Raw genomic sequence first — 288,358 nt, forward strand, 5'->3', positions numbered from 1 at the left:
GTCTTTGATAAACAATTAATACATCTATATTTGATTAACAATTAAAAATATTGACCCTCAATTTTTTAAATTTTAGTTGAGTATCTTCTCTATACATGAAGTATTCTCCAGTCACATCCATGATTGAATCTTGAACCTTCCTAATTTATTACAAAATTTTCCTTCTAAACACCCTCAGTCGTGTCTCTTACATAATGTAGAAAATAGCTCTTTTTCTGTTACTCACTGTTTCTATAAACCTGGAATAAAATTTTACCCTTCCAGCTCCATACTATCCTTCATCCTCTACTTCCAGACAACACTCTATTTTGTGGATCTACCTTCTTTTAAATCCCATTTTATAAAGGAAATCTACCAAGTATACATACTGAACTTTATATATAATGATGTAATTTCTCCTGTCTTTGTTGACTGTATTTATTTTCATTTCTAATGGGGAAAAGAGTAATGTTTAAAAAGTAAGAAAAACTGAAAACTGGAAACAACATGGTAAAATACTTGTAATGTTTGATTTCTCTTTTTGTCTGTTTTTCTCTTTCTCATTACCCATGTGGGCATAAGCTAAATTATACATGTATGTGTACAAAACAGTAAATTCAGTGTAGACTATAAACATTATAATTAATTATTGTGCATAAACAAATGTGTGTATATAATATACATAAAAGTTTTGTGAGATTTGCAAATCACCATACACCTTAATAGTAATTATTCTCTTATGATTAATATACACTATAGTAGAACTTGTTAATGTAGATAAGTATAAAGTACTTAGAAAAGAGGAATAGCACAAGAAAATATAAAACAAAAGCTATAAGATTTTCTACTTTTCCCTTCTATCCCCTGTCTATGATATCTCCTCCAAGGAAAACCACTGTTAATAACTTTTTGTTTTTCTTCCAGAAAACTCTGTGTACTGTTCTGAACCTTGTAGCTTAATTTGTGGCATTGTAGTTGTATGAATGTTTTTCTTGTGGTAATTTGGAAGGTGTATAATTTGCTTTTAGTTCTCCTAGCAGTTACCTTTATGCCATTATTTAATACATCTAATGTCTTTTATTGTTTTACCTACTGTAGATGGACGCTACTGCCTCCCTTCTAGGAAAAAATGAGAATATTATTAAACGGTGTCTCCCTCAGTTTCCATTTCCACTTCTGGCTCACATTTTAACTTACTCTATCATGTCATCCCATTTATAGCTCTAAATAATGTATGCAGCCCTTTCTCTCTTGATTACCTTATTTTAATATTTCTTATTGAGTCCCTAAAAATGAACATGAGGAAATAAACCACGATGAAGAAATTAAAGCACTTTTAAGTATTTTCATTTTCATTCTCTCCTCATAGTAAAACTTGATTTTTAATAAATATTTTCAAGATATATGTTAACTTTTGTATCCATCGTTGACACTTTAGGCATAGTGCTTTCAAAAATAAAAGTCCAGTGTTTCCCACTAATCCTTGTAGCACGGTTTCTTCTTCATTTTTTTGGTTGGTTCAATTCCACTGCAGATTTATTAAGGTCTGGGTCATGCTTGCTGTATTTCCTGAGATATTTCATATTTGAGAATATTTGCCTGTTAGCATATTATTAAATGACGAGTTAATAATGACGAGGTCAAATTTTCCTTATTTTGAGACTTACTGGATACTGTTTTGATTTCTTTTGATTCTGCCTGCTCTGAAGAAATCATAAGTCTGTTTGATTTTCTCTGCCTTGTAAGAAATCTCCTCCCTTTCCTCCAAGATGCCCGTAGAATTATTTCCTATTATTTTAAGTTTAATAACAATCAGTAGATATCTGGGTAGCAATGCTTTTGTGTCATTAACTTCTCAAACTTGAAGCCTGTTTTAATCTGCAGCTTTCTTATTTTGAGAAAAATTTCTTTTTATTTTGGAATACATTTTGTTTCATTATGGGGCTCTTTAGGGTCACTTACAAATTTTAAAAAATACAGCTAATTAAAATATAATTAGGCTTATATTTTATTTTTATCTGAACTTTACATCTATAAACTTCTGTATAATTACTTTGTTTCTTTTTTAATCTATGTTCTCTATAATTACTTAATGCATTTGTATTATTCAATATTTTCTTTTTAGCTTTGTTTCTTTTGTTTTTTGCTGTTTCTAATTTATTTATCATTTAGATAGTGATTTTGTTTTGATACTCTTTTTTTAACTACTCCAAAATCTTCTTTTTAGAAAACATCATTTTTTTGTTTCATAATTTTTCTTTTACATGATGAAGCACACATGACAATTTTTTGAGCAAGATTAATGATTTAATGTGAAAGACAAAGAATTTTGTTTTAAATTATTTTAAAAGGATAGCATTTGATACTAAGTTGGGTGAAAGATGGCTGGAGAGCATATTGAAAGAAGACATATATTTGTGAATATTAGACAAGAAGCTTTCAAAAATGGTATTATGGTAATAATCTTCATCTAACATCTTAATTTCATTGGCATGTAATAGGAGGTTTGTAATTATTAGCTCCCTTTCCTTTTTTCCTTCTTTTCCTTTTTCCCTTCTTTTCCTTTTCTGATTTTCACTTCTCTTCAGTATTGTCATAATTTTGACTGGCTTTGGTTGAAGGAGGTGATAAAGCTCTATGCAAACTAAAATGCTCTAGTTTGGAGATTTTCATGTCTTTCTAATAAAGCCACTGATTGAGTGCTGAACCCTGTGAATTCAACTGTCCAAGCTAGGAAAAAAATTGTATGTTCAAAATTTATTATGATAAGAAATGTTTATTTGTTAAATGAATTTTATTGATGTATAACATGGCATATATGTATCATGTTAATTGAAATACTAATGCCTTCAATTTAACAATACTCAACAATTTGTAATAGATATTCGTGACTCTCATTAATCTTAGATGAAAAAACTGTTAAAATTAGGAAAAATATTTACGCTTTTTGCCATCTGGGAAGTTATGGCACTAAATAGCCTCATAATGACTGATAAGAGGTTATGGGAGATATTAAGACCTTGATCATTAGCTTATAGTTGAAACTGTGTTATAATGAATTATTTCCCATGGCTGTCTTAAATTATGAACCATATTGATGCTCTAGAGATGTTTTACAAGATTGGTTGATGTCCATGTAAAGCATATAAATAGTTCAATAATCCATTGCAAGTTCATTAGGTAGCCTGAGGATCAATAATATTATTGTATTGCCAAATGAATAAACTGTCCCACTTAGACTGGCCATCCATTCCTCAAACCAGCAGACAGACAGCCAAGACACATAAGATAAAGCTTGCTTTGGGTATTAAAATCAATGACGTTCATTTAATAAAATACACTTTTCCTGAGTTTAAAAAAGTAATCTTAAAATAATGAAATTACCAAAACCCTTTATTGATTTCACTTTGAGTTAAAAACCAAGATATTAAGAAAATACAGAGTTCAAAAAATTGTGACATTATTTTATTGACTGACTTGTTTTTAAATTACTGTTTTTCCTCAACCCAGCATAATGGATGTCTCAATAGATTACTTAGAAAAATAAATACTCCTAGCTGAATGGCTGTTGGTACGAATCCAAGTTAAAAATATGATTGAGCATCAACCAATACTTTATTTTAGATCATAAACATGGCCATTTCTATCTCTAGATTTAATACACTTATTGATATGAATGCTAAAACATCATGAATTATTGAAGTATTAAATAAATCAACTCTATTTCAACATATGTTGCTTAAATAATCTTATACTACTGGCCTATTTAAATAGGTTGTGAAGTCATTCTCACCAAGAACGTGAGGGATTAATTTAGAAGCATTAGAGACAGATAGACTATCTTAAAATGTTACAGTGTAAAAAGACAGTAGAGTACACCTGTATATTAACTGGTTTACTGGTTTATTCTGGAAAGTAGACACTACATGGTCCTTTCACATTATATCTGTATTAGAGGCTGGTTGGGAAGAAGAAAAAGAAAGAGCAGTTTATGTAAATTCAAAACTTACGGCAATGAGTAAGCAGGGTGAAAGCAAATGTACTAACCTATACAGATGTGGAGATTCTTCTATTAAAATAAAAAATAATTTTCTAGAGATAGGAAACTAATTAGTCTTCAGAACACAACTTTAAAAAAGAATTGGCAGTTTATAGTCCATTATCATGGGAAAGTGAACTAATTTATTAGTGGCTCAATGTTTCTTTTCATAATTTACACTTCTCAGAATGTCTGAAGTGGTTAATAATGTCTACTCTGTGTCATACAGTCTGGGCAAAAATCTTGGTTGCATTATAATGAATAAAAATTATCTCATATTATTGAAACTTGAGACAAAATGCTGATTGCTTGAAACTTTGATATTATTCTAGAGCATTTTCTATTTGCTCATTTGCATGAAAGAGACTTTTTCTAGTCATAAATCATTCATCCTCAAAAGATATTAGGAAATAAAATGTGTAGCACAGCATTTTTGAATAATAATAAACAGTAGAGATGTTAATAATTTGCAGTCATCACGGTTAGAAATTAACATACAGAATAGTATAAGATGTTATGATTTTGGAGCCTGATAGAGAAAATCAAAGGTGTTAAAGGTATAACTTCTTACTCTGTAGAAATGTAGCCTGTTTTACACATAATCTAGTATCTCATTTAGGTATTCCTTTCCCGTTTGACTATGTCCCTGAAACATTCTTCTACTCAGACCTTTTATCTTTCCTATCATTTCCTTTACTAATGAGATAAATAAAACTTTGACATGATTGAAAATCTTTTTAAAAACAAATTATCAGAAGCCTTAAGAAATGTTTAAAAAGTAGTTGCCATTGACTTGTGACATACAGAGAAAGCAATCAGAGTACTGCCCTGAGAATCTCCCACCGCAAATACCCATGGTTTCTGTTTCCCGGGGCTGTCAGTGACAAAGTACCACAAACATGGTGGCTTAAAAACAATAGAAATGTATTCTCCCACTGTCCTAGAGCCTAGAAGTCCAAAATCAAGGAGTCAATAGGGCCATGCTATCTCTGAAGGCTGTAGCGGGGGCTCCTTTCTTGTCCCTTCCCAGCTTCTGGTATTGCTGGCAGTCCTTGGTGTTTCTGGGTTTGCAGAGCCATCACTCCAGACTCCGACTGTTGTCACACAATGTTCTCCCTGTGTGTCTGATGCCTTGCATTCTAATTTCCCTCTTCTTGTAAGGAAGCTAGATGCTAGATTAGGACCAACTCTATTCTGGCGTGAGCTCATATTAACTTGATTACATATGCCAAGACGCTATTTCCAAATAAGGTCACATTCACAGGTTGTGGGGAGTTAGAACTTTAACATCTCTTTTAAGGGGACATAATTCAGTCTACAATGCCCAGCTATTTACACTTGAGCTTATGCATTGTTTCTCCTTCTGTTATTCTGGATGAACTGTGCTTTGTTCCTAACTAAATCTAAGCACTCTACTTGTGTATTATATTAGATCCCATCCTCTCTGGCCTATTCAATGACACGTATATAAAATATTTCAATCTATGTCTTGTATCACAAGTTTTTCTCTCTTAACTGGATCAGCACCACTGGCATACAAACATGTGAAATCTTTCCCATTTTAAAAACAAACAAAAACAACCCCCTTATATTACTCCACATTTCCCTCTCTTTGTTCTCTTTTACAGCAAGACACTATAATTGAGTTTTCTGTACTTCCTTTATTTAATTCTTCTTTTATTCTTTCTCTCTACCATTGTCAAGGTTAAAAGTGACCTATATAGTGCAAAATTCAATGGATAATTCTTGGTCTTCATCCTACTTTGAAATGGTTGATCATTGCTTCCTCCTAGAAATGCTATTTTTCTCTGTCTTCAAGACACCACAGTTGTCCCTCTTCCTCCTGATATCTCTAATTACCTCTTTTAGTATGCTCCTTCTCATCTCCCTAGCTGCTACATGTCTGAATGCCCTTGGGCTCAGTTTTGTTTCTTGTAGCTTTTCTAATGACATGAATTCCCAAAGCAATCTCATCCAATTTCATGGCTTTAAATATCTGAAATCTTAAAACCTTTAACTATTTGTGCAAAGGCTTTCCAAGTTTATATCACCAACTGAGCTGCTCTTCAGAGTTTTGGACTTGTGCATCTGAAAGACTTCATGACATCTTTGATGTTAATATTTTATATATTAATATTTTTACACTCTGCTTCCTCCTACTAGAATGTAAATCTAATGAGAGTAAAAAATTTGTCCATTTGTTATATTATCTTGAAAGGTATCCGATGGGCATTGTGAGTGCTCAAAAAATATGAGTAACTTACTGAAGGAACGATTTTTTTTTTGTTGTTTTTTGAGACTCTGTCGCCCAGGCTGGAGTGCAGTGGCGCCATCTAGGCTCACTACAAGCTCCGCCTCCCGGGTTCACGCCATTCTCCTGCCTCAGCCTCCGGAGTAGCTGGGACTACAGGCGTCCGCCATCAAGCCCGGCTAATTTTTGTGTATTTTTTTGGTAGAGACGGGGTTTCACCGTGTTAGCCAGGATGGTCTCGATCTCCTGACCTCGTGATCCGCGTGCCTCGGCCTCCCAAACTGCTGGGATTACAGGCGTGAGCCACCGCGCCCAGCCCGGAATGATTTTTTTTTTTAAATCTCACTTAAAAGCAGCAGCCTATAGCCATACTTAGAAAATGCCAATAAAGCAACAAAAAGAATGTGAAGTCTGTGGTTTTGCATAGAGAAATGTTGCTTTTCAGAAGAATCTTTTTGGTGAAAAGTGTTCTTTCTATGCCAGAAAAAGTAGGATCTTCCTTATTTCTTCTCGGCTAGGGCCCATAGACTGTCTTCCTGGTTATATTCTTTGGAAGGATGATAGAATATTTGAAACACTATAAAAATGAGATATAATACAGTTGCTAATTAATAATTATGACGACCAATTAAAAAATAGTGGCTTAAACAGATATTTCCTGTGATAGTTTCTTGAGTAGCACTGAAACCTGAAATGAGTAAGAACAAATAAAGTTTATAGAATAATTGCCTTGTATTTATTTGCTCAGAAAAAATGTATTATTATCGTACAGATTTACATCTGGATTTATTATCTGTAGCTTCAAAGTTAACCTTTCAATGATAATGGTGCACTTTTGCATATCATGTTTAATAACTCCTTTTGCAAAATTAAAAAAAATTACAAAAATCCATTTCCCAGGAGCAAGGAGAATAAAAATCTCTACAAAGTTGGAAACTAGTCAATATTGAACTAGGCAGGATAAGCCACAAAACATCTTAAAACTTACTGTCCTTTCTATTTATTTTACACATATTAAAGATTGAAACTAATTACTGTGGGGGCTTTTTTCCATGCCTATATTTTGATTCTATAGTAGGTTTCCTGAGGGCAGTTTTGAGGTTTTATGCCAGCAATTTGTTGGGTCCTAAGTGAATAATAGTTCTCAAAGGATTACTGATGAGATTGATGTATTTATAACGAGAACAAAGAGATTATCTTAAAACTGATTAAGTCATTTCCCAAATAAACATAAAATGAACTCTTTTATTTATGATGGTGGTGAGAGAGATTGAGAATACATATTTTAATGTTTGTCACCATATTAGTGATAGAATCTACCCAAGAAGCAGATGATTTGTGAAATTGGTAGAAATGATTAGAAAAGAAATTTATTTTTAAACAATCTTAATGGATAGAACAAAATCTTCAGAACACACGCTTGATGTTATACAAAAGCTTTAATTTTGAAGAAATGGTGGGTATTTAAGAAGAAGTCTGGTATAAAAATTTAAGTTATCAGTAAAGACTAACAACCAGAAAAAAAGATAATGCGTTTTAAAATATTTTATTATTATCCAAAAGGAAGAGTCTGGAAGACAGTGTTGAGTCGCAGAATAAATTATGTACAGTTTTAGCACTTCCTTAATGAATCTTTTAGATTCATTTGGTGCTTCAAAATAAAGAATTCTGTTCAAGCTGTAAACTCGCTCTGCCATAATTGCTGTGTAGCAGTTGTTCTAAAGAAGGCAGAAACAAGCAACCTCCTTTTCCCTAAAGCCTGAAGCAATGCAGTCATGTCCTGGAGAAAGTCATTATAAAAAAGCCTTTTCTATGTTTTGAATCTCTTTAAGGATGCATCTGCGGATTTTATTCATCATTCCATTTATCATAAGGTTCAGAGACAAGTATTGCATTAAGTATATTTGGTACAGAGGGAGTTGCAGATTCTTAGAACTGGTTTGCAATGCCTCTCAGAGGCAGTAACTGGGTAAAAACTGAGTACAAGGTATGTGATATAAGGAGGGCTGGGATCAACTTTCCATACATCTGTTTACTTTAAAGTTGATGTCATTTGCCGCTCAGTGCTATTTTAAACACTCTTAGAGTTTCTAACTTCTTTTTGTTCCTGTATTTTGAGATCTCTGTTTTGGCAAAAGGTTAGTGAGACCTGCAAATCGGGCGGTTTGAGCACCTGTAACTCTCTGTGCACACTTCTACCTTTTCACATAAACCAAATATTGGATTTGAGGTTGTCACTCCCAGGATAGTGTGAGCTACTTAAGGGCAAGGTCATGATTTACCCACTTCTATGACCTCACGTCTTTGCTGTGTCTAGGTTGTAGCAACTACGCAAGTGTCTGAAAAATAACACTGGCTTACTAGCTGATTGAACTATGCTTTATTACATATAATTTATTAAAATATCAACTATGATTGTGAGAGCTCTGATCTCATACTTTTCTGTTCCAAAGTGTGTTTTTTTAAATGTGAAATGAGTTAATTTAGTAAATAAACTCAAGTATGTGGATATTAACTCCTTAACATGATAATCAAAATAAATTAGTGGTCTGGAGCTTAGTCAAACTCTTCAACTCCTCAATTCTAGTGCAAAAAATGTGTATTTGTTAACACTTGTCCTCTAAGAAAATTTGTTTTTGTTTTCCCTCCAATGATAGCTTGGTTAAGAACTTACTACTGTGTCATTTTAGTTACAAAGTCTTGACATATTTAGAGGACTTAGACATACATATCCAGGTATTTTTGGAATTCTTATAGAAAACTCACATTATCAATTTTTCAATTCCATTATTTCACTGCTGACTGGCTTTAAAATTTTGTCCATAGATAGCATGCGATCTTTATAATTCTTTGCATTTAGTTTTTCAAATACTACACTTTGAGGATATCCTGAGCAATTACATTATTCCACAATTTGATACTACTTCAAAGACAATCTTATCATGAGAGCTGCCCTGTTATCTTCTTCCACAAAATGCAAGACAAATAATTAGGTTACCATTTGTTTTTGCCTCATTTTCTTTTGTAACATGTTAACCAAGTTCTTTCCTGATGGCCTAACTGATTTTCAGGCTCATATATAAAAGGAAAGCAAATCTTATTTTCTTTACTTTGAAGCCCCTTTAGCATATCCAATTTCTTCTGCAATTTTGTCTTTACTTTTGATCTAGTTGGATAGTCTCTTCATGGATATTCTCTAAAAAATATAAGAAAGCAAATAATTTATTTTTTATTCAGAGTTGTTGACTTTGCCAGTTTGCTGTGCTGAATTTTGATTGAGTTTATGAGCTTTTTGATGAGGCACGTGTTAGTTTTTACATTTATAGTAAGTTTTAAAAACTATCTTCAGTTTTATTCAAGATTAGTTATTTAAACATTCATATCCTAAAACTCCTTTCTGATATCATTATCTTTTGTTTAGTAATAGAAGGAAGTGTTTTTCTTTTAAATCTCTCTACTAGAAAAATTAGACTTAATTGTGTAAATATCACACCATCATTTTTGTATGTGTTACTGAAAACCTGTCTCAGTATGCCTCCTTTCCTATATGCTCAAAATTTATTTTATCCAGAGATAGTTATTTGCTTTACTCTCCATCCCTCTACTCTATAAAGACTGGTGTTGGGTGTCCCACACTGACATTCAGACCTTTGCCCAGCCAAATGTCCTTTATCTCTGAAGACCCGGGATTTCTGTCATGGAGTATTCACATCTGAGAACTATTCTGGACACTTTATAATAAGAGCAGAGTAATAATTTCCACGTATTGAGCACGTACCAAGTGCCACATACTATGCTGGTTGTGTCATATATTTTCCCTAATTCAGTTCTCACAATAACCTTACAGTATTGGAAATATTATGTGTCTTTTATAATGAGGAAGCTTGAATTAGAAAGTTTGAATAACTTAATTTGGATCAGTTATAAGTAGAAGAGATGGGGATTTGAACTTAGGCTGGTGGTCTGTGGAACCTCTGCCCTTAATCTTTGTGCTTGGTACACCATAAATATATTTCTGTAAGTGCAACAGATTGATTGATGTCTCCTGCATTCTCTATTTGCTGGTTACCGTTAGTAGGCTGGCTTCCTGGTCTTTTTCTCCTATAGCTGGTGACCATTTAAAAATTGTGGTAGTGCTTGCTAGTGCTTTAAATACGGGAAGCCCTTTTATTTTTAACCATCAATTTTGTGGACTTTTCAACATTGTTATAATGCTTTAGAATAATGATTGAATAAAGTATGTGGAGGCAAAAGGCACCAGAGAATTCAGTAATGCTGTGAGATGAAGTTGCATTTTATTTATTGCAATAGTATCCACATATTAACTGCAAAACTACAGATACACAATTATTAATAACCTTATAGAACATTTCATTAGTAATGTGACCTTCAGTTTTTAATATCTGAGCTTGATATTTGCTTGCTTCCTTATGTCCTTGCCCTGAAATAATATCTTCTACCTCAAAATTCTGTACATACTTTATTTTCCTAAATAATTGGAAAGGAGCCATATATATGTATATATATAAAATACACAGAATAGAATAGTACTCTACCAAGATGTTTTTCTCCTAATAGCTGTTACCTGGGAATATGATATGGTACTTGGCAAGGGATAACTTAGTTTGCAGATGGAATTAAGGCTACTAATCAGCTGACCTCAAAATAAGGAGTTTATTTTGGATTACGTGGGTGGCCCAATGTAGTCCTAATGTTAATTAAAATATAAGAAAGGAAGGCAGAAGAATAAAATAATATGTGACAACAAAAACAGAGATCAAAATGTTGCCCTACTGGCTTGGAAGATGGAAGGAGTGGCCAACAGCCAAGGGTGCAGGTAGCCTCCAGAAGCCAGAAAAGTCAAAGAAAGGAATTCCCCACTAGAGCCTCCAGAAAGAATGCGGCTCTGCTGGTGACTTGATTTTTAGCTCAGTGAGACCACTTCATACTTCTGGACTCTGGAGCTGCAAGATAATAAATTTGTGTTGTTTTTTGCCATGAAATTTGTGGTGATAAAGTAGCAATAGGAAACTATATATATATATTTTTATTTACATACATTTTCTTGTTTTGCAAACAGTTTTTATGCTAATAAAAGTGCTATTTTGTATTTCTTTACAATAAAAAATTCTACTTTTGAGTTTTCTAACTCTCTGTCTTCTCTCTTAGAACTGTGACCTGAAATGATTAATCATGTCATGTCAGGATTTAACATCAACATGATGTAAAACAAATCCACCCTTCTGTTACAGTTGGTTACACAGTAAGCTTCAAGAATTCATGTTCTTATAGAACATGTTCTTATAGTTCTTATAGAAAGGGGACCAGAATAGAGTGATTTAATTGATTATTTCTTCTCATTAAATAGGAAAACAGTTTTTCTCTAACTTTTTTCGTGAGTAGAGTGCTTTATTTTTTTTTTTTGCTAAACTGTGGTTCTTTCAAAAAGGCCTTCATGGGATCTCTGGCAAACCTCTGGCAGAACAGCTGTAGCAACAGTGTTAAGTCTCAGTGCTGCTGTCATTCTCCAAGGGGAATGACCAAAGTGATTTAAAGAGGAGCAATTATGGGACCTTTGCTAGGGCCTTAATCTCCTCCTAGAAAAATAAAGATTTTGCAAGACTTTACTAAAAAATATTGTCTTTTATTCATTCGAAACACCATTACTGATATCCTACTGGGGATACATATAACCATCCGCTGTGGGGACATTCACAGCTTGTGAGGAATGAGACTGTGGGCCTTTGGGAAGAAGCCCATTGCATAGTTTGGGAAACATCCAGGAAGAAAGTATTAATTCTACTTTGGGAAATTTGAGTAGGATGTTGTGGTAGGGAGAAGAAAGAGTATCACAGGAATAGGGAGCTCCATTTACCAGGTGACAGAAATGTCAATGTGCACGCTGGAGTATTTGAGTGACGGTTAGATCCTGACAAGGGATGAAACTGTTTGAGTAGAGCGATAAGGTTTCAAAGGGTCTTTAATGTCATATTAAAGAGACTGGAATTTATCTTGTTTTCAATGGAGCGCCATTATAGATACGTAATTGGAAGTGTGCACAAAAATATTTATATCTCCAAGCAACATAAAGCAGCAGTTGGAGAGAAGGGATGTTGTCTAAGAGGAGATATAGAAGAGTGAACCCAATGATGAGGTGATTTTAGTTGAACTTCCAGTTCCACTAGACCTCTGTGATTTGCAAGCAGCTAAAACAGCGTCTGACACACCATAGTAGTATTCACTAAATATGTATCAAGCATTATTGAATAAACCAATGAATATAGGCCTACATTGAAACTGGATGGATTTTAAAAAATTGTAGAAATTATAAGTACCCCAACTAGAATGCAAGTTCTAGGAATAGAATGTAACAGGTTATAGATAGATAAGCTGTTTTCTTCCTCTGAGTTATTTTAATTTTTCTTAATTTTGGATTTTCTGTAGTTTGAATATGATATGCTTTTTTGTTTTTGTTTTTTGTTTGTTTTTTTTTTTAATAAAGAATTTATCCTGCTTGATATTCTCTGGGATTCCTGGCTCTGTTGTTTGGAATCTGATATTAATTTGAGGAAATTATCAGTCATTAGTGCTTCAAATATTTCTTCTGTTTCTTTCTCTCTTTCTTTTCTTTACACAGGTTACCTTTTTTAGTTTTCCCACAGTTCTTGGACATTCTGGTTTTTTTTTTTTCAGTCCCTTTTCTCTTTCCGTTTTCATTTTTGAAGTTTCTAGTTACATATCTTGAAGCTAAGGGTCATTCGTCAGTTGTGTCCTGTCTACCAATGAGCCCATCAAAGGCATTCTTTATTTCTATTACAGTGTTTTTGACCTCTACTATTTCTTTTATTTTTCTTAAAATTTCCATTGTTCTGCTTGTATTGCCTAACTGCTCTTGAATGCTATCTACTTTATCTATTAGAGTTCTTAGCATACTAATTATAGTTGTTTTAAATTCTGGTTCTGATGATTCCGACATCCCTGGCATAGCTGGGTCTGGTTCTGATGCTTGGTCTCTCTTTAAACTGTGATATTTGTTTTGTTTTGTTTTTTGTCTTTTAACATGACTTGTAATTTTTTTCTTAGTAGCCAAATGTTATGTACTGGGTCAAGTGAACAAAAGGAAATGAGCCTTTACTAAAGTGTTGGTAAGGTGTGGGGAAGGGGAAGTAGTCTATAGTCCTATGATTAGGTCTCAGTCTTTTAGTGAGCCTGTGCCTCTGAACTGTGAATTACACAAGTGCTTCTCAGTCTCCCTCCGCCCTTCATAGGTGGGACAGGATGGCTAGACTAGGCTGGAGTTGGGTATTTCCCTTCTCCCATGTCAGTTAGGCACTGATAGAACCCCAATAGCTTAGACTCTGATTTGGCAGTTTCTCTTGAGGGCAGTTCTTGTTAAGAAGGACAAAATACTCTGGTGTATTTCAAAATGTTTCCTTTTTCCTCCCTCTGCTATAAGCCCCAGAAAATTTTTCTCCAGTATTCACTGTGAGAATCTGGTTGAGCTCCTGAGGTAAAACTCACCAATGTAGGCACCTCTTATGACTGAGCCCCCTAGAGTTTTTGACTCTCAGAGTTATCTGCTCTGAGCCTCTGGCAATTCATCAATTACAGTTCAGGGTTTTCAACCCTGGAAGGTTTTTTGCTGGAAGTTTCTGGTCTTGTAAGCTATGATTTTCTGTACTAACCTGTATTCTATCCTATTTGGGGGCAGTAGTTTGTCCTGTGACCTCATTTCTCTGGATCTAAGAAGAGTTGTTGATTTTTCAGTTTGTTCAGCTTTTCACTTGCTTTTTGCACAAAGTGACAACTTCCAAGTTCCTTACTTGCTGAGCTGGAAGCTCTGAATGCTTGCTTTTCACAGTGGTATGACCTGTTAATTCTAAAACTACCAGATGTGCATTCTTGGTCTGAGAAAATAAATTACCATGAAAAATGAGAGCTACTTTTCTATCTATTGAAGGCAAGCTTAAGAGAAGGTAAAGAAGGTTAGAATAAGTCCTGTGGTATTGGATTAGAATAGTAGGTCTCAGCATGAACTCAGTATGTACAGGTATCTAGATCTAGATATAGATACATATGTAGACATAAATATGTTTGCATATGTACACTTTTTTTTTATCTCTGTCCACTGAGAGGGTGTAGAAGCTATACATCCTAAAATTAGTGAGCCCATCTAGCACCTGGAAGCTAGTTTCTAAATATCAATTTCTAATAAAAGGAGCCAGGCCTCCTTGGAGAAATGGCTGATTCCAGTGGTGAGACAGTGCTACGAGTTGAACTCTGTCCTCCTTAAATTCATAGGTTGAAGTACAAACCGCCAGAAACTTACAATACAACCTTATTTGGAAATAGGGTCATTACAGGTATACTTAGTTCAGATGAGGTCATTAAGGCAGGTCCTAATCCAAAATGACTGGTGTGTAAAGGGAAAATTCCACTCAAAGATACAGAGACATGTGAAGAGGGAAGACAATGTGAAGAGACGCAGGAAGAAGTGGCCTTCTATAAGCCAAAGAGAGAGGACTGGAACCAGTCTTTTCCTCATGGCCCTCAGAAGGAAACTGCCATGCTGACACCTTGATTTTGAAGTTCTAACCTTCAAAACTGTGAGATGACACATTGCTGTTGTTTTCACCACCTGGTCTGTGGTGCCTTGTAGAGCAGTCATAGCAAACTAACAGATGGGGTAGCACAAGGCGAGTCTGGAGTATCTCTGATTACTGAAATCTCAAAAAATTATGGCGATATGTAAAAAAGACATAGGGTCCATCTTAAATATGAGGAAAATTTGAACAACAACATGATTAATGATACTAAAAATTGCAACCCATCACATAAAAAAATCAATGAGTTCATACTGACATGAAAAAATGACTAAATAAATTGAAAGGAAAGTTCTTGTCTAGAGGGGATTATAATTAAAAACGTAGGAGAAATGATTAGGAAATCGCCATTTGCCAATAATTACGATAAATTTTTTCAGGAAAGAATCATAAATGAACATTAAAATGAAAGGAAGATGATATTATAGAAAATACTATATTTATACAATCTTAAATTATCTTCCTACAATAAATGTTAACTACAAGGGGAAAAATAGTAGCTTAACCATGAAGAAACCTAGAAGACACCACCTTAACGGAATGATCAAAATTAACATCACCAACAATGGGACAGAGTGATACAATGTGCCTCCTGATAGGTTGCACCAAGAAGGATGAAACATGCAAGAATGATAAAGCGTAAAAGATTAATATTTCAGGAATTTGGTAAAGTGTATAAGGGAATATTTTATACTACTTTTATAATTATTATATAAAATGAAAAGTGCTGCATTTGGTAAAAGACTAGGTAAAAAGGATGAGGAGAGGAGAAATGAGGATTCACTGTGTGTGATGTTTTGCTTGAGTCATGATATAGGTGGTGAATTACCTGGAAATTCTCAGCAAATCATTGTTGATTAGATATTATGAATACAGAACAAAGAATAGTGTTAAGAAGCAAGATAATAAGTTATGTTCCACACATGGTGATATGGTTTGGCTCTGTGTCCCCACCCAAATTTCATGTTGAATTTTAATCCCCAGTGTTAGAGGTGTGGGCTGGTGGGAGATGATTGGATCTAAAGGTTTAGCACCAATCCTCTAGTGCTGTTTTGTGAGAGTTGTCATGAGATCTCATTGTTTGAAAGTGTGTAAAACTTCCCTCTTCACTCTCTCTTTCTCCTGCCACCATGTTAAGACGTGTTTGCTTCCCGTTTACCTTCTGCCATGATTGTAAGTTTCCTGAGGTCTCCCCAACCATGCCTCCTGTATAGCCCGAAGAACTGTGAGTCAATTAAACCTCTTTTCTTTATAAATTACCCAGTCTCGGGTAGTTCTTTACAGCAGTGTGAGAGCAGACTAACACACGTGGGAAATTTGCTGTATTCAGCTGGTGTAATAATTCTTTTTAGCCAAATGAAAAAATAAAGGCAATGTCTTGAATACTAAAAGAGCAGTTTTTCCATGTCATCATGGAATTTTAATTAAAATAATTTTAGAACTTACTCTTTCTCAAGAATTAGCTTTGGGAAAAAATAATATGATAACAAAGACACCGTTTTAAAAGAGAACAAAAATAGGTAGCATAAAATAGTAGATAAAGATCTACTAAAGTGGTTAGTTAGTATGAAATTAGAAACCCAACTTCTAATTCCTAACATAGGTTGCAGCAGGAGAGGTCTCTGAAATTACAGGTGACTGTGTCATTAAAGGTGTTTTAACAGAAGGGCCTTTCTTAGGTGATTGCTATGTATTTAGGCTAAGTGAACCACATTTGATGGGCAATTAATCACGATTCACTTTTCAAGTGTCTTATTTAGAACATTTTGATTAGTCATTTTGGTCTACTAGGACACATCAGATACAACTCCAAATCCCGAGAAGAGGTCATCAGCAGGTTTTCAGCAGTGGAGCCAGGTGGATGGCACACCTGAATTTTGATCTGAAGGGAAACTACTGAAGTCAGCACCCTAGGGAAATGTATTTCTCTAATACTGTCAAAATCAATGGATCTTTCAGATGTACTATTTTGTAAACAAATGCCTGGATATCCACTCTTCCCAATTTTTTTTTTGGAATTCCTACTGCCCACTCTCCATGTGCACTTACAGAAAAAACAGATATCTTTTCTCACTGAAGGCTATGTTAGTCACTATGGTTTATTAAATATAGCCTGGACTCAATCCCCCATTCCCCCTCCCAAAAAAACCTTCTGTAATAAGTCATAATATAGTTATTTAATTATTTAATAGTCTTACTTTTATTATATTGACTATTCTTACAAGTTAGATGGTCATTTTCATGGATTTTATCACATTGTTGCTGACCAACAGCCTTGTGCTAAATGCGTTGTAAACCTCAGGATGCTTTATCCTGTCTATCTGTGCCTTGCATTACTGTACACACTAAATCCTTCAGGGACTATTCGGGTATATACTGTGAAACTGGGAAGGTGTTAGGAGAGGAACATCTTCTTATTTCTGCAGTTTCTTGGAAAAATTAGCTAGATGGTTTGTGAGGCTGTTCTTCCTACTGTGTCATTTTGTGCCATAAAAAGCCTTCTGGTGTTTTGAGCATATCCTCAAGAAAGGAAAGAAACAGCGAATGAAGAGGTTTATTGGATTCTCTCCTTCCTTTAATATCTTATTTGTAAAGCCAGGATGTACAAAAAGAGCTGAGATGGATTTTCCTCTTCCCTGCTGCCTCTTTCAGACCCATAAATAAAGCATTTTGTTATTGATCTATTGCCAGTACCTCCTGGAGCAATAGTTTTGATCGATAATTCCTTTAAAACAGTTCTCAGCAACCCGAATCAGGTTGACTCCCTTTTTCTTTAGTTAACCTTCTGAGATGCGAATTTAGCAGAAGACTGTCTTTTAATAGACTCATGGTTTATTATTTAAATCAAAACGAAACAAAACAAAACAAACAGACTGGGCAACGGAATGCATAGAGACACCACCGGCACATGCTTAGAGTAGCCTTGTTGCTTAAATATAGCTCCGTATGTATCTGCTTCTAAGATCACTTATGCTTATTTGTTACAATGTGTTTAGCACAGGTTACTCAGTGTGTAGTAACAAAATAGATCTGCATTCCACAGAGATACCATTCTTTACCCTTTTAAAAGCCCCAACTTACATTATTTCGTTTGATTCTTACATTATTTTGTTTGATTCTTACATTATCTTGATCTCTGAGAAAGAGAAAACTCAGAAACCTGTGAGCTTCTCAGTGGGACAGGACCTGCTAAGAGTGTGGCGTGGGCTTGGGGTGAGGGTTCGGGCTCCCCTGGCCTCACTCTCCTGAGGCTTCATGCCACTTGCCACTCGCCAGCACTCAGCAGCTCTTTGTAGTTCAAGGAGAGACTCTGCTCCAAGTGTCTTTGGAATTAATAGCTCAGTCAACCAGGAGACATGGTTTTCTCTTCCCAACATTACAAAACCAGTGCTCGAATGTCAAATTTTTGTTTCCTCAGTTTTCAAGTGAAGAAAACATTTCTGTTTTTTTGAGCATATGCTCGGCAATATGGATGGGAGATAGAAAGTATTAGATTCTATGTTCTAGTTCTCATGGAGTTTTTAATCTAGCAAGGAAAATGAGATACATGTCCTAATAGCAAACAACACAAGATGGATGGTTGTCAGCAGCATTACCAGTAGGAGACATTCTCCTTACAACAGTTTTCTCTTTGACCCTTGGATCACATAAAGAAGACAAAAGATAGTTTAATTTACCACATAGTGACTTTTTTTTGACATTTTAAGATTATCAGGACAATCAAATCCAGCTGATCCTGTTTATATGTGTGAAAGAAAAGTAAACTATGCAATGATTCTTTTATAGATTAGGCCTTTCCCATATTATATTTTTTGCAATCTTCTAATTACCTTCCTTTCCAAACAACCGTAACTATCTTTTTCATATAATAAAAATTTCTATTGACAAGACAGTTTCTTTTTTCAGGAATTCCTTTCTTCCTGCTTCTCCTTCATTAACACATAGCATTGGATACCAAGCCCATCCAACACCAGACTTCTCTAACCATTCTGTGCACACTATATTTTAATTTTGATATGTGTTTCTTTTAAGATTAAAAGTTATATAATTTTCAAAAATAAAAATAGGGAAACTAGGTTCTTACCAAAAAGGAAAAAAAATTTAATAGAGGATTTAGTGGGTTGAATTGTGGCCCCTTGAAGATATGTCCACATTCTAATCTTCAGAGCCTGTAAATGTGACCTTTTTTGGAAACAAGGGTCTTTGCCAATATAATTAGGCTAAGCATCTCAGGATGAGATCACTTTGGAGTAAGGTGGGGCCTAAATACAACAACAGGGGTCCCTATATGAGAGAAGGCACAGACAGATGAGGAGAGACACAGAGGAGAAGGCCACGTGAAGACCGAGGCAGCGTTATACTGTTACAAGCCAAGAGGCACCTGGAGTCACCAGAAGTTCCAAGAGACAAGGATGGATTCTCTCTGAGAGGCTTAGGAGAGAGCATGGCACTGCTGACACCTTGATTTCTGACATCTGGACTCTAGAACTGTGATAGAATAAATTCTTGTTGTTATGAAGCTTTCAGTTCACAGTAATTTGCTATGGCAGCCCTGGGAAGCTAATATAGAGTATTCCAGAAACATCGAAGACCCAAGAGCTAGTCAGATTGGGCGAGTGGGTTTTTAACACGAAACCCTTGTTAAGATAGAGGAAACTGGGAAAAGAGTAGAATAGAAACTTTGCTCATCAGTGTTTATACCTGTCCTTTCTTGTTTTCTCCTGTTAGAGAAGTTTTAATCTCTAGCCATCGTTCTGATTCCAATATTTTCTCAGGGACCTCAAAGGTACTAATATCCCTTCTCTGTTTCTTTTCTCTTTACCTGATTTAAGGTTTCATTCCTGTTAGCATTTACATATCCTTGTGAATTCCATTTAAAAGCACAAACAAACAGAAAACCTTAATAAGAGGTCTTGGGAAACTGCACATATCTGTATACACTGGTCAGCTTCATTCTTTTTATACTGCTGCCCAGTACGCCATAGCATGAATATTTCAGGTGTTTGTTTATTCATTGCATCCATTTCCTTTCTGAAACACGTATGATGTTTCAACTTTTCCCTATTATAAATAGACCAGTGTACCTCCTTTTTGCATAGGTGGGAGTTTTTCATTAGTGTAGGACTAAATAGTGGTATTTTAGGTTATATGATATACACATTTTAAATGGTCATACGTATTTCCAAAATTCTTCTTGAGTTTGTATTGATTTAAACTCCCTCTAGTATATGCTTATACTTTTCCCCATTCCTTCAATAAAATGTAGCACTAGTCATGTGAGAAATAAGGTAGCTATAAAAATCCAAAATAACAGTATTTAATGGAGAAAAGAAAAAATAAAACTATTGCATGTTTTATCTTACTATTTACAGGTGTATTTCAATGCATAGAAAAGGCATAAAAGATATATATCAAAAAGTTTTTTTGTTAGCATGGGTAAGATAAACTTTCTTAGAGTGGTGGGGGAACTAAAAATCTGTATTTATTGGCATTTTTTAAGAAAAATATATTCGTGTATTGTGATATCAAAAGGTATTTCAAATCTAATATCACATTGATTGTCCGATGGCCTATTTTGTATGTATCTTTAGAAAATAAATGGTGTCAATAAAACCATAATACAATCCTGTCTTATTGGAATTTTCTATGTTATTCTGAATAAATGAGTTCATTAAGAATTCTTGGACATAGATTTTTACCTTATACTATGCTACTGTTTTGGTGCTTTTCTGAGTACAAACTAGCATTTTAATGCTTAATTATAATGTAATCCTTTTAAAGACATTAACCATCATATACAGTACTAATGATGTACATGTCTCAGTTGAAGTGATATCAATATGGTCAGGTAAAGAAAAGTATGTCACGACTGTCGCCACAGCCTCATCTGACTGACCATAGCTCTAAGATTCATTTGTTTTAAATGGTCTCCTGATATTAGATATATTAAAATGAGATAAACAAAGACATCCATCAAAAGTCTTATTGATTCTATAATACTAGTTTAAGAATCTTCCCGTGACTCAATTCTTTCTTCTAGCACAAGCTCTTTCCATCCTAGATAGACAAGCATGTTGAAATGACTGTCTTTTCCTGCTTGCTCTATTTCCTGAACCCACTTATTCATAATCCCATCACAATTTGACTTCTGCACCAAATACTATATTAGGGTCACCAATGACCTCCTCATCACAAAACCCATAGCGAATATTTCAGTCCTCATCTTTGCCTATCTTCATTGACATTTGACATGGTTGATCTCTGTTACGAAACGATACATTTCTGGTTCCCCTTTGCTTTCCTGGCTGCTCCTTCACTATCTCTATTAAGATTGGACTTTTTCTTTCCTCCCTTAACTGCTGCTATTTGCAACATTCTTTTTAAAGCTTTGCACTCCTCACTACACTGGGCACAGCAAACAAGATCCAAGCAAATATCATAAATGTGTGAAATAGGACAGTGAAATAGTGTAGGTCATGATGTACTTTGTAGCCCGGTAGAAAGTGCATATATTGCTTAAGTATATTTAAATTCAATAAATAATAAAAGAAACAAGAAAAAGAAAGAAGAAAAAAGTAATCTGTGGCTAAACAGAACAAATGGGCTCTGCTAGATAGATTTGCTGTTGAGTTCCTTCTAGTCTTCTTTCTGGGCTATCACATCCACTCCCATGACTTCAGTTACAATCTATACTTGCCGGTATCATTGTCAAATCTGTACCTCAAACTCTCTTTTCTGATTGAAACTCTTATCCAGCTGATGGCTGGACACTGTCATTTTGGGCTCCACGGGGAGTTATTCCCTTTTCTAACCCGCAGCCTCGCTGATCCGTCAGGCTGTCTCTAACCACTTCACCATACATCTGGACTGCCATTCCTGTAGTCCAAGTCACCGTCTTCTCTCACCTTTTCCTTGATAACACGCCAATTGTTCTCCTAACCTAATCATATGCTTCTTTAATCTACTTTTGATGGCCTTTGGTTTTATTTTTCTTTCATGAGGCCATGCTCTTTCACTGCTGTGTACTACCCATGTGGTTCCTTCTGCCTGAAATGCTCTCGTGATTTATTGTTCCTTCTCTTGATTTCCTGTATAAGATCGCATCTTAAATTTATTTCGTCTAGAAAATCTGAATGGATACTGACTCCCACTTACCCCCAATGCTGTTTTGCTGTTCTATGTCAGATGAGCCTGCCATGTGCTTTTTTTTTTTTTTTTTTTTTTTTAGCTCTTTTGGTGTCTCTGCCATGCACTTATTTCATCTCCTTTCAATGACATGTTTGTGTGTTTCTCTTAGGTTCTTTGAAACTCTCAACCATGTTTATTATCTTGTTCTTAATGTAAACGCATACCACATAAAGGCTACTGTCTCTGCTGTCTCCATATTTGCTGAGTAAATAATGACACAGTAATATAATTTTATTCCCATTCCTTTTAAATATTAATCCCGCGCATGCTTGTTGCTTCATCATTAAAAAGAATGTTGATATGTTATAGATTAGCAATTGTCATGGTAAAATTTCATGAAGAGGAAGGAAAATTTGGCCTGAATTTATAAGAAAGCTTTTTTTGGAGTAAATTTACTATAGACTGTGTACTCCATAGGGCTGCTATGAAGATAACATAAAATAAACTGAAAACTTCTTTAAAATTTAAACATGTTATATGAATGATAATGGTTATTATCACTATAATATACACAGTATACTCAAAAGAAGCCAAAGAAATAGAAGATAAAATCTCTAAATAAAAAAATCCATTCTTCTTTTCAGCAGATGGGAAGCATTTCCTGTGAGCCTGTAATTGTATAAGCTGGGAGTAAAGAGGGTAAGAGACATGGTCTTTGCCTTCAACGCTTTACATCTAGGTATAATGGCTTGATCAGCTATAGCACAAGAAAATATATAAATTTAAAAATCAGAATTTTCTACTTGATCTTCTAGGCCTTTAAAAAAAGTACTATTTTATTGTATATGGTTCTACTATTGAGGTGGAGTCACATACAATAAAATGTAACAATTTTTACACTTCAGGGTTGGGGGGTTGCTCAAGATGGTTGCCTGGATACATTTAACACTCACCTCCTCCACTCACCTTTTGGGAGAATCAAAATAGCAAGTAGATAATCATACTTTGAGTAGATCATCTAAGAGAGAACACTGGAATCCACAGAGAAGTGCCTGGAAACACCTGAGGCAAGGAAGGAAAGCAAAGCCAGGCAGCCTGTTGGGCTGGGATTGGCTGGGATCCCAGAGAAGCTCTCCAATGCAGGGAATGGGTAAGAGAGAGATCCCCAGTGATCCACATTCCCACCACAGACTCATGCAACCCTAGCCACAGGAGAGCCTTCGACCCTTGTGGGCCCTGAGACTAACATAGGAAGCTGCTTGGAAACTGTGCAATGGCATTGGTCCTTCCAGAGAGAGAGATCACACTGAGTCCCACACACCCTGTTAGTGCTAAGCAGCTACAGCCTGATGTCATTTTGAGAGTCCCTTTCAGACTGCATTGTACCCTGCGGCCCAACAGCCCCTGCATCCCCACATCTCTAGACCCCTGTTGACATCCCCCACCCACAGCTGCTGCCACTGCTGGCAGCAGATTCCAGGGCTGAAGCATGAGGCACTGGCACTCATCACACTGACCCCAGCAGCATGGTCACTGCCCATTTACCAGTGTCTTGAGGACCACCCCCCACACCTGCAGCCGCCACATGGGCCAAAGCCTACCTTCCCAGGCTCTGCAGTCTACTCTGTCCAAAATTTATGTAGTAACTGCACTTTCTATTGCTTCTCAATCTTTTGACTAAGATCAAGTGTCGTAACTGCATTTTCTTTTGAATAGTGTTAGCATGGTATATCTTTCTCCATTCATTTACTTTTAATCTATATGCACCTTTATATTTAAAGTGGGCTTATGGTAGACAACATATAGTTAGGTCTTGTTTATTTGATCCACTCTGATAATCTCTGTCTTTTAAGTGGTGCATTTAGATCAGTGACATTCAAAGTGAATACTGATATGGTTGGATTAATATCTACCATATTTGTTACTGTTTTCTGTTATTGCACTTATTTTTTGTTTCTATTTTTGTCTTCCACTTTTTAAAATCTGCCTTTTATGGTTTTATTTTCACTTTTATTTTTAATTTCAGGGGTATAAATGCAGGTTTGTTACATGGGTAAACTTGGGTTAAGGGGTTTGTTGTAAAGATTGTTTCATCACCCAGGCATTAAACCTAGTACCCATTTGTTGTTTATTTGTTGTTTTTCCTGATCCTCTCCCTCCTCCCATCCTCCACCCTCCAATAGAACCCACTGTGTGTTGTTCCCCTCTATATGTGTCCATATGTTCTCATCATTTAGCTCCCACTTATAAATGAGAACATGCAGTATTTGGTTTTCTGTTCCTGTGTTAGTTTGCTGAGGATAATGGCCTCCAACTCCATCCATGATTCCTGAAAAGGACATTATCTTGTTCTTTTTTGTGGCTGCATAGTATTTCCATGGTGTATATGTGCCACATTTTCTTTATCCAGTCTATCATTGATAGGCATTTAGGTTGATTCCATGTCTTTGCTATTGTGAATAGTGCTGCAATAAACATACACATGCATAAGTCTTTATAATAGAAGGATTTATATACCTTTTATTTTAATTGACATTTTATATTATTTCACTTTTGTTTTCCTTCTTAGCATATTAAGTTGTATACCTTTTTTAAAAAAAAATTTTAGTGGTTGCCCTAGAGTTTGCAATATACATTTATAGCTGATTCAAGTCCACTTTCAGATAAGAGTGTATCATTTCATCAGTAGTATGAGTAGCTTAAAATATAATAATCCTTATTTCTCCCTTCTGACTCTTACATCATTGTTGTCATTGGTTTGGCTTATACATAAGCATAAATAAGCACATATATACACACATATGCATATATAATTAAATACATTGTTGCTATTATTTTGATAAATTATTTTCTGTTAAGTCAATTAAAAATAAGAAAACTAAAAGTTTTAACTTTACCTTCATTCATTCCTATTCTGATGCTCTTTTTTCTGTATATAAATTCAAGTTTCTGACCTATATCATTTTTCTTCTCACTAAAGAACTTATTTTAACATTTCTTGCAACATACGTCTAGTGGCATCAAATTCTCTTAATCTTTGTTTTAGAAAGTTTTTATTTCTCCTTCACTTTTGAAGAATAATCTCTCAGGGCATGGAATTCAATGTTAGTGGGTTTTTTTTTCTCTTCAGACTTTTAATATTTCATTCCGTGCTCTTCTTGTTTGGAGGGTTTCTAATGAAAGGTCGGATGTAATTCTTATCTTTACTCCTCTGCAGGTAAGGTATAGGTAAGTTGTTTCCCACTCTGCTTCCAGCTTCTTTCAGAATTTATTCTTCATCTTTGATTTTCTGTAGTTAAAAATGGTAGGCCTCTATCTAGGATGGTTTTTTTTGGTATTTATCCTGCCTTGTGTTTTGTAAACTTCCTGGATCTGTGGTTTAATGTCTGACATTAATTTCAAGAAATTCTCAGTTACATTGCTGCAAAAATTTCTTTCTTTCTTTCTTTCTTTCTTTCTTTCTTTCTTTCTTTCTTTCTTTTTCTTTCTTTCTTTCTTTCCTCTTCTTCTCCTTTCCTTTCCTTTCTCCTTTCTACTTTCCTTTCCTTTCCTTTCTCCTTTGCTTTCCTTTTCTCTTTGTTATATTCCGTTCATGCACATTTTACATCTGTCGTAGCTTGCCCACCATTCCTGGTTATTCTGTCCTTTTTTTCTTTTTCTTTTGGTCTGTTTTTTAGTTTTTTTTTCTTTTTTTCTATTTGCCTTTTAGTTTGGGACTTCATTTTTACATATCTTTAATTTTGGAGACTCTTTTCGTAGCTATGTACAGTTTTAAAAGCCCACCGAAGAAGTTCTTATTTTTGTAACAATGTTATTGATCTCTAGTATTTTTTTTGGCTCTTTCTTAGAATTATTTTTCACCTCTGCTTATATTGCCCATCTGCTCTTGTGTGCTGTCTGTTTCATCTGTTATAGCTCTTAGTATATTAATTATAGTTATTTTAAAATCTGGATCTGATAATATCTGAGTCTGGTTCTGATGAGTGCTTTCTGCCTTTAAACTGTGTTTTATTTTATGTTATTTTATTTTTGCCTTCTAACATGTCTCACAATTTTTTCTGGATAGCCAGACATAATACACTAGGTTAGTCAGGCATGGTACAATGGGTAAAAGGAATTGCTGTAACTAGGCCTTTCTTAATGTGGTAGTAAGGTTTTTGAGGAAGGGGAAGCATTAGCAGTCCTGTGATTAAGTCTCAGTCTTTTAGTAAGCCTGTGACCCTAGACTGAACTTCACATGTGCTCTCAGTCTCCTCCTCGTTAGGTGGGACTGATGGCTAACATGGTCTGAGGTTGGATATTTCCCTTCCCCCAGGTCAGTTAGACCCCCAGCGGGTTAGGCTCTGGTTAAATCCTATCTCCTGAAAGCAGACTTTGTTAAGAAGAACACAATGCTCTGGTATATTTCAAAATACTTTCTTTTGCCCTCCTGCTGCCAGAAGCACTAGGGAATTTTTCCCTGGTATTTATTAGGAGGACCAGTTAAAGCTCCTGGAGGTAAAACTCACAAAGTGTGGGTGGCCCCTATGACTGGGTCGCCCCGGAGTTTTTAACTCTCACAGTTGTTCACACCGAGACTCTAGAAATTCACCCATTTCAGTATAGGTTTTCTTACCAGGGAACTGGTTCCCATGGAGGTTGCCGTTGTGATTCTCTGTGTTCCCCTGCTGGTCTCTCCAATTTTGGGCTCGGTGGTTTGTGCTCTGACCTCAGTTCTCCTAGGGATCTAAGAGGAATTTGCCTTTTTTGGTTTGTTCAGCCTTATACTTGTTGTCAGGACAAAGTGACAACTTCTAAGGTTTTACATGCCAGCCTGGAAACTCTAAGTATGCCTATAATTTTAAAAACCATTAGCATTGTGGTGCATTTTTCTGTATTTTTTCCTTGCATTTTACTTAGTTTTAAAAAATCTAATTTAGAATTGGACAGCAGTCATATTTTGGCATAGGTTAGTAAAATAAATTTGATCCTTCCTTCCTTCCTTCCTTCCTTCCTTCCTTCCTTCCTTCCCTCCCTCCCTCCCTCCCTCCCTCCTTCCCTCCTTCCTTCCCTCCCTCGCTCTCTCCCTCCCTCCCTCCCTGTGCTTTTGAGATTTTAAAGAAGTTATTCCTCTGGTGGTTTGGTAACTCAAGTTACCTCAAAGCCTTCTGAAATAGAGATCAATAAAGGCAAACTCTTATGTTTAAGAATAATTTTTTCAATGCTTGCATTCCGTTTTATGACATCTGTTTATACTTGCCTCATCTAGTTAACTGACTTATGTGTGTACCAAAGTTACTTTTGAATAATTCATCTTATTGAGTCTTTGATTTTCCTTTCAGTCTGTGGAAACAGTAGATGAATAACATGATTTTTTTTTTTTTTTTTGAGATGGAGTTTCGCTCTTGTTGCCCAGGCTGGAGTGCAATGGCACTATCTTGGCTCACCGCAACCTCTGCCTCCCAGGTTCAAGCGATTCTCTTGCCTCAGCCTCCTGAGTAGCTGGGATTACAGGCATGCGCCACCATGTCCAGCTAATTTTGTATTTTTAGTAGAGATGGGGTTTCTCCATGTTGGTCAGGCTGGTCTCGAACTCCCGACCTCAGGTGATTCACCTGCCTCTGCTTGCCAAAGTGCTGGGATTACAGGCATGAGCCACAGTGCCTGGCCACTTGTGTTTTTTTCTGCCTATTTGAGCCTTAGTGCCATGGCTAAGAGTAATGTGTGGTGGATAAGCCTTGGAGTCAGGCTGGTGGCCTTGAAACCATGGTTCTACCATTTATTAAATAGCTGGGTCAATGGGAAAGATTTTGAATATCTATGTGTTCTAGTATTCTTAACTGTGAATTGAGAATGATAATTACCATTTATCTAGTACTCATCACTAGTGCAACACACAATTCTAGATGTTTAATGTGTACTATGGATAGGACACTTCATTTACAATATTATTTTTCTCATCTTTTTTTGTCATTCAGCACTGCAAAGGAAATCTGACCAAATTTTAATTTTTGTATTCCTGTGTAAGTGTTTTATATTTTTCTTCACTGGAACTCATGAAATTATTTTTAACCCTGTAAATAAAAATACATTGAACATTTGATGGACTAAAGATGAATTTTTCACTGATTTTGCCTAGAAATCATAGCATCTTTTTAATTCATAGACTGGTCTTTTCTTGGCTCAGATTTTTAAACATTATATGCTTGATTATTTCTTCTCTTCCAGCTTGCGTGATTTCTTCCAGTGTGCAGCCAAAATTCTGAGCACTTTTGGTTTTGCTTTTGCTTTGTATCTATCACTTTTTTTCTACATTTCTTTTGTATTTGTCATTTGTTCATTCTTTTTATTCATTCATTCATTTGGAGACAGTACAGTAAAATGCTGAAAATACGGACAGTGGAATCAAATAAACCTGAATTTGAATTCTGGTATTATCATTTTCAAACTGTGTAATCTAAGACAAATCATTTAATCTCTTGAATCTCACTTTCTTCAAGTGTAAAATGCAGAGAATCATAGAAATAGAAAAGAGTTATGTTATTTTTAGTAATTAAAATATTTAGTAATTAAAATATTCTCTATGTTTTAAAGTTATTTTCTGAATGGATACTGTTGGATATTCCCATTGCAATGATCATTTTTAAGAACTTCATTACTGACTTTCATTGCCTACACATGCATTTGGCAACAGTACAACAACTGGCATCCATCTTTCCAACTCTTACCTCTAAAATCCATACTTTGTTTACTACTGCAGACTGATTTGCCCAAATATTGTTTATTGGATGCCCTTTGTGCAATTAAAATGGATCTCCAGAGTAATGTGAATTCTTCTTCCTCCTTCTTTTCTATCCTTGTCTTAATTACCTAATATTAATTTTATGTTCATTTTATCTATGATGTTTCTTTACATACATCCATATCTCTGTCAGTATTTCTCCTTTTTCTAACTGAATTCAACTAACTTCTCTTCAGGAAACCATCCCAGCTCTTTCTCAGAAGTTGGTTTATATTTGTGTAACAATTAGACCTTAATGATAGTCAATTATCTTCATATCTTTTGTATTATTGGATTGAGTTTTCGAAGATGAACAACCAAAATTGATGCATTTTTGGAATCTCCGCAGTCGTTAAAATGGTTCTTTGAACAAACGGTCCTTGAAATGAATGAATGAATAGAGAGTATAGCTTGATATGTTTTCACTAGAGGCATTTTTGTGCATGCTGACTGTATATGTTATCCCAACTACCCCTACCCTCTCAGAGATGATAGAGTTTGTTTTGTTTCATGGAGCACGTTGCCAAAAAGACCACTTAAGTAAAAGTCAAGACAGCAGGTTCTTGTGGCATCGTTTACTTGTGGCTTTACCTTCTTTCAATTCAGTGTAATAGCACACAAGATATCTATGTTCCACTGCTGCATCAAAATTCAGATACTTCTTATGTTACAGCTCTAATATGTAGAAACATACCTTGAAAATAGGTGCCCCGTAAATATTTATGGAAATGGAATGTTAGTATGTGTGCAAATATTTTTTTTAAAAGAAAGACAAGAATTTAGTGATACCTGGACATTTGGTGAGGTTTTGTTCTCTTATATGGAAATAGTTGCTGGAGGATTTTTAGGGTAAGTAAATGTCAACAACCTAATTTTAGAGATGAGGTTGAAGAAAGTGGGCCTGAGGTGGTGACTTGGTTAAGATTATACAGTTCACCAGTAGAAAGCAGGAACCAAAAGCCAGGCCTCACACCATTTGGCCTAAAGCATTTTTTATTCCATAATGCTCTGAGTTCCAAGAGGCAAACCAACAGGTGCAATGCTTTCAGCAGATAGCTATATTTATATATGTAAACATCTTTCTTTTTGTGGGTCCACACCTTGCCTAGAGAAAACATCTTTTATTTCTCCTTAATTTTTTCAATCTGTCACTAAGGAGACATAAAAATATAACTTTTTTTTCTTTAACTTTTATTTTAAGTTCCAGAGTACATGTGTAGGATGTGCAGGTTTGTTATATACGTAAATGTCTGCCATGGTTGTTTGCTGTACAAATTATCCCATCACCTAGGTATTAAGCCCAGCATCCATTAGCTGTTCTTCCCAATCCTCTCCCTCTCCCCAACCCCCTCCTCTACGGGCCCCAGTGTGTGTTGTTCCCTTCCAAATGCCCATGTGTTATTATTTAGCTCTCACTTATAAGTGAGAACATGCAGTGTTTGGTTTTCTGTTCCTGCCTTAGTTTGCTGAGGATAATGGCTTCCAACTACATCCATGCTCCTGCAGAGAACATGACCTTGTTCATTTTTATGGCTGCTTAGTATTCTATGGTGTATGTGTACCACATTTTCTTTATCCAGTCTATCATTGATGGACATTGAGGTTGATCCCATATCTGTGCTATTGTGAATACTGCTGCAATGAACATACACAGGTATGTGTCTTTATAATAGGAGGATTTATATTCCTTTGGGTATATACCCAGTAATGTGATTGGTGGGTCAAATGGTATTTCTACCTCTAGGTCTTTGAGGAATTGCCAAAATGTCTCTCACAATGGTTGAACTAATTTATGCTCCCACCAACACGGTAAAAGCATTCCTTTGTCTCTGCAACCTCACTAGCATCTGTTTTTTTTTTTTTTTTTTGACGTTTTAATAATGGCCATTCTGACTGGTATGAGATGGTATCTCATTGTGGTTTTGAGATTGCATGTCTCTAATGATCAGTGATGTTGAGCTTTTTTCATATGTTTGTTGGCTGTATGTATGTCTTCTTTGAGAAATATCTATTCATGTCCTTTGCCCGCTTTTTAATGGGATTGTTTGTTTTTTTCTTGAAAATTTGTTTAAGTTCCTTGTAGACTCTGGATATTAAACCTTTGTCAGGTGGACAGATTGCAAAAATTTTCTCCCATTTTGTAGGTTGTCTGTTCACTCTGACGATAGTTTCTTTTGCACTACAGAAACTCTTTAGTTTTAATTAGACCCCATTTGTCAATTTTTGCTTTTGTTGCCATTGCTTTTGTTGTTTTCATCATGAAATCTTTGCCCATGCCTATGTCCTGAGTGGCATAGCCTCGATTTTCTTCTAGGGTTTTTACAGTTTTGGAATTTACATTTAAGTCTTTAATCCATCTTGAGTGAATTTTTGTATATAGTGTAAGGAAGGGGCCCAGTTTCAATTTTCCGCCTCTGGCTAGCCAGCACTCCCAGCACCATTTATTAAATAGGGAATCCTTTCCCCATTACTTGTTTTTGTCAAGTTTGTCAAAGATCAGATGGTTGTAGTTCTGTAGTCTTATTTCTGAGTTCTCTATTATATTCTATTGGTCTAGGTTGCTCTTCTTGTACCAGTACCATGCTGTTTTGGTTATCATAGCCTTGTAGTATAGTTTGAAGTTGGGTAGTGTGATGCCTCCAGCTTTGTTCTTTTTGCTTAGGATTGTCTTGGATATTCAGGCTCTTTTTTGGTTCCATAGAAATTTTAAAATAGTTTTCTTCTAATTCTGTGAGTAGAACTTTTTATTTTTTCAATCCAGAATGTTTTCTCAATGTCTCCAGTTTGACTCAGCCATACATTATTATTATGGAATGAATAATTAGTGTGTCAGTATAGATTTCTTGTTGTGGCAAAGGTTCTTTTACAATCAGAATGAAAAAAGTAGCCTCCTGTTAATCTTGGTGGGGAGGAAGTTATACAGGTGCATATAAGTAGGTTTAGATACTGCAGAAGGGGGCAACTCACTCTTTCTTGCTCAGCTACTGAGAGAACATATTAAGGAGGCATTTTAGAGGTAAGCTGCTTCTAGCTATGTAAGAGCAGAACTGGAGGCAGGAAAGACTTCTGATTTTTGTTTTTAACATGGCTGCAGTGACACTGATTATACTAGAGAAATCATCTGAAATTCAACAGATGGAACAGAATGGTATTTGCTTCTGGCAGAGAAAGTTTCTTCCTACACTACTTGCCTGGAACCACAATCACAACAAAACCAAGCCATCAAGAATGGTGGAGATTCTTGGTTGTAACAGGCTTTTGCTAGAAGACTGTAGCCCTGGTATTTTGTAGGGATGTGTATGGTGCTTGGAGAGCAATAACAGCAAAAACAAACAAACAAACAAAGAAACAAACAAACGAAACGGAAACCTCTAAAACACACAGACAAGACATTCTAGTTTTCTTTCCATAATCAAGCCTGAACTCCTGGAATGACTAAGATATTGAAGTAATCATAGGAAGGGGATGAAGACATTCTTATGATGAGGGAGAAGTAGATTTATTATTGAAATAAGAAATAAGACAAGTGGTATTATTCTGTTCACCAAACTGGTAAAGATGTACTTCTTTTGGATCTTGTGGGGAGGTTCATATTAATGAGTTCTATTGTAAATTGGGGTCAAGATATTCTGTATATTTTACTGTTAGCTTTGAACTATTTTGAATAATATCCTGAGAGAAAATAGAACGAGGTAGGATTTATTTGCACCTTCTCATCATAATTACAAATATCTCTTTTATCCATTTGTTTTGATATTTTTAAAATGTGAGTGCATTACTTTCTTTGTACCAAGTACTGCTTATAACAGATTTGGGAATTCTGAATTCTTCTGAAGTTAAGGATTATTTACATCAACATTATTGTTTATGTCCATTATTGTGATATCTTCATGAACTTTAAGTAATTTTTAAAAAAACACCTCTTTTCCAAAATATTCATTTAGCTTTTCACATAAACTTAGAGGTGATGGTTACATAAATGAAGCCAAATCTCAGTAGTAATCTGTACTAAATGGTGTTATGTGTTTGGGCTGTGTGCTGCGGATTTCTTCCAGGGAAGAATTGGAAATGTATTACGTACCTCATCAAAAAATTATTGAAGAAAGTAAATACAGGTTTTTGAGAGACTGGGAAGAGAATGAATAGGAAGATATTAATTATTGAGTGAGAATTGTTCATTAGTGAGTCATTGTCAGTAACATGAAAAAAGATAAGGAAATTAAGAAATACAGGAAGTATTCAGGAGAAGATGGGCAGCAATACTTGCTAAATCAGAAATGGAGATAATAAAAATGGCATGACCTCAACTTGAAGGTGACAAATAGCCCTGACTCCCCCTCAAAAATACTGTTGCATCCAAGAAGCAAAGTCTTATAACTCGATCTTTAGATAAAAAATTTTGCTATTTTTCCATGAATAGAGACCATACAAATGATCTTGCAACTTTCATTTTTTTGAGATTTCTTTGGCTTGATATTTTCCAAACTTACATACAGTTTCTTAATATGGGGTTAGTGCAAAATTGAGATATAGAGCAATGTGCCCAGGTTTAGAGGTTTTCTTTAAATAGTCATTTTTAATTAAGACTGTTCATTTTATAAATTCATACTTTTTTAAATCAAACCAACTGAAATATTTTCAATGGCATAATAATGTCTTTTTGATGCAATTTAATCTTCATGTCTCTTCTCACATAATACATATCTGAAGTTGATATGATAAGTCTGACATTTTCAGGAGATAACTTTGTTTTATTATTGGGAAATCTTTCCTGACAACTTAATTAAAAATGCTTACTAACTTAAGTTCTTTTAATGATTTTAGATTTTTTTGCACACAACGTTCCATGTCAAAATATGCTTTCAAATCTGCTGCTTTGATAGTGAGAAGATTCTCTTTTCGATCATCATAACACACCTTCACATGAATCTTTGGTAAAAAGTCAGTTTTACCTGGAGGCTGTCTCATTTCTCTAAAATTATTCTCCTACTCAATTTCTTTCCAGTTGGCAAAGGAAATTAAAAAAAATCACTATATCCCTAAGGATTGATTACACTGACTAAAATTTTGTCAGTATCTAAGCTATAAGATATGAATAGCTAAATTTAAAATGACATTTTGCATCTAAAACTTCATTTTTACATTAAAAACGTGCATATGAGATTCAAATGGGATTTTTGATACTTATTTTTGCTGTATATTTTTCTTGGGAAACTATAAGCTCCTCTTGGGATTAACTTAATTATATGCCCCTTGTGGTCTGTGAAAAATAATTTGAGTTTTTCTTGCATATGTGAATTTAAATGCCAGTAGGAATAAATGATTGGCCTTAAAATATTGATTCTCTGAGCAGATATTTGGAGAAAATATACCTCACATTGCACTGGATGGATCTGGCTCTGTAAATGGAAGATAAATAGAAGAGGGAGCCATAAATTTTCCACTCTTAAAATCCATAGAAGCCGGCTGGGTACAGTGGCTCACGCCTGTAATCCCAGAACTTTGGGAGGCCGAGGCGTGCGGATCACTTGAGGTCAGGAGTTCCAGACCAGCCTGGCCAACATGGTGAAATCCCATCTCTACCAAAAATACAAAAATCAGCCGGATGTGGTAGCACGCACCTGTAGTCCCAGCTACTCAGGAGGCTGAGGCACGAGAATCACTTGAACCCAGGAGGCAGAGGTTGCAGTGAGCCAAGATCGTGCCACTGCACTCCAGCCTGGGTGACAGAGCAAGACTCTCTCTCGAAAAAAAAAGAAAAAAATGAAAAAAAGAAAAACATAGAAACTATAAGTCTGTTTCCTATAGAGAAGCTATTCTTTAACTAAAATTCTACACATCATACAAATATTTACACATAAGAATTAACAGGGAACCCTTCCAAGGGTAACTTCTAGGAGCTTAAAGACTCAATGTTTCAAGGAGAGATTACTAGTCTTCTGTCTAACCTGCAGATACAGCAACTACTACATCCAAGATTAGGGCACGCACATCTAAAGAGATCCTCAGCATGTTGGGAGACATAAAGTATTAGTAAGATTCTTGGACTTGGAGCCAGAGAATGAGATTTGGGAGGGCAGAACTTGAAATGCTTTATGTTTTCTACAGAAAAAACCAGCAGCATTAACTTCATTTAGAAATTTGTTAGAAGTTTAGATTCTCAGGTGCCGTCCTAGATCTACTGAATCAACATCTTTGGGACTGAAGCTCAGAAATGTGTTTTAATAAACACTCAAGGTGATTACAATACATTATAAACTTTGGGAACCACTGTTTCAGAGAAGATAAGTTGTTTTTTTAAAATTTATTTATATTTTTATGAATGTAGTTTTATTAGAGACAAGGTCTCACTCTGTCACTCAGGCTGGAGTGCAGTGGTGTTATCATACTCACTGCAGCCTTGAACTCCTGGGCCCAAGTGATCTTCCCGCCTCAGCCTCCCAAGTAGCTGGGACTGCAGGTGGGCGCCAACATTGCTAGGCTAATTTTTTTTTATTTCTGTAGAGACAAGATCTTGCTATGTTGGCCAGGCTGGTCTTGAACTCCTGGCCTCAAGTGATTCTCCTGTCAAGGCCTCCCAGAGCGCTGGTGTTAAAGGCATAAGCCACTGCACCCAGCCAGAGAAGGTAAATAGTACTAGACATGAGTCCTATTCTACTACTTCTTAACCAGCTTACCTTGGACCAGTCAGTCAACCTGACTGTTTCTGCTACCGTACTGAGAACTATGAATAAGATTTTTATATTGACTGTCTCAGCACCCGTGCAAATGACTAAAGAAGTAGAAGTCAACATCACATCTAAGATCATAAAGAGCAAACATTAACTTATGGGAACAATTGAACAGATTCAGGAAAGCAGATGCTGAGTTGAAGGTGCCGCAGAGCAACCAATAGATACAGGGAGCAAGGAATTCAGAAAATTCTTGTTTTAAAGGACATGGGATTCCCCACCCTTGCTGAGACTAAAAGAAATATAGATTTGCACATATTCAATGTGACAAGAAGCAGCTGAAAAATGAGTCCTAGAGAACCCTTCTCATCCAACAACCTGGCTTTACTCCTTCTGATTACCCTCCATCCCCAAGGTATGAGGATCTTAAATGGAGAAATTGATCTGCTTTGTTTGTTCATCTATTTATGTAAAGAGGATAGAGGATGTTATACTAAAGATCTGCATAGCGCAGGGATGGCAATGGGCATCTAGATGGGGAGATAGAAGGAATCACATCTCAGAAAATCTGAGAGAAGCTAAAGCCAATCAGAAAAGATTCTGAACTTTAATCTGGCCCTGAGATTTCCGGTTAAGAGTCCAGAACAATAACAAAACAATATGCACCATTCTATGAACATCTACTATATTTTAGGCTTGTTACCTGCTTTTATAATAATCAATTAATCTATTTTCACTTTAAATTAATGGCCAGAAATCTCCAATAAGCAACTAACGTTGTCATGAAATTTGAGTAAATTTGTAGACCATTTCATGTCTTCTAATTTTTCCTCAAAATTTCCATACTCTCTCATTCTCCCATTCCCCATTAGCTGATGAGCTAGTCTCAAATGTCATTTTGGAAATACAGACTATCAGAATTGAAATTCTTCATCTTCCACTACAGGATCTATCCACTTAACTATATCAGAACTTACATATCCTGCCTTCACTCCTGTAGAAATGGATGAGGTGAAATATTCATGCTCCCAGGGAAGACCCGTTCTTGATATCCTATTGTCTCTTTCCTCCGCAAAGACTTCACACAGCAATTACCTCCTCTCTCTCCTTCACCTGCTTTCCCTGTCTGCTGGGTCATTATCACCACACCAATATGCTCTGGGATTTCTCATTTTGGTCTCACATTTCCAGTATTCCATTTTTCTTCTTCTTCTTCTTCTTTTTTTTTTTTTAAGTAGTTAGCATTTAATGAAACTCCCTCCATGCGGCTTCAAGCCACCAGGACACAGGCCCCCCCAACACTCTTAATCTTCTCCTCAGCTCTTCTGCTGAAGAATTTGGCCTGCACGGTGACAGCCTGCTTGGGGAGCTTTCCCTTTCCCAGAACTTTGTAGTAGCCAGATCGCACCACATCAATGATGGGAGCAGCCCCAGTCTTGTTTTTAGCAGCATTCACCCGTGTCTGTTCACTGACCAAAGTCCACAATTTGTCAAGGTTGACAGTTGGGCAGAAGCTCTGGTTCCTCTTTAAGTGGTAATGCTTCATACCAACTTTCCCAAAGTAGCCTGGGTGGTATTTGTCGAAGTTGATCCGGTGGTGATGCAGACCACCAGCATTACCGCGGCCGCCGGGGTGCTTCCGGTGCTTGCCTATGCGGCCGTGGCGGTGGCTCACGTGGCCCCTAAGTTTCCGGGTCTTCCTCAGTCTGGATGGCATGTTGGCAGCCCAGACGAAAAAAAAAACTATCTTCTTCTTCTTGAGCAATATTTCTAGAAAGACTTGAATAGGAGTTAAGACTTTTTTCAACTCCTATTCACACTTTAAAAATATAAATCAATATTCTTTTAGTAACACAACGAATAGAAGTCAATTTCAAGAAAATCAGAATGCAGAGGAACAAGAGAAAAACTATCAATAATTTCACCACTGCAACAAGTTCAAAATCTGCTATATGTTCTTCCTTTTTAAACTATTTAATTTATAATTTCATCAGGTAGTGTATATACATAAAAATTTTAAAAAATTAGAGATGAGGTCTTGCTCTGTCACCCACTCTGCAGTGCAGTGATGCGATCATAGCTCACTGCAGCCTCCAACTCCTGGGCTCAAGTTATCTTTCCACCTCAGCCTCCTGAGTAGCTGGGATGACAGGCATGTACCACCACCTGTGGCTTATTTATTTACTTATTTTGAGACAGAGTGTCTCTCTATCGCCCAGGCTGGAGTGCCGTGGCACAGTCTTGGCTCACTGGAACCTCCACCTCCCAGGTTCAAGAGATTTCTGGCTAATTTTTGTATTTTTAGTAGAGACGGGGTTTCACCATGTTGGCCAGGCTGGTCTCGAACTCCTGACCTCAAGTGATCCACCCGCCTTGGCCTCCCGAAGTGCTAGGATTACAGTTGTGAGCCACTGCACCCAGCCTGGCTCAATTTTTCAAATGTTTTTCAGAGACAAGGGTCTTGCTATGTTGCTTAGCCTGGACTTGAACTCCTGGGCTCAAGGAGTGCTCCAGCCTCAGCCTCCTCAGTAGCTAGGATTTAACACATGTTCATAGTTTTAAAGTGCAAAGACACTGATGAGAAAATACTTTCCACCCTGCTTTCCTCAGCCTCGTTTAAGAATGAATGAGTGAAGGGCTGCAAAATGGCAGCCATGAGATAGAACTTCTATTTATTTAGAGTCTTTATATTTTTACGCAGAATTCTTTTTTTTTTTTTTTTTTTTTTGAGATGGAATCTCGCTCTGTGGCCCAGGCTGGAGTGCAGTGGAGTGATCTCGGCTCACTGCAAGCTCCACCTCTGGGGTTCACATCATTCTCCTGCCTCAGCCTCCCCGGTAGCTGGGACTACAGGTGCCTGCCACCACGCCCTTCTAATTTTTTGTATTTTTAGTAGAGACGGGTTTCACCATGTTAGCCAGGATGGTCTCAATCTCCTGAACTCATGATCCACCTGCCTCAGCCTCCCAAAGTGCTGGGATTGCAGGCATGAGCCACCGCGCGCTGCCTTTCGCAGAATTCTTTTTTTTTTAATTTTTTTTTATTATGCTTTAAGTTTTAGGGTACATGTGCACAACGTGCAGGTTTGTTACATATGTATACATGTGGCATGTTGGTGTGCTGCACCCATTAACGCGTCATTTAACATTAGGTCTATCTCCTAATGCTCTCCCTCCCCCCTCCCCCCACCCCACAACAGGCCCCGGTGTGTGATGTTCCCTTTCCTGTGTCCATGTGTTCTCATTGTTCAATTCCCACCTATGAGTGAGAACATGTGGTGTTTGGTTTTTTGTCCTTGTGATAGTTTGCTGAGAATGATGGTTTCCAGCTTCATCCATGTCCCTACAAAGGACATGAACTCGTCATTTTTTATGGCTGCATAGTATTCCATGGTGTATATGTGCCACATCTTCTTAATCCAGTCTATCATTGTTAGACATTTGGGTTGGTTCCAAGTCTTTGCTATTGTGAATAGTGCCGCAATAAACATACGTGTGCATGTGTCTTTAAAGCAGCATGATTTATAATCCTTTGGGTATATACCCAGTAATGGGATGGCTGGGTCAAATGGTATTTCTAGTTCTAGATCCCTGAGGAATCGCCACACTGACTTCCACAATGGTTGAACTAGTTTACAGTCCCACCAACAGTGTAAAAGTGTTCCTATTTCTCCATATCTTCTCCAGTACCTGTTGTTTCCTGACTTTTTAATGATCGCCATTCTAACTGGTGTGAGATGGTATCTCATTGTGGTTTTGATTTGCATTTCTCTGATGGCCAGTGATGATGAGCATTTTTTCATGTGTCTTTTGGCTGCATAAATGTCTTCTTTTGAGAAGTGTCTGTTCATATCTTTCACCCACTTTTTGATGGGGTTGTTTGTTTTTTTCTTGTAAATTCATTTGAGTTCATTATAGATTCTGGATATTAGCCCTTTGTCAGATGAGTAGATTGCAAAAATTCTCTCCCATTCTGTTGGTTGCCTGTTCACTCTGATGGTAGTTTCTTTTGCTGTGCAGAAGCTCTTTAGTTTAATTAGATCCCATTTGTCAATTGTGGCTTTGTTGCCATTGTTTTTGGTGTTTTAGACATGAAGTCCTTGCCCATGCCTATGTCCTGAATGGTGTTGCCTAGGTTTTCTTCTAGGGTTTTTATGGTTTTAGGTCCAACATTTAAGTCTTTAATCCATCTTGAATTGATTTTTGTATAAGGTGTAAGGAAGAGATCCAGTTTCAGCTTTCTACATATGGCTAGCCAGTTTTCCCAGCACCATTTATTAAATAGGGAATCCTTTCCCCATTTCTTGTTTTTGTCAGGTTTGTCAAAGATGAGATAGTTGTAGATATGCGACATTATTTCTGAGGGCTCTGTTCTGTTCCATTTGTCTATGTATCTGTTTTGGTACCAGTATCATGCTGTTTTGGTTACTGTAGCCTTGTAGTATAGTTTGAAGTCAGGTAGTGTGATGCCTCCAGCTTTGTTCTTTTGGCTTAGGATTGACTTGGCAATGAGGGCTCTTTTTTGGTTCCATATGAACTTTAAGTAGTTTTTTCCAATTCTGTGAAGAAAGTCATTGGTAGCTTGATGGGGATGGCATTGAATCTATAAATTACCTTGGGCAGTACGGCCATTTTCAATATATTGATTCTTCCTACCCATGAGCATGGAATGTTATTCCATTTGTTTGTATCCTCTTTTATTTCCTTGAGCAGTGGTTTGTAGTTCTCCTTGAAGAGGTCCTTCACATCCCTTGTAAGTTGGATTCCTAGGTATTTTACGCAGAATTCTTAATGACAAAATTTCTTTCAAGACACAAATAAATAAATCTTTCAAAGTGGAATTGTCGAATTCCCAGGATTTGTGGAAAACACAGTTGTCCTGGTATGATAAGAATATGTGTATAAATAGATGACTGCTCTGTTTAATTTTGTGTGAACTCGGGATTAGGTAGTATATAGATGTGAACAATTTAATAGTTAAAACCAAGGCATATTCCATTTAGAACATTTAGTTTCTTCACTTGTTTATGCATGCTCTCTACCTAAATATATGGTTTACTTTTCAAAACATAGTGACTATTTATGAATTGATTTAGTAAAAATAACATTAGGAATGTGAATCTCCTCTAGCAGAAAATATATTGTAAGGTGCAATTTTCTAGTAAGCCTTCCGTCATATAACCCTTTAATAAGAAAACACTAAAGCAATTGTACTTCAAGACGGTATAATGGATAGCAATAAAAGTCTGCTTGTAAGTCATGCCTTCTTTTATCACTTGTGCCATTTTCCTGCTTTTGGAATAAAAGCGTTTCCTTCGTAAGTAGAATATTAATTGGAAAACCCAATAACTCACATCTATATTGGAAAGAACAGCAATAGATAATATAAATAAGAAATCAAATATGTGTTTCAGATGTTAGATTTTTAACGTCAATTTTAATACATTTTAGCATTCCGTGAGAGTAAATCTGTGGTCCTTAATGGTCTAGTTTGCATGCACTACAGTCTCCAGAGATATTTCAGACCAGAAAACACAAAGCATATTCAAAAATAAGAAATGTGCTTTTACCTCTTCTGTCATAAGACTTTTCCTACACAATTATAACATGTATTAAAATAGACATTTTAAAGGAAATAATTTAAATGAGTGTATGTTTTCAAAATAAATATTTAAAAAGTTAAATATTATATTTATTCAAAAATCCAATATCACATCTTTAAGCAGTGTTAATAATGATTATTGTTATACCTAGATGTCACATCAACTATTCAACTTTACATCTTTGCTTTTTAAAATGCAGAATGTCATCTTCGTATCATACATAATATTGGAAAGTTCCAATTCTGCATGGTGATGTTTCAACAGAAATGTCTGCAATTATTAAAAGATCTGAATTACAGGTAACACAACATTGATATGTTATTTGTTAACCCTTTATGCCCCACCTCCTGTTTTTGGTTTGGGGGTCTATCATCACATGGCAGTGTTTACCCGTATTCCTGCATTAATAAATTACCATTCACAAGTGTTGCTATTAATGTTTGTGTCCTCACTTAAATTCATATGTTGAAATCCTGGGATTAGCACCATTATAAAAGGGACCCCATAGAGCTAGCTCTTCCCTTCCACCATGTAAGGACACAGCAACAAGATACCATGTGTGTGTTAGTGGCCCTTACCAGACACTGAATCTGCCAGTGCCTTCTTCTTGGACTTCCCAGTCTCCAGAATTGTAATATATAAATTTCTGTTGTTTAAAGGATACCCAGTTTATGGTATTTTGTTATAGCATCCTAAATGGACTAGTAGAAATATATGAGCCAGAATAGTAAATACTACATAGTTGTTATTGTAACACCTTCTATAAGAATTTTCTACTCTATTTGAAAATTACTTTAAGTCCTTGGTTATGAAGGAAAATGCTTCGCTAATGAAGATGAATATTTCCAATGTGTTAAGCGCAGTTACTTTTGTTCCCTAAGTGTTTTTCTTCACATATAATTAGGCTGGATGATTTAATGAAATCCAGATCAGCGTCCATGGATAATGAGGTGAATCCCATCAAGATCCTTTCTTAGTGGCTTTATTTCTAGGAACATTTTTTTAAATAGGCCGTATCTATACAAGAAAAGTGAAGAACAGTATAGAATTAATTTTATTTTTGGATCAAGGGTGTACAAGGAGAATAAAATTAGGTAATGAGCTAATGGGAAATATGCACATTTGGGGACTTGTGGCCTCAGACTGGTTGGAAACTGAATGAATCCATGAAACAATTGCCCAAGTCCCTTTCTTTTTCAAAATGTTTACTTTTAATATTTTGGCCTGTTTGGGTTTTATTAGGTTTCTTAGATTTGATAAGAAAATGGGTGGTTTATAAATTTGAAATTCTAGTTGACTTGTGTAATTCCTTACAATTATATCTTGCAATTCTTTTTTATTATATAAAGTCAAAATTTTTAAGATCCTGTGACATTTTGTTACATTTTAGCCCAAGATTATTTACATTTGTACCTATTCTTCTATGCTTTTACATAAACTCCATGTTGTTACAAAATAATTTAAAACAGCTCATATACTTAAAATAAAGCAAGATAACATATGTTCTGATAACATGCCTCAAGAATATATGAGAAATATGACAGAAAAAAATTCAAGGGCATGATATAAAATCAGCCAGAAATTATTTTACTTTACAAAATGCATGTACTGATAGACTGTACAGTTACTATCTATGAGTTTCTAGTTCATAATAAGAATATAACAAACATAATGGTGATGATATGAGCCACTAAGAATTTTGGCTTAATCTGTGATAGACATTGAGTTAAGCTGTTTACATAGTTCACTTAATAATTACCTCAACCCTGAAATGATGCTCATTTTCTATATAATGAAATGACCTCTAGCTCCAAAATCTTATTGAAAATTGTAGAGACGGTATTGTAGAAACTAGAAACTCAAACTGGCTAATATAAATATAAAGCTGATTCTATCAACTGTAGGCATCACTGCCTCTTAATTAGTTTTTGTCAGCTTTCTCTTCATTATACACTGTAGCCAAAAATCATTTGAATACTAAGCAGTTTTATGTTGTCTGAATGACATTGACCCATCTAACTTACACTTGCAACTCATCACCCAGGAGACAGTAGTTCCTCATACAATAGGATGAGGATACCAGATACGGGTCATTGCAGGGAACTTTAGCTTTGCAGAAATTTTTGTAATAGATTATTTTACTAACCTTCTAACTGGTTTCAATGAAAATCACATGAGTGTTTGGTAGTCCAGCAGTAAACTGGATTTTTTTTTTAAGTCCTTGGAGTTTTCTACATAGACCATCAAGTCATCTCCAAATAGTAACAGAGTTTATTTATTCACTTCTGATAAGTATCACTTTTATTCGCTTTCCCCCCTATTTATTGGGCTGTTTAGGCCTTCCAGAATCCTGACTATGGAAGAAACAACACTGTATATTGATCACTGCATAAGAGCATGTCCTGTGTAAGCCATGTGAGCATACACACAAGGCGTTATCATAGTTTGTGCCATAATTCACTCTTCAAAATGCCATTCCATTATTCTAAAATGTTAGTCACTTTATAAAGATGGTTAACATGATGATAGCCATGAATTCCACAAGACATGAGCCCACTTCCACTCTTTATGAGGTGTAAAATGAGTTTGCCTTCCTTCAGTGAACTCTAGTTCTATGAAGTGGCATAATTTTTGAAAATGATTGATATGCCACAACCTCTATTATGCTGATTCAAGTTAGCCTTACATTTACTGCATTTGAAACCTTTCCACTTACGCAAGTCAAGTAAGACTTTAGTGGACTGCCCATCAATTTCAGTCCTACAGACATATGATTAATTATAGAACATCAAAGTTCTCTGTGGGTCAAGCCATTCCTATAACTGCTTTGAGTCTGCCAACCATTCTGATTCCTAGTCTTAGCAGTTAAGTGCTGCCACCTGGCCCCTGGCACTCCTGGATCTCATCATCCTCATTGAATTCAGAGAGCCCACTTAGACAGTGAAAGCTTCCACTGTTGTTCCTGGACTGCAGGGAAGAACCAACATGGAGCTCTTCAGTTGCTGGGACACCTTTCACCAATGTGTTTCTCAAAGACTTGAAGGAAATGTCTTTGGGACTCTTCTAGTTAGGGTGTGAGTAAGCAGATCTTACATAAAAAATCTACCCTAGCATTTCAGTCTCCCCAAGTCTTCGATTATTGTCCTTTAGATTATACCAAGGAAATTCTGGAATCTCAAGTGCATTCTCTGTGGGCCACTTTTGGGTTTATGTCTCAATACACCAGTTAAACAAATGGTAGAGGTAGAGCCATTCCCAGGCACTCAGGCAAACACATTGAATACAGAATCTCTTCTTAGTATACCCATATTAATATATTTGACCTGATCCAACATATTTCTTCCACTCAGATTCTACTTGTTAGGCTATGTTCCCATATATTTTCCCCAGGTTTGTGTTATAAATTGGCAAAATTATGCAATTCTTTTGGTGTGTAGGGTAACCTCTCATGGATTGTATTTTGTCAGATGTCCTAAGCCTGTGGGGACTGATTCTGGTTACAAGTCTGGTTACAAGTCTACACTTCTCATTAGAGGTGGTGGGAATGGGACCTCAGGAGGATTAACAATGCCTGGCAAAGCGCCTATATCATAAGAGGCAAGCATGGGTTTGCAGGCAAGGGCAGGCTAACCTCCTCAGAGAGGGGAATAACGGCTGCTCCCACAGGCCAGTGAGGCTCAGTAGAATTTAGGGGTTCAAAGTCTTCAACTTCATCACAATCTGCTCAGAAGTCTTCATCCCAATTTTCAGGACACACACCTTTTCAATTTATGGCCTAACTTTAACATAAAAAAGGCTTGTGAATATGGGAATTTAGTTTGCACAGTAATTCAGGTATCTGTAGATAAGATTTAGGGTTTAATCTTCAGAAATCTTGATTCTGAAGCTCTTGGAAATAGGATTTATTTTAGGGTGTTCATAAAAGTTTTCTGGTCCCCTACTTAAAACTTGAGCTTAGAATTTAAATGTCTGTGCTTACGATTTTTCTTCGCCATGTCCTCCATGCATTAGAATCAAGCAATCAACTTCATATATGAGTTATTCTCCTTAGTTTCCACTAAAATACTGGCTGGTAGCAAATACTTGTTCACACAAGGCCTTGCCTTTGGTAAGCATTTGATTGCAGGTGATAATCAAAGTTACTCTTTTTGCCACTGTATACTGTGGACTGTAAGTATATGGTTAACACAGAAAAACAGAACCATTAACGTTTTAAATGTAACTAGATCAGAGAACTAATTATACATTCTCATCCTTAAGGTTCTGTTCCCCTGGACTGAATTCTGATACCAATATTGGTATCAGTCAGTGTGTGTCAGAGAAGTAGAATCTCTACGAGTATTGCAGAACAAGAGATTCTTTATGAGCATGACACCTTACACAGCTGTGGAAGAAGCTGGAAGAGTTGTTTTTATTTTTGTTTCTTTGTTTGTTTGTTTTTCTTAAGCCTTTTCAGGGAAATTAGAGATTCAGAGAAAAGTCACTAACCAGCTCTTCTGTAGTCAGAGTTGGAACATGAAGCATGATGGAGATCTGGAACAGAGCCTTGGCCACTGTGAATTATCACGCCCTGCTCAGCAGGCCCTGGGAGAAGAGCTGGGCATACAATGAGGAAAACGGGGACAACTTAGAATCTCCTTTTCATCTTTTTCCCTGATCTCGGATGAGTTCCACAGAGTTGTCAATCTTGCCTTCCACATCTCAAATAATTTTTCAATTTTGGCCATCTCCAACACAGACCATACATGAACAGGGTTTCTGGGAAACATAGTTTCAGCTTGTCCAAATGACAGACAAGCAAAACATCTTAGGTGGTAACATATTCTCTTTATAGACATCTAATCTACGAGCCGAAACCAAATAAAAAGCTAGCCAGAATGTGAATGCCTCTGAATAGATACTTTACCACTTCAGCACAAAAGATTGGCATCGATCAAATATAAATTCTTCTCACATGGGTCTTTTGACATATTTAAGAGCTCTCAGTCAATCAGAAATAAACAATTTGGGCTAATGTAAATTTTAGATCATTTACATTAACCTAGTAGTACTGGCTATTAAATATAAAAATCTACTTACGTATCTAACTGAACATTTTATCTTCCAGTTAAAATCATAGGAAGTTAAACCTCTAGTTGGATGGTTAAATTTTGAGATTTACCTGGATGTTTGCATTATAATAATAAGCAAATGCAGCAAAGACTATGAAAGTTCATATACAAGGAAATACTGTTAAGAGGGTTAATTAGTTGTTTGCCAAAGCCTAATAATTTCTTCTGTAACTTTTATAGAACTTTATAATGGAAAAACACAATATGTTACATTAAATCCTACTGTAAAATAGAATAGTAAAATAGAAAATAATAGCTTAAAGTTAAAGCACTGAAAACAACATATAAGCAATTCATAGAGGTCTAAGTAATTAAGTTTAATTGCAACTCTGACTAAAGGCATTGCCATTTTTCTATTGCTCGTATATGTGAGCTTCTTGAAATGTTATGATCTATCCATTTTGGTAGAAGGAAAGGTGCATTTTGTAGAAAATATTTTCCAATTCTAATGTGGGCAGAAAATCATATAAATATTTATTTAAAAGGAAATGAGTAACTCCAGACCTGTAGGTTCATTTTATTTTGCACTGATATTTATTTCATTTTTTCTTGCTGAGCTTAATTAGAAAAATCTTGTGTAGAGAAGTTGAATGCAATTTAATCAGCAGGAAAATGCATTTATTATGGAAAAAGTATTTAAAAACAAAGAAAAGGGACTGCTGGAAGGATTTATTTTGGTAATACCACCTAGAGGGGTAAGGTTAAAGATTCAATTTACACTCAACAGGAATGAAGCAGTGAATAGAGGAGGCAGAGTGACTTAGCAAGACATTTTGTGGTACAAACAGTTCATGCAAAATAGTCACATTGACTTGGAACTGGGATTGGAAAATACCAGCAGAAAATAGAACAATGGAAAGAAATCAACTGAGTCCATTTTTGCAGACAGGAAAAGATAAACAAATATTTTCAAGACAGTATTCTTATATGTAAGTAAGATGCCATGGGAACACAGAGGAGTTAGCTTCTTTGCCTATGGTAGAATGTGGAGTCTATCAAATAAATAACATTCATTGGAACTTGGAGAATTAGTTGGCCTTCCCCTGATGTTAATTAAAGAGCAAATGGTGATATTGTAGCTAAGAAGACCAACAGGTTCCACATCATGGGGGTCATTAGAGTTTCAGAAATTTGCTGGGGAGGGCAACGTAAAATTGAGAAACACTGTCTGTTGTGCAAGAAGTGGCGAACATCTGGGAGTTGTGCTGATGGTATTAGGAGGGGAGAGGGAATGAGAAGCGCTGACTCCATCATGAATGCTTAGGGCTAAGTTGTAAATGACTTTTGTAGATTAAATTAAGAGGACTGGGTGATGGAGATTTAATACATATATCCAAATTAGTAAAGTAATAAAAAGGTATAATATTTTAGGAAACTGTATCAATAAAGCAGAGACTAGACTAGTGTTGGAAGAGAAAAAATTGCTGCAGAAGGTATAGCTGTATCTGAAGTTTATGGAAGAAGAACGAAAAATTGTGAGGAAATATTAGAGAGGGAGATAAGCATTTAGAGATATTAATAATAAAACACAAAGGACCAAAGAAATATTATGGCTTCTGAAGTTATAGGAAAAAATAGGGATTAAATCAAGGGATATGCAGAGTCATCGTAAGTGGGAAGAAGAAGCAGCACAATTACATAAGACAAATCAATCAGAATCTGAAGCAAAGCCATATGTAAACAGTTGACAGAACTATAATCCTTAGGATACTGGCTCTGAAAAGAAATAACTAAATAAGCAAGAATCAAACCACTAACCACTGGAGACATTTTGGAAATATAAAAATGTCTTAAGTATTAAAGAGCAATCATTGCCTCTGAAGGAACTGGGGAAAAGAGCATAGAGATTTTGTTATAATATGTATAAATAGAAGTATATCTCAAATGAAATGTGAAAAGCAATTAGTGGAAGATATGATGCCTCTTTCACTTTTATTTAAAATAAAAGGGTAGGATCGAAGTGAATTCAACCATATCTGGAAAAAAGCTTCACTCCTCTGAACCTAGGCTTTAAATCTGACAAACTTGATGATCCTTATATGTTTTTTCATCAGAGGACCAAATTACATATCAAACTTTTTCCAGTATTTTCAGTTAGTATCATATAGTTTATTCTTACCCAAGTCATAAAATATTCTTCAAAGTACATTTTTATCATGTGAATATTTGATTTCACATATGTGTTATGGTTTATTTAGCCTCTTCTCATTGTTAAGCCTTTGTACTGTCTCCAATCTTTGGTATTATAAAAAACATTTGATGAACGTCCAACTGATCCCAGCAATCTAATACAGTTTTCTCATGGTAATTCTGAAAGCGGATTACTAAATCAAGGGATTCAATATATTTTAGTCTCTTGGAAACATAATGCTGAATCGCACTCCAGAAAGAATGTATCAGATGCCCACATATCATTATACACATGCCATCATTTAATATTAACATTTAAAAATTTACCAATGTAAGAAGCAAAAATTGTAATTATTTTGATTTGTTTGCTACTAATGCTCATTTTTTAATACGCTTATTTATCATTTGTGTTGATTTTGTCCATTTTGTCCTACTTTCTGTGAAAATTCAACTTCTAAAGTCGTTTTTATTATAGCACCAGAGATGACCACATCATTTTATGTACTTCAGTTGCGTAATGGTTTTGAAATATATTGAGGAGTGTCCCACGGGGAGGAGAATACATTTGGGTTTAAAATGTTTCATTCTTGAAAGAATTGCTTAAATTTAAATAGCAAATGAAATAAATTAAGAAATAATGACATATTTGGAATAAAAACATTGTTTATTATTAAACTAAATACATGTGGCACACAGTATATGTGAATTGTTGAATAGTTGTTATTGGTATATATTTTAATATATACTGTTAATCTTCTTATAAGATGCCTTGCAAATACAAAATACATTTTAGTGACAAGTAAAATTTAAAAAATACAATGTATTTCAATACTATTTTAAAAATCCCAAGTTCTATTAGCAATAAAAAAAGATTGAACTGAAGGAAATAGAGTACATGCATCATAAGTTCCCAACGTAACACAGATGTAATAGATAAATATAATTCCATTCTTGATATTGATAACTAAAGTATAAAATATTCATAAAAATTGATAAAAGTGCTGGAAGATTGTCTTCCAAATAAAAATACAGATAAGATAAATCATAAAAAATATATAGCAAAAACATATATGTCAAATGTACAGCATTAAAAGCTTAAAAGCAAATAGCATGAAACAAGATAGCAAATTTAACTTAAAATAAGCATACATGCTTTAAGTTTTCCAATGACTAGAGCAATGTTCATTGTTTAGATTATTTTAACTTTTATTTTAGGTTCAGGGGTACATGTGTAGGTTTGTTATATAGGTGAACTCGTGTCACAGGGGTTTGGTGTACAGATTATTTTGTCACCTGGGTACTAAGCTTAGTGCCCGATAGTTATTTTTTCGATCCTCTCATTAAAAATTAAATATAATGCTTCTCAAACATGTTAGGTACATTTCTGAAAGACACTGAAACGAGCAGGGCTTGTGAAAAATAGGGTTGGAACTAGACCTCTGGAAATATATGCAGCCTTGTAAACAGGCAGTATCAAACAAAAACAATAACAAGCCTAAACAATACCCTATAACAGATGAAATGACATCTTAAGACCATGAGGAAGAGAAATACACAGTAATTTTTAATTCTTCTGTGTCATAGTAAATTTAAAAGTGTATCATAGAGAGAGAGAGAGAATCAGACATTACACATACACTATTCAAGATTATTATAGACTCTAGATATACCGAATAACATATAGAAAATACAGGAGACCGAGAACATGTTAACTTCTTGAGGGTACAATCAGCAAAGTCCAAATTTGGGAACATGCATAGAACAAATGACCTGGTTTCTTTGACTAATAATTTCTAAGGACTAAGTAAAAAGAAAACGGAAGGATTAAGTAAAAAGAAAAGAGAAACTTTAGACTAAAATACCTTGGATAATATCAAGAAAAAAAATTAGCCAAATGTCCTGTATGATCCTTGTGTGGATCTTGATTAATTATGCTAATTAAAATAATTGTGAAATAATTGGGGAAATTTGGTCATTTATTGGGTATTTGATGATCAAATTGTCATTTTTTTATGTTGAATAATATTAAATTTGTTTAAAATATGCATTTTTCTTTCAGAGATTAAAATTAAATTAATCATGGATGTAATTACATGATGCTTGGGGTTGGTTTTATGATAATTGATGGTCAAGGGAAATTGGTGAGGACATAAATGAAGCAAAATTGGCCATGCTTTGATAACCACTGAAGGGAGGTGATGGGCACGTGGGATTTCATTAAAGTGCACTACGTACTTTCATATGTATTTGAAACTTTTCATAAGAAAATATTTAAGGGAAAATAAAGACAAAAAGAAAAGAAGAAGCATGGTAGAAGTGATGGAAGGAGGGTTCAAGCTACTGAGTTTTGGGACAAGGGAATACTTTGGAAAGTCTGTAGAGAATAGCTCAAAGCACACTTTACTTCCAAAACAGAGCAAATGTCCCCATTGAGCCAGGGTAAAAAGACATTGTGTACAAAATTCATATACAGCTGGTTGCATTCAGTAATGTTGGTATACTGAACTTGGTTGCCACTATTTGCTATTTTTGAATGAATAAATTCATGTTACAGAAATATTCATTTTAGCAGAACAGGTAGTAAATAAGAAGAAAGCAATGATAATAACTATTAAGTCCATGTATGATTAAAATGAATTAAAGAGTTTATGTATTCTACCTTGGTAAAACATACAATCTTAACTCGGTATAGAAACATAAACATTTATAGCTGTCTCTTACCATACCAATATACAAATGCATATTATTTTCAACCATATTTATATTTATTACTCAAGTACACTAAATATTTTCTGATATTAATACTGCCACTGCTTTTTAATTCAACATCTCCATTTTGAGTGATAATTTTGATTGAAAATTTTCCATGATGTGAACAATGCCTTCCTATTTTTCCCAAATAAAGCTGATGGATGATACAATGTCTGAGATTTTGTATGTAAGAGAGGTCTTTCTGTTATTTTCTTATAAGAATTATAACTTGACTGTCTCTACATTCTTGGATGATTGTATTTCTCTCTCAGTTTTGCAATATTCCCTTATCGTTTTCTGAAGTGGAATGTTTAAGAAACTTTGGGGGTTTTGTTGTTTTTGTTTGTTTGTTTGTATCAGTGACAGTAACTTTCCTAATCTTTTTAGAATTCAAAAAGCTCAGCAGTATATACTGAACATATGTCCTTTATCAGCTTACTTGTTGCAAGAAAAAACAATAAAATTTTATTACCAATTTCATGATTATTGATTTTACTCAATTTTCTTATTAATTGCAAGTTGAACTTTCATGATTAGTAATAAATATGTTCTTTGCCTCTGCCTTTGGGAATGTTTCTCAATTTTTGTTTTCTACAGCATTTATTTGAATTTTTTAAAGCACCAGTTGTGTTATTTATTTTCTGCAAGAGGAGTCAACAAATAATTGGATACTAGTTTAGTTTCAATTCACAATAGACATTTGATTAAAACAGTGTGGCATTGGCACAGAGATTGACTATTTCTATATTAGGAAAGCCTTAGCAGGATGTGATACTGATATTGTGAATAAAATTTCATTGACTATAACAAGGTAGAGGGAAATGGAATCCCAGAGAAGAACCAGTAGACATAGGTATAGAAGCATAATGTGCATAAGGAACCACAAGTAGTTTACAATTGCTAGTGTGTACAGTCTAAATAAGATGAGAGGTGGGTAACAGCAATGTTTTAATTTGCTAGGGCTGCCATAACAAGCTACCACAGCCTGGGTGGCTTAAACACAGACAATTATTTCTCAAAGTTCTGGGACCTACAATTCCAAATCAATGTGCCTGCAGGTTTGGTTTTTCCTGAAGCCTCTCTCTTTGGCTTGTGGATGGCTGCCTTCTTGCTGTGCCCTCACCCAGCCTTTTCTCTGTACACATCCCTGGTGTCTCTTCCTCTTCTTATAAGGACACCCATCTTATTGGATTGGGGCCTCACTCTCATGCACTTATTTTAAATTTATCAGCTCTTTGAAGACCATATCTCCAAATACAGTTGTATTCAGACTGATTGAGGTTTGGGACTTCAACATATGAATTTTTGGAGGAGACACAATTAAGCCCATAACAAGAAATATTTTAAAGTATTTTAGATTAAATGACATGGAGTTCGATCTTTATTTATTTTTAATTATTTTGTGGAGGGAAAACACTGTAAGATTTCATGTATCAGAGTGATACAGTGTCTAGAAGTTTGTAATATATTTGGGAAATAATATTGTAGGACTCTCATATTTATTATTAACAAAACAGTACTGTAGAGGAAACGATGTAATTTAATATTTACATATACATGTCCAAATGTCTTATCAGAGAACATTCTTACCACAACTGTGATAGGAAAAGTAATAAAATAGCCAAGATAGGGTTGTCACTAGCTTCATGTCCCATTTCTTAATTATTATTATTATTTAATATAAATGAATAAAGTATTTCAGCTTATTCCAAAACAATTTTTAACTAGTTCTTCAGATGGAAGTAGGTATTACATGTGTGTGTGTTTGTATGTGTGTGTGTGCAGGTGCATGTGCATCGTGGGTTATTTGCTATGGTTTGAATGTGTCCCCCAAATTGCATGGGGTTGGGGACTCATGAAGGGACTGGTGACTTTATAAGAAAATGAAGAGAGATTTGAGCTGACACATATGCTCTTACCCTCTCAACACGTAATGCCTTCTGTCATTTTATGACATAGCAAGAAGGCCCTCACCAGATGCCAATACCATGCTCTTAGACTTCCCAGCCTCCAGAACTATAAGAAATAAATTTCATTTTAAAAAAATTTACCCAGTCTCTGGTATTCTGTTTTAGCAACAGAAAATGGACTAAGACCGTGTTCTATAAAATTATAATGAGGTTATTCTGTAATTGGCCATATAAAACAGACATATATTTAACTGATTCTTAATGACCTCAGATTATTTTGTAGATTGAAATTTACAGTTCTAGTTTTATTCCAGAATAAAAATGTAGTGTTACCATCATCACTGTGTGATCATTTCCATATTGCACTTTATAGTCTCTCTTGAGTGTTGCTTGGACATAGGACAACTTACTTTTTAAACTATTCTCTACATCTTTAAGTGTCTTCTTTCATTGCTTCATTCAGCAACATTTAATCAAGCACCAAAAAGTGCTAGAAACCTTCTATCCACTAAAGATATGGCAGTGAGCAAAACAGACAAGGACTCTGATTTCACGGAGCTTATATCTAAATAAATAAATAAAATGAATATTATCAGGTTGTGGTTTAAGTGATGAGTTTTTCTGTGTTTGGTCTGCTGGTAGCCTTATCGAGTAAATTTTCCATAACAGATATTTTACCTTTTTAAAATTCTATAATATCTATTCTGTTCTTTCTTTAGAGTTTACATTTCTATTCTATAGTTTCCATCATGTTCACCCATATAGTCTGTATTTTCCTCTAATATTGGTCTTTAAAATTTATAGTTATTTAAAAGTCCTTGTTTGATAATTCCAATATCTGATATACTTCTATTAACAGATTTTTCTTTTAATCTTGTCATATTTTAAAACTTTTTCACAAGTCATAATTTTTAAAAATTATATCCTGAACACAGTGAATGACACTATGCAGAGACTCTGTATTATGTTATTTTCCTGAATAGAGTGTTGAGTTTTATTTAAGCAGACAGTCAAATTCCTAGCAAATTACTATGACCCTATTGAAGCTAGTTTTCTTTTTAAATTTTTATTATACTTTAAGTTCTGGGATACAAGTGCAGAACATGCAGGTTTGTTACATAGATATACATGTGCCATGGTGGTTTGCTGCACCATCAACCCATCGTCTACATTAGGTACTTCTCCTAATGCTATCCCTCTCCTTTCCCCCCACCCCACGACAGGCCCCTGTGTGTGATGTTCCCCTCCCTGTGTCCGTGTGTTCTCGTTGTTCACCTCCCACTTATGAGTGAGAACATGCGGTGTTTGTTTTTCTGTTCCTGTGTTATTTTGCTGAGAATGATGGTTTCCAGCTTCATCCATGTCCCTGCAAAGGACATGAACTCATTCTTTTTTATGGCTGCATAGTGTTCCATGGTGTATGTATGCCACATTTTCTTTATCCAGTCTATCGTTGATGGGCATTTGGGTTGGTTCCAAGTCTTTGCTATTGTGAATAGTGCTGCATCATGCCAGTTAGAATGGTGATCATTAAAAAGTCAGGAAACAACAGATGCTAGAGAGAATGTGGAGAAATAGGAATGCTTTTACACTGTTGGTGGGAGTGTAAATTAGTTCAACCATTGTGGAAGACAGTGTGGTGATTCCTCAAGGATCTAGAACCAGAAATACCATTTGACCCAGCAATTCCATTACTGGGTATATACCCAAAGGATATAAATCATTGTACTATGAAGCTTAGTTTTAAGCATTATAGAGTGAACACATTTCACTTTTACTCTTAAATTTAAGGCATTGTTCATACTACCAGAGCATGGTTCTTCCTTCTGGTGACTAGAACGAATGTTTGGGGTGGTCACCAAGGTGAGATCTATGCTCAGGTCTCAGCTGAGCAAGAGTTGACCTATGTTGGGCATCATGAAGTCTCTCTGACAATGAGCAATGTAGCATTGAGCCTAGGACATCTGAGTAGCCCTTTGGCAGATTTCTGGGACATCCATGCATTTTCCACTTCTCTGGAGTTCTGCCTGTCAAGTTCTAACTGCTTCAGTATCAGAAGATCAGGAATGGAGCTCACTGCTTCAGCTCCCCCTTCCCTGCATTGCATTTAGAAACGCTCCCAGGCTGAAAGCCGGCGTGCACATGGTACTCACTTGTAAACATGCTTCTATCCAGGATCCCAGCTCTATGATGCTTGCTTTCTAATGCCTGAAAACAGGGTTTTTTTTTTTCATATATTTTGCCAAACTTTATTGTTATTTACAGTGGGGAATAAAAAGATAACCAGCTTCTTCATTATCTTTTGTACTACAATTGACTACTTTTTAAACATAATACAATGTTAAGATTCCAAATGGGAAGGAAAAAACTATATACACTACTTCAGTGTTTTATTATCATAACGTGGAAGTTAAAGTCTTTCTCTTTTGACTTCTTTCAGGCAGCACACATTTATTTTTTGTGTCAGTTTCTCTACTGCCTAGCTACTTTACATTTTATCCCTGAAAAAATATTTCTAAGGCAGTGTTGTTTTTATTTTTACTGGTATCCTTTGGTCTGGTTAACCTGATTAATTTAAAGGAAATAGCACTGAGTCCAGTATTTGGAACTGTAGAGACAGAGAATGAAATTTTCAAGTACAGATCTGTCTAACACACAGTAGAGACAGCCAGATAACTAACGCTTATCTGGAAATCCTACTCTATAACAAACATTTTTGTTTTATTGGACACAGAATGTAATTTGAGTCACAATTATCTTTCATATGAGTCTATATTGTTATTCAGATGAGTTATGAATCTGTGATTACTATTTCCATTGTTGAAGTATTGATGCTGTCTTTTTGACCTGGTGATATAAGATATGTAGGCGACAAGGGTAAGCCCATTAAAGTGGTAGAATTTGGCAGGTTCTTGAGTAGGAATTTCAAATCAATAATTCTTCTTTGGAAACTGTGATCTATGGAGCTGGAATGAGGTAATTTGAACACTTTTTAATTCTTTTTTTTTTTTTTTTTTTTTAGTTATGGTGGCTAAAGAAATTGTATTCTGAAATCCTTTTTTTTTTAGTTTGGTAGCTAAAGAAATTTTATTCTGAAATAACACAGGTCTTCATAAAGTGAGACATGTAAATAGTACAAAACAAGTTATATTTTGTATAGATCATGAAATAGAAAGTATAGCTTGTATGGTTTGATTTCTAGTAATGAGTCACATTGCTCATGAAACGGGAAAGATTGCCTTGCCCCCTGGCAGGGCGTGCGATGGGGGTGTGGTTTGCTTCTTCAGTGACCCGCTGCTCAGCCCTCTAGGGGAAGCACACAGACGGGCAGGCTGGGGGCTCCAACTCCCCTGACAGTGTCTAGGGGTGAATAGTTTACAGCTCTTGCAGCCCCAGTGGCTGTGTTACAGGTGCTCTCTTAGTTTGCAGTTTATAGGTGGCTTGTGTTAACCAGCTCAATTAGACCCCGTTCCTTATCACAAGGACGGAGGTTTTTCTGTATCCCGGGATTTCTTGCCTTGGTGTACCAGAAGAATCAGATCACACGTGGGCTTGAAGTGCAAAGTTTTATTGAGTGGAAGTAGCTCTCAGCCTCAGCCAATGTGGATGCCAAAAGGGAGATGGTTTTCTTCTGGAGCTGGGCAGCTCAGTGGCCCCAACTTTCCTCCCACTGCCCTGGCCAAACTCCATCTCATCCCACAGGTGGATGGCCTGCCAGCCTGCCGGTGCCAGCTGTTGTGCTTTTCTGCCCGCAAGCTCTCAACTAACAGCCGCTTGTGTGTTAACCTCCAACGTGTTCCTCAGGACATCCAGCCACTTCTGTGTCTCCCTGCTAGGGTCTCGGGGCTTTTATAGACACAGGATGGGACGTGGCAGGCCAGGGTGGTCTTGGGAAATGGAACATTTGGGCAGGAAATGCCTGTCCTCACCTAGGTCCGTGGGGGTGGAGCCCTAGCCAGGGACCCGCCTTTCCTACCCAGCACTTCACTTCCCAGTTCCCAATCATTTAAAGGGACCAAGCTCTTCCCTTCAGAGTGCTCCACTATCACTAATGATGGAACTAATTCTTTAATTTTCCTAAATGAAGAATAGATATTCATAGTACAAAATAATTGAATAGGGGCACTGGAACAGCAATTATTTCACCTTAACATCTTTAAAAAAACAGCTCAAGTTACCAATGAGTTGCTCCTATGGGTTTAACTAGTATGAATTAATTAACAGCCAAGGAAGACAATATCACAATACTTTTAAAATTCTAAAGACTCAGTGTGTCTTCTAAATAATTTAACAGAATAATGAAAACAGTTTAAAATAAATAACATGACCATTATGAAGTCCTAAATCTAAAACACTACTTTTAAAATAATTTTACTTTTAAAAATTATTTTTAACTGATACATAGTAATTATACATATTTATGCAGTACAATGTGATGTTTCAATATATGTATGCATTGTGTAATGATCAAATTAGGGTAATTGGCATGTCTATCAACTCAAACGTTTATCATTTTTTTGTGTGTGGTGGGAATCAGATGCATCTTAAAATAGTTGTCTACAATTAATGTGACATATTTTCATTTTATCCAAAAGTCATTATTGAAATATTTTCCCTCAAAATTAATAAGCAATGAAGGTAGAATGCTATTTTCTTTTGAAAAGAAAATATGTGAGATAGAAAATTTGAGAAGTTACATGTGAGATCATTATTTTGTATTTGTTTTAAAAATAAGACAAACTAGATATAAAAAATTAACACATTAATTAATATATTTAAACATTTCTTGATACCTCTAGTAGACTCTTTTCTAATCACAGAATTTTTATTGGCCACCTAATGTCAAGATCCTTCTATTCGCTGTTAGCGTTAGAGATTTCCCATGAATAAAAAGTAATTAACAATGTTTTCTTTTTGTTTCAGAAAATAGCCAACTTACTTTCTGTTTTCACAAAATGTACTTCTTAAAATACAATCTTTTTACCAAAATGATTTAGTCTCGGTTCAATAGGAATTTACATTTTCCTTCTTTCAGAACTTCACACTTCAAACAGATTCCAATCAATGCCTCTATGAGTGTTTTAGGCAATTTGAATTGATAGTTAACTTGCAGAAAACTCTTAGGATTTCTTCTTGTCTGCTTTGGGAGATGAAGAAAATGCGGTTCTGTTGAAATGGATGCCAAATAGGGGTACCTGTGTTCAAAGGTTGTATCTCTAGTTCTGCTGTAAACTTGGGGACTGCAGACTTTATTTTTTTAAACTATGCTTAATGGTTAAAAGCCTGAACCCTGCGGATAGACAGATCTGAATTTGAATTTGGCCCCAGCACATATTTGGCTGCATGATTCAAGAAAAATTAATTAAATTATTAGACTTATTTTCCTCTCTTGAAAAATGTTTATAGTGATCGTGTATCACAATAAATAGAAGAAATTGATTGGCAAATAAGCATTTAATGGACATATTAATATATTTGTTATTTCTGCTGTTATAGCTGTTTATCAGTAAATTTATACTCGACATAATAACTTCTGAAACAGTTTTACCCTTCTCCTGCAACCGCCCGCTAGTCCATGGTATTATAATTTCAAAAACATTATTATTTCACTGTGCTACTTTAAAAAATCCTCCCTTTTTTCAATCTATCTTATTTTTTCTCTGAATCATTCCTTAATCTCTATAAACCTGAGCAGGAAGACTCTTAATACTTGTTTCCAGTGTTTTCCATATTGCTTTTGTACAGTATGTTTGCTAAACCATTGATAAACAATTTTAAATGATGCTATAGATCTACACACTAAATGTTGAATAAAATAAAAGGCAGCAACAATTAAAGATGAGTTCAGGCCATTTCATCAACTGATGTATTGTTCATCAAGATTATATTGAACAAAGACAATAAATGCAGTCATGGTGACATACACTGTTCCAATCTTTTTAGCATTTAAATCAGGAGAAAATACGTCTTGATCAAGCAACACTATCTAATTGGTGGGGATCCTAGCATGTCATTGCCTGGATTTTTGATGCAAAAAGAGACAGACTCCAAGGATTAAGAATTAGACTAGGGAATGCAACTTGGTCATTTTTTTGATTTGTGGTGATTTTATTATGGATACAGAGCATATTCTTCTTACATTGAACACTTTATTGAAGCTAAGGGGTGCCGCACATTGCTTGAAAAGGTTAGCCTATCCCAATGAGCAAATAGGCATGTACTATGTCAAGAGGAGGACTTGAACTTTCTGACAGCCTTTCCAGCATGAGAAGGAAGAGCTTCAAGATGTCTCACCTAGAAATCCAGACGCATACCCTATTATTTATGCAGCACATTTTATGGAGGTAGTCTGAAACTGGCTTTAAATACTTAAAAGGACAATGGTATTGTATTGTCCAGAGGGTTAATACTTGATGATGTAGCTGAAATGGTTTAAATGTGTGTCCCCTCCAAATATCACGTTGAAATGTGATCCAGTGATGTTTGAGATGGGGCCTATTGGGAGGTGTTGGATCATGGGGAGGGACCACTCACGAATGGCTTGGCGCCATCCCCTTGGTGATGAGTGAGTTCTCGCACAGTTACTTTCGCTGGAGAGCTGGTTGTTTAAAAGAGCCTGGCTCCTCCTCTTCCTCCTCCTGCTCCTTCTCCTTCTCCTCCTCCTCTTTCCCTTCCCCTTCCCCTTCCCCTTCTCCTTCTCCTTCCTCTTCTCCTTCCCCTTCTCCTTCCCCTTCCCCTTCTCCTTCTCCTTCCTCTTCCCCTTCTCCTTCTCCTTCTCCTTCCTCTTCTCCTTCCCCTTCTCCTTCCCCTTCCTCTTCTCCTCCCTCTTCTCCTTCCCCTTCTCCTTCCCCTTCCCCTTCTCCTCCTCCTTCTCCTTCCTCTTCCCCTTCTCCTTCTCCTTCCTCTTCTCCTTCCCCTTCTCCTTCCCCTTCCCCTACTCCTCCTCCTTCTTCTTTCTCTCTCTCTCTCCCCCACTGTCACTTTCCCTCTCTTCACTTCCCTGTCTCCCCTCTGCCTTCCACCATAACTACAAACTTCCTGAGGCCTCCCCAGAAGCGGAGGCCATGCTGGTGCTGTGCTTGTATAGTCTGCAGAACCATGAGCCAAATAAACCTCTTTTCTTTATAAATTACCCAGCCCCAGGTGTTCCTTTATAGCAACACAAATAAACAGTAACTCATAGATTTACCAGGAGTCAAACACTTGATAAGAGGAAGTATAATAGTGTCATCAAGAAGACAGGTTTTGAGCTCAGATAGCTATGATCAGTATCAGGGCCCATCACTTACTAGTTGTTTGACCTTGGGCAAAATAGTTGATCTCTTAAGGTCTCATTTTTCTCACCTATAAAATGAAGCATTAACTCCTGCCTTATTAGGGGATGGTGAAAATAAAGTGAAATAATATAGATAAAACTCTCACAGTGCATGGCCATTAGTAAGTGCTCCCAAATAAGAGCCTCTATTATTTATAGATGTTTTGACTATTTAAATGGCAAATAATACAACATATTTGTTATCCTAACAAAATAGCAATCTCTGTTTTATGTGTTTTCATTTACTTGCAGGAGTTGAGAACTTCCTTACATCGAAATCACATTACAAACAATGAAGATAAAAAATGTTTATTAGTACTCATTGTGTTTAATATTTCTTGATTGTTTTTGTTTTGTGAAGCATCTTGCTGGAGACATGACATGACTCTAACCAAGGCTTGGTCTTTTAGGCATTTATTTTTGTGCCTGTTCTAGAACAGGAGTAATAAAGACAGGCAAAATAATATTTCTAATTAGGTTAATTATGCTTAGTCAGTTAATCACAAGGTGCATAAATTTATCTCTAAACTGCATGAGCCTAGAAGCTCCTTACTGAAAACCACACGTTTTTCATTCAAAATTGGGGAAAGTGAGGGCAAAATATATTTAAGGTTTTTTGCCTAGATACATTTTGCTCTGATTTGATTTTAATAGAACAAGTCTGGCAAGAATAAGGCCATGGTATTCTGTCAGTTAATTAATGGTTCCTATCAGTGAATAACATCAATTTGATGTATTTCATTATCCTTGTAAATTAGAAGGCGCTGTTTGGACCTGCATGGAGATGTGAATGGCAGGGAGCCACACCCATTCTGCCTGATCTATTGCACTCACAGTTCAGCTGTGGGGACCACCCTTTGTGGCCATCTCAGTATCTTTATGCCAGATTTTCATTTAAATTGGCACATTTAATTGTAGACAGACATAGTAAGCCTTCTCTAAAACTTGTCATTTATCCTGTTTGTATCCTAACCTTTTCCATAGTATAAGCGGAGAGTGCTATCTACATCCCCAAATAGTGTATCAATCCTACAGATAAATGTTTGTAACAGTTTCCAAGAGGGTGAAAATAAAATTAAATTATCTGAATAAAGCTCTCATAGTGCATGACATACAATAAGTGTTCCCAGAGTAGCCACTATTATTTGTAGATGTTTTGAATATTTAAGTGGTAAGCAATACAATATATTAAATTGGCCATTGCATTTTCCTTAGGCCTATCTGATTAAGGAATATTGACTTTTTAAATTTGTTTTGCTTATTTTCTTTGTTTGTCTCATTAACTAAATCTATATTAAAGGAATCAGTTTTTGATGTGCTTCTCTCCGCCCCCACTAAAGTCTAGTCCTCCTTAAAATAAGATCAATTCAGAAAGGAATGCCTAAAAGCAGATGTAACATTTTCTGCTGAATTTAAAAACCATTTTTCTCTATATAAAACACCTTGTGAATAAATTCATTATTATTAACTGCTTACAGCATGTTTATCTGTGCCTTTGGCAATATAAGTAACGCCAATCTGTCTATATGCTGATGAGACATATGGCAAACAAAGGCAGATATAAATTTGGGTCAGGAGACACATTTTAGTCTTTTGGACATAGAGTTCTGTAGACTCTGCTGATGTGAACTGGGCAATGTTGCATATTTTCTGGAAGGCCCAATTCTGAGGTAGTACTAACTTTCTTCAGGCTACCATGTAGGTCTTTCCTGAAAGAAACAGTTTATTCCAAGTGTGACTAATTTATTCCTAATTAAGCTCATTACATTATGGACATTTTAAATAGAGTTTGATGGATTCTTGAGCTGGCATTTTGTAAAGGTCACGATTAGTGAATTTTAAGTTAATGGACTCTACTAAAAAATTCTACTGTTGCTGATCCAACTTAGCAATTAATATTCAGACTGACTTACCTAACACACTTCTCAGCGGTGTGACCTTGAGTACGTTGTTTTACTTTTTGTGACTCACATTTCTCAAAAGTAAACTGGAGGCAATAACAATATTCCTAAAGTAAGTAATTTTGACTATTAAATCAAGTCAAATAACTAATGTAAAGTTATTTGCAGTGTCAAAATATTCACTCAGTATGTTATTCAATGACGGTGAAATGTATTAATACTCTTAGATAAGTCTTTGAGATCAAACATACATTGTTGTGAAAATAAGAAAGCAAAGCAAAGAAGCCAATGAGCATTATAGAAGCAAATAAGAGCTTCTAGTCAAGCACCTCCATGGTCTTTCTTGCTTTCTAGGTTAAGGATAAACAGGGTAGGTGGAATAGCAATGTAGGCTGAGGGCTGAGAGGCAGGGTAGACGGTTCCATCATGAGCCTGATCCTGTATGGAGTGAACTCCCTCTACACATTCTTTACACATTGAAAATAAAAGCAAAAACGACGATGACAAAAATGAATTACTATCTAGATTCTAGTTGTTATAGTGAAAGGAATTATTGATGTAACTGGCTTTCAATATGAAAGTTTTCATCAGTAAATCATCCCACTTTTTGCTTTGATGAGGATTAATCTTGCAATTTTAACTTATTGGCGCCAATTTTTCTTTCTCTGAAACTTCCTATAGAGTTAAACCTTCAAGCTCCAGTGAAGTTGGCTGACATTTCGTTATTTTTGTGTCTCATCAAATTATTTACCTTGCCAGGCATTTACCACCCACTCTTCTTCTGTAATTTCAATTCAAATTTATTTTAAAGAACAAATGTCTTGCCCTTGCTGATGAGAAAAGAACATTAGCGGGGAAACAGAGGAGAAAAACATAAGAAACTCATTAGAAAAAGAGGCATCATTTTTGTCACACCATTTGGGATATCATAGATTTGATGGGGAGGCACTGATGGAATATCCAAGCAAGTAAATCCAATTTTTAGAGGGTGCAATGCTCAGTTCTGCAAGGATTCTTAACTCTCATCTACTGAATTATGGCATCACATTTGTCTTGCCTCTGCCAAGAAATTCACTTGTAAATATTTCTAATATATACATACCTTTTAAGATAGTTCAATTTTTTGAGGCGCGAGAATGTCCTCTATTTCATTATGTTTATTTTTGGTCTCTCATGATGAAGCGAGTTGAAGCTGGCGTGCCTGGATGTGCTGCATAGGCGTAGATTACATGCACATTCTCACACTTCCTACTCCACTTTGCTTCTTCCTTCTGCCCCTCCACACCTGGCTGCCACCACCACATGCCCAAACAACACAAGGAAACAGTCTAAAAATGACCGAGCTATGAGTTTTTATATTAAAAGTGCATGGAAAGTTTTGAAATCATTAGTGCGATGCCACCTAATACTTTAATGTATCACAGCAATTATATTTTCATGCAAATTTATTAAATCACAACATATTCCAGACAACCTCTCCAAACTAGGTAACTAAGGTTAGTTTGAGGTCCTTAAGGGGGATGTGCGATGCAGTGTCAGAATGGTCTCTGCGTTCAAAGAGACCTGGGACAAAGTGTGCTTCCCCACTTAGCAACCTCGTTAAGTTATCTTACGCAAAGTTTAGCTGGCACATTTGTAACATGTCGATAGTGACATTTATCAAATAGGATTAAAGGGGACAGGTGTATAAATCTCTTTCCTTTGAGAAAATGGCAAAACCAAAATTGTCTTCCTAGTTTTATGTGTGGTTTTTACAGCAGTGACAACAAAATCATTGTTGGCTATGTGAACATTAACTCCAGGTCACACTTGCTCCAACAGGAGGCTTAGCAGGGGTCTTTCCATTCCACTGGCAGAAAGGAATGATGGATAGCAGGGGAAATAAAATACATGTGTAGATCTCTGCCTCATCCAAATATCCTGCTGAAATACCAGCACGGGGGGAACAGAAAGAAATGAGCCACCAGGCAAAGAGCTCAGGAAAGGAAGCAACAGTAAATGAGAAACATCAGTAAATTTTTAGAGGCTGAGAAACAGATGTATTAGCAGTCAGAGGCTTAGCAGAGCTGAGAAAGCTGAAATCCAGGGCAGCAGAAGAAAATACCATTTAGAAACGAGCTAATTTACAGAGCAGAACCCATTAAAGGCTAAGGAATTAGAAGCTCTATAAGCCTCAGGATGTGGAGGCAAGAGCTGGGGTGAACACTGGGAGGTTAATTGTGTGTCTCCATAAGAAGCCCTTAGACCCTTTAGAAGAAATTCTTCTTCATCTGTGCTTAATAAAACTACCCCTGTGACATTTATTCAATGCATAACTAGAACTAGAGGGAATAATGACAGAAGGAAGGGTAGGAACTAAGGTATCTTATTAGAAACAGAAATTAGATAGAAGTTTATGTACTTTATACCCCCTTCCACTGTTTCACTTTCTAAGAATGTTGAAAATTCTTTGTAAAAGTTTAGTGGCTCAAAGAAAATACCTACAGACATTGCTTTTTGGAAGAAGCCAAGTGTAACATTTGGTTCTTGCCCAGTTTCCTTTGGTTAAGCCCACTAGTTGACCACCTCTTGCTCCAGTACACAGAGATTTTTAACTGGCTTTGTAGTGCCTAATGAATAAAGAAAGTAACTCTTAAGGAAAAAAAGGTAATTCATGGAAAAGAAAGCATCAAAGAAGTGATAATATCTTCCAAGAGAAGAAAAAATCTAGGCACCCACAAAACAACCACTAGATGCTTTTTCCTGGAAAACAGACAAAGAAAGATCTCATAAGTGTCGCCCCTCCCCCTTATTCCTATGAATGTAGAAAAAAATCAAGTTGGTGAAATTTTTTAGAAAGAACAGGCAAATATATAAAAACTGCAGAAAAAAAGACAAGACAATTAGAGGATCATTGCAGGAGAGTCCAACATCCAAACAATAGAAGTTCCAGGAAAAGAAAACAGAATTTTTCTCAGAAAAATTCAGAACCTTCTATACCTATCAGAACCTTCATCAGAGCCTTCTATACCCACCACCATTGAAGAGTAGGCCCCTACCATGCCGAGAGTAACAAATGACCTCCTGAGGAGTTTAAACTCCATCATTAGCCTTCAATACAGAAACTGTGCACTGATGTTTCAGCTCACCCTTCCAGCAACCCACAAGTAAAAGTGGGGATCTTATACTCTCATCAGCAGGGGTCAACAAGGTATCATAGAGTGGGACTAAACAGCTTCTGTAGATCTCATTATTTCCATGAACGAGTGTCAACAAAGGAATCCAGACACCTGTTCTTTCCTTTACCCCAACATCCAAAGCTTCACCACTATCATCTTCCTTGAATCCACAGTGACTTATAAATATTATTACACCTTTTCTTCCTTTTAATGTTAATCATCTCTCATCTTTTACACTAATTTTCACAAAGGTCAACTATCCTCTGTTCTACTCCTTTTCTCCATTCTTTCAAAAATTCTGAAAGCTTTTTCACGATTTCATCTAGATATTATGGCTCATCATTATCAAATGTTATGTATGCTCTTCTCTGATTACAATATGCTCTTCCTCTGTAATTATTTCACCTTCTTGCTCTAACAGAATTCTGAGTGTTCTGACTACTCCACCTTCTTTGCAGCCCTCTTAAGTGGTAACTTTTATATTCTACCCAAGGGCATGTGTTGAGGAAATGTCCTTATTATTCCTCCTTGCTGTTTTCAAACCATTCTCCTTCCCTCCTCCCTAAAATCCTCTGTCTTTGAATATCATCTCATTAGATTGTATCCTCAACATGATTATCATCTAAGAGGGTCCTTGTCTCATTCTCACTGATTCCTTGATGATCCACATTTTTATTCCCTGTCACTCTTTCTGACATTACTTCTGATTTTCTTCCTGTTGATTTTAAGATACACATGGATAATATTTCTAACACATTGGCCTTTTTCTTTCTAAGACTCCTCTGCTTCAGTAATGTTACCCTTCGCCCTCCCTCAGTCATAACTCTGGTGGTCGTATTCTAGGATTTTTCATTGTCAATAACTGCAACCCCTCCATAATTTCAGTTTTATACATTTCTTGCTGACTGCCTCCACTAACATTTCACCTGACTTCATCTGACACTTTAACAGTCTTTCAACCCTACCAGGACCTCCAATTCTTAGGTCCTCCCTCATTTTTATTCCCTAACATTCTATTTTTTTTTCTTTATTCATCTGAAATTCCATGGTCAATCACTGCAGTCACCCTTGACTCTCTCAATCCCATTCTTCTCCCTGGTTCTTGTCGGGTAAAATCTCAAAAATGACTATGTCAGACTTTCTGCCTATACCATGCCTGCCCCTATGAATGTAGCTGGAGTTAAATTCACAGCTTTATTATTCTCGTTTTAAATCAGAACCAAAAACTTCAACCTGTTTTTAAAACTGACCAGTCATCATACCATATGCTCAGGAATCATACTGTATTACTGTAGTATACTTCATGCATTCTCCCACTCTCCCAAAAGATATTTCACATTTTTTTCTCTGCCTTCTGAACTTCTAACGTCTCTTCCTCTATCTCTCCTCTCAGCTGATCACTGTACCTCCTACTTTCCTTTAAAATTTGAAGTACTGGAAGAAAATTGCTACACATTGTCATCTCCACATCTATCTGCAACCTATGTTAGTAATCCTATATTCTGTTTTAACCCATTCCACAGCTTTATTAAGCACCTCTGAATAAGCTAGGGCATAGAGACGCAAACATGAATCCAGCATGGTTCTTGCCTTCACAGAGTGCGTGGTCTCAATATCTGGTCCAGCAGCCTTCAGGGAAGGTAGAATTCAATTGTCTTTCCTCTGGGGAAAAGACAACTTTATTACCTCTGCCCTGTTATTTACTGAAGGTTTAGAACTAGCAAACTCCTCTTTCAACTTTTATCCACCTGACAGCAGAGTGGAGAATTAAACAGCACATAATTATTCAAATTAGCAAGTATTAAATTCAGCTTATAATAATAAAGAAAAAGAGCATGGCACTGCTGATTACTGCAAATGATTAAGACTTCTGAGTAAGCGATGAGTGCTTGTACTTAAGGGCCGGCTGGTCCCATGGTGATGGCACAGTGCCATCTGCTGGAGTGCCAGTCCTGGCTCAAAATGTGATCCAACCAGAGAACGTGCTTCAAGAGTTGTGTAATTGGACTGACAATTCTGTTTCTGAAATCATGTCTAATTACAAAACTACTCAAAGATTTAACCTTCCTCAAGTCAGAAAAGAGGTTCAATCTGAGAGAAGAGACACAGTGTCCTGATATGAATCATAATGAATGTATAATTTTGAGAGCTAAAAGGGACTTTTGAGATCAGCTGGACCAAACTATTCAATCATTTTATAGATGAGAAGAGTGGGGTCCAGATGTCACATATGACTTCTCAAAGGTGATATTATAAGCATGGGATGGTGCTGGATCTAGAACTCTTAAATCAGTTATCCTTCTTCCACATGTATATTTTGTTCCTTATTTTCTACACTCAGCCGGCTGTTTTCTGTTAGGTGCTATATTATGTATTATCTAAATTATATTTATATTTCTTAGTATTTATTTATTTATAATTTTTATTTTACTTTAAGTTCTGTGATACAGGTGCAGAACATGCAGGTTTGTTACATTGGTATACGTGTGCCATGGTGGTTTGCTGCACCCATCAACCCATCATCTAAGTTTTAAGCCCCACATGCATTAACTATTTGTCCTGATGTGCTCCCTCCCCTCCCCACCACTGACAGACCCCAGTGTGTATTGTTCCCCTCCCTGTGTCCATGTGTTCTCAAATAAGTATGTATATTAAAAACTTAACTTCTTTATAAATGGATACGAGAGGTGTTCTAATTCAATTTCAGTTTTCATTTTACTGATGACAGTTACCTAAGGAAACGTTCACATTTCCTGACTCCTAGCCAGTGCTCTTTCTCCTATTTCAGTGTTGTTTTAAAAGACTATCTCAAACACAGACATGGCTGGTTAATTACAAAACAAAATAAAACGAACAAAAAGCCAACTAAATTGCATACCTTGAATTTCTGACAGCTTATAATAGCATTATTTTTAGTTTTTAAATAAAAATTATTATAGTTCTGAAAAGCTGTGCTCTCTCACAAAAGCCAGAATATTATAAATTTAGTTCTCCATTAATGCCTGGAAAAATTACTTCTTGCTGGTGCCAAAACCATGCTATAGTGACATTAAATGACAAACAGATGTTTTTGTATTGTGTTGTTCAAGAACCATGTTAATGAGATGAATATACTTGGAAATTTGGAAATATGCAATCAGATATGTTTCTATCTTACTAGATCTTACTTGTAAATGGGTTTGTGGAAATAAATTCAGATGCTATTTGAAAAGATGTGTCTCATGAGGTAATAAATATTTCTCTAGTAGAAAAGCAATATGGAAGGAGAAAAAATACATTAAAGTAATGTTTTTCCCAGCCAATAATTTGTAAAACATATATTCTTATTATATACCTTTCATAGGCAAACAAATCTAATTTTAAAACTAGTGATATGAATTTGTTTATTGGACAAGTGTTATTTAATTCCTATCACATGTTGGGCATCTGCCCACAATGCTAGGTGCTGCCATCACACAAATAAAAGAGCCCAAGAACTCACGGTGTAGGGATATAACACCGTGTCAACCAAAAAAAATCATTTGATGTTTTAAGATAATAGAAAAATCCTTCCTCATCCTGGATAAGAATCCTCTCCTGGTTTTCCTTCTGCATATCTCTGTTTTACTAAAGATATCTTTCATGAAATAGGCTGGCTCTAAACCTCCAGGACATGTTTGAGACACAAAAGGAACATAAAACGACTTTCCATTTTTCATTCAATATTTGCATATATTCATCTATCATTTATTTTTACAATTATCAGGGATTTATGATGGTTGCTTTCTCTAGATCAATCTGGACATAAGTAATCTTTGTAATCGTTAGCTTTTCTTCCACTATTACAGCTATTTATATCTCTTGTAACACTCTTTCAAGAATCAATGTGGTACAGTATGCTACTCATTTTATTAACAAATTAGAGCCTCTATGAATACTTTATGATGCCAGTTTCGCAAATCTATCCATGACTAGATGTGTCCCCAACCAACCTTTTGGTTAAAGTCTCTTTTTAACATTTGAATGATTCTTTAAATCTGGTCCTCATCTTGTCACCTGTCAGCTGTTCCACTGGACACATTACAGTCATAAGTCTTATTTTAAAAGGTAGGCAGAGTCAGGCGTGGTGGCTCATGTCTGTAATCCCAGCACTTTGGGAGGCTGAGCTGGGTGGATCACCTGAGGTCAGGAGTTTGAGACCAGTCTGGCCAACATGGTGAAATCCTGTCTCTAGTAAAAATACAAAAAAATTAGCCAGGCGTTTTGGCACTTGCCTGTAATCCCAGCTACTTGGGAGGCTGAGGCAGGAGAATCGCTTGAACCCAGGAGGTGGAGGTTGCAGTGAGCCGAGATGGCACCAGTGCACTCCAGCCTGGGAGGCAGAGTGAGACTCCATGTCAAAAAAAAAAAAAAAAAAAAACCCCAAAAAACCCAAGGTAGGCAGCATCAAAACAAAAAAGTAAGGTAAACCATAATACTTAAATACACACGAGACCATTTTTTAACCATGAAATTGCTGAGATAATAATTTTCTAGGTAGACTTCTATATTTTGTTTTTATTGTTAAGTCAATGTAAGATTGCAATAGAATGCCTCTTGACTGGTAATGGAGATCAATATTCAAACCTAATACTTAAATCCCAAGTGACAAGAAGATGACTAAAAATAACACAGGCTGCAAAAGTCTGAGTCATATAATGTCACTGAAGGGAACAATCAGAGGTTTGGTGAAATAGTATTTTTGTGAAGCAGTCTATTTAAAATGACCTGATGGTATTTATAATACTGAGCCGATCATCTCAAAAAATGATTCTCTAGATTGAATAAAGAGAATGTATTCAATATAAGAGCCAGTGGAGTATAGACGTTAAAAACAGAGGTTCTGGAAGAAATTTCCTAGATTTGGGTGTGGGCTTTTACAACTACTGACTAGGTGATCTGGATCAAATTATTCTGTACTGAAGTTTTTCCATCAATAAAATCTCAATCACAATAATCCATACTTCATAACTTTCTTGTGAAGGCCAAATGAGTTAGTATGTAGAAATCACTCACACCAATGCCTAAAATGCCCAACAGGATTATTTAATTGTATTCACCCTCAAAATTTTGCAGCAGTGTGGACCTTAGCAGTAGTTAATGTTTTATGAATTCATATGATTTTTAAACATAAATAACAAACAAATACACAAACATGAAACCACACAAGTAAGCCTCAGTGATCCTAAAACTGGAAAACATAGAATCTTATTCCTACCCATGTGTGTGAGCTATCTAACCTGCCTTAGTAAGATAAGTTAGATAGCTTTCAGTAAGCTATCTAACCTATCTTAGTAAAATAAGACAAAAATGTCCTTGTATTAGGGATGGTCTAAGGAGAAAGTTCAGTCATAAGTATAAAATGTTAGAAAATGGATTCGTCACTATAGAACATGGAAATATTATTATCAACACCATTGTTACCTTGGTGGAAGAATGTAGAAATCTCTCACTCAAATAACAAGAAATCACTCATTTAATAGATTACTTGTAACGCTATTTAAAAACCATGTATCTTTCAGTTGAAAGTACAGCACTGAGTCTGTCTTTATTGTATTCCCCCAACAAATCCAATGGAAATGACAACTAAGTGTATTTGAGGAAATGCATTCATAGCAATTCTTAAAATGAGACAAAGTCATTGGTAACTCAGGGCTTTTGAAAATTTTCAGGAAGATAACAGATGAGATCAGAGTGACAATCTAAACATGAAACAAACACAGAGAGTGGCTAGATGGCATGTGAAAGTGCTCTCCCTGCTCAGCTATGGAAAGGCTCCAAACTCTGGATAAGAAGGCACTAGGCATTTGGGGTGGAAAATGGGGATATAATCATGATTATTAATCAAAGGATTAACTGCAGAAATACTGCCAAAGTCCTTGCCCTCCCCACCCCATGCATGCACGGAGTCATTTTTGCCCAAGTTAAAAAAAAAAAAAATCACCACAAAGCATGTTTCTCAAACTGTGGTTGGTTAACCACTTGTATCAGAGTCACATGATGGTCTTATTAATAATTCAGATAGCTGATTTGATTGCAGATCTACTGAGTTGAAATTCTGGGAGCAGAACATTAGATTCTGTATTTCAAACAAATTTCTCAAGTTTTCTCCACTACATTTGGAGAACCATTGTGCCAAAGAAATGGAACCACCAGACTTGGATGGCAAGGTTTCCACTAGAATGTGGTAAAAGCCTAGAATAAAATTTTAATTCTGACCAAGGTGGAATGGGAAACAGAGTGACCATCCCACCTGAAAAAATAAAACATCCTACAGGTTTTTCCGAAATTGGACATCAGGCAGTGCAGCACAGTAATCACCAAGAGAAGGGAAACAGATGAGGGAAAGCCCACAGGTGCCTCAACTTCTGCCCAGCTTATTTGCTGCAGAACAGGGAGGCAGGTGGACCAACATGGGGCCAACGATCACCCTGAGAAGAGAAGAAAGTAGGGGGCTGGGGAGGTGAAAGTGACTGGAATTCATAGGCCAGATTGCAAGAGAGGGGAGAAAAAGAGACAGAGAAAGAGGTAGAGATGATAGAGATAGAGATAGAGATCGAGATCGAGACAGAGACACAGAGATAGAGACAGAGATAGATATAGAGACAGAGATAGAGATAGAGATAGATAGAGATGAGAGAGAGCGAGGGAGATTTGCTCCAAGGGTTTCCCTCAATTCTTTAGCTGACTACTCATCGGCAAATGTGTGCAAAGAAATTACCTAAGGTCAGAGAAAGAAGCATCTAAAAAGAGCAAAAGGAATGATTCCCGGAGCTCACATAGACCCAGGAAGAATTTTTTTGTTTGTTTTCCTACCAGGAAGGAAAACATAATTTATAGGGTGCTGGGGAGAGTATTCAGAAGTTTCTTGCCTCTGTAGCAAGAAAAATTAGCCCTAGACTAAAGTTGCTCTGGTCCCACCTAGCAAGGTTTATTAGTAAGCCTCAGAAGGATTAAATAATTTTCAAGTAGCTTAAGTGCATTCTAGAACAAAGTCAACATTTTTGTAATAATTAGAAATATTTATCACCCAGTAAATTAAAATTCAAAATGCCTGGCTTTCAGTCACAACTTCCCATGAATATGAAGACAAAGGAAAGTTACAGAGTCACTTCAATGAGCGAAGGGAGCATTTTTTCAATAGATGGTGCAGAACAATTTTACAAGCCATATGTTAAAATATGAACCCCAACCCTTACCTCAAACCATATATAAAAATTAACCCTCAATAGGTCATTGTCCTAAAAATAATGACAAAAAGCTACATGATATTCAGAAGAAAACAGGAGGAAATTTTAGTGACCTTAAGTTTGACAAAGATTTCTTACACATGATGCAAACTGTTTAAAAAGTCAATATATTGGACTTCATCAAAATTAAATAATTTTGTTATTCATAGAACCCTGTTTTGAAAATTCAGAAAGCAAAGCCATCACCTAAGATAATATGTTTTGCTAATATATAGCCAAAAAGGAACTGTATCTAGAAAATACAAAAAACTTTATTATTCAACAATAAGACAAACAACCCAATTAAAATGGGCAAAAAATTTGAAGGGTGTTTCACTAAACAAGTTTATATATATATGTATATTACCTGAAAAAGTGTTTAGCATCATTAGTTATTAGAGAAATGCAAATTCAAACCACAATAACATGCCACTGCACTCCCAGTAAATGGGTAAAATCAAGAGGTTTGTCAATATTAAGTCTTGGTGAAGATGTGGAGCAACTGGTTCTCATATACTGCTGGTGACAGTGCACAATGATAAATCACTTTGGAATATGATTTGGAAGTTCCTCAAAAAGTTAGATATTCACCTAGCATATGACCCAGCCATTCCTTTCACACACATTTAGTTTAGGGAAGAAAGCTTACATCCATACAAAAACTTACATTTGAATGTCCATGGTAGTTTTATTCATAATAAACAACAATTGAAAACAACTAAAATATCCATTGGTGAGAGAATGGATAAACAAATTATGATGTATCCACACAGTGGAATACTACTCAGCAAAAAAGGATGGATTATTGATCAACGCAACAACATGGGTGAATCTCACCATAATTATTTTGAGTAAAACGAGCAAGACAAAAAATGTACAAACTGTGTGATTCCACTTATAGAAAATGATAGAAAATGTAACTAATTTGTGGTGTCAGAAATCATATCAATAATTGTCTGGGACTGGGGTAGGCACAAGATGGAGAAATCCATAGGGGCATGAGAAAACTCTTGAAATTAATAGATATCTTCATTACCTTGATTGTGGGAATAGTTTCTTCTGTGTATTCATATGTTAAAACTCATAAAATCTTCACTTACATAATTTTCATTCATGTTGAATGGACAATATTACATATTTATGGCTTTTTCCTGAGTTCCCCCACCCTCTATCACAATATGGTATAAATGGATCTGCACTATGTACGTTGCTAAGCTCACCAGCTCATCAGTATAGGTGATCAAGAAGTAGCATGTGTGTTGGTAAAACATGTGTGCTCCTGGAAGTGTGGAATAAACCCTACGAATATACAAGAGTCTACCACGTCAGTAAGGTTTTTAGGGATTCAGTTGTCTGGGACATGCCAATTATCTTCTTCAAAGTTATGGAAAAATAACTCTCACTCCTTTCACCATTAACAAAGAAATATAGCACTAGGCAGGCCTCCTAAGTTGTGGAGGCAACATATTTCACCCTTTCAATGACCACTTCAATTAATTTGCCAATGATATAACAGAGATGACTTCCATCTTGGATGGATCCTAGGGCAAGAAAGGGCTTGTCAGCAGATCCAGGCTGTTGTGCAAAGTGCCGTGCTGTTTGGCTAATTCAGTGCAGTAAAGTTTGTGCTATTACATGTAACTTAAATGGGGAAAAATGCCATTTGGGTTTATGGCAAGTTCCAGTAGAAGAATTACAGTGTAGCAATGTAGATCTCTTAGTTCTGGAGGGAAAAAAAGTCTTCTTATCAGGAGCAGAGAACTATATATATTATTTAAAAGTCAGCTTCTGTGTGGTACTGGGCCCTGGGAGCAACTGAGTTTCTGACCATGGGATGTCAAATACCCATGAAATCAGAGCTATTCTCCAGTCTACTAAATCACAAGGGGCAGCACACCCAGCAGCAATCCATTTTAAGATAGGGCACATCCGGGATTGGGCAGAAGCAGAACCAGAGTAAACAGCATAGGCAGGTGGTGCAGATGCCCTGCGACTGCAGACTGCAGTGGCCTCTACCTCAGCTCACACCTAAGGGTACATAGAGAACCTTTGCTTGACTCCTGGATGGGTCATCTTATAATGCTTACATTAGGGCACACAGGAAGAGTCCTGCCAAACTTTAAGCTATGACTGCTCTCTGGTCACTTCAACCTCCTCAAACTAAAAGACCAGCAGATGAAGAAAAGGGTTACTATACTCACAGAGATCATTGACACTGATTGTCAGGAAAAGACGGGACTTTTACTTCACAATAAGAACAGGATCAGGTGCTGCATTGAATCTCCATTGATACTTCATTTTAATATTGAATGAAAACATTCAATAGCTACAGACTGAGACTGGCAATAAAAAGGGGCTCAAACCTTCTATAGCAACAGTGGTGCCAGGAAAGAGTGAGTAAAATGTAGAATGGGTGGTGAAGGAAGAGGGTGATTCTCCCTTATGACCTTAAGGAACATCAACTGCAGTAGTGGAGGCTGCAGTTGTCTCACCAACATTTCTCTTGCAAAATCTGGGGATATGAGAGTCATCAGTATCCTGTGGAATCTGTCCTCTGATGTAAGGAACTCACTATAAAAAGCAAGGATAGGTGAGAGACAGAAGTGGTTGACCTAGTGGATACTGTGGTGTCATAACTAGATCCCTTCTTCAGCGCAGACATACCTATCCCCCAAACACTTATAATATCGGGGACTGGTGGCTAACTACTGAGTGTTCACCGGAAAATTTCCAAGGGAAATGTCTTGCCCGAGATAACACCTACTCCTGAGGGCAGCCATTGGCTAATGAATGACTATTTCGTATAAACAAGGTCCTCTCCTCTTGCATCAGTTTGGAACAACTCTGAAGAGCCACAGTTCTAGTCTTCCCGTAGGATCAGCCAAAGTCTCATTTGCCACTGGATTGTGAGCCAGCCCCTGTCTAAATGCAGCCATGCTCAGTTTCTCCCACCTGTATCCCCTGAGACGATTCCCCAAAGAACTGTCTGCATCTAACAGAGTTGGAGTTGGAAAAGTCTTTTTCCAAGGATCCCAATTCAAGACCTGCCTGTGCCTTTTAAAATTAATTTGTCTCCTTTCCACATACACACAGTTCATCAATAATCAGTTTCCCAAATCAGGAAGGAGTGGTACTGGAAAAACAGGAAAGTGGGTCATGTGACAGAAACAAAACTGGCCTGAGCTACCAATATTCATTTGCAATATTCAACCAAGGACTTCATTCAAAAACATTATTGATACTCAAAGACTACTAGACTTTTGAAGGAATGCACCAGCACAATAAAAAGACCAAAATGAATAAACAGAATAATTACTCCTCCAGGAAAGAGAGCTAACTGGGCAAGAGAAGAGGAGGCTAAACATTTTAATTGGTATTCTTGATCTAACTGTCTTTCTCCCAATTACCACTGATGTTGAGTAGCTTTTTATATTCTTATAGGCAATTTGTGTGTTGTCTGCGACTTCCTTATATATACTGTTGAATAACATGTTGGCTATGCCATCCATATCTAATTAAGCCAAAGACGGTTTTGCTTGTTTGTTTTTGTCCTTGTTTTTTTTTTTCTTATTTAACTTCATAGCTCACTTGAATTCTTCCTCTCTCTTTCTGCTGTCTTGAACCAAAGTTCGTTTTTCTAAGGACTGAGTTCTTTGTGTCATCATAATATAGGAGTCATTTTTGACTAGTTTTGATGGGAAGAGTGGCTTCTGTGTTTGAGCATCAACTAAGAACAGTTTCCCAATGGGCAGAAACACTAATTCAGGACTCTCTCACTGTAGTTCTATTAAATGTCCTCTCCTGCCTCTTCTATTTGAGGGCCTTAGTAAATAACCATTATCGATATTAGTGTATATGCTTCCCACGCCCTAATACATTCTTCGCTAGATACACTTGAGCGCATAAGTGGTGTTGAGAGTTTGTGTAGGAGACAGGAGAGGCATTTGTGTATAGTGCATAGGCCCTGGATTGTTAGGCAATGTAGAAGTAGTCATTTGGGTACAAACAATGCACAAAATAGTGGTAACGATGAAATATTTTAGATCCAGTTCCGAACTAGGTAATAAGAAAAAAAATTAGTATCTCTAGAAAAGATGGTGTCTTACAGTGCACCTAATCTATATTTTTTATTCAGTATTACTGGAGAGGCCATTCATAAAATGCAGTGATGAAGAGGGCAGTCTCTGCAGGCTGTTTGTCTATGTTTGAATCCCAGCTTTGTCCTTTGAGGAAAATCACTTCACTTAACAGAACCTCAGTTCCTCGGTCTATGAGTAGCTACCTACTTCCTGGGGTAGAAGTTTGGATTAAATTTATAATACCCAGAACATAGAAGCCACTATGTAAGGGTATATGATTGTTATTTTCTTTAATATTGCTAGCAAAGACTCAGATAGACTAATATTAATAAATCAGTTTTGAAAGCCATTTAGAATAATGTTTAATTTTGTTGTAAATTAAAGGGAGTGTTTTAAAATTACTAATGGTAAACTTCATGGAAATATCATTTGGTTTTATTTATTCTGTGAGTATAAAAAATGTTTTAAAAGTCTAACAATGTGGCCAGGCGCTGTGACTCACGCCTGTAATCCCAGCACTTTGGGAGGCTGAGGTGGGTGGATCACCTGAGGTCAAAAGTTCGAGACCAGCCCGGCCAACATGGCAAAATCCTGTCTCTACTAAAAGAATACAAAAATTAGCAAGGCGTGGTGGTGTGTGCCTATAGTCCCAGCTACTCGGGAGGCTGAGGCAGGAGAATTGCTTGAACCCAGGAGGCGGAGGTTGCAGTGAAATGAGATCCTGCCACTGCACTCCAGCCTGGGCCACAGAGTAAGACTCTTATCTCAAAAAAAAAAAAAAAAAAAAAAAAAAAAAAAAAAAAATATATATATATATATATATATATATATATATATATAAAATTATATTTGCAAACTGCATCATTCCAATTGTTATAGATAGTTAAACACATTTAAGAAATATGTTTTCCACTTCTTTTTCTTTTTTTTTTAGACATGGTCCTGTTCTGTTGCCTAGGCTGGAGTGCAGTGGTGTGATCTCTGCTCACTGCAACCTCCGCCTCCCGGGCTCAGATGATTCTCCCACACCAGCCTCCCAAGTACCTGGGACTACAGGTGTGCACCACTGTGTTCAGCTAATTAGAAAAAAAAATTCTAGATACAGGGCGTCACTATGTTGGCCAAGCTGCTCTCAAACTCCTGGACTCATGCTATCCACCCACCTCGGCCTCCCAAAGTGCTGGGATTACGGCTGTGAGCCACAGTGCCCGACCCCAGAAATGTGTTTCCTAGTAAGATTCTTGTAGGTGGACATTGTATTAAACTGGTTAATATTGTCTTAATCCTTTAAGGTTTACTGCAGAATAGCACAACAGAGATATGTTTTTTTCTATGTTTAATAGACCATTTTAAAACAAATTTTAAATATGACTCAATGCTTGTGTTAGGTTAGATTTAAAACAAAGTCTAGATTTCAAGCTGTAGTTGTAACTATACTATTTTACCTAGTGAATTATTCCATGCTCTTTGTTTCACTTGTGAGAATTGTTTGAAGTGTTGCTTTGAATGTATATATGTTTCCTCATCTATACTAACACACTATATAAAGTGGTTCCTTATGAGAATGGTTTGCAGTGCTGCTTTGAATGTATGTCGTGTACACTCTTCTATACTAACACACTATAAAGTAGTTCCTTGGGACATACATCTCCATTCACTTCTCATGAAGCGTTGTTGAAGCAAAATTCAAAGGTGGTAAACTGGCTATTACAGACAACTGCATTCATAAAAATTTGAAATAATTGGAGGAAAACAACCTTTTCAATAAACCTAACCCTTTTCTCCTCTGGTTTCTGTTTTCTCTTCACTTTTCAATAAGCCCTTCTTACCAAGAGCTGCTCTTGGAAATGAAACTTCCCAAACTTCTACACATTGAGTTGTTTTAATCTTTACCTCAAAGACCACCTTGGCCACATGTCCTTTCCTTAATCATTACTACTTCTTGAGTCTTATATCAAACTCACCATCAGCTGGTGAACAAAGGAGGAAAATTTTGGTAGATCCTCAGGGTTGAGTCAGGAACTCATTATTAGCATTATGCTGAAAAAAAAAAGGTGACATTAACATAGCCTTATTTATATTGATAAAGCCTTGAATAAGAGTAAAATTGAGATACTTTTGCTGTGATAGCCAACTGAGCCTAGGGGCTAATGGAAAAAAAAGGTGAAGCTAGAGGAATGATGATAATTGTTTTCCTTGACAGCTTTGTATTAAGACATTTTCCTATAGGAGATAGTGTCTCTATCTGCCACTAGCACTGCCTACTTGATTGCTCTCCCTCTGCTCTCTGATTCCAAAGGGATTACAGTCATCGACAATATCACTTATGTTGCCTATTCCAGTGTCTATGTGGATTAAGATATCAGTGCAGATAATGCCTATAGTTCTTTTTTTATCTCACCTAAGTAGCCGGTCAGCCAAAGTGGCTTGGTCTTGTGATAGCCTGGTCAGTGGATCGACTCTCTTTCTCTCTCCCTTGATGTCTTTATTAGATGTGGCCAATCAGAGGCTTTTAATAATATCCCAAGAATTATATGTGGGTTTTAGTGGGAAGTAAAGACTCCACTTAAGCTTCTGGTTCAGAGTGCATATGAAAATTATAGTTCCAGATATTATTCCAGCTAATGATATCTTTGTGTTCTGATTTCGACTTATATTGCTTGAATAATACATTCTTCAGGAAACCCATTGGAATGACTGTTGATAAGAGAATTGGGCATTCCTCTGTTTATGCTCTTTCAGATAATGAAAATAATTAACCTTATATTTCTAAGACTTTATACAAGTTTTTAAGTATGAAAATGTCTGGAATTATATCAAAAACCTTTGGTTAATGTATGTCAAATTTTATGTTTCTGTTTAAATATATGTGTGGTTGGTGATTGTGTTATTCCTTGAGGCCAGAAATGTTCATCAGTGTCTTTGTAGGAAGTAAAAGCAACCCTGCCATATGCATATATTTAGTTTCAATAGGAGAAGGAAATAATGTCTCAGTAGAATAAAATTATATTCCATGTCTTTCAGATAACCTGTAAGGCTAATTATGAAAAGAGAGCCTAGTTATGCAAGCCACTAAATGCACTTTCAAAATAGCAGAAAAGTTATTACTTATTTAAATATTGTGATTAATGTATAAATTAAATATAAACAAAGGGAATGTTTATTACCAGTAGTAGGGCAGTAGAGTACAGATTCAATAAGTAATGATTGAAAGTACAGATTCTGAAGCTAGATTGCCTGTGTTCTCATTCCAGAGTTTTCACGTATTAGATGACTAACCCTGGGCACCTTTTTAAATTTATTTTTATTTTCACTTATTTGTCCTTCAATTCTGTCACTTGTACAATGGGGATAATAAAACTACCTATATTACAATGTTGTTTTTAGGATTCAATGATTTAACATATCAAAGTTCTTAGAACAATACCAGGGTCATATTAACTTTGTTAAATTAAATTTGGCCTGAGACTGCCTCTGTACTTTTGAGTTTCCACTTAATAAACTGCATCCTAACCTAGCATGCAAACAAACCAAAACCTGGATAAGGAGTATATTTTTTGTTAGAGATAGCCAGATCTCAGCCAATCACAAGCAGCTGAGCTTCAGCCAATTATAGGCAACCAGCTGATCAGATGATGTCCAAATAAGGCAAATGCCTCACTGTAACCAGTCAAGCTATTCTGTACTTTACTTCTGTGTTCTGTCTATAAATATTCTCCATGTTTCAGAGTGGAGCTCTCTAAACTTCCTTTGGTTCTGAGTGCTGCTCAATTCGTGAATTGTTCTTTGCTCAAGTAAACTCTGTTAAATATATTTTGTCTAAAGTTTTTGTTTTAACAACTTTAAATGAACTTAAGAAAATATCTTCTTGTTATTAATTCCATACCTAAAAGAGACCCTTTTGTTGATGATTACCCTATTTTTACATAAAAATATAATAGAATAAATGAAAATTGAGAATTATAATTCTGGAACTAGACTGAGAAGAAAAAGATGACTCTCATGTGGCTATTGTAAAAAGAAAAAAATCACCGACTGATCACACAGCAAGACTTTTTCAAAAATTAAACTACTTATTTTTTAAAAACTTTGAATTATTTTTAAAATACACAGTCATTTACTGTTCACTATAACTTTTAATAGAAAGTGAGAAAGTGATAGAGCAACGATGAAAATTTATTCTTAATGCCAATGTACAGTTGACTACAGCTTATTCTCCCCTGGGCATTCTAATATATTTTGTGATAAGTATGGTATCATACAATAAGCAGATTCTGTGAAAAGCTATTTTCATCATTTAGCAACATACTTTTCTCATTTTCTGTATTAATAAGCACTGACCCTCAGTGTAATTTGCAGTAGCTACATGCTATTATATCACATGTCTGTTTACTGTATTTCAAATAATAGCAAGTAAAAAATCTTCCTTTTGTTTTTGTTATTAGAAAGAGTTTTTTGAAGAACATACTTAACCTATGCCTTTGCACTCTCATTAGATGATTTCTTTAGGGTACATTTCTAAAAATGGACATGCAGAGTATATCTATTTTAAAGCACTTAATATGAGTTGCCAAATTGTTGTCTATTTAAATTTGCATATTTCCATCAGCAGTTATTTGAGAATGTGTGTCCAATGTGCACCTGTGACAGCTTTGGATATTATTATTCTTTTTTATATTTGCTAAATAAAATGTCATTGTCTCTTTGATGACAGAGTATATTTTAGTTTTGCTGTCTTTAATTTCTTATATTGTAAATTTCTAACATAGTGTGGATTTTTCCCTTAAAATGTTTAAAAATTTCTATGGTTTTTAGGAGGTTTTCCAAGAGAAACAGCATCATCTTTTCATTTGTTGTTTATATTGCAATTTTTTTCATTCCTGTTACTTAAACGTTTTCGTTTTTAAGTACATTTTAAATCTTCCAGTTAATCTATTACTTGTACTTTAAAATTTTAGGTTTCATTCTCAAGTTAAAATATTTCTCCACTCAGCAAATGTTGCTACAATTTATTGCATATACCTAGATGTACACGCACACTCACACACACATTCTCTATATTAGATGTTAAACCTACTTACAAATCTGGAAAAAATGCTACTCAGTTTGATAAAACACCTTTTTAATATACTGCTGGATTTTGTGTATTATTGTTATTTCTCTATTATTATTGTGTCAATGGTTTGTGCATCTCTGATTTGTGCAATAATTGAGCATCTTAGATTGGCATAAAATTTACTTATGGTACTTTCAGCACCTTTAGGCTGAAGGTGGGTTGAAAGTCACTGCAGAGTGGCAGAAGTGAACTTTTTGGAGTGATGTAGGTGTTCTATATATTGAGGAGATAATCATTGTATGGTGTGTTAATTTGCCAGAAGTGATTGTCCTGTACATTTTAAATTGGTACATTTTACTATATATAATTCTTCAATATAATTAGTTTTAAAAAATCCAAATAGAAAACATACCACTGTTTGTGACAGTAGGTAAGCAATACTGAAAATTCAGAAATCTTTAAATGATTATCTAGTTTTGGCATCAATGTAATACTGATCTTTTATAATGAGTTGGGGAATTTTTCCAATTTTATCACATTTTAAATGCTGATTAGAGGAATTCAGATATTCAAAAGTTGATACTGAAAGGACAATTGATAACGTGATACCCTGTTTATTGAAATTATTTACATAGTAGCAAAATTATCCTTTCTTTGGAATAAGAAGAAAAGAAAAATGAATGAGATAGAAAAGAATATTTTGTGTACAAAACTAAGAATATTTCAATACAGTGGTTTCTGCCTGACTTCCTCTGTGCAGGAGCAATATTACTGCAGAGTCCTGCAGGTATGCTGAGATTGTTGTATTAGATTAAATACTTGAAATCGGTCCACTGGACATTCAGAAAGAGAGTTTTTAGGGATAGAAAAGAGGCTGATTGCGTACTGTTGAGGCCCAGTTGACATGGGACACTTTGGGCCTCTTCTTTTATAATAAGACTTTAAAGTGCTTTTCCTTCCCTGCACTTTATACCTGGATAGATTGAGATAATCTTGGCTATTAAAAGTGGTAATATTGGCTGGGCAAGGTGACTCATGCCTGTAATCACAGTACTTTGGCAGGCTGAGGCAGGCGGATCTCTTGAGGTCAGGAATTTGAGGCCAGCCTGGCCAACATGGTGAAACCTGTCTGTACTAAAAATATGAAAATTAATTGGTCATGGTGGTGCATGCGTGTAATCTCAGCTACTTCGGAGGCTGAGGTGGGAGAATCACTCGAACCGGAAGGCAGAGGTTTCAGTTAGCCAAGACTGCACCACTGCACTCCAGCCTGGGTGACAGAATGAGACTCCATCTCAAAAAATAAAAATAAAAAAGTGATATTACTTTGTCATCATTCAATCATCATGGCTTCTTAAGTGTTTACTGTGTGCCATTTACAGCTCTAATACACTTTGCATGTATTAAATAGTTTGAGCCTTACAAACCACTCTGGTTTAGTTGGGAGTTCAATATTATTACTAATTTTGTCTCTGTATACTCTGGGATAAAATATAGTGCATATTTCTTATGAGATTTATATTAGTATTAGACAAGTTTTATAGTAATATGCAATATAATTACTAGACTTTAGGTTACGTTTACTGATTTCACTAGCTATCTCTATCTTTTAATTTCTAATTTTCATTTAATCTTTGAATACGTTATTTCATCAGTTTGAAAAAATATTTAGAGCACTCAAATGGTATTAGGGGTCTAAAAAGTCATCAATGGACTGAACTCAAAAGGCCATTTCACAAGTTTACCTCTCTTGTGAAATGTACAAAGGCTAAGAGTTTTTTCTGTTACAAATGGTTAGGTCAATAGGTTATAACATTATCAATAGTGAAAGCTTTAATACTCATCAATCAACAGGTTATTACATTATCAGATGCTACTAGGATTCTGCAATCATGCTTACATTTAAAATATTTTGAACATTTTCTTAGAACTTTGCTTTAGACAAATGGTATTACAGCTGCAAAAGTCTAAACTACCTTTTGCCTACCCACAGATGCAGATTTTCATGAATGATATAAAAATGCAGAAAATAAAAATTGAAAGATACTACTATTTTGTTAGTGAATAACAGAAAAGAATGTGCTAGTTACATAAAGAGCCTGAAGGTATTTCTAGTGCTGTCAGATGACAAAATTGACAACTGGGAGCTTTGGTAGGACCTTTGTGTTACTGATGGCTTGCCTGCATATTTTGTAGTGACACATTTTTCACTGTTCTACATGGCTGTATAATTAACTTACATTAAATAAATGTATGTTTTTTGCTAGTAACAGTTGACATTGTTTATTTTGTTATCCAGTTACCCTGGATCTTATTATAGCTGCTCAGATGGGAAGAGAAAAATGATCAATGAGTCTAAGTGGAAAAGGAAAGGAGAGAGAAAAAGAATGCAAAAAAGAAAAACTTTGTGGAGTTTTGAAGAACAAAAAGTTGAGAATGCAAATGAATGAATAAATAGCCAAAGAGATGATTAATGTGTTTATGTTGTATGGTACACACTCCAAGAGAAAATGTACTTTGAAAGAAAAAGAAATCTTTCAATGATTACAAAGTTGGTTTAACAAAACACTGTTCTTATTGTCAAAATAAAAACCATACCTTCTCAGCTATGCACACCATTTGGGGTATAATAAATAGGTTCTTGGCAGAAAGAACTATTGATTTATCTTATTTTTCCCATGACTTTCATATTACACAGGGGGAAGCAATCACACAGTGGATTTCTGGTGGGCAAGTTCAATCATCAAGTGTTCTCAAACCTCCACCTTGCAAATAAAATGATAGCATATGAAGAAAAGTAATACATATCAGGAAGGCAGCATGCAGGGATTGAGCCAATGACATTTTGATTGGTTTCATTTCCTTTTAAATAAGTCTATTTTATGTATGGATGTAGTGTGAAATCACTCCCAGGGTTGGCATCAGGAGGGGAGGTTTTCAGAATCAGAATATTATTGCTATTATTAAAATTCAAATGAAAGGAAGAATTGGAAAAATCATCTTCATAATCAGGAAGATTTGTAAATTTTTAAATGTAATATTTTGAATCTGGTCTTAAATATTTTTCAAATAATTATATATTTATGTTTGTTACATCATTCACAGATATTAATAGCACCATTAATTTTATGAATGAAATGTACTTTAGTGTCTAGGAAAGAGCATATGAGAATATTAAGACAATATGTACTATAATATAGACCTGGAATTCCTAGAATTTAGGGAAGAGTTACAAAGTCCTAAAAACCCTAAGACCCGGAGATATGTAAATATTAGGACACAGGGGTAGGTCTAACAGCATAGTCACAGAGCATAGAAAAGTAGGGGAGGTGTTGCTCATATTAACCTGTGTTGAAAGAGATAAAGAGACCTGAAACAACTGTATGTTCAGATGGAAGATGGCCAGATTGAGGAGAGAAGTGGATGTGGAGGAATAGCAACACAACACCACACTGTTGACTGTACCCAGCTACCATAACTGGAATCCCACTATTCCTGGAACAGGTCAAGTGTGGATAGTTTACTGAAGTGAGAAAGGCTGGTGCAAATTGCTGGTGGTACGGAGATCAAGAGTCAATTTTGGATATGTTAGGTTTTTGAGATGTGTATTAGATAGTCAAGTGGAGATGTCAATAGAATAATTAAATATAAAAACCTGACCAAGTGTAGTAGCTCATGCCTATAATCCCAGCACTTTGGGAGTCTGAGGTGGGCAGATTGCTTGACGCCAGGAGTTTGAGACCAGCATGGACAACATAGTGAAACCTATCTCTACAAAAAATACTAAAGTTAGCCAAGCATGGTGTGTGTGTCTGGAGTCCCAGCTACTTGGGAGGCTGGGGTGGGAGGATCGCTTGAGCCTGGGAGGCAGATGTTGCAGTGAGCTGAGATCATACCATTGCACTCCAGCCTGGGGGATGGACGTGAAATCCTGTCTCAAAAAACAAACAAAACAAAACAAAAACCTGGCATTCAGGGAAGATAGAACAGAAATATATGAAGTGGAATATAAGTGGAATTTAATGTCTGGCACTAGCACAGAGTAAGAGATACACACCCACTGATATGGTTTAGCTGTGTCCCCACCCAAATCTCATCTTGAATCATAGCTCCCATAATCCTACATGTTGTGGGAGAGACCTGTTGTGAAATAGTTGAATCATGGGGGCAGGTTTTTCCCATGTTGTCTCATGATAGTGAATAAGTCTCATGAGATCTGATGGTTTTATAAAAGGCAATTCCCCTGCACACACTGTCTTGCCTGCCACCATGTAAGATGTGCCTTTGCTCCTCCTTCCCCTTCTGCCATGATTGTGAGTCCTCCCCAGGTATGTGGGCCTGTGAGTCCATTAAACCTCTTTTTCTTTATAAATTACCCATTCTTTGGTATTTCTTCATAGCAGTATGAAAATAGACTAATACACCCACCTCAAGTGCAGAATTTAAGATGTGGACACCACAACCTCAATAATTACAATAATAATATTTTAATGCAATAATTTAAAAATAAAAATTATTATGAAATCAATAATTTTGAAACAAAAATTAATGTAAAAACTTTTGTTGAAACTATACAAAATTTTAAATTTCTCATTCAGACTAGTTTTGATTACTTAAAGAATGTGTCTAGACAGAGAAAAGAGTAAATTCTGACTACACTCTGGGACATCTAAACGTGTTATTGTAAGGAAGATGAGGATAAAACAATGCTTGGTATTGCCACTGGTTTAATTGTTGCCAACTTGTTGGGAGAAATTGTGTTTCTTGTTATTTGAATTTGCATTTCTTTCATAAGTAATGTGATAGAGCATTGTTTTCTATTAACTGACTATATATTAGTTGTGACAAAGTTTTCACTGACATACTATAAAATTAATTTTTTAATTTATAATCTGTGACCTTTAACACATGACTAGATTCATGTAACCACCACTACAATCAGGATATAGAACAATTCCATCACATTTTGCTACTCTCTGCCAGTGTAATTCTGGCACTTCCACCTCACTGAATGTGGGTAATCACATTTTCTTGCTTCTGGAACCCTCCTGGTAGCTTGAGCAGCAGGTCCTTGCAACAGTATTAAATCCTATATTCTGCAAAAATGTCCCATAGTGATAAACTTTCCTTTACCTAAACTTTTGTTCTGTTCCTTTTGGTCTAGCACACTCAGAATCCAGTCTCACCTATATTTTCCTGGCTCCTAAACATACATGTCGACTGAATCCTGAATTTTCTTCTCCTCAGAGGTCCACTTCTCCCTTAGCTTGTGCAACAAGTAATGTGACATTATTTATTTATTTCAAGAGGGGAGGTGAGGGCATAACCTTGGGGTGGGGGTGCATGGTTTCATTTAGTAGGTGAGGATCTCCATTATCTTCAAGCTATGGGGCAGCACTAAACTTCAACAGGGAGCAGTTGCCCATTTCTGCTGGCACAGAGCATTAAGAGGAATCTTGGACTTCAAGATTTTTGAGTGCATCAACCCATATGCTCCTGTTTGCCAGGGTCCTGTTTTTCAAGCCAGGGCTTTGATCTTGGCATACAGACATGACTTGTTTGGGAGCTTAACCTTTGTTGGAGCTCTTCTACTCTTGAATGCTATACCTTTTTCTAAGCTTCTTCTGCTTGCCTGGTAAAGAAAGTGAAAAAAATTTATAGGCTAAAAGAAGGCCTTCTGACTTTCTCTCTTAGTTTTTAATTGCCTACTAGTTCTCAGTCTTTAGTTATTGTTTTCCCCCTGAAAGTATCACTTTCACTTGTCAACAAGTATCCAATTCCATTGCTTTATGGTTACAATGCACCTGAAATGTGTAATTTGCCAGATACATTGCACCTGCTAATGCAGTTCCTTGACCTGGAATACCAATTCCAGTTCACTATATGTGAAACTTTTAACACATGCGTTGCTGCTTGATGCCAAGTTTCACATGTATTCTATTATATCTACTATCAGTGATGGCTTTTCTAGAAAATAGTGTCACCTAAGCAGGATAGGAGCTGCACTGGGCAGAATATTGTTCAGTTTCTAGGGCCGTCAGCCAAAGAAAATTGCGATGGTGATGGAAAGTATTCATTGCCTTCTGGATGACAAGGGATCCAAACCAAAATTTTATATATGCCACCTACTTTCTTGATTCACTTCTGGAACCAGCTTCTACAAGTTGATTTCTCTGGAAAATATGCAGGAAATATACTAGGAATACCTTTGAGATCATCTCTTGTGGGAGGGAAGGAAGTAAGGAAAGGACAAAGTTTAGTTCCAATGCAGTTCCAATGAAGACCCCAGTTGTTCCCAGCTGTAGTTAGAACAGCCCTCCAGAATTGAGTGAGGGGCAGGGCCTCTGTATCTCAATATCAATCAGTCATATCTAGAATACCCTGGGAAGGCGGTATGCTCTTAGACTTGACAGCTTTCTTCTGCTGAGGCTATGCTCAAAGCAATGTGGGAATTGAGGGCTGTCTGTCTCAGTGCTCCCAGCAGGTGCATCCACATCTTGGTCATTCAGGAAGGAGGATCTGAATGGCACCATACGGTGTCCACAACCATAGCCCTCAGCTTTTTCTGTTCTGCTAAGTCTGTATGCCACTTTTTCTATTCACCCTATTGCTTTACTCTTAGTTTCTAAAGTTTGGTCAATACTTACCTCTTTTACTATTCTTTTTGTTTTTTTGGGGTTTATATCTTAAAACAACAACAACAACTTTTAAGGTGTCATTTTAGAGGGGTGTCAATAGTAAAGAGAACACATGTGTTCAATCTGCTTTATGAACCTGAACTCTGAAGTAGCCTTCTGATAAGGACAGTGTGAAATATACTGTTTCTATTTCTGGCCCATGTGGTCTCAGCTTCCATTTCACTTGTTCCATATCCAGGTACCTGTCCAGAAGGCTTTTCTAGAAAATAGTGTCACCTAAGTAGGATAGGAACTGCACTGGGCAGAATATTGTCCAGTTTCTAGGGCTGTTGGCCAAAGAACATTGCAATGGTGATGGAAAAAATATGGCAAGCTGAGACATGAGGAATGAATCAGACCTTAACACAAACACAATACTCTGGAAGCCTCTTCCTCCTTAACTTGCTGCTCACTTCACACACACACACACAGACACACACTTCTTAGGTGGAGAAATGGATTTCAACTTATACATGCAGAGAAACATTGTTCTGCTGTTTAATTATATCCTGATTGTTCATTTATTCTGGTAGCCTTGGGAAATATTTATTATATCCATATTCAATTAAAAAATGAAAAAGCCAAAAGAATTACCACACTGACATTTAGAAAGCATGTCCTTATCATTGTTAATTTTCCCCGAAAGTAATACAGTTATTATGAGCTACATTATTTAGAGTTTGGCCTGAAGTCTGTTATAAAAAAAATTCCACTTGGATTTAGGTTGCGGTGTATCATTTTGTCAAAAATGTAGGTCTGTTGCTGCCTTCATTTGGATGAGAGCTCTTATCTAGTTTCCAATTTGGTCTAGCCCATTTCTCTATACAGCTGACACACTCACTGGGGATGATTCTCTCAGGATTTTTTGTCAGTCAAAAATCATCTGGAAATGAAGATTCCCTTAACTCTGGGAGGTTGGAGTTCATTACAGAATGAAGCTATTTGATTTTCTTCTGAAGGGAAAGAACAGATAATGATGAACATTGTCACTCAAAAATATACTGTTTCAAAATTTCAATACCTTTCACTCTACAGCAGAGATCATTAAGTTTAGTAGTAAATTGGCTATTTCAACAGTATGAATGTTCTGGTGAATAAACTAAAATCAATAGGAGTTAAGCTATGTGCTTAAATTCACAAAATAATAGAAATAATAGAGATTGGTGTCTTATTGTTTGCTAAGTTAGATTGGATGATTGCTCACATCCTATTCATGGTTCTTGTATCACTACAGCCTTTTCTCAGCATTTTTCCCCCACAGTGTCTATCACATAGACTTGCCCACTTTGAGTTTCCGTTAAGTGTTGAAGTAGGGTGTCTTGTTTTCTTCCTAATATTCCCAATATTATGGCCCATGTAGTCTATCATGATCTTTTGGAATTTTTGTGAACTATTTTTTTCCTTTTCAACTTTTATTTTAGAATCAGGGGGTGTTTGTGCAGGTTTGCTACAAAGGTATATTGCATGATGTTAATATTTGGGACATGACTGAACTCAGAACCCAGATAGCGAGCACAGTACTCAATAAGTAGTTGTTTTCAAACCTTACCTTCCTCCTTCCTCCCTCTTGTATTCCCCAGTGTTTATTGACCCATCTTTATGTCCATGTATCCCCAGTGTTTTGCTCCCACTTATAAGTGAGGACTTGCAGTATTTGGTTTTCTGTTTCTGTGATATTTTGCTTAGGATAATGATTTCCAGCTGTATCCATGTTACTGTAAAGGATATAATTTCATTCTTATTTTGTGTCTACATAGTATTGCATGGTGCATATGTACCAGTTTTGATTTTCCAATCCAGAGTTGATGGGTGCCTAGGTTGATTTCATGTCTTTCCTATTGTGAATAGTGCTGCAATGAACATATGGGTGCATGTGTCTTTTTGGTAGAATGACTTATTTTCCTTTGGGTATACACCCGTAGGGAACTGCTGGGTTGAATGATAGTTCAACTCATTTCTTTGAGAAATCTCCAAACTACACTCCACAGTGGCTGAGCTGGTTTACATTCCCACCAACAGTGTATGTGTTCCCTTTCTCTTCAGTCTTGCTATACCCTGCAAAGCCACAGGGGCAGAGCTGCCCAAGGCTGTGGGAGCCCACCTCTTGCATCAGTGTGACCTGGATGTGAGACATGGAGTCAAAGGAGATCATTTTGGAGCTTTAAGATTTGACTGCCTTGCTGGGTTTCAGACTTGCATGGGGCTTGTAGCCCCTTCTGGCTGTATTTACCCAATGCCTGTATCCCCATGGTGTCTAGGAAGTAACTAACTTGCTTTTGATTTTACAGGCTCATAGGTCAAAGGGACTTGCCTTGTCTCAGATGAGACTTGGGACTATGGACTTTTGAGTTAATGCTGAAATGAATTGAGACTTTGGGGGACGGTTGGGAAGGCATGATTGGTTTTGAAATGTGAAGATATGAGATTTGGGAGGTGCCAGGAGCAGAAAGATATGGTTTGGCTCTGTGTCCCCATCCAAATCTCATCTTGTAGCTCCCAGAATTCCCACGTATTGTGGGAGATGACTGAATTATGGGGATGGGTCTTTCCTGTGCTGTTCTCATGATAGTGAATGGGTCTAATGAGATCTGAGGGTTTTAAAAATGGGAGTTGCCCTGAACAAGCTCTTTTTTTGCCTGCCGCTATCCGTGTAAGACGTGACTTGCTCCTCCTTGCCTTCCATCATGAGTGTGAGGCCTCCCCAGTCATGTGGAACTGTGAGTCCAAATAAATGTCTTTCTTTTGTAAATTGCCCAGTCTTGGGTATGTCTTTATCAGCAGCATGAAAACACTTGCCAACATTTGTTATTTTTTTACTTTTCAACAAAAGTCATTCTGACTGGTGTGAGATGGTATCTCATTGTAGTTCTGATTTGCATTTGTCTGATGATGAACATTTTTTCATACGTGTGTTGGTCACTTATATGTCAACTTTTGAGATGTGTCCATGTTCCTTGCTCACTTTTTCATCGAGTTATTTGTTTTTTGTTTGTTAAGTTCCTTACAGATTCAGGATGTTAGACCTTTGTCAGATCCATAGGGTGCAAATATTTTACAAACAGTAAAAGTTGCCTGTTTACTTTCTTGATAGTTTCTCTTAGTGTGCAGAAATTCTTTAATTAGGTCCCACTTGTCAATTTTTGTTTCAATTGCTTTTGAGGACTTAGCCATAAATTCTTTGCCAAGGTCAATTTCAAGAAGGGCATTTCCCGTTTTTTGTTTTGTTTTGTATTTTTTTTCTAAAATTTTTATGGTTTGAGGTCTTAAGTCTTGAATTCATCTTGAGTTTATTTTTGTACATAGTGATAGGTGGGGAACCAGTTTCCTTCTTCTGCATATGAATAGCTGGTTATCCCAGCACCATTTATTAAATAGGGAGTCTTTTCCCCATTCCTTATTTTTGTGGACCCTGTTAAAGAGCAGATGGTTGTAGGTGTGTAACTTTATTTCTGGGTTCTTTATTCTGTTCCATGGGCCTATGTGTCTGTTTTTGTATCAGTATCATGCTGTTTTGGTTACTGTAGCCTTGTAGTATAGTTTGAAGTCAAGTAATGTGATACCTCTGGCTTTGTTCTTTTTGCTTAGGATTGCTTTGGCCATTTCAACTTTTTTTGGTTCCATATGAATTTTAGAATAGTTACCTAGGGATAGCATTGAATCTGTAAATTGATTTGGGGAGTATGGCCATTTCAATGATATTGATTTTTCCAATTCATAAGCATGGAATGTTTTTCCATTTGTTTGTGCTGTCTCTGATTTATTTCAGCAGTGTTTTGTAGTTCTTGTTGTAGAGATCTTTCACCGTCTTGGTTAGCTGTATTCCTAGGTATTTTACTCATTTTGTGGCTATTGTAAATGAGATTTCATTCTTGACTTAGCTCTCAGTTTGAAAGTTATTGTCATATAGAAATGCTGTTGATTTTTGTACATTGATTTTGTACCCTAAAACTTTACTGAAGTCATTTATCAGCTCTAGCAGCCTTTCGGTGGAATCTTTAGGGTTTTCTAAGTATAGAATCTCATCATCAACAAAGATAAATAGCCTAACTTCCTCTTTTGCTATTTGGATACTTTTTCTTTCTTTCTGTTGCCTGATTATTCTGTCTGGGACTTGAGTATTATGTTGAATAGGAGTGATGAGAGTGAGCATTCTTGTCTTGTTCCAGTTCTCAAGAGGAATGCTTCAAGCTTTTGCCCAGTGACTATGATGTTTGCTGTGTTTGCCATATTATTTTCAATAATACGTATTATTTTGATATATTGAACATGTTTTTAGGTTCATTGACACCCATTCTTTACTCTCAAACCATTCACCAGTAATGAAATACACAGCTTCTAGTTTTTAACACCTATAACACTAGTTCAAGTCCCCATATTATGAGTTCATTGTACTCTGTGCTTTATATAACTTTTGGAACCCTTTTTTAAAATTCAACAGCACTTCTCTCAATTAATAATTATGTTTCATAACACAATTGATTTGATTATTTGATTAATTTTATTCTTCCCATATCTAAACTGCAAATTCCATGAAGGTAGGTTTATATCTGTTTGCAAAACTGCAGTACTTTCTGTACCTAGCATATTTTAGAGTATACAGAAGGTGTGCAGTATACTTCTTTTGTATAAATGAAGGATCCACTTTGCTTTGTTTTCTTTCATATAGGTTTTGGTAACACCACTTATACTTTTGGAATTTAGACTCCAAGATTTTTTATATTCTTCATTGTTTATTATTTCTTCAGCACTTATAACTAATTATTTATAATTATAGCTTTATTTTTTTACTACATTTTACATTCTGTATCCTCAAAATCTTTGAGAATGTGGTTCAATGATTAGAAGAGACAATATTCCCTTAGAAACAGAACATAGATTCAATTAATATTGCCACTTTTTTGTATTGTTTGGGGTCGGAGTAGGCAAGGAAAGTAGGAACAAAATCTCTGTGGTGTTGGAAGCCTGTCATCTTTTTGTATGTATATCAAAACACTAATAAGGACAACAATTTTTTAGTATGACTTCTGTGCCAAGAACTGTGCTAGTTACTTTGCATATTATGTTTTATCTAATTCAAAAATAACCCAGAGTTTGATGCTTTCACTCACATTTTACAAATGACACAATTTGTCTAAGTCCACACATCTAAGAAGTGAGATTCAGATCATGCTCTATATACCATAGTAATTCAACAATTCATTACATACCATGAAGCAATTTTCCAAAGTTATATTTATGTAAAAACTACACAAATCTCTGTGATAAAAATCAGTACAATCAGTAGGATAGTAAGTGACATCTATTTTGCCAGTATATACAAATCAAATGTTTTCCTTTTCTAGGTTTTATTTTATTTCTTGTTGCTGCTATTTCTTCCAGCTCTCTGAGGACTATGGAATATAAGGTTCAATTTTAAAAAAATAAAAAAAAACAAGGTTTACTATGTGAGTTTACTTACACATTTCTTCATGTCTTGGCTTTATAAACCACTTATTGTAAAAGCTTCTTCTCAAGGGAGCATGAGGATTTATGGATTTATTTTTCAGCATTTCTACTAAAAGTGTTTATTGCACAGCTAAATAAGAAAGTGAACTTTTACTTTGGCAGAGGCTTTATTGCCACTCAAAAGAAAGCTTTTAGAGAGGAACTATATTGTATTTGGGTGGATCACAGGTACTTAATATGTTTTGTTAAAGTTTTAAGAGTCTGTTCAGAAAAGAGATGAAAAATATCAAAGACAATAGAAATAAAATTATGAGACTATACCCTTACACTGAAATTCTGGACTCAGTATTTATATGTGTGTGTGTGTGTATATATATACACACACATATATATATACACATATACACATACATATATATGTAATTGAAATTATTAAATCTTTCATTCATTCATTCAACAAGTATTTATTGTCCGCCATGTGGTAGAAACTGTCTCAGGTGATGGACATATGATGGTGACCCACACGGCTCCTGTCTTCATGAAGCATCTGTTCAATTAGGAGAATTTAACAATGAAAATGTGTATACATAAATGCATATATATACACACACATATAGTAACTAAGGCCATGAAAATTAAGTATTTGGTGATAAAGAATTATAGAAATACACCGGGTGCAGCAGCTCACTTCCTAGCTACTTGGGAAGTTAGGTGAGGAGATCACTTGAGCCTAGGAGTTCGATGCCTAGCCTGGGCAATATAGTGAAATTCCATCTCTAAAAAACATTAAAAAAAGGAATTACAGATAGAATCTACTTGATTTAGAGTAGAAAGAGAATGCAGTTTCAGTTAAACCAGATGAAAAATGAAAAACTAATCAGGGGAGGATCTCAAAAAAATCCCGGGTATTATTAAAACAAAATAAAAAACCGGACAGCAGACACAAATGATGTATTGGAGACTGTCACCTTGCAGGAAGGGAGAGTGCGACTAGTATCTTCTGAAAAAGAGGAACAGTGGCACATGTTGGGGTTGTTAAAGTTGATATGGTTCAAGTTCTGAGGTCTAGAATAGCAAAATAAGAATTCCATTTTTATTCAAGTACACTGTGAAGTTACTGAAGTGTTTTAAGCAAAGTAATTACATGATCTGATTTATATTTTACAAAAATTGCTCTTATTGCTAAAATGAAATGGAAAGGAGAGGAAAGCAAATACATAAAGGGCAGAACTTTCCAGTAGAATGTTGATGGATGGTGCCAGTGAAGGAGATAATTGGATGAAATGGAGTCAGAAGGAGCACAGTTCTATGAAAACAATGGACTAGATCCAAAATTACAGAATTCTAGGCAATGCAGCCTGAGTAAGTGGCATTAGCGTGAAGAGATGTTACTAGTGCCTTTTAGAAAACATTAAGTGGGCTATTACTCAAGTTCTCTTTTGTTATTCTAGTGCTAATTACCCCATTAATGGTTGATACAGACAGCCTCCCCTCTCCCACTCTTTCTCTCTCTCTCTCTCTCTCTCTCTCTCTGTTTCTTCTTTTAACACTTTTGGTTCTGCGCCCATGACAATTGACATTTTGAACTAAGAAGAAATAATAATTTCTATCATTCATTTTTGTAACTGTGCTTTATAGATGATTTCAGACAATGACATGGAGACAAATAAAGCTTTAATTAATAACAATTATTCTTCCTATTTCTAATTTTCATATTTAAAGAATAAAGAAAGAAATAAAAAGGCAAAAGCTAACTGTTTGCATTTTAGTTATAGTGGAAGATAATGAGATACTAAGGTATTTTAGGTTGGTATTATGGAAATAGGATACATATGCACCTAAGCCTTTCTTGTTCATTTAGTATACTTTAGAATTAAAGGAAATTTGTTGCATTTAGTTGAATTTCATGTACCTTTGAATTTCACTTTGACCTAGGTAGAGATATTTTAAAATAAAATATAAGCAATTAACATATTTTTTTCTAAAATCTGTGCTTGTTTTCATAAATCTCAGTTCTGCTACAGATGCTTAGTTGGTGTTTCTGGAGACTCTTTTCATGTAGAATAGGTTTAGTCTTCACTTTCTGCAATGCTATTGGCATGGCATTGCATGAAATCCAAAAAGAGTGTAGTTATAAACACATTTGGCTTTTCCATCAAAGGGTGATATTTTCCCTTCAAGAGTATGTTTTGCGCTTTTTATCTGGGCCTGATTTAATGGCTATGTGGTAAATATTGTGAGATTACTTCTCCCAGTTAAAAAACAACAACAACAACAAAAACTCAATAGGATATGATACTGTTTTCAATTTTCTGCTTTATAATCCATTTTAAAAACCTGAAAGATAGGAAAGTTATGAAATGTTCATAATTCATTTTGTTGTGTTACTTAGAGAAAGTAGTAACATATCCCAGATCTGAATTCTAATGCAACAGCAGAAGTTTATTGGCCCTGACTGATACAAAGCAATGGCCATCATTTTTGACCTATCGGCCATCATTGCAAAATGATGTTTAAGAATTCCTAATTTGTTATATGTAACTTTTGAGTCATAGTGAATTCATAAAACAGTGTTTTATAAACACTCCTAAATGACTATCTTGCTATAGATGATTACATTGGTAGAATATGAAATGTGATTTTAATCTTTTTGATTCCCAGTTAAAAGATCAAATCTGACCTTGTTGGCCAGGCATGGTGGCTCACACCTGTGATCCTAGCACTTTGGGAGGCCAAGGTAGGCAGATCACTTGAGCCCAGGAGTTCAAGACCATCTTGGGTAACATAGTTTAGACCTCGTCTCTACAAAAAATAAAAAAAAATTATCTGGGCGTGGTGGCACACATCTGTAATCACAGCCACTAGGGAGGCTGAGGTAGGAGGATCACTTGAGCTTGGGAGATTGAGGCCACATTGAGCTGTGACCACACCACTGCACTCCAGCGTGAGTGACACAGTGAGACCCTGTCTCAAAACAACAAAACAAAACAAAACAAAACAAAACAAAACAAAACACGTATAACCTTGCCTAGGAATGGAAAGAATAAACATTTTGTACCTTATGGGCTTAGTTTATTATCTATGTTGAGTGGTAAAACTAAGTACTTTAAACTTTTTGCAATCAACCATCCTAACATGAATTAGATGTTATTATCTATTCACTATGTTCTATTTGGCCAGTTGATTTGCATCTGTTAATCTATCATTCCGATTTTTAGGAAACTTTGATTTTTTTCAATTAATGTCGTGTGTCATATATATATATAATAGCCTATACATAACACAAATGTTTACATTAAATAGCAAAGCTAAAAGTGAACTCACCACTTAGATTAAGAATTCCACTAGGGTTTTAAATAGAATTTAGCAAGTTTAATGAAAAACAAAGGGCCAAAAATAATAATAAATTGCCTAAAAAGGAAAATAGACTGAGAGGTATTAGCCATCATAGATAACAATATATTTTGTAAAAGTATAATGATTAAGACAAAGTGGTATGGAAACAATAAAAGACCATGTTATCTTCTACTCTTAGTTTAAAAGTTTAATACATTTAGAATTTTATCAAATGTTTTGTATAATGAAATGATTGTACACATATAAATATACAATTAGTAATAATATGGTGAATTAATACACTTCCAAATGCTGAATCAATTTTGCATTCCTGGAATAATTTGAATTTGATAGTGATTCATTAACTTGAAAACATTGTTGGATTTTATTTGCTAATATTATAGATTTCTTATTATTTTGCATTTGTGTTTGAAATGGTGTTACCATTTCTAGCACCATTAGTCTGGTTGTGGTATAAATATTACATTAACCTTGTGATTGGAAAATCCTTTATCTTTTCTATTCCCTGAAAGATTTGCATGAGATTTTTTTCTCCCCTGAATGTTTGGTAGAAATTACCTATAAAACTCTTGGTACCCACGTTCATATGCTCCAGGATCTCTGGGACCTTGAACATCATTTGGGTTCTTCTTGGTTCCTTGGTGACACTTGTCTGCCACACACTCAGCCTCACAAACGTCCTTCATGGAAAAGTTTATGAAGGCAGGTACGCATCAAAGGGCTGTATCTCCCCCAGAGAACACAGGAGATAGCAAAGACCAGGAAATGTTGCAAGAGGAAACAGATGTCAGTAGAAAAGTGAGGCATTTCTCAGAGGAAAGACAGGATGGCTGCCGTGATTCCACGAGAGAAAGTGCTGTTTTCTAATACAAAGCAATCTCTATCACTCCTCCGGAGAATGTAGCTGTTGCTCCCGGCAAAAAGGCAGAATCCTCATTTGCAATGAGGCCATTCTAGCCCAAATCACTTTCTCTCTAATCCCTTTTTATCTTTTTTGTTTGTTTGTTTCATTTCCTTCATTTCTATCTTTTATGTCTCTTACTATGCTTTCCTGGAATAACTATTCCCACAAGAGCACCTTGTAATTTAGCTTTCATTCGGAGATGTTTTGTCTTTTTCTTTAGTTCTTTCATGAGTTCTGCTAGTTTCCACTGTATATTATCTAACTGTTGAGTTATAGCTCCAAGTGTTTTAGCCATATTTTCTAAGTGCTTTCTTATTTTTGCTTTGTGATGTCTCCTTGTAGATGCTGTGGCTGTGCACCTGTTTAATATATACTATTGGAAGTGTTTGGAAATATGCATAAACCCATAATACCATCACCATAATCAAGATGATAAACATACTCATCACCTCAATTTTCTTGTGTCTATTCGTGTCTTGTGTGCGTGTGCATGTGTGTGTAAGAACACTTTACATGAGATGTACCCTCTTAAACTGTAAAGTGTGCAATGCCATACTGTTAACTAGAGGCACTGTATCGTACAGCAGATCTCTTTTAAATTTAGACTGAAATGTGACATTACAGTCTTCTGTTTGTGATGACATTTTTAGGGTGAGTCTTCTTTGGCTCTTAAGCTTTGCTGTATTTTTTTTCAGTAAAGTGTCTTTGTACAATTGGTATAGTTTTATTTATTTGTTTTTTGTTATCAACGTTTTAGTGAATTGGATTTTCTAGACTAGCTGTTAGCAGAAGGATCTCTGTAAGGCAGGGAGGAGTTAAAGCACTGTACTAGTCTCCTAGGGCTGTCGTAACAAAGTACCGCAAACTTGGTGGCCTCAAACAGCAGAAATGTGTTGTCTCACAGTTCTAGAGGCTAAAAGTCAGAAGTCAAGGTGTCAGCAGTGCCATCTTCTCTCTGAGTGTTCTAGGGGAGGAATTCTTCCCTGCCTCTTCTATTCTGATAGTTGCCATTAATCTGTGGCATTCCTTGGCCAGTGTATGCATCACTCCCATCTCTGCCTCCATCTTCACATGTGGCCCTCTCTACTGCTTGACTCTGTCTCTATGTTCAAAATTCCCTCTTATATGGAGACTAGTCAGATTGGATTTCAGGACCATTCTAATTCAGTATGACTTCATCTTAACTTGATGACATCTGCAAGACTCTTTTTAAAAATAAGGTCAGATTCACATTTCTGGGCAGTTACGACTTCAGAATAGTTAGGCAAGGATTGGGGAGAGTGTGGTACAGTTTAATCCATAGCAAGTTCTTTCCTGGTTCCTCTGCTCAAGGGATACCTCTTCCATTGATAAAGTGATTAACAATTACTTTAATATTGTTGCCTTTTGTGGGCAGATTTCCTCTGATTCTACAGTCTTATGTTGCTTCAGGGGGTGCTTCTACCAATTGTTTTTATCTTTGACTGCTGCACCTTACAGATATTGCCTGTGTATTCCAAGGCAAGTTCTTCTCTGTTAGAACAGATGGTCTTTTATCTGTCACCTTGTCCTCTGTGCACTTTCCATGTTTTGTTTTCCCCAATGTCCTAAGGCTTCTTCCTATCCTCATTGTTTCCAGATCTCAAATGGTATTGAGAGAGGGAGACTTTTTTTTGGTGGGGGTGGGTTGGGGGTCGTTTTTGCGGATGTTTTGTGATTTTCTCAATAGGATAACTCAGAATTCCTAGTTCTTTTGTTGTTGTGATTTTGTCTGCTCCCTTGCTACCCCTTTGAGCTTTCCCATGACATTTCTGCTGCTTTTTGTTGTTTACCATTAATTTGCACATAAAGTTTTTTCTATCTAGTTTCATTGAATTTATTATATATAGGTAGATATTTATTAAGTTCCCATAGTTTTCTGTACAGATTTGCTTTCTCCCCCACCCCCGCCCTCCGGCCAGTTTTGCTTTGAGAAATCATCTATTGGCCTAATCATTGTCCTACTTCCTTTTTGTTTTGGTCATATTTAAGTACATTCTAGCGATCTATATTTTTACCAAATGCATGTAGGTGTTTATCTATCAATCATTTTAATTTGGGGAGAGATTTATTGAATTTTCTGTCTAAGAACTCATGTCTTTTATCAGTTCTCAAAAGTTCTTAGCCACTATTCCTTTAGACACTAAGGGATCAGAAGAAAGAACCTGTAATCACAAAGTACAACTCACACCCATTTTATTCATGCTCTTTTACTGTTCCTTTGATTGAGTATTAGTCTTTCTTACTCTCTCCTCTGTGTTTCTTAACTCCCCCTTTTTCCATAATTTCTATTTGTGACACATTCTGGGTTATTCCTTCAGCTTGATCTTCTACTTTACGAATTCTCTCCTTGGCCTCTTTGAATCTACTACTAAATATCTTCATTCAGTATCAAATTGCAACTGTTTTATATTTTATTCCCAAAATTATATAGGTTTTATTCAAATATTTATGGTCAAATTTTGCAGTTTTCTGTTCTTTTCTTATTTATTTAATTTTCCAATGTAATGTTTTAACATCATAAACATTATTTTATATTATTTGTTTGATACAAAATTATTAATTACAAAATCTGCTATATTTTGAGGCTTAAGTTATAATGTTTGTTATTTTTCCTAATATTTCAAGGTATATTTTCTGTTTAGTGTTTTGCAGTTTCTCATTATGAGCTAATGTGCCTTTAAATATTGTAAAACTCTGGATGACTATTTGAAATCTATGTTTAAATTACAGTTTTATCAAAGAGTAATTTTATTTGCTTTTTCCAGATGCCCAGGTACACATTTTTGGCTATGTTTTTGCTGGTGGTGATCATGGAGGTGGCTTTTGTTTCTTTCAGCCATAAGGCTAGTGAGAATTTTTTCTCCTAATTAAAGTAAATCTGGAGGCATCATGCTACCTGACTTCAAACTATACTACAAGGCTACAGTAACCAAAACAGCATGGTACCGGTACCAAAACAGAGATATAGATCAATGGAACAGAACAGAGCCCTCAGAAATAACACCGCATATCTACAACTATCTGATCTTTGACAAACCTGAGAAAAACAAGCAATGGGGAAAGGATTCCCTATTTAATAAATGGTGCTGGGAAAACTGGCTAGCCATATGTAGAAAGCTGAAACTGGATCCCTTCCTTACACCTTATACAAAAATTAATTCAAGATGGATTAAATACTTAAACGTTAGACCTAAAACCATAAAAACCGTAGAAGAAAACCTAGGCATTACCATTCAGGACATAGGCATGGGCAAGGACTTCATGTCTAAAACACCAAAAGCAATGGCAACAAAAGCCAAAATTGACAAATGGGATCTAATTAAACTAAAGAGCTTCTGCACAGCAAAAGAAACTACCATCAGAGTGAACAGGCAACCTACAAAATGGGAGAAAATTTTTGCAACCTACTCATCTGACAAAGGACTAATATCCAGAATCTACAATGAATTCAAACAAATTTACAAGAAAAAAACAAACAACCCCATCAAAAAGTGGGCGAAAGACATGAACAGACACTTCTCAAAAGAAGACATTTATGCAGCCAAAAAACACATGAAAAAATGCTCACCATCACTGGCCATCAGAGAAATGCAAATCAAAACCACAATGAGATACCATCTCACACCAGTTAGAATGGCAGTCATTAAAAAGTCTGGAAACAACAGGTGCTGGAGAGGATGTGGAGAAATAGGAACACTTTTACACTGTTGGTGGGACTGTAAACTAGTTCAACCATTGTGGAAGTCAGTGTGGCGATTCCTCAGGGATCTAGAATAGAAATACCATTTGACCCAGCCATCCCATTACTGGGTATATATACCCAAAGGACTATAAATCATGCTGCTATAAAGACACATGCACACATACGTTTATTGTGGCATTATTCACAATAGCAAAGACTTAGAACCAACCCAAATGTCCAACAATGATAGACTGGATTAAGAAAATGTGGCACATATACACCATGGAATACTATGCAGCCATAAAAAATGATGAGTTCACATCCTTTGTAGGGACATGGATGAAATTGGAAATCATCATTCTTAGTAAACTATCGCAAGAACAAAAAACCAAACACCGCATATTCTCACTCATAGGTGGGAATTGAACAATGAGAATACATGGACACAGGAAGGGGAACATCACACACCGGGGCCTGTTGTGGGGTGGGGGGAGGGGGGAGGGATAGCTTTAGGAGATATACCTAATGCTAAATGGCGAGTTACTGGGTGCAGCACACCAGCATGGCACATGTATACATATGTAACTAACCTGCACATTGTGCACATGTACCCTAAAACTTAAAGTATAATAAAAAAAAAAATAAAAAAAAAAGTTGGGCTTGTGTTTAAGGATTCTCGGGGAAAAATTATTTTTAAGTCTCTCTCCAGAGCCAATGCTGATGGTTTGCAATATCCCCATAATCTTCTGCCAAAAAGTGGATTTTTCCTAGTTTATCCACTAAGTTTGTCACCTTTAGTTATCCTGCTTTATGTACTGGTTCATGGATCAAAGATTTAAATTTGGACTTACCCTAGGCTTTTTCTTCTGATCCCCTTAAATGACCCATGAAAAGCTGTTATGGACTGAATTGGGTCCCCCTCAAACTCATGTGTTGAAACCCCCAATGTGAGTGTATTTGGAGATCAGTAGGCCTTCAAAGAGGTAATTAAGGTTAAATGAGATCATAAGTCCTAATGCAATGGGACTGATATCCTTTTAAAGAGGAAGAGATACCAGAGATCCTAATCTGTTTCTTTGCACATGTGCACAAAGGGAAGACCATTGGATGACATAGCAAGAAGACGCTGTCTATAAGCCAATAAGGGAAGCTTCACCAGAAACCAACCCCACCAGGACCTTGATCTTGGACTTCTGCCTTCCAAAACTGTGAGAAATAAAATTCTCTTTTTTAAGCCACCCAGTCTGTGGTATTTTGTTATGGCAGCCTGAGCAGGCTAATACAAAGCTCAAGCTCTAGGCAATTATGACTGTTTAGATGTTCCAGGGAAACATCAAGAATCTAGGATGGTGAATAAAATCTCTAGATTCATTCTTCTCCTATTTTTTTCCATGGTGCAGAAGATTTATTTGACTACGGCACTAATCTAACCTTATGTTTTGAAATATTTTAAAAATATTTTGTTCAGCAGTTTTGTTCAGTAAGTGTTCTATACTTCAAGGGTTTCTTTGAATAGAAATGTCACCCTACTGCTGGAAACTAAATTCCATTTCATTTATTTTTATTTACATACTATCATTTTAATTTTGGCACTTCAAAAAACTTATTATTATTTTGGTGAAATGAAGGCAGTGTAAAATGTGTAAAACATCATGTTCAAGCCATGCTTCTTCACTTACATTTTATATGTTCTCTTTAAGAAACTTTAAATACATAATGGAAAAAGATGGGATACATTACGGGAGGCCGAGGTGGGCAGATCACTTGAGGTCAGGAGTTTGAGACCAGCCTGGCCAACATGATGAAATCCTGTCTCCACTAAAAATACACAAATTTTGTATTGTATTGAGTGCTTGTAATCCAAGCTACTCAGGAGGTTGAGGCAGGAGAATTGCTTGAACCCTGGAGGTGGAGGTTGTGGTGAGCCAAGGTTGCGCCACTGCACACTCTAGCCTTGGCAATAAAGCAAGACTCCATCTCAAAAAAAAAAAAAAAAAGTGGGATAGGTGTTACACCCATATTGTCAGTAAGAATATGGGAGAGTAAGAAAGAAAGCAACTAGATCAAAGATTCATAGCAAATCACTTGGTGGTGGTCAAATTATAAATTTCTGCTCTTCCCACTGCTATATGAGTGTCCTGTCATCTCACTATGGACAATTTTAAGGCTGATTCATTCTGTATGGACTTTGTATCTGACATTTTTTCTGTATCAGATATTGCAGCAAAACTTTTCTGCTATTCAAAACCATCTACAAAACCTACTCTGTGCTTCTAGGAGTTTCATTATTTCAGAGACCTAGCACTGAGGTGGGTGTGTTCTAATGTCTGGGGGAAAAGCAAGAAGTTTGATAATTGCTGTCAGCTTTCTTATTTCCTGTCTTAGAAATTGAGAATACTGATTTGTCTGGGATTTTTGCCCGCATCAAGTTTCTTTCTGCATCCTTTTCTTTCTTGTTCTCATTTTTTATATACTTTTGCTCCAACAGATGAATCTGTTGTAAAAAGTACTAATTTTTTAACTATGAGTTCAGAGGTTATATTTAAACTATTTTAATAATGTATTATAAATAATTTCACATATAAAGTGATATAAAACAAATACTGATCTATTAAATAGCCATCTAAAGAAATTAAACATCAAAATACAAAAGAGAAATCGAAGAGAACTGAATTCTGCTCTAATTGACACTAAAATAAAGATAACTAAATAAAAAATTCACGATGACCTTTGAAAGTATGGCAGACAGACAGTGGGAAATAAGTCACTTTAGTTTCCAGCCCAAATTAAAGGGTCACAGAACACTGGAATTCGCTGTGGTCATTAAACCGCTGCAAATTATGGCTCTTCAAGGAAAGCACACATCAAAGTCATCTTCTCATGCTTTTAAAGAAATGCTGGTTTATGAACTATTATTAACATTAAATGGCAAGTCAGTGTAGGTCACAGTAAGGTACAGAACTATAAAACCTCAAACAGCGGTTTTCTATTTTGTGTTTTTAAAGTATTTGACAGTTACTTTATGGATTGGTGCTTTAAGCAGCTTTTATGCCTACATAGATTTAAAAGGGAGGTTATGGAACGAGCATATGTGACTGTGACATTCAAAGTGAATATATATCAGAGACACAGAGACGCCCAAAGCTCTTGTCATAGGGCATATAGAGAACATGCATCAAAGGGCCCTATGTACATCCATGCAAAAGGCCAAGTTAATTTTTACACTTAAAGGCAGGTTCTAAGGCTAATAGCACTTCCAAGGATACTAAGATTTTGCCTTCCTCTTGCATTTTCCTTTGCCTTGGAAAATGGAAAGATAACTTCAAATTAATTTATTTCTTTACTTTGCTTATTTATGATACCTTTCCTTAAATTGTGAAGGTCTTTTGTCTATAGTATCCGTCTTAGCATGATTCCCAGCACTATCTTTATGCAACTAGGTTATTGGTTGGTTTTAGTTGCTGTACTTTAAAAAACCCAGGAATTTTAGAAGAAATCTTTGGTACTTAATTAAAAAAAACGAAGGGGGCTCTTTTTGTCAAAATTCTCCTCATTTATCTCTCTACCATTACTCTCAATCCTGTTGAAACCATTCTCCACGTCACCATAACTATGGATTTGATTATGTTATCCATTTTTTAAAAAACTATTATTTACTGTCACGATAAGATAAAGTATCTGTTTATTTATTTTTCTGTAAACCACTTCCTTCAGATATGATTGACATACACAAAGCTGTACATTTTTAATCTGTAGACCTCAGCGAGCATGGAGATGAGTGTACACCCATGGAACTGTTACCACAATCTATATTATAAACCTATCCATCACCTCCAAAAGTTGCCTCTCACCCTCTTATTATTATTTAATGATAAGGACAGTTGATATAAAGAATGATCCTCATAGCAAGTTTTTAAGTATACAAAACAGTATTATTAACTATAGCCACTATGCTGTACTGGAGATCTCTAGGTCCTATTTATCCCATATAATAAGAAACTGTATCATCTAACTAATATCTCCTCGTGTCCCTCTCTCCTCTGCCACTGGCAAACACCATTTCACTCTATTTCTATGAGATTGACTATTTTAGATTTATCACGTAAGTGGTATCATGTAGTATTTATCCTTTTGTGTCTCCCTTATTTCATTTGGCACAATGTCCTCCAGGTTCATCTATGTTGTCACAAATGGCAGAATATGCTTATTTTTCAAGGCTGAATAATTTCCATTGCACGTATATGCCATATTTTCTTTATATATTCATGCAACAGTGAGAACTTAGGTTGCTTACATTCATTTCTTTGGTGACCAAAGCTTCACATGATCAGATTCTAACATTTAGTTTCCCTTCTGTTTCCATGGGTTCTGCATCTATGGATTCAACCAAGAGTGGATAAAAACATTTGGGAAAAAAAGGATAGTTGCATCTACACTGAACATGCACAGACTATTTTTCTTATCATTATTTTCTAAACAATACTGTAAAACAACTATTTACATAACATTAATGTTATATTAGGTATTATAAGTAATCTAGAAATGATTTAAAGTATACAAGAGGATATGCATAGGTTACATGCAAAGACTACACCATTTTATATAAAAGACTTGAGCATCTGTGGATTTTAGTATCATGATCTCAGAGGGGAGGTAATTTCATGGTGTGTCCTGGAAGCAATCTCCCATGGATACTGAGGAATGAGTGCTTACAGGAGGGGTCTTCAAAAAGTATATGGAAGATGCTTATTATGAAATATCCATGCATAAATTTCAACTTTTTTGCACCAAAATTTGCACTAACTTGTTATAACATGTATGAACAGGATGTAGTTTGAGGCATTAAGAAGGATAAAACATCAGTTTGAAAAGAGACCTTATCAGAGCAGCATGAATTTTGCTAAAATTGAAGCAAAAAAAAAATCATCAAATTTATGGTGAAGCTTGGGTGGAGGAATGGTGAAATCATTGATGTTTTATGAAAAGTTAATAGGGACAAAGCCCCAAAGAAATCAGCAGCTTACAAATAGATAACTCATTTTAAGAAGAGATGAGATGATGTTGAAGATGAAGCCCATAGCAGCAGACTATCCACATCAATTTTTGAGGACAAAAATTAACGTCATTAGTGTCCTAAATGAAGAGAACAAATGATTAACAGCAGAAACAATAGCCAACACCATCAACATCTCAATGTGTTCAGCTTACACAATTTTTATGGAAAAATTAAAGGTGAGGAAACTTTCCACTCGATGATTACAAAACCATTCTGCCCAGATCAACTGCAGACAAGAGCAGAGCTTTCAATGGAAATTTTAAACAAGTGAGATCAAGATTCTGAAGCATTTTTTCAAAGAATTGTAACTGGAGATAAAACTCCTGCTGACTTTACCAGTATGATCCTGAAAACAAAGCACCCTCAAAGCAATGGTAAGTAATGTGACAGCCAGGTGGGAGGAGATCCCTGAAAAAAGTCCAACTGACTTGGACACTGGGAAGAGTGCACATGGGATGCAGCCACAGAAGTCCGTGCCATTTGCAGCAGGGAGAAGAGCCTGGTCCTCCTCTTCCTGTGCAAAACCAGAGATTCAAACTGCAAGGCAGGAAGCACTATAGCAGGGACTCTGTCCTTTTGGAGAGTCCCTGTTTCCCCCTTGTATTCCTTTTCACCCAATAAAACCCTGCTTTACTCATCCTTCAAACTGTCTGCAAGCCTAAATTTTCATGGCTGTGGAACAAGGACCCCGTCTTTAGCTGAACTAAGGAAAAGTTCTGTAACATTTTTGGCACCCAACATGAGGCTCAAGAAGTGGTGAGTGAAATGGGGATGCAAAACTCCTCACTGTGGTTTCTAACCCTTTTCATCCTCAGACTTCTGATCTTATGGGAAACTACACTCAAACCCCCCGTCACTCCCAGAAGTTGGGGGCCTTTTCATGCCCTTTTCTTTCCTTTTTTGAGATGGACTGGTGAGCAGCTGCTCACCACTTCCTCCTCCCTGGTGGGGTTGGGACGCATGGCCCAAGGGTCCTGCACAGCTGGCTAGCTGGTTCCCAGCCATGCGCCACTGCATCCTCCCTCTTTCCCTGCGAAGGGTTTCAGCTTCATCTGATAGTAATTAAACTTTTTTCCCTGGTGTAAGAACCAGTTGCATAAGAATAATAGGTTCTTCTCTCAGGAATCCTTTTCCTTACCCCATCAGCAGGTAACTTTTAACGTTCTTTCCTTTTAGAAAATGCTTTACTAGAACAGGCACCCCTAACTATCACTGTTTATATTTTCTGCAAAGTTTTGGTTGTGAAATCAGGCCATCTTGTTTACATCCTGGGGGCATGGCTTGTAACTCTGGTGGCAAGGTTTTGTTTAGCAGTCCTGCCTTAGAGAATAGGTTCCTTTCTGGTTTGATATCTGCATGTTTTCCTAGACCTGTCTCCTAAAGAACCCCACCAGGAAACTGGGTTTTCTCCTGCCTGTCTCTGTGTGTGTGTGTGTGTGTGTGTGTGTGTGTGTGTGTGTGTGTGTGTGTGTGTGATGTTGTAAAAAGGACTCTAATTGATTCGGCCTAAAGAAAAACAACTACTTGGATTAAATATTTTTAAGGGAAGACAAAAGCTTTTGTACCTTTCAGTTCACATGACTTTAATATTTAAGAAATAAAAACAACCTTAAAAATTATTGGTAAAAGGCAAGTGTCATTAAAATGTAAATAGGTGGGATGAATAATGCAGGTCAGATGCAAGATTTACTAAATGTTTTAAGGTTAAAAACTGCTTTTTGGGTTTTGAAAGCTATTTGACTTCACAATTGGTAAGACCTGGGGACATATGGAACTAACCACACCCTTAATTAAGAAGGCAAATTTTGGCCGCAGTTAGCATACAATTAAAGCAACTTACCAGGTTTTACCTTAAAGTTAACAATTGCTAGGAGTTACCATTACAATGTGTAGTTAAAACTACTGAAATTAGATTTACATGTAAGGTGTGTAAGAACAGTAAAATGTGTTTTCTTTTCTTTTTTTTTTGTAAAAGGTTATAAGAAGGCATGGAAATGTAAATTTTCGCCTAGGGTTAAACAATTATTTTAAACTAGATAAGATAAACCTGAAGGTTCAAACTAGTGGTAGGAGGATTGTGGAGATTAATCTTGAAGAAGAGGTTCTCTGTGTGAACATATTGACTAAATTCAAAAAGGCATTATGTAGTTTTTCTGTAAATTGAGCATTAAAATAAAAACACAACAAGGTTTTCTTAAGGTTGTTAAGTTATTGTTAACCATGGAGATAACCAAACTTCGTCAATCGTGTTTCTAACTGTAACTATGCTGGACATTTTGCTATTTATGGACAATTGTTTTCTTAGTTTTAATCCTTTTCAAAAGATGGTTTATAATGAGCTATAGGACTCTGACAGGTGCTCTTAAATTCAATTTCTGATTGTATATGGGACAATCAGGTTTTTGATAACCTTAGAGATTGTAATATTGGAATAAAGGAAAATGTACAGGACTCATAAAGAGCTAAAATGTTCATGAATTTCAAGCAAAACAAGAGTTAACTAAATGGACTGAACCCAGAAAGCTGAAGCAAACTTTTTGACTTTTGCTCAGAATATTGCTGATCCTTGTTTTGTTTTTCAGAGTCAAGGAAACTTTATTTTGAACTATTTACAGCTTTTAATAATTAAGCAAGGTATACTCCTGTAATCAAAATTTGGAGTAGTTTGTTTCTCTCTGCCTGGTTCCTCTAGAATTTGGGAACTATTTGTGAGTATTCTTAACTTATGGCAATATAGTTGTTTGCATAATTGCAGTAAGAATCCATTTTTCTTTTGCAACAGGACACAGTTGGAAAAAATGGTTATTTTACCAAGGCCTTGACTGGAAGGCTATGCTTCCCTTTAGGAAATCAAGCTCAACTTGCAGAGCCAATAAAAGCCCAGTGGGGAGACTGGCCTCATACCCTTGCCTACACAGTCCCTGTACAGGGTTTCTGACCTATGGTGAGTAAAGAATGTCACTTTCTAACAGGTCCAGGATCTTAAAGTTTATCTTGGGACTTTAAGAGGAAAGGATCACCCACCTCACAGGTATTTGAGGATACAAACCCATGGCCAGGCTTGGCTTTAAAAGGTCTTATCTAAGACTCCCTGTGGAACAAACTTCCATAAAAGCCAATCCAAAAGGCCTATGTAGAAATAATTATTCTTGCTGTACTTTATGCAAATAATTAGGCCAAGTATAAGACTAAAGTCTCTTTTACAAACAATTCAGTCCTATCATTTTTTTTTTTTTTTTTACAAAAATGAGGACTGGAGAGAGAGAAATTATGTTTCAAAACTTCATCAGTTGTTTTTATTTTTATGTTTTTGCCTACATCTTAGACTAACCCTGCTTGTTCCTGTGAACCAACCAGCAATTTCCAGCTGCAGTCCAGAAAAAACAAGAGGGGTGGGTAATGTAAAAAATTTTGATCGATAGTCTAGTTCTGAGTAATTATCCTGTGAATCCTGCCAGGTGATGGGAATAAATAGGATGCCCATCACTCAGAGGTTTCCTTTTGGGAAAGTAAGACCAAGGGAGCTAACCAAAGCCAAGCACCAGGCACCCAAATCCTAGCAAGCATGACTATAGCCACCAGTTATCTGGGTGTGTCACAAGACATCTTCCCGTTTTGGAGGAGGACTCAATTCAACAGTTTCACCTTAGCATTTGCCTTATGATAAGGAGTCCATGCAACCCCCCGAGACACATTTTTGTCCCAAACTCAATTCCAAGCTTCGGGTAAAAGCCCTAGGAAGGAAAGCTGGATCAAAGGGATCCAGAGGCAGACAACAGAAGTTAAAAGGCACAGCGCAGGTGAACATGGCTAATTCCTGCCAATTAAGCCAAGCCCAAGCTTCCTGTTTTAGGGATAAATGCCATGCTAGTATCCATGGCATAAATGAGTTCTAGGGAATTCAAGGCTACTGACAACAGGGGAGATAGGGCGTACATGGGTAAGAGCAGATGATTCCTACCCCCATACCTCCCTGATTCATCGGTGTAAGCCACTTTGACACTCAAGGGGGGACATGCCAAGGTCACCAGAACTCGAGGATGGAAGGATGGAAGAGGGAAAGAGGACACTCTTCCTTCTCTCCCTCACATTCCCAGGGTATCTACTAGGAAGAAATGAGAAACTGGGATGCCTGCTCTCCTCTTTCTAGATGGGTAGCCATTCATCTTCAGTCTCCACCCATTTCAAATGCATCCTGAACCCCTGGAGCTCCTTTGAAAAACACCTTCTTTTTCCTCTCTCCTCCTGTCCTCTCTCCTCCTGTCCTCTCTTCACTGATAGGTAATTGTGTCTCCATACTACAGGTTACTCCACTCAGATGTATCCTTCAAACTAGAAAGAACTAATTTCCCAAACCTTAAACTGGTTGGTTTAAGATTGGGTTCAGAGGTGCTGGGCATGGTGGCTCACGCCTGTAATCCCAGCACTTTGGGAGGCCGAGGCAGGTGGATCACGAGGTCTGGAGTTCAAGACCAGCCTGGCCAACATGGTAAAACCCCGTCTCTACTAAAGATACAAAAATTAGCTGATCATGGTGGTACATGCTTGTAATCCCAGCTATTCAAGAGGCTGAAGCAGAAGAATCGCTTGCACCCAGGAGTTGGAGGTAGCAGTGAGCCAAGATCGCACCATTGCACTCCAGCCTGGGTGACAGGGCGAGACTCCATCTCAAAAAAAAAAAAAAGAAAAGAAAAGAAAAGAAAAAAGGAAAGAAAAAAAGAAAAAAAAAAGATTGGGCTCAGGGGAAGGGAATCCAGAAGCCCAACATGCCAGCAAAAGAGTAAAGTTATTTTGCCTGTCAGGTTTTGGCCTCCCTTTCCCTGTGCAAACTGGTAAAAGGCCTCAGGATTTTTGAGCTGCCATTACCCTTTCCCGTTTGACACATGTTTTGACACGTTTCCTAATAACGCGGTTTGTCTGTTCTTGCCTTCAGGCCATCAAACTCCAATGGTCATGCAACTGGAGACTCTGACAATGGCCTCTTCTGCTGGGAACCCTTAGATAGACCTCTGAGGGAGCTCTGGCTGCCGTTTCTCCACTGTCAGCAAGAAGCAGTTAAGATCAGTCTTCATCCTTATCCTTATTCTAGTGGCCAATTAGATGTACTTCGTTAGAGTGGGGAATGAGACAGCCACGTGGGAGGGATCCCTGGCAAAACTCCAACTGACTTCCACACTGGGAAGAGTAGGCACACTGGGGTGGAACCATAGAAGTTCCTGCCGATTGCAGCAGAAAGGAGCTGCAATCATGTGTGGGACGTGGGATTCCAACTGCGAGGCAGGAAGCACTCTAGCAGGGACTCTGTCCTTTTGTAGAGTCCCTGTTACCCCCTGTTCTTCCTTTTCACCCAGTGAAACCCTGCTTTTCAAGCTCTTCACACCGCCTGTGAGCCTAAACTTTCATGGCCGTGGGACAAGGAGCCCATCTTTAGCTAAGCTCAGGAAGAGTCCTGCAACATTAAGACGTGGAAGTGGTCCTGTGAAAGCAAAAGTGGACCAGTCAAGAGCAAAGATCGAGGCAAGTTTTTTGAGGGATTTTTTGAGGGTTGCTCAAGACATTTTGCTTGTCAACTTTCTGAAGGACCAAGAATGATAACATCTGCTTATTATGAGAGTGTTTTGAGAAAGTTAGCCAAACCTTTAGCAGAAAAATTGGGAAAGCTTCACTAGCGAGTTTTTTGCTTGTTTGTTTGGTTTTTTTGAGATCGAGTCTCACTCTGTCACCCAGGCTGGAGTATAATCACCCCATTTCCGCTCACTGCAACCCCTGCATCCCAGGTTCAAGCCATTCTCCTGCCTCACCCTCCTGATTAGCTGGGATTACAGACGTGTGCCACCATGCCTGGCTAATTTTTGTATTTTTGTAGAGATGAGTTTCACCATGTTGGCCAGGCTGGTCTGGAACTCCTGACTTCAGGTGATTCACCCACCTCGGCCTCCCAAAGTGCTGAGATTACAGGCATGAGCCACTGTGTCTGGCCAAGAGAGTCCTTTACTACAACAATGCTCCTGCTCATTCCTCTCATCAAACAAAGGCAATTTTAAGAGCATTTTGATGGGAAATTGTTAGGCATTTATCTTACAGTCGTGATGTGGCTCCTTGTGACTTCTTTTTGTTTCCTAATCTTAAAATAGCCTGTAAGTGGCATCAATTTTACTTCAGTTAAAAATTTAAAAGGACTGCATTGACATGGTGAAATTCCCAGGACCCTCAGTTCCTTAGGTAAGGACTACATGGCTGGCATCATCACTTACAAATTCACACATGTCTTGAACTTGATGAAGCTTATGTTGAGAAGTAAAGCTTATATTTTTATGTTTTAATTCAATTTTTCCACAAACTTTTTGAAGTCCTCTTGTATTTCTAGCGTGTCCCCTTTTCCTTCTCACATCTTTCTCTCCCATATTATAGCAACTTTGAGCTTCCTATCATCTCTGAATTAAGAGTTCTTATTAGGGAGCTATGCTATTTCTGTTATTTGGAGGACCTTTCCTTAATCCCTCTTTGCTTAGAAAACTCTTACTCATCCATTCATATAGCTTTACCGTGAAAACTTTTATGATTCTCCAGTATGGGGAATTAGAGAACACTGTGCACTTTGCTTCCCTACAATGCTTTCTTCAAAACATCATAATTGGCCTTTTCCTGGTTTTATATTACGTATTACCTGCCACTTTGCTTGTCTCATTTCCCATCTTATAAATGCCCTTAAGACAGGACTCACATCTTTTTTTTTTTTTGAGAAGGACTCACATGTTAATTACATTTTCTAGCATACTCTTCAGCACACACTAGCAACACAATGCATGCTTGATGACTGAATTATAATCATTGATTACTTCACCCCATAAAATAACAGATGAAGAAATATAGAAAGACAGCTGTACACATATAGAGCAATCAAGTCAATTATATATTTATTCATTAGAAGATTCTGTTGTTAACTGTTAATAATCATTTTCACCAGTCAATTGGAAAGTCTATGTCAGCAGAACTAACAGAAATGTTATTTTTAATTCTCAGCTATCTTTCTCCTAGTCAATTTAGTCATTTAGCAAATGTCAAGACCTTTTTTTAAATATTCATCATTTTTAGGGTTAAGCAATTTGGCATCTATGCAGTCCTTTTTCCCATAACCTTGTTACCAAGTGATAAATTACAATGAGAGAGAGCCCTCAATCTAATTCTGCCATACCAAAAATGTGTTACTATAATATGTTAACAAGTGGGCACAAACACAGTCAGACACTGAAGTATAGGGAGATTCCATTCTGCGCCTCAGGCATTCCAACTAATCCCTTGCACAGAAAGTGCAGGAAGGTAGGCATGACTACTGTCTAGTGGCCAGAGTCCATACTTATAAATGAATCTGACGATTGGACCTCCATCGATTGGAGGGATGCAGGGACTCTGAATGTAGAAGGCTACAAATGATGGTCTTAAAACCTCCATGTTTGCTGGACTTTTATTTCATTCCATGGGTGAAAAGTAATCATGCCTGACAGTGTTAATTTCTGCTGAAAGCAAACTTTATGCTATTTAACACTCCTACTCTCTGGAGTTTCTGATTGGGCTTCTTCAAATATTAACTGACATTTGCAGCCAAACACCACACCATTTATCCAGAAGTATTATTAAAATAAACCATTTCACAAACAAAATAAGGACATTTTTTATTATCACTATTTTAACCCTGTGTTATTCTCCTATCCATCTGCACCTCACTTTAATTCATGAACAAAAAGAATCTTTGGTATCAAGGATAATATTAAAATTAGAAAGAAAGCCACTTGGTCTTTGTCCTTATGTTGTTTACAGAATGCTCCACGTTGGGGTACTATTTTGAAAACCTGGCATTTTTTGATTACATGTAATCTGACTTGTTGAGGATCTAGAGTGCAGAAATATTGTATGCATGTAAATGGTGAAAGGAAGAGGTTTTTGTCTCCTTGGCAATTCATCCCCATTATCAGTCTACCTAAAAATTGTCTCCCGCCATTACATAGAAGCACTTTGTACTTTGTAAAATAAACTATTGCAGATGTTATTAAAATAAACTGTTATGCAGACCATATGAGGATATTATTTGCTGCATTATCAAGTTCTCAACTTGGAATTAGTGACTGAAATCATCAAAGTTGTTTATTGCATCTCTTTCTGGCATTGCTATTATTATTATTTGCATTTATTGGTCATTTATATAAATATTATGAAAACAATATTGTTTATTTGAAAAACAAAGTATTTATTCTTCATTTATTTGGTAAATATTTATAAACAGAGGATATGTGAAAAGAACATCCCACAAGTTAAATGCTTTTTAAAAGAGAAAACATTTTCTACTTCAGATTTGCTGGAGAAAATGAAATACTGTGTTTTAAACTCATCAGTATTTTTGAGCATAGAAATCGCTCTATAAATCTCTCTTTGAAAAAGGAAAATATAAAATCAGAAATGTTAGTCAGCTTTAAAGCAAATAAACAGATTTAATTAAGAGGAAATTTTGAAACAAATCTCACAAACTTAAAATATCTTTGTTTATTCAGATGTGTTGCACATAACTTCTGTTAACAAAACAAACAGATTAAATGTCCATATTGCTAGGCAAAGTATGTCTGTTAAATAAAGGTGTTGAAGTAATCTGTTAAATGTTAAATTTAACTCTGAAAGATTAAATAGTAGGTTGCTTAGGTCAGAAATTCAATAAAAAATTCTCTAAGCATTCTCTTGCTATCAAATTGCTTTATTTATGTCATGGAGGTTTAATCTTTAGAGCTATGACATTTCCAAAAAATATATACTTTGCTTTGTTTGAGAAAAAATTGCATTGTGCCATAACATGATTTTCATAAAAGTTTAAACAATGTCTTGAAAAAGTAAAGCTAAAAGTTTATTAAGCCCAAATATAACCATGTATTTTATTTATACTTTGACAGATGCCTACAGAATTCAAAGTCTAAATAGGTAATAGGTACAGCAGGACTTTGAATAAGATTGTTTCATCCAGGGTTTTTTCACTAGAATGTGAATTAGATTAAAAAAACAAACAAAAAAAACCCATCACTTTCCAGCCAGGGCCTCTGTCTGTGTGGGGTCTGCATGCTTTCCCCAGGCCTGCCTGGGTTTGCTCCAGGTCCTCTGATTTCCTCCCACATCCAGATGTGCCTGTTAGGTTCATCAGCACATCTACACAGTCCCAGTGTGAGTGAGAGTGGTGTGGGTGTGAGTGCGCCCTGTGATGGGATGGCATCCTGTCCGGGGCATTTTCCTGCCTGGCATCCTGAGCTGCAGGGATAGGCTCTGGCCACCTGCAACCCTGAACTGGAATAATTGGGTAAATCATGATCTTACTTGTTTTTATTAATCATTCTTAAATGTATGTATAGTTCACATTTGTTTCAATGTCAGAAGTGTTTTGGGTCTTTATTTAGAAGTTTGGTGATGTTTTTGCAACCAGAAATATGCCATAGGAATTTCACTTTTGTTTGGATCAAATAGCCTGTGGTCAAATTGGTTTCCTTATAGTTATTTTGCTTAAAGGAACAGTTTCCAAGAACCTGTAGACAACATTCAGTGAGGACATACTGTAGTTGGTACAGTGTATCAGATGCTTCCAAGGGAAACCATGGTTGGACATACAGATTTTGGAGTTATCTGAACTGAGTAAATAAGTGACTGAATTTGTCAAGTCAAAAAGTGTAGCAGAGAAGAGTCCATGGCCAAGGAGGAAATTTTATTGCTATTTCTTCCTTCCCAGATAGTATATGGTTGCATCATATTATAAATTTAAACATATTCAATTAATAAGTAGTTTCTTTAAGACGAATTTGGAGCTACTGAAAACCAGTTTGGAGTATATAGATTCTATAGTCATACAACCGTGCTACAAATACTTTAAACTGAAAGTATAGTCACAATGATACAAAGACACACAGAAAGGTTGCAAGCCTATTAAGAGTCAGATGAGAGTCTGAAGTTGTGAAAGTACGTAAATGATATGTGTATTTAGGTTAACAGCAAAGGGGTGGATTTTGATTATGAAGGCGAGGTTATCCTGAAACCTCTCATCCTGCAGGGAGGGCTCCAGGAGAGTGAAAGTGCCCAAGTCCTTTTAAGGCCTAGGCTTGAAACTGGCATACTGCCACTTCCACAGCAATTGATTGGCCAAAGCAAGTCTGATTCAAGAGGTCGGGAAACAGATTCTAGCTGTTGATTGGAGGAGCTGCAAAGTCACATTTCAAAGAATGTTTATATAAACAGGGATGAAAATTTTGGCCAATTTCACATACATCTACAACATGAAGATCCTATTAAAGAAAAAAAAAACAGATGAAAAACACATTGATTAGTGTCTCCCAAATTTTAATATGAAAAAGAACTATTTTGGATATTTATTAAAATTCAAATCCCTGGGCCATATCCCATAATATGATAGTAGGTCTAGTTTTCTAGAATCTTAAACAAAGCTATTCATCTCCCTAGTGATTTTGATAGAGATGGTCTAATGACTCTCCAGTGATGGAGAGAAAGAAATTTTATACTGGAGTAATGAAGAGTGAATTATTACAGGAAAAAAATAGTTAAGCAGGTGAAAACTGTTCAAAGGTTATCCCCTTCATTCGTTACTACAGATTGAGTATTCCTTATCTGAAATGCTTAACACCAGAAATGTTTTTGGACTCCAGATGTTTTTGGATTTGGGCATACAAAAATACTTGTGAAGCCATCCTACCATCAAGATAATTGAAGTATTGTCACCTAAAGAGTTCCTTCTCACACTTTTCTAACTGCTTCCCCCAGCTCTTCTTGGATCCACTGATCTACTTTCTATCACTACAGATGAGTCGGCTTTTTCTAGAAGTTTACATATGTATGTAATCAATGGTATGTATTCTTTACTCTCTGGCTTCTTTAATGTATGATTATTTTGAGGCTTATGCATGTTTTTGTATGTATCAATAGTTCATTCCTCTTTATTACTGTGTAGTATCTCATTGTGTGGATATACCACAATTGATGTATCCATTCACCTTTTGATGGATATTTGTTTTATTTAAAGTTTTTGGCTTCTATATATATTCACATACAGGTTTTTGTGTAAAGAAGTTCTCATTTACCTTGGTTTAACACCTAAGAGTAAGATTGCTGGGCCATCTGGTCATATGGTATGCTTACCTTTCTAAGAAACCACCAAACTGTTTTCCAAAGTGGTTGCACCATTCTACATTTTCATCATCTGGGTATGAGAGTCCCAAGTGCTGCACATCCTTGTCAACATTTGGTATGGTCAGTCTTTTTAATTTCATGCATTCTGCTCAGTGTATCTTCTCATTGTGGCTTTAGTATACATTTCGCTGATAATTAATGATGATGAACACTTTTTAAGGTCCAGAATTTCCAGATATATATTTTATTTGGTTAAGCACTTATTCAGATCTTTTGCCCATTTTTTAAAATTAGGTATGCTTTTAAATTTTGTTTCATTTTTTAGATTTTTAAGTATTCTTTATATATTCTAGATATAAGGTTTTTTTTCAGATATGTGGGTTTTTTTTGTTTGTTTGAGACAGAGTCTTGCTCTGTCACCCAGGATGGAGTGCAGTGGTGTGATTTTGGCTCTTTCTGTTATTGCAAAATAACAAATATTAATTTTGATGAAGTCCAATTTATCATCTCTTAAAATTTTATGGCTCATGATTTTGATATCATATCTCAGAAATATTTGCTTAATCTGAGAACATGAAGTTTCTATCTTTGCTTCCAAAAGTTTTATATTTTCAAGTAGTATATTTTAAGTCTATGTTTCATTTTAAGTTAATATTTGTATATGGTGTGAGGTGTGTATCAAAGTTTTTGTCATTGCATTGTTTTGTTTTGTTTTGTGTTATGGTTTGAGTGTGTCCCTCAAATTTCATGTTTTAGAAACATAATCCCCAAATTTCTGTGTTGATTGGGGGTGAGGCCATTGGGAGGTAATTAGGATTGCATAAGGTCATGAAGGTGGGGCCTCCATGATGGGACTGGTGGCTTTACAAAAAGAGGGAGACCTGAGCTGATACACACTCTCGCTCTCATGCCTTATGTGATGCCCTCTGCCATGTTATCATGCACTAAGAAGGCCCTCACCAGTTGCCAGTGCCATACTTTTGAACCTTGCAGATTCCATAAATGTAAAAAATAATATTTTGAAATAGATACTCACTATGGTATTTTGTTGGAGCAACAGAATACAAAGTAAGACATTTTACTTGTTTTTTTTATTTTCTTTTGGCATAATTTTATTCACTCGTTTAGTACTATTTGTTGAAAGATTATCCTTTATCCACTAAATTGCCTCTGTACCGTTGTTGAAAATCACTCGGCATATGTGAAAACCTGTTTTTGAGTTCTGTACCATTAACTGATTTGTGTATCTTTATGCCTCACTATTTTGATTAATATAGTTTCTAGTTTGCTGAGAGTTTAAATTGGAAATGACTATGAGATTTCATCCAGTCCTTTTTATGAATATTTGCAGGGTATATACATTTTTTTAAATTTAAACTCTTGTTATGGTGCAATGCATTAATTGATTTTCAAATTTTGAACCATTGTACTCTGGAGAAAAGAATGCAAATGATATTCTTCCGTTAGCAAAGAATTACTTTAGTGAAATATGGTTAATTGTGTTCATATAACTGAAGCTCAGCAGGGTGTGTGCCTACCTTATACTATTTAAAATAAATTTGAGGGCATTTTGAATACTTTTGACTTTGCTTTATTATTTATAGCAACTAAGTACTAAAAATGCAGATCAACATGGTTAACAAGTTTGCTACCTGAAACAACAATTTCGAATAGATGTATATGTATTCTATTCAATCTAGTTAAAACTATTGTTGTTTTATACCCTACAGAGAATTTCGTTAATTATCCCTAAAATTTTTGTAACACAGATTCAATTTAGGCAATATGTTTCATAGTTCTGCTGTTCTGCTAAAGACAAATACAGAAATTATAATCAGAAGGCTTAATCAGCTGTGGCAAAGTACAAATGAGGCAAAACCATAGTACGTTTATTTCATTATCTAAATTTGCAAACTTTGCCTCAACGTTTAAAGAAAAACAACCCAATTAAATCAGATGAAGGATAAACAGACTTCTCAGCAGAGATACTTCAACTGAGCTAGTATAATATGCTGCCCATTATAAAGTAGTCTCTTACAGATATTGATTACATTATTCTTTTCTACTGTTGTAACTGAGTTAGAAAAATATAATTCAGCATCTTATACTCTCTGTAAAGAAATATTTTTTCATTCCATTTGTGTCCTCCAGATAATGCAATAGTATGTCTATTATAAGAGTATTTTATTATTTTTGTTATTTCTTTTTTAAAAAGACCTCATCAATTAATAGTTAATCATAATTGATTTATACATCTGAGAAAACAGAATAGTTTAATTGGAATGTTGGCATATGGCACAACAAAGTTTTACTATCATTTATGTAGCCATTATAAAGTGATTTTTGGATTGTTAGACTTACAAATTTAAAAAATGCAATCAATGAGTGTGAGAATGGTAAAATAAGGGTTTCATTAAAAAATTAATGTAAGTTATTTTAATGAATTATCCTTTTCTTGAGAAAGATTTTCATAAACCTTATTAAGTAGTTGAATCAGGAAATATGATTACTGAGCAGCTGCAATTCAGAAAATTAGGTGAGTGCTCAGGTTCTTGAACCAGTGTGTGATGGGTTAGGGCAGATGAATTGAAAACTTCTCAGAATCAGGGTCCTGACTCAGGAGAAGGGGAAAGCAGGAAGCAGAAAGAAGGGGCAGGCCCTGAGCATCCTATACCCTTGGCTGAGACATGTTTTCATCTCATTCCTTCCAGGCCTGCTAAACTGTTAACCTACCACCCAACAGAGCTCTTTTGTAGACTAGTAATTCTATCTAAGCTCTCACTGGTAATTAAATGCAGAATTAGAATAGAGAAGAAAAAGTCAATATTTACAAAGAATAGCAGTGATATGCTAATTAATATTGGGTCATATCTGAGGATATTTATGGGAATGAGTTTTGAGGTGGCTCAACTAAGGAAATGTGAACATATTTTAGATGAGAATAAGTGCTTCCATAAGTGTTTTAATCATAGAGGCTACATTCAATGTGTTAGTTCTAATGAGCATGAATTATAACAATGGTCTAGGTTGTTGTGCAAACTTAAACCTATTATTGAACCATGTGAAAGCAGATTATCCATCAGAAATCTACTGGTATGATATAGAAGCAGGAATTCAAAGGCTTCAGGGCATGGAAAGACAGAACAGGTCTCATTTTGAGTATGGCATGCATCTCCTAATTATGACCATTGAGAGGATTCCAAAGAACTTCCTCTTAACAAAAATTTAAGAAATCATTTATTTGTTAAAAGAAATACATCCTCTTTCCAATGGAAATGCAGACGGGAGACAAATTACTTAAAGAAAGCTCTCTGGTCTCCAAAAGAACAGGATCCTTCTGAGCATTCTACTAAATGCCCTGTGAATTGTAAGGTGTTTCCTCTGGCTGGTGGGAATGGGAACTAATCTGTATACTGTTGGCTCAAATCTTTTTGTCTGTTTCCTTCCCCAGCCTCAGGTAGCTTCCTCGTATACCTGTGCTGAACAGTGCTGTCCTGAACACTCGTGAGGGCTCTTCTGCAGGTCTAGGGAGCTGTTTCTCCATGCAGCTCTCTCCTCTCCTATCCGCTGCCCTGGGAACTCTAGTCTGGTCTCCACGGACTCTCCACAAAAATCTCCATCCCTTCCACTTGTGCTCTCCGTTCCTGCCCTGTGGTCTGGAAACTCTCAAAGCAATAAACGAGAGCACTCAAAGGACACACCTCATTTGCTTCTCATTTCTAAGAGCTCACATTCCTTCATTGCCTGATGTGCAGTGTCTTGAAACCTGTTTCATATATTTTATCAAGTTTTTTTTTAGTTGTTTTTCAGGTGGGAGAGTAAATTGGTCCCTATCACTCTATCTCAGAAGCCGAAGTCTCCATAGTTTACTTAAAAGTGTGTAAACTTCCAAGTATATGGAATTGTCCAGATACCTTTCTATTATTGGTTCCTAGTTTAATTACCTTTTGGTCTCTGAACACCTTCTGTGGTTTCCTTTATTTTAAATTGCTAAGGTTTAAAAGTTTGTTTTGTGGCCCACTTTATGGAATATTGTCTATCTTGGTGAACTTTCCATGTACATTGCAAAGAATGTATATTCTGCTGTTGTTGGCTGGACTGTTCTGTAAATCTCAGCGTATTAGTCAGGGTTATCCAGAGAAACAGAACCAATAGGAGATATTTATATACATAGTTGGATCACATAACTGTGGGGCTGACATGTCTGAAATTCACAGGGCAGGCTGCAGGCTGGAAGTTCTGGCAAGAGCTGATATTGTAGTTTGGGAGGCACAATTCCTACCAGTTCCAGGGGCTTTCAACTAATTGGATAGGGCCCATCTACATTACGGAAGATAATTTGCTTTACCCAAAGTCTACTGGCTTAAATGTTAATCAATCTAAGATCTACCTTCATAGCAATATCTACACTGGTATTTGACCAACATCTGGGTGTCATCACCTAGCCGAATAGACACATAAAATTAACCATCACTGTTAGCGGTGGAAGACATCCAAGTTATCCAAAGTTACCTGTGGTGCATCTGTGTGAGTTGGCAGCAACTCCAGTCCTTGCCTCCTCAGAAGAAAGAATTTGACTGAGGGGCATAAAGCAGAAGAAGAGACTGCCGCAAGTTTCAGGGCAGGAATGAAAATTTATTAAAAGGCTTTAGAACAGTAAGGAAAGAAAAGAAGGAAAGTACAACTTGAAAGTACAAGAGGTCAAGCTGTGCACTTGGTTTCTCAAGGGCCAGGCAGGCAACTTGAGAAGTCAAGTGCATAGCCTGACCTCTTGACTTGGGGTTCTATAGGTTGGCATAACTCCGGGATCTTATTGGGAAGCTGCTGATCAGTTTCGAGTGTTTTCTACCTATTAGGAGACTGCCTTTCTGTGGTGCCAGCCATGACCAATTATTACTTTAGAGAAACGGTTAACAACCGCCTGACCATCACCTGATGGTTGCCCAACACTCCTGGTGTGTGTGTTGTGGGGAGCCCTCTCCTGCCTTGCTCCAGGCTACCTACTGTAACATCACAGTCAGGTCCAGTTGGCCTATGATGTTCATGACTGCTAAATGCTTGCTAATTTTGTCTTTTTGTCCTACCAATTACTGATAGAGAAGAGTCTCCAAATATAATTGTGCTTTGAATATTTCTTCTTCAGCTTTATTAATTTTACCTCATGTTTTTTGAACTTCTGTTTTAGGGACGTACACTGAGGACATTTATGGTTTTTGGTGAACTTACTCTTTCATCATTTTATAATGCTCCTCCCTCGTAATTTTCCTTATTCTGAAATTTACTTTGATCTTAAAATTACGGTAGCAGTTTTCTTATAATTTGTGTTTGTATCGTGTATCTTTTTACATCCTTTTATTTTTAACCTATTCAAATCATTGTATTTAAAGTGATTGTATTGGAGATAGCATATAATTGATTTTTGCCCCAATCTGATAATTCCTGTATTTTAATAGGAGTTATTTTTGATGTAGTTAGATTTATGCCTACCATTTTATTGTTGGTTTTATGTTTGTCTGCTCTGTTTTTTTGCTTTGTTTTGACTTTCTGTTGAATTATTGAATATATTCATTATGACATTATAATTTATATATTGTTTTTGCCTCCTTCTCTTCGTACTATTTTTAATGGTGTCTTTGTGATGATCATCCCCTTTCACAGTGGAATAAAAGCTAATATTTTACCACCTTTAAGAAAAATCATAGGACCTCCCAGTTGGGGTCTCCAGCTACCCCTGCTGGTATTCTCCCTGACGGAGGCTTCAAACCTCCCTGTGACAGAGTTTCCACAGGGAGGGGCAGACCACCACCGTCTTTGCCATTCCAGAAACCTACCCATTCTGGCCTTTGGGCTTTGGAGTGTTCGAGGTGACCTATGGGCCGAAGAGGACCCTCAGCACGGACAGTTGTTCTACAAAAACATGGCAAGACTGCTTTTTAAAATGGGTCCCTGCTTTTTAAAATAGGTCCCATTCCTCCTCACTGGGTGGGACCTCCCAACCAGAGTCTCTAGGCACCTCCTACAGGTGCATTCAGGCTGGCAACAGGTCTGTACTTCCCTGGGACAGAGCTTCCAGAGGGAGGGGCAGGCTGCCATCTTTGTTGTTTCACAGCCTTCACCATTGATACTTCCAGGTACTGGAAAACTTGAGGTGATTAGGGACTGGAGTGGGGCCCCAGCATACCACAGCAGGCCTGCAGAAAAGTGAACCAACTGTTAAATGGATGCCTGTTCCCCTATCTCCTTACTGGGCAGGTTCTCCCGCCCTGGGCCTGTAGTCACCGCCCTCCCAGAGCTATTGAGCTAGTAGCAGCTCGGCAACTCTCTAGACAGAGCCCCCAGGGTCAGCTGAAAGCTTGTCTATCACTGCCTCTGTAGTGGCATTGCCCTTGCCACCCTCGGACTAATGAAGAAGCAAAGACCCTAAGGGTCTTATCCACATTGCCAACAAGCGGCAATTTACCCAAGGAGAGGAGGCCAGTCCATCTCCCATGGGACTCCCACATACCTCACTGCTTGTTATTAGACAGGAAGCCCTTGGTTTGGGCCCATAGCAAAGGCCCTCCATTCTGGGGTGATTGCACTGAGCAATTGTGGACCTGCGTCTCTCTGGGGTGGAGCCCCCAGAAGGCAGACAAAAGACCCTTGGCCACAACTACTAATAGGGTACCTTCCTCTATGCCTGCCTCTGTTCCTTGGGGAAGAAATATAAACACTGAGATTGCCCCAGAGCTGCAGTGGGCAGCCCTGAAGTGCCAAGCCATGATCTAAAGCCAGCACTCAAGGGGGAGAGGAACCCACATTTTCGGAACATTGAGAGGGAACACGGCTGCAACTGTGAGGAAACAGGGGAGCCACACAATTAAGCAAGAGTCTAACAACCAACCAACACACCTAAGTATCACCAGTGGATCACACCCTAAAGCTCAACACCAAAAATACCTGGCTAAGATGGCCCCTCTGAAACCAAAGACAAAAAACTCCAAATAAAGACCCTGCACAAAGCCTGGGCCCTGTAAAAAATATCAAGAAATGAAGTCTATTGACTGTAATCAATCTACATAGCAGTTAAAGGAATACCCACATGCAGAAATGAGAAAGAACCAACACAAAAACTCCAGCAACTCAAATGGCCAGAGTGCCACATGTCTGCCAAACAACTGCACTAGTTCTCCAAGTGTTCTTAACCAGCCTGACTGGGCTGAAATGAAAGAAATAGAATTCAGAATTTGGATAGGAAAGATCATCGAGATTCAGGAGAATAACAAAACCCAATGCAAGGAAACTACAATCACAGTAATACAATACAGGAGCTGAAGGATGAAATAGCCGGTATCAAAAAGAACCCAACAGATCTGACAGAGCTAAATAACACAAGAGTTTTACAATGCAATAACAAGCATTAACAGCAGAATAAACCAAGCTGAGGAAAGAATCTCGGAACTTGAAGACTGGTTCTCTGAAATAAGGCAGTCAGAAAAAAAAGAAAAAAGAATAAAAAGGAATGAACAAAATCTCCAAGAAGTATGGGATTATGAAAAGAGGCCAAATCTTTCCATTATTGATATCCCTGCAAGGGATGGGAAGAAAGCAAAGAATTTGGAAAACATATTTCAGGATATTCTGTGAAAACTTTCCCAACCTTTCTAGAGAGGCCCACAGTCAAATTCAGGGAGTACAGAGAGCCCCTGCAAATTATCCCCAAGACAAATAATCATCAGATTTTCCAAGGTCAAAATGAAAGAAAGAATGTTAAAGGCAGCCAGAGAGAAAGGGTACATCACCTACAAAGGGAACCCAATCAGGCTAACAGAGGACCTCTCATCTGAATCCCTACAAGCCAGAAGATATTAGGGGCCTATATTCAACATTCCTAAAGAAAAATATCTTCAACCAAAAATTTCATATCTAGTGGGCCAGGCATGGTGGCTCACACCTGTAATCCCAGCACTTGGGAATTGTGGTGGACCACTTGAGATCAGGAGTTTGAGACCAGCCTGGCCAACATAGTGAAACCTTGTCACTACTAAAACTACAAAAAATAGCCAGGCATGGTGGTGGGTGCCTGTAATCCCAACAACTCGGGAGGCTGAGGCAGGAGAATCCCTTGAACCCAGGAGACAGAGGTTGAAGTGAGCTGAGATCATGCCACTGCACTCCAGGCTGGGTTACAGAGGGACACTCCATCTCAAAAAAAAAAAAAAAAAAAAAAAAAAAATCATATCCAGCCAAACTAAGCTTTCTAAATGAAGGAGAAATAAGACTCATTTCAGATAAGCATTTGTTGAAGGAGTTTATTACCACCAGACCTACCTTACAAGAGATCTTGAAAGGAGCACTAAATATAGAAAGGGAAGACTGCTACCAGCTAATACAAAAACACACTTAAACACACAGTGCCACTGTAAAGCAACCACACGAACAAGCTAATATAATAACCAGCTAACAACAAAATGACAGGATCAAATCTGCACATATCAATACTAACCTTGAATATAAATGGCGTAAATGTCCCACTTAAAAGTCACAGAGTAGCAAGCTGGATAAAAAAAACAAGACCCAGGCCAGGTGGTGGCTCATGCCTATAATCCCGGCACTTTGAGAGGCCTAGGTGGGTGGATCACCTGAGGTCAGGAGTTCGAGACCAGCCTGGCCAAAAAGGCAAAACCCCATCTCTACTAAAAACACAAAAATTAGCTGGGTGTGGTGGCAGACGCCTGTAATCCCAACTACTTGGGAGGCTGACACAAGAGAATTGCTTGAACTGGGGAGGGAGAGGTTGCAGTGAGCTGAGATTGCACCACTGCACTCCAGCCTGGGCAACAGAGTGAGACTCTGTCTCGAAAAAGAAGAAAAAGAAAAGAAAAGAAAAGAATTATCTAGAAGCATCAATTGTAAGAAAAGACTAGAGGTGAGTGGAGCAACAAGACTCCTGTAATAGTGAAAATGGAAATTATGACAATTAAAGAGTAGTTGCAGCATCACTGCCAACAGGAGGGAAAGACCCACTTGATAATTTAGGAGGGATTTAGAAGGAATCAAAGACACCTGCAAAATAGTGAATCTGGGTGACTTACAGAATAAAGAAGCCATTAATCGCTTTGAAAGATGAGGGAGACATGAGAGGTTCACTTTGAATATATTGCTTGACAGCTGGCAGGTTATGTCACTCCATGTGTTCCACAGATATTAGACAAAGCATACCTTATCTGGAGACAAGGTTTGACTGGATAAATAGGAAGGGTCCATCTGTGTAATAGAACTATTTTAGAATGTAGGAATAGATAAAGTATCAAAGGAATATATGGAGATTAAAAAAATGGCTCCTGGAATCAGTAATGTGCTGGTTTTCAGGAGTTAAAAAATTATTGACTCGGGTATATCCTAGTGAACTGACAAAGATACATTGTTTTAAATATATAAAAACTATTAAGAAACTATATTCTTAATGCCAAAAGCAGTAATGCAGATACTAATTAGCATTGTATTTAGGAAAACCACTCATGCATTTGAGACTAAAATTCTAATCTGTTACATCAACATACATGACTTTCTAAAGCTCTCCTGGTTTTTTTTCTCCCCAGGAGAATCTTTCTGCCTAGGCATATTCAATCCTCAGTTGTATCCAAGATTCCTGTGTCAGAAAAAAACAACAGCTCACCATCTTCAGCTCACTTAGGAAGGGTCTGCCCTTCTCAGCTATGTTATTTTATCTAGTTATTGATTCCAAAATTTCCTGATTTCTTAAATATATGTTTTTTATATATAATGGTAATGGTATTGGTTTTGAGGCACATTGTGACCTTTCAGATAAGGGAAACACACAGCCAGCTGCATAATCACCCCAGGACTTGACTGGGAGCCCTTTTCAGAGAACAGCATACGAAGAAAGTCACTGAACTGGACAAAACAATCTCATTGAGCCAATGAAGGAAAGATCAGAATTCCTGGCTGCTTACTTGTTTGGAATTTTCCAGAAACAAGGCCCTATAGAGACATGGCATCCAGAAGGCTGCATATGGATCCCTCATGATTCATCTGCCGCAGGTTCTGAGACTGCACATGTGCAGTGTGTGACTCTGTGAGGCCTACAGTAGACTGCTGTGGAGATGAAAGTTCTGCAGAGGCAGCAGAGGTCTTCAGAGCCAGGGAACAAGGAGGTTCTGGCTTACCCCAAGCGAAGAGACCTCCTTGATTCCCTTGGACATGCCACTAAGATTGCAGAATACTCCCATATTAGGGTCAAGACCATGACCTAGAGTAAAAGACAGACCTTAGGACAAAAGACTAAACTTAAGTAAACTAGAACTAAAAGAAGTAACTCCAAACCTGACAGAATCGAGTAGATCAATACATAATTTAAATTCCAGGAAAAAAATTAACAAATCTTTACAAAGAAGTAAACATCATCCAGAACTGATACAACATATCATTCACAGTATCTAGAAAGTAATCATACAACTGCCAGACTTGTGAGAAAGAGTGAAAATATGACTCATCATCAAGAAATATAGTAGTCAACAGCAGCCACAAGATAACCCACATAGTAAAATTGTCAGTGACAGAATTTACATATATATGTAAATTCTCTCTATATATTCTCTCTCTATATAAATTCTATATGTATATATTCTATATATGTAAATTCTCTCTATATTCTCTATATGTAAATATATACATATTATATATGTATATGTATAATATCTGAAATGAAAAGTTCATAAGGGACTTAAGCAGAATTTGAAGGCTGCTAAATAAAGAGTGAATTATTTCTATGATAGGTAAACATAAATCATTCAATCTGAAGAAAAACGTTGAAAAAACACACATTTCTACATTAGCTTTTGGAAAAGTGTCAAGCATTCCATACACAAGTAATTGGAGTCCTTACAGGAGAGTAGAGAAAAAGTACTGAAGAAACAATATTAGAAGAAATATGGATGAAAATATTCTAATTTGGTTAAAAAAACCCATCAACATGCAGACGCAAGGGCTCAGCAAAACTCAAGCATGTTAAATACAAAGCAAGCCATGCCTACATCCAAATCAAACTGCTGAAAATCAAACAACAAGAGCAAATCTTAAAAACAGACAGAATAAGACACTTCACACAGGACAATACTGATAATAATTTCCCTGGTGTGGCTTTGGAAATAAAGACCTCCAGAAGGAGTGAAGTAATATGTTTAAAGTGTTAGAAGGAAAGAAAATGTAAATCCCATATTCTACATCCAGCAGAAGAATCCTTTAAAAATCATGAAGAAACAAAAGTAGAGAGTTTTCATTCCCAATTTACCTGCACTATAGAGAATGTTAATAGGAGCTCTTCTTGAGGTGAAATGACACCAGATAGCAACTCAGGTACACAGGAAGGAATAAGAAACAGCATATAAAATAAGTACATGGATAAATGTGAAAGACAGCTTTTTCTTTTTAATTTCTTTAATTGCCAACTAACTGTAAAAAGATAATTATGTAATTTTGTTGTGGAATTTATAATACTTCTAGATGTAAAACATATGACAATAACATAAAGGGCAGGATACATGTGAAAGAAATTTTGCTATTACATACTTATCATATAATATTAATTCCAAGTAGTTTACAAGAAGTGATAATGAATTGTTTAACCCTTAGGGTGAGAATTAGAGAATAGTTCAAAGATCAGAAGCAATTAGGAAATAAATTGAAACATTAAAATATATTCAATTAGCCAAAGGGACTACAGAAAACAGATGAGATATGCAGGAAACAAACAGCAAGGTAGTAGATTTAAACCCAACTATACATAATTTATTACATCAAATGCAAACCTACTAAAAATTACATATGAAAGGAGATTGGCTGGATAAATATCAAAACTCAGTTATATACAATCTAACAGAAGAACACACTAAATGTAAAGACATGTTGCAAGTAAAGGGATAAATATGAATATATACACGTTAAACTCATAGTTATAATGTGCATTCTAATATCAGACAAAGTAGTCTATAAGACAAGGAATAATACCATAGATAAAATGAGAAAATAAGGCCGGGTGCAGTGGCTCACACCTGTAATCACAGCACTTTGGGAGCCCAAAGCGGGTCACTTGAGCCTGGGAGTTTAAGATCAACCTGGGCAACATGGTGAGACACCGTGTCTACAAGAAATAAAAATTAGCTGGGCATTGTGGCACATGCCTATGGGCCCAGCTACTCCAAAGGCTGAGGTGGGAGGATGGCTTGACCCCAGAAGGTCGAGACTGCAGTGAGCCATGATCGTGCCACTGCTCTCCAGCCTGGATGACAGAGGGAGACCCCATCTCAAAAAAATAAATAAATAAATAAGGGAAAATACGATGTTTTATAAGGATAAAAGGGTCAATTCATCAGGATATCATAAGAATTTTTAGTGTGTATGAAGACAGTTCTTCAGAATGTAAACTGAAACAAAAATAAAAATTTAAAAAAAGAATAAAAGGGAGAAATATACAAAATGAAATCTCTCCTGGATATTTTAAATTTCTATATGTATAATTGCTGGAACACATATATGAAATAAATCACAGAAATACAAAAGATTTGAGCAATGCTACTAATCAAATTGATCTAACTTTCAAATATAAAATATGATTCAAAATGACTGAAGTATACATATTCTCTTGCTGTACACATAAAAAAACACTGAAATAGATTGCATGGTGATCTATAAAATAAGTTTCAATACATTTTAAAATGAAATTGTATGCAAAATGTTCTTTGATCACAATTTACTTGTTAAAAATCAATAGCAATAAGGTGTGTAGAAAATCTACAAATATTTGATCAATTTAAACAACACACTTCTGAATGACACATGCCTAGTTTGCTCTCTGATATCTTCAAATTGTTTTTTTCTGCCAAATTTTATTTAGCTTTTATAGTTGTTTTCAGATAGAAGACTCATCTAATAGAAAATATTTTACCATATGAATATGTTCATTGGCTTGATTTAATCATTCTACATTGTATACATGTATCAAAACATCAGATGGTATCCCATATTATTATTATTATTATTATTATTATTATTTTAATTAATTTATTTTTTGAGACGGAATTTCGCTGTTGTTGCCCAGACTGGAGTGCAATGGTGCAATCTCAGCTCATTGCAACCTCTGCCTCCTGGGTTCAAGTGATTCTCCTGCTTCAGCCTCCCTAGTAGCTGGGATTACAGGCATGCGCCACCACACCTGGCTAATTTTTTGTATTTTAGTAGTGGCAGGGTTTCTCCATGTTGGTCAGGCTGGTCTCGAACTCTCGACCTCAGGTGATCTGCCAGCCTAGGGCTCCCAAAGTGCTGGGATTACAAGCATGAGCCATCGCACACAGCCTATTATTTTTAATTAGCAAACTGTGATTTGCTATTTAAAATAGATAAAATAAAACAAAACACTAATTGTCTACCCTAAACTAAACTACACATGTAGAACACTACTTTGTCTGCGATTTATCATAGACCTGCACTCATACTTCATAGATGGTAAATTATTCCTATTTATCTAAATCACTTGGAGTGGTGGCTTGGCCTTCACCAAAGGAAACAGAAGGCAGAGAAAGAACAAACTTGTAGGACGCAACGATTTTCACAAAAGTCACCACAAAAGGATAGTGATTTCTACTACAACCTGCCCTTAGTATGTCCCCATGCATTGATGCCCACCCTGGGAAAATGTGGATTCAGAATGTTTAGGTTATCACACTAGCTACAATCATCTAAGAGAGAGTTCATAGTACTCACGAAATTTCAAGTTCATAGACTTAATAAAATCTCTATTCTTTACAATCCAGTTCCATTCCCTTTGGATCTCATCCCTGACCCACTATTAAAATCTATTCCAAATCTCTCTCTAGAAATTTGTCCAAGGAGGAGAAAGAGATCTTTTGCTTCACTCCTAATTATAGATTATCTTTTGTAAATCGTCGATTTTCTATTATCATTAGCATAAGGAGGAGGCCTAATAGAGGCAATTGGCAATGTGGCTTTATGCAGTTCAGTCTCAGACCCTCTACGCTGACTCTTCAGTGCATGAAAGGCAAGCCCACTGCAGTCTCCCCACCTTATCTTATTTGCTTGTCCTAGTGTAGCCCTTGACTTGATGGGTGCAGCATACTTTATCTTTATTAACTAAATCTAATATCTTTCCCTTCTTCAGTATATAGAGTTTCCTTCTCATCAATACCACCAAAGAGGAACCATATTTTGTAAGTCTTTGCATCCCACACAGAGACCTAGCACATAGTAGATGGTCTTTCCTAAAATCACTTTTGAACATTTACTATACTGGGTTTTTGAACAGAAATTTTCACCAAAGCTCAGAATACCTGTATACATATAAAATAAAATGATTGATGCAAACACAAAAATACTCCATCATAAACAGAATCAGGAAGTCCAGCATATTTTCTAAAATCCTAAAATTGTAAAACCGTAGAATGATTTAGATGCTTAAACCATATAAAGAATGATGACTATATTTAATTGCATGTTTGTTTCTCCTATGTTTTCCTTTGTGAAATCACTAAGTTCTAAAAACTCTGTAGAAAAGTGATTTCAGCTTTATATTTACATTGGTAACTCAAGGTTAAAAATGCATTTCCACATTTGTAATATCTACAGAACCTATGACTATATATAGCTACTGCCTCCTCTAATAATAAATAAAACAGTCATATATTGAGTAGTATCTGTCAGATTGCAATTGTAAGACAGCCTCCTTGAAATTGACTTATTCTCATGGACATCTGATTAATTTATTTACTTCTATTTCTTCTGCAATACTATTCAATACTATCTTTAGTGTTTAATAATTCATTACCAGCTGCTCAGAAGCTATTGATTAAAAATTGGATTTGGAGGTTACCCCATGAAAAGCAAAGGTATGTTCAGATATCTTAATATGTAAAATAATATATGTTCATAAATTCTAGACTCTTTAAATTGGCTATTCTGTTTCTTGAAGCAAAAGTATACTGATATAATGTTAATTATGATTATTATAAGTATGACTAAATGTGAGAAAAAGATGAGCTAAATTGTTGTTATGTCTACACAACAGACCCAAGAGAATCAATTAATTAACATATTTCAAAATAAATTGGGGAAATTATTATAACTTGTAGAAGCATATTGCAAAGTTTTACACATTCACATGTAATGTTACTCACTACATGTGTATGTGTAATTATGAGGACAGAAATCATATGTTTTTTGTTAATCATTAAATACCCAGCCACCCTGGACAACAAAGCTGGAAAACACTTAGAAATATTTGTTGGATGAATGAATGAATGAATGAGCAGCAAAGCTTTAGAGTTGTTTGAATGCTCAGCCAGAGAAAGTCTGGACACTGAGACCCTGTACCTTTATGCTTGCAGAGGGGCCCACATTTCCCCAGAAAGTGATGGCACTTCAGCTGTGCTGAGAGACTGCAAAGCTCCCCAATCCTGCACCAGGCAACAGATGCCCCCATAAGAGCTGTTTCTACCCCTGCTTCTCACAGCCAGGCCAATAACAAGAGTTCAATCCCAACATAACTGAGGAAGGTTCTGAGCCTGATAAAAAGGGTGGAGATTATACATCTCAAGGGCTGCAAGATTATCCAGCATGTGCTGGCAGAAGCCAAACTCCTGTGATTGGAATTTGAGTGTGCCTGATCAGAGGTCAGACTATAAGACAGATAAGCAACAATACATTGACATAGAGATCCTGTTTTCAGAGCGCATGATTTAATATACTGGTAAGAAGCCCAGGAAATGAAGCAAACGCACTGTTAGAGTTACCTATACAAGTCTGGAATAAATGGCAGCCAACTCCCAGTGAAGTACAAATGCTTGAGTTGCCCCAACAGACAGTAGAGGATGAGTAAAGAGGCAGAGGGAAATGTGCATGCTGGAATGGATATATATATAGTACACAAGGCCAGAAGGTCCACCAGAGGTTTATGTTCTAAGGAAAGGTCCAAAAGACACACCATTCACCAAGGCCATAGGGAAGGCACTGGAAACAGGGGAATCAGGTGCATTAAATTCAGAGGGAGCTCACCTGTGCAAGCTGAAGATAAGACACATTAGGCAATCACAGAGCTGGGCTCATTAATATCCAGAGGCAGGTGAGGTCTCAAAGAAATAGAAGCCAGGTGGTGATGGTACTTACCTACTGGGAGCTAAGAGTTCTCATTACCACAGTGAATGGCAAGTTCTGGAGGTGCAGCCAAAGGGCTTGGCCCACAAAGAGCTGTGGTGGTTCATAGAGAATGGTGTTCCTTGGGGAAGAACAGATCAGCAGCTAACACGGAAGAACAGAGCAGCAAAAGGCTGAGGGTGGTCACTACATAAGCTCTGCTTCTAAGACCCCTAGACGCTGCATGAATGGGCTTCAGTACCTCTCTAACCTACTCTTCAATTTTATTCAAGCATTATATGTCAGCATACACTTAGAAGGGTTAAGGCATGAGGGCCCCTTATGAGGTTGTATCAAAGACATACCTAACCATAAAAATGAGCAGTGGTTAATGAATATTTCACTAACAAACCTAATACTGAAAATAATGCTAATGCTAATAAGCTAATACTGAAAAACTGGAATTTTTCTAATTTTGTCCCTTACACCAAAAAATAACACAAGGTTATGTTTGGCTATTAATATTGAGTAATGCTTTTCTGGAGGTGCTAGTCAAGAAATTGAAAATACAACTTAAAAGAGGAATAACTATGTTTTATAAATAAGAGACAAATGTAATACAGGTGACAGAAGAAGTATAATTATTATTTGAAGACGATGTAATTATCTATCTGAAATATTCAAGAGAATTAACTGGTAGAACAATGAGAAGGTTTAGTAAGTTAGCCAGATAATATACACTTGCTCTTTATAGACTTTATATTTTTAACATGGCTACTTTTCTAATTCAGATCACCTCAACTCAAATAAACACATTTGTTAGAATTATTATAAGTCTTTCACCTGTTATGACTTTCTAACTTGCTATTTAACTTTTTTTTTCTTTCTTTTTTTTTTTTTTTTTTGGCGATAGAGATTCGCTCTTATTGCCCAGGCTGGAGTGCAGTGGCGCAATCTCAGCTCACTACAACCTCTGCCTCCTGGGTTCAAGGGATTCTCCTGCCTCGGCCTCCCTAGCAGCTGGGAATACAGGCACCTGCCACCACGCCCAGCTAATTTTTTGTATTTTTAGTAGAGACGGGGTTTCACCATGTTGGCCAGGCTGATCTTGAACTTCTGACCTCAGGTGATCTGCCCAACTCAGCCTCCCAAAGTGCTGGGATTACAGAAGTGAGCCACCATGCCCAGCCTATTTAACTTTTTATTCTGGGTAAATATTAAACATTAATAAATACCACTTTGGTATGTATTAAGTTAATCAAATGTAATAGTATATTTGCTCTCCTTTGAATTTTTATTATTATAAATACCATATGATGATCAATTTGTGAATTCCTAGAATAAATTAATTGGATTAATTTGGAATAAATTAATTATTCAATTTATTGCTGGTTCTACTTATTTTAAGTAAGGGTGAGTTGAAATATTCTTCATCTTAACTATATTTTTCAGATTTCAGTATCATTATGATGATGACTATATAAAACAATTTGCTATTTTTAATTTTTTCTTTTGACCAATTTTTTTTTTTTTTTTTTTTTTTTTGAGATGGAGTCTTGCTCTCTCACTCAGGCTGGAGTGCAGGGGTGAGATCTCGGCTTACTGCAACCTCTGCCCCCACCGGGCTCAAGCAATTCTCTTGCCTTAGCCTCCCAAGTAGCTGGGATTATATAAGCACCCACCACCACAACCAGCTAATTTTTCTATTTGTAGTAGAGACAGGGTTTTGTCACGTTGGCCAGGCTGGTTTCGAACTCCCGACCTGAAGTGAACTGCCCACCTTAGTCTCCCAAAGTGCTGGGATTACAGTTGTGAGCCACCATGCCCGGCCCTCTTGGCTAAATTTTAACGTGCATCAGATTCACATAGAATGCTTGTCAAGAATGTAGATTTCAATACCCAGAAACTTTACCATAGTAGGTCTTACCTGAGCCATAGGAATCTACACTTTTAGTCAACAAACTAGCAAATTTGACGTAGGTAAGTCAGAGACCACATTTAGAGAGACAGCAAATGGTGTGATACAGTTTAAGGAATGTTTTAAATTTAAGTTGGAGAGTTTTCTTTGAGGCTGTTTAGGTATGAGAGTTCTTTCTCTAAAAGGTGTCAGAACAATAACTCCATATCTCTCTTACTCATATGTGTGTCTTCACAAGTCAATTTTGGTAATTTTTTACTAATAATTCTTTAATTCATTCAGGCATTCAATTATACTAACATAGAGGTACGCAGTATTCTCTCATGCTTCTACTTATGTCTACGACTAGCTTTCCCCTGATGGTCCTAAGTTTGTGCATATGTACTTTTTCTCTCTTTTACCATAGGCTAGTTAGTGGTTTAATAATGTCAATGGTTCTTTTTACTTAAAAAAAAAAAAAAAACTACTACATATATTTATCCTTTCTTCAGTTACTTCAGATAATGCTAGGATCCGGTTAAAAATCATGCTATATTTTTCCTTTACCTGATGTATAATGAGAAAAGATAAAAGAGGAATATTTTGAATTAAATTTATTGTATATCCCTATTCATCTCTAACATATGTGACTTATACCAACAAAGCACATTAAAATATTGACAAAACATTTCAATGTTAGAGTCTAAACAAATAGCTGAAAAAAACCCAGAAACAATGATTTCTCTACTACTGGACTCCAATTTAAACAAACAGGGTTATATTTAATTTTTCCTCCATGACAATAGAAGCATAATCTCTACGGTGCTAAATTCTATTACCTTTATTTATATATTTCAGACTATTATTCAATATCTCATTTTGAAATTATAAAAATGGATTTATTTTTAGCAAACTATTTTTCATCTTTGTCAGTAAACAATAGTTCAAATTTTTTAAATTTGCCATAATTGTGTGTAACTTGTTGGGATTTGTACTTATATGAAATGTAGTCTAATTTGATATAGGTATTTGACAAAGAAAACTTTCTACAGAACATTAAGGTTGAAAAGTGCTCATGGGAGACAGTGATCCAGAACATAACTGCTTACAACCTGCAATAAAAATCACAACTTCACATTAAGTAATCAGGAGTCAGTGAACAGCTTTCAACATTTAAAGAGTGCCCAAACTGATTATCACATGTTAGGAAGAGAGGTGAATAAACAAGGGGCCTGAGGACAGAGGTTCAAGTTTCCTTCTCTTCTGTGAACTAAGCTGCAATAAGGCACTTGTATTATATTATCAATGAATTTTATAAAATAGTACTTACTTCAATTACTGTGAAGAATTTTTAAAGGATGCATAAGAAAATAATTTAGCATACGGTTTAAACACCCTTAATTCAAATATTACTTACTGCGGACCTATTATGAACAAGACACTTCTGAAATGTGAGAGGAATACACCAGTAAACAAAACAGAAAGAAAAAAAAAAAAAGGGCCAGGCATGGTGGCTCATGCCCGTAATTCCAGCACTTTGGGAGGCCAAGGCAGGCAGATCACAAGGTCAGGAGATTGAGACCATCCTGGCCAACATGGTGAAACCCTGCCTCTACTAAAAATACAAAAATTAGCTGGGCATGGTGGTGCACGCCTGTAATCCCAGCTACTTGGGAGGCTGAGGCAGGAGAATCGCTTGAACTCAGGAGACGGAGGTTGCAGTGAGCTGAGATCAGGCCACTGCACTCCAGCCTGGTGACAGAGCATGACTCCATCTCAAAAAAAAAAAAAAAAAATCCGTCTACACTTGTGGAGAGTGTATTCTAATGGAACTGAAAATTTATTATGCACACTAATATATTTGGATTTTATTTCTGCATCATATATTGTGCTATCTATTTACTGTGGGTTTTCTTTGCTTCTTTTGGCCTTTTTTCATTCTTTCTGCTGGATTATCAGGTTTTCTTTTCTTCCTTTATCTTCTGTCTACTGATGGAAAGTTTCCTGTTCTTCTAGTGGTTCTCTGCACCTGATTAGAACACTCTGTGTGCTGTATCACTTCATTTCCTCTTTACTACAGTGATTTTGTTTTTGTTTCTTGTCATGTCATGGACAATTTCTTTTTCTTGTTTTTGAGCAACGGTATAGTGTGTGTGTGTGTGTGTGTGTGTGTGTGTGTGTGTGTGTGAAATAAACTCATGTTTCCACATGTATTCAATCATGCGTCTTCACCCAGAAGTCCGATAATGAGTCAGCATAAAATGGTCTTATTAAATATTGCTTAAATAATGTAAATCTCCTACTTAGAATATTTCAGTTGCTCTCTTTCTTGCATAAAATTACTTCTAAATTCCATAGTTTGGTCCCGGAGGCACTTCATATCATGACCTCTCTTTTAAACCTATCTCCCCTTTTTTCAGTCTATGATTACTTTACCTAAGCTACACAGCATCATTCTTCATCCTCCAATAACCTTCCAGCTTTTTCCCTCTACTCTTCTGCTTATGCCATTTCCTTTACTGACTATGCTCCTATACTGAAATTATTTCTTGGACTTGCTTAAATGCCATTTCTTTTCCATTTTCATGATTGCTCTGTATAGTTAAAGGAGAAGTTAGATTCTCCTCTTTCTGAAATACTAATAGTTTTCAGATATTTTCTGGAATTAATCGATCCTTAGCTAGTGTTGCAATTATTTGTGTTGTTTATTAGGTTGTATGTACATAAGACAACTGTATGAGCTTGTTCTCGTACGTACAGCTGCATGCTCCTTCCTCATTTCTATGAAGCTTTCTTGTTTCCCCAGTTCGTTTATGTAAAGATGTTCAGTATAGTTAGAATGTAGAGTGTAAGTACCATAGTACTAGGGGAGGTCAAACAGATAAGCAGTGAAATGGTTGGCAAGAAATTTATAATTTTTGTTAAGAAAATTGCAAACTCTTTGAAAGGTTGTTAGTGCAGGAGTCATTCTCATATTTTAAAAAAACTTCTGTGTCAAGAATTTGAGTAATGCAATGTTAGAGAAGCAGAAACTAGTTAAGTTGCAGTAATTTCTTGCCCATTGGAGTTATGCAAGACTGATGTGGGAGGATCACTTGAGATTGGGAGGTTGAGGCAGCAGTAAGCCGTGATCACACCACTGTACTCCAACCTGGGCAACAGAGTGAGACCCTGTCTCAAAAAAAGAAAGAAAAAAGAAAAGATAAGAGAAGGCAGAAAAGAAAAGAAAAAAAAAAGAAAAGAAAAGAAAGAAAAAAGAAAGGAAAGAAAAGAAAAGAAAAGAAAAAACATACAGAGAGACACCAGGGCTAGTGTGCACAAAGGGATAAGCATGTGAAGAGGCAGCAGCAACAGGGCAGCCATCTGCAAGTCAAAGAGAGAGGCCTCAGGAGAAACCCACCCAGCTGGCACCTTGATCTCCGGGTTCCAGCCTCCCGAACTGTGAGAAAATAAATTTCTGTTGTTTAAGCTACCCAGTCTGTGGTATTTTATAATGGAAGCCGCCAAAACAGGAAAGAGGAATCATCCATTCCTCTGTAAACAGAAGTGAGGGAGTTTCCTTCTGATGCCTTCTTTGTTTCCAGTGAAGCAGAGTAAAACTTCTGTAATTATTTAACTAGTTAAACTTTTCACATTCTGTATTCCCTACCTCCTATAATTCATGAGGGTGGAATCTCATCTATGTTTATTTCATTTTTTTTCTCCACAGCATCTCTAGTGCTAGGAATTCTATCTGGCATATAGTAGAAACCAAATAAATCTTTTTTTTTTTTTCAAATGAATATTTGTGAGTAAATTGGGAAGTGGTGAGTCAGAAGTCTGAGAAGAGTAGAGGAGTAGTATCTGATAAATAAAAGAATAAAGCTACCCAGAACATACAGAGCATTTCTGACTGTAGTTGAAGATTGGAGAAACATGAATTTACAGTGGGACCAGATTACAGAGTTCTGTGATTTTTTCTATACACTTTAAATTGCCTTAAGTGTAAATAATACCTCAATAGAAAAACTGATTGCTCTTCAAGGATTTCTGCTCCCATTACAATTTCCAAAATTAAAGGATACAATTACAATAAAAATTTTGGATTCAATATTATAATAAAATTATACTTCATTAGGTTTTGATTTATGCAGGTAAAGTTCAACACTCCTTAAAAAAACTTTTTATATAATACAATTTTGTAAGACTCTCCTTGCAAAACACGAATAATGAAGATTTAAAGTAATTTTTATAGTTATTATTCGTGGAGCAACCATGAATTTTCTAGTAGTGTCTATAATTCACAAGGGTTAGAATATTTAAGCTGAAATGCCTTTTAAACATGACAGAAGTGATAAAAGTTTTTTTTTAACAGATATTGGGTCCTATGAAAGAGCTACATTAAAAAAAACTGAAGATACTGATTTGATATGTATACAACTCTAATGCACTAATAGTATCACCATTTTATAGATGAGACAGGTAAGACAAAGACAAAAGAATTTGCGCAGGTTCACACTGTTAATAATATGACTGAACCCAAATGTGAATGTAGCAATCTAGCTACAGAATCTGTTCTTTAAATTACTTTGCTCTTCCATGGGCTCTGATTTTGGGTTCTACAATGTGGGTACAATCTTTAAAATTAAATGCAATATTCTTTGGGTTCTTAAATTACCATCTGCATAGGAAAAATAAGGGAAAGTTGCTTATATTTTGAGAAAGTTAAGGTGGTAATAACATCATATCAACAATTACATTAGAATAAATACATAATTATATATCACATATATTTTCCCTATTAGGTTAATTCATAAATAGGCAACTTCTCTTTTTTTTTTTTTTTTTGAGACACGGTCTGGCTTTGTCCCCCAGGCTAAAGTGCAGTGGTGAAAACATGGCTCACTGTAGCCTCGACCTCCCAGGTTCAAGCAGTCCTCCTGCCTCTGCCTCCCAAGTGGGTGGAAGTACAGGCACACACTACCACACCTGACTAATTTTTGTACTTTTTGTAGATATGGGGTCTTGCCATGTTGCCCAGGCTTGACTGGAACTCCTAAGCTCAGGTGATCTGCCCACTCTGGCCTCCCAAAGTGCTGGGAGTACAGGCTTGAGCCACTGCACCCAGCATCATATTGAAATATACTGATTCAGCTTGCAGCAAGATGGCAGAAGCAGTAGCATAGTTTGAAATATCCCTAAATATATGTTTTTAAAAACAGAGTAATTAAATCAGTAAACAAACATAAGCTCCACATGTATAACACAACAAAGTGATAGTATGTCCTTAAAAACTCAGACAATTAAAACATCATAACAAAAAAGAAAACATGAAGATTGTAGCTTTTAATCCAACTCTATAATCATTTTAAATGTGAATGATACAAACACACCAGTTAAGACAGAAATTATCCGGTCATTTACAAAAGCAAAATCCAACTGTATGCTCCTATAAGAAACTTATTTTTTCAGCAACATGGATGTGGCTGAAGGTCATTATCCTAAAAAAATTAACACAGGAACAGAAAACCAAATACTGCATGTTCTCATTTACAAGTGGGCACTGAGCATTGGGTACACATGGAATTGAAGATGGGAACAATCCACACTGGGGACTACTGGGAGTGGAGAGAGAGGAGGCAAGGGCTGAAAAACTACATATTGGATACTACGCTCATTACCCGGGTGATGTGATCATTCATATCCCAAACCTCAGTATCAAGCAATACACTCACGTAACAAACATGCACATGTACTCCCAGAATCTAAAATAAAAGTCATACTTACAAAAAAGAAACCCATTTTAAAATAAAGATTTAGATACATTTGAAGTAAAGAGATGGAGACATATACACCATGTAAACATTTAACCAAAAGAAAAATGAAGTGGATGTATTAATTTCAATAAGGTAGATTTTAAAACATTCCTGTCTCAGATAAATAAGCTTCTTCCCTATATCATAATCATTCTGCCTAAAGAATTTTCTTAACCTAATAGAGGATATCTGAAAAATCTACAGCTAACCTCATACTTAATGGTAAGAGGCTTAATACTGTCCTAAGATATGAACAAAGCAAAGGTGTTATTTCTCATCTCTTCAATTTAATAATGCATTAGAAATCCTAACTGTGCAATAAGACCAAGAGAAACAAAAAGTATACAGTTTGAAAAGAACAAATTTAAACTATTTTTATTCACAGACAATATATTTGTTTATGTAGAAAATCTAAAAGAATCCATTAAAAGTGAAAAATCCTAGATTAACAAGTGAGTCCCAGCATACAAAGTCAATATAAAAAAAGCCAATTATTTGTATTCCTATATATTAGCAATGAACAATCAGCATGTAAAATTTAAAAATCAATGCCATTTATAATAACACAAAATGAAGTAGCTAACTATAAACTGTGCAGGATTTGTATACATAAAACTACTAAGCATTGGTGAAAGACATCAAAGAAAATATAAACAAAAGGGGCAATATATCAGGTTATAGGTCAGAAGACTACATATTATTAAGACATAATTTTTCACAAATTTTATCTATAAATTCAAAGCAATCTCCAAATCTAAGCAATCTTTATTGTAGATATTGATAAGGTGATTCTAAAATACATTGGAAAGGCAAAAGAAATAGAATAGCCCAAACAATTATAAACACAATAATTGATTTTAGAACTCATACAGAGCTCACATTACCAATTTAAACACTTATAAAGCTGCATAAATCAAAACAGTGTGGCACTGAGGAAATTGGAGTTAATAAATAGCTAATCAGTAGATCAGAATAGACACATCAGGAATAGACTCACACAAAAATAGTCAAATGAAATTAACAAATATGCAAAGGCAATTCAATGGTGACAGGATAGTTTTTTTAGCAAGTAATCATGTAACAATTAGACATCCTTAAGCAAAACAAATCAAAACCTTGACAAATAACTAATACCATATACAAAAATTAAAACAATATGGGTTAAAACCCTAAATGTAAAATGTAGAACTATAAAGGGTCTAAAGGAAAATACAGAAGAAAATCTTTGTGATCTTTGGGTTTCGTGTTTAGTTTCTGATACAATATGAAATGCATGGTTCATTTTAAATTAGAAACAAGCTGCAAATTATAAGAAATTAAGAGAACAGTAATGAATATGGTTGTAATTTAAATCAAGATAGAGGAATCTTTTGCCTGAGGAAGTAACACTGTCAATGGCAAGACCTGGCCATTCCCAGTGTGATATTGAAGAAACAGAGAAAAACAACCGCCACTAATAATAACAGCAAAACTCCAACAACCAATAGAAAACAAGATTTTTTTTTCTATACACTCTGTTCAAAGAAGTGAAGTAGCTCAATTCGGTATGATTTTCAATAAAATATGGTTAAGATAAGGAAATCAGCATGAAAAGGCTTTAGCCTGCCAAAAATAATTACTGGTAATTAATCTTCAGCTCTATAGACAATTTTGTGTAATATGCAAGTTTCTCATTCCCTAGTAATATGCAGATCACAAAATTATACTGACAGTGGGAATTAGAATACTTTTTGAAAGCTACTTAGAGTTGACTTCCTGTTCAATTTACTCACCTCCTATAGGACTTGAACTTAATAGAAAAGCAGAAGTCATTTGATGAATTTCATCTTATTGCTCAGAGAGTTTACCGTTATCATCACGGCAAATTGAATGCTTCCTCAAAGACTCATCTGCTGTGTTTTTAAACAATACTTTTATCTCCATCTAATTCCTCATTACAGTATACCTGATCTTTGGAATTTTGAATGTAAAATGGACATGTAACTTGCATAAATATCAGTAAGAGTAAAAGATGTTCATTCTTGTGACTATGAACCAAAAATAAATAGAAAAATGTTTTCTTTTCTTTATTCCTAGTTATTGCCATTGATATGCTTTAGTATTCTGTTATGTTGCTGCCACTATAGCAGGATGTTTATTTTTCTTTTGAGTTTTATTTAATTGATTCTGAAGTCATTGTCAGGAATTGCCTTTGATTCAGAAGGTGGGAGTATTTCTGCTTTGATTCCTATACAGTACACTGAAAAAAAAATATTTTTAGAAGTTATCAAACTCAAGAAAAATGAGAAACATCAATGATTAGTTCTGGAGAACAGAACATCAATGATTAGTTCTGAAAATATATGCAAAATAGATCAGAAGGACGTACTATCTGCCCAGGTTAATCCAAATTTGTGGAGAAAACCATGCTAGATCTTGGAAATAAGACTTTCCGGACATTCATAAATTTCATAAATAAGGTAGAACAATCACTTGTTTATTTAACTGTATGCTAAAATCAAAGGAATGGATGAAAATCTAAGAATTATATAACTCAGTGATGCTTAAAAATTGGTGAAAGTGGAATTTTAAGTGAAATCATTTGTATTTGAGTAGTAGCAAAGTCCCTTTCTAGATATGTGATTTGAGGAAGTATTTAAGCTTACCAAGGTTAGTTTTATTATCTGTAAAACAGCGATAATAATTTATGGTTCATAACACTTACTGGAGTTTTAAAAAGATAAATTATCTAAAATTTTTACAAGTAAGATAGTCATGCAAATTACTGTCCAAGGACTGTGGAAAGTGAAAGGGGGTCCTATTAATTATTTCTCTAGGGAGCTGGACATAAGCCAGAAGTAACATAATTACTTTAAAGCACTGGTGTCATTTCTAGGTCTGGTTCTACATACTAGATTTTTATCTTGATAATGGATTCTTTCCTTACTTTATTCTTACTTTTCTTGTGTGTCTCATATATTTGGATTAAGGTTAGGTCTTGTGTGTACAAGAACAGTAGACAATGAAGTCATTAATATTCATGCCTAAAAGCCTAAAAGACACACCTCTTCTTCGGCAAGATCTTTCATGGGTGGGCTTGAGCCAATCTGGTCGGGAATTGATCCAGGTTTGAGTTTTGTTTTGGGGGTAACTATTTCCAGTGCACAGCGGACTACAAATCCCTTCAGCATTGGATTGCTGCTGCCTTATGCTTGCTTTGAGACCTGATATGGTTTGGCTGTGTCCCCACCCAAATCTTATTTTGAATTGTAGTTCCCATAATTCCCATGTGTTATCAGAGGGACCCAGTGAGAGGTAATTGAATCATGGGGGTAATTTCCCCCATACTGTTCTCATGATACTGAATAAGTCTCATGAGATCTGATGGTTTTATTAGGTTTTATTATTTATCCCTTTCTACTTGGCTTTGATTCTCTCTTGCCTCCCTCCATGTAAGAGGTGCCTTTCACCTTCAGCCATGATTGTGAGGCCTCCCCAGCCACGTGGAACTGTGAGTCCATTAAACTTCTTTTTCTTTATAAATTACCCAGTCCCAGGTATGTCTTTTTCAGCAGTCTGAGAACATAATAATACACGGCCTGTAATAATTTTTTTTCTTTTTCTTATTTTAGAAGCAGTTTTGCTCTTTGTCACCGAGGCTGGAGTGCAATGGCACAATCTTGGCTCACTACAACCTCTACCTCTCAGGTTCAAGTGATTCTCCTGCCTCCCGGGTAGCTGGTATTACAGGTGCGCACCACCATGCCCAGCTAATTTTTGTATTTTTTAGTACATATGGGGTTTCACCATGTTGGCCAGGCTGGTCTCGAACTCCTGACCTCAGGTGATCTGCCCACCTCAGCCTCCCAAAGTGTTGGGATTACAGGCGTGAGCCACTGCGCCTGGTCATAATTTTTTTTCAATGTTCCTGCTCCACTCTCAACTTTCAGCAGCCCTTACACGCCTGCCCCCACTGAGGAGATTTCTGTCCATGTCCCTTCCCCTTGACCACTCAATAGACTGCTGTTGTTACTTAGTTCAACAGTTGCAGTGGGAACAAGGGGTCCCTTCTACTCCAGTTTCTGTCTTAGGCAGTCCCTATGCATATGGACATCTGCAGTGGGGTTTTCTCAGTGTCTTTCTTTCTTCTGCCAATAAAACTGAGCTTTGTATCAATGAGGGGGTCTCAGGTAGGAATATGTTTGCTGGCACTCCTCCTGTGATAGTAGAACCCTGTGTGGTATCAATGCCAGGTCATAAGCTCAAACTGTTTTCATTCTTCTTGCCTCACCTACTATCATCTGAATTTTTGTGTCCCCCCAAAATTCATAGTTTGAAACTTAATCACCAATATGATGATGTTAGGAGGTGGGGCCTTAGAGAGGTATTAGATCATGAGGGTGGAGCCCTTTTGAATGGGATTAGTGCCTTTATAAAAGAGGCGCTAGAGAGCTGCCTTGCCCCTTCCACCACATGAGGACACAGTGAGAAGGCACCATATATGAACCAGAAAGTAGCACTCACTAGAATTTCCTGGTGGCTTAATCTTGGATTTCCGAGCCTCTAGAACCATGAGAAATAAATTTCTGTTTATCATAAGCCACCCAGTTTATGGTATTTTGTTATAGCAGCCAAAATGAACTAAGACACCACCAATGGCAGATGGATTTTGGTTTTAAACCTTTTTCAGAACCACTGAATACTTGCTTTGTGCCAGTTAGTCAGGAGTTTTTTTTTTTTCTTTCATTAGTGGCTTACAGCTCTGTTTCAAATGAAAAACAAAGGAAGCATCTGGGAACCAAGCAAGGTTTCTTCCCTGTGTGTCGCTGAGTGGAGTTTCTCAGATCTCCTATTGTACCCCCGATTTTCCTTGTAATCACTCATGAGAGGCACATGGGAAAGAGCTGGTGAATGAGTTTGGGTTATCTTTGAGTCACAGAACTTCAGCGATACTAACGCTTGCTAGCTCATATTTGACCTTTAAGTGTTAATTTAAGTTTCAGCTGTTTTCTTCCTGCTGACTTTGACAGTGACTCATCTTTCTTCTGTTCTCTGACAAAAGTGAAACAGTCTGTGTGCCCCATGTCTCTCCTGGAAGCCTAGAATCCTTTAGAATTGAGTACACCTGTTTGTCTAACCTCAGTTTTCTAACAGGATCAAGAAAATTTATGATTGGAGGTTGTCCAGTTTTTTCTAAGCAGCAGCAGCAGAACCTGTCTACTGGCTTTTAGCTATAGAAGTTTTGCATTATTTTTGTGTTTTCTGTAGGAATTACAATATAATTACTGATCTTTTCACAGTCTAGTTAGAGTTAACACATTTGCAGCCACAACATTTTAATATTTTTATCATGTAGAGTTCAACTACATATATTGAAAACTCCAAAGACTGTGGTATAATATTCTTATTTAAACATTTATGTATTTTAAACACATTTAAACAGTAAAGTAGACTTATATTTTCCCAGATTCTTATCATTCCCAGTGGTCTTTATTAATTCACCAAGATTCCAAGTTTTTATCTGGCATCATTTCTCTCAGCCTGAAGACCATCCTTCAGAATTTCTGGCCGTGTGCATTTACCGATGATGAATTCTTTTGCATTTCTTTGAAATCTGAAAATGTGTTTATTTGTGATTCTGGAAGAACAGTTTTCTTGACTATAGAGTTCTGTGTAATTTTTTTCTTCAGTACTACAAAGATGTTCTACTATCTTTTTGTTTTCATAGTTTCTGAGAAGACATCCATAATCATTTGAATCACTGTTCCCTTTGTGTAACATATCCTTTTTTTCCGTGCATTTCTTCAAGATTTTCTCTTTATCTGTATGAGCAATATACGGTTAAGTTTGAGCTTTGCTTGTCGAGACTGTAAATTTATACTTTTCCACAAATTTAAGAATGTTTCCGTCATTATTTCTTCAAACGGTTTTTCTGCCCCCTTCTCTCTGTTATCTCTCCGAGTCCAGAATGGCCCAAAGTTAAATTTTTTCATCTTATGCACAAGCTCTGTTCTTTTGTTTTCAAACTTTTAATTTTTTCTTCTTTATATTGAATTTCTATTGATCTATTTTATATTAATTTACTCTTTCCTTTGTTATTTCTATTCCATGAGTAAGCCTAGGTTAGTTCTTTTTATTTCAATGGATTTTTTTAACTCTAAAATTTACATTTGTTGTGCTTATCTTTTCACTCATTATAAGAAATTTTTCCTTATCTCTTTGAACATAATTACAACAGCTTCTTTTAAAGTCCTTGAGTGGTAAATCCAATGTCTGCCCCATCTTGGGCTTGCCATTTGATGATCATCTTCTCCTTGAGAATTGATCACATATTCTTTCTTCTTGTTATACCAAATAATTTTGGACTATAATCCTGATATTGTGAATGCCATGGTTTGGAAATTTTGAGCTCTACTATATTGATACAAAAGTGCTGATGACTTTGTTTTAATAGACAATTAACTTAGTTAGACTCACACTGAAAGCATTTTTGTCTCTGCTTTATGGCAAGCCCAATTTTGATTCAGGATTCTTTCACTCAGCCTCGTGCATCATGATTGGGAAATTAGCCAGATAATTGGTCAGAATTTACATACAGAATTTGGAAATAGGAAAGGAAGAGAAAGTCCAGCTTTTATCAATCATCCTTAAGATTTGGTTATGTATTAAAATGAAAATTCCATGCACTGCACATAAGTCTCACATACCACTAGACAAAACTATGTCTGAACCTGGATGTAAAAGTAGAAGGATACCAGATCCATTTGGGCTAATCTGGGGAAGGGAACACAATGTGCTTTCATAGTTTCTTATTTTAAAGAAAGTCACAAAACTGTCACAATAAAAACCCCTATACCTTTTACCTATATTCTATCATAGTTAATATTTTTAATTTTATCCTCTTTCCCTAAATAATATCATGCATAAGAATTTTGCTGAAATATTTGAGAATAAACTGCTGACATCATGACTTAAATACTTCAACACATATCTTCTAAAAACAAAAAATTCTTTTGCATAGCTATCATGCAAATATAAAATTTGGTAAATTTTATATAGATACAATATTGCACTTTAATTTCCAGTCTATATTCAGAGTTTATCAGTCCTCACAATTGTATCATTTATGGCTGTCTCCTGTGTCTTGATTCCCTGCTTACTTGAGTGCAACCGTTAATGATAGTACTAAGAAACAAAAATAAATTCTGGACAAATACTAAACTAGATTCAACCCCAAGAACCAGGACTATGCTCTAATAAAATCAAAATAGCTCTTTACTTGATTCATTCACCTCTCAGTTATTCTGCCATCCCCCACTGCATCCTGCTTACTTCAAGTAATTTGCTTTTTTAATCTTCAGACCTTGATTTAACAATTCATTTCATGGTCGCTGCTTATGCTCTTCTTCCTAGATCACCGAGATTAGACTTTCAGATCAGTACTTCACTCTACTGGTTTAGATCCCCACATCTTCTGAGAAGGTTTGGCTCTGAATTTTAGCTTCTCAGGAAGTTCAGAGATCTATTTTTTAGTAAGAATTATTTCACTGTTATGAAATGCTCTTTTATTTCTTCAAAGGGACACATCCATCAATATCTTAATTATTTAATTTCATGTTTTAATTTTTATTTTAATTGACAAGTACTTATCAATTTCATGTTTTAAATTTTATTTTTAAAAAATTAAAATTAAAACATAAAATTAAAATTAAAATACTTCTACATATTCATGGGCACATAGTGATGTTTCAATACATATAATGGATGGGGGTCTAATCTGGAGAGTTTTGTATCCTCTTAAGAGGTTGTTGATCATAAACAGGAGTTTCTCACACAGTAAATTTATAATATAGTATTCATTAACATCTTTTTCTCATTTCCAAGTTTATAGTCCAAGGATGAGTTCTTCATTGTAACAAATGTAACTTGTGTTAAAAATTGTGATCTATTCTACCTGTGTGTAGATATTATATCCTCCCACAGTCTAGCAAACCAAAGCTACCAGAGTGTTATGGACCCCAAATGTATTCTCTAATATTATTTAGGTAAGTTGATTTAACCTATGTCTTCATTCAGGCAAATCAAATATATTTCTCAAGAGGCAAAATTAGTTCTTCTGAAACCTCACTAAACATGGGGGCCTTCAGGTGATCAAGGTATAATTTTACATAAAAGAATTTTCAGGAAAATCCTCCAACGTGCCTTGGTATTATCTATTATGCTACTATACATTCTTGTGATGTTACTATGTATTACATTCTTACTTATATTTCTTACATGATATGCCTTAGTTTAGCATTTCTTAAGTTTAAGAACATAAGCAGTTCTATAGTACATTACATGAAATATGAATAGGGACCATATTTAATGATATAACTAAGGGACATAGTTTTTTTGTTGGGATCACAAGTATTAGAATCCAGATTCCCTGATTTCAAGTCTGTTTTAATCTCCTATCAGCTTAAACATCACAACGGTGACTGTATAGTATCTCTGACTGAAAATGATGGAGACGTTTCATTTCATTATTTCATTTGTCGGATTTTTTCCGTGACTTTTTCTGACACTTGTTTCTTGCACAACTCCCTTCCTTCCTTCCTTCCTTCATTCCTTCCCTCCCTCCCTCCCTGCCTCTTTCTTTCTTTCTTTCTTTCTTTCTTTCTTTCTTTCTTTCTTTCTTTCTTTCTTTCTTTTTCTTTCTTTCTTTCTTTCTTTTTCTTTCTTTCCTTCTTTCTGTCTTTCTCTCTCTCTCTCTCTTCCTTCCTTTCTTTTTTTCATTCTTTCTTTCTTTCTCTTTCCTTCTTTCTTTCTTTCTCTCCTTTTCTTTTTCCATCCGCCTGTCTTGCTTTGATGTAATTACCGGAAACAAAGTTCTTTCTTTTCTTTTAAATTCTTTTCTTTTTTTTCCTTTTTTCTTTTATTTATTTATTTATTTATTATTATTATACTTTAAGTTTTAGGGTACATGTGCACAATGTGCAGGTTAGTTACATATGTATACATGTGCCATGCTGGTGAGCTGCACCCACTAACTCGTCATCTAGCATTAGGTATATCTCCCAATGCTATCCCTCCCCCCTCCCCCCACCCCACAACAGTCCCCAGAGTGTGATGTTCCCCTTCCTGTGTCCATGTGTTCTCATTGTTCAATTCCCACCTATGAGTGAGAATATGCGGTGTTTGGTGTTTTGTTCTTGCGATAGTTTACTGAGAATGATGATTTCCAATTTCATCCATGTCCCTACAAAGGACGTGAACTCATCATTTTTTATGGCTGCATAGTATTCCATGGTGTATATGTGCCACATTTTCTTAATCCAGTCTATCATTGTTGGACATTTGGGTTGGTTCTAAGTCTTTACTATTGTGAATAATGCCGCAATAAACATACGTGTGCATGTGTCTTTATAGCAGCATGATTTATAGTCTTTTGGGTATATACCCAGTAATGGGATGGCTAGGTCAAATGGTATTTCTAGTTCTAGATCCCTGAGGAATCGCCACACTGACTTCCACAATGGTTGAACTAGTTTACAGTCCCAACAGTGTAAAAGTGTTCCTATTTCTCCATATCCTCTCCAGTACCTGTTGTTTCCTGACTTTTTAATGATTGCCATTCTAACTGGTGTGAGATGGTATCTCATTGTGGTTTTGATTTGTATTTCTCTGATGGCCAGTGATGGTGAGCATTTTTTCATGTGCTTTTTGGCTGCATAAATGTCTTCTTTTGAGAAGTGTCTGTTCATGTCTTTCGCCCACTTTTTGACGGAGTTGTTTGTTTTTTTCTTGTAAATTTGTTTGAGTTCATTGTAGATTCTGGATATTAGCCCTTTGTCAGATGAGTAGGTTGCAAAAATTTTCTCCCATTTTGTAGGTTGCCTTTTCACTCTGATGGTAGTTTCTTTTGCTGTGCAGAAGCTCTTTAGTTTAATTAGATCCCATTTGTCAATTTTGGCTTTTGTTGCCATTGCTTTTGGTGTTTTAGACATGAAGTCCTTGCCCATGCCTATGTCCTGAATGGTAATGCCTAGGTTTTCTTCTAGGGTTTTTATGGTTTTAGGTCTAACGATTAAGTCTTTAATCCATCTTGAATTGATTTTTGTATAAGGTGTAAGGAAGGGATCCAGTTTCAGCTTTCTACATATGGCTAGCCAGTTTTCCCAGCACCATTTATTAAATAGGGAATCCTTTCTCCATTGCTTGTTTTTCTCAAGTTTGTCAAAGATCAGATAGTTGTAGATATGTGGCATTATTTCTGAGGGCTCTGTTCTGTTCCATTGATCTATATCTCTGTTTTGGCACCAGTACCATGCTCTTTTGGTTACTGTAGCCTTGTAGTACAGTTTGAAGTCAGGTAGTTGTGATGCCTCCAGCTTTGTTCTTTTGGCTTAGGATTGACTTGGTGATGCGGGCTCTTTTTTGGTTCCATATGAACTTTAAAGTAGTTTTTTCCAATTCTGTGAAGAAAGTCATTGGTAGCTTGATGGGGATGGCATTGAATCTGTAAATTACCTTGGGCAGTATGGCCATTTTCACGATATTGATTCTTCCTACCCATGAGCATGGAATGTTTTTCCATTTGTTTGTATCCTCTTTTATTTCCTTGAGCAGTGGTTTGTAGTTCTCCTTGAAGAGGTCCTTCACATCCCTTGTAAGTTGGATTCCTAGGTATTTTATTCTCTTTGAAGCAATTGTGAATGGGAGTTCACTCATGATTTGGCTCTCTGTTTGTCTGTTGTTGGTGTATAAGAATGCTTGTGATTTTTGTACAACAAAGTTCTTTTAAAAGAATTATTCCAGACAAAGAGCAAGAGTACAATGTGTATCTTCCAGGATACTTGCCCATTGGTTTATATATGTTCTTATGTTTGTGGAGAATATCTTTCTTGTGAGTTCTTTATGATGATCAATAGGTAGAATAAACTGTGACTAAGAAATTTGTTTTGGCCAGGAGTGGTGGCTCAAGCCTGTAATCCCAGCACTTTGGGAGGCCGCAGCAAGTGGATCGCTTGAGTTTAGGAGTTCGAGACTGGCCTGGGCAACATGATGGAACCCCATCTCTACAAAAAATTAGCTGGTTGTGGTGGTTCGCATTTGTAGTCCTAGCTACTTTGAAGGCTGAGGTGGGAGGATGGTTTGAGCCTGGGAGGTGGGGGTTGCAGTGAGCTGAGATTGTGCCACTGCATTCCAGCCTGGGCAACAGAGCCAGACTCTATCTCAAAATAAATAAATAAATAATAAAATGAAATTATTCTAATAACATAAATTAGGATCTAAATCCATAAAATTGTAATCACAGAGTTATGCTGTTACAGAGTCCACACAATGCAGATCCTCCAAATAAAAAACAAAAGGCTTTACCAATGTTTCTTAGCCTCATCCATACCTCCTTTATCCTAGAAATTTGCCTCATGCTCATTTCCATTTTAGCCCAGTGTCTTCAGTTGTTCACGCATTCATTTAGTGAGTTAATCAGCCAAAGTGTCAAACACTAAAATAAAATAACATTTATTTTACAGATGCTGATAAAGATTCTACTGTATGTCAGAATCCATGTTAGATACTGGGGATACGAAGAGAAATCAAACAGGATCCCATCCCCAGAAAGGAGACAGACAAAGAAACTGATGGTTGAAACGGCAAATGTGGAGAGTTGTTCAGGGTGCCATAGGAGCACATATAGGTAAACTTAACCTAGGGATACTGCAGGCAGGATTGGAAGTGAGAAGTAACACTTGAGTGGTCTTGATAAACGAGTAAGAAATTAGTTTGGTGAGGAAAGCTAGATCGCTCATGGGGAAAACAGCTTGTTTTTCAGGAGCATGAAAACCCCAGAGAACAGGGATACAAAGTAGTCCCATGGAGGGGTGTGGGTGTTGCCAAAAAATACAATGAATGTAATAAACCAGGGTCAAACATGAACGATATTCAAAGAAACTGGACTTCATCTTAAGCAACAGAATGTCAAAATAATCTATAAGTAGATTATTCTTTATGATCAGCCAGTTATTTAGGTAGAAAAGAGCCAGCACTGACTCACAGGTTTCTGATGTAGACAACAGATATGGTTTGGAAGACAAGATGTTGGGTACAAGTTTGTTTATACTAACTTGAGGTGAAAATTTGTTTGTTCTGAGCCTTTTTCTGGATGGAACATAAAGTTTTCTTAAATATTTTTTATTTTGTTGTAGTGGTGACCTCATGATTGTCTTCTCATATCTTTCCCAGCTCATTGGAGTTTTAGGTTGTGCTGTATCATTCCTTAATAGAATAAAGGTTGTTTGAAGAATTTGAGTCAAAACACGAACTACATGAATTTTCAATGGAGGGGGAATGAAAACCAAGTGAAAGATTTTCAGGATGGGAAGCACTGTTTTGATAGTGATATCTAGGACTGCTTTATTAATGAAAATATGTATCAAGTGTTGTGTGTGTGTGTGTGTGTGTGTGTGTATGTCTATGTGTGTCATTCAGGTGCTGGAAACACAGTGGTGGGAAATGATTCTTGCTTTCATGGAGCTTACAGTAGAGTGGAGAAATAGACCTTAACCATATGTTTATGTAAATACAGTCTATCCTCATTATTTGCAGATTCTGTATTTGCAAATTTGTGAGTGCTAACATTTATTTATAATCCCAAGATCAATACTCACTGAACTTTTACAATTATTCACGGGCATGTACAGAGGGGCAAAAAATGTTGGTGGCTGCCGTGCACACTCCAGGCTGATGTCAAACAAGGTGACACTCTGAGTAAGCATTTTGTTTCAGCTCTGTGCAAACCAATGTTCTTTTTGTGGCCTATTTTGTGTTGCATTTGTTTTGCATTTTGTGCTTTTTTTGGTGATTTTGTTGCTTAAAACAGTGCCCAACCCTAGGGCTGGAGTGCTGTCTAGTGTTTCTAAGCACAAGAAGGCCATGTTGTACCTTAGGGAGAAAATGCATGTGTTAGGTAAGCTTTGTTCAGGCATGAGTTATAAGCACCAATGTGAGCTCAATGTCAGTGAATCACCAGTACATATTAAATAAGGTGGTAACAAGCAGAGCAAGTGTAGATGTTGTCCAGAAACACATACAAAACAAGGTTATATATTGATCAATTCTCAAAAATGTGACCAGAGGCTCCCAGGAAACTAACTCTGTATTTCTCCTAGGAACAATTATTCAGTATTCACTAACTCAGTGTTGGTGGCAACTTCATAGACCATAACTACCATGGATAATGAGAACTGACTATACATATAAAATTACAATTAAGGTAAGTGCTTTTCAGAATAAGCGGTTGGTATTAGGTAAGTGTATGTTTTTGTTTATGGAGAAGGCAGATATAGCATTGAGTTAGGTTGTCCGGGAACATATTCCTGAGGATATGGTGTGGTGTTAGAGTATAAAAGTAGAATAGGGTTTAATAAGATTAAAACAGAGTGGATGTGTCATCCCAGACCTATGGAACAGACTCCTTGGTGAGAAAGCATGGTTTTTATCAAGGACCTGAAAGAAGCCAGTGTCACTAGAGCTTAGCATTGAGCCATAATCATCAAGAGAGGTCTAGATTATACAAAACCTTATAAATACTCAGTCTAAATACTAAAAAGCCATTGAGAGGGGCAACTGGTGGCAATGATAAAAATAAAAAGTAGTTTTTATTTTTGAAAAACATTTATCTAGCAAAGAATAACTCAGAGATGACAGCTTAGACAACTGCAAAGGCAGAAGACAGAAAGGGAGGAGATTAAACCTGTATTTAAGGCCATCTAAGGAAACTGAAAGGTGTTTCTGTGACTGGACAGACAGTAGCTAAAGATAAAATAAGGCCAGTAACTAAATTTAACAGTTTGACTCAAGGTGACAAAGTGGCAGCCTATTCTAACACGAATGAGAAGAACAAAGATAAATCACTTTTCATATTTTAATCTCATTTGGTGAAAAATCCACTTTATATTCAAAAAGTAGGAACCCATTTTTCTTTTTTCAGGAGTGAAATGAGGGTTAATCCACAGGAGAATAAACAATTGTGGCCTCATAGCATACGAGATTACTTTTCTTTCATGGATAGAATATAATTAAATGCAAGCAGTTTTTAATGGAAAGAGTGGAAAACTTTTATTTGCCTAATTTGTGGAGGTAGCAATTATTGTTGGTTTAATCCTATTTTAGGATATTATATGCATATTATCTCTTCTTTTTTATTTTTTTTCAGAAAGACAAATACCTTCTTCAGTACCTTATTTTTATTTTTGCTTTCTGAGATTCTTGGTTATATGTTATGGCTTTTAAATAAATATTTGTATGATTCAGAACAGGTCACTTTTTTGACTCAGAAACTAATCATCTGAGAATGGTTTTTGAAAATCATGGATTTATATAGTCAGAAAGTTCTTTAAAGATTACCAAAGGCATATCTTCAATTTTAGAGAGGAGTAAAGTGAAGCCCAAAGCGATGAAGTGACTTTGAATCATTGATTTGTAGCATTCCTTTAACCAGACCATGTACCTCCATATTGCACAACTCCTGCAGGGTACAGCCTCTGAGCTCCTGCAAAGCTGCCCTGTGGGACTTCAGGTTCCTGCTTCTGAGACCAGGGCACTTCTACAATAGGTGGTTTTCAAGAGCCACCTTATTAAGTTAAAGCACCCAACTGAGTCATTATCCTCACAAAAATCCATAATGTAATATTTGCTTTACGCTTTGTGAGATCAGCACTTAGATATATACATGCTGATGATTCTCAGTATGTATACAAAGGCAGTTTTCTGAAAACTACTAAATTTCTGAGCCGTAAAATAAACAAGCAGAGTAAGTGTCAGTGGCCATTAATTATCTGAAGTCCTGTGAAACTTCGACATGTTTTAAATCTCTGCTTTTAGAAATTTCTGAGTTTTAAATTTCATGCTTCAGCCATGCCGGTGATGAGAAAAGGAGGCTCTGCTTTTTGTCGTGGTGTGATGGATGCTGACTTCCTAGAGTGCAGAAGGTGTTTTTTTTTTTTCAGAGAAGAGGCAATTATTTGCATAATAGTCTTTGCCAAGCACTCTGCCTTCCTTTGAGATGAAGAACATTTCAAATATTGTACAATTAACTGTCATCAGCTACTGTGTTGTGATTCACTCTCTCTGAAAGAATATATAACAAGGACATGGAAATAATTCCCGAAACAATTCACAGGTTTGAGATGCAATAAGAAATTCAAGTATCAGTCCCAAAGTGGCAAGCAGAACTTTAGACTTTGTTAACTGAAAAAGTAAGTGATTCATAGAGTTGGGGAAAGTTATTTTAGAAAAAAATGAAAGCAAGAGAAAGGAGGCAAGTATACTATTTTCTTCATCTTTACAGATGACACAGTTGGATATCAGTTATACCAGTTTTGTTTTTGCTTTGCCTCAGAAATCTTCAATACCAACACTTTAAAAAAGCCTAAAAGTCAACTTGGAAGGAGCTATTTAAATAGAGCTACTAAGTCCAGAGGCAAGTCAGATTTCATGTGAAGTTTATAGTTTTTCTTTGCTGGTTGGATTTTCCAATCACATGCTATGTTTATAACAGCCTTTAAACTGCTGTATTTCAGGTTCCTTCAGGTCGTCTACTTCAAATCTTCCATGTTTGTCCCTGAAACTTAGTTCTCATGTGTGGTTGGAGTATTTGGCCACCTCTGTGGTATCATTTGAAAAAAATGGAAAAATACATGAAATTTTGATATATCCCAATTAGGCCTGGAGTTTATATGCCATAAGATTCACTCTTAGAGAGCGTATTTAAATTAAAAGCATTTTCTACATATCCCGTAGACATACACCCAAGAGGGAAGTATCTTAACCATGGATAATCAATAATGCCTAAATATGCACTAATTTATCAACTACCCTTTACAGGGACATTCAGTGAAAAAAGAAACTAAATTATCCAGAAATCACTTCTTTACCTCTAATTTATCCATCTTAATGGCAATAATGCTGCCATGTCTTTTTGTCTCTGTTCCTCCCACAGTATAATTGTAGGTTTTTCTCCAAACTAATGTATCATAATGTGTTTTCAAACAACATAAATCTTGTCTTTAGCAGTGAATATAATTAAGTAGAATTACTTTCCATAAGCTGATATCACTGAATGTAAAGACAATGACAAAATACTTTCTATGTTGAACTAACCATGCGTGGATCTTATAAAACACTTTTCTCTGGATATCCGTGGTGTCTTTTGGCCCTAAGTAAGTTAAAAAGGGACTTTTGATCTTCTCCTTTAGCCTATAAACTTTCCACAGGTGGAGACTCTGCAGATTACTGAATTAACTCATTTACACTTTAATATTTAAAATGTTAATAAAGTATTGGATGAACATGGCTAAAAGATCAAATAGTAGAGAAAGGCATATCTGTTAGTAATGTTTACAAATATGAGTAACACAAAACCAACTAACTACAAGAGGTTTAAACCATGGAGATGTTCTTTTATTTTCTTCTTATATTGAGGACTCAAGATAGGTAAGTGTGAGGTTGGACTGGTGACTGTACACAGCCATCAGGCCCAGATTCTCTTTCTGCTGTGACATACCCATCATGTCATCATTTGTCATCATGTCCTTCACTTATTGTAAAAAGTGACCTTTAGGCTGGACGCAGTGGCTCATGCCTGTAATCCCAACACTTTGGGAGGCTGAGGCAGGCGGATCACAAGGTCAGGAGATCGAGACAGTCTTGGCCAACATGGTGAAACCCCGACTCTACTAAAAATACAAAAAATTAGCCAGGCATGGTGGCACGTGCCTGTAATCCCAGCTACTTGGGAGGCTGAGGCAGGGGAATCGCTTGAACTTGGGAGGTGGAGGTTGCAGTGAGCTGAGATTGCGCCACTGCACTCCAGCCTGGCGACAGAGCAAGACTCCATCTCAAAAAAAAAAAAAAAAAAAAAAAAAGTGACCTTTAATGCCTACAGCTAAAATTCCTAGGTCATTTAGGGTCAGCTATTCTTTCTATGGATTCTATATTGCAGAATTCCAAAAATCTATGTCTTTATCCAACCAAGAAAGGCAATGAAATAATATTGGGATATAAGAAGGGTTTGAGAAAGGAAGAAGCATAATGCGCTAAATTTCTCTCATACATCTGTTGTTAAACTCTGTGAAATATTTGAAAAGATTTATTCTGAGCCAGATGTAAGTGACCATGGCCCATGATACATCCTCAGGCAGTCTGGACAACTTGTGCCCAAGGTGGTTAGGCTACCACTTGGTTTTATATGTTTTAGGGAGACATGAGACATCAATCAAATACACTTAAGCTATACATTGCTTTGGTCCAGAGAAGTGGGACATCTTGAAGTAGGCATTCCAGGTTATAGTTAAATTTAAAAATTTTCTGACTGGCATTGGTTGAAAGAGTTATTAGAAATAGAAAGGAATATCTGGGTTATGATAAGATGTTGGGGAGACCAAAGTTTTATCTTGCTGATGAAGCCTCCAGGTAGCTACCTTCAGAGAGAATAGAATGTAAATATTTCTTATCAGACTTAAAGGCTGGGTTGATGTCAAATTGCTGGTCTGCTATTCCTGAATTACAAAAGGGAAGACAGCATAATGGGGCATGTCCAGCTCCCCGCTTCCTGTCATGACCTGAACCCGTCTTTCACGTTAAATCTGGAGGGCCCTGGTCCATTATGGGTCCATTTAGATGGCTGCAGGGCAAGTGGAAGGGCTTCAAATTTTATTTTTGGTTTACAACCCCCAGACCAACAATTTCCACTTCCCATTATAAAATAAGATCCATCCACAACCTGATTCGTCTGTAAATTATTTTGATTTTGCCTTCTTCTCTATTAACAAAAATGACATTTTTATAACAAATAATGTAACCACCCACGGGGTTCTTCTTGCCCACCGTATGTAAAATAAAGACCATGGCACTGCAGTAGGAAAGAGTTTAATAGACATAAGGCTGGCCAAGCCATGTCGGAAATAGAGCTAGTACTCAAATCATCTCTTCCAAAGCTCTTAGGTTAGGTGTTTTTCAAACTCAATTTGGGGAAAGGGGTGGGGGTAGCTTGGCTTGCTACTGATTGATTAGGGCAGAGATGAAATCATAGTGGGTCAAAGCTGTCCTTTTGTGGGCTGAATAGCTTCTAAGTGGGGCCACGAGAGCAGAGTTGGTGGTCCAGGTGGAGCCATGGGTGTGAGACATGCAAAAAACCTGAAAGACGTCTCAAAAGGCCAATTTACAATAGTGTGTTGTCTGCAGGAATAACTGGGGAAGTTGCATTTCTTATAGCCTCTGGAATAACGGCTGACAATCTTTCCTGCCTGTGCCTTAGCAGGACTCAGGTTCCTCTCCTGCCCGCGGCCTGATGACCTCCTATTCTCTTTTAACAAGCTGGTGAGTTTTGGGTAAAGCCTATTTATCATTTAAACTATAGCCTAAATGTCTTCCAAGGTTAGCTCAGCCCAGTAGCCTAGGATTAATTAAGGGAAAGGCAAGATGTGGGGTGGGTTAGCTCAAATCTCATTCACAGTCATAATTTTCTCAGTGATATCATTTTTGCAATGGCAGTTTAATAAGGACATGCCTGAAGCACAGTAAGATCCACATTCCTCGCAAAGTCTAGCTCATCCTGGTGTGTCTTATAATAGGACTGTTGTTAATATTACACTGACTGCTTTCTCTCAGCTCCACCTTGCTCAGCCACAGGCTTCCTCACTTGGGCACTCGGGACATGCCCAGGGTCTTCGGTTTGCTTTTTCTTCAGACTATCTTGTTCTTCCCCATTGACATTTCAATTGCTATTCTCTCACTTCCTTCAGGCCATTATTCAAATGTTGTTTCTCAGGCTTTGCCTGGCTGCCCTTTCTACAATTGCCACACCCCCAAACTCAGCGCTTTCCATCATTCTTCTTCCCTTGATTTATTAGGCAATATACTGAATTCTTCATATTTACATTTTTTCACCTAATTTTTTTTTTTTTTGAGGGATGGGATTTTTGCCTCTGCATTCAGTGTGGTAACTCTGGTACGAAAACAGTTTCTGGAACTTGGGAAATATGTATTCAATTTCTTCAATGAATAAAGGTAGCCTGAGGGATGGAGGGGTTGGGAAAACTGAGCTTTGTTTCAGGATCTCAGATGGAAAGCTAGGTGAAGGTGGCAGAGCAACCAAGATCTGTTGCTGTTTGTCCTACATGTGGTTTCCCTTTTTCTCGTTTTCTATCTGGAATTGACTATTGATGTTTCATATTTTTTTTCTTTCCACTGTTGAGTATTATGTGTGTTTAGGGGAGGCTTAGATTTATTTTGGATAAAAAAAAATAGCCAGGATTATTTGCTATGGAGCCACTGTCTCACAAGCTGAATTATGTGGGCCAGAGGGAAAGGGGAGCTGGCTTTGCTGTCCTTCATCTTTCCTGTTTCCCTACCCAGCTTCTGCCACTGTCTACTCAAAATAGAAGCTAATATGAGCAATGTCAGAGCTTCCTCCATGAAACTCAATGAAATGATTTTAATAATGAGATCAACGGCAAGCTTTAGAAGAGAAGGTGCATATATTCTTGATAATGTTAAACCAAGTTTAGCCTAAAGCTGCCTGGTATGGTTAGGCTTTGTGTTCTCACCCAAATCTCACCCCAAATTGTAATCCCCATAATCCCCACATGTCAAGGATGGGACTAGGTGGAGGTAATTGAATCATGGGGGCGGTTTCCCCCCTGGTGTTCTCATGATACTGAGTGAGTTCTCATGAGATCTGATTAAGCATCTGGCATTTTCCCTGCTATGTGCTTCCTTAAAGTGTTTGATTATGTCACATTTAGCATAAGTGACTCTATTTTGTTTTGGTCTGGTCTGTTGGGGCCTGGTGCATGAACTCAGACCAAAACAATGGCCTCCCATAATTTGCTTAAAAACTGCCCCATTTTGGTCAGGTTCTTACTTAGGTGAGAGTGTGACCAAAACTTAGGACCTTAGCACCACTCTCTGTTACCATCATTTTGCGTTTCTGGTCTCAGCATGTAATTCACAGGTTATATGCCCTTATGGTCACACATTTCTTTCAGCTCTTGTTACTCCAGTTGAAGAGAGACCATTTGACATTCTAGAGATGGCTGCATGCAAACATTTAAAATTTTTGAGAGAATACAGTGCACCAGGAAGACTACTATTACGACTATCAGGAGAATAATACCAAGAGTTTGCAGTATGTTCTTTAGCCAGGGTTGCCTTAAACCAAACCAAGAGAAATCAAATAGATCAAAGAATGAACTAGACAAAGAATCAACTCACTTTAAGTAGTCTCTTTGTTAATCGCCTATAACTGATTCTTTATACTATCCCATGTGATGAATTTCTCCATGGGGAACAAGAAGTGCCAGATACTTCTCTGTTTAGCCAGTAAGTAGCTTAGAGCAATTCTATTATTTAGCATAACTTTCACAAGATAATTTCAAGTCTGTTGTGTAGTCACAGCCTTTATACTAGGATCTGCTACAGAGTCTATCATGAGGGATAAATCGCCTTATTTACTCCAATACGTGGAAAAAAGGACCTAACAAATGAAGCCATTCTAGAAGAGTGAAGATCCTCTGGCAATATTGTCTTTAACCCATGATGTAGGTTAAGAGGAGTGGACCAATGTTCTGTTTCTGACTGACTATGAAGCTATATATGTACCATTAAAATTTCTCACATACATTGGGTCTTCATCTTCCATCTATCAAGGTGTAAGGTTATCCATGTATAAGACTGGTTGCAAAATCCTTCACAAATAAAATTATAACCCTATGAGTGCATACAACCAATCCCCTTTTCACTTTTATTGTTCATAGAGGCATAAACAAAGGAAAAAAAATGAAAGATAAGTGTCGTATGATAGTAGAGAAGTCTTGCTCCATGATCGTCAGAAAAAGTTGTTTACGTCATGGATGCCATCTTCTTTTGGGGAGAAACTTCCCTGGTTAGCTTTACCTTAAGGTTTCCAATAGCTGTACAGTTCCAACAGTGTGGAGGGACCCTTCTGAGTTGTGAGATTATGAACACAAGGTTAAAGATCCCAAAGTATTGCTTCAATGTGGATAGCCAGGGCAATCTTTCTGTGATGTTCTCAGAAGAGCCAGTCTTTGGGTTCTAGATTGAGAAGTGGTTGATTGTTCTCAGTCAGTGAACCATGAAAAACTTTCTTTACCTGGTGAAAATACACTGTGGCATAATGAGCTACTATTACAACTTCAGCCCTCTTTCATGAGAAAGCTTTTTTTTTTTTTTTTTTTGATGGACTCTTGCCCTGTCGCCCAGGCTGGAGTGCAGTGGCGTGATCTTGGCTCACTGCAAGCTCCGCCTCCCAGGTTCACGCCATTCTCCTGCTTCAGCCTCCTGAGTAGCTGGGACTACAGGTGCCCGCCACCACGCCCGGATAATTTTTTTTGTATTTTTAGTAGAGATGGGGTTTCACCGTGTTAGCCAGGATGATCTCAATCTCCTGACCTGGTGACCCGCCCGCCTCCGCCTCCCAAAGTGCTGGGATTACAGGCGTGAGCCACCACACCTGGCTGAGAAAGCTTTTATACAACAAGAAAACATGCATTGAAAATGACAATTGAAAAAAATCCGTCTATAAATGATTAAATGGCCCATCAGGTAGCAGAATTCACCTGAAGTTTTGATTTTCCTCTCAGGAATATGAGTTTGACAAGCCAAACTTTGGTCATAAACTATTTTAGCAATTTAAAAGTCTGAACTCCAAATATCTGAGATAGATCTCAGTCAATTTAGGAAGTTTATTTCATCATAATTAAGGTTTTGAACGTGTCCAGAGGAGGTCCTGATGACATGTAGCCAAGCTGGTCGGGTCACAGCTTGGTTTTACACATTTTAGGGAGACATGAGACATCAATCAATATATGTAAGATGTACATTGGTTCCATCCAGAAAGGTGAGGACAACTCGAAGCGGAGAGGCGGCTTCCAGGTCATAGGTAGATAAGAGACAAACTGTTGCATATGTTTGAGTTTCTGATGAGCCTTTCCAAAGGTGGCAATCAGATATGCATTTATATCAGTGAGCAGAGGGGTGACTTTGCGTTCTGCCTGTCCTTTGTCAACAAGGAAATTCCTTGTGAGGTAGGTATATAGCTTTTTCATCTTAGTAGTTTTTGTTTGTTTGTTTGTTTGTGTTTTTGGAATAGAATGGGAGGCAGGTTTGCCCTAAACAGTTCCCAGCTTGACTTTTCCCTTTGGTTTAGTGATTTTGGGGTCCCAAGATTTATTTTCTTTTTACAGAAGTCACCACACCAATATATATATTTAATCTGGATTATTTTATGTTTCTATGACGAGCCATAAAATGCAGAACTTTTAATAACAAAAGCTTTAAGGACTCAGGAAAGACAACGCAGCCATCCTGATTTTCAATGCGCCCATGCTTAACATTGGACTTATATTCTCTTGAATACCAGCTGTTTCTCCAATTTAGGTGGAGAACACTGTTAACTGATGATTTAGCATAGGTAATTTGACTTAAACCATGGAATTTATTCAAATTGTATATATTTAGCATGGAAATCTGTCAAAGTATTTTCTTGCTATTCAGTTAAATTTGTCCTGCTTGGTTTACCAGCTTTATAAACCAATCAGTCTCTTCATTAAAGTTCCAGGAATTCTTACCCAGTCTAAACGATATGATTCTAAAGTTATTAGAAACCTTTACTGAAGAGTGCTTCTCAGGGTACTTTCATCCTCTCATTAACCTCCTTAAAGATACTATATTCTAGGATTTTGCATGCTTGTGAAGTTTTCAGAAACTGAATCACAATTAAGTTATGAACTGTGGAAATGACTATAAATAATCAGTTAAAGACATAGTTGACAAGGAAATTTGGTTATTTTTGTGGTCTCCAGTAACTTAACATAGTCACCATAATTACGATCGTTAGCACATAGTGAGACATATTAGAAGTTTAGAAATCCCATACAATTTTGGAACATATATTAATAACAATCATCAATATATAACCTGACATATTTGTCAAATATGTCAAAGGTTTAAAACATTTGATCAAAATAGGATCACAGGTTACTGTAAAACAATAGCCATTCATTCAGTCACAGTGATAATTGATTTTTTTAAACAAAAACTTGTATTCTTTGATAAAGGAGACTCAGACAGTTTTCCAAACAATCAAAAGACCTTTTGATTTTTCCTTTTTATCTTTTTTTCTTTTTGCAATTTACACAAAAGGTTAATAAAAATATTTTACTCTTTTTAACACTACACATAATTTTTGTTCAAAAGAGAAAATCAAGTTTTACCTGTGTATTAGCATATTATTAATACTAAAACTAATTTTAATACAACCTCATTAATTAAGTTAACAAAGCTGCCATCTTTCAACCACACAATAGTTCCATAAACCCTTTGTTTTACAGTTTTATCCAACTTTTTATATTCATCTTGCTTCATCTATTTTTTCACTCCTTCAGTTTGAAACCTTTAAGTTACTTCAAACCAGACAAAATTTTTAACACACATTTTTATGCCTTCATAACTTTCCTCTTCAAACACATATCTTGCTTTTGTTCATATACTTTGTGTATACAAAAGTGTTTCTCTCATATCTGGTAGTGTTACAGGAAAGGGGTCTTAATCTAGACCCCAAGAGAGGGTTCTTGGATCTCGTGCAAGAAATATTTCAGGCTAAGTTCATACAGTAAAGTGAAAGCAAATTTATTAGGAAAGTAAAGGAATAAAAGAATGACTGCTCCACAGACAGAACAGCCCTGAGGGCTGCTGGTTGCCCATTTTTTATGATTATTTCTTGATGATATGCTAAACAAGGGATGGATTATTCATGCTTCCTCCTTTTAGACCATATAGGGTAACTTCCTCATGTTGCTATGGCATTTGTAAGCTATTATGGCACTGATGGGAGTGTAGCAATGAGGGCAAGCAGAGGTTACTCTCATTGCCATCTTGGTTTTGGTGGGTTTTAGCCAGCTTCTTTACTGCAACCTGTTTAATCAGCAAGGTCTTTATGACCTGTATCTTGTGCCAACCTCGTATCTCATCACGTGACTTAGAATGCCTTAACTGTCTGCGAATGCAACCCAATAGGTCTCAGCCTCATTTTACCAAGCCCCTCCTCAAGATGGAGTTGCTCTGACTCAAATGCTTCTGACATTTCCCTGCTCCCTTTTATAAGAGAACCCTTAATCCTAAGGGTTGCAGAGGGATGAAGTTCCATCTTCTGTAACTTCATCAGGCTGAATAGGGGTAATGATATTCCTGCCTATCTATTATGGGTATTTTATTCCTGCCTCTCATATTCAGGGTAGCGAGGAGCTTAGTCACAAGTCATCAGTATGGTGAGGGCCATTCAAAATCCAAGTTTCAACAAAAGGCACTATCTGAAAGATTAATAAGTGTTCAATTTAAGAAGATATTCAGTAAGCTTATTCTGCATTTTTACACAAAGAGTACAACAGCAATATATTTTAAAACAGTAAAACAAAATAAGTAAAATTTCTCAAGTAAACTGAATTAGAAGGCTTTCCATGAATTGGTAACTGTTGGAACCAAGCTGATATGGGGTTGCTAGCTGATTCTAATGGGCCCAGAATTAGAAGACTGATTTAGATTTTTACATTACCCATCCCTCTTGTTTCTTCTGAGCAGCAGTCAATCACTGGTTGGGTCATAGGAATAACCAGGATTAGCCTAAACTGCAGAAACAAACTTAAAAACAACTGATGAGACTAGAATTTAATAGCAGGTGTACATCATTCTTGAAACATAATATTTCACTCTCCAGTTTCCCATTTTTACTAAAGATAAATCATGGTAAGACTGATTTGCTTTATTATACTTGGCCTGATTATTTGTATAAAGTGCAGCAAGAATAATTATTTTTTACATAGACTTTATAAGTTGGCCTGTTGGAACTTTGTTCCATAAGGAATCTCAGATAAGACTTTTTTTAGAGCTGAGTCCTGCCATTGGTTTGAACCCTCAAATACCTACAAGTTGAGCAAATCTCTCTCCTCTTGGGGTTCCAAGATAACCTGGGGGTTCCTGGGCCTGTTAGAAAGTGACATTCTTTACTTATCACAGGGCAGAAACCCTGTACAGGGACTGTGTAGGCAAGGTATGAGGCCAGTTCCCCAAGTGGCTTTCATTGGCTCTACAAGTCAAATTTGATTCCTTAAAGGAAAGCATGCCATTCCAGTTAAAGTCTCCATAAAATAACCAGTTTCTCCAGTTTGTGTCCTGATGCAAAATAAAACAGATTTGTATTGCACTTAAGCAAATAACCATATTCCCATAAATTAGGAATACTCACAAATAGTTTCCAAATTTTGGAGAAAGTAGGCAGAGAGAAACAAATATCCTTCACATTTTGTTCACAGGAGTATACTCAATTGTTAAAAGCTGTAAATAGCTTCTATTACTTCAGTCCATGCAGTTAACTCCTGTCCTGCTTGATTCATGAACATTCAGCTACGAGAGTTCTGAAAGGTTTTTTTCTCTATCTAATGTCACAATCTCCAAAGTTATCAGAAAATCCTCCATTTAAATGTACCTGTTGAAGTCCTATAGTTGATTATAAAACCACCTTTTAAAGAGGACCAAAACAAGACAACAATTGTGTGTGGATTATAAAAAGTCTTAGGACAGCCACTATTAAAGCCACAAACGATAAGGAAATTTGGTTATTAGTGTGGCATACAAAAATTTATGTAACAATTGTATTTATTAATAACATACACTAAGTCATATCAGAATTATAGGAGTTTCCCATTATTTTGGATCACATACCAATAACATATTTATGCAAATATAGCCCAAAGAAAGCCAAACACCATTTCATATTTGGCAGTGCTTCCTGTAAGATTTTTATACCCAATAAGGCAAATTTCATCTCTACACTAATGTGCTATTTGTGTTAAACCCAAATCTTAATAAAACCTTATAGACAAATGTATTTAATCTTAATCAGCTTGACCATGAGGTAAGATTTTAATAAATCTTTTATAATCCTTTAAAAATGTTTGTTAAACAGCAGATTACAAGCAGGTGTTAGCTCTAAGAAAAACCTGTTGTGCTTTTATTCCAATGTCCGATTTATCAAAAAACTGAATAATAGCCCTTTAATTTTAGCCAATATGTTCACACAGATAATTTCTTCTTTAAGATTAATATTTCACAGACCTTTAACAACTTGCTTAAACCTTCAGCTTTATCCTAACTTAAAACAATCCTTTAACTCTCTAAACTTAGGCAAGAAATCTGTATTCCCATGTTTTCTTGTAATCTTTTACCGAAAGCACATTCTACTTTTCTTACACACCTTGAACATAAAACTGTTTCTTCAGTAGTCTCAATTATATGTTACAATGTCAACTCTTTTTCTTTTTCTTTGAGATGTAGTCTGGCTCTCTTGCCAGGCTGGAATGCATACAATGTTAACTCTTAGCAACTTTTATTTTTAGTGAAAAACCTGGTTAGTAAGTTATTCTAATTATGTACCAGGTGTGGAGCCTAGGACCCAGACAGAAGTGCAGATAAGGTTTGATTCTTTCCAGCATAGCTAGTGAGTGTGGCTAGTTCCACATGTTTCCAGGCCTTATCTAGAATCTAAAGCTCCAAAGTAGGTAAAATGAACAATTTTCAAAAGTCAAAGAAGCAGTTTATGACCTTAAAGCACTTGGAAAACCTAATATCTGACCCACATAATTTAGACCAAATGTTTACATTTTAAAGATATTTTTATTTTACCAATAACTTTAAAACTGTCTTTATTTTCCAAAGATTACTTAAGTCATGTGAACTAAATAAAAAGTATTCATGTTATACTTTTCTGATCAAATATTTGATGTAAGCTCCTATTATTAAACCATTTAATTAAAGCTCTTTTATATTACACCCACAACATATATAAATACATAGATAAAATAAGATAAAGGATTCATTCCCTAAGCCAGGAATTGAACCCTGATCCTGGGCCGCCACTGTGAAAAGAGAAATCATCACCACATGGTTACAAGGTCAGGCTCCCCAAGACATACAAGACAAGAGGGATATCTCACCCAGTTTTGTGTTTAGGGACCTGCAGCAAAATTTATACCTGACCAGTTTCCTGGGCCATCTTGAACAGTGGGCTTACAGGTGTCCTAAGCCCATGTTCCATCCTACAATACCCCTCTTTATGGGAGAACAATACGGAAAGACACACAAAGCACACCAGATTCACTATAGCTTACAACTAGCCTCACAAGTCCTTTTTTCCATTAATCTAAACTTTACAGAGGAGATAAACAATGGTTTTTGCCATTCATTCAGCCAGTTTGCACACACACAAAAAGAGAGAGAGAGATGAGACAGAGAGAGAGGAAGCATTGCTTGAGGCAGGGTGGGGAAGGCGAGGTACTCAGGGAGGCCAGAGAAAGACCCACCCATTGCAGTGACACTGAAAAGTTCAGGCGGCTGCTTGTCAGTAGCAAAGGGATATTTTCCAGCAGTCTCATCAGCTCTTGAGTTTCCCCTTTTAGGGAGGAAAAAGCTCCCCGTGTCCCATGATCCTATATGTGCCTAATCCTGTCACCCACAGCCCTGAGCAAAGAGTTCAAGGCAGATTAATCCAAAGAGAATAGCACTTAACATTTCATAATACTAAACCCATTCTTAGCCAAAAGGTACTTTACTGAAAGGGGCTTCTAACCCCCTAAATCTTAAAAGGGACTCTAACCCTCCTAAGCTGGGCCTTTAACCCAAGATGGGTCAAGTGTCCTTGACTTTTATCAAGAGTGGCCTCTAACCCACTCTGTCTAAGGAGAGACTCTAACTCCCCTAAGTTGGGCCTCTAACCCAATTCCATGCTTTACCTGGGTACCCCACCACTTACCCAAAGTTGGCCAATCAGTGCTGTAGTCTATTTCCTTTGGGTGGGAGGGTTTCTTCAGTATCGTCCCTTCAGAGTTCACCAGAAAGATGTTACTGGCCCCTACCACTTACCGAAAGTTAGCCTTTGGGTGGGGGTTTTCTGCACTATAGTCCCTTCAGTGGTCACCAGAAAGATGCTACAGGAAAGGAGTCCCAATTCAGACCCCAACAGAAGGTTTTTGGATCTTCTGCAAGAAATAATTCAGGCCAAGTCTGTGGAAGAAAGTGAAAGCAAGTTTATTAGGAAAGTAAAGGAATAAAAAATGGCTACTCCACAGACAGAGCAGTCCCGAGGGCTGCTGGTTGCCCATTTTTATGGTTATTTATTGATATTTTAACAAGGGGTAGATTATTCTTGCCTCCCCTTTTTAGATCATATAGAGTAACTTCCTGACGTTGCCATGGCATTTGTAAAGTGTCATGGTGCTAATGGGAGTGTAGCAGTGAGGACGACCAGAGATCACTCTCATCACCATCTTGGTTTTGGTGGGTCTTAGCCAGCTTCTTTACTGAAACCTGTTTTATCAGCAAGGTCTTTAAGACCTGGATCTTGTGCCAACCTCCTCTTTCATCCTGTGACTGAGAATACCTTAACTTTCTGGGAATGCAGCCCAGTAGGTTTTAGCCTCATTTTACCAAGCCCTTATTCAAGATGGAGTTGCTCAGGTTCAAACACCTCTAACAGTAGTTTTTAACTCTTAGTAACCCTTATTTCTAGTGAAAACTCTAGAAAGTAATTTTGAACTGTTTTATATCAGTTATTTGTAGATAAAAACCATTTTATAATTTTTTAGAAAGATAGTTCTTCAAATTATTCTTATTATCAGATCTAAATATATTTACTTTTCTATACTACATAGAAATAATATGCCAAGGTATATAGACTTAAATGCATGTTTAATAATGCATATTTCAGTATCTTGAACATGACTCATCTTGTGATTTTTTTATTAATTAATTTAACATAACATGACTCTAGGATTTTAAATTACTGAAAAGAATTTTTGAAGCTATTAACAGAGGCAGCCTCCCTAATGTCTCCTCCCAGTCATTCTAGGTCCCAAGAAGCCATGTGTCCCCCATGAGGACTATGAAGGTCAGGGCCTGAGTCTATCAGGACAGAAGCCAGAGCTGTGAAGACTATACTTGGAGGATCCAACTACTCCCACAATAGCCAGGAGGCAAAACAGGGAAAGCAGAGGAAGAAGGGGCCATATCGGGCTTGTAGCTGGTGGTCTAGACACTACGAACGTGTCTCTAGATATCATCATGGCCACCTATCCAGATGCCTCAATCCAGAGACTCTAAGCCGAAGACATAAGCTCACAGTCAAATCAAGTGAGTATCTAACTATATTTAACTGATAATTATCAAGCCATTTCTATTTTACCAACAAATTAAAAACTAGCTTTATTTATCAAATATCACATACACATAACACATACACATACAAACAAGCAGAAGCAGATCTTATAGCTTTTTCCAGATTTTAAATAGTTTTTATTTTCTCTATTTGGTGTATCAGTCTTTCAATTATCTGTTTCATTTCCCTAAGCAATTGTTAACTAGGCAACAAATTTGCATTTATAAAGGGACAACTCTTAGGTGAAACAAAAAACATGTATATTTCATAAGCACAGAGCTAAGATTCTCGGCCTAGGTATTGATTCATCATTTGCTCAAACCAAGGGAAAAGAAAAACTGCTCAAGTAAAAGTTCACTTAAGATAGCCAGAAAAGTTCGTTAAACAAAGGCATTACTTATTACTTAGATTTAAAAGAATGGTTAGAATTTCTATTGTACTTAGGCAGACATCCTTAAAAATTGAGATTTCTTTTATAGATGTAAATTTCTTTTACAAAAGAGTTTCAAAGTAGCCAATTAAATTCCAGAAAGGTGCATTTTATTTCAATATGGTGTTCTTTTTAACATAGCCACTGTTTCTTAGTTAAAATTACTGAGTTCAGCGTGGAACCCATTAGGGAATAGAGTCAAGAAAGCATCCTCTATGCCTTGTCTCCCCCATGGATAGGTCTGAACAAGAAGCAAACCTATTTTACCTGAGGGCCTAACTTTTAAAAATATCTTATCTAGGATAGCTTTCTTGCCACCTTTAGGGTGGAACAGTGGCTAAGCAAAGGTTAGCAGTTTTAATTTTTCTTATCTATTAGTTTCTTAAGCTTTTTATTTGCCTTTTGTAAAATCTTTAAATAAAAATATTGAAATCTTTTTAGAAGCTTCTGCATATCAATAGGTACCCCTGGATGAGACTAATTCATCTGGGAGTCCTCACTTTCAAATGCATTTCTTCAGTGCAGTGTTATTTGGAACCTTGCATAGTAACTTATCTTTAGTAAGATTTCACCAGTTCTATAAGACTTTGCTGCTTCTGAGGTCTAATACTTATGCATTGTGAAAGGAAAATAAATATTGGGCCCCCCAAGTCACTAAGCTAAAGGGAAGAGTCAAGCTGGGAACTGCTTAGGGCAAACCTGCCTCTCATTCTATTTAAAGTCACTCCAAAGCTCACTGAACTAAATGCATATCTGATTGCCTCCTTTGGAGAGGCTAATCAGAAACTCAAAAGAGTGCAACCATTTGTTTTTTATCTATCTATGACCTGGAAGCTCCCTCCTGGCTTTGAGTTGTCTTGTCTTTCCAGAGTTAACCAATGTTCATCTTATATATGTTGATTGATGTCTCATGTCTCCCTAAAATGTATGAAACCAAACTGTGCTCTGACCACCTTGGGCAAATGTTGTCAGGACCTCCTGAGGCTGTGTCACGGGTCTGCATCCTCAACCTTGGCAAAATTAACTTTTTCTAAATCAACTGAGACCTGTCTCAGATATTGTGGGTTCACAGCATGTATAAGCCAGAAGGTACTCAGTTCTTCCAAAACTAAGGGTTCTATCTTTACCTGAAATATTGGCTTTGGATATCAGTTTCCCTTAATCAACTTGGCTAATAATTTTTTTCCTATATAAGCATGCAAGAAAAATGAAACAAAGAGGAGAACAGAAAAATCCCCATGAATTTTCAAAAGTCATATTTTACACCCCCTGCAATATTGCCATTTACTACCAGTTTCTTTCTGACCGAGTCAGACATAAGAGGCCTATAACTGGATCCAAGCCAGTTAATTATCAGATTCAATCTCATCCTGGACCTAGTCAGTTTCTATTGTGACTTCCAAACCCAGTTTGGCTCAGAAATTTGCTCGAAGACATTGGAGACCCCAAAACACAAATCCGTGGAGCTTCAGAATCTAAAAGAGAACTTGCCGTGATCCCCAGTCGCTATGAGAGGGAAATGGCCACAATGGTGTGGACAAAAAGAGTCAAACTCTGTAAAATATTCTAAGAGATTTATTCTGAGCCAAATATGAGTGACCACGGCCCATGACACAGCCCTCAGGAGGTCCTGAGAACATGTGCTCAAGGTGGTCAGGGTACAGCTTGGTTTTATGTACTTTAGGGAGGCACGAGGCATCAATTAAATACATTTAAGAAATACATTGGTTTGGTTCAGAAAGGTGGGACAACTCAAAGCAGGGAGCTTCCAGGCTACAGGTAAATTTAAACATTTTCTGGTTGACAATTGGTTGAGTTTATTTGAAGACCTGGGATCAACAGAAAGAAAATGTTTAGGTTAAGTTGAAGGAGTGGCCAGGTGCGGTGGCTCATGCCTGTAATCCCAGCACTTTGGGAGGCTGAGGTGGGTGGATCACCTGAGGTCAGGAGTTTGAGACCAGCCTGACCAACATGGTGAAACCCCATCTCTACTAAAAATACAAAATTAGCTGGGCCTGGTGGCACATGCCTGTAATCCCAGCTACTCAGGAGGCTGAGGAAGGAGAATTGCTTGAACCTGGGAGGTGGAGGTTGCAGTGAGCTGAGATCGCGCCATGCACTTCAGCCTAGGCAAAAAGGGTGAAACTCTTATCTCAAAAAAAAGAAAGGTAAAGGATTGTGGAGATCAAGTTTTACTGTGCAGCGGGAGTTCTCGGATAGCTGACTTCAGAGAGAGCAGGTTGTAAAACGTTTCTTATCGGATTTAAAAGGATGCCTGTCTCTTAGTTGATTATTCCCTGGATCTGGAAAGCAAGGAAGGGGAAAAAAAGGCGAGGTGGCAGAGAAGGGGATTCTCTGTAGAATGTGGATTTTTCCTACAAGGGATAGCTTTGCAGGGCCATTTCAAGATATGTCAGAGAAACATGTTTTGGAGTAAAGTATTTTGATTTTCTTCCTTGTTATGCCAGAGTCAGATTGGAAAGTAAGTCATGATATACAGAGTTAAATAAACCCCATCTGATGAGAATTTATGGTTTGTAGGGCCTGACTCCCCAGACCACTTAGATAGGAATTTGAGCAACATAAAAAAAAAAAAACAGAGTTTAGTCCTTGTTGGTGGGTATCTCGCTTAGTCACTCAGCCCTCCTGGGGGTCATTAGATGCTCTACTTTGGAGCCCACTTCTGATGCCATCTATTAAATGAAAAAACTTCAGGTGAATTAAATTTAAGACTTTTATTTAGCAAGGAACGATCTGCGAATCAGGCAGCCTCCTGAGCCAGTGTAGGCTCGGAGACTCCAGCCCAGCCACGTGGTGGAAGATTTATGGACAGAAAAAGGAAAGTGACGTACAGAAAATGGATGTGAGGTACAGAAACAACCAAATTGGTTGCAGCTTGGTGGGCGTTTGCCTTATTTGAACACGGTTTGAACAGTTAGCCCTTGATTGCCCAAAACTTGGTGGTTGGCACAAAAGTAGGCTTCAGTCTGTTTACATCTTCATTTAGGTTACAGTTCACTATGTACAGAGAAACCTTTAGGCTGAACATAAAATACGTAAAAAGGCAGCTTTAGGCTAAACTTGATTTAACAATATAAAGACTTGAGGCAAAGATAGTCCCACAACTTGCTCAAGACCACAGAAATATGAGAAACTCAGAATAACCCTCAAGTACTCGGGCTCCAGACTGGATGCTGTTAACCTCCCCCAGACTCTCATGTCTATATTGCTTTTGGCCTATGACTTTTTTATGTGTGTGCATGAAATTGTGAACTTCTTTTCAGTGATAATCTCGTACTCTTATTTTATCACACTTTTTAGTTCCTTGGGAATAGCTCTTGAGTACGGCCATACCACCATGAATGTGGCTGATCTTGTCTGATCTCGGAAGCTAAGCAGGGTCGGGCCTGGTTAGTACTTGGATGGGAGGAATACGTCTTAAATTTTATAAACAGGACTCAGACATCTATTTTTATGCTTATTTTTAAATGTCTTGATAAAATGTTATACTACTATTACATTCTTGGGAAAAATCTCACTTGGTTTTTTTTTGTGTTATACTTTTAATCACCAGATTTTGTTTGCTAAAATGTTATTTAGAATTTTGCATGTATTTTTCATTGGCCTGTGATTTTTTCTTTTTATATAACATCTTTTTAAAGGTCTTTATTAATATTACACTCAAGTGTTCTTCTGTTTTCTATGCGCTGAATCCAAGCAGTTAAAATCCATGGGAAATATTTTTCCTTGATATTTTCTAAGAACTATTCATGTAATATTATATTGACTGCTCACTCAGCCCCTTTCCCTAAAGCCTGGTAACACAATTAACTCATGATTCCCCGATAAATGCTATTTTCTCATTCCTCCATTTTTATCTATATGTAAGGCTCTTGGCTTTGAATTTGGTTTCTATCTCTTTGTTTGGTTAAGTTCATCTTGGTAAAACAGTAACACTCTCAGCATTTGTTCTCAGTTCTGTGAGTTAGAGTTGATAAACTTTCTCAGTAGGACAGACACATATTTTGCTCAATGTGTGTTCTCCATAAATGCAGATGAGGAAGGAGGGATAATTAGAGGAAACAGAATGAGAATCTCAACCATTTGAGCCCTTACACAATTCTATGATAAACTACAATTTGTATATTTTCTGAGTCATGTGAATTTGTCATAAAATCTATTACTTCTTAATTCACAAAAGTTCCTTGTTTTATTTAATAATAAAGGAGGAAGTTTAAAATACCCATTTTTATAGAGTCATGTGTATGTGGTGTATAAGTCTTTATAGGAAGCATGAACAAAATATAATACAACAGTTTTGATATCTGGGGATTTGTAATATAAGTGACTTTTTAATTTATAGAAATGTAACAAATTTGTAAACAAACAAAAGTCATTTCAGAACAAGCTTAAAAATCTAGTGATCCTATTAATTTACTGAAAGAAACTAGTACCATTCATCTGCAAGACTTATATAGATAACATGTGTTCATTTTCTTGGTTAAATACTTAAATATGGACTTGTGAGGTTTCATTAGAAACTATCAAATTATATTCCAAAGTAGTTGTAGCATTTTTCACTCCCTTCAGCAACATTTCTCCCCACTTAGTATTGTTATGATACTGGCAGGCTGGGGGAGGTTCCTGAATGCCAATGGGACCTTGAGCCCAGGGTCGTACGGGCTCTTGACACCGTCATGAGAATGAATTCAAGGGCGAGTCAGGAAATAGTGAAAGTACTGGCCGGGGCGGTGGCTCATGCCTGTAATCCCAGCACTTTGGGAGGCCGAGGCAGGTGGATCATGAGGTTAGGAGTTCAAGACCAGCCTGTCCAAGATGATGAAACCCTGTCTCTACTAAAAAATACAAAAATTAGCCGGGCGCGGTGGTGGGCGGCTGTAATCCCAGCTACTCAAGAGGCTGAGGCAGGAGAATCCCTTGAACCCGGGAGGCAGAGTCTGCAGTGAGCCGAGATCGCTCCACTGCTCTCTAGCCTGGGCCACAGGGCGAGACTTGGTCTCAAAAAAAGAAAAAAAAAAAAGAAAGAAAGTACAGAGATTTATTGTAAAGGAAAAAGTAGACATTTAAGAAAAGAGAGTGCAGTTGTACTCAAGAGAGAGACATGCACAAGTGGGTTTTACCTTTCTGGGCTCCTTCAACCAAGGGGTTGAATATTCATGAAAATTCTTGGCAAAGGTGGAGATTTCTCAGGTCTGTGGTGCCACCCATTTTTAACCAAACATGAGTGTTCTCAGAACTGTCATGGCACTAGCGGGTGTGTAATGAGCATATAATAAGGTCCTAGGTGAAACCTAGGTCAAATCCAGCAGCATGTTGGGTCAGTTGGTCTTATCCAGCTTGGTCCACACCCTGTTTTCGAGGGTCTTATTTGCCCTTAGCCTCTGCAGATATTTCAACAGTTTCCCTTTGCTAGTCATCTGAAACTGCCACCTGGAATTTTCTACTCTCCTGTGACCACCTTGATTTATTCCTGTCTCAGTATTTGTAAGTTTTGCTATTCCAGTGGGTGGCAAAAAATACTTCATTTTTGCTGTCATTTGACTTCTTGGCTGATGAAAGATGTTGAACACCTTTTCATGTACTTATTGGGCATTTATATGTGCTACCTTAAGAACTGTCTTTTAAAACTTTTTGCTATTATTATTGAATTACTTGTGTTTCATATTTGTAGGAGTTCTTTATGTATTATTGATACAAGTACTTAGAAGATTTAAGTATTATGATTGTATTCTCCCAGTCTGTGGATTAACTTTTCATTTCCTAAATGGTAATTTTGCATAAGCAAAAAATTTAATTTTAATGAAATTCATTTTATTACTTTGTTTCTTTAAGATGGAATTTTTGATGCATCAATTTGACCTGCCAACAGTTTTTAGTTTTTCAAACACTAATCTAAGTATCATTGTGAGAGTAGTTTGCCGATGTGCAGATATAAGTAAGGGAGATTATTCTGGAAACTTTTGGTGGGCCTGCTGAGTGAATCAACTAGGAGGCCTTAAAAACTGGGCTTAGGTAGGAGAGAAGGAATAAAAGTGAGAGAGAAAGTAGGGGAGATAGAGAGAGAGAGAGAGAAAGAGCGCAGAAGAAATTCCACTTGTGAACAACAGCTTCCTATATGCATGGAGTTCATCCTCACCATCTTCCTTTCTTACTGACAGCTTTATGGATTTTGGATTGTTTAACCATCCATTACAATTGTGTAAGTTAATTCCTTGTAATAAATCATCTATCTATCATCTATCTATCTATCTATCTATCTATCTATCTATCTATCTATCCACATATCCTGCAAGTTCTGCTTCTCTGGTTGAACCCAGCTTGGTTCATTAATGTCTCCTCTAAGAAATTATTCTCTACCTCCATATTACAAAGTCATTCTCCTATATTTTCTTCTAGAAACTTTATGGCTTCAGCTTATACATTTAAGCTTATGACCCATCTTGAATTTTTTTGTGAATATTGTAGTGTAATTTTTTCCCTATTTGGGTATTCCCTTTTCCAGTAATGTTTATTGAAAAGTCTTTGTTGTTGATACTGAATTACCTTGTCATCACTATCAAAAATTAATTTATCAAACACACGTGAGTCTACATCTGGAGACAGTATTTTGTTTTTTTCTAGTTTTTAAACTTTATTTCTATCATCATGATTACTGTAGCCTTATAGTGTATCTTCAAATCATGTTGTTTAAGTCCTCCAATTTTGTTGGTCGTTTTTTTAAGTTATTGACCATTCTAGGTGTTTTGCATTTGCATATAAACTTTAGAAACAGCATGTCGAATTGTACAAATGAACAATAGAATTTAAACTATTCCTATATATATTTATAAAAATAATATAATACTCTTAATAATTTTATAACTTTATCCTAAAATATTTCATTACAAATCTTTGATTTTTACAATAAATCCTATCAACTTTCAGTGACTTCATATAAATTTTGCTAAGCCTCAAAAACTAATTAATAGATTGCTGAATCACAAACTTCATACATATAAATGCCTTTGTGGCTTTTCTCCTATAAAAATTCAAGTAAATTAGCTAAGAGTGAATGGAGTGAATTGAGAGTTTCTTTTTTTAATGTTGGGAACCACCTTAGAACCAGCTTTCTCCATGTGCTTCTCCATTCGATTTTTTGAAACTAGTTTTCCTACTGCAGTTTATAATTTAAATTAAATTGACTAAGTATGAATTTTCCCGCTGTGCCCTTCTAGTAATTTCTTTGATATTAAAATTATGTTTGCCACTTGGATATCTTCAGGGAATTGCTCTAAAAAGAATTCATTGGTGGTAATGTCCAATATAGCATCTATGATTTTTGCTCCAACTAATTTTATTCTACTAGGAAGACAATCGTCTTTACAACTGCATACAAATTAGAAAGCAATAATTTCAAATGTCTATCATCACATTTTTATCTTAAGCAAGTCAAGTAAATTGTTGGCACTAACGTAAGCTCCATATAAGGTAGGATTTTTGTGTGTTTTATCTATTGCTATATACCTAACACTTAGTTCAGTGCCTGGCACATTGGACAATACATATTTATAAAAGAAATGAAAAAATTGCACCCTAATATATTTCAAATGTTCAATATTTAAGTAATTTTATATATTATTATTTCAACAAAATAAAAATTACTTAAAATTTCATGAGACAGAATGCAGAAACCAATTGGCAATAATTTTATTTACCTTTCTGAGCTCATAGCTAGACTTCCTTTCTCATTCTGTCTTAGATTAATAATTAGATATGGTAATATGACTCATCTCTGTCCAATGAAATGCAGGCAGAACTAATGAAATCACTCCGAGTTGAAGAGAATGAAATAGAGAAAGGCAGAAAAAAAGCAACTTAGACTTGATCATTATTCCTAGGAAAAAAAGCAAAACACCTTTAAGTTTGATTATTGGCAAATGAAACTGATTTAAAATATACACATCAGAAGTGTTAAGCAATTAAAGAAATGAAACAATTTTTCAAAAAGCTTTACCCATTCAATTCTAAAACAAATTTTAAATAGTCAAATATGCACCAGTAGGAAGTAGGCCACGAAAGCCGTAAAACTCGTAAGCAGGGAAAGTTGCCAAAACCAACTTCAGATGTGTCCATGGAGAAAAATGGATGCAAAGAAACTCACAGAAGGTGACTCCATGGGCCTCAAGAGACATGGAATCTCATTCCTTTCAGAGAGCAGGAATATAGTCATCTAATGAACTGTGCCTGCATCCAGGGTAGGGGAATTCCATAAGGCTCGCTGAAATATTTCCAAATTATGATGTCCAGAGAATACTGTGTGTTTCTGATGCTTCCTCTTGATTGAGTTTTTATTGCTCTCTTTGTTTTTGCTCCAACATTGTACATTGGGTGTATGAAAGAATAGTAGTGGGTGGCTTTCTTATTTTTAATTTCTAGATTGCCATAACTCAGGGGCATATTTGGAGCCAAGGGGAGGAGGTCAGTGGTAGGCCTGTACACCTCAGAAGATGAAGCTTAAGGCTTGGGAAATAAGTCGGGCTGCATTTTATCAGAAGAGGAACGAAATAAGTATGTGGTTACTAGAAAAGAATGTCCAGGGCAGTGTTTGTTTAGTTGTTCACCTACCTCCTTCCTCCTGGGCATGTAGCTACAATTCATTTCCCAGCCTCATTTGCAGTTTGGTATGTCCACATGACTAAATTCTGACCAATGCCACATCTGGAAAATAAAAATAACTTACATGATTTTCAGCTCCTTTGTTCATTTGCTTGTTGGATGTTGGTACTGAGGACACCTTTGAAAGTCACACAATGAATATTGTTCAAGCCTCCATCAATCTGGGTTCTTGAATTGTCAGGCTTAACACCCACCCCCTCATGCCATTTAGTCTTACATAAGTAAGAATTAAACTTTCGTTTAGTGACTGAGGTATGGAAGACTATCAATTACAGTAGTAAAAACTATTATAATATCGAAAAGATAACAAATATCTTTTTGAAGTTTGTCTCAGGTTGAGTTATCTGTGAAGTGGAACCCTGAAAAAGAACTTGAATGCAAATAGTTTATATGGGAGGTTATTGCAGGGTGCAGGTGATAGGGTAGTGGGGGTATGAGGCTGTGGATGAAAAAAAAGACAACTTAGTGTGCATTAATCAGGTTACTACTCTACTCCCTGTGGTGACTTCTAGGACAGTGTGTGGAATACCTCTCAGAAATAAGTAACCCAACAGGCATGAAAGCTGTGTCATTGCATAAGCCCTTCTTGTAGAGACATCAAGCCATTGGTCTGTTTAGCCTGTGCCTATGCATGCTTGCCCCAAACATCCTGTTATGGGATGAGTTGTGTTTTCCCTACCCTCTCCAAATTCATGTGTTGAAACCTTAACCCTTACTGTGATTGTATGTGGAGACAGAGCCTCTAAAGAGGTAAGATTAAATGAGGTCATATAGGTGGGACCCTAGTCCAATATGACTCATGTCCTCAGAAGAAGAGAAAGAGACCCTAGGGATGCACATGCATAGAGAAAAGGCCATGGGAGGACACAGAGACAAGGTATCCACCTGCAAGCTGAAGAGAGAGGCCTTGGAAGAAACCAACTCTGCTAACACCTTGATCTTGGACTTTCAGCCTCCAAAACCGTGAGAAAAATCCTGTTCAAGCCACTCAGTCTGTGCAGCCCTAGCAAACTAATACACCTACTCCTACAGCCCAAGAAAGCACACAGGCTGAGAAGCACATGTCCTTATAGTAGGAAGCATGAGAATGCAAAGGATGAGTGAGGTGCTGCCAGGGCCGACTAGAGCCCCCTTGCAATGCTCAGAGCCACTAGGGTCCCATGTTAAGTTCAGGATATCCTGATAATTGGTTTTTCAAGTGGTGTCTTCTTGCAGTTATCGAAACTTACAGCAAGAGGATGGTAGACCAAGCAGCGTTCACCACTTCTGCATTTGGTGCTGAGCGTTAGTTGATATTTATACTCTCCCTCCTCTGCCTGTGTTCTAGATTCCCCTCAGCCACACCCAACAGTTCTGTTCTGCTAGTGGAGCTTGCTTGCTTGCAAGCTGTGACCTGCACCCACGATGGGTCTGACTTCGTGCTGACCATGCCTTTGTGACATCATGATTGTTTCCATTGCTCATTTTGGCTGACACCAGGCAGAAAATTGGCAAGAGATATTCAGTAAATAACCAGAATTCCAGACAAACTCCACATTCCTTCTCTATGTAATTGTGCCTCTGAACTCATGATAATAAGAATGAATTACTTCTGCTTTTATATTAACTCCTTTCTTTGTCTGCTGGTCTATCAGGATGAGTGGTCCAAAGCAACCAAGTAACAACATAGTTACTACCTGGTATAAGTGCCCACCTACCTTGCAAGACCGAGGCAACCACTAATTCTGCAGGCCCACAGATATTGGGATAGGAAACAATTTCCTGAATGGATTACTAGAAGTTATAATGAAAGGTGCCATCCCTCCTTCTATCCTTTGGTTCCTGGTCCATGTGGAAATAAACAAAGACCACACAAGTGAGATCAAGCCGAGACTCTTTATTCACAGATTTTTATAGCAGGGGAGGCAGCCAACATCACTAGAATCCCTAAAGTTGGTGAAGACTCAATGGCAGGCAGGGGAACAGGAAAGTTTTATAACAGACAAAAAGGGAAGATTTCAGGTATCCTCTGAAAAGAGTGTTGGTAGGGTAGCTGGAGATGGGCTAACTAGAATCCTATGTGATTGGCTTGGGTAACATATTTGGCCTTCTCTAGTTGTCCTAAGTTATAAAGGTGGCAAAAATTAAGGAAGCTGGAAGTTTTTAACTAAGTCCTGATTGTTTTGGGCTGATTGTTACAGAGCTTATTTGGCTTCCTGGACTGGTTGCTGCAGATTATGGGTCAATGTCCTGTTTTTATATATGGTCTAGCCATTGTCCATTCACATATCCAGTTTATCATCCATGTATTCTAGTTAGTGGGGACAAAGCACCATTTGATGGCCATCGCTCAAAATAGGAAAATGCACCTTTGAGAATAGAGCAAAAACTTTGGAAAGTGTCATCCCCAGGCCAACATCGTAGCTTTTTTTTTTTTTAATTAAAAAAAAAGAGAGAGACCAATATGACTCTTACAGGCAGAGAGGTTTTGGTTGATATGGTCAATGGATGGATCCCACTGCCATATGTTCACTGTTGTGCTGCTTTTTACCATAAAGTGAGTCTTTTAGGTTTAGGCACTATTCTATGGGATTTCATATTCACAGATCAGATCCCCTATGAGCCCTTGAATAGTGGACTGCCCCAAAAGTTGCAGTCTTGGAAACTACTCCATATATGAAATAGGTATCAATTTCTGTAAGAACAAATTATTGCTATGTGTATCAAAAACATTTCTACGATCAAGAAGATGAATGTTAAAAATAACAATGAGATCTATTATGTGTTGTAAACATTTCTTTCTTTAGCTCATGAACACTTCTTTAATTAAAATCCACTGACAGAGCATTAACATGAACACTAAAATATAGGTTTGTATTAATGAAAACAATAAAACATCTCACTGGTAAATTAACTGATCACGAAATCATTCTGACTGTATCAACATGGAACTTTAAACTTCTTAACACATAAAAAAGACATGTTATAAAAAACACAAATATCTTTTGAAGTTTGTCTTAGGTTGAGTTATCTATGAAGCAGAACCTCGAAAAAGAAATCGAATGCAAATAGTTTATATGGGAGGTTATTGCAGGGTGCAGGTGATAGGGTAGTGGGGATATGAGGCTATGGATGGAAAAAAAGACAATTTAGTGTGCATTAATTAGGTTACTACTCTATACTTTTATACTTTATAACGAATATTTAAAAGCCATATACAGAAATAAACACATGCATATGTAATCATACTTAGAAAGACTTGACAACACACATGTCCACCAGCAGGTTCCTTAAGAAAAATGCCACCTTGGATAAATGTCAATGCATTTATATACAAGGTAACATTGTAAGCAACTCCCTGACTTTCTAAGAAATAGTGCACAACTTCTTAAAATACCTCATACACACCTTCATATTCGTTTATTCAAAAATTGTCAAAGATATATTGCAAAAAAATTGTATTTTTTGAAATAGATATTATGGGGAATTACTGCTTTGTGAAATACAGTTTGGGAAATATTCATCCAATGTAAAGCCTGTTGGCTGGTAATAAAAAATGTAGACCCTATTTGCTCTTTGTTTGTATTTTTTCATACATAAGAGAGTTATTTAACTTTGTTTCCTTAACAGGAGTTGGGAATGATTGCATCAAATCTCTTTACTCAGTTTTTTTTTTTACATGGTAAAATAATAGCAAGGAAAGAAAATTGAATAAAATCTAAATACTCCCAACAGACTATTGTATTTAACAAAGAGAATTTTTATTGATTTTGTTGTATTTTTATTCCCCAAAATCTATCACTGGCTTACAACAATTATTTAGTTATGCTGAAAAATATATTTAAATTGATTATGTATAAATACAGATTTGCTTATAGTTTCTGCTGTTATTTTTTGTGAACTTAGAAATGTTAAAAATGAAAACCATGGGATTTCTGACCATCTTCATTAAGTTATAATTTACATACAATAAAACACACTGATTTAGAGTTCGATGACTGTGACACCTGTGTAAACCCTTCCCTCTATCAAGAATACTTTTTCCCCATGACTTTCATTACCCACTCACCCCACAGCACTCCCTCCTACCCAGGAAGCCACTGTTATCATTTTTATCATGTTGAAACATGTATATGTGTTTGTATCGCATTTCTTTCACTCCGTATAATGTCAATAAGATTCCTCCATATTGTTATATATAGCTGCAACACACTCATTTTTCTTGTTGAGTAATGTTCCATTGTAATAATATAACCAAATTTTGTACCCATTCACTGTTGATGGACATATGGATTTCAGTTTTTGGCCATGATTTCCACTTTTTGATTTTTGTTATCAATAATGCCATCATAAACATTTGCTACTGAAGTCCCCTGTGGACATTAATTTCATGTTATAAGAAACTGAAAAAAACAGTTGTTCAAAGTGGAAGTACTATTCTACACTCTTACTCTCAATATATCAGGGTCTCAAGTGTTCTACATCCTTGTAAATAGTGTTTTGTCAGTATTTTTAAGTTTAGCTATTCTGCAGGGTGTAATTGGCACCTGATATGGTCTGGATGTTTGTCCCCTCCAAATCTCACGTTGAAATGTGATTCCCCAGTGTCGGAGGTGGGGCCTGGTAGAAAGTGTTTGGATAATAATGAATCCCTCATGAATGGTTTAGTGCCCTCTTTGCAGTAATGAATGAGCTCTTGCTCTGAATTTAAGAGTGGTTAACTCTGGTTGTATAAGAGTGTGGTTTTTCCCATCCCCCCACTCTCTTGCTTCCTCTCCCTTGCTCCCTCCCTTGCCATGTGATGTCCTGCTCACACTTGGCCTTCTGCCATGAGTAAAAGCTCCCTGAGGCCTCACCAGAAGTGAAATAGATGCTGGTGCTATACTTTCAGTATAGCCTGCAGAACTGTGAACAAATTAAGGCCCTTTTCTTTATAAATTACCCAGCTTCAGGTATTCCTTTAGAGCAATGCAAAAGGGACTAACAACAGCATCTCTCTATGGTTTTAGTGTGCCTGAGGGTATTATCATCCTTAGAAGATTTTGGCCCTGGGCGTGTTATTCTAAGTGTGTGTGTGTGTGTGTTTTCATGAACAAAACTTTAAGATTAAAAAAATATAAGATAAGTTGGAATCAGGGACTTTGAAGTAAATATGTTTAAAAAAAAACAACCAGCAGCAAGGAACATTTAAATAATGATGAGATGTTTGTTCATCCAAAGTAATGTATTTATAATAAAACAAGAAAGTAAAAAAGAATATGTATTTATAGTAAAACAAGAAAGTAAACAAAAGTTGTAGGAAGAAAAAAAGGAAAATGAGTAAAAAGAAAAGTTACAAAACCAAACTACAAAGAATTTGGTAGTATATAAGCTGACTATATAATTTATTGTCCAATTAGGGTACTCTAAAGAGTGAAACGGGGCTTTAAAGAATGGTTAAAATTAGATAATTTAACAACTTTTTTTGATCAAAATAATTAGTTTTATTATATTGGTGGGCCTATAAAATATTTTTATGAAAACCAAATTTTAAAACATTTTAAAATTTTAAAAACATTTTTTCAAAAAATTAACAAATCTGTACACATTAAGCAACATTTTAGAAAATATGTAATATTGAGTATCTAAAAATAACGATGTACAAATTTCAATATTGAAATTCATCCTTGTGATGTGGAATATCTTAATTTGTGAGAATAATCATTTGATAGTGTTCCTACATTTAATTAAATCAGCTTATATCCTATATCAAATTTGAAGGAATATAAGAAATCTTTGAATTTTGTCACACCTACATTTGGCAAAATAATCAGAATATAAATTATTATTTGGTGAGTTGTCTGATACACATGTTTGCTAAAGACAGAGTCTGTGAAACAAGACCAAAAGACAGATACTCTGGAAAAATTTAAGCTATAATATTTATATATTTACATGACAAGTTTATAACTGACAATATTCTCTAATAGTAGTTGTTCTACACATTGCAATTCTAACATATATAGTGGCAATATTTTTATAAAGCATATTTGGGTCCAAAGAGATGAACTGATTAAAGTTGATAATTCCAACTTTTATAACCACAAAACGTGACTTTGAAGAAAGGGATATACACTTTTGTGAACAACTAAGAAATAATAAGAGCATGGTAAAACAAAAAAAAACTTCAGAAATAACCAGGGATATATTAAAAGCAGATATGAATAACAAATATTGACATATGTATGTACATTCTATTATAATCAATTTCTTTACATAATATGTAATTCTCAAATTTTCAATATAAAATAGTTATTTTGAACTAAACTACTTGTTATTATGTTTTAAAAAGGATTTTCTTTTTCAAAATTGTTTTGGAATAGTATTTTAAAACATCCATATTTAAATTGTCAGGAAATAATAATGTTTTTTGAGATGAGTTCTTGCTATATTACCCAGGCTGGACTTGAATTCTTAGGTTCAAGCAATTCTACTACCTCAGCCTCTTGAGTTGCTGGGAATACAGGATCAAGTCACTGTGTCTGGCTAAATAACATAATTTTGTGCAATTCTCCAGTATATCCTTTGGTATGGCTTGGACCTTTGTTGCCACCAAAATCTCATGTTGAATGGTAATTCCCAATGTTGGAAGTGGTGCCTGGTGGGAGGTGACTGGATAATGGGGGGGCAGATTTCCCCACTGGTGCTGTTCTCATGACAGTGAGTGAGTTCTCAGGAGAACTGGTTGTTTAAAAGTGTGTAGCACTTCCCCCTCTCTTCCATCTACTCCAGCCATGTGAAGATGTGCATGCTTCCCCTTTGCCTTCCACCATGATTATAGGTTTCCTGAGGCAACCCCAGCCATGCTTCTTGTACAGCATGTGGTAGCATGAGCCAATTAAACCTCTTTTCTTGTAAATTACCCAGTATCAGGTATTTCTTTATGATGGTGCAAGAATGGACTAATACATCCTTGTTGGGCAATAGACTTATAGCTGTTAAATGATGTCAGTTCTTCTGAAATAAATACAATTCAATACAATTCTGACCAGAATTCCTATAGGAACTTTTGTGACACTTAAACTGCTTTTAAAATTTATATATAATGCTAAAAAATGCATTACTATATATTATTGTAGGTCTAACATGATTTAAGACCAGGTGACGTTGGTTCATGGATAGAAGAATAGATGAATGGAACAGAATCAAGAGCTTAGCAATAGAAATATGAATCCGTGGAAATATGGTGTATGATGTCCCTGGCATTGCACCCCAATGGGAAAAATGTATCAGACAATAAATATTTCCGAAACATGGGAAACAAATATTATCCTTATTTCACACCCTACAGAAAAATTCCATGTGAATCAGAGGCTTCAATTTGGTGAGGTTAGCACTATGATTTCAGAATAGGAAGATAATTCCTAAGCTATATATTTCTATTCACAGACCATAAAGGAAAAGATTAATGCATTTTTCCTGAAGGAAAATATTAATAAAAGTTTCCATTTGTCAAAGAACAGCATAAAAGATTAAAAAGAGCAAAGAGTGGGAGAAAGTACTTACAGCACAGCTTCTGAATATTAAAAGTAGAGAATCATCCTACTCTTCAATTAGAAAACTTCATTGTTATGAATAGGTAATTTCCAGACAGGGGAAATGCAGGGCATACTAAAAGCACATGACAAAAAATCTGACAAATCTGAAAATTCTCAGAAAGCTGGGGAATGGACAATTGTCCTGCACTGCTGAGAAAGTGTAAACCGACAGAGTGATTCTGAAGAGAAATCTGTCATTATTTAGTGAGATTGATTGTATATATACCAGATGATGCAGCTATCCTATTTTATGACATATAACTCAGAAAAACTATCACAAATCCCCAGAGGGACAGACATGAGTATATATTTATCAGATCATTAGTTAGTGGGCTCATCAGACAATCTAAATGGCTACCTGTATCCATTTGCTAGGGCAGCAGTAACAGAGGGTCATAAACTACATGGGTTCAATGATAGAAGTTTATTGTCTCCCCGTTCTAGAGGCTAGAGGTCTGAAATCAGAGTGTCAGTGGGTTTATTCTTTTTGAGGGCTATGAAGGAGAATCTGTTCCATGTGTCTCTTCCAGCTTTGGTGATTTGCCAGCAATCTTTGGCATTCGGCTTATAGATGTGTCACCCCAATCTCTGCCTTTATCTTCCTGTGTTGTTCTCTGTCTTTGTGCCCAAATTCCCCCCTTTTATAAAAGATATGAAACATTTTGGATTAGGGCCCACCTTAATGATCTTGCCTTAATTTAATTAAGTCTGTAAAAACCCTACTTCCAAATAAAGTCACTTTCAAAAGTTCTAGAGGGTGAAATTTCAACACATATTTTTGGGAGGACATAAGTTGGCCCATGACAGTACCAGTAGAAATGTAAGTAGTTAAAACATATAGGACTCTTCAGCCGGGCACGGTGGCTCACGTCTGTAATCCTAGCACTTTGGGAGGCTGAGGTGGATGGATTTCCTGAGCTCAGGAGTTTGAGACCAGCCTGGGCAACATGGTGAAACCCCATCTCTGCTGAAATACAAAAAAATCAGCCAGGTGTCGTGGCATGTGCCTGTAGTCTCAGCTATTCGGGAGGCTGAGGCAGGAGAATTGCTTGAACCCGGGAGGCAGAGGCTGCAGTGAGCGGAGATGGCGCCACTGCACTCTAGCCTGGGCAACAGAGTGAGACTCCGTCTCCACAAAACAAACAAACAAACAAACAAAACAAAACGTATAGGACTCTTCAAAGGAGTACTAAAGTAGATTAAAAATATAATGTCGACTTTGCTAAAGATTATTAATAGCTCATTACCATTTAAAGTAAATTTGAAAAAATACATAAAGTACATTGCTTATTTTGTAAATATTAATGTATTTTATAACAATATACACCACAGCTATAGAACCAAATCATTACAGAGGTACATAAGGAATAGAAAGGTATATGTACCCAGAAGATGATGAAGGGAAAAATAAAATGAAATAATTAAATTATTTTAAAATGAAATCTAATAAAATATGAATATGAAATTTATAAATAAGAACTGGTCTTACAGAATTGATTAGAATTGCTCATCCTATACTGAGTAATATTACTAAATTGAGTTTGTGTTCCTGAATTCCCAAGTAAAACCAAAAATATTAAAAAATTAGGAGATTCAAAGCAAACATTTTTTCTTCTATATTTTCTTGAAAAACTCAAAACTTAGCCCACTGTGTCTTTACTCCTTTATGGCAACAAAAACACTGTTCCTGAGTAGCAGCTGTATCTTTGAAACGGGACTTATGTTCTTGTAATAGCATCCAATTCGGTTTCACTCATCTGTAATCAGTTTGGCACATGTAAACATGTGTTTGAGACTATTTCAAAGTGTCTAGCAGAACAGGTGAGGCGATATAGATAAATGAGAATTTTGATCCTGACTAGAATGTATCACGTTTAAAGTATGTTTGTACAGTCAAGGTCAGTAAATTATCTTGATTTACTGTCTAAGCCCTGTTGCCTACAATCTTATTTTCCACCTTAATACTGTTTCCAATTCAGAGTCTATAGGAGAATCTCTTTCATGGCTTCCAATATTATTTATTTTACTTGCATACACTTATTCCTACTATAGTGTTATGTATATAAAGAATGTCTATTGCAACTGGAGCTATTGGGAATAATATTCTTATTTTGGAATGTAATAATTTTGCTCATTTGATATAATGCATTTTAATCTGGCCAGTAAAATCCAACCTTCTCTAAACTGCATGTATTTTTAAATTTTTAAACTCCTTATTCAGGTGAAAACAATTCATAATAATGTTCACTAAGCATTGTCATATTTTTCCCCGGAATGTTTGCACTCATTGAAATGTCTACCAACAGTACAGGAAAGTGTCTATTTTCCTTCATCTCCTCTTCTGACTTGTACTTTCTGTACATTATTACTTTTTAAAAGATGTCAAACTGTCTATCAAACTCCAATAATTATCTATGCAAATGCAGTACACACACATGCACATGCACACACACCATCCTTTCTTGTGATAGCACTTTTTGTTTTGTAATGCTGTTGAATTTCATTTATTGCCAACACTCATAAGAGACCTGGGGATTGTTACACAAATGGCATTTCATTAGCAGATCAACTCTCTCTAGGCTTCCTGAAAGCCAGAAAAGAAGACTTTAGGCTTATTACTTTGGGAGTGATTTAACCAAAATTGTGTATCTTCTGCTAGAGGTGAGTGGTGAGTCATAGAGGTGATGTAATTCTAAATCTTACTGAAGTAAAACTGCATACTTTCATATTTAGAGATAAATGTGGAGGAAAAGGAGAGAGAATACATTAGGAAAAGAAAGAACAGAACTAAGATTTGCCTCTCTGTTCAGTGAGGACAAAATTCAAACTATCTCCTTTGCAAATAACTTTATGCATTGCATTTGATGTAGAAATAGGATTATTGAAACCATAAATATCAACTTGATAGAGTTGTTAAAGGCATATATGAATACATGAATTAGTGTTTTTTTATGGCAGAGAACATAGGCGTTCCCTTCATTACAAATAAGACCCAATTTTTTTTTTTCAAACTAGAGTTCCTATGAGAAATGGCAGCTCTCATTGACTTCACTGGATAGTGCTGATACGTATATAAAATGTCCTTGAAGGAGCTCAGGCATGTGGGTAGAATGTTAAGAAGTGGGGTGCAAGCAGTGACTTGTATGCTTGCTTGTTTTGACCTGCCCTTTGTGTTTTCACTATTGTTAAGAGAAGGGCTGTCCCAAGAGGCTGCTGCCCTTCAGCCTGGGTCTCAGAATGAGATGTGGAGCACACGTGAGAAGCCTAGGCCCGTGGAGTGAAGCAGAGCTACCCTGCTAAATCTAGCTGACTCCCAGACATGTGAGTGAACCCAGCTGCGATCACAGAGCTTTACTGGTGGATGTGTAGATCTGTGAGAAAAAAAATTCATATTGTAATATGCGGCTGGTATTTGGGGACTGTATATTTTGAAGCAATAACTATCAGCTACATCCTGCAACAGAAGTTCTGAATATTTTTGTTTTCCATTTGTATAGTATAGTCCTTTATTATGTAAAGACCTGATTTAAAAGACCGTTTTATGTGAATGTACCATTATGTAAATCTCCTATTTTTTCTTCACCTCAGAAAAACACTCTTCTATTATTTCTTTGATTATTGCTTCTAAACCATTGCTTCTGCTTTCTTGTTAAGGAAACTCAAATGTATTTATTGGACTTTTTATTCTTTCTTTTTTGCTCTTTGTTATCTCAGCATTGGTCACATTTTAACCTGAATTCTGAATGGACTTACTATTACTTCCACATCATTGATTCAATTTTCTATAGCCCAGTTCATTTTTTTTTTTTTTTTTTTTTTTTTTTTGCTCACAGCAGAGCTTTAAGCCCTCAAATGTAGCTTTCCTTTTTAATGATACATTTATGCTTTCCTTTTCTTAATATATTCTTTTAACTTTTGAATTTATTTCTCATTATTATGTTCCCATAATTTGGACTGAGAACACAAACGATTTTGTTTCTAAAACATTCTTCTGTTTTTCAAAACAAATTCCTGTTGGTGTGCCCTGCTGTTTTAATGATTGCTCTGGAATTCCTTGTTTTCAGCGTTTAAGCTAAGAGTGAGTTTCTAGTCAGCTGTCTCCTAGTTAAATGTGTGATGTTTAGTCCTCCGTGTGTATGTGCTACCCTAAGGAGGAAACTCTTAGTTTGTATTCTGTTATTGTTTCTCATGATTTTTGTGTCCCAAATATAGAGAAGGCAGTTAAAGGGGTAAGGGTTGGGGTTAAATTTCAGTACCAGAGTTCTCAATAATAGCCTATTAATAAAGCATTTAATTAGTTTTTCCCCTAAAATGCACTTGTCTGTTATAGATATTCTATATTCCTGAAATATAGTAGTTATTTAACAAATACTGCTTTTAAATAAACAAATAATAAATATATCAGAGTGTTTCCCATTTGACTGACGGAATAAAAAGCCATTTTTTTTGGTAAAGTTTCTTTGACTTTTAGCAGTCAGTTTTCTAGAAAACCTGTGGTATTTACCCTGTACCCACTACTGCAAATTGTTTGAGAACAGTCTATCAATATCTCCACATAGTACTAAAGTGGCTTTCTTAGTACTTATTATCTTTAAGCTGGAAAAAAATGTGTTCAACAGAATGGAGCAAATCATTCATGAAACTTTTCTATTAAAGCTCTACTCCGGATGAAGGAAGGCTTCGAATCTCTAATCAAGATTCTGTTTTAATTGTGTTAAATATTCCCATTTAAAATGAGGTATAACAAAAAGGTATTAAACTGAAAGTCCTAGCCTGGAGAAAAATGTAAATGTCTTCAGTGTTCATCTCTATATCTGTTCTTAATTCTTCCCCATCTTGCCTACTGTTCTAGGAGACAGAACAGAAACAAGAAGGAAGGGAAGACTGGGGAAAATTGAGTCTGAGGGAGCTATAAGTGAATGGACCTTTGAGAATGGTTAGAGGCTGTAATCGCAGCACTTGGGGAGGCCAAGGCGGGCAAATCACGAGGTCAGGAGTTTGAGACCAGCCTGGCCAACGTGGTGAAACCCTGTCTCCACTAAAAATACAAAAAAATTAGCTGGGCATGGTGGCAGGCACCTGTAATCCCAGCTACTCGGGAGGCTGAGGCAAGAGAATCACTTGAACCCGGGAGGTGGAGGTTGCAGTGAGCCGAGATCACGCCACTACACTCCAGCCTGGGCCACAAGAGCGAAACTCCATCTCAAAAAAAAAAAAAAAAAGAAAAAAATGGCCAGATTATGAAGATATTTATGTTTCCTTAAATTAAACAACTGGCAATGAGAAAACCAGAGGAAGAAATTTAATTAACTTTCTCAAATCCACAGAATGGAATGCATTATAAATTTGTACATGTAGAAGAAATACCTTTAATGTTTGACTCTATATTGAAATAACTGTAAACCCCTTCAGGATGGAACAAATTACAGACGGTGGGAAATACATATTGAGACTGTGCAAAAGAGAGAACCTATGACAAGAGATCTAGGTCTAGGAGTCATTTAAGATGAATCTTTAAGTCACCCAATGAGACTGGCCAGAAAGACATGGGGACATTTGTATCAACAGCACGCAAGTAAATAGAGCAGCACAGACACTAAAAAAGAATAACCTAATATGGGAATTCACATTCCAGAGTGAAAATCATGAGCAGGAGCCACATTCTGAACAATCAGGGGATAAAGTGGCCACAGGACACATGAGGCAGAAACAATGGAGGTGTAAATAATCTGGTTTAATTCTGGAAAACTAAGTCTTACTCTTACAGTGTTCTTTTTCATGAGAGAATTTTAAAGAGATAAAAATTTTAATCAGTGCTACTTACCTTAAATGCTAAACCTTATTGTTACTACCTGTCAAGTGCTATAGCAAACCCACAAAGGTAGAAGATTAAGAAGATACCACCAGATTATAGTTGTAAAATATTTGAGATCAGTACATGAGCTCATATGCAGTGGGTGGAGTGAAAGTCAGGTATTAGTGGATTGAGGAGTGAGGGATATAATGACCACTCCGATAACCTCTTTAGCAATTTATTGTTATCATTTAATGATAATCCTGTATTCCTACAGTGCAGTCATCCAAGAAATGCAATCCTGTATTCCTACAGTATAGTCAATGCAATCCTGTATTCCTACAGTGTAGTTTAATGCAATCCTGTATTCCTACAGTGTAGTCATTGAAGAATTTTGGTTTTCTGAATGTTGAATAAGAGTGGAAGTAGAGTATAAAAATCTACTTTTCATGCATCTTTCATGAAAGAAAGGGTTAGAGTTAGGGCCAACTCTGAGGAAGGGGTAGGATCTTTGTCCTTAAATTCCTAAAAATCAAAATTAAAAAAAAATAAGAAAGATGTTTTCCAGTGAAAAAGACATCCTACATCAGATGTTTTTTCTGCCCATCAGAAACAGAGAATTTCCAATGAAGTTTAAAAAGCTTTAAAAATATAGTATTAACAATAACTGAAATAAAACAATTTTTTCTTGATTTGCCTTTGAAATGTACACATTAGAATAAAAACGGTTCTGTTACATAAACTCTTGCCTTTCAGGAATCAATCAATTCTGTAAGTTATTGTGGGAGTCCAAAAGACAAAATAATATTACAATAAAAACTATGTCAAGAGTGGTGTGTGATCATTTTATTTATGTAACTACTAACAAATTACTGCTTTGAACACGGGTGAATTAACTATCATTGTGATGTTTTGTGATTTAATACAAGAGCTTTGATTCCACAGAGTTTGATTTTTTAGAGCATTTAATTATGAGAAGTATTTAATCATTTCAAAGAAGTATTATGCCATTTCCTGGACTGTGAATAATATGAATATAAGATTATAAATCACATTTCCTTCAAAATCCTCCCATTAACATTTTTACATTAAAAACAAGAACAGAAAATAATATATCAATAGATTAAGTTTTAGAAAATTTAGAAGGAATTATAAGTAAAGGTACTCCTCTTCCCCTCTGCCCCAAAATATGTGTGGCCCTCAGGGATCAGCAGACAGCCTCCTGTGGCTCACACAACAATATGGCTTTTTATCCCATGATTTTCCACGCTAGATGCTGTCTTTTTTTGGAAATATGGGTTTTTTTTTTTTTTTTTTTTTCCTTTTCTTGACCCAGGTCTCTCACCTCTCTCATAATGTCTTAGTCATTAGGCCCCGAACGTTTGGAAAGCTTCCACATGGAATTGTTTTCTCTCTGTTTTCCATGTGCCTGGAACATTTTGGATTATAAGAAGTTGGGAAAAAGCAGCCAGAAATGACTGCTGACAAGTGAGAGGTCTTCTGTCCTGACTGAAATACAATATAACTGGAACTTCCTGACATTGGTCCCCCTGAGCTTAACCCTTCGCCATGCCTTGCCGCTGAGAACCTTGGGGAAGGTTCTGGCTTTCCTTCTACTTAGTGAGCACTCTGCTCATGTGTCTTCACCCTCCTAGTAAGCCTCTTTTAACATCAATTTGTGGTTTAAAATTGTCAGGAAACCAAAAGGCAAGAAAAGGGACAAGGGAGAAGTGAATAAAGTTATATGGCTTTATATTTTAGAAAATATGGTCCATAAATAACAAATTACTTGCTGAAGCGAGGCAGAGCAAAGAAAAGCCTTGAAAACACATGTGGAAATTACTGTTTGTCGTAGACTCCAATGGTTCAGATACAGAATCATGATTAAAAGCAGAAGCAATTTATTTCAGTAGAATCACAATAGAGAGATCTATTAGATGCCAGAAGGTAACTATCTCTCTGAAGTTCAAAGCCTGCAGACATGGATAATACATAACTTTGTCTCCTGAAAGATTACATGTTTAGCTAGAGCTCTCGTTATCTGAGGAATGGTAGACTAAAATAAACAAAATAAAAATAAAACCATTGTATTTATGCCAAATAATTGTAAAAAACAGAAGATGCATATACCATAAGCATGCTTTAGTTGCATACAACAAAAGCAAAATTTAAACAATTAACAAACGGAAGGTATTAGTATGTACCCAAATTGCAGACATTTATTTTTTCCACTTATCAAGTATTTGTGTATACCTTTCCTTTCCAGGCCTACCCAGAGACTAAAATAGACATGTTCATTGACTGCAGATGTCATGAGATGTACAAGGTCAGACATAATCAGATCCATGCATGTTTGTATCTTTTTATAAGGTCAGGCTTTTATTGATGCTTATTTATTCATAAAAGACACAAGCTACATGGAGTTCCCAAGGAGGCAAATCTCCTTAGTATTATCTGTTCACTTGGCAGTCACAGCCAAGAGCACACAGGCTCAAGCTGATCTACAAGTTAGTCAATATGGCAAACCATACATAGTAGTATAATGAATATATACATCTGATAGATTAAAATTTCCACATCACAGTAACATTTAACATTGAGAGAAAACCGTGTAGTATGGGGAAAGATGTTAATGAACCAGTCCAAGGATAGCAACACGGACAAGGGGAGTGTCTTGGACTACCATCTTTGCAACCTCTGGTGAGGGCTGTCTTACACCTCTGTCTTGACAAACATCTGGTCCCACTGATATGATGCCATTTGAAATATAAGATGAGGTCTTTTTCTAAAATGGAGTTACTCGTCAATGGTGCGCTATACAGTGGATATTGTAATTTAGAAGAAAACAAACAACTTTTTATAGATATACTTCTGGATATTGTGAACCCCGAAAATTTGAGACAGGTATCATCAGTTAATTTAGAAAGTTTATTTTGCCAAGATGGAGGACTCAGCCGCATGACACAGCCTCAGGAGGCCCTGACAACATGTGCCAAGGTGGTCGGGGCACAGCTTAGTTTTATACATTTTAGAGACACAGGAAACATCAATCAATATATGTAAGAAGAACATTGGTATGGTCTGGAAAGGCAGGGCAACTTGAAGCAAAGGCAGGAAGACTGGAAGCAGGGACGGGGCTTCCAGGTCACAGATAGGTGAGAGACAACAAACAGTTGCATTCTTTTGAGTTTCTGATTAGCCTTTCCAAAGGAGGCAATCAGATATGCTTCTATCTCAGTGAGCAGAGGGATGACTTTGAATAGAGTGGGAGGCAGATTTGCCCTGAGCAGTTCCCAGCTTGAAAGGGCCTAAGGTATTTTCCTTTCACATTTTCCCCCTTTTCTTCTTAAAAATCTTTTGGAGAAAGTATTTTAGAAGAAAATGAGTCTCTGTTTCATGCGCGTCTGTGTGAAGAGACCACCAAACAGGCTTTGTGTGAGCAACAAGGCTGTCTATTTCACCTGGGTGCAGGCGGGCTGAGTCCGAAAAGATAGTCAGGGAAGGGAGATAGGGGTGGGGCCGTTTTATAAGATTTGGGTAGGTAAAGGAAAATTACAGTCAAAGGGGGGTTGTTCTCTGGCAGGCAGGAGTGGGGGTCACAAGGTGCTCAGTAGGGGAGCTTTTGAGCCAGGATGAGCCAGGAGAAGGAATTTCACAAGATAATGTCATCAGTTAAGGCAGGAACAGACCATTTTCATTTCTTTTGTGGTGGAATGTCATCAGTTAAGGCAGGAACTGACCATCTGGATGTGTATGTGCAGGTCACAGGGGATATGATGGCTTAGCTTGGGCTCAGAAGCCTGACACTCTGGTCTCAGGTTTCCACCTGATCTCTTACGGCGAGGATGGTTTATTCCTAGATAGGTAGGTCCCAAAAGCTCATTTTTAGTAGGTTGTGAAGTCTCACATCCTAAGAAGAGAAATTAGGGAGAGGAGGAGAGAAAAACAAAACAAACAAAAGAACAATCCTGGGAAATTAATATAAGCCACATTACTCTGAAGTCTATACATCAGTAGGCAGGTATGAAAGTGGCTTATGTATGTAAATAGGTTACGGTTATTTTCTTTTGAAGTTTAAGTTGTCTGGTTTCAGTCTGCAGGGCTTTAAAAAAGCACAAGTTAGTTTTCAGTGACTCCCAATTAGGATAAATGGAAAAAAAGAAGGAAATACAATAAAACATTATTTTGAAGACTTGTAGCCAAGAAAAAATTAGAATTCAGCCCAAACTGTAGAAATAATAAAAATGGAAAAAACATTACGGCAAGATTAGATCCTGACAACAGGTGTACTATAGTTTTTGAAACATAATTTTTCTCTCTCCAGTTTCCCATTTTACTAAAGACAAATCATGGTAGGACTGGTTTTCTTTATTATACTTTACCTAATTATTAGTATGCATTGCAGCAAGAATAATTATTTTTACATAGGCTTTTAAATTGTCTTTAATGGAACTTTGTTCCATAGAAGGAATCTCAGATAAGACTTTTTAAAAGCTGAGCAGAGCCATGGATTTGTGCCATCAAATATCTATGAGTTGGGTGAATTTCCTCTCCTCTTGAGGTTCCAAGATAAACCTGGGCCTTCTGAGCCTGTCAGAAGGTGACATTATTTAGCACAGGTCAGAAACCCTGTACAGGGACTGAATACACACAATACGAGGCCAGTTTTTCCAAGGGCTTTATTGGCTCCATAACTCAAGTTTGATTCCTTAAAGGAGAGCACACCATTCCAGTTAAAGTCTTGGTAAAATAACAAGTTTCTCCAATTGTGTCCTGTTACAAATGAAAACAGATTCTTTTTTGTTTGTTTGTTTTTTTGAGATGGAGTTTCACTCTTGTTGCCCAGGCTGGAGTGCAATGGCACGATCACGGTTCACTGCAACCTCTGCCTCCTGGGTTCAAGCAATTCTCCTGCCTCCGCCTCCTGAGTAGCTGGGATTACAGGTGCCCACCACCACACCCAGCTAATTTTTGTATTTTAATAGAGATGGGGTTTCACCATGTTGGACAGGCTGGTCTTGAGCTCCTGACCTCAGGTGACCCACCTGCCTTGGCCTCCCAAAGTGCTGGGATTACAGGCATTAACCACCAATCCTGGCCTGAAAACAGATTCTTATTGCACTTGTGCAAATTACTATTTTGCCATAAGTTGAGAATACTCACAAATAGTTTCCAAATTCTGGATAAATCAGGTAGAGAGAAACAAATATGCTCCAAATTTTGTTCACAGGACTATACTAAATTTTTTAAAGCTGTGAGTAGTTCAAAGGAAAAGTTTTAAGACTCTGAAAATCAAAACAAAGGATCAGCAAAGATTTTAAGCAAAAAATTAGAAAGATTAGTTCAGTCCATGCAGTTAATTTCTGTTCTGCTTAATATTCATGAACATTTTAACTCTCCATGAGTCCTGAACATTTTTTCTCTATTCCAATGTTACAATCTTCGAAGTTATCAGAAACCTGCATTCAAGATCACCTGTTAAAGTTTTATAGCTGATTGTAAAATCACCTTCTAAAGAGAACCAAAACGAGACAACAATTGTCCATGGATAAAAAAAGGTTTTAGGGCACCCATAGTCAAAGACACAATTGACGAAGAAATTTATTACCTCTGTGGTACACAATAACTTTAACATAACAATTATGCTTATTACTGATAATGCACTCTAAGTCATATCAAAATAACAGGAGTTTTCCACAATTTTGGAACACATACCAATAACATATTTTACAAATACAGCCCAAAGAAAATCAAGCACCATTTAATATTTGACAATTCTTCTGGTATAATTTTTATACCAAATAAGCCAAATAATGTCATTTTTGGACTTTAGAGAAATTAATATCTTAAAGGATTAATTAGGTCAGAAAAAGACATAATTTGTAGTTTGATTTTGGAAAGCTTGTCAAATGTAAAAGTTTTAAAACACTTGATATCACAAAATAGGATTACAGGTCGTTGTGAAGTCATTCATGTAACCAAAGTGATAACTCAAGCATTTCAAAAAAGTAAAAACCTTCCTTCTTTGCGAGATGAGACTTGATTTTCCAAATAAGAAGTCCTAATAAAATTGGGAGGCTGAGGCGGGTAGATCACGAGGTCAGGAGGTCGAGACCATCCTGGCTAACACGGTGAAACCCCATCTCTACTAAAAATATAAAAAATTAGCCAGGCATAGTGGCGGGTGCCTGTAGTCCCAGCTACTCGAGAGGCTAAGGCAGGAGAATAGCATGAACCCAGGAGGCAGAGGTTGCACTGAGCTGAGATCGCGCCACTGCACTCCAGCCTGAGTGACAGAGACACCATCTCAAAAAAAAAAAAAAAAAAGTCCTAATAAAAATCGTATGAAGCCAATTAAATTTGTTTTTCAAAATTTTTTAACAATCTATAAAATTTAATATTGATCATAAGATATAACTTCCATAAGCCTTTTATAACCTTTATAACATTTATTAAGGAGTTGGTTAGTGCTTCAAGAAAACCTTGCTAATCCGACACAGGGGTCCATATGCTGGTCTTGCATCAGTGTGTCTTTGACATTAATGATTAATTTATGGAGAAACTCAACTTATTTTATCTTTCAAAATTGGCCCTTATAATCTTACGTGCCCACCTCTTCTGTGATAGTCCCTGGGTCTTGAGAAGTTGAATGGCTTTAATTTCTGGCCCTGTGTCTCAGGAATGCAGTTTATTTTGATTGGCATCTTCTACAGGGCCTGAAGATGAGGCTTTAATTGCTGTCAGTGTTTAAGATTTAGCAGGACTTGGTGTCCCTTTTAGATCCAGGACTCAAAGCCCTGTAACTCAATGCCACAAGAAATTTAAAAGCACATACAGGAAGATAAATGGATGTAATAACCTTAATTCAAATATTATCTTAGTTTTTTTCCTAAGCAAACTAAAATTTAATAATAATATGACAGCTTGATCATACTAAAGTTTTTTTTTTCCAAAACAAATCCTCTTATTGTGACTTACACCAACTGTTCAAAACGTGCTTGAGACTTTCTGTTTTTTCCTGAATATCCCTCCTTCTTAAACAACCAGTCATTTTATCTAAGACTAAATCTGCCATACAAGATGCTTTCTCATATAAAATTGTTTCTCTTTAAGCTTTCTTACCACACACACAAAATCTCTTTATTTTTATAATTTTCTTTACATCTCTTTTTTATTTCCTGGTTCCTTTTACCTTGTTTTATATATAACCTTTAAATAAGCTTTGAATTAGACAAAATTTGTTCACCTTTTTTTTTTTTTTTGCAAGAACGTTCTCCTACAATATAGATTGGAAAATACCCAAATAATGAAATATCTATTTAACTTAATACAACTTTAGATTATAAATTATGACATTTGTCTACAAGGATTTATCTTATTACTTTTACCTAATTATTTTATTTTAATGGTTTACCTACATTATTTATGAAAACTGTGACAGTTATGATTTAAAGTTACAGATTACCATTGCAAAAATATAACTAAGGCAGTGAAAATGATATGCCTTAACTGACTCCATCTTGCTTCTAGCCTCCAAGCTGTCCTTGTTCATTTCTGGACTTTGGGAGGAACTTAGTTTATGGTTTAGCTTTGAAACAAAGACAGTAACAGTCCTTTCCCAAAACAAACCTCCTTACTGCCTGTGGACTAGACTCCCTAAAGCCACAAGATTAGAAGTCATGGTAATCTTACTAAATTTAAGAAGCAGCAGTTTTCATTAATTAAACATCAATGTCTTATTTATTAAAAATTATACAAGCAAAGATCACTCTGTTTTGGGCTGGGTTTATAGTTTTGTAATCCCTGTGCCAAATTTTGACACCTTATACTATTTGGCAGGGGTAAGTATTAAATTGCCTGATTAATAAATGCAAAAAAAATGTATGCTGGCAATTTCTCAGACATTTCTGATATTACTTTACTAATAATTTTTAAAGCTAGCTTATTTATTAAAGATTTTACTTAATTTGAAAAAGCATTTGACTAGACTTTTCTTTTTTCCTGATAAAGTATTTGATTTAAATGCTTTCATTTTTCTTTAAGCCAATTAATTAGATCCCTTTATGTATTTTCAGTAGTGAAGCATTGTATACACAATACATAAATACATAGATGTATTGGACAGGTCGATGGAAGTACATTTTATAGATTCATAAAGACCATGTATTTTTCCTATCTGAGACTTTTAGATCCTTGATAACCTGTTTTACAATCCTAGGCAGTTGATAGCTAAATAGCCTTAAATTTGCATATTAAAGGAAACAACTCAGGTGAAAATTAAATAGCAAAATTTCCATCATAAGGTACAGAGAGAAAAAGTCTGGTGGTGCTAGAGGGAGATGCCTTTACAGTGCACTTAAAAAGCCTTTTTTTAAACAAAGAAATTTCTGAGTGTCTAAACTACATTATTCCTTAAAAACCCAAGTGTAGTCTCTGTTGTAATAACTATTTTAGTCAATAAATCAGGTGAAAACAGAATTCAGTCAACTGATAAGAAAGAAAAAAAATGCTTTTGCTTGAAAAAAGACAAGATCTTAGAAGAGAAAAGCAAACAAACAAAACCAAAACCATGAAGGCCTTTTAAATACAAATATGCACACACGCACACATACACGTACACACTTTGGATGTTATCCTTTTAGTTAAGCTGACTTTTAACCATTAAACTTTTTAAAACATCTTTTTAAATCTCATTATGTATATCAGCTAGGACAAGATGCTGCTATTTCAGTAGCACTGCCATTGCTCTTTCAGTTTGGTTTGACTGGCAAAAAGTGGTCTTGTTATGTAAGTAAATCCCCTTTAGTAGTCAAAATCAAAAGTCTTTTCTCTTTTTCTTTTTCCTTTTTGCTGGCCCTTTTCCTCCCACTTCAAATGCTTTCTTCCCCAAGGAACTCTTCGGATTTAACCAAGTTGGGACGTGTGTCAGACCCAAAATGTGCTGCTCACAGACCTAGCTCTTCAGGGTCATGACCCCCTGAACCTGTTTGGTCCACCCATGTCTCAGCTACCTGGCACAGGGTGTCAGGGTCTCAAGGTGCAGGAGGGGTCAGCTCCTTATATGTACCTGCTGTCTGAGGTTAAACCCCAAGTATGTTCTTCTGCAGGGGAAGCTATTTAGAGCCACTGCTTGTCTTAGGAAGTGTTTCTCCCAGACTCCTTCACATGATTCTCAGTAGCTGGAGAATGCCTTGAAAGGCTGAGGGGAGCAAGGTGCTCTTATTTCTTTGGAGTGGAAGACCACATTAATGAGCTAGAAGGTTTGGAGTTGTTCAAATATGATAAGGGAAAGCACTGAAACACACACACACACAAACCCAACAAGACCAGAAACAAACAACAAAACAGTTAAGGAAAACTAATAAATGATCACACAAATTGCATGATTTCTGAGTGCTCTAAGTGTAAGCAGAAATTAACACCAGCTGCTTGTTAATGCTAACTTTAGTTAGTTTAAAAGAATTTGCAAGACAGAATCCCAAACCAGCTTCTTAGCTTGTGATGGGTCTCAGGCTGTAGACTGGTATCTACCATCCTAGAAGCAGGGAAAAAAAAAACTCCTCTTCCATGTTGGAAGTGAGCTCAAACTCCATAAAGGAGTTACCTGCCTTCCATCGTCATGAAAGTAGGAAGACATGCCTTCCTTGTTGGAAGCAAGTAGGTCTCCAAAAAAAGAGGAGTTGTACAGCAAAATAAACTTTAGATCTCGACCAAATTTTGAGAGATCAGGGATTCGCTGGAGAAGGTGTTCAAATACCTCCACAAATTGTCCTATTGGTTTGAGCCATAAAGTTAGCTGATGCGGGTACCAAACACCTATAGGAGATTTGTGAAAGGTCAGCAGCATCTTCACTTGGAATCCCCCTGTGGTTACCAAAATGTGAACCCCCAAAATCTGAGACAGGTCTCAGTTAATTTAGCAAGTTTATTTTGCCGAGGTCAAGGAAGCACGCCTGTGACGCAGCCTCAGGAAGTCCTGACGACATGTGCCAAGATGGTCGGGGCACAGCTTAGTTTTACACATTTTAGGGAGACATGAGACATCAATCAATATATGTAAGAAGCACATTGGTTCAGTCTGGAAAGGCAGGACAACTTGAAGCAAAGGCAAGAAGACTGGAAGCCAGGAGAGGGCTTCCAGGTCACAGGTAGGTGAGCAACAATGAACTATTGCATTCTTTTGAGTTTCTGATTAGCCTTTCCAAAGGAGGCAATCAGATATGCATCTATCTCAGTCAGCATAGCAATAACTTTTTAACAGAGTGAGAGGCAGATTTGTCCTGAGCAGTTCCCAGCTTGAAAGGGCCCAAGATATTTTCCTTTCACAATCTGTATGTGACTCATTACAAGCTGTAATTTGCAGTCAGGGTTATAGGACTATGAAAGTCAGAGCTACCATCTGCACCCTTCTTGCATGGATTTTTTTCCATGTGGTAAGAAGTAACTCTTGCCACCTCTGGGATAACAGTCCTATAGCACTGGGATCCAAGGGGGAAAAATAAATCAGTTTATAGTTCACTTTGGAAAAAAACTCAGGAAAAATCTTTGATGGTCATGTCTGAGGGCATATGCAAACAAGATCAAGATTTTTTTTTTTTTAATTTGTTATGTCTCATTCTCTATTTTTAAGTTTTTAGTCAAAATCTAAAAAATTGAAAATATTTTACTAGAAATATTTATCTAGAAAAATGTAGATGCAAAATGAGCAAGTTTGTGATTTCTGGAACTAGCTAATCACAGCAGTAGTGAGAAAAAGAATCACAAAGGAAAATACAGATAACATTTCTAAACCTTTAAAATTAACCATAAAAGACCAAAAACAAAATTAAATGCAATTGCAAACATAAGAATATAGAGAAAAGGATAAAGAATGTTCTTATACATTAAGAATAAAAACATGAATTATCCAAAATAATATAGATAAAATCTTTTTAAAAAAACAACAAAAAAGGAAATACAAAGAGCCAAGAACCATATGGAAAAATGTGGAGAAATAATCAGCATCATAAACATAAAAATAGTTTTCTGTTGTAATCAAGGCAATTTAATATTGGTACAGGAACAGAGCAGCAAACAGAATACAGAGCAACAAACCCAATAAAGTCCATAAATAGACCCACATGTATATGGTCTTAACCTTAAATTTTCACTTCTTTGGATTAGGCCAAGAATTTTTAGATAGTCCACAGAAGGCATGGGCTATGAATAAAAAATATAAGTTTGCACTTTATCAAAATATTGTATTATTAATTCCATTATTTGATGTCTGTTTCTCCTGTTTTCTCCTGCAAGAATCCTCATCAAATATATGTTGACAACTTGTATACATCTTAACTTTGTCTCTCAATTTCTCCGCGCTCCCTTTCCTTTCTTGTGTAATTTATTTGCCCATGACATTTTCTTATATACATAAGTATATTTCTGAGACTATTAAATACATGCAAGGGAGGAGACCACCCCTCATATTGTCTTATGCCCAATTTCTGCCTCCAAAGAAAGAAGAAGTAAAAACTAAAAAGGCAGAAATGAAATCCAGAAGCAGACAGCCCGGCGCCACACCCTGGGCCTGGTAGTTAAAGATCCACCCCTGACCTAATCGGTTATGTTATCTGTAGATTACAGACACTGTATAGAAAAGCGCTGTGAAAATCCCTGCCCTATTCTGTTCCGTTCTAATTACCAGTGCATGGAGCCCCCAGTCCCATACCCGCTGCTTGCTCAATCGATCACGACTCTCTCAAGCGGACCCCCTTAGAGTTGTGAGCCCTTAAAAGGGACAGGAATTGCTTACTTGGAGAGCTCAGCCCTTGAGACAGGAGTCTTGTCAATGCTCCCGGCCGAATAAACCCCTTCCTTCTTTAACTCGGTATCTGAGGGGTTTTGTCTGCGGCTTGTCCTGCTACACATGTATCTTAATGTCAATTTCTGTTTTTAATAATTTTTGTGTGTGTAAATTCTTCCATGTGATGGTTTTTATTTTTCTTTTATTCTGCTGTTTTCTTCAAACATTTTTTGGCTATTCCTTGGTTTTTACCATCTGTGGCAGAATTGATTCTGCTCTTTTCCATACGGCCAGAGTAGCAGAATGCCGGCAGGTCCTTGGTGGCTTCCCTTGTGTTACAAGCAGGTTTGTGCCTTAACCTTAAATTAGCATTTGCTAGGAGCTCAGCCAAGCTGGAAGAGAGGGTTGAACTTCCAGATATTGGAGTAGCTTATGAAAGCAAAAACACAGGTCTTATTTTAGGGAATGTCAACAAATTACCTTGTCCATTAAGATAATTTCTCATTTGTTCTTTTATGTTTTATAAAAGCTATGTCTTCATTAACTTATTTTGAACATTTTTAACATTTCTGTTGACTTGGTGCATTTGAATGGGTGTAAACACATATCTCAAAGTTTGTAGACTATGTCCGTGTGCACTGCTTACTATAGTTATATCTGGTGAGTGGGAAGAATAAGATGATGTTTCCCAATTGCTAGTTCAGACACTTTAACATTATTTGAATTGTTTTCAATTTTGATGTTAATATTGTAATTTTTAAAAAAGTCTAAGAAGCAGCTGGGCATGGTGGCTCACCCCTGTAATCCCAGCACTTTGGGAGGCCGAGGTGGGCGGATCACGAGGTCAGGAGATCGAGACCATCCTGGCTAACACGATGAAACCCCATCTCTACTAAAAATACAAAAAATTAGCTGGGCATGGTGGCGGGCGCCTGTAGTCCCAGCTACTCAGGAGGCTGAGGCAGGAGAATGGCGTGAACCCAGGAGGCGGAGCTTGCAGTGAGCTGAGATCGCGCCACTTCACTCCATCAGCAAGGTAAAATTCTGCTGAGAAGTAAAATAAAATTGTGATTTTTCTTATTTACTTTTTATTTAGCAAAATAAAATAGGCCATTAGTAACCTTAAGAACAGTAGTTTTATTGATCAAGTTTAGTAACATCAGAGAAAACTTTAAAAAAAATTGTTAGGGAGTTGTCTGGTTTATTAATTCAAACTATTTTAATATTAATTAAAACAATTTTCAAGAAAAGATAGAATCCCAAACAAGCAAAATTTTAAGGCATTTAATAAATACATGGTTGTCTCACATATCTTATGCTTCTCTTTAGTGAGTACATACTAATATATAAAGAAAATTTCTGACAAGAAATTATATGTTAAACATTAACCACATTTAATATTCAATTATTAAATGTAACATTAAAATTATCACATAAAAGTATTTTATGAAACTTTAAGTGTGTATATACATTCTTTTTGATATATGTATAATTTAATTTCAACTTTTATTTTAGATATGGGGGTACATGTATAGGTTTGTAACATGGGAATACTGTGTAATGCTGAGTTTTGGGGTACAGCTCCTGATATGGTTTGGCTCTGTGTTCCCAACCAAATTTCATCTCGAATTGTAATCCCCACATGGAGGGAGGGACCTGGTGGGAGGTGATTGGATAATGGGGGTGGATTCCCCCATGCTGTTCTCGTGGTAGTGAGTGAGTTCTTATGAGTTATGATGGTTTAAATGTGTGTGGTTTCCTTCGCTTTCAATCTCTCTCTCTCCTGCCACCTTGTGAAGAAGGTGCTTGCTTCCCCTTCACCTTCCACCAGGATTCTAAGTTTCCTGAGGCCTCCCCAGCAATGTGGAACTGTAAGTCAATTAGACCTTTATAAATTATCCAGTGTCAGGTAGTTCTTTATAACAGTGTGAAAATGGACTAATACAGATCCCATCACTCAGAGAGTGAGCATGGTATCGATAGATGGTTTTCTAACCCATGACCAACTCCCCGTCTCTCTGTTGAGTATACTGCAGTGTCTATTATTCTTGTATTAATGTCCATGTATGCTCAATGTTTAGTTCCCACTTATAAGTGAAAACATGTAGTATTTGGTTTTTCTATTCCTAAGTTAATTAACTTAGGATTATGGCCCCCAACTATATCCAAGTTGCTGCAAAGGGCATGATTTCATTTTTGTTATGGCTGTATAGTATTCCAAAGTGTCTATGTACCCCATTTTCTTTATCCAATCTATGCTGATTAGCATGTACGTTGATTTCATGTCTTAGCTATTGTGAATAGTGCAACAATGAACATATGAGTATATGTGTCTTTTTGGTGGAATGATTTATTTTCCTTTGGGTACATAGCCAGTAGTGAAATTGCTGGGTCAAATGGTAGGTGTCTTTAAGTTCTTTGTGAAATCTCCAGACTGTTTTCTACAGTGGCTGGACTAATTTACATTCTCATCAACAGTATAAAATATTTCCTTTTCTCTAAAGCCTCACCAGCATCCGTTATTCCTTGACTTTTTAATAATAGCCATTTTGACTGATGTGAGATGGTACATCATTGTATTAATTTGCATTTCTCTGATGATTAGTAATGATGAGCATTTTTTCATATGTTCAGTGGCCACTTGTATACCTTCTTTTGAGAAGTATCTGTTCATGTGATTTGCACATTTTTAATAGGCTAAATGTTTTTTGCTTGTTGATTTGTTTAAGCTCTCTATAGATGCTTGTATTAGCCCATTCTCACACTGCTGTAAAGAACTACCTGAGACTGGGTAATTTATAAAGAAAAAAGGTTTAATTAAATCACAGTTCTGCATTGCTGGAGAGGCTTCAGGAAACTTACAATCATAGCAGAAGTTGAAGAGGAAGTAAGCACCTTCTTCACAAAGTGGCAGGAGAGAGAGAGCAAAGAAAGCCACACACTTTTGTTTTTTTTTTGAGATGGAGTCTTGCTCAGTGACCCAGGCTGAAGTGCAATGGTGCGATCTCAGCTCAATGCAACCTCCGCCTCCTGGGTTCAATTGATCCTCCCACCTCAGCCTTCTGGGTAGCTGGGATTACAGGCACTTGCTAACATGCCTGGCTAATTTTTGTATTTTTGTAGAGACGGGGGTTTCACCATGTTGGCCAGGCTGGTCTTGAACTCCTGACCTCAGGTGATCTGCCTGCCTCTGCCTCCCAAAGTGCTGGGATTACAGACATGGTGTAAGCCACCACGCCCAGTCAGCCACACACTTTTAAACCATGATATCTCATGAGAACTCACTATTATGAGAACAGGCACTGGGGAGCTGCCCCTGGGAGCCAGTCACCTCCCACTAAATCCTTCCTTCAACATATGGGGATTACAAGATATGGGTGGGGACACAGAGCTAAACCGTATCAATACTGGGTATTTGACTTTTGTTGAAAGAATGGTTTGTGAATAACTTCTCCTATTCTGCAGGTTGTTTGCTCTGTTATAAGTTTCTTTTGCTGTGCAGAAGCTCTTTGGTTTAAGTCCCACGTGTCTACTTTTGGTTTTGTTACAATTGCTTTTCAAGACTTAGCCATAAATGCCCTACTAAGGCCAATGTTGAGAAGAGTATTTCCTAGGTTATCTTCTAGGAATTTTATAGTGGGAAGTCTTACATTTAAATAGTTGATTCATTTTGTGTTAATTTTTGTATATGGTGAAAGGTAGGGGTCCAGTTTTACTCTTTGACATATGGCTAGCCAGTTATTCTAGCACCATTTATTGAATAGGGGGTCCTTTCCCCATTGCTTGTTCCTGTCAGCCTTGTCAAAGTTTATGGGTGTATGGCTTTATTTCTGGGTTCTCTATTCTGCTCCATTGGTTTATGCATCTGCCTTTGTATGGTGCCATGCTATTTTGGTCACTCTACCCTTATCGTGTAATTTGAAGTCAGGTAGTGTGATGCCTCCAGCTTTGTTCTTTTTGCTTAGGATTCCTTTAGCTATTTGGGCCCTTTTTTGGTTCCATATGAATGTTCTAATAGTATTTCTAATTATCTGAAGAATAACATTGGTAGTTTGATAGGAATAGTGTTGAATCTGTAAATTGCTTTGAGCATTATGGCCATTTTAACAACAGTGATTTTTCCAATCCATGGGCATGGAATGCTTTTCTATTGATTTGTGTTTTCTTTCATTTATTTCAGTAGTGTTTTGTAGTTCTTCTTGTAGAGATCTTTCACCTCCTTGGTTAGCTCTATTCCTAGGTATTTTATTTTCCTTTTGACTATTGTAAATGGGAATATGTTCCCGATTTGATGCTCAGCTTAAACATTATTGGTGTACAGAAATTCTACTAATTTTTGTACATTGATTTTGTATCCTGAAATTTTACTAAAGTCATTTATCAGTTCTAGGTATCATTTGGCAGAGTCTTCAGGATTTTCCAGGTGTAGAATCATATCATCAGCAAAGGGAGATAGTTTGACTTCTTCTTTTCCTATTTGGATGCCCTTATTTCTTTCTCTTTCCTGAACGCTTGAACTAGGACTTCCAGGACTAGGTTGAACAGGAGTGCTGACAGTGGGCATCCTTGTTTTACTCCAGTTCTCAAGGAAAATTGTTAGAGCTTTTGTCAGTTGAGTAAGATACTGGCCATGGGTTTGTCATAGATGGATCTTATTATTTTGTGGTATGTTCCTTTGATGCCGAGTCTGTTGAGGGTTTTTACCATGAAGGGATGTTGGATTTATCGAAGGCTTTCTCTGTATCTATTGAGATGATTATGTGGTTTTTGCCTTTAATTCTGTTTATGTGGCGAAGCACATTTATTGATTTGCATATGTTGAAACAGTCTTGTAATCCAGGAATAAAGCCTTCCTAATTGTGATATATTAAAACTTTCTTATGCGCTGCTGGATTTGGTTTGCTAGTATTTTTTTTGAAGATTTTTCTGTCTGTGTTCATCAGGATTATTGGGCTGATGGTTTCTTTTTTCAAATCCAGATTTGCATGTCTGGCTGATACTGGCTTCACAGAATGAGTTAGGGAGAAGCGCTTCCTTCCTTGATTTTTTGGAATAGTTTTGTGCAGGATTGCTTTCAGTGTGGTAGAGTTCAGCTGGGAAACCAACTGGTCCAGGATGTTTTTTTGTTGGTAGGTTTTTCATTACTGATTCCATTTCAGAAGTTTAGATATTGGTCTATTTAGGGTAACAGTCCCTTCCTGATTCAATCTTGGAAAATTGTGTGCTTACAGGAAAGTAGCCATTTCCTCTAGATTTTCTAATTTGTGTGCTTAGAGTTATTCACAATAGTTTCTGAGGATATTTTGTATTTCTGTGGGATCAGTGGTGATATGGATAAAAACCACCTTTTTCATTTCTGATTGTGCTTTTCTGGATCTTCTCTTTCTTTTTCTTTGTTAAACTAGTGGCCTATCGATCTTATTTATTTTTTTGAAAACCAAGTCTTGGTTTTATCGATCTTTTGTATGGATTTTTACACATCAATTTCATTAAGTTCTTCTCTAACTTCAGTGATTTATTATTCTTTTGCTAGCTTTGGGATTTTCTCCCCCCACCAGTTCCTTTCCCTTAGTTGCCCTAATTTCTTCCTTTCCAAAGTTAGATTGTTGATTTGAGATTTTTCTAACTTCTTGATGAAGACATTTAGGGCTATAAACTTTCCTGTTAACACTGCCTTGGCTGTATCCAGAGATTTTAAGTTGTGTCCCTATTTTCATTAATTTCAAAGAATTTTTTTTATTTCTGCCTTAATTTTGATGGTGGCCCAGGAGTTATGCGGGAGTAAGTTATTTAATTTCATGTATTTGTATAGTTTGGGGAGATGTTGATATTGATTTCTACTGTTATTGTACTGCGATTCAAGAATGTGCTTGGTATGACTTCAATCATTTTGAATTTATTGAGACTTTTTTATGATCAAGCATGTGGTTGATCTTAGAATATATTCTGTGTGCAGACGAGAAAAATGTATATTTTTTGGTTGTTGGGTGGAGTGTTCTGTAGCTGTCTGTGGTCCAATTAGTCAAGTGTCAAGTTTAAATCCAGAGTTTCTTTGTTAATTTTCTTCCTTGATGATCTAACACTGTCAGTAGGATGTTCAAGCCTCCCACTATTATTTTGTGTTTGTCTAAGTATTTTCATTGAACAAGAAGAGTTTGCTTTATGAATCTGGGTGCTTCAATGTTGGGTGCATATATATTTAGAATAGTTAAGGCTTCTTGTTGGTTTGTACCCTTTATCATTATGTAATGCCTTTTATTGTCCTTCTTAATTCTTGATTTAAAGTCTGTTTTATCTGATATAAGCATAGTGACTCCTGCTCTCTTTTCCTTTCAGTTTGCATGGTAGAATTTTCTCCATTCTTTTACTTTGAGCCTGTGGGTGTTATTATATGTGAGATGGGTTTCTTAAAGAAACCTGACATTTGGCGCTTGTCTTTTTATCAAGCTTTCTGCTCTGTGTCTTTTAAGTGTGCATTAATCCCATTTATGTGCAAGGTTACTGTTGATATGAATGATTTTCACTTTGTCATCGTGTTTTTAGCTAGCTGTTATGTAGACTTAATTATGCAGTTGCTTTATAGGGCTTGCGGGCTATGTGCTGAGGTGTGTTTTTGTGGTAGCAGGCTCTTTCAATTCTATGTTTAGCACTCCCTCAATAGGTCCCCCTCACCAGGGACCTGAGGACCTTAGGAGCCCCTCACCAGGTCCACTTCTGGGGATCTCTTGTAAGTCTGGTCTAGTCTAAATATATTCCCTCAGACTTTGCTTTCTGAGTAGGATTTTATTTCCTCTTCACTTAAGAAGCTTAGTTGGGCAGCATATAAAATTCTTGGTTGGAATTTTTTTTCTTTAAGTTGCTAAAAATAGGCCCCCACTCTCTTTTGGCTTATAAGGTTTCTGTTGAAAGGTCTGCTGTAAGCCTGATGGATTCCCTTTGTAAGTTACCTGCCCCATCTTTCTTAAAGCCTTTAAGATTTTTTCTTTTGTGTTAACTTTCGTGAATCTGATGACCATGTGCCTTGGGAATGGTTGTCTTGTATAGTATCTGGCTAGGGTCCTCTATATTTTTTGGATTTGCAGGTCAACCTCTCTAGTGAAATTAAGGAAATTTTCATGGACTATGTCCTCAAATATATTTTCACAGTTGTTTATTATTTCTCTTTCTCAAGAATGCAAATGAGTCATAGATTTGGTCTCTTGGCATAACTGCATATTTCTCAGAGGTTTTGTTCATTTTTCTTTATTCTTTTCTCTTTATTTTTGTCTGACTGAGTTGACTCAATTACCTGTCTTCAAGCTCTGAGATTTTTTTCTCTGCTTGGTCTATTCTGCTGTTAATACTTCTGATTGTATTTTGAAATTCTCGTAGTGACTTTTTCAGCTCAAGAAGTTTAATTTGGGTCTTTCTTAAAATGGCTTCTTAGTCTTTCAACTCTTGAATCATTTTACTGAATTGCTTTGCTTCCTTGGATTGAGTTTCAGCTTTCTCCTGGTCTTGATAAGCTTCCTAGCCAACCAGATTCTGAATTCTATGTCTGTCCTTTCAGACTAATTAACTGTTGCTGGGAACCTAGTGGGCCTATCTGGAGGGAAGCGGACACTCTGGCTTTTTGAATTACCAGAGTTCTTATGCTGATATTTTCCCATCTGGGAAGGCTGGTGTTCCTTTAACTGTGATGGAAATCTAGTATAGTCAGTTGGCTTTGTTTCTGGAAATTTTCAGAGGGCTAAGGCTCTGTACAGGTCTTTGTTGTTGAATTCTTGCCCTTGGTTTATAAGCAGGGAGAATTAGCAGAGTGACTTTTTCGTTGTTGTAGTTTGGGGTGCGATCCGGTAGATAGTGCTTGAGAGCAATGGATGGTAGACGGGCTCTTATTTAGCAGCATGGCTCCTTTGTGTACCCTTGGATTTGCAGCTATGCAAAGGGGGAGAGAGGTGCAAGGGGGAGAGAGGTGACCTCTCCACCAGGTCCACTCCTGGGGGTTGGGAGAGCCACCTCTGATCACTGACACTTGGCCAGCAATTCCATTTATTTATTTATTTATTTATTTTTAATTTGATGTTTCAGCCTCAGGGCTCCCTTGGACAGAGGTCCAGTAGGGAAATAGACCACATCCTTACTGGACCTGCCCTGTGGAGGGAGGCACATCTAGGTTCTAGGCCAACTTGTGGACCTGTGCAATTCACTTTTCTCAGTTTTCTGATAGTGTGGGCTCCTCCCCAACTAGAGTGCAGGGCACAGATCCTGGCTAGATAATCCTGAGCCATGGGCCATGGCCCTGGTGTACCAGGACCTGTTTGCAGCTCCCTCCTCCAGACCCTTGGGACTGGGTCCCAGGTGTGCTATAGGATCTGAAGGGCTCCCATGCTTCTGGAATGCACTTAGGTGGCACAAAGCACCCAGGCTAGGCAGTGGAGCTATGCTGTGTACAGGCTTCTGCAGGGTGGCCAGGTAGGAGTTCTGGGAGGGGCTGGCAGGCAGGTGGCCTGTGGGACAGATGTGCCTCAGTCCCACAGGGAAGGTGGCCCTGCTTTCTCCTCAGTGGTTAGCTAGGGCCAGAGCCTGTCAAAGGGAGATAGGCAGCCCTTGGTGGGTTAGGCTCCACCAAAGCTGTCCCTAGCACACAGATTCCTGGCGCCATGCTTGTGGCAGCTCTGTCTCTGTCTAATCTCTGAAGACATCCACCTACCAACTCAAATGTCCATGGCAGGTGTGAGGTCCCCAGGCTCCAAGTCCCTTCACTTACCCCTTCCTCAGACACTGTTTGAGGCCAGGAAGCAGCCCTAGCATTCAGTTACCCCACACAGAGTTTCCAGCTTCCTCCCTCTTCAGCCTCACTGTCTGCATCTTCTTTACATCCACATTTGGCATCTTCTTTACAAAGATCTGTTCAAATTATGTTGATTTAGTCAAAATCTCATCCTCTTTCCATGGGAGCAGCAATTCCCAGCTGCATTGAGTTGGCCGTCTTAAGACCCCAGTTGATGTATAATTTTTAAATATTTAATAGAAACTTTAAAATATTGGAAAAATTAATCTTACATTGTCACATTGCTCATTCTGAACTGTCAGCTTCCATGAGTTTAGTCATTAATTTAACTGTCTGAACTATGTATTCTTCAAATTAAAACAAATGACATAATTATTTGGAATAATTTTTATAAAGGTGGACAACATGATATTTCTGTAGTATTATTAAATTACTAATATTTGGGCAGCACTTAGCAAGTTAGATAATTGACTTAATAGTTTGTAAGATTAATCTCATTGACACGTCTTCTAGATATTATTTTCTCCCATAAATAACCATTGTTTATAAAATCACTGTCAAGGAAAGATTAAAATAATTTGATTTAATGAACTAAAATAAGTGGAAGGTTTGTTTATTAACTGAAAGAGTTCGGAGATCTGAGCTCAATACAAGATGAGTATACATCTTAAATGAAAAAAAGGGAATAATGGGAAAGAAAGAAGTCAAATGAATATCTCAACATTTTTCATCAAGGAAAATATACGAAAAAACATTTGCCTGTATTTTCATAAAGGCAAAATGTAGATATCTAATTAAAGTGAAGATGTAAAGAAGGACAGGCAACGCAGCTTTATTAACCTACAGCTGCTTTTTATTGACTGTCCAACATCCTTGATGAAGATTAGATTTTATCACCCACCGTCTCCTCAGGGTCCATCTGGGAGGTGGTGGGTTTTGACAGTTGACAAACACAGCTGAACTTTATCTATTATTCACAGTCTGTTTTCTATATGAATTTCTGTGAATAAAGTTTTCTACTGCTAAATTTTTAATAGTAAAATTGAGAATATTTTTCCTATTGCCATTTTTTCTTTTATTTTTATACAATTACATTCTTTTACGGCATCTTTTAATGTTGTCAACCTATAGAAAATAGTCAGAATTTTGTTGTAGTTCCTTACAAGTTCCACAACTCCACTTTTTTTTAATGACTTGCATATATATATATCATTTACTGTCTTCCATTGATCCATTTATTGGTCTGTATACTGGTATCACAACATTTTGATACTTTTAACTTCAAAATATGCCTTCATATCTGATAAGGCCATTAAAAACTGACACTGTGTCAGTTAAAACACAACCGGAGAGGAAGAACCAAGAGATATATATATTAAGAGATTTATTTCAAGGAATTGGTTAATGTTATTATGTAGGCTGGGTAGGCAGGTATGAAACATATGAAGCAAGCCATTAGGAAGAACAGGCTGGCAATCTCGAGCTGTTATTCATGAGGAGAACAACTTTATCAGGAATCCTAGGCTGTGTTCTTAAAGTCTTTCAACTAATTGAATCAGGCCCCCTCCTCAGATTATCTAGAATTGCTTATTTGTGATAATCTCCCTTATGTAAAGTGAATTTATTATGTACTTTCATCTCTTCAGAAAAAAATACCTTTACTTCTTTGAATAGATTAATGTTTGAATAAATGACTGGGAACTGTAGTTTAAACAAGTTGGCATAAGGAAAGGTAATCACAACTCATTACTTTTCTTTTTCAATACTATTTACTAGCCTCTGTCTTACTCCAAATAAATACCAAAGTTGCTGAAATATAATAATATAAAATGTTATAAAGGTAGTGTTTATTATTGTTAAAAATTGCTGTATCTTTTGCATAAGAAACAGAAAATAGCCATTATAAAATGCAAGACAGTTTAAGCAAATAGAAATTGAATGACAATTATTATAGTGAAAGCAAGCTAAAATCATTTTGTTACAAAATTATTCCTAAAGTGTAAGTTTGTCTGCCAAATTGCAGGTCAAAGAATTTCAATAGAATTGTCTATTCATTAACACTATTTTGGAAGCCTTCTAATGTATCAACTATCTCTTGAGCACAAAACAGTGTGACAAGATAAAACATTATCTGAAATGTATCAGTTAATTAGATATTAAGAATTCCTATCAGGTACTAATCTTTTTTTAAATTAGGAAAAATAGTAGGTTATCATCAAACTTTTGAAGAAAAGAAGCACTGCTGATCATTGTATGAATTAATGCAACTGCAGAGATTGTTTTATATAGTGTATATATATATCATGTTTTATATGCATTTGTGTAAAAACATATCATACACAGACACACACACACACACATAAAACAATACCAAATCATCTCTTGGTATTCATGGGACATGGGTTTCAGGAGGCCCATGGATACCAAAAATCTGTGGATGTTCAAGCCCTTTATAGAAAATGGCATAGTATTTGCATATATCCTATGCACGTCCTCCTGTATACTTTATCTCTAGGTTACTTATAATACCTAATGTAATTTAAATGTGATGTAAATAGTTGTCATACTGTATTAGTTAGGAAATAATGACAAGAAAAAAATCTGTATGTGGTCAGTACAGATGCAACCTTCCCAACCATTCATTTAAAAAAAAAAAAAATTTTTGGTCTGTGGTTTGTTGAATCCATGAATGTGGAACCCAAACAATATAGAAGGATGACTATAGATGTTCACGTGTGTGTGTGTGTGTGTGCACTGTGTGTAAATATGTGTGTATGTGTGTGTGTAGGTTTTTTAATTATATATATAGTTATATACACATACTCACATACATTGTTGAATTATCTTACATTTTAATAATGGGATTTCAAATAATGTTAATTTTAATGTGGACATGTTATAAGTGTGTAATTAATGGAATTTAAAATTCTGATATCCAAGGCTCAGAGCTGCATTTGTTAGCTTGGTTTATTTGCTGTCCTAAATAAATGATTATGGTTCACACCAAGAATAATCAATTGGTATCTGCTGGTAATAATGACCCTCAGACATATTTTAGTTTGTTGTGTTGTTTGGCTTACCCCAGTATTTTAGAATGTAGTGTAATTAAGATCACAATACCAGCATCTTATTATCATATACACACTACACTTGTCATGTTTTATGATCATTGTATCTCCTCTACCAGCATGTAAGTTTCTGAACACTTCTCTAAAAGTAAAGCATAATGTTCATTATTAGTAAAAATAATGAGAAAATAACCACTACATATGCTTTTACTATGTAACAAATAATCTAAATGATTTCATGTATTAATTAAAACTCTCTGAGTAAGTACTATTATTATGTCTGCTTTCAGATAAGGAAAGGGATGCATAGCAAGTTTAAATATCTTGCAGAAGGACACACAGTTTGCAAGTGAAGGAGCTCTAATTCGAAGACTGGTGGTCTGCATCCAGAGTTGATCATCCTAAATACCATGCTGAACTGGTTGCTCCCAAAGACTGAACAGTATTTTTTACAATAAGATATTCATTTGTACGTCAACAAATAGTTGCCAATTCTTTGTAAAATAAAATACAATGAACTGAATAAAATTTAATACATCAGAGTAAATTTTACATAGAAAAGTATGTATTATTTTCTTTTAGTTATGCAATTCCACTTATATGAGCTATCTAGTGTAGTCAAACTCACAAAAACAGAAAGTAAAATAGTGGGCTGGGGGAAGAGGGGCAGGGGAGGGGAATGGGAAGGTTTGATTTTGTAGGATGAAAATGTTCTGGAGATTGGTTAAACAACAATGTGAGGATACTTAATACTATTGAACTATACACTTAAAATTAAAAAGGTTAAGATGGTAATTTCTATGTTACGTGTGTATTTTACCAAAGCTAAAAATTAAAAAAAATTAGTAAAATTAGTCAGATAACTGTAAATTCTATACTTCTCAAATAAATCACATTATCTATAAAAAAAAGAAGAAGAAGAAAAAGAAAGTAATTGAGAACAGTTCATTTTTTTACTTGGAACTCTCCAGTAGTAGCTTTTCATCTCAGGATGAAACACAATAGTTCTTAACAATGGTCTTAAAGGGCCTGTTCAGTGTTCAAGTCTCAGTTTTATGTCACTCTCTCTTACCTCATTCTGCTCCAATCACACTGACTTCTGTGTTGTTTCCTGACCATTTCAGGTACTTTCTGGTTCAACGTATTGATACTTGCTCCCCTTTCACCTACCCACACAGGAGAACCAAGTTTATTTAAGAACCCAGAAGACTAGGGAAAAAAAGAAGAGCAACAATATCAAACTGGGAATCATAAATTATAGATTCTAACAGAAAGCCAACATATTAGTCCTCTGTAAAATGTGAGGCTTTGTATATTGTGTATTTATATTATTCTGGTTGTACCTAGCTGCAAAGGAGATTGGGATAGGCACTTCTTATTCTACACAACCATGTGCTACACCAAAAGCTGAAGAAAAAAAAATAAAAGAACAGATACTGAGTGATAATTAGCATTCTATACCATACAATATTGAAGGTGATGGCTAACCTTTTGTCCCAGTATGTCATGCTTATAAAAATTTTATCTTATATGCTTAATTATCACCTACTACATCCAGAGAGTGGTATATCCTATACAAAAACTCATATTGGTGAATGTTTACCTATTTATTAGATTTTTCACACTATACTATCTACTATTTTGGGGGAAAGTTTTCCTTATTTATTCAGTAAGTTTGTGCATTATCTATAAACATGGATCCATACCTATAACCTTTCAAAAACAATGGCTCTGCTATTTGAATAGAATATACATTTAGTTTTAAAAATTGTACCTCCTTGTGCAATCTTTGCAAAAAAAATCCTTTAATATTTGCCTTCACGTTTCTAAGCTGAGTTATTATGCTACTTTCACCTCTTATATTCACTTTTCACTTCAAAACTATACAACAAAAAGAGTAGCATTCAAATCATTTCTAGACCCCAAATTTCTTTTAATGGTACTATTAATGCCTAGCAGTTAGCAGGCCAGCAACAAAGATCTATTCTTTTAAGAATGATGTGCAAGAATCAGATTCTTGGTTATGCACTGGCTTAGCAATGACAGTTATGTTACATTCATTCAACTGATAGACCCTATTTAAAATTCTAAAGTAGAAAATAATAGATTAGCTTCAAATACATCCTGAGGGAAATAAGGCTTTTCAAAATGTATTTAGTAAAAGCCACTGTTTCACACAAAGGAAAAAAGAAGATGGAGATATGTGTGTGTGTGTGTATACATCTATATATACACACACACATAAAAATTTAAATTTATATATATATAAATTTATATATATTATTAATATATATATTATATATATAATAAATTTTATATATATAAAATTTAGTGGGTTTACATCTTTTTTTCTGTTCCACTGCCTACAGAACATGAATTTGAAGGCTTACCTATTATAATGAGATTATTATATTTCTAGCCAACATACGCTAATTAACTTCAATTTAATGCCTTTTGGTACAGTGTTATTGTATGGGATAAGCATTGCTTCTAAACCCATGAGTCAGCTATATTAAATAGGATTTGGAATCTTACCCTGATTAAAAAAATGACGTGAAAACCTTATGTTATTATGAAAACCAAGGGAACATTAAAAAAACATTATGCTGTGTTCAATAAATTTTTAAAGTTGTCTTCTACAAAATTAGAAAATTATCATATCTTAAGCTATGAGTGTTAGAAAATGTATCTCAAGAATTTAATCCAGGAAAAAAGCCTCCATTCAGATACACAAAAAGACATACAAATCGCTCTATTGTTTATTCTATAAAATCATGAAATATACTAGACCAGCCACTTTAGCAAACAAAAGCAATATTTTATAAAATTAAATAAACATTATTTAGAAAAATTTCCTATTATGATCCAAAATCTTACCTATTTGTACATGTACATAGTTTCATATGAAACTACTCCTATGACATTTAATTCAGAAATAAACCTACCTACTCAGACAAATACAAAGACACAGGTTGACCCTTTTCACCCTGTCTTCATCTCCTCCTATTCCTAGGCCTTTAAAAATTACGAGATAACTGGAGCAAACATTTTGAATACCAATATTATGATATCTAGTATATATGAAGGCACTACTTTATAATGTAAGAAGATGACAATTGTACACACAAATACAGACACACAGAATATTTGCTTATATGTATATAAGGAGAAATAGCAGTATTCAAAAACATTTCCATCAATATGAAAATAATGAACACCCATGGTGTAGTGATATAGTGCGGTACTATAAACCTCTGATAAAATGAATGGACTGGAGTTAAGTAGACAAATCTTATGAATATTTTATTGAGTGAAAGAAAAGCTTAATCTTTCAAAACAAATACGTTGCAGGCCTAGAATACATATGGAATTTTTACTATAACTTTAAAGTTGTATTTGTAATTTTTTAAAAAATTGGATCAATACTTGAAATGTCTTTATTGTAATATTTTTATATTTTAGATGTAGTTAAATTAATCTAGACTGAAAAATAAGATGTCTAAATATTAGTTATTAAGATTTAGTTAATATTATAAAACCTTATTCAGAGAGATATTAACATTTCAATAAGGATTACATGGAGACCAAAAATTAACAAAGTAAATAAAAAAGGATAATAGTAAAATGATAGAGTATAAAGTTGGTTTTTGAATTTTTAATTTAAAAATCAGATGAATGAGAAATAGTAACTTTTTGTTTAAATTTGCATTCCCTTGATTGCTAATGAGGTTAAATTTTTTAATCTAATTTTTGTTAAGCATCTATTCATATATTTTCTTTATATTTTCAATTGGGTTTTTCTGTCTTTTTCTCTTTGATTTGAGAAAGCTCTTTGAAATCCTCTATATGAATGCTTTACCTGTTTTATGGGTTATAGATAAATTCTCCCAATTAGTGTCTCTTTTTTTAAACTTTGTGATGTTCTTGGCTGTGATTCTTTTGATTCTCTTGTTTTTGGTATGTTGATACATGTACATATCTTTGCCACAATATTAATATTGTTTTAACCATAATAGTTTGACAAAAAGTGTTGATATCTATTAGAGAAAATACTTCCACCTTTTTTCCCCTGAATATTCTTTGCTGCTTTTGGTCAGTCTTCCATTGATCTTAAATTTTAAGATCATCTTTTGAAATCTCATTAAAAAACTGATATTTTGAATGGAATTGCATTGAATTTATAAATTAATTTGGAAAAGACTTGACATCTCCATAATAAATCTTTCCTTCCAGGTACATGGTGTAATTTTCAATATTAAATTTCAATTTTATATATTTAAATAATTATTTTAAGTTTTCCCACAAATGGCTTATCTCTGGTTTAATAGTTTCCTGGGGAGCTTAAGACTACTTTTTTTTTATTGTGACTGTAAATTTTTATTATGAAAATTGATTAATAGTGATGCATAGGAATGCAATTGATTTTGTATGTTGACCTTGAATCCAGTGAAGTTGGTGAACTGTTTCATAATGGCCACTATCTATTCATAAACATTGTAAATATACAATATTTCATTAGTAGAGGCAATTATGTTTATTCTTTCCAAGTTGATATTACTTTATTCTTTTTCTTTTTTCTTTCTTTTTTTTTTTTTGAGATGGAGTCTCACTCTGTCACCCAGGCTGGAGTGCGGTGGCACAATCTCAGCTCACTGCAAGCTCTGCCTCCCGGGTTCACGCCATTCTCCTGCCTCAGCCTCCTGAGTAGCTGGGACTACAGGCGCCTGCCACCACGCCCAGCTAATTTTTTGTATTTTTAGTAGAGACAGGGTTTCACCATGTTAGCCAGGATGGTCTCGATCTTCTGAACTCGTGATCCGCCTGCCTCGGCCTCCCAAAGTGCTGGGATTACAGGCGTGAGCCACCGCGCCCGGCCTACTTTATTCTTTTTCTTATAGTTTTTTATGCAACCTCCAATGAAATATTGACTAAAAATAGAGTTAACAAAAGTTTTGTTTACGTGTTTTTCTGTTCCTGGTTTAATGGAAATTGTTATGAATTCCACATTATGAATGTTGTTTGCTGCTGAGTTTTGAAAGTTATCTTTAACAGAGTAAGAATGTTACCTTTATGTCCCGGTTTAAGTGTCTTTTTTCTTTTCCTTTCCTCTTTTTATGGAGAAGAAAGTGAGGAATAATATTTTTATTAATCCTATATTATTAAATGACTGTTTAAGTAGCTATAGAAATTGACATAAAAAGCTGTTCAACATCATTAGTCACTAGGGAAATGCAAAATAAAATCACAATGGCATGTAATTACATACCTATTAAAATAGGTATAATAAAAAATATGACAATAACAAGTGTTGACAAAGAGGTGGAGCAATTGGAACCACTGTCCTTTGCTGATGTGAATATGATATGTTATGGCCGTTTTGAAAAACAGCTTGATAGTCCTTTATAAAGCTAAATATACATTTACAATACAATACAGCACTGGTAGTTCTAGGATTTAACTTAGAGAAGTGAAAACAGGTTCACACAAATAGCTGTATAGAAGCTTTATCCATAATCCCCCTAAATTGGTGAGATTCAAAATATCTTCTAACTGGTGAATACATGAGCAACGTATGATACATTCATACAATGAAACACTACCCTGCAATTACAACTGATAAGCTAATAATGTAGGCAAAAACATGAATGAAATCTCAAATGTGTGTTACTAAGTAAAAGAAAGAGGCTATATAGTCACTGGTTCCATTTATATGCCATTCTAGAAAAAAAATCACTATAGAAATAGAGAACAAATTAGTGGTATTGGAAGTTAAGGTCAGAGTTTGACTAAAAAAGGTAAAGACAAGAAGATTGTTTGGGTACGAACAGTTGTATTTATGATTGTGGTACTAGCTGAAGAACTCTAGACACTGTAAAGCCCATAGAACAAAAACCAGTAGGAAAAAGAATTGGGTTGTTTTCCTATGGTTACATTTTCAATGTTCTTTACATTATTTTAATATAAGCTCTTTCACAGGCATGTACTTTGCAAATATTTTCTCTCAGTCTGCAGCTTATTGTTCAATGTCTTAACAGCAATTTCACAGAGCAAAATTTTAATTATGATAAATGCCAATTTATTTTGTTATTGAAAATGCTTTTCATAGCATGTCTAAAATCTCTTTACCTAAGCCAAATTAAAAAAGATTTCCCCCCATGATGCTATCTAATACAAGTTTTATAGTTTTAAGATTAACATTTAGTGTGTCCAGAGCTGGTTCCTGCTGGTGGGTTCATGGTCTGGCTGACTTCAAGAATGGAGCTGCGGACCTTCACAGTGAGTGTTACAGCTTTTAAAGATGGCACAGACCCAAAGAGAGAATGGTAGCAAGGTTTATTGTGAAGAGCGAAAGGACAAAGCTCCCACAGTATGGAAGGGGATCTGAGCAGGTTGCCACTGCTGACTGGGGTGACCAGCTTTTATTTCCTTATTGGTCCCTCCCATGTTCCATTTCCATCCTATCAGAGTACCCTTTTTTCAATCCTCCCCACGATTGGCTACTTTTAGAATCCTGCTGATTGGTGCATTTTACAGAGCGCTGATTGGTGCATTTTATGATCCCCTTGCTAGCTACAGAGTGCTGATTGGCGTGTTTTTACAGAGCGCTGATTAGTGCATTTTACAATCCCCTTGCTAGTACACAGTGATGATTGGTGCTTTTTTACAGAACACTGATTGGTGCATTTTACAATCTTCTTTAAAGACAGGAAAGTTCCTGACTGGTGCATTTTACAATCCTCTTGTAAGACAGGGAAGTTCCCCAAGTCCCCACTCGACCCAGGAAGTCCAGCTGGCCTCACCTCTCATTAGGATTATGAACATTTCAGTTATCTTTACCATAAAATGTGAGTTATGACTCAAGGTCCTTTTTTTTTCATGTGGATGCTCAGTTATTTCAACTCTATTTGTTGAAATGACTGCATTTTCCTTGTTGAATTACTATTGTTAATTATCAGTTGGTAATAATAATGTGTGTCTATTTCTGGACATCTTATTGTTTCATAGATCTTTGAGTTTGTTGTTCTTTACCAAAACCACACTTTCTTGATTACTGTAGCTTTAGAGTATACTATAGTACAGTATGCTAAATCTTATATTTCACTTGTGTGACTACAACTTTCTCCACTTTGATAATTTTCTTAGTCATTTTAATTTGTCTGCCCTTCCATATAAAATTTAAAATCAGCTTATCTATATTAATTTTTAAAAACTTACTTGTATTTTGGTTGGTATTGTGTTACATCTGTAGATAAATTTGGGGAGAATTTATGTGTTTACTCTGTGAGATTTTCTAATCCATGAACACAAGAAGTCTTTCTATTTATTTAGGCCTTCTTTGCTTTCTTTTGTCAATGTTTTATAGTTTTCAGCAGAACAATCTTGTACATATATTGTTATTATATCTAAATATTTTATTTCTTAAAGCTAATGTAAATGGCTTAATTTATATAATTTAATTATTGATATATTTGAATGTATATCACTTTGCTACTTTGTAATATTTTTCCTATTTTTATGAGTTCTTTGTTTCTATTTTCCTGCATCTTCTGCCTTAGTTTGGACTGTTTTTTTTGGTGATTCCATTTTTGTTAGTACACTGGCTCCATTTAAATTTTTAAATTGTTCTAAGTTTTACAATACACATCTTTAACATCACAATTTACTTCAAACCATTTTAAACTGCTCAGAACATTATGCAAGCAATTTACTCCAATATACTTTTATCTTCATCTTCCTCTCTTTTTCTGCTATTTTTGTTGTAGATTCTACTTCTACATATGTTATACATTCAAACAATACATTGTTACTAATGTTTAAACTGTCACTTACTCTTAAAAGAAATTGAAAAATAAGAAAACGTACTGCATTCATCATTCCTTTGTTTCCATATATTTTTAAAAACTAACTTATTTTTAAGGAAGTTTACAAATGACAAATTCTTAACTTTTCTGTGTCTAAGTTTACTTTGCCTTCATTTCTGAAATATAATTTTGATGATGAGATAATTTAAGGTGACACTTTTGTTCAGAATTTAAAACTTCATTCCGTTGTTATCTTGCTTGCAGTTTCTGATGGGATAGGTACTATCATTTTTATCTTTGTTTCTCTCCATGTAAGGCTTCTTTCTGGGCTTCTAACAAAATTTCTTTTTCACTGGTTTTCAGCAATGACATTCTATTGTGCATTGTTTTAGGTTTTCTATATTTTTAACCCACTTGATGCTCATTGACCTTCATAAATCTGTGGGTTTTTAGTTTACATCTATTTTGGAAGAATTCCAATTATTATTACTTTAAATATGCTTTCCATTTTGCCCCTTTCGAGGAATCTATAAATGTGTGTGTTATATTGTTTGATATTGTATCACAGGAGAATGAGACATCTTTATAACATTGTCCTTTATTTTTTATTTTTATTTATTTATTTATTTATTTAGAGACAGAGTCTCGCTCCGTCGCCCAGGCTGGAGTGCAGTGGAGTGATCTCGGCTCACTGCAAGCTCCACCTCCCAGGTTCATGCCGTTCTCCTGCCTCAGCTTCCCGGGTAGCTGGGACTACAGGCGCCCACCACCATGCCCAGCTAATTTTTTTGTATTTTTAGTAGAGACGGGGTTTCACCCTGTTAGCCAGGATGGTCTAGATCTCCCGACCTGGTGATCCACCTGCCTCGGCCTCCCGAAGTGCTGGGATTACAGGTGTGAGCCACGGCGCCTGGCCAACATTGTTCTTTATAATTATCTTCATATCTTTGTGTTCACTAACTTTTTTTTACTGTGCCTAACCTGCTATTTTTCTTATCCATTGAATTTTTCATTACATTTCATTTTGATATATTCTATTTTCTTTTTCATGTTTTCTTTTAAATACTTGAATATATTTATAATAGCAGTTTTAACACTTTTGTTTCCTAATCTCATCTCTAATATTTCTTAATTATTTTTAATTTATATGTTTCCTGAACATTTTTACATTTTCTTAATTCCGGATCTGTCTACTAATGTTTGATTACATATTACACATCACAATTTTTATATATGTAGTATTTTTATAAGGATTTTATTGTCTTTTTTTAAAGGCCATTGGTTTTTGTCCAACTTATCAGTTGAATTACTTTTATTTTTTCTTTTGATGCTATTTTAATAAAAATTTATGAGTGTGGGTCTAGAGTAGCCTTAATTCTAGGGATAGCTTTAGCCAATACCAAGGTGTAGGCCTTCTAGTGTCTCTACTGCATGCCTGAAGTGAACGTTGAGGGCTCTCTTCTCTTGATGATAGGAATTAGAAATAATTTTCAACCCTGTTTAAGCTTTGAGAACTGTTCAGCTCACATCTCCTCAGTCATTCTTTGACTAATCTCCTAGAGTTTCACCCAATGCACTCACATCTTGGTAGTCATTAAAAATGTAAGAGGACCACTGTTTAGATTTTATTCTGCATAACTCCTTTCATTGTGGAACTCTGCCCTGTAGTTTCCAGCAGCCTCAGACTTCTGGAATGCCAACATGTGTTTCCTCAACTCGGTCTACCATATTCAAGTTTTTATTACCTTCCCTACCCTGTAGCTCTAAGTGAAACTTCAGGCAAAAAGTAGGGCAACCTCAAGGCCATCTCGTTTGTTCCTCCCATTTCAGATATCACAGCCCTGTGCTGCCTATTGTCCAGTGTCTGAAATGTTTGTTTTATACAGTATGTCAATTTTTAAAAATTACCTAAAGCATTAGAGTAAATCCATCTCTATTACTCTAATAAGGTCAAAAACTATTCTGAAATTGTGTTCCTTTCTGAGAGAAAACATGTTTCCAAAAATATCATATATTTTGGAGTCCATTGTTGGCTATGTTTTCCAAACTTGGGGTATAAATTTATTCCATATCTGCTTATTGGGTACCTCAATAGTAATATGTGAAAGGTAAGAATTTAAAGGATTTTTAAGATTTCTGATTGCTCTGGTATTCAATTTGGCTTTATAATGTGTATATATATATATATTTTACATAGAATTAGTAGTTTGATAAGAGAAATTAGTGCTTTGGGCTTATGAAAGCAGTATAATATGACAACTAACTGAGTCTGAATTATTACTGACATGACTGGAGCCTGGCTCTTTCACTACTGTCTTAATCTGTTTGGGTTGCTATAACAGAATACCTGAGACTGAGTAACTTATAAGGAATTAAAGTTAATTTTCTCATAGTTCTGGAGGCTGAGAAGTCAAAGACCAACCTGAGACTGAGTAACTTATAAGGAATTAAAGTTAATTTTCTCATAGTTCTGGAGGCTGAGAAGTCAAAGACCAACCTGAGACTGAGTAACTTATAAAGAATTAAAGTTAATTTTCTCATAGTTCTGGAGGCTGAGAAGTCAAAGACCAAGGCACTGGCAGGTTTAGTTGTCTTACGAGGGTCCACTCTCTGCATCTAAGGTGGCAGGTTAAATGCTGCATCCTCTGGAAGGGAGGAAGCCCGTGTCTTCACATGGCAATAGGTTGAAGGGCACAAAGGGACAAACTCCCTTGGCAAAGCCATTTTGTAAGGACACTTAATCTCATTTACGAGGGCTTTGTCTTCATGACTCATTCACTTCCCAGAGGACGCACCTTCCAATACTATTACTTTGAGGATTGAATTTTAACATGAATTTTGGAGAGTACAAAAACATCAAGGCATAGCACTTATAAGCCATAAGGACTTGTATAATTTTGTGGAAAATTACACAAATTACTCATACTCTCCATCCCTCACATTGCTCAGCTGTAAAATGAGGATAATAAAAGTACCTGCTTTACCGTGTTTGAATTACTTAATCAAATTAACTATATTTGCTGCACTTGGTGTTTTATAGTCATCGGGGATGCCTTGCTGCAGAATCTTAGGGACATCATTCACACTGTATTCTATTTTTTAGCACTCAGTTAATATTATCATTTGTTATTTTTCTTATTAACATTGCATGTGGGAGACATACTTCTGTACAAAATAAAACCTATATATATAAATTTAACTTCAGGCCATATAAAATATTTAGTCTTCTCTGCCAATTGTTTGTGCATTTTATTTTTTCAATTTACTTTAAGATTAAAAGATTTTTTTCCTCCTAAAATCCTATTTCATCATCTAAATTTTATCATTTTCAAGAAGTGGTAATATTAGCACACAGTTTTCTCTAATTTTGTATATTATAAATAAGTTCCTATAAAGTTATATGTAAATAAATATTAGAAACAAACCCTTGAAAGGCTTACTAGTTAAAACAAAAGTACATTATTTAGTTACTCAAGTAAAATTTTTCTATAACTTATATTGATGCCCAATTAAAGTTTTTCTGTTTTTCTCCCTGTTTGATACTGACAGTAATCACAGAGAGTAAGAACAATTACTCATAGGGAAAAGTCAATTAGATATATAACAAATCTGTCAACAGCTACACTGAGGCTAGAGCACAGAATAACACATGTTCAGGGAAAGAAAAGTCAAAATAAAACTGTAAAACCCCAAAAAAGGAATATTTCAAAAAAGATGTGACCACTTGTGTCAAATATTGGGTTTTTGTTAAAATTGATCATTGCATTTAGTAATGTAGAGTCATAGATGACCTCGACAAACAATTTTGATAAAGTGTTTAGAAAAATATCTGATTATTTTCAAATAGAATTAGAAAAGGAAATTGGAAGTAAATATCACATATGAAACTTCTTTATAGTGTTTTACTTTAAGAAATTAAGAAATGTGAGTTTTTAGCTAGAATGTAAAGTGAACAGAGGATTTGCATGCGTGTCTTCTCTGTGAGAGAAATAATAGCATTTCTCCAGACTAATAATATTGATCTAGTAAAGAGAGAAAAATTGTTTTTGCGGAATAGTCAGAAAAAAAATATCCTGGAGAAATGTCTTTGATGTGTTTATTTTAAAGCTGTTGGTATTGGACTGTGGAAATGTTCTTCTGGAGGATAAGAACAGGGATGCGATGTTGGGGTTTAATGAGAAAAGATAAAGTATGAGAAAAGTTATCTGTTAGAGTGAAATAATAAATGGCCCAGGAAAATACAATAGGCTCATATGGCATCCTTAAAGAGTCACTTGAAGCTAGTGATCATGAATTTCAAGTGACACTAGGCGGCATTGTTGAAAGTTTTTTTCCAGCCATATGCTTCTAGGTGAAGTGAGCCACAGATATCTGGCTGTGCGGAGTATATAAAGAGATGGCTTAATGAGAAACACATTTTTAACAATTAAGTGCAAAAATGGGTAAAATAGGTTGAGGATACATGAAAGGAAGCAAGTATAATGACTGACTAAGATAAGAAAGAAGACAAGAACAGACATTAGAGGTACGAAAGAAAGGGAAAATATGGTAAATGCAACTGATTCAAGATAATTGTGAGGTTACTGCAGTCTACAGATGGATTGATCACTATGAGTGGGTTGCATATGTTTGTAATGATAAAGTCAAGGGTATGACCACAGCAGGGAATGGCTGACATAAGATTGAAGACATGACCATTGGAGGAGACATGGGACGAAGATACCAGAGTATTGGAAAGAATCAGCAAAATAGAGCCAAGTGCAATGACTCATGCCTGTAATCCTAGCTACTCAGGAGGCTGAGGTGGGAGGATCCCTGGAGCCCACGAGTTCAAAGCTGTACTGAGCTATTCACACCACTGCACTCCATCATGGGTAACAGAACAACACTCTAGCTCTTAAAAAAAAAAAAAAAGATTCATCAAAATGGACAGACATTGTTGAAATAATTTTTAAGAACTATGACAATAGTTTTTCTGGAAAGACTGACAGTGATCTAAGAGGAGTAAGGTAGAATGGTAGGTGATTGGGTGTTGTAGTCTGGTGACATTATATACAAAGATTAGTGGTTTTATAGGGATAAAAGAGAGAGTAGACAGTAACAAGTGATTATTAGCGAAGAGGACACCAACCTTACCTGCAGACCCCACCTCTGACATGGGGTGTGAGGGGTTTGAGAATGACAACATTCACCACTTGAGATTAACACAAAAAATGATTATTCATTTAAGTGAGTGCACACACACACATACACACACACACAATCATGTTTCTGGATACAAAAATTCTTAACAAATTCTGAAAAACTCAAGTTATACACACTACAAGCTGTGCTCTCTGACTATAATGCAATAAAATTTAAAAAATTGTATAATCAAAGTTAAACTCAATTTTCCCATGTACTTAGAAACTAGAAATCACATTTTAAGTTTGAGGGTTAAAACAGAAATTATTATTACAACTATGTAATATTTGGAGCTCATTTAAATGAAATCATCATATATAAAGGCAAGCATTATATAACAAAAATTATACTTAGAAGAAAAATGTGTACCCATAATGTATGTATTAAACAATGAGTAACATTACTTTCTAAAAACATAACCACCCTGTTAGGCACTTTCTAATTCTTAAAGAAATGTCACATTATAGATATTTAGCTGATTTTATTAAACAGCCAAGGGCTCAGAGAGACTTAGCACCTCAGTCACGAAGCTACTTAGAAGCAAAGGGCAAAGGTTGGATTTGATTTTATATCTGTTTTATAATCCGCCAATCATACTGCAGGGAAATGAATACATAGCCTTAGCATGCTGAACTTACTAGTCATGCATCACTTAACTAAGAGATACATTCTGAGAAATGTGTGGTCGGGCAATTTCGTCATGATGTGACCGTCACAGAGTGTACCTATGCAAACCTAGATGGTAGAGCCTATCATACCTGGACTATACGGCATAACCTGTTGTTCACAGGCTACAAACCTGTACAGCACATTACTGTAATGAATGTTGTAGGTAGTTGTAGCACAATATAAAGTATTTGTGTATCTCAACATAGAAAAGCTACAGAGAAAATAATATATTATGATTTTATGGTACTACATGTGGTTCTTCATTGACAGAAACATGCAGCACATGATTGTACTTGTTCGCCTGTTTGTTTGTTTGTTTTTGAGACAGAGTCTTGTTCTGTCACCCAGGCTGGAATGCAGTGGCATGATCTCAGCTCACTGCAACCTCCGCCTTCTGAGTTCAAGTGATTCTTGTGCCTCAGTCTCCCCAGTAGCTAGGATTACACGCATGTGCCACCACACCTGGCTAATTTTTGTATTTTTAGTAGAGACAGGGTTTCACCATGTTGGCAGGCTGGTCTCAAACTGCAGACTTCAAGTGGTCTGGCTGCCTCGGCCTCCCACAATGCTGGGATTACGGGCATGAGCCACCGTGCCCAGCCACAAGACTGTACTTCTTTCCACAAAACCATAGTCTTTCTTTCCCTCCGAGAATGACTTGTTCTCCATCCTAACATCCAACCAGAGGAAGATCGCTGTCCCAGTATTTAGACATGGATTCTGATGACTTACATATGTGTATATATATTTAGATATAATGTTAGCCTCCCTTTTCCTCCCTGATAAAGCTCTGTTGTGTGATGGGAAATGAATGACTCCCATCAGATTGGATAACTTTGGCTTGCCTAAAGTGCAAGGACTACATACTGCTGCAAGTGCCTCAAAGAAAGTTCATAGAACTCTTTGTTTCTGACCATTTTGTGATGTCATTTTCTGAAAATTCACATTTCTGTGTCTCCTGTTGACTAGAATAATACAAAATCTGGAACAATTTGCTACTTTCTTATCGAAAGTGTTTTGCTGCTGCTTCCCTAGTGGCCTTGTTCCCTGCAGAGCACTCTGAATTGCATGATGCATTTTGCTTTTAGAGAAACAATATTTTCATGGTCTAAAATCATTACTTGGTAAGGAAGAACTTAATGTTTGTTCCATAATGCATTTGGCTCAGAAAACTTATATTTCTTTTTCCATATTTTTCTTTCTCTATAAAAGTCCAATTATAATTAGGAAAGGTGTTTCTCCACAACCACCTTATTTCTTTCTCTTGCCGTTGTTGAACCTACTCAATAAGTAAAAGCAAAACAAAAACAACAATGACACAATAATTTAAATAAAAAGGAAAAGGGGCAAGTTTTAAAATTTGCTTTTCAAAAATTTAGAGGCTTCAAAATGGGACTGTTCTTTTCCTGCCTGTATCTTATTTGGTATTAGCATTTAAACAATATCCAGTAAAACAATGCATTTGCGTTACTACATTTCTATTTAGGAAGCAAATAAACATTAATTTCTTTGTGGAAAAATATGCATATTTTAGAACTACAGATATTACAGTGAAATAATTAAACCCAAGTTAATGAAAGTTGAGAATTACTATACATAATTACTAAATATAAAAATCAGAGAGATCTAAATCATGGTATTTCCAATATTTTCAGCTTCCCAAATATTTGGAATGTTTCAGACCAAGTGAATTTCCCTGTTTTATCTATGTTGAGAAATGTTTTACTTCATGTCTTTTTGCTTTATGTTCAAGTATTTTTTCTTCCACTGATCATTTACAAAAGCTTCCACAAGAGATAAGAAACCCTGTGTGATCACAAAAAGAATTGATAGATGTTGGATGACTTTTTAGTTTTATGTATTTTTGTAGTTGTTTCGAAATGCATCATTATATTTCTTAATAACTTTCAGCAGAAATCTCAGACATGAAAATAACTTTGCTTACTTATGTATTCTGATTAGTTAACAAAGATACAGATGCTTGGAAGCTAGATTCCCTCGTCTAAGTAAGATATGTGTTCTTTGTGGAGAAAACTCATTGAGAAAAGCAAATGATGGATTAGAAGGTGGCTAATGAAGAAAGAATTAAAGCAAAGGCGACTGGATGTTTTTAACAGCTCTTCCATCTGGATAATCTCACTGAATGTAACAGATAACTCTGGAAAACTTTTTTACAAGTGTGAGAAAATTAGACTATCTTAGGCCAGGTGCAGTGGCTCACACCTATAATCCCAGCACTTTGGGAAGTCAAGGTGGGCGGATCACCTGAGGTCAAGAGTTCAAGACCAGCTTGGCCAACATAATGAAACCCTATCTCTACTAAAAATGCAGAAATCAGCTGGGGTGTGGTGGCACACACCTCTAATCCCAGCTACTTTGGGAGGCTGACGCACCAGAATCACTTGAACCTGGGAGGGGGAGGTTCTAGTGAGCTGAGATCATGCCACTGGACACCAGCCTACACACCAGCCTGTGCAACAGAGTGAGACTGTCTAAAAAAAGAAAAAGTTGTGCCATTGCACTCCAGCCAGGGCAACAAGAGCGAAACTCCATCTCAGAAAAAGAAAAAAGAAAAAAAAAATTTAGACTATCTTTTCCTTCTAAATAGGCTAAATAGGTAAAAGGTGGAAATTTGCTGTTGTCTTTCCATTTTCCAGATTGCTCATTGGATTGCATCCTTTATATTATGACAAAACCACTATCAAAGTCCCATTGTAATTGGTAGTGTTTTCCTGGCTTGTGTGAGGAATATTCCTGTCATTTCTTGTTTCTTAAATGTATCTCTTAATGTTATGAATCACATTCATCAAGATGGCTTCAATGTGTCACCAATTACTCTATACATAAACACATCAAATGAGTTATTATTGCTTCCTTGTTTGTTAATTAAATAAAATAATCACAAATTATTGCACATTTGTGTATTTTTCTTTTTCCAGCCTGCTTTCTTTTTTGTTTCATCCATAGCTTTTCCCAGCTATCAGTACACATGCCTGTCACTGCCTCTCCCTCCCACTTTCTTTGTTACTTCTAACGTGTTGCTGAGTTAGAAATTAGATTGCCAAGGTTGCTGTTGTCTGTGTACAAAATAAAAATAAATTACTCTGTGTGATGGCGTAATGGACTCTTCTACATACATTGCCTTGAATTTAGCATAAAGCAGTATTCTATTTTCTCAGGAGTGTCATGTTAAAACTGATGTCACTGGATGTTAAAAGCTGCTTAGTATAAGAGATTTAAAAGTTGAATACAAACTTATAAATTATGGAATGAAAAAAGAGCTAAAGATGTTCCTTTACGAAACAATTAATCAGGGCCTGGAACATGTAGAGTTCATAGTGAATAAGGAGGAGGCGAAGATTTCATTGGTATTTCCACACATACTAGGTCATGTAATTTTGTGTTGTTTTTCTTCAGAACATCTTTTAGGACAGTATTCTCAGGAGGCTAGTTTAAAAAATTTTGGCTTATGAACATTATGATATCCATTTTATAACTGTAATATTAACATTATGATATCCATTTTGTGCTTATTACCTGGGCTGTTTTTAAAAAAAAAAAAAAACTCTTATTTTTAAACAAGTAATGCGTTCACATGTAACAAAGTTTGAAGGTTTTGAAAGACTAGTAGGTGAACAACGTTTCTTTCTCCTTATAAACCCCAGGCCCCCAGTTTCCCTCCTTAAAGTCAGCAATGTACATTCTTTGATTGTTCTGGAGATACATAGAATATATCTTTTAGACAGCATACTTTTTTTACGTATTACTTTTTCACTTCACAAGATAACAAAGACCATTCTGAGTTGACAGAGTGTCTGTTTACATTTTTTTTCTTTTTTTTTTTGGAGACAGAGTCTTGCTCTATTGCCCAGGCTGGAGTGCAGTGGCACCATCTTGGCTCACTGCAACCTCTGGCTCCTGGATTCAAGCAATTCTTGTGCCTCAGTCTCCAAAGTAGCTGGGACTACAGGCGCTTGCTACCACACCCAGCTAATTTTTCTATTTGTACTAGAGACAGGGTTTTACCGTGTTGGACAGGATGGTCTCGATCTCCTGACCTCGTGATCTGCCTGCCTTGGCCTCCCAAAGTTCTGGGATTACAGGCCTGAGCCACTGCGCCCGGCCTCAAATCTTTTTCTATTACAAAATATGCTGTCAATGAATACACATATCTATAAATATAAATGTTTGCACATACATGTGAACTGTTTAAATATGTCTGAAGTCTTACAATAGTAAGACTGTTACAGTCTTGTGTTACAGAAACATGAGTGGGTGAGAATGAGATAAATCATAAATATAAGGGAATATAAATTTCTGATTTAGGGTGTGTGTGCTTTATATATACATACATATATCTAATGTATATGTATACAAGGAGAGGGAGAAAGACTTTAAGTATTGTAAATTTTGGCATTTATAAAATATTTTATAACAGAAAAACATAAACCATTAAAGAAAAAGGAGAAGGGATTAGTGTGGAGCTTGCCTGAGTACTGGTTTGGCAGGCTTGCACGGCACATAATTAGGCAACATATTAGCACTGGCTTCTAATTCTTATCTTACGTTGTATGGATTATGGTAAACTTTCTGAAAGCTTAATCACATGTAATGTAGGAAATTATCTGACCCTTCCCAATAATTACTATAAAGAATAAATGAAGTTACATTGGTGAAAACATTCCTAGAACTTTATTTTCAAACATGTTGTTTCAGAAGACTTGTGTCAGAAAAATCTTAGTTATTAAAAATCTTTAATCAGGATTAAAAAAGAGGTATGTTTCCTTAGATAAGTTTTCCCTTATCTTGTTTTATTTTTTTTAAATATTGCATTGTCATAGACTTTTTTTTTCCCTAAATATGTGAGGTAAGAAATCCAGGTAGCTTAATTTATTATAGGTACCCCCATTGTCCTGGGTATATTTGAAAGACATTCAATATTGAGGTGGGACCAAGGGAATTTCTAATGGCAGTGCATTATTCTGTTCAATCTATTGTTCTTACATGAGTACCATGTCCCATCCATCACCTAAAGTTCTCTCCAGGCCTTGCTGTTGTGTTGTGAAATAGGCATTTGCTGTTATAGTTCTAGGATCACTGCTTACAGCCTTCTTTGGTGTATCAAGCAGCATTCCAAAAGAAAAAGACAGACTGCTTTAAGCTCATGGATATCGTGATTATTTATTCAGAGGAGAAATGTAAGGCTATGCTTATTGTCACAGAGAAAATATCTCTATTGCCAAGTTGCTCTTTTTTTTGGTGGGGGGAAGGTATATTTAACACTTCACACTGAAGATGTAACTCTCATGGCATCTTGGGGACCATCTGGTCTGAATTAGGTACAGGACAATAAAGGAGGCAGTTAATTTATAAGAAAGATCAGTGATTCGGATGGGGAGGGCCTGGCCTCTGATCTCTCCTAGTCATTTATAGAATAAAAACAATGACGAAGAGAGTTAAGCTACAATCTAAGAAGCAGAATTGCAAACCTGCTAGGTGACTCAGTCTCCAGAGCTTACCTTCCCCCTTTACATAATAAATTTAGAGAGTCCTGAAATGTTATTTTCTTTGACAACTTAAATACCATAGTGTTGTCATCTCTCAGTAACCATGGGAGATTGATTCCAGGACCTTCCACAGATGCCAAAATCCAAGAATGCTCAATTCCTTGATATACAATGGCATGGTATTCGCATATAATCTAAGCACATCCTCCAGTATACTGAAATCATCTCTAGACTACTTATGATGGCTAATACAATGTAAATACTATGTAAATAGCAGTTATATTGTATTGATTAGGGAATAAGAAAAAAAGTCTGCACATATTCAGTGTGTATGCAATTTATATATAGATAGATATACAGAAATTTTTATGTAGATATATTTTTCTTCTTTTTTTTTCCTCTCTCTGCTGTTGGTTGAATCCAAAGATGTGGAACCCATGGATACAAAGGGCTGACTGTATTCTGAAAAAAAGAAAGAAGGGTGTGGGCAAGACCCAGTTTAGATGAGATGGCCAGGGAAAGTAAGTTTTGCTATAGATATTTAAGTTGGTTTCTTCTCCATTGATAAGAGTCTCTAATGATTTAGTCATACTTCTCTTCCTGGTGCAGAAAGAAAGACACTTTTACTAATGGAAATTTCATTCATAGATAAAACTTTCCCCTATAAAAGGGCAATTTCTTAGAGCTTCAATGTTACAGTTTCTCAAAATGAGCAGATCAAATTAATTCTGATGCCAGAAGGGTATATTTTAGAGTGGCATATTCTAATCTCCTACAGTCATATTTTGGTGTTATGGGTCCTAAGCCCCATCAGTTTATTTGGGTTTTAGTTTCCTCATTTTAAATGGGTGTAAGAATTATATGTATCTCAACAACAATTGTGAAAATTAAGTGAACTAGTATAGAAAGTACTCAAAAGGTTGCCTAGCATATAGTTATAAGAAATAAAAGTACAATCATAAGTCCCTCAACTGACTGAGCCCCCTCTTGGCCATGGGGATCCCAGAGAAACCTTGGAAGCTGAGTTGCTGGTCATGATGGGATAGGAAGTCTGACACACCCCATTATACCCCTCCCCTGTTAAGAGCCCTTAGGCTTTCTTCCCTAAGGGCTAAATGGAAACCAGCCTTTCAAAAGGCTCCACCACTGATTTCAACCAACCACCTGATGCTGCCCCTCCCTTTGTGGTTCTCACACAAAAGCCAATCAGCATTCCTTCCTGATTAGAGATCACCAATCACAGAGTGGTTCTGGCCAGTCTACAGAGGCCACACAGAGAGGATTTTCTTGTTCTCTGCTTCATATTTTTATGTTGGAGAGCTGAAAACTTCACCCTTGGATCATATTAAGGCTGCCATTTCTGAACATGGGACTCATGGAGAGTCATAAAGCTCAATTGTGCATGCACATGTTTCTCCTTTTATAAATATTTGTGACTCATCCCATAGCTTATTGAATATGTATATTTGGCCACCCCATTGAGCATAAATTCTTGTCTTGTTCTTCCTACTCTTAAAGTGCTTGTTTTTGGCTTCTGGCAGGAGGCTACCCTTCCCAGCCTGTCAGAATGGCGCCCATAGGCTGCAACCCTTTATGAGAAATAAAACTCTCCTTTCCAAATTTATGAACCTCATCATTCTAGAGTTGATAGTACACACAGACACACATAAAATCAGTTGTTATGAAAATTAAGTTGATAATAAACTGTATTAGCATCAAATAGAAATGAAAAGTGAGGTCTTAATGTAGCTAGCACAGACACAGCAACTACTCACATATTGAAACAAAGATGATAAACACATTCCGAGCGAATATGAAGATATCTAGACACATATTTTAGAACAAAATTAGGTTGAAAATTTAAGCAAGTTAAAGTGCAATAAAGTATAATTAGAAAAAAGAAAATATTAATCTCAAAAATTACAAGCCATGTGGTGAATCCCCAAAACATACATATAGCTTCATCTAGCAAATACTATGAAATACAATATAGTAATCACATATAGACCTATATATGTATATTATATATGTATAAACGAGCTTCTTTACTCAAATAAAGATACTGATAGATTTTACGACACACCTCCCTAAAAGAAAAGCAGAACATGCCACCTCAGATATGCCTCTTTGTGTAAGGATTATTTTCATCTGATCATTTTGAGAAACTGCAGATACAGGATAAGCTTTAAAAAGCTACCCTCTTGTAAGAGAAGGGTACATGTATGAAAGAAATCTTCATTTCTAAGGGTGTCTCCCTCTTTGCACCAGGAAGGGAAGGATGAATGAGTCACTGAGACTCATCAATGGAGAAGGAACTGAGAGTTAAGTCCGCATGATAAATCTTGCCTTTTTTGACCACCTGATCCTAACTGTGCTTTTCCCCACATTCTTTTTTTCTTTGTTTTTGAAAACCATTGTACTAGAGCTTAGAGACAGAGCTACAATGGTTGACTCATGAACACCATGGGTTTAAACTGCAAGGGCCCACCACTAGTGGACTTTCTTTTGCCTCTTCTAGCCTTGAGAGAGCAAGATGAATTTTTTCTCTTTCTCCTCCTCCTCAGCTTAATGTGAAGACAACAATGATCAAGACATTTATGATGATCCACTTTTATTTAATAAATAGTAAATACATTTTCTTTTCCTACGATTTTCTTAATATTTTCTTTTATCTAGCTTATTTTATTGTAAGGATACAGTATATCATACATATAACATACAAAATATGTGTTAATTGACTGCTTCTCTTGTCATTAAGGCTTCAGGTCAATAGCAGGCTATTGGGAGAGCTGAAAGTTGTGAGCAAATTTTCAGCTGACTAGAAATTCAGTGCCCCTAATGCCTGTGTTGTTCAAGGGTCAACTGTACTTTGAAATCTACTTTAGAGATTTACTCATTTCTCTGGGTTAACTCCCATGTATATAGGAGTTACACACGTTATTAAACATTTGTGTATTTCTTGTTAATCTGTATCTTTTTACAGGGGCTCCTAGCTAAGAACTCAAGAGGGGTAGAGAGGAAAATTATTCCTTCTCCCCTACAATATGCTTTAATATTTTCATATAAAGTATAATGAGTCATTATCTTATAACACTGGGTACAATAACTATTTTTAGTGTAAACTACAATATTCATCTCCCACTTACTACTGAGCTTTATACTTTTTAAGCTCAAAGAAGTCATTATTTATATATTAAAAGCAATATTTAACATAAGTATTTTCTGAGTCTGACAATTTCTCACTTTGAAATGTAAAAACAAAATTTGGCATTCTATGATTTGACAACTTATTATTTATGATCCTCTTTCAGACCATTATGTATTTGCTTTCTCTGCCCTTCAGGGAGATAAAAATATCAATCTTTTCTCTGGGGTAGTCTGCATTTCATCTGCCTGTGTCTGCATCTTGAACGGTTCATTACACAGACCTGAATTTGCTTACTTAATGTGTCAGTTAGTATAAAAAGATTCTATTGCACCCTTTTGATATTTTGGAAGCTTTTCTTTCTTCCTTTTTCTTTTTTGGAAAAGGATAAAATGTTGTAGGGAAACCACACAAAAACAATTTTACTTTGTTTTTGATATTAAAAAGAACAAATTGGAAAACTTGTGAATAAATTCTGGAATGCACTTGCTTTGAGTCTGCCTTTGGTTAGCTTTAGAAACTGCTTTAGATTACCTTTGGAAACAGGAAAAATAAACAAAACAAAAAGTGTCACTAAATAGGAAATCTCCCTTTTGCTTTCAACTAGTTCATATTTATATCTAAAAAATCAAAGTGAATCACATTTACATTCTTCTCAAGTACAAAAATTAATTTGTAGAAATTTGAAATATATTATTAATTTCATGTTATTTGAAAGCCAATTGCTTTTTCATTCCTATTCTGTCCTTTGAAAATAAATTTTTTATATCTTTTGACATTATAAAGCCTCTAGAGATCTCTTTAATAAAACATCAAGGAAAGTATTTATCAAAAGACTAATAGGTAAGCATTCTTTCACAACTTAAATAATAAATGTTATTGTATAATAATAAATTTGTATTTGATATTGAAAATAAATCTTGCACTTACTATATGTTACTATACAAGTATAATTAGTACTCTGTAAATAATTAATGGTATCATTCATATACCAGATATATACCAAATGCAGTAAATCTCCATAATTCTTTCATAATTTAAAAGTAGTTTCTGTACCTATTAGTATTATGATTGCATATTCACAATCTCTTAAAGTTTGAATGAAAATGCTATTCAGAAAAAACTTTAAATCAAAATATATTTTCTAAATGCAAATGTAAAAAATGTTTCAAATATAAATGGTTTGAAAAAAACTTTAACTCCATTTTTTGTTAGTAAAATCATTAGACTTATGATGTGTATAGATTAAAGGGTTCCCATAATGATAATGTTTTTAGAGTTCAGAGAAAATCTCCAGCCCCTTCAACCAGGACTGCCCCTTGAATGTACAGGGCCCTCCACAAATATTTTGTGAAACAAGGATTTGTTTATATAAACAATTTGAATAAAAGTTGTATTACAAAAGGCTGGGCACAGTGGCTCACACATATAGTCCCGGCACTTTGGGAGGCCAAGGCTGGCTGATCATGAGGTCAAGAAATTGAGACCATCCTGGCCAACACGGTGAAACCCCGTCTCTACTAAAAATACAAAAATTAGCTGCGCATGGTGGTGTCTGCCTGTAGTCCCAGCTACTGGGGAGGGTGAGGCAGGAGAGGTGCTTGAACCCAGGAGTCAGAGATTGCAGTGAGCCAAGATCACACCACTGCACTCCTGGCGACAGAGCAAGACTCCGTCTCAAAAAATAAAAATAAAAATAAAAAAAGTTGTATTACAAAATTCCTGGCCCCATGTAAGAGTCAATGATTTATCATTGATTATTTAGAAAAATGGGTAGAGAAGAGGCACCTAATTGTTCATTTTCCAGTAAGTACATGGATAGATTTTTTTATAGGGTCTGGATACCCACTCTTCCTGTTCACTTTCAGCAGACAAGTTTTCCTCCTCTGTTTCAAATGCATCATTCTTCGCTAAGTTTATACCTTTTGCCATAAATGAAAGGTAATAACATTATTATAACTGACAATGCCTTGGCTCTTTGGAACCTGTTTGTGCTAAACAACATAAAACTTTTTGCCCCTGCATTTCCTTAATACTGTTTATTAAATGTTCGGTGCAGCATTACTCAAGACAGCGTGTTATCCACATGAAGCTTTACTGGCTTCCAGTGATTCTTGCAAAGGCTAATACTGTACTTCAATTATCATAAACAAAAATGCAAGTCTTAACCAGAGTATGAAGAAAAATGTAAATAAAAATTAATTTTCTGAGCATGAAAAGAAGGAAGGAAGGAAAAAAGAAAAATTGTCTTAGTTGTTAAGGCATAAATAAATTACAACAAATAATCCTTGAGAACAAATATTAATATTTCTAATTAACCACTAGTCAGTTTTAGAAATTGAGTTACTTGTTCAAATTTCCCACCCTCTTATCCACATATTTATTTTAGAAAATTGGCTGATAGTGCAGTATGACCTCAGCCACTGGTACCATTTCTTTGGTCCAAGTTCATTAGCACCTAATTCAAACAAGACCAATAAATACATTCATTAGCACATTCAAAACTGGGTCACAAATATTTTAATGTTTTTTTCTCTCATAGCTAGGTTGTAATATGTAATACTTAGAATGTATTAATGGTTATTTTTCCCCCCACAATGGAAAAAAGTCATTGTGGACTTGGAGAAATGGAAGCCAACCTAAAGAGATATGCAGAGAAAGAGTGAAACAGAGGACATGGCAGCATGTGATAATTATAAATCCAGTGATTTCTAAGATTCAGAATCATCCCAGGCATTCTTTACTTAGTCACTCACGCTTTCCTTGAATTTCATGAGCCTATACAATCTTCTGCTTAAGTTAGAATTCTGTCACTTAAAAATATCGAATACCAGTGTTAAACACAGATTAAAAAAAAAAACAAAATATATAGGCCTGCTTTAACTACAGTGCTAAGAATCAATTACAAATAAATCAAAATGCTTTCAAATTTGGAATATACAAAAGATATTTTTCCTATTAAGCAATGGATTGGTAGATACTTAAAATAAATGATTAAAAATTACTAAAAACAATTCTATCAATGCTTTTTTAATTTGATGGTAAAATGTCAATGAAACAGAAAGGGGTTTTAAACCCAAATGCATTTATTGGGAATTGTTTCAAATATTTAAGAAATAGATTATTACTATGCTATGAAATCTATTCCAAAAGCAGTTTTGAAATCTAGCTGAGTAAACTCCTTTAGGGTCTAAAGCCTGGGAATAATCCTCTATGGTGCTGTTTCTGGCCCTCTGGGACCATATTGTGCCCTCTGGGTTATCCTTCCCCTATTGATAAACAATGGAATGTGTTACCAGAGAATTAGTTCTATCAATCTTTTTTTCACCATTCAAATTTTATGGTCCAATGACTTTTAAAATTTCCTTCTCACTGATGGTTTTAGTCTGAGATGGCAGTGTTTCTGCTGGTAAAAATTCCAAAGAACTTATTGGGTCACCCATGTATGTCATAGGTATTCACTCTATCAGACAAGTGGCTTGTCTGTAGATTTTCCTAGATAGTTTCTTCTTCATTTTTAGCTCCCGAGATTGCTAGAATCTCCCTAGTTTTGTTGAGAGAAATGGTGATTCACTCTCTTAATCATTTTAAAGGTTCTATGTGACTAAATACTTCGATCTTTTGATCTTTCTGATGTATTAGCAAGAAGTTGTAAAGCCACACACTCAGATATATCTCTATGCAACATTTTGGAAGCAATCTCATAATTTTACAAGTTATTACCATCTGGTGGGCTAAGAATACCCAAATCACCTACTCCTGCTTTCTATTTGTTAAACAGGTTTCCCTCAATTTACCTCTTTCTTTTCACATTTTCCTATAAGCAGTGAGAAGAAACGAGATGGTACATTCATCACTTTGCTTATAAATTTCAGATAAACATCAGGGTTCATCCTGTCATTTACAAGTACAGCTCTCTAAACAACTGCAGGATAATACTTTGTTGAGCTTCCTGTCACAGTGATACAAGGGTTCCCTTTATAACACATGCCTCCCTTCCTGCTGGGCTCTCAGCAGCAACACCTTCAAAGTTCATGTTTCTATTAATCATTGGTAGAGATATGATTCCCAATTATTTAGGTATTCTTTAAAGGGGTTTAAGAGTCTATGCCACACTCCTTCACTTCCTTCTGAGCCCTCACTAGCAGAGTCACTAACATCCATGTGTCTGCTGGTCCATCCAAGATAATTGGGGCTTTTTCTATCATGATCCTCAAATTCTTTCAGTCTGCCCACTGCCCAATTCTAAAGCCATTTCTCCATTTTCAGAGTTACAATAGCACTCCACTTCTAATATCTGTATTATATTTCTAATGCTGTGTAAAAATTATTACAAACATAATTGCTTAAAACAACACACATTATCTTACAATTCCATAAGTCAGTTATCTGGATGAGCTCTTATCAGGAGGCTGAGGGAAAAAATCCACTTTCAAGCTCATTCAGGTCATTGGCCAAATTCAGCTACTTGCAGCTATAAGACAGAGGCCTCCATTTTCTTTTTCGTGGTCCGCAGAGGGCAGCCTAAACTCCAGCAGACATCCCTCTGAGCCTTGCCCTATAGTCCCCTAAACATTACAGCTAGCCACATATCAAATTCTTCTCGTTCTTGATATATCTCTGACTTCTGCTTTTGCTCTCTTTTATCTTCTCTGATTGCATCTCTCTGTCTCCAGCCAGATAAAGCTGTCTGCTTTTAAGAGGTCATATGATTGCAGTGAGTCTACTCAGTCATATAGATCTGTAACCTTAATTCTATGTGCAAAATCTCTTTGTCATGTAGTGTAACGTATTAACAGGTTCTAGGGATTAGAGAATGGGCATCTTTGTGGGGTCAATCTGTTTATCATGCAGATCATTTTATAAAGCTAGTAAAATCTGTATTCCAAATCTGTAAGACAATACAAAAGAAAGTAATTATATACTATTCCACTTATAAAGGACAATGCAAAAATATAAATAAAGTAATAGCTAATCAAATCCAACAATTATAAAAATAATAAGGAGAAATTAATGCCAGGGATTTATTAATGATCCAGCATCATTAATTTATTATTGTACTCTGCTTAATAAACTAAAGGTGGAACATGAAATGACTGTGCCAATATATGCAGAAAAATGTATTTCATAAAATTCAACAACTATTTACTATTTAAAAACAACTCTAAGAACAATGAAACCACTAAAAGTTGGTAAGTTTTACACAACAGTTTTCTCAAGCAAACATTATGCTTAATTGGGAATCTTTAGTTTCATTTTCTTTAAGATAAAGAGACGGGGCCGGGCACGGTGGCTCACACTTGTAATCCCAGCACTTTGAGAGGCCGAGGCAGGTGGATCATGAGGTCAGGAGATTGAGACCATCCTGGCTAACAAGGTGAAACCCCGTCTCCACTAAGAATACAAAAAAATTAGCTGGGCGTGGTGGCACTCACTTGTAGTCCCAGCTACTCGGGAGGCTGAAGCAAGAGAATAGCTTGAACCCGAGAGGAGGAGGTTGCCGTGAGCTGAAATTGTGCCACTGCCTGGGAGACAAAAAAAAAAAAAAAAAAAAAAAAAGAGACAGGGATGTTCCCTGTCATCATGACTGTTTAACTGAATTTCAGAATTTCTTGCTATTGCTGTGAGGAAAGAGAAAAAAAAAGTGTAAGGATTTGAAACAAAAGATGAAATATTATTATTTGTATATGCTATGATCAGTCATATACCTGGAAAATAAATAGAGCAATTGACATTCTATTTACATGTATAAGAGAGTTCCATGGTGTCTTCTGATTTAAAATGAACCCACGAAAAGTCAAAAGAATTTTTAGGCAATAACAACCAGCTATAAAAAAGCTATTCACAAGAGCAATAAAAACTGTAAGTTATAGGATAATTAACTTCACCAGGACAACATAAATATTATTTGAATAAAACTTTACAATTCCTAATAAGAAACTTAGATGATAATATGATGCACTAAAAATTTCTTGGACTAGAAGATTTAATATTATAAAGATATAAGTTATCATCAAATTAATCTTGAATTTGCAATTCCAAATCCATAAATCAAAATTTCAGTTGGTTTTTTGAAGGACTCAGTAAACCTATAGTAAGACTCACAGCAAAAGAATATAGGTTCACAAATAGCGAAGTAAATTTTAATAATAGAAACAGGAATATCTTAGTAAACATTACAACATTTTAGAAAGCCATAGTTATGTAAACAGAAAGATATTATCACAATACACAAAAAGGACAATACACACATGTGAGCTTGCACAAAAGCCCAGATCCACAATATATAAAAAGATGGTATCATAAGGTGATTAAAAATATTCATAATGTATAATTGGGAAACTGGTTCACTTTACCTAGAAAAGTAAAATGGGTGGCAACAAAAAGATGAGCTCAAGAGAGATGAAAGAATTAAATATGAAAAAAATTATATAATGAGTGTAAGAAAAATGTAAGATAATATATTTATACCCTGGGCATGGGGAAGGACTTGTAAAGTAGAAATAGAAATCACAAAACACAGGGTAAAAGACTGATGAATTTGAGTACACAATATGAAGTCCTGTTCTGTTTCACAAAGGACACCATGTACAAAGTTAACTGAGAGGTGATAGACTGGGAGAAAATGATGGCAATTTCTAGAACCAACAACAAATTATTGTCAAGATATATAAGGAGCTCAAGCAAATTATCAAGTAAAAGAGCAATACAAGTAGAAAATAGGGCAATTTAAGGAAAGGAAAACATCAAAGACTAACAGGTCTATAAGGAGATGCTCACACTCACTCTAAATCAGAGGTGTAAATTAAAGCAAAATAAAACTATCATTTTATATCTTTTTGTGGGTGATGAAACCATAACTTTCTCAGTTAAATAATAATCAGAATTCGGCTTCCATGTTATTCTTTGTATTGTCATTCATTTTCTTCTTTTTGTCACATTACGCATAATTACAATTATTATGACTGGCATTTTAACACCTATTGTGAATTAATACTTATCCTTCACGCATTCCTCCCCTTATAATTTAGAGACAGCCTTCTCCCTCCCCTGTAACGTAGAGACATAACTTTCCTGTGAAATTGATAAAAGTAACTAATAGCCAAGTATGCTATTTATGAGTCCTCTAGCTGATAAGTTGGCTGGATATGCCCTTTGGGAAATTCTGTAATTTTCTCTTGTCTCACTCCTCTCCCCTTATGCTTCATGCATATTGACACTTTTAGATTTTCCCTGAATAATTAACTCACCAGACCTTCCCTTGTTTGATTACAATAAAATCAAACAACACTCCTCAACTCTTGGGAAGTCAGTGAATTAATTTGCTGTCCATAATTATTATTAGAATATCCTATGTTTCATCTGATTATTTTCAATGACCTACAGGTAACATTACTGATTTGAAGAATCCTCTATTTGATAGAAATAAATTGCAATCAAGACATTCTCAGAGGGAAGGAACAATGAGGTGTTTACTAATAATTTTTTTACTCAAAGCAAATGAGTAATCATGTTATAAACCTCTTAATATGATCCTGTCCTAATAACAGGAAACCATTAATGTCAACTGTAATAAATGTTGAGGTCATTGTTTTAACCTGACGTTAAAATGATAGTGAGACATTTTCCTTGCCATGGCTAAGAAAAGAGCAATTATTGAAAGGAATGAGTTTGATTTAAATCCTCTGAAGAAAATAATAAACAGGTAAACAGCTAAAAATTATGAGGCTCATTTATTTCCCAGGTGAGCCAAAGCAATTAGATAGCTCCTTCCTTCAGCTTCCTATAGGGTATAACAAATCTTCCTAATGATTACTTGCTTGGAAAAGCAAGCACATTTTTTCCTTCACATTCTATTTGAGAAACTCAGTTTGTTTTCTGATTTTTTGGTGAACACTTCAGTCCCATTAAACAAAGTTATTCCTAACTGTGAATACAGAAGACTACCAGCTACATTTAATTTTACTTACAGACAGACATTGTTCAGTTAGGAACCATAAAGAAAACAAGTGATGAATAAGGCTGCAGCCAAAACAGACACTAAATACCAGGAATACTGACAGCAAATACCCAGGAAGGCTGACAGTCATGAGCAATGTCCTTTGTAGTCCTTGGACAAATTGATTAGGAAGTAAAGTCTTTGTTTCTGTTTTATTTTCCCTTGTGTTAATTCCCTGTGTGTGTGTGTGTGTGTGTGTGTGTGTGTGTTTTAAAGAAGAACAAACATGCATAGCAGAGAAATGAATATTAATTCCTTTAACAGTCACCAAATATTGTTTTTCTATTTTTTTTTGTCTTTTACTCTTTTTCTGCCTTCTCTGGTTTTAATTGAGCGTTTCACATGATACCATTTTCTCTCTTATTTTCACATAACAAGGATACACCATTTTCTCTCTTATTTTCACATAACAAGGATACTTCTTTTTAAATTTTTAAAGTGGTTGCCCAAAGTTTACAGCATACACTTAGAGCTCACACAAGACCATTCCAAATAACCACATGCTCATTTGTACTGGTATCTAGGATCTAAACACTCTTAGTTTACATAGTTTAACTCTATATATCTCTTTCTCTATCTTTCTATCTGTGTATTACCATGAGTTCATATTAGTGACTCCAACTCCAGTCTGACACCACAGCTTATTATAATCTCCCCCAACTTTTTTAATGTTTACATTTTTAACCGTTTCACAACAGTGAAAACCATAGCTCCCTTTATTTACTACATAGTTACTTGTTTACCCGGAATAATATACTTCAGTTGATTTCATAATTGCTAACCCCTACCATTGTGGAAAAAAAAAAACCTACTAAGAAAGTCTAATAATCAGGCATAGTTCTTTGTTTTTAACCTGACAGTGGGTAGTCAAAATGCTAGGTTCAAGAGACGTTTTAGTCTTTTCCCCATTTAGTGCGGTTACGCCATTTATTTCATTCACAGTTATTTGTTTGGTTGTTTGTCTTAGATTGCATTGAACTTTGGGTTATTTCCCTATCCTTTTTTATCTTATTTATAGATTTTGTGTATGTTAAATGGTATCATGGTTCTAAAAGTCATATTTATAAAATATACCTACAGAAGTGTGGTTCTCACTCCATCTCTTCTAGGTATTGCCATTCCCCATTCTTTTACTCTATGTATGTCCCTGTAATTAACTAAACTTGTTGCTTTCTGTTTTTTTCTTCTTATAGTTATTTTTGTACAAATAAGCCTTTTTTATATATATTTTATTTTCCTTTTTTTACACAAAAAGTGACATCTTTTGCATCTTTTGGATAACCTTTGGCACTTTGCTTTTTTCACCTAATGATCTATCATGGATATTAATGCATGTCAGTTCACAATATTTTCCTAGGGTTTTGTTTTGTTTTGTTTTTGACATGGAATCTCCCTCTGTTGCCCAGGCTGGAGTGCAGTGGAGTGATCTCGGCTCACTGCAACCTCTTCTTCCTGGGTTCAAGCAATTCTCCTCCTGCCTCAGCCTCCCAAATAGCTGGGATTATAGGTGTGTGCCATCACGCCCAGCTAATTTTTTGTATTTTTAGTAGAGACAGGGTTTCACTGCATTAGCCAGGATGGTCTCAATCTCCTGACCTCATGACCTGCCCACTTCAGCCTCCCAAAGTGCTGGGATTACAGGCGTGAGGCAGTGTGCCTGGCCCTGCTAGGTTTTTTTATAAATTTCACAATGTGTCTATGTTTATTCAATCATTCTCCTACATATGGATATTTATTTAATACATGTTGCGGCATTGTTTGTATTGCCTAATATTGGAAGCAAAATAAATATCCATATGTAGGAGAATGATTGAATGTTTATCTCCAGGGTAAATCCCTAGACATGAGTTTGGTCAAAGAGTAGAAGCATATGTAGTTATATTAGATATTGCAAAATCCCATTCCAAAGTGGTTATTCCACAATCAACCTTTCAGAGTGCGTGTTTCCCCAAAATTTCTCCAACTGTGTTGTCATACTTTTAAATTTTCACCAATTTAGTAAGTGAGAAGTGGTATCTTAATATATTTTAGTAAGCATTTTCCTGGTTATGAATGAAGCTTAATATCTTTTCATGGGTTTAAGAACCATTTTAATATCTTTTCTGTGAATTTTTTACTCCCATGCTTAGCCCATTTTTTATAAGGTTTTTCGTCCATACTCCCTCATTTTAAAAAACAATTCTGTCCATATTTGGGATATTAGTTATATAGAGAGAGGGTAGGATGTAGGCATTTGCTCCTAGATTTTTATTTTTCTTTGATTTTCTTTATCTTCTTTATTGTCACACCAAAGTTTTTCTTCTGTGTAACCAAATTCATCAGTCTTTAATGTATGTGAATTTTGAGACATAATGAGAAAATTCCATAATTCCAGGTTATAAAGGAATTCACCCACTTTTCTCCTAAGATTTGTGTGGCTTATTTATTTCTTTATTTATTACATTTAGATCCCTGGTCAGTTGGAAAATCATTATAAGTTTTGTAATGAGTTTCTAATTTTTAATTTTTATAAATAGCTAATCAGTTGTCAGAGCAATATTTATTAAATAATACATCTTTGTCAAATTGGTTTTAGATGCTCACTTTATTATTTATAGTAAATAACTTTTTATACTTGCGTCTATTTTCAGAGATTCAGTTCTTCTTTAAAGCCTCTTATCAATTGATGGACCAATACTAAACTGTTTTAATTATGAGGCTTTCTACTGTTTTGATGTGTGATGTGGTAGGCCTACTTTGACATAGCTTTTAAAAACTTTCTTAAGTATTTTTGCATGTTTTGATTTTCTAGATGAATTTTTGCATTGACTTAATCTCGTTCAGTATAGTAAGTCTGTTGTTCTTAAGTTATGGTTGAGTTAAATGTTTATTTATTTATCTTTTTTATTATTATTATACTTTAAGTTCTAGGGTACATGTGCACAATGTGCAGGTTAGTTACATATGTATACATGTGCCATGCTGGTGTGCTGCACCCATTAACTCGTCATTTAGCATTAGGTATATCTCCTACAGCTATCCCTCCCTGCTCCCCCCACCTAAATGTTTAAATTAACCACAGGGAATAACATTTTAAGATGCGAAGTCAGTCTATTAAAAAGGGGAGTGACTATCCTCCTATAAACCTAATTCTAGTTTTGTCTGATTTAGGATTGTTTTAAAGTTTTCCTCTTGTAGGGTTTGCATGTTTCCATAAAAAGTTTATTCTTAAGTATTTTAAGAATTGTTTTTATTGCAAATGGGGGTTAACTCCCCATTTATATCTTGTAATTATTACAATATATGTTAAATAATTACAGTAGAAGCTTTTAAATATCACAATGGTAACAAGCAGCTATAAAGGTAACAAGCAGCTATAAAGAAACAAGGACATCTTGTTTTACTGCACTCTGCTTTAGAGCACTTTGCAGGTATTGTGCATTTTACAAATTGAAGGTTTGTGGCAACCTTGCATCCATCGAGTTCATTGGCACCATTTTTCCAACAGCATTTACTCACTTCATGCTATATTTTGCTAATTCTTGCAGCATTTCAAACTTTTTCAATATTATTACATCTGTTATGGTGATCTGTGATCAGCAATATTTAATGTTCCTATTTTAATTGTTTTGGGGTATCATAAGTCACGTCCAAGTAAGATAGTTATGAGTGTTCTGATTGCTCCACTATCCAGCTGTTTTCCCACCTTCCTCCCTTTTTTCAGGCCTTTCTATTCTCTGAGACTTAAGATTATTGAGATTAGGCCAATTAATAACCCTCCAGTGGCCTCTAAACTTTCAAGTGAAAGGAAGAATTGCATGTCTCTCACTTTAAATAAAAAACTAGAAATAGTCAAGCTTAGTGAGGAAGGCATGTTGAAAAGCTGAGATAGGCCCAAAGCTAAGCCTCTTGCACTAGTTAGACAAGTTGTGAATGCAAGAAAAAGTTCTTGCAGGAAATTAAATATAGTACTCCATCAAGCACACAAATGATAAGAAAGTAAAACAACCTTTTTGCTGATATGGAGAAAGTTTGAGTGGTCTGGATAGAAGATCAACCCAGCCACAACATTCCCTTAGGCCAAAATGTAATCTAGGGCAAGGCCCTAACACATTTCAACTCCATGAAGGCGGAAAGAGGTGAGGAAGCTGCAGAATAAAAGTTTGAAGCTAGTAGAGGTTGGTTCATAAAAGAAGCTCTCTCCATAACATACAAGTGCAAGGCGAAGTAGCAAGTGATTGTGTAGAAGCCGCAACAAGTTATCCAGATCTAGGTAAGATAATTGATAAAGGTACACTAAACAACAGATTTTCAAACTAGATGGAATAACTTTCTATTGGAAGAAGATGACATCCTGACTTTTACAGCCAGAAAAAAAATGGCAGTGCCTGATTTTAAAGCTTTATAGGGTAGACTGGCTTTTTAATTACATACTAATGCAGTTGGTGACTTTTAAGATGAAGCAAATGCTCATTTACTATTTTGCAAATCCTAGAGCCTAGAAGAATTGTTCTAAATCTACTATGCCTGTGCTTTATAAATTGAACAACAAAGTCTCGATGACTACACATCTGTTCACAGCATGGCTTACTGAATATTTTAGGTCCACTGTTGAGACTCACTACTGAGAAAAAAAGGATTCCTTTCAAAATATTAGTGTTCATTGACAATGTGCCTAGTCACCCAAGAGCTCTGATGGAGATGCACAAGGAGATTAATGTTGTTTTCATGCCTGGTAACACAACATCCATTCTGTGGCTCATAAATCAAGGAGTAATTTTAACTTTCAAGTCTTATTATTGATAAAATATATTTTGTCAAGCTATAGTTGCCATAGATAGTGGTTCTCATAATGGATCTGGGCAAAGTAAATTGAAAACCTTATGAAAGAATTCACCATTCTAGATGCTATTAAAAACTTTCATGGTTCATGGAAGGCAGTCAAAATATCGCCATTAACAGGAGTTTCAATGAATTGATTCCAAACTTCATGGTTGACTTTGAAGAGTTCAAAACTTAAGTGGAGGAAATAATTGAAAATGTGTTGTAAATAGCAAGAAAACTAGAATTAGAAGTGAAGCCTGAAGATGTGACTGATTGGCTGCTATCTCATGATCAAACTTGAATGGATAAAGAGTTGCTTCTTATGGATGAGCAAAAAAGGGTTTCTTGAGATAAAACTTACTTCTGGTGAAGAAACTGTGAACATTGGTGAAATGACAACAAAAGATTTAGACTATTACATAAACTTAGTTCATCAAGTGATAACACAGTTTGGAAGAATTGACTCCAGTTTTGAAAGAAGCTCTACTGTGAATAAAATACTATTGAACAACATCACATGCTACAGAGAAATTTTTCATGAAAGAAAGAATCCATTTATGTGGTAAACTTTGCTGTTGTCTTATTTTAGATAAATTGCTACAGCTTATCCCAGCCTTCAGCAACCACCACTGTGATCAGTAAGCAACAATCAACATCTAAGAAAGACCCTCCACCAACAGGAAGATTATGACTCATTGAAGTCTCTCATGATTATTTGTATTGCTTAGCAATAAGATACTCTGAAATTAAGTATGTACTTTTTTTAATCATAATGCTATTGCAAACTCAATACACTGCAGTAGAATGTAAACATAACTTTTATATGCGCTAGGAAAGAAGAGTCAAGCCATCTCTCTTCACTGATGATATAATTCCATACCTGGAAAACTTTAAAGAGTCTGCGAAAAGGCTCCCAGAACTAACAGCTTTAGTAAAGTTTCAAGGTACAAAATCAGCAGCATTTCTTACACCAATAATGCTTAGGTTAAGAGTCAAATTAGGAACACAATCCCATTTACAAGAGTCACACAAAATTTAAATGCCTAGAAATATACTGAACTAAGAAGGTAAAAGATCTCTACAAGAGGAACTATGAAATACTGCTGAAAGAACTCAGAAATACCACAAATAAGTGGAAAAACATTCGACACTCATGAACTGGAAGATTCAGTATCATTAAAATGGCCATACTGCCCAAAGCAATGTAAAGATTCAACATTATTCCTATCATGACCATAGTTATTCTTCACAGAATCAGGAAAAACTATTCTAAAATTCATATGGAATCAAAAAAGAGCCAAAATACCCAAACCAATCCTAAGCAAAAAGAACAAAGTCAAAGATATCACTACCTGACTTCAAACCATACCATAAGGCTACAGTAACCAAAACAGCATGGTAATGTTACAAAATCAGACACATAGATCAATGAAACAAAACAGAGAACCCAGAAATAAAGCACACACCTATATCCATCTGATCTTTGACAAAGCTGACAAAAACAAGCAATGGGAAAAGGACTTCCTATTCAATAAATGGTGCTGGAATAGCTGGCTAGCCATATGCAGAAGTATCTAAAACTGGACCCCTACCTTTCACCATATACAAATATTAACTCAGGATGGATTAAAGATTTAAATGTAATACCTCATACTATAAAAACCACAGAAGAAAACCTGGGAAATAATCTTCTCAACATTAGCCTTGGCAAGGAATTTTTGACTAAGTCATGAAAAGCAATGGCAACAACAATAAAAAATAGACAAATAGGACTTATTTAAATTAAAGAGCTTCTGCCTAGCAAAATAAACTATCGACAGAATAAACAGAAACCTACACAATCGGAGAAAATATTCACAAACTATGCATCTGACAAAGATTTAATATCCAGAATCTATAGGAAACTTAAATCAACAGGCAAAAAACAACCCCATTAAAAAATGTGCAAAGGACATCAACAAACACTTCTGAAAAGAAGACATACAAGCAGCCAACAAATATATGAAACAATGCTCAGCATCACGAATTATCAGAGAAATAGAAATAAAAACCACAATGAGATACCATCTCACACCAGTCAGAATGGCTACTATTAAAAAGTCAAATAATAAGAGATGCTGGTGAGGCTGTAGAGAAAGGGAAACACTTATACATTGTTGGTGGGAAAGTAAATTAGTTTAGCCACTGTCTAAAGCAGTTTTGAGATTTCTCAAGGAACTTAAAAACAGAACTATCATTCTTCCCAGCAATCCCATTACTGGGTATATACCCAAAAGAAAATAAGCCAGGTGTGGTGGCTCATGCCTGTAATCCCAGCACTTTGGGAGGCCAAGGCAGGCAGATCACAAGGTCAGGACTTGGAGACCAGCCTGACCAACATGGTGATACCCTGTCTCTACTAAAAATACAAAAATCAGCCGGGCGTGGTGGCATGCACCTGTAATCCCAGCTACTCAGGAGACTGAGACAGGAGAATCGCTTGAACCCGGGAGGTGTAGGTTGCAGTGAGCCAAGATCGCTCCACTGCACTCCAGCCTGGGCAACAGAGCGAGACTCTGTCTCAAAAAATAAATAAATAAATAAATAAATAAATAATAATAAAAAAAAGAAAAAGAAAAGAAACTATTATACCAAAATAACGCATGCACAATGTTAATTGCAGCACTGTTCTCTACAGCAGAGATATGAAATCAACCTAGTGAAAGCCTAGAGTGTTAATAATGAACACCAGAAAGTGGCAATCCAGTATGTTTCATATACTGAGAGAACATAACTCTCAACCTAGAATTTATTATTACTTTTTTTCAGAATTAACATGGTACTTTCAGATAAATAAAATCTTAGAAAAATCACCACCAACAGAAATCTCAGTAAAGAGATTTTTGTGTCAGGAGGGAAATTTCCTAGCTTGAATGTGCAAACTGCAGAAAGAAATGGTGAGTAAAATAAAGGTAAATTTGTGAGTGAATCCAAGCAATCATTTATATTGTGTTGTACAATACAATCATAATAATGAAAAATATTCAGGAGAAACCAGAAGAGAAGAATGCACATGCTGAAAGGAGGTGAATCAGAGTTAAAGAAGTCTAAGAACTGGGAGTAAATAAAACACACGTAATTTGAACATGATGTTATTATCTACATAGAAAACCCAAAACTTATATCCTTTGAAAAAAGGGTGCATATATTGATTAACTTTAGTTTATCTATGCATGCTTATAATTTGAGTAAATATTAAAAGAAAGAACAGCGTATATAATGAAAAATTACAGAAATATTTATCTCGGTACAAGAAGGAAAAAACATTAATCCAAAAACAGCAAGAAATTAGGGGCTAAAATGTGATAAAAATGGAAAGCACTAAAATAGATAATACAAATAAATCTAAAAAAATTACTATTAATAAAAATTAAATAAATTCTCAAGTTAAAAAACACAAACCATTATTTTGTTTAGAAATACAGAATTTTCCTATATTCTATTTGCTGTGGACTCAACTGAAAGACAAGCAACCATGCAATTGAAAGTGAAAGCCTAGAGAAAGAGATGCCAGCAAACATTAACATCTGAAATGCCGGTGTTGTTCTAGTAATACAGACTTTACCTGGACAAAATCAAGAAAAAATAGGAAATCTGAATTATTCTATAACTATCAAAGGAATTGGATCATTTTTCAAACATTTTTACAGAGAAAACATAAAGCCTAAGAAGCTTTATATGTAGGCCTACCAACCATTCAAGGAACAAAAAATTCCAATAATACACAAAAACTTTAAAAATAGGAAAAGAGTGAAGATGGTCTGATTATTTATTTATTTATTTATTGAGACAGAGTCTCACTCTGTCGCCCAGGCTGGAGTGCAGTGGCGTGATCTTGGCTCACTGCAAGCTCCACTTCCCGGGTTCACACCATTCTCCTTCCTCAGCCTTCCGAGCAGCTGAGACTACAGGCGCGTGCCACCACGCCCGGCTAATATTTTATATTTTTAGTAGAGACGGGGTTAGCCAGGATGGTGGTCTGGCTCATTTTATAAGACTAGTATAGCTTTGACCCCCAAACAAGATGAGTACAATATGAAAAATCATAACAAAGATTAAAAAACATTTAAATAAAATATTAGCACAAGTTTAATAATGCACAAAATAAAATGTACCATTAATAATTTTGATATGCCATATAATGTATGTTTAGTTTACATATCAAATATATTTAATATAATTCATGACATTAATAAGTTAAAGAGGAAAAATAACACATATATGAAGAAAGCACTGTTTGAACAAAACGTGTCATTCATTTGGGATAAAAACTAAACATTTGAGAAAATGTTTCCAAGCTGATAAAAGGCATTTGTAAACCAAAAATAAAATAAGACAAAAATACTCTTATCCTTATTGCTATAATTATGAAATATATCATCTGTTTCCTTCAGTGCCATGAATGAAAATATCCACCACCACTACTGTATTTCTATATTGTCCTGTGGTGCTTGATGTGAGGTAAAAAAAAAAAAAAAAACTTTAAGAATTGGGAATAAATAAAACATTTAGAATTTGAAGATGATGTGGTTGTCCACATAGACAACCTAAAATGTATTAAAATTAATCAATCAATTTAAAAAGGATACTAAATGCAAACCTGTTTTAAAAAGTCAACTAATTTGTAATCACCAGCAACAGTGAATTCAAGTTATAATAAAAATACTATCACATAGCAATGAGACATGAAGTGCCTATAAATAAATCTTTAAAACTGAAAGTTCTTTATGAAGAAAGTTTCGAACCTCATAAAAAGTTATCAGATAAGACAGAAAATAGATTTGTAACCAATTTTCTTAGATAAGAATACAAAATAATTGAAAAATGTCAATTCCCAAATTGATCTAGAATATAATTTAGATAAAAATCCAAACAGATTTTCTTAAAGATTTTTTTTAAAAAGTTTGAGTTTTGAGGTTCACTCCTATTGTTCATTATTATTTCATCTTTTTTATTGTCCAGTAGCATTTAATTTTATAACTCTATTAAAGTTTCTATTGTAATGTTAATGATCATTTCTATTACTTTCGGTTATTTCTTTATCTCTCTTGATATATATATATATATTTTTTGCTAGATATGTATTTTATGAATATTTTTCCCATTCAGTGTCTTAGTCAATTATTTTCTTAACAATGTATTTTGATGAACATAATTTTCTTGGTGAATTATAACATACCGATTTTTACTTTAATATTTTTTCATCTTTGCTAAGAAATCTTTGCCTACTTGAAGGTTTCTGAGATATTCTCCTGTATTTTCTTCTGGAAGCTTCATAATTTTATGAAAATTTATAGAAATATTTGTCTCGAAATATTTACATTGATTAGAATTGATAAGAGTAGAAATACTTGCATTTGTTCTAAACCTAGACAGTGTTTAATACTTTAGCACTGTATGATATTAAGTTTTTAAAGGATTTTTTTTCAGAAGAGGAAGTTGCCTTCTGGTCTTACTGTGCTAAGGGTTTTAAAAAAATAATTATGGAGTATAGAATTTTGTCACATCATTTTTGTTCAACTATTATAATATACATATACATAGAGAAAAAATAATGAATAGTGAGATAAGGGGAAAATAAAGATAAATACATCTTATTTTATGGGGTCAACGTATTTATTTACTTAAGTTCTAATTAAAAAATACCTTTTGGAAGGAGAGGATATTTGGATGATGACCATTTAACTAAGTAGTACTCAAAATTTCATTGTTTTTATTGTGTTTGCCATTTATCATGATACTGGGAACACTGATAGACATGATGAACACAAAAGTAATACCTTGCTACCTCACAAAAAGGAAATATGACAATGGTTCATTGAAAAGCATGGTGGAGATAGTTTATCTGCAGCTGGACTAGAACAGCTTCATCTCTAGTTGGGGGATGCCTAAATGTCTGGCTTTTGACTCTTGGCCAAGATAAGGACAATGGAATCTATAATATGCTCATTCAAGTCCAGTTACCTTGGTGACTTCAGGGTTAGGTCTTTTCTTAAGCCTTGCATCTGACCTAAGGACTTTGACAAGCCTAGCTCAATCACATGATCAAGTAGATTTATAAGGACCCCCCCTACTGGCAGCTTCTTTGAGCTCCCTGAAGCAGATTCCTCCCACAGACCTTGGTAGTTAAAGCCAGAGACTGAATACAGCCCATGTGTGTCACTGGGCCCATGGGGAGCGTGTGCTGTGAGGTGTCTCTTGGATTATCGATGCTTGCCTGAATTCTCCGCCTGCTGTACCAATTTTTTGCCTTTAAATAAAAGCCTTATGTGACTACACTCTGTGGGGTATGGTGAGTCATTTCAAATATACACGCTTAGGAAAACATATATAATTGTCTACACAGCAGGTGTCAGTAAAATATTCATACTGTCAGTGCACATGTACATACTGAATTGGTGTATTTCAATTTCTACAAGTTAAGTTACTGGGATTTTTTTACTATATAGTGGAAGAATATTTCTTTGAAGGAATAGTCTTTTTCAGGATTTGTTAAATTAACAGGCTAATCAAAAGAATGAATTGTCAGTTTAAAATGAGTATACCATTAGAAAGAACACAAGAAGAATGATAGCATCTGCGAGTCAAATTATATTCCATTTGCTCAAAATCAAAAATTATTAGTAAAATAAAAAAGTGACACTATGTTGGCCCCAAATAGGTTAATTGGTTTCAGCAAAATGAGAACACACATCATATTGCATCAATGTCAATGTTAATATTATTGCTTTAAAATATTTGTTTTTATGCAATTCATAAATATATTTTGGAGTCAGAGTTGTGGGAGTGCTTTACATTTAAGAACTTTCTACAATATGAATGCACTTTATGGAGGTGTACACTTAAATAGCATTCTGATAATAACTTCAATTTTATCATTAAAACCAGAAAAATAATATTTTTACTAAAATACTTATTTACATTATTCAAGTTTGAGAAAGTGCTTTAGAATGTTTGCTCATACATCACTAGAATTTTTTTCTATTATATTTACAAAGAGACCAAGATCTAGCTCTCTCCCACTGCAAATGTATGCATTTTAACACTTGGGGTCATCTAAAGAAAGAAGCCAATTGTGTGTTCTGACATTCTACAATTTTTCAGAAAATCATGATGTGGAGTTGTTTCTAACATATAGGATAATGACAATAGGTTCAGGCAAAGAAGGGTTTAAACTAGCTCTCCTGCTGGGGCACATTGTACAAAATATACTGTAATCTACATAAAATTAGGTCAAGATACATTTCTTTGAAATGAAATTGAAAGAGTTTATTCCTCTCTCCTCTGAGGTCTCTCAACTTCGTTGCACAAATGAAAATTATCAAGTAACTACAAAGAGCTTAGCCTTTGCAATTTTATTCTAAAACTCTAATATGTCAGTAGAAATGGTCTTGGATTACAAAGAATAAGTTTCTATTAATTTCTGGGAAAAATTAATTTGGTGTGCTTTACTAAATCATCATTACTTTCTAAACTAGGTGACTTTTTGTATTTGCATTGGACTTTTAGTATTGTAGAAAAAGAGATGCAATATTATAATTTTTATGGTGATATTTCAAAGCAGGACCCTTTTGTATTAATCCCACATGTAAATCATTAAAAAAAAACACTACATGCAAATTTATGTATTGGTTTTCATTATAAGGCAAGGAAGAATGAAAAATATCAGTGTCTGGAGAACCTTCTGCTTCTGGGAAGATGATGTAAATGTACTTTTACCTGTTCCTCTTACCATGTACAACTACAACCCTGGAGAATGAAATACATAAAATTCTATGAATTCTATTATTATATGAAATAAACATGAAATGTCTTTGAATAATGAAGAAAAGAAAGACCAGCTAGGAATCTTGAGGCACAAGAAGTGTGGTGGTGAGATTGGGGTTTTCTTTCCATGTAACCCAGACTTGAGACGAAAAAGCCAGCAACTCATTAACACCAATGGGCACAGATTTTAAAAAGCCCCAATAAAAGTATATTCTCTCTAACAAAAGAATTAGGAAAAGGTAGCCTAGAAAAAATAGTTTTTGACAATAGTCACGATACTCCAGCTGAATAACATAGAAAATACTGGCTCCTCAGCTACCTTCACCAGCAAAAGCCTAAACTTATACCCAGTACAGAATGTAAGGAGGCTCCAGACGACCTGCAGGAGTGATGTCAGAGAAGGCCAGGTGGGGAGCCAGGACTTTTATCCCTACTGGGTGTTAATGAGTCCCATTCTGTGGTATCAGGGGAGACCCGGTAGATAAAAACCAGCTTTGTATTCCGGAAGGAACCTCACATATTATGTTCTACGTTTGTCTCTGTATCTTCACATGCCCATCTTCGTATAGAAACGCCAGTCACGGTGAGCTAATGGTCCATCTTACTCTGGTGGAACCTCATCTTAATCAAACTAATTTTATTTACAAAAACCCTATTTCCAATAAGTTCCCACTATAAGATAGTGGGGATCAGGACTTCAACATCTTTTTAGGAGAACAATCTTCAACCCATGAAACAAGAGAACTCTTCACTCACTTACCAACTCTTTTCCACAAGCCTCAACCCATCAAGAGAAAATTTTAGGAAAGAAAAGAAAACTTAATGGAAACTTAATATTATTAAATGACTTTGAATAAACACAAGGTAGGAATCAGCTTGTGCTAGCAGGCAGGCAGAAAATCCACCTATGCCCAAGACCCTCCTTGGATATGAAATTTTGTAGAGGTGCAGTGGCTCATACTTGTAATCCCAGCACCTAGGGATGCCGAGGCAGATGGATCACTTGAGGCCAGGAGTTCGAGACCAGCCTGGCCAACATGGCAAAACCCCGTCTCTACTAACAGTACAAAAAAAATTAGCCAGGTGTGGTGGTGCACACCTGTAATCCCAGCTACTCAGGAGGCTGAGGCAGGAGAATCACTTGAGCCCAGGAGGCGGAGGTTGCAGTGAGCAGAGATTGCGCCATTGTACTCTAGCCTGGGGGACAAGAGTGAAACTCCGTCTCAAAAAAAAAAAAAAAGAAATGTAGAAGACAGAAAACAGTATTATAAACAAAATGGACAAAAATCAATTGTATTTCTATACACTAGCAATAAACAATCTGAAAATAACATTAAAATTAAGGAAATTTTTCTAAAAAATTGTATTTTAAATAGCATTAAAATTATAAAATACTTAAGAATAAGTTTTTAAAAGGAGTGCAAGACTTGTACAGTGCAAAATATTGTTGATTGAAATTAAGATGATTGAAATAAATGAAAATAAATTCATGTTCATGGATCTGTTCATGGAATTAATATTCTTATGATAGCAATACTTCCCACACTGCTGTACATACTCATACACATTTCTATCTAATAATTTTTTGCAGGTATTTACAAATATAGCCTAAAATTTACCAAAAAACTGTACTTGGGAACCAGTATAGTCAAAGAATCTTGAAAAAGAAGAAAATAGGACTCACCTTCACAATTTTAAAACTTACTACAAATCTAAATTCCTATATGAATATAGTATTTATATACTGTATTATTGTACATAGATATATAGTATATAAAATACATAATATATAATATATAATTTATAATGCTGTATACAAATATACAGCATTATATATTATTTGCTATAATACTGAATATAGTACTCAAGACAGTATGACACTCCATAGTCTAGCATATAGCTCAATGGAATAGAATCGAGGGTTCAGATATACAACCCTATACTTATGGTAAATTGATCTTCAACAAGAGTAACAAGTCAATTCAATGGGAAAATAGTAGAGTTTCTAACAAATGGTGCTCATACAACTGTATATCAACATGCAATGGAATGAATTTAGATCCCTACCTCAAACCATAATTAAAATAACTCAAAATATATTATAGACAAAAATATAAGGAAGAAACCTACAGAGGTTTCAGAAGAAAACATAGGTGAAATCTTTGTTACCTTGCATTAGGCACTGTGTTCTTAAGCTATGACACCAAAAACAAAACACACACAAGAGAAGATAAATTAATTGAACATCATCAAAATTAAAAATGTGTGTACTTTAAAAAATACTATTAGGAAGATATAAATACAAACCAAAGAACGAGAGAAAACTTTTGCAAAATATATATCTGATGAGATACTTTTATCTAGAATATATAAAAACTTCTTACAACTCAAAATTAAAAGACAACCTCATTTCTTAAAAAAAAACAGTAACAGACTTGAATAGATATTTCAGCAAAGAAGATATGCAGATAATAATTAACAACATGGAAATATGTTCAGGACCATTGGTCTTTATGGAAATGCAAGTCAAATCCACAATAAAATTTTACTGTAAACACACAAGGATAACTAAAATATAAAGAACAGGGAATAATAATGTTGAAGAAAATATGGAGAAATTAAAACTCTTTTGTGTCATTGGTGTGGAATTGTAAAATGGTTCTGCCACATTGTAAAACAATTGTACAGTTCCTGAAAACAGAAAACAGAGTTAATAAGCTCACTAGAATTGTCTGCCAAACACTTGCACACCAATGTGGACAGAAGCATTTTTCATAAAAGCCAAAAAGTGGGAATAACCCAATGCTCTTCAACTTATGAATGGATAAACAGAATGTGATATATCCGCACAATGGAATATTATTCAGCAATAAAAGTGAGGTACTGATACATGCTTTAACGTAAATGAATCTTGAAAACATTATGCTTAATGAAAGAAGCCAGTTACAAAATACCACATATGATTCAATTTATATGAAATATAATTTAATAGGCGAATCCATAAAGACAGAAAATAGATTAATGTTTGTCAAAGGATGGAACAGAATGACTGCTAACAGTTTTGCCATGTTTTGGGGGATTATTGGCTAAAAAAAAGTTCCAAAATTAGATGATGCCAATGAGTGCACAATTCTGTCAATATAACAAAAAACCACTGAGTTGTATACTTTAAAAGAGTTATTTTATAGTATGTAAAGTATATTTCAATAGGTTTTGTTATTTAAAAAAGGAAGCTGGAGGAAAGACTACAGAGGTATTTTAGGTAGAGATATGGAGAATATAAGAAAAAAACTAAACTTCTAGAGATGACAATTACAAAGCTTGTGATATAAAATTCCCTGGAAATGATTAACAATAGATTTCACATTGTATAAAAAAAGTAGTTAGCGTACTCAAAGACACAGCAATAGAAACCTTATACAATTAAGTATTGAGAGAAAAACTGAAAACATGAATATAGCATTAGTAAGCTCCGAGGTACATTCAGTATAATATAGGAAATCTGGACATTTGCAAAGGTATGCAGAACACCAAACATAGTAATTATGTCAGCAAATATAATACATATTTTTCTTGTATTATTTAATTCTACGTAAAAACAATTGACTGTTTAAAGCAAAAATAAGGACAGCATTTGTAACACATAAAGTAAAATGTGTTATCAACAAAGTTTAGGCTGGAGCAAGAAGTGCAGCAGGCAAGAAATGAAGTTGTATGGTTTTAAGGTTCTCATACCATGCGGGAAGTAGTACAAAAATCACTTGACAAAGACTGTGATAAGTTGGATATAGATGCTATCAAACCTAAATTATCCATTTAAAACACACACTAAAATGTGTTAGCTAATAGGCAATAAAGAACATACAATGCATTTCTAAAAAATTACTCAGTAAAATAAAGCAAATATAAATTTAAAAAGAGGAAAAATATTAGATGAAACAAGTAGAAAACGAATGGCAAGTTCTACCAAGTTAATAAACTTATTAAAGGCAAATGCTCTAAACATTACAGTTTAAAGACACAGAGAGATTGGATTTAGAAAACTAAGGTCCCAGGGTACATACTGCTTATCAGAAGCCCAAATTAAATGTAACAAACCAAATATGCTAAACAATAGAAGAAATAAATGAAGTAAATGAAACAAGTTCAGTCACACTAACAATAGTCAGAAATGAGAATTTATAAATACCACTCAAAACAGTATCAAAACTATGACATGCCCAGGAAAATGTTTGGAAAAATATGTATAAGACCAACACACTTAAAACTACATAACATTTTTGAGATAAATAAATTGCCAGATATACTGTGTTTGCAAATCAGAAGGCTCAAGATTGTGAAAATGTCAATCTTTTCAAAATGACCTATTAATTTAATGTAATTCTAACCAAAATCTCAGTGCATTTTTTGTAGACATTTACACACTCTTTCAAAGATGTATATGGCAATGTAAAGGTTTTACAATAGCTAAAACACCTTTGAAAAAGAACTAAATGAAAGAACTCACAGCATCTAATTTTAGGGCTTATTGTAAATCTTCAGTAATCAAGATTGTGGAATTGGTGTCAAGACACACAATTAACCAATGAACAGAAAGGAGAATCCTGAAATAGACCCATAAATATATAGTCAATTAATGCTTGACACAAGCATTATGGTAAAGTCATAAGTCAAAGGGGAAATAATACAATCTTCTCAACAACTATTGCTGAAACTATTGGGTACCCTTATGCAAAAAAACAAAAACTTCAATCCTTATTTCATGCCACATATAAAAATTATTTGAGATGTATCATGACCTAAATGTAAGAGCTACAACTATCAAACTTCTAGAAGAAAACATCCGGAAAAAATATTTTTTACCTACGGCTTGGTAAGACATCTTTAAAATGACAAAAAAAAAAAAGCACAAATGCAAAAGGACCATTTAAAAAAATAAGTACATTAAAAAAAAAAAGAATTGGATTTCATTAAAGTTACACACTTTTGTTTCTCCAAGAACACTGTTAAGAAAATGAAAGAGGAAGCCAAGCCAATGAGAAGTATTTGGAAAACATATATCTAAAAATTATTTTTACCTAGAATGCATAAAGCCATGCTATAACCCAGCAATAAGAGAGACAACCTAGAAAAATAAACAAAAGATTTGTAAAAACTCTTCACCAAGTAAGAAACGCAGATGGTAGGTAATTAAACACATAAAAATATGCTCAGCATCATTAGTCTTTAGGGAAATGCAAATGCAAATCACAATAAGGTACGGCTGCACATCCACTAGAATGATTTAATTAACAAGGCTATTAATACCTGGTGTTAAATATTGAAGATGGAGCACCTGCAACTCTCATACATAACTGGTGAGGTGAGAAAATGGTACAATTACTTTGGAAACACGTTTGTCAGCTACTTAGACAGTTGTATACCCACAGTATGATCCAACTGTTCTACTCCTAGGTGTTTTTTCAAGAGAAACAAACCAAACCAACAACAACAAAAAACCCCCAAAACAAAAAATGTCATTTCCTCAAAAACCTAGGTGTAAATGTTTGTGGTGGCTTTTTTTTCATAATTGTTAGAAATTTAAAAATAACCCAAATATCCCTTGACCAGAGAATGAGTAAGTGAACTGTGGTACTTATAAAATAGAATAATAACAGAAACAAAAAAAGAATGAATAGGTCAGGCACGATGGCTCACGTCTGTAATCCCAGCAGTTTAGGAGGCCGAGGAGGGTGGATCAGCTGAGGTCAGGAGTTCGAGGCCAGCCTGGCCAACATGGTGAAATACCGTCTCTACTAAAAATACAAAAATTAGCCATGCATGGTGTTGCACACCTGTAATCCCAGCTACTCAGAAAGGTGAGGCAGGAGAATGGCTTGAACCTGGGAGGCAGGGGTTGCAGTGACCGGAAATGGGGTGATTGTACTTCAGCCTGGGTGACAGAGTGAGACTGCATCTCAAAAAAAAAAAAAAAAAAAAAAAGAATGAGTAATTGATACACACAATGTAGTTGAATGTCAACATGTATTAGGCTAAATGAAATAGCCAGACTCAAAGGACTGCATACCCTATGATCCTATTTATATGCCATTTTGGCAAGTGCAAAACTATATGAAGACAAAGAAGATTAGTGGTTGCCAGGATTTGAGGGCAGAGGGAAAGGTTAACTACAAAATTACACAGGGGAATTTTGGGGAATAATATAGTCCTTCCACATCCTGAGCTGGTGGTTACATAACTGTGTGTATCTTGCACAATTCACAGAACTTTGCTTTAAGAAAGCAAAGATTTTTACTGTATGTAATGTATACCTTAAAGAGATAATGAAAAATAGCCTATAAACCACATCTGGGTCATTTTGTATCTGAATTGATCAAATATGTAGTGATCCTTGGTCAATCAGTCATGGTTATGCATAAAAGACTAGTCTGATTATTATAGATAGCTATGCAGAAAGATTTTCTCTTGTTGGTCATATTGACAGGTCTTTTTCTTCTCTCTGAGATTTGTGCACTGGACAGAGTATAGATCGCTGGCTTAAATTAGGGCATGAAACAGGAAGCAGTCAGACTTCCTCTTCTCTTATAAAATTATAAAGGAAGAAGAGTTTCACTCTTGGGCACCTAATCCCAAGCAGGAGGTCTGGCCCTCCTCTGGTTGATTGTGGTACTACAATTTTATCTTTTTGCACAAAGTGGGAGAGGAGAATGAAGTAGGTGATGTTCTCCTTGAGACAGTCCTTTGCTCACCTATTTAGATTCTGGCAAAATCCTCCAACTGCACTGCTGCCCTGGCTGCCTTCTCTCACGCAATTCCTGGGCTATGGTTTTCTCTACTGTCACCCTTTTTTTTTTTTGAGACGGAGTTTCGCTCTGTGTAATGGCACAATGTCGACTCACTGCAACCTCTGCTTCCCGGGTTCAAGTGATTCTCCTGCCTCAGCCTCCCGAGTAGCTGGGATTACAGGCGTCTGCCACCACGCCCGGCTAATTTTTGTATTTTTAGTAAAGCCGGGGTTTCACCACGTTGGTCAGGCTGGTCCGGAACTCCTGACCTCAGGTGATCCGCCCGCCTCGGCCTCCCAAAGTATTGGGATTACAGGAGTGAGCCACTGCGCCTGGCCTACTCTCTTTCTTATGATCCCCACTTCATTCTGCAGAAGTTCCATCAAAATCTGAAATCTAGCCATGTGTATGTCTTCTTCTTAATACTTTTACAGCTTTGTTCTAAAGTGGCCTTCTTTATTCTTTCATTTTAATATTTGGGGAAGAAGTTTGCCCACTTGAAGCAGTATTTAGAACACATGTTTTTGTTTTTGTTTAAATCTTATTTTTCTTAAAAGTGGAGTCAGTTTATAAAAACTAATTTTAATATGCATGGTATATTTCTTTTTATTTTTATTCATAATATTCTCTTTTGTAAATAGCACGAAAGTGGAAATTTTCATCCCCAATAGTAAAACTAAACATGTAAGGTAATCTTTCAAATTGTGTATCTGGGTTCTCCAGAAGGACAGAACTAATAAGATATATGTATATATGAAAGTGAGTTTATTAAGGAGCATTGACTACACAAGGTGAAATCCCATGATAGATCATCTGCAAGCTGAGGAGCAAGAAAACCAGTAGTGGCTCAGTCCAAGTCCTAAAGCCTCAAAAGTAGGGAAGCTGACAGTGCAGTCTTTAGTATGTGGCTGAAGGCCTGAGAGCCCCCGACAAATCACTCATGTAAGTCCAGGAGTCCAAAGGTCGAAGAACCTGGAGTCTAATGTTCAAGGGCAGGAAGCATCCAGCAGGGGAGAAAGATGAAAGCCAGAAGACTCAGCAAGTCAACTTCTTCCACCTTCTTCTGCCTGCTTTTTCTAACTGTGCTGGTAGCTGATTGGATGGTGCCCATCCACATTGAGGGTCGGTCTTCCTCTCCCATTCCACTGACTCAAATGTTAATCTCCTCTGCAACACCCTCACAGACACACCCAGAAACAATACTTTGCATCCTTCAATTCAATCAAGTTGACACTTAATATTGACCATTACAAATTGTCTTTTCCCTTTTTATTACTTAATGTTTGCAAACTCATTACTTTCACCCTTTTAAATTTATGCAATTTATCTCTTTATACAACCTTCATGACCCATTTTTTCAAATTCCATGTATTCTTGCAAGTTCCTCTTTCTCTTAATTTTTAGATGTCTCTAGCTTGTTTCTTTTAAATGTTGTTTTTTTCATCTAATTTCTTTTTATTTTCTTAAATTTTTGTGGGTACACAGTAGGTGTATAGATTTATGGGGTACCTGAAATGTTTATACAGGCATGAAATGCAACATAAGCACATCATGGAAAATGGAGTTTCCATTCCCTCAAGCTTTTATCCTTTGAGTTACAATCCAATTACATTCTTTTATTTTAAAATGTACAATTAAGTTATTATTGACTGTAGTCACCCTATTATGCTATCAAATGGTAGGTCTTATTCATTTAAAAAAATTTTTTTTGCACCCATTATCCATCCCCACCTGCTCTCCAGCCCCCCACTACACTTCCCAACTTCTGGTAACTACCCTTTTACTTTCTATGTCCATGGGTTCAATTCGTTTGATTTTTAGATCCCACAAATAAGTGAGAACATGTGATGTTTGTCTTTCTGTGCCTGGCTTATTTCACTTAATGTAATAATCTCCAGTTCCATCCATGTCGTAGAAAATGACAGGATCTCATTCTTTTTATGGCTGAATAGTACTCCATTGTGTATATGCACCACATTTTCTTTATCCATTCATCTGTTGATGGACACTTAGGTTGCTTCCAATACTTAGCTATTGTGAACAGTGCTGCAAACAAACATAGGAGTACAGATATCTTTTCAATATGTTGATTTCCTTTCTTTTGGGTATATACCCAGCAGTGGGATTTCTGGATCATATGGTAGCTCAAGTTTTTGTTTTTTCAGGAACCTCAAAACTGTTCTCCATAGTGTTTGTACAAATTTATATTCTCACCAACAGTGTACAAGGGTTCTCTTTTCTCCACATCCTTGCCAGTATATTGCCTTTCTTTTGGATATAAGCCATTTTAACTGGGGCAAGATAATATCTCATTGTAGTTTTGATTTGCATTTCTCTGATAATCAGTGTTGGGCACCTTTTCATATGCCTGTTTGCCATTTGTATGTCTTCTTAGTCTGAGTTTCATAGTCTCAGTTTCATAGTCTGATGTCTTAGATTTAAGTCTTTAATCCATTTTGTTTCGATTTTTGTATACGGCAAGAGATAGGGGTCTAGTTTCATTCTTTTACATATGGATATCCAGCTTTCCCAGCCCCATTTATTAAAGAAACTGTCTTTTCCCGAGTGCATGTTCTTGGCAACTTCGTCAAAAATAAGTTTACTGTAAGTGTGTGGATTTGTTTCTGGATTCTCTATTCCGTTACATTTGTTATGTGTCTGTTTTTATGCCAGTACCATGCTGTTTTGGTTATTATCACTCTGCTCAGTGGTATAATTTGTAGCCAGGTAATGTGATCCTCCCAGTTTTGTTCTTTTTGCTTAGAATAGCTTTTTTTTTTTTTTTTTTTAAATTCTGGGCCATTTGTGGTTCCATATAAATTATAGAATTGTTTTTTGTTTTTCTATTTCTGTGAAGAATGTCATTGGTATTTTGATAGTGATTGCATTTAATATGTAGGTTGCTTTGGGGAGTTTGGACATTTTAACAATATTGAGTCTTCCAATCCATGAACACGGAATATTTTTCAACTTTTTTCTGACCTCATCAATTTCATTAAGTTTTATAGTTTTTATTGCAGAGATCTTTCACTTTGTGAGTTAAGTTAATTGCTAGGTTTGCAATTTTATGTGTGGCTATTGAAACTGGGATTACTTTTTAGTTTCTTTTTCACATTGTTCACTGTTGGCATAGAGAAATGCTACTGATTTGTGTATGTTGATTTTGTACCCTTTACTGAATTTGTTCATCAGTTCTAATAGTTTTAAATTTTATCAACTTTGCTAAATTTGTTTATCAATTCTAATCATTTTTTGTGAAGTCTTTTGGTTTTTCCAAATATAAGACCATATTATCTGCAAACAAGGATAATTTGACTTCTTCCTTTCTAATTTGAATGCCCTTTATTTCCTCATCTTGTCTGATGGCTCCAGCTAGGTGCCATGGTACTGGTACTGGAAGTCCTAGCTGTCACATATGGCGTTTATTGTGTGGAGGTATGTTCCTTCTAAAGTCCATTTTGTGGAGATTTTTTTTTATTATGAAGGGATGTTGAATTTTATCAAATGTGTTTTCAGCACCAATTGAAACGGTCATATGGTTCTTGTCCTTTATTCTGTTGTTATGATGTATCACAATGATTTATTTGCGTATGTTGAACCATTCTTGCATCCCAGGGATAAATTCCACTTGGTCATGATGAATGATATTGCTAATGTATTGTTGAGTTCAACTTGCTAGTGTTTTGTTGAGGATTTTTGTATGAATATTTATTAGAGATATTGGCCTATGGTTTTCTTTTCTTGATATGTCTTTGTTCTATATTGGTATTGAGGTAATACTGGCCTCATAGAATGAGTTTTGAAGTATTACCTCCTCCTCTATTTCTTGGAATAGTTTGATTAGGATTGATATTAGTTGTTCTTTAAATGTTTGGTGGAATTCAGCAGTGAAGCCATCAGGTCCTGGACTTATCTTTACTAGGAGAATTTATTATGGCCTCAATCTCATTACTTATTATTGGTCTGTTCAGGTTTTGTATTTTATCCTGGTTCAATATTGGTAGGTTGCATCTGTCTAGGAATGTGTCCATTTCTTCTAGATTTTCCAATACATTGGCATATAGTTGCTCAGAGTAGCCATTAATGATCGTATGAACTTCTGAAGTATTGTAATATCTCTTTTTTTGTTTTGATTTTATTTGTTTGGGTCTTCTCTCTTTTTTCTTAGTCTGGCTATAGGTTTGTCAATTTTGTTTAACTCTTTAAGAAACCAACATTTTCTTACACTGATCTTTTTTATTTTTTAATTTCAATTTCACTTATTTTCCTCTGACATTTATTATTTCTTTTCTTCTACTAATTTTGGGTTTGATTTGCTCTTGCTTTTCTAAATATTGATTCTACACACTTTTTCCATATTTTTTTCCGTAAACAACTTTGTTTTATTTTTATTTATTTTTTATTATACTTTAAGTTCTAGGATACATGTGCACAATGTGCAGGTTTGTTACATAGGTATACATGTGCCATGTTGGTTTGCTGCACCCATCAACTCATGATTTACATTAAGTATTTCTCTTAATGGTATCCCTCCCCCAGCCCACCACCTCCTGAGAGGCCCCAGTGTGTGATGTTCCCCACCGTGTGTCCATGTGTTCTCATTGTTCAATTCCCACCTGTGAGTGAGAACACGCAGTGTTTGGTTTTCTGTCCTCATGATAGTTTGCTGAGAATGATGGTTTCCAGCTTCATCCATGTCCCTGCATAGGACATGAACTCATCCTTTTTTATGGCTGCATAGTATTCCATGGTATATATGTGCCACATTTTCTTAATCCAGTCTATCTTTGATGGACATCTGGGTTGGTTCCAAGTCTTTGCTATTGTGAATAGTGCCGCAAGAAACATATGTGTGCATGTGTCTTTATAGTAGCAAGATTTATAATTCTTTGGGTATATACCCAGTAATGGGATCACTGGGTCAAATGGTATTTCTAGTTCTAGATCCTTGAGGAATTGCCACACTGTCTTCCACAATGGTTGAACTAGTTTACAGTCCCACCAACAGTGTAAAAGTGTTCCTATTTCTCCACATCCTCTCCAGCATCTGTTGTTTCCTGACTTTTTAATGATCGCCATTCTAACTGGCATGAGATGGTATCTCATTGTGGTTTTGATTTGCATTTCTCTGATGACAAATGATGATGAGCATTTTTTCATGTGTCTGTTGGCTGCATAAATGTCTTCTTTTGAAAAGTGTCTGTTCATATCCTTTGCCCACTTTTTGATGGGTTTGTTTGTTTTTTTTCTTGTAAATTTGTTTAAGTTCTTTGTAGATTCTGGATGTTAGCCCTTTGTCAGATGGGTAGATTGCAAAAATTTTCTCCCATTCTGTAGGTTGCCTTTTCACTCTGATGGTAGTTTCTTTTGCTGTGCAGAATCTCTTTTGTTTAATTAGATCCCATTTGCCTATTTTGGCTTTTGTTGCCAATGCTTTTGGTGTTTTAGTCATGAAGTCTTTGCCCATGCCTATGTCCTGAATGATATTGCCTAGGTTTTCTTCTATGGTTTTTATGGCTTTAGGTGTAACATTGAAGTCTTTAATCCATCTTGAATTTTTTTGTGTGTGAGGCGTAAGGAAGGGATCCATTTTCAGCTTTCTACATATGGCTAGTCAGTTTTCCCAGCATAACAGGGAATCCTTTACCCATTTCTTGTTTTTGTCAAGTTTGTCAAAGATCAGATGGTTGTAGATGTGCGATGTTATTTCTCAGGCCTCTGTTCTATTCCATCGGTCTACATATCTGTTTTGGTACCGGTAACATGCTGTTTTGGTTACTGTAGCCTTGTAGTATAGTTTGAAGTCAGGTAGTGTGATGCCTCCAGCTTTGTTCTTTTTGCTTAGGTTTGTCTTGGCAATGTGGGCTCTTTTTGGTTCCATATGAACTTTAAAGTAGTTTTTTCCAATTCTGTGAAGAAAGTCATTGGTAGCTTGTTGGGGATGGCATTGAATCTATCAATTACCTTGGGCAGTATGGCTATTTTCACAATATTGATTCTTCCTATCCATAAGCATGGAATGTTCTTACATTTGTTTGTATCCTCTTTTATTTTGTTGAGCAGTGGTTTGTAGTTCTCCTTGAAGAGGTCCTTCACATCCCTTGTAAGTTGGATTCCTAGATATTTTGTTCTCTTTGTAGCAATTGTGAATGGGAGTTTACTCATGATTTGCCTCTCTGTTCATCTGTTATTGGTGTATAGGAATGCTTTTGATTTTTGCACATTGATTTTTATATCCTGAGACTTTGCTGAAGTTGCTTATCAGCTCAAGGAGATTTTGGGCTGAGATGATGGGGTTTTCTAAATATACAATCATGTCATCCGCAAACAGGGACAATTTGACTTCCTCTTTTCCTAATTGAATGCACTTTATTTCTTTCTCTTGCCTGATTGCCCTGGCCAGAACTTCCAACACTATGTTGAATAGGAGTGGTGAGAGAGGGCATCCTTGTCTTGTGCCGGTTTTCAAAGGGAATGCTGCCAGTTGTACATTCTTTTGATTTGGGGTGAAGAGTTCGGCAGATGTCTATTAGGTCTGCTTGGTGCAGAGCTCAGTTCAAGTCCTGGATATCCTTGTTAAAATTCTGTCTTGTTGATCTGTCTAAAACTAACAGTGGGGTGTTAAAGACTCCCATTATTATTGTGTGGTAGTCTAAGTCTCTTTGTAGGTCTCTAAGGACTTGCTTTATGAATCTGGGTGCTCTTGTATTGGGTGCATATATATTTAAGATAGTTAGCTCTTCTTGTTGAATTGATCCCTTTATCATTATGTAATGGCCTTCTTTGTCACTTTTCATCTTTGTTGGTTTAAAGTCTACTTTATCAGAGACTAGGATTGCAACCCCTGCTTTTTTTTGCTTTCCAATTGCTTGGTAGATCTGCCTCCATCCCTTTATTTTGAGCGTATGTGTGTCTCTGCATGTGAGATGGGTCTCCTGAATACAGCACACTGAAGGATCTTGACTCTTCATCCAATTTGCCAGTCTGTGTCTTTTAATTGGAGCATTTAGCCCATTTACATTTATGGTTAATATTATTATTTGTGAATTTGATCCTGTCATTATGATGTAGCTGGTTATTTTGCCTGTTAATTGATGCAGTTTCTTCATAGCATCGATGGTCTTACAATTTGGCATGTTTTTGCAATGGCTGGTACTGGTTGTTCCTTTCCATGCTTAGTGCTTCCTTCAGGAGCTCTTGTAAGGCAGGCCTGGTGGTGACAAAATCTCTCAGCATTTGCTTGTCTATAAAGGACTTTATTTCTCCTTCATTTATGAAGCTTAGTTTGGCTGGATATGAAATTCTGGGTTGAAAATTCTTTTGTTTAAGAGTGTTGAATATTGGCCCCCACTCTCTTCTGGCTTGTAGGGTTTCTGCTGAGAGATCTTCTGTTTGTTTGACGGGCTTCCCTTTGTGGGTAACCCGACCTTTCTCTCTGGCTGCACTTAACATGTTTTCCTTCATTTCAACCTTGGTGAATCTGACAATTATGTGTCTTGGTGTTGCTCTTCTCAAGGAGTATCTTTGTGGTGTTCTCTGTATTTCCTGAATTTGAATGCTGGCCTGCCTTGCTAGGTTGGGGAAGTTCTCCTGGATAGTATCCTGAAGTGTGTTTTCCACCTTAGTAACATTCTCCATGTCACTTTCAGGTACACCAATCAGACGTAGATTTGGTCTTTTCACATAGTCCCATATTTCTTGGAGGCTTTGTTCGTTTTTTTTTTTTGAACTCTTTTTTATCTAAACTTGTCTTCTTGCTTTATTTCATTAATTTGATCTTCAATCACTGATATCCTTTCTTCCAGTTGATCGAATCAGCTATTGAAGCTTGTGCGTGCATCACAAAATTCTCGTGCCATGGTTTTCAGCTCCATGAGGTCATTTAAGGTCTTCTCTACACTGTTTATTCTAGTTAGCCATTTGTCTAACCTTTTTTCAAAGTTTTTAGCTTCCTTGTGATGGGTTAGAAAATGCTCCTTTAGCTCAGAGAATTTTGTTATTACCGACCTTCTGAAGCCTACTTCCGTCAACTCGTCAAAGTCAATCTCCGTCCAGCTTTGTTCCATTGCTGGTGAGGAGCTGTGATCCTTTGGAGAAGAGGTGCTTTGGTTTTTAGAATTTTCAGCTTTTCTGCTCTGGTTTCTCCCCATCTTTGTGGTTTTATCTACCTTTGGTCTTTGATGTTGGTGACCTACAGATAGGGTTTTGGTGTCGATTTCCTTTTTGTTGATGTTGATATTATTCCTTTCTGTTTGTTAGTTTTCCTTCTAACAGTCAGGTCCCTCAGCTGCAGGTCTGTTGGAATTTGCTGGAGGTCCATCCCAGACCCTGTTTTCCTGGGTATCACCAGCGGAGGCTGCAGAACAGCAAATATGGCAGAACAGCAAATATTGCTGCCTGATCCTTCCTCCGTTAGCTTTGTCCCAGAGGGGCACCTGCCTGTATGAGGTGTCTGTTGGCCCCTACTGGGAGGTGTCTCCCAGTTAGGCTACACAGTGGTCAGGGACCCACTTGAGGAGGTAGTCTGTCCATTCTCAGAGCTCAAATGCCATGCTGGGAGAACCACTGCTCTCTTCAGAGCTGTCAGACAGGGATGTTTAAGTCTGCAGAAGTTTTTGCTGCTTTTTGTTCAGCTATGCCCTGCCCAGAGGTGGACTCTATAGAGGCAGTAGGCCTTGCTGAGCTGCGGTGGGCTCCACCCAGTTTGAGCTTCCCAGACACTTTGTTTACCTACTCAAGACTCAGCAATGGTGGACGCCCCTCCCCCTGCCTGGATGCAGTCTCACAGGTCCATCTCAGACTGCTGTGCTAGCAGTGAGCAAGGCTCTGTGGGCATGGGACACATCGAGCCAGGCACAGGAGAGAATCTCCTGGTCTGCCAGTTGCTAAGACCATGGGAAAAGCGCAGTATTTGGGCGAGAGTGTTCTGTTTTTCCAGGTACAGTCTGTCATGGCTTCCCTTAGCTAGGAAAGGGAGATCCCCCGACTCCTCGCACTTCCTGGGTCAGGTGACGTCCCCCTCCTGCTTCAGCTCACCCTCCATGGGCTGCACCCACTATCCAACGAGTCACAGTGAGATGAATCAGGTACCTCAGTTGGAAATGCAGAAATCACCCAGCTTCTGCATCAATCACACTGGGAGCTACAGACTGGAGCTGTCCCTATTCGGCCATCTTGGAACAGAACCAAACAACTTTTTCTCATATGTTTACCTATTTGTTGTTCATTTCACTTTGCCTCAGAAGACATCAAATATATAAACCTTAATAGGTATCATAAAAGGCAGAATACATGGGGGACATACAGGTCTTGACTTCAAGGAAAAAATGACTCTTCTATGAAATGAAGCAACAAAACAAACAAAGAAGCAAGTACTTTGCTTCACACAAGGGTCACAAAGCAAGATGCTTACAGGAATTGTGTGGGGTGTGTCAAGAAAGTTTTCAAAGGTTACCTTAACCTTAAGGGGGTTTTAAGTCACATATAGTGTTTGACTTACCGAAAAAGTCACTGTCACTTTTTTCTCTCAAGAATAAAGGTAGAATGTGCTGTCTAATTACGAACAACTTTGAGGAACAGATTATCTTTCTTTCTTTCTGGGAGTTTTCAAAGTGGCATATAGAACTATGCATTGTTTCTTAAGACAGCAGTAAAATCAATATTGCCTTCACTGAAGGCATAATTATTTTTATGCATTATTTGTATTTTGAAACACTTCTTTGATAAAATAAAATTGCATGACCACAAACTCTATTAATTAAATCATTGCACTTAAATTATTTAAAATGTAAAACAGAAAAGTAGTACTTGGTAAGAAGCGTGAGTATTGAACATTTTGGAATGAATCCACATTGTTTTATAAAATATAATTCTTTTTTGAATTATTAAAGATAAAATTATACACTTATAATAAAAAAGTGTAAATAAGATTTTCATTTATTTGTTTATGAACATAATGTATTTGAGATAAATGAGGTTACCATTTCCCCTCAAATGCTTTCTAAATATTTAAGCATTTTAAAAGAATATTCAAAAAAATCTATTGTATATTTCTCTAATTTAGTAAAGAACATAGATAACTATAAAGATTGCTTTAAGCATCATTTATTCTGTGAAATATTCAGAGGCTGTTCACATACATGACAATGTGTAATTTCTCTTATTCATTGCCTAGAGCTAGTGTTTAGTTTTTCTTGATGTATTTTGTATAATGGTTGGTTCAAGTGTACATTCAGGAGACATGAGGCATATTGAATGATTTGGCTTCTGTACTAAATGTCTCTGGAAATCAAGGTTGAATTATAGAAAGAGATACAGTTTTTATCATAACCGCCAAGTTGAAACAGGTTCTATGTAATAAAATGTAAGAAGAAGAATCCAAAATTGATGTTTATAGTCAGTGAAAATTTCAATAAAGGCAAAAAGGTCAAATGTAAGTTGTGTCTTTAAAATATTTGTCATCAATAATAAAACAATAATAGCTATGGAATATTACAGTTTGCCCAGACCCATCTCCTAATCCTTACAGAGATCCTAGAAGCAACTATTAGACTTTACATATAAAGTTGGACATTGATATGGTTTGGCTGTGTCCCCACCCAAATCTCAAATTGTAGTTCCCATAATTCCCACCCATTATGGGAGGGACCTGTTGGGAGGTAATTGAATCATGGGGTTTTATAACGGAGAATTCCCCGTACACAAGCTCTCTTAACTGCCACCATCCATGTAAAACAACATGACTTTGCTCCTCCTTGCTTTCCACCATGATTGTGAGGCCTTCCCGGCCATGTGGAACTATGAGTCAATTAAACCTCTTTCTTTTATAAATTACCCAGTCTTGGGTATGTCTTAATCAGCAGCATGAAGTAACACAGCATGACTAACACAGACATCAAGATTTCAATTAAGTTGCCCACAATCCCACAATTGGTTGCTTGTGAGATTGGGTTTGAAATCCAGGTATTCAGGTTCCAGATCCATGCTTTTATTTTTATTCCTAGTACATCTTGTTGCCTATTGATTGACTGTTGTGAAAACAGGCTGTCCTCAAGGATGAATAGACAGATAACTTTAAAGCAAAGGCTCTTGAGTTGAGGTGCTGGAAAAAAAATTAAGAAAATCTGAGAAACTGCTGAGAAGGTAAAAAAAAAGAAAATAAGCAAATGATGACAAAGAGTATGAAACATATAAAGGACTAAGCTATTATGCCTAAAATTATATCCTCTGAGAGAGATGGAGACATTGAAAAAAGAAAAAGCTTGAATGATGTATTAGTCTATTCTTGAATTGCTATTAAAAATACCTGAGACTGGGCAATTTATAAAGGAAATTTGCTCATGGTTATGCAGGCTGTACAGGAAGCATGATGCTGGCATCTGCTCAGCTTCTGGGGAGGCCTCAGGAAAGTTACAATCATGGTGGAAGGTGAAGGGAGAGCAGACACATCACATGGCAAAAGCCAGAGAGGGGAAGCAAGTTGTCACACACTTTCAAACAGCCAGATCTTGCAAGAAGTCACTCACTATCACAAAGACAGCACCAAGGGGATGGCACTAAACCATTCATGAAAATCCATGCCCATGATCCAATCACCTCTCACTAGGGCTCACCTCTAATACTGGGGATTACAATTCAACATGAGATTCGGGTGGAGACACATATCCAAACTATATCAAATGATAAGAAATGAATGGTGAAATCTGAAATGCTGAAGCGACAGACAGACATTTATGTAGCAAGTCACTGAAGATAAGGGTCAAGATGGCAGGGTGAAGGTGCAGAATTGGGAAGGTCATGGGCACTGAGGAAATAACTGACACAGGATGAAGTTGGGGTCTCTGAAGAAAAGAGTATATAATTAAAAGAACATGAAATGTAGTTTTGGAAGATAAAGAGAAAAAAGACAAAGGGGGTACTATCTAAAAAAGTCAAACAGGGATAATTAGAAAAAAGCAAAATGTTTGGATTGTCATGTGAACCCTGAAAGGCTACTTGGGCAGCCTGTACTGTGTGTTTCCTGCCCCAGAATATGGCCTCTGAGTCACGGCTGGAGTGGCACAAGCACTTCCAGCCAATCCTCCCATCTGCCCTGCATAGGCCTCCTGTGCTTGTCTTCCCAGAGCCACTTGAGGCTTTCAATGATTCTTTTGACCCTCACGTCTCATACTGGCTTCATAATTTTCTGCTGCATGGCTCTGAAGAAGCCAGATATAGTCCTTTGTTGCCATGGTCTGAATGTTTGTGTATTAGTCTGTTCTCATGCTGCTAGGAAGCAATACCTGAGACTGGGACATTTATAAAGGAAAGAGGCTTAATTGACTCACAGTTCAGCATGACTGGGGAGGTCTCAAGAAACTTACAATCATGGTGGAAGGGTAAGCTAACACGTCCTTCTTCACATGGCAGCTACAAGGAGAAGTGATGAACAACGGGGAAAGAGCCCCTTGTAAAACCATCAGATCTCGTGAGAAATCACTCAATATCATGAGAACAACATGGGGGTAACCACCCTCATGATTCGATTACCTCCCACTGGGTCCCTCCCATAACATGTAGGAATTATGGGAACTATAATTCAAGATGAGATTTGGGTGGGGACACAGCCAAACCATATAAGTTTGTGTTCTCAAAAACACAAACATCCAAAAGAGACACATCACCCTTCCACCATGTGAGGACACAACTAGAAGGTGTCATCTATAACCCAGAAAGTGGGCCCTCACCAAACGTCAAATCTGGCTTTGGTCTTAGACTTCTTGGCCTGCAGAACTGTGAGAAATAAATGTATGTTGTTTAAAGTCATCCAGTCTTTGGTGTTCTGTTATAGAAGTTCAAATGGACTAAGATATTTGTCTTCTTCTGAAGCTTACATTTAATTGATAGGGACATGCAATTGTAAAATAAGTAATGTATTATTTTGTGAAATTATGAAAGCTCTATATTCTGATTTTATCCCCTTTTACACCACAAACCTTATATAGCACACCACAAAATTCTGAATTCACAGTGCTCATTGGAAACAGTTTGATTATTTTTTCTACAGAGAAAGAGTTAAAAAAGATTTTCATAGTGTTATTAGAAACAGTAACTTTAACTGGCCCTTTTATTAATAACGTTCTTTGTCACATGTAGTTCCCTTTTACATTGCTCTTTCAGATATCGGTGGAACTGCTGCTGTTTTGATCTTTCTCTTTTCTTCCTTCTTTTTAATCTTTGGATTAAGTGCTGCCGGCGATGAACCCTTGAGGTGAGGCTATTGATTTGGAGATGCTAATAGAACTGCAAACTAATACATTATCCTGTCCTAACCTCTTAGGGCATCCTCAATTTGATGCCCTGAGACTTGTGGCCAAGCCTGTACAGAGGCACTGTGATGAAAAGAACAATCCTGTTGATACAGAGAACATCTAGCAAGCTGTCTCATGCTCACTGAATATTTCGTTTGTTTGCTGGGTTTTTTTTTTTTTTTTTGGTTTTTTTTTTTTAAAGTTTCTGCTCAAGTTTAGGTAACTCTTGTGTAAGTTTTCTATCTGACCCAAGCAGTCCTCTTCACTACGTCTGGCTTACTATTCATCTGGCAAATATTTTTCTCCTCCAATTTCTGGGGTAGCCCTTGTGCAGCTGGCTCCCATGATGGCAGCCAAATGGAGGCTGGTGCACTGTGTAGTCAGAGTCAACTTCTTACTGTGAAACTCCTCAAATAGACAGTTGTCATCAGAGCATTTCCTCATCATTCTCTTCTTGTTAAAATTGGGAATCTGACAAGTTCCTTCCTGTTTGCCAGCAAATATTTCAGTCCATGAGAAACTGAGTGGTATATTTGCACAAAAAGTAAACTCATCATTTTGAGTAATCATTTGCAATTCTTGGCAACTTCCCCATCTTTCCTGAGCTCTTCCTCTCTTTCTTAATTTTCTCTTTTTTCTCCATTCTCTTTCTCTATTTCTTGATACAAAACATTTCTTCTATCCAGCGGTAATTATGGCACAACTTACAGAAGGATTTCTTCATCCCTGGGCAGGCAGATGTTTATTCTCTCTTCTTTTACAAACCAGCAGAAGATTGAATTTCAGGTTATGATATTCTGGACCTGAGCATGTATTCAATTGTGTGGGTCCACATTATCTTTAAGAACCTCCATGGCTATACATAAATTAATTAGTGAGGTAGTACTCTCTGAAGACATTCTAGAATAGGATATTTCTCCTACTTGTGGCTTTTTGCATAGTAGACAATTTTGAGGCATCTGCAGAGTTCCACAAAGCCCTATACACATAACATCAAAGCGTTGGGAAGATTTCCCGTAGCTGTGCCTCATGTAATCTCAATTGCTTTTTGCCATACGAGGCACTGCTCCTATCTGTACCTTCACAGTTCATGACTATTTGCCCTGACTCAGGAATAGCCCAAAAGAGAGGCTGGAAGCCACAGAAGGTTAGTGTCAAAATAATGCATCACTAATCTTGTTAACCTTAGGCAAACTCATACTCATCTTGCCTAAACGTGGTAGAAGCAATTAGGATGAGAAACCACCAAAGAAATACCTGCACTGTCCGCTTGTAGACTTTATTCAAAAGTATCCCAACAGACACCACTTTCTGTGATACCAGACCATGCTTAGCTGTACTAAACCTACCACTGAGAACACTGGAGAAGGGCCCAAAGTCAACTGCTAGTCCCAACTTCTAGTTTAGCAGCACTCTTACTTTGTCCCTGCAAGGAAGTTTCCCCACCTAGGAATCACCATGAGTTACAAGAGCCTGGCAAATTTCAAGACTGCAGGAATGGAAAATATACAAGCTTGTAAGTTCAAGCTTATGTCTGAATCACCTACCCCAATAGATGGTAGTTGAGATGACGGCTAGAGAGCAAAATGGTAATATATATGTAAAGATGACAACAATGGGATTGAATTAGATGACAGCAAGGCATAGAGGATAGGAGTAGTAAACTACTTGTTTTGGTTTGAGTAATTCAAGGCATGATAGTGTCATTTACTGACATTTACAGATTTACAATCTGAGCAGATTTGAGAACATAAATCAATAGTTCTGTTTCTATTTCTGAAGTTTGAGACATGAGACAATCAACTTGAAACGCTAAACTGGCAACAAGATATGTGAGTTGGTAAATAAGAAGTTGAAGCTGCAGATGTATCTTATTATTCGTTCATTATTATTTTCTGAACTCCTGCAATAAAGAATAAAAACCTTATTGTAAGAAGAAGAATGGCAAGTATGTAATTCAATTACAAAGAACTTGTTAGAAAAATTGGGGGAGAAAGATTATGCAGATTTCAAGGCAGTGATTGGCCTGGAGAGTCTGACTGAAGACAGGTTTAAGAGGAAATTGAGAAATAGACACTGGGAATCACCAGGGAAGATCACATTCAGGGTGTGAATGCCCAGACAAGAGAGGACTGTAAACTGCTTAAGCAGAGAGAAAGAAGGACACATTCCTGTGAAAGAAGAAACAGGTGTATATTATATTTTGAGGTAAGAAAAGCATATATGAGCAAGCTCTGAAAAATGGCTTTATGTTTTTAAAGGGTTTAAAAGTAAAGAATAGTGAAAGAAGCTGTTGAGGATAGAAACGGAGAAAAGATTAGTAAATAAATAATAAGGGAAATTGATAAGGTGTATTAGTCAGGGTTCCCTAGAGGGAGAGGACTATTAAGACATACGTATATATGAAAAGGAGTTTATTAAGGAGTATTGACTCACATGATCACAAGGTTAAGTCCCACAATAGGCCGTCTACAAGCTGAGGAGCAAGGATGCCAGTCTGAGTCCCAAAACCTCAAAAGTAGGGAAGTTGACAGTGCATTCAGTCTGTGGCCAAAGGCCCAAGAGCCCCTCGTGAACCACTGGTGTGTAGGTCAAAGACTCCAAAAGCTGAAGAACTTGGAGTCTAATATTCAAGGGCAGAAACATCCAGCACAGGAGAAAGATGGAGGCCAGAAGACTTAGCCAGTCTAGTCCTTCCACCTTCTTCTGCCAGCTTTTATCCTAGCCACACTGGCAGCTGATTAGATGGTTCTTTCCCAGATTGAGGGTGGGTCTGCTTCTCCTAGTCCACTGACTCAAATGTTAATCTCCTTTGGCAACACCTTCACAGACACACCCCGGAACAATAATTCAATCCAATCATGTTGACACTCAATATTAACCATCACATAAGGCATCAAGGAAATGAACAGTACATTGATGCCAGTATTGCCGGCCAGTTTGAGAAGAATACTATGATTCTTAGAGGTCTCAAAACAGAAAGAAAATAAAGGTAGGAATGACCATGGATGCAACATGTTTTTAATAATTAATTGAGGAGACAAAGGAAGGAGCAGGGAGGGGACAAAACATCAGAGCACACAAGGTGCCAAGAGATGACCTTGGTTAGATTATGACACTGATGAGGGAGCCGTAGAAGTTTAATTCTAATTTGTCCAGCACAGATAAGATTAACTCAGAGTCACTTTTGTTCTTAACTGATCCTTAAAAATTGTGTCATAAGGCTGAAGGAGAACTATAAAGGAATCTACAGATTTTTCATTGAAAACTATTGTCACAATTAGGAAATCAAGTGAAAACAAAAGAAATTTGATATCAAAATACTGGCCACAGGTTTTTTTGTTTCGTTTTCTTTCTTTCTTTCTTTCTGAGATGGAGTCTCACTCTGTTGCCTAGGCTGGAATGCAGTGGTGTGATCTTTGTTCACTGCAACCTTCGCTTCCTGGGTTCAAGCAATTCTTCTGCCTCGGCCTCCTGAGTAACTGGGATTACAGGCACCCATCACCATGCCCAGCTCATTTTTTGTATTTTTGGTAGAAATGGGGTTTCACCATGTTGGCTAGACTGGTCTCAAATTCCTGACCTCAAGTGATCTGCTTGCCTCAGCCTCCCAAAGTGCTGGGATTACAGGCATGATCCACTGCACCCAGCTTGTTACAGGTTTTTAAAAAACATCAAGGAGGATTTCTGCTTTTCTTACAGCTGCACTTCTCCATCACACATTTCAATTTCATAGTTAATATTATTATATATTTGAATTATATTTATAATATACAAATATATTTTTATGTAAAATTAGAAGTCCCAGATCCCATTTTCTGCATTACTCTCCTAAGCAAATGCTATTATTAATGTATTGTGCATTACAATTTGCCATCATTTTAAAATAAGAGGTTTTAGATCCTTCTTAAGAAAAAGGTATTCAAAGGCATAATTATTATATCATCCTGATAAGCCAAAAATACATCCTCATGTACTTACTGTTTCAAAATATTCTTGGCATAAAAAAGCAAAAAAAAAAAAAAAACCCGCTAAACCCTAAACATAAACATATAATATAATATGAATGTAATGTGTAATATATGAGATCGATTTAGCAAACAAAATTGTGAATAAACATGTAACTTAAAATCATATATACTTGCTGTCTAGAGAAGACCATTGATATGGTTTGGCTGTGTCTATACCAAAATATCATCTTGAATTCCCATGTGTTGTGGGAGGGACCCGGTGGGAGGTAATTGAATCACGGGGGCAGGTCTTTCCTGTGCTGTTCTCATGATAGTGAAGAAGTCTCACGAGATCCGATGATTATAAAAAGGGGAGTTTCCCTGCACAAGCACTCCTCTCTTTGCCTGCCACCATCCAAGTAAGATGTGACTTGCTCCTCCTTGCCTTCTGCCATGATTATGAGGCTTCCCCCAGCCAAGTGGAACTGTAAGTCCAATTAAACCTCTTTCTTTTGTAAATTGCCCAGTCTCTGTTATGTCTTTACCAGCAGTGTGAAAAAAGACGAATACAACTAAATTCCAAAATTAGTAAAATAGTTAGTATGAGAAAATTACAATATTAAATGACAAAACTTCACTTCCTAATTTTTTTTTTAGTTTCAACTTTTTTTTTTTTGATACAGGTGGTATCTGTGCAGATTTGTTACCTGGGAATATTATATGATGCTGAGGCTTGGGGTATGGATTTTGTCACCCAAGTGGCGAGTGTAGTACCTTATAGGTAGTTTTTCAACAAATGACCTCCTTCATTGCCACCTCTCTAGTATTCTGCAGTGCCTATTGTTCCCATATTAATGTTCATGTGTGCTCTATGTTTAGCTCCCACTTGTAAGTGGGAACATTCAATATTTGGTTTTCTATTCCCACATTAATTTGCTTATTATGGCCTCCAACCACATCCATGTTGCTGCAGAGAATATTATTTTGTACTTTTTATGGCTGTGTAGTATTCCATGGTGTATATGTATCACATTTTCTTTATCCAATCTACCATTGATGAGCACCTAGGTCAATTCCATGTCTTTGCTATTGTGAATAGCATTTCAATGAACATACAGATGCATGTGTCCTTTTGGTAGAACAATTTATTTTCCTTTGGATATATACCCAGTAATGGAATTGCTGAGTTGAATGGTAATTCAGTTTTCAGTTTTTTGAGAAATTTACAAACTGCTTTTTACAGTGGCTGAACTAATTTACATTCCCACCAACAGTGTATAAGTGTTTCCTTTTCTCTGTAGCCTCACCAGCATCTGTCGTTTCTTGACTTTATTATAATAGCCATTCGGACTGGTGTGAGATGTTATCTCATTGTAGTTTTAATTTGCATTTCTCTGATGATTAGTGATGCTGAGCATTTTTTCATGTATTTGTTGGCCCTGTGTATATCTTTTGAGAAGTTTCTGTTCATGTCTTTTGCCCATTTATTAATGGGGCTATTTGTTTTTTCCTGTTGATTTGTTTAAGTTCCTTATAGGTTCTGCATATTAGACCTTTGTCAGATGGCATAGTTTGCGAATATTTTCTCACATTCTGTGGGTTGTTTTTTTACTCTGTTGATAGTTTCTTTTGCTGTGTAGAAGCTCTTCAGTTTAATTAAGTTCCACTTGCCTATTTTTGTTTTTGTTGCAATTGCTTTTTGGGAGTTAGCCATAAATTCTTTTCCAAGACCAATGTCAAGAAGGGTATTTCTTAGGCTTTTTCCTAGGATTTTTATAGTTTGAGTCTTACATCTAAATCTTTAATCAATTTTGAGTAACTTTTTGGGTATGGTGAAAGGTAGGTGTCCAGTTTTATTCTTCTACATATGGCTAGCCAGTTATCCTGGCACCATTTATCAAGTAGGGAGTACTTTCCCCATTGCTTGTTTTAGTCAGTCTTCTCAAAGATCAGATTATTGTAGGTGTGTGGCTTTATTTCTAGGTTCTCTATTCTGTTCCTTTGGCCTATGTGTCTGTTTCTGAATCAGCACCATGCTGTTTTGGTTATTGTAGCCCTGTAGTATAGTTTGAAGTCAGGTAGTGTGATGCCTCCAGCTTTGTTCTTTTTGCTTATGATTGCTTTGGCTATTCAGGCTCTTTTTTGGTTCTATATGAATTTTAGAATAGTTTTTTTTCTAATTATGTGAAAAATGACATTGGTAGTTTGAGAGGAATAGCCTTGAATCTGTAAATACTTTGGGTAGTATGGCCATCTTTAAGATACTGATTTTTCCAATTCATGATCATGGGATGTTTTACCATTTATTTGGTTTTTTTATCTCTGATTTTTTTCAGCAGTGTTTTGTAGTTCTCCTCATAGGAATCTTTCACCTCCTTGGTTAGGGGTATTCCTAGGATTTCACGTTTGTATGTGTCTGCTGTGAATGGGGTTGCAAACTTGATTTGACTCTCAGCTTGAATGTTATTGGTGTATAGAAATGCTGCTGATTTTTGTACATTGATTTTGTATTCTAAAACTTTACTAAAGTCGTTTATCAGTTCCATGAGCCATTTGGCAGAACCTTTAGGATTTTCTAGGCATAGAATCATATGGTCAGTGAAGAGAGATGGCTTGACTTCTCCTTTTCCTATGCAGATGCCTTTATTTCCTTCTCTTGCATGACTGCTCTGGTTAGGACTTCCAGTACTATGTTAAATAGGAGTTGTTCGAGTGGACATCCTTGTCTTTTTCCAGTCCTCTAGGGGGAATGCTTTCAGTTTTTGCCTGTTTTCTATGATATTGGCTGTGAGTTTGTCATAGATGGCTCTTATTATTTTGAGTTTCCTTCAGTGCCTAGTCAATTGAGGGTTTTTATCATGAAGGGATGCTGGATTTTATGGAAAGTTTTTCCTATATCTATTGCAATGATCACATGGTTTTTGCTTTTAACTCTGTTTATGTGGTGAATGGCACTTACTGATTTGCGTATGTTGAAACAACCTTGCAGCCCAGGAATGAAGCCTCCTTTATAGTGGTGAGTTAACTTTTGGATATGCTGCTGAATTTGGCTTGCTAGTTATTGTTAAGGATTTTTTTCGTCTATATTCATCAGGAATATTGGCCTGAAGTTTTCTTTTTTTGTTGTGTTTTTGCCAGGTTTTGATATCAGATTGATGCTGGCTTCCCAGAATGAGTTAGGGAGGAGTCTCTTCTTGATTTCTTGAAAGAGTTTCAATAGAATTGGTACTATCTCTTCTTTGAACTTCAGGCAGAATTTGGCCATGAATCCATCTGGTCCAGGGCTTTTTTTGGTTGGTCTATTTTTTATTATGGATTCAATGTTGGAACTTTTTATTAGTCTATTCAGGTGTTCACTTTCTTCCTGATTCAATCTGGGGAAAGTCTGTGTTTCCAGAAATTTACCAATTTCCTATGGATTTTCTAATAATAGAAAATTCTTAATAGTTTCTGAGGATCTTTTGTATTTCTCTGGGATTGGCTGTAAAGTCCTATTTGTCATTTCTGGTTGTGCTTAAATGCATCTTTTTCTTTCTTTTTAAGTCTAGCTAGCAGTCTATTACTCTTCTTTATTCTTTGAAGAACCAGCTCTTGGTTCATTGATCCTTTGTATAGATTTTTGCATCTCAATTTCTTTCAGTTCTCTAATTTCAGTTATTAATTTCCTTCTGCTAGCTTTGTTTTTTTTTTTTTTTAGTTTCTCTAGGTATAATATTAGATTGCTATTTTGAGTTATTTATAACTTCTTGATGAAGGCATTTAGGAGAATACACTTGCTTCTTAACACCGCTTTATCTATATTCCAGAGATTTTGGTAAATTGTGTCTCAATTTTCATTAATTAAAAAATTGTTTTTATTTCATTTCAGTGTTCACTCAGGAATTATTCAGGAGCAAGTTGTTCAATTTCCATGCATTCGTGTAGTTTTCAGAGATCTTCTTGATATTGATTTCCATTATTATTGCACTGGGGTCTCAGAGTATGCTTGGTATGATTTTCATTTTTTTAAATTTATTTTCATCTCATAATTTTTATTTGAATGTATTCAGAACTAGGAAAAACTAAAGTGTTTTTTCTAGCCTCACACTCAATACCACACTCAACACAAAATGCTTCACCTCCAGTCCACAAAATGTATGTGGATTTCTCTTTATGAACAATAATTATCTGGTGGAAACCCACTGGCTGTTCTACAATTTAACTTAATTGTAGTATTCTCTACCTGGAGTTATAGTCAGATCCCACAGGTTAAGGGCTC

The 288,358-nt window shown here is 36.1% G+C and overlaps 2 long non-coding RNA genes and 2 pseudogenes across 4 annotated transcripts, besides 3 other annotated features; 2 read left to right on the forward strand and 2 right to left on the reverse strand.

Moving 5' to 3' along the window:
• Positions 36,664–37,169, reverse strand: RPL27AP6 (ribosomal protein L27a pseudogene 6; annotated as a pseudogene).
• Positions 56,135–56,224: a silencer, noted in NCBI's record as "silent region_17696". NCBI's record gives its function as "represses an Ori minimal core promoter by ATAC-STARR-seq in GM12878 lymphoblastoid cells {active_cell/tissue: GM12878}" and the evidence as "EXISTENCE:reporter gene assay evidence [ECO:0000049][PMID:35858748]".
• Positions 59,065–181,579, reverse strand: LOC105378066 (uncharacterized). 3 transcript variants are annotated; one of them, NR_187983.1, is made up of 8 exons: positions 181,418–181,579; positions 180,138–180,230; positions 169,792–169,932; positions 106,072–106,151; positions 78,600–78,675; positions 63,254–63,440; positions 62,164–62,237; positions 59,065–59,229 (listed from the first exon to the last, which is right to left on the reverse strand). It is a non-coding gene; the product is annotated as an uncharacterized LOC105378066 (long non-coding RNA). The 3 variants fall into 3 exon arrangements; NR_187984.1 differs by having other exon boundaries at positions 62,164–62,258; NR_187985.1 differs by lacking the exon at positions 63,254–63,440.
• LOC107986661 (uncharacterized) lies at positions 115,397–123,772 on the forward strand. The gene is made up of 3 exons (XR_001744421.1): positions 115,397–116,167; positions 117,634–117,717; positions 121,451–123,772. It is a non-coding gene; the product is annotated as an uncharacterized LOC107986661 (long non-coding RNA).
• Positions 174,853–174,987, forward strand: RNA5SP225 (RNA, 5S ribosomal pseudogene 225; annotated as a pseudogene).
• Positions 191,492–192,086: an enhancer, noted in NCBI's record as "OCT4-NANOG hESC enhancer chr6:153758212-153758806 (GRCh37/hg19 assembly coordinates)". NCBI's record gives its function as "activates a minimal SCP1, AML or CMV promoter by ChIP-STARR-seq in primed H9 embryonic stem cells {active_cell/tissue: H9 hESC(primed)}" and the evidence as "EXISTENCE:reporter gene assay evidence [ECO:0000049][PMID:30033119]".
• Positions 231,306–231,519: a silencer, noted in NCBI's record as "fragment chr6:153798026-153798239 (GRCh37/hg19 assembly coordinates)". NCBI's record gives its function as "represses an EF-1alpha promoter that drives an FKBP-Casp9 reporter gene in an ReSE screen in phorbol 12-myristate 13-acetate-treated (for megakaryocytic differentiation) K562 erythroleukemia cells {active_cell/tissue: K562(+PMA)}" and the evidence as "EXISTENCE:reporter gene assay evidence [ECO:0000049][PMID:32094911]".

The sequence above is a fragment of the Homo sapiens genome, chromosome 6, assembly GCF_000001405.40.
Source record: "Homo sapiens chromosome 6, GRCh38.p14 Primary Assembly".
NCBI lineage: Eukaryota > Metazoa > Chordata > Mammalia > Primates > Hominidae > Homo > Homo sapiens.